General features: G+C 39.8%; 3 protein-coding genes, 1 long non-coding RNA gene and 1 other non-coding gene across 6 annotated transcripts; 2 read left to right on the top strand and 3 right to left on the bottom strand.

The window, feature by feature from the left end:
- Nucleotides 1-28,394: 28,394 nt before the first annotated feature.
- On the top strand, nucleotides 28,395-103,363 carry SYBU (syntabulin). Of its 2 annotated transcripts, none has more exons than XM_054708648.1 (7): nucleotides 28,395-28,436; nucleotides 30,182-30,383; nucleotides 53,994-54,191; nucleotides 90,029-90,131; nucleotides 96,748-96,951; nucleotides 98,265-98,414; nucleotides 101,995-103,363. In XM_054708648.1, exons 1-7 carry the CDS (start codon nucleotides 28,413-28,415, stop codon nucleotides 103,097-103,099), a joined length of 1,986 nt encoding a protein of 661 aa, XP_054564623.1. In that variant the 5' UTR covers nucleotides 28,395-28,412; the 3' UTR covers nucleotides 103,100-103,363. The 2 variants fall into 2 exon arrangements, with proteins under 2 accessions (XP_054564623.1, XP_054564622.1); XM_054708647.1 differs by having other exon boundaries at nucleotides 28,413-28,436; nucleotides 30,185-30,383.
- On the bottom strand, nucleotides 101,833-113,125 carry LOC129147246 (uncharacterized). The gene is made up of 4 exons (XR_008554616.1): nucleotides 113,046-113,125; nucleotides 104,932-105,006; nucleotides 103,356-103,503; nucleotides 101,833-101,988 (listed from the first exon to the last, which is right to left on the bottom strand). It is a non-coding gene; the product is annotated as an uncharacterized LOC129147246 (long non-coding RNA).
- A 2,060-nt stretch (nucleotides 113,126-115,185) lies between these two features.
- On the bottom strand, nucleotides 115,186-130,796 carry EBAG9 (estrogen receptor binding site associated antigen 9). Its single transcript, XM_054708610.1, has 7 exons — nucleotides 130,775-130,796; nucleotides 126,404-126,501; nucleotides 126,097-126,175; nucleotides 125,161-125,319; nucleotides 122,528-122,635; nucleotides 118,947-119,038; nucleotides 115,186-115,717 (listed from the first exon to the last, which is right to left on the bottom strand). Exons 2-7 carry the CDS (start codon nucleotides 126,484-126,486, stop codon nucleotides 115,597-115,599), a joined length of 642 nt encoding a protein of 213 aa, XP_054564585.1. The 5' UTR covers nucleotides 126,487-126,501; nucleotides 130,775-130,796; the 3' UTR covers nucleotides 115,186-115,596.
- A 10,436-nt stretch (nucleotides 130,797-141,232) lies between these two features.
- Nucleotides 141,233-277,434, bottom strand: PKHD1L1 (PKHD1 like 1). Its single transcript, XM_054708359.1, has 79 exons — nucleotides 277,340-277,434; nucleotides 275,328-275,417; nucleotides 265,464-265,608; nucleotides 264,451-264,559; nucleotides 260,714-260,771; nucleotides 259,544-259,637; nucleotides 256,705-256,758; nucleotides 256,090-256,163; nucleotides 254,882-254,924; nucleotides 252,046-252,116; nucleotides 250,024-250,134; nucleotides 248,537-248,626; nucleotides 246,041-246,309; nucleotides 244,470-244,561; nucleotides 240,702-240,861; nucleotides 239,978-240,113; nucleotides 239,118-239,261; nucleotides 237,677-237,834; nucleotides 236,657-236,770; nucleotides 234,833-234,982; nucleotides 233,722-233,846; nucleotides 231,996-232,159; nucleotides 230,633-230,805; nucleotides 226,368-226,515; nucleotides 224,604-224,758; nucleotides 222,753-222,875; nucleotides 221,901-222,006; nucleotides 219,691-219,801; nucleotides 218,442-218,606; nucleotides 217,354-217,475; nucleotides 215,656-215,788; nucleotides 215,041-215,236; nucleotides 214,564-214,706; nucleotides 214,046-214,150; nucleotides 212,934-213,122; nucleotides 212,002-212,172; nucleotides 211,223-211,449; nucleotides 209,312-210,296; nucleotides 206,905-207,153; nucleotides 205,658-205,807; nucleotides 202,993-203,167; nucleotides 201,681-201,837; nucleotides 200,876-201,032; nucleotides 199,326-199,405; nucleotides 198,749-198,878; nucleotides 197,640-197,769; nucleotides 195,790-196,031; nucleotides 192,460-192,596; nucleotides 190,825-191,854; nucleotides 189,384-189,575; nucleotides 186,118-186,269; nucleotides 184,247-184,406; nucleotides 183,517-183,688; nucleotides 182,847-182,935; nucleotides 182,355-182,503; nucleotides 180,224-180,353; nucleotides 179,376-179,494; nucleotides 177,174-177,303; nucleotides 175,277-175,450; nucleotides 170,591-170,694; nucleotides 169,537-169,666; nucleotides 168,664-168,785; nucleotides 167,005-167,095; nucleotides 163,038-163,186; nucleotides 162,838-162,960; nucleotides 161,949-162,060; nucleotides 161,752-161,868; nucleotides 161,071-161,236; nucleotides 158,459-158,691; nucleotides 158,097-158,264; nucleotides 155,833-155,990; nucleotides 153,322-153,457; nucleotides 150,023-150,367; nucleotides 147,215-147,366; nucleotides 146,673-146,819; nucleotides 146,179-146,332; nucleotides 142,756-142,831; nucleotides 142,529-142,686; nucleotides 141,233-141,324 (listed from the first exon to the last, which is right to left on the bottom strand). Exons 1-79 carry the CDS (start codon nucleotides 277,410-277,412, stop codon nucleotides 141,314-141,316), a joined length of 12,732 nt encoding a protein of 4,243 aa, XP_054564334.1. The 5' UTR covers nucleotides 277,413-277,434; the 3' UTR covers nucleotides 141,233-141,313.
- On the top strand, nucleotides 262,574-262,677 carry LOC114232142 (U6 spliceosomal RNA). The gene has a single exon (XR_003618189.2). It is a non-coding gene; the product is annotated as a U6 spliceosomal RNA (small nuclear RNA).
- Nucleotides 277,435-288,358: the final 10,924 nt, after the last annotated feature.

Below are 288,358 nucleotides of genomic sequence, written 5' to 3'. Positions count from 1 at the left end.
GTTATTCTATGCCTTGATCTATATTTCACTGACCTAAGGAATTTCTTTCTCTTTTTACACTGCCCGATTTTGCCTGCCAATGAAAATTTTGCACACGAGGGAGAAGAAAAAATTGGAAAAAAAAATTCAAAGACACACACAAATTCCTTAGTTCACAAGAAATGGAAAATTTATTTTCTCAGTATCTTGATTACATCTTTCAAAAGAGGTGAGATAAAACTAATATGACCACAAATTTCCAACTGTTCAGATTTGCACATTCATCATGTGGCTTGTTTTACTAGTACGCAGGCAAGTTCCATCTCTGGGACCTATTTTTTCCTTTTGGATATTTAAGCTGGAAGCTTTGTCAGACTGCATCAGTGTTCCCTGAGCAAGCAGGCATTCAAACTGCGGTATTAGCATTAGCATTCTACTTAGAACAAAGGGAGACACCAGGAAGCTCTGCCCACCAGTGCAGACTCCAGCCCTCTGAGTAGGGTTCATTTCAATAAGACTCCAACCTTGGCTCCAGAACTGAAGCCTCCTATCGCTCTTTATATTTCCCTACCCAGGGCTTTCTGACCACTTCTCCTTGCCAATAGGTAAGTTTGCTTGTGGTGATGAGGGAGAAATATTTGTTTTGCTTGGGGGGCGAGGATATATTTTTGTCAAGGATTTGTCATAAAAATATTAAGAAAATAGTGGTGAATAAAACCACATTTGGAAAACATTGCTGATTTTTCCAGAGAGCCCAATTTGGGAAATTAGAAAGGATCTGAAGAAAAATTTGAGTTTCCAAATGAGCATTGAAACAGCAAAGAATTCGCTCCATCTGATTTATGATTCCTGCAAAAAAAAAATCATATATTATAAAAAGTAAGCCTAATTTTTCACTTTGGTAGAATGCAGCTTGCCTTTTAGAAGATCATATGGAACTGTTTCCTGTGTTCTTCACTGAGCATTTCTGATCTGGTGGACAGGAGGGTCACTGTTAACTACAGTGGCATGTAGCCATTCCTACACCTGCTAGCTAGGTAGCAGTTGAGTGAGTTAAATGAGTTTCTATCCATATTTATTCTAGAACATAGGTTTTATCATGTAACAGAAAGATTTCTCTTTGATCTGGAAGCATTGTAATTAAATTAATGGTAACTTGATGTTAGGTGTACTGCAGCTGTACAAATTGAATGAATGCTTCTGTAATCTATGAGAGTTTACACACACGCTCTCCTGGTTGGGAGCTCTCACAGATTCGGATTAAAGAGTCAGACCTGCTGTTAAGTAGAAGTGCTGTACTACTTATTGCTAAACTATCCAGTATGTAGATGTTCAGAGATAGCTGCCATGAATTTAATAGTCTAGGAACAACTTGATGGAGACTCTTGCAGGTGAAACTGGATTTAAATATAGCTGTTTTCCTATAGGCTCCAATTCCAGTTGTCATTAAGTACATGCCAGTTAAACTCCCACCTCAGCAAGGCAGAAAAGGTGTGTTGCCTGCTGCCTTAAGACTGCCTCTCTCCAGTAAGTCTTATACTGTTTGTATAGAATCAGGCATCTACCCCAAGGTGATGGTGATTATTGTTATATCCGAGTTATCTCATTCTAATAACATTGAAAGCTGTCATTCTTGTGCTGTCCCTAATTCCTCACACCAACCTGGTGCCCCAAAGTTCATCGTATTTGACATCACATGGGTGCAGTAGCAAAACAATTGCAAAAAGAATAAAGCCACTGGTGTGGATGGAAACTAAGAACAATGTTTTCTGACCTTAGCTGCACATTAGAATCACACGGTGGGCCCTAGGCAACAATATGTTTTCGTTTCCTAAGTAATTCTGAGATTTAGTCAAGGTTGAGACCCATTGCTTTAGAAGAATTATCTTTCTGTATAATTTTAAAAAGTCCTTTGAAACTGCTGTCCTCTCCACTCCAGGCAGCAATATAGATACTAGTGATTTATCCACTTTTGAGAGAAGTAGAGAGATATCAAGGTTGATCCAATGATCTTGAATTACAGGACATGATGAATAAAATAAAATTCATAGAGCTGCAAATGTATTTAGCTTTGAGAATGTAAAGCAGGATGCTTTATCTTTTTTTAAAAAATATATTTTATTGATTTTTTTACAGAGAGGAAGGGAGAGGGATAGAGAGTTAGAAACATCGATGAGAGAGAAACATTGATCAGCTGCCTCCTGCACACCCCCTACTGGGGATGTACCCGCAACCAAGGTACATGCCTTTGACTGGAATCGAACCTGGGACCTTTCAGTCCGCAGTCCGACGCTCTATCCACTGAGCCAAACCCGTCAGGGCAGGATGCTTTATCTAAATGCTGATGTATTTGGAAGTCAGGTAAGGAAAAGTAAAATTAAAATTAATTATCTCTAACTAGATATAAAAAATAGTGTTTGAATTATTCAGCAGTGCTTGTTACATTTCTCTAGTCCCTGAGACCCTCTCAGCCTACAGTTGGGGAAACACCCAAGCAAGTTTCCACATCTCCAACAAATGGCTAGAATTACTACTTTAGTTAAGGAGTTACTGAAGGGTTAATGGAATATGCATGTTAAATATCTGGCCAGGTACACAACTGATACTTAATCTAAGTTAGTTCTTTCCTTCCTTCTTCAGTTTATTTATTGTAACAAAAAACATCCCAGTTTAGCCTTAGGCAATGGATGTGGAAAAACTATGTCCCATATAGTATGTTGATTTCTCTGTTGTTGTTTAAACTAAATGAATTCAAAGCTTTGCCTGGAATATGATATGTATTCCTTTGTAATTCTCTTCAAAATAATTAAAGGAATTCAAAGTAACTAAAAAACAATCATGCAGAAAATGCAAGGTTTATTAACTTGCTTAAATGTTAAAATAAGGAAAATGAAATTATTAAAATGCATCCTTATTTTGGTAATGGTGGCAAATAGGCTGCAGAAAATATTTACAAGTATTTGACTTGTAAATTTTTTAACTGAAAAGTTTCCAGAGATCAATTTGTATATATTTTTATTTTATTTATTATATATATATATATATTATTGATTTCAGAGAGGAAGTGAAAGAGAGAGATAGAAACATCAATGATGAGAGAGAATCACCAACTGGCTGCTTCCTGCACGCCCCCCACTGGGGATCAAGCCCATAACCCAGGCATGTGCTCTGACCGGGAATCGAACCTTGACCTCCTGATTCATAAGTCAACGCTCAGCCACTGAGCCATGCCAGCCAGCCCTGTATATATTATTTTTAAACTGTTGTAAATTATTTTTGTTTTTTGAACAACCATTGTCATTTATTGACAAAGTTCTTTAAAAGGCTTCCAACTCAAGTCTTAACTCATCTGTATACCACTTGCCTCTATCCAACCGAAGACATATTTCTAGATTTTTTTTTCTTTTTATCTTCCTTAACAGCGAGAGGGAGAAGGACACTCCTAGATCTTAGCCAATTTAAATGTTGACAACAACTGGTTACTGCCAAAGCAATCCACTGAATGCCAAATGGACACCCTCTTAATTACCCAGAAAATCCCATTTCTTCTTTGGTGCCATGTCCACAACTCAATTTATTAAGAAAACATTTTAAAAGCCATTTTAATCCTCACCTGAGGATATGTTTTTATTGATTTTTAAGAGAGATAGAAAAGGAGAGAGAGAGAGACAGAGAAAACAAAAAAACATGGATATGAGAAACATCAACCGGTTACCTCCTATACATGCCCCAATTGGAGATTGAACCGGAAAACTATGCATGTGCATAGTTTTGAAAACTATGCATGTTTGACAGGGAATCAAACCCCCAACCTTTTGGTGTATAGGAGGACACTCCAACCAACTGAGACACTGGCCAGGGCTGAGTAATTTTTAATCTTACAATTCCTGGACATCAAACTATAAATCTCAATACTGAAATTACTTATGCTTTTTCTATTTCAGTTGGATTCTTGCTAATTTATACAGGTGTGACAAAAGTAGGTTTACCATTGTGAGGAAGTGAAACAGGTTATTCTTGTATTATTATTTATTAATTATTTTCCGGATGAACAACTGTAAACCTACTTTTGCCCCATCTTGTATTTTCTGTATGAAATACTAGTATGTGCTCTATTGTGAAATTGGAGTTAGACAAATGCTATTGATATTGAGACCCCAGATTAGTTGTTCAACTACAGTTTATTAAATGCGCAGCAACCTGCCTGACCTGTGTGTTTCTGTGGTTGAGTATCGACCCAGGAGCCAGGAGATTCCTGGTCAGGGCACATGCCAGAGTTGTGGGCTCGATCCTCAGTAGGTGGTGTGCAGGAGGCAGCCAGTCGATCATATTTCTCTCTCATCGATGTTTCTCTCTCTCCCTCTCACTTCCTCTCTCTAAAAACCAATAACAACATATTTAAAATATAAAATAAATAAAGGCACAGAACCCTTAAAATTACTACCATTTGATATGTTCCTTCTAATAATAATAACTATGTGAGTAGTTTACTAATGTCAGTGTTTTCCTGAGATAACAACTACGAATCTATCTCAGATATATGCAGAAGTGAGGTGTGGGAAGAAGTTACTTCTCAAATTCATTTTTATTTCCTTGTTTTTATGTAACTTTTTGTTTAATACTGAAAGTAGGCAGGTGGATCAGGGAAAATATATACTCTAATATTAAGGAAAATGGTTTTCATTCCTATTCTTAGATTACATAGTACATTTTAGTACCCAATTTATTAGTTCATGCAGACTTCATAAGTGAGTTTTTCGAAAACGGTTTACACTAATACCTCCTTTAATTCAAAAGGCAGGAAGAAACATGCTCTCCTTGTTTTTATAATTAAAAGTTTATTAAGAAAAAAAAAGTTATTAAGTACCCACAGCATCTTCGACACATATTAATGAATGCATAGGCCTAAATCGGCTGCACATTCTTCTAAGAAACATGAATCCAATGTATATAAGTCAATAAGTGACATGAACCCTCCCAAATTTAATTAGAGATTGTTTTATTTTCATATTTCAGAAAGTAATATTTCAGAAAATAATATTCCTGAAACACAAAGTACAAAATACATGGGAACACTGAGTTTGGGATTTCTTGAATGCTATATTCACTCAAATTATTTTAGGATGAAGTGCCATTGGCCTAATTCATGTGACAAAAGATTGAATCCCAGTGGAACGTGGAACCCACTGGAGCATCTCTATAAGAATATGTCTGATGACACCACCTGCCCTCTTCCCAAGCTGCCCTCCAGCCCCACTGAAGAGCCCCTTTGAGGTTCAGGCTGAGTGTGCTCCTCAGAGGACACATCGGAGAGAATGCTCCACGTATACACACTCCTTCTGTCTACTGGTATGAATAATGAATATGAAGCCTATGAAATATGCACTCACATAGCCTTCCTCCCTTTTTAAGAAAAGCACTCTGCCACACCCCGAATAAGGAGAAAACCTGATAAAGCTGAAATAAAATTTATCTTGAACTTCATGTGACTTTACCTTGGAGAATGGTTTTCTGCATATAAACTTGAGTGCACTCTATCAAGAAGAATTCTAATGGGAAGAAAAACCAATATTGCACATTTGAAGTCAGGATTTTCATATCTAATTGCTATGCTATAAATTTCAAAGAGCAAGTAGCTTTATCTAGAAGGTTTATAAATTGAGAGGTGTTGTCTCAATTACTTCTTTGAAAACAATCTCTCTATAATTATATTATTCCCAGAATGATATAATATATGGAAGAGAGGGAGGGAGGGAAAGGAACTAAAAAAAAGGAAAGAATCGGGGTTGTTTAGTAAAAACTGATATCCTGGCAAAGATAAGGCATACATTCTTTAATCAAAATTTTAATTTAAAGATGCTGTATTTAAACACTGTGATAGACATGAACCACCATTTATATCTTCATTCAGTAGTATCTACAAAACCACAAAATAATTACACAATAGGCTCATTAAAAATAGTACTATAGCCAAAACCGGTTTGGCTCAGTGGATGGAGCCTCGGCCTGCGGACTCAAAGGTCCCAGGTTCGATTCCGGTCAAGGGCATGTACCTTGGTTGTGGGCACATCCCCAGTAGGGGGTGTGCAAGAGGCAGCTGATCGATGTTTCTCTCTCATCGATGTTTCTAACTCTCTATCCCTCTCTCTTCCTCTCTGTAAAAAAAAAAAATCAATAAAATAAAATAAAAATAGTACTATAAGGGTCAAGAGGCATTTTGAATTTAAATGAGCTAGTATACATGAAAATGGTTTATAAAACTAAAATATATAAGGTAATATTTAAGTTGTATTTTTCTGGAATTTTCTTTTTATAAATATAAAATGTCTGATTTTCAAAACTCCCTTACCATATAATTTTACCTTCTTAGTGCTCAATTTGGATATTTTTGTTGGTATAGTGCTGCATACATATTGTGTTGGTAATAGCCAATTATAGAAGCTAATTTCTACATCATGGAAGTTAAATTATTTATTAGAATTTTGTCCATAATTCTGTTGCTTTCACTAATCATTCTTTTATTTGGCTGAAGCCTAATCCTCTGCATTTACACTGAAAATAAATATGCCTATGAACATTCATCACTTATTGAAGGATTAAAGTACTTTGACTGCATTAGCATTTATGGATTTCCCAATTTTTACATATGTAGCTGGGATCCAGGCTCAGTCAATAAAACATACACAGAGGCAGTTTTCATTAAAGCATAATAAATCAATATCCTTCAACTGGAAACTATAAAACCAGTGGATATGCTTTTTCCAGTTATGAGTAATAACCTCTGGCTTCCTTTCATTTTCTTGGACAGAAAAAGAAGTGGGAAAAGGAAAGAATCAACCCCAAAAAACTTTTCATTGGTAGAATCTCTAACTTGCACCCCAGAAACTAAAACATGGTGTTTGAATAAAATCTCATATGATATTAAATGAGAAATGACAATAAGATGTTTTCTGCTTGAAATTCCAATACATTGATATGTTTTATATATCCATACTGTGTAAATATAATTTACTCAATCAGATTTTATAGGTGTTTATGCTAGCGCCAATAAATACTTTCAATCTCATAGATTAGTTGCTTCATAGACTAATTAAATAGGTCATGGAAATAAGCCTGCATGTGGATTTTAGGTACATTTTGTAACTAAAATGTAATGTAATTGAATTAAATACACATCTCTTCTATTTTTCACAAAATACAAGTAATACAAATCAGGGGGATTCAAGTTATAAATTATTGAGCTTGAGTGAGCAGCATAATCTTTTTCACTGTGACTCTTCTGAAGCCCTATTCAGCCATTCAGTGTTGCCCTGGCTCAGTCTGAATTGCAACCACCTTGGGAACCTCTAAAATATAGTCATCTTTGCCAGCAATGGTCTGAAAGAGCAGGATACTATTTTTCTATCGTAAATGATACCATGAAGAATATGGCTTCATTTATCTTACTGGGAAACTGTGACCATCCCCCTTGAAATCACCTCTTACCCCTAGCATCCTGTCATGCATACAAACGTACAAAGATAGAATCACATTGTTTGCTGGGTTGAAGTTTTAAAGAAGCATGCAAAGTAAACAACAATAATAATAAAGTTCAGTTAATCTTTGAAGATCCTTTAATTTGGCCATAAATTCACTATTCAGCCAGTTTTATTCTAGAGTCAGAATAGGGTCACTTTTTGTTAGCTGTATACCAGAGACGAACATGTTGGTTTATAATCAGAACTCTTGTGTAAAGATATTTGTATCTTTAAACACTGGAAACACACATGGTTCAGTGAGCCATGAAAAACTACAGAAATAATAGATTCACATCTCCCATTTCACTTTAACTTCCAGGCCTAAGCTGGAAAAGGCCTACACTATTAAAAATCTTTCTCTCCCTTCTCTGCCTTCTCTCCGAAATTGAATAGTTGAATATGATTAATTTAAATGGGAATATGACAAGACTCCTCTGTTTTGCCAAAAAGTCCATTAGCCTCTTCAACTTACAAGGCTGATGGTATTCGGCCAGCTCTCATTAAGAGTTGCCCAGGAAACAGTAACACACACAGTGAACTTGAGCCTTGAATTTGAATATCCTTTCTACCAGACACATCAATTTTGACAAGTTTTCTTTAACACTTTGAGCTTCAGTTTCCTTCATTTTCAGATGTGGGTCATAATACCTACCTCAAGCAACTGTTAAGGGTTAAATGAGAGAATTTTCATTAAGCCTACTATAGTGTTTACCAAGAAATGGTGGCTACTGATGATATCGGTGATAAGAATAAGGGTTCTTTAAGGTGTTTTTAAAAACACTTTCTTTTTTAAAAACAAACCACCAGAGGGTAGTAGAGAACAAATAGTTTATATACATTGTTCCAGATGCTGCCTTTGTGAAATCCCTATATTCTTGCCCTCATAATACATCTGTCTGACTTTACTGTCGTTTCAAAATAAATGTATAAGCCTAAAAGCTTGGGATATGCTTTCTCTATTCTTAAATTCTCCAGGTTTTACACATGACAATAAGCTATACTAGGTATAAGATGCTGTTAAATGAGGAGAAATATAAATCTTGCTTTGAAAAGTTTTATGTGGTTGGAAAGGTGGTAGGTACTACTTAAGCCATGAATTACTGCATCTTCCTTGTGCTACTATTGAAAGATACCAAATTGAAGGTGATGAAGTTTTAGTGTCCATCTTGCTTATTTACGGAGTACAGGTCATTATAAACACAATTTCAGTAAACACCCTTGAAATATATCTAAGCGATTTCAAACTGCTACATCTATTCACTCTGTTGCATGTAATGATTGTGTATGAAAGTCGACATTATCATGATAGTTTAGCAATTCCAGGTAAAAATGAGGTGGGGTAGTTAAATTAAAGGGCAGGCTAAAACAAGATCATTGAGATTGAGAAGAATATTCTACGAATCTAAATCCATTTCTTTCAAAGGCTACTAGCTCTTAGGCAAAGCAGATGTAGATACTAATGTCAGTGGGTATGTACTCTGAAACGAGAGCCCATCCTATATTTGCACATATATAATTTTCAGACTTAGAATAGAGCAGTAGTTTTCAATCAGGGGCAGTTTTTTCCCCCCGAGGACATTTAGCAATGTCTGGAGGCACTTTTGATTGGACAGGACCTGGATGGGGGCACCAGGGGAGCATGCCATTGGCATTCAGGGAGTAGAGACTAGAGATGCTTTTAAACACCAAGCAATGTAAAAGCAGTCCCTACATCAAAGAAGTACCCAGCCCAATATGTTAATGGTACCGACGCTCAGAAACCCTGGATCAAAGCCATGAACTTTCAAAGACTGCGTTGTGTTGTTGAGTAGTTTTCGTTCCTGTGCCATGCCGTTAGAGAAGAGCTCTCCCCTCAGAAGCACAGCCGTTGCCTTGGCGTTCATCTCCCATTTTCAGAGCAGCAGATTTTGCAGAGCTTTTATTTAAAGAGTGTGCCATGTTCACTCTGCTCCTGACGGGTATTGAATGTGCTTTGGAAACTAAGCAAGAAATGTACAAGCTCTCAGGAAAGAGAATTTGTAGGAAACGTACAGAAGAGCAGATTTCTAGTTTCTCTCCCCACAGTATGGCCTTTATGGGCTAAAAATTGAACAGAAGCATTTGGAAGTATTGGTACAATGCCTGCAGGACATGAGATCCTCAGTTACTCATTTAGAAATGTGATGAAGTGCGAAGAAACTGCACCAGCAGGAGGAATCATTTACAATTTTAAAAACCTGAGAAAATAGTTTCATAGAGTGTGTATGTGGTTACAAATCAGTGGTGTATATAATAGAGCCTTCATGTTTAACTGTCACAAATCTACAAACTTTTCTTAACTTATTAATAGTTAAAAGAGCCCTGGCTGATTTGGCTCAGTGGATAGAGCATCAGCCTGCCGACTGAAGGGTCCCGGGTTCGATTCCGGTCAAAGGCACATGCCTGGGTGGCAGGCTCAATCCCCAGTGTGGGGGCATGCAGGAGGCAGCCAATCAATGATTCTCTCTCATTATTGATGTTTCTATCTCTCTCTCCTTCTCCCTTCCTCTCTGAAATCAATAAAGGAAAAAAAAATATATATATATATATATAATAGTTAAAAGAGAGCCAGAAAAGAGTGGGAAGGTATTTTATTTAGATAAATTAGCTGATATGGAGGGAAAATGGAGATTTTTACTTTGAATCTATAATTATACCTTATTAGACTATTTTAAGTACAGCTAAAAAATATTTCTAAAAGCAGTAAAGCAAATGTGTCTTAGCCATTTAAATAGTTTAACATTTTCAATCATGGCCTCTAGTATGCATAGAAGATCTTTGGTTAATCTCTTCCCGCCCTCCCTCCTCCTCCTTCCCTCTGAGATTCATCAGTCTATTCCATGTTTCCCTGCCTGTGGTTTCCACTCCTGTGTTGAGCATCTGCCCCCTGGTGGTCAGTGCGCATCATAGCTACCAGACGGTCCAACAGTTGGATGGTCGCTTAGGCTTTTATATATATGCTAGAGGCCTGATCCACGAAATTTGTGTAAAGAGCTCGGCCCTCGCAGCCGCAGCGGCTTACCTCAGCCCTCGCAGCCCTGGAGTCCCGGCTTCATCTGGAAGGTCGTCTGGAAGGATGTCCGGGGAGGTTGTTCGGCTGTCCAGTCTAATTAGCATATGAGGCTTTTATTATTATAGATAGGTGGGGGGAAACATAAAAATACAGTTTCCTAATCTTTCTATTACGTAGCATCACTTACATAATGTCTCTCCATTAACATAATATCACTGCTTCTCTGTTTTTCTATTTCTGCCCTATAGGAACCTTCTGGTTCCCCAAACAGGTTCTTCCAAACCTTCCCGGAACAACCTAGTGTTCTCTCCTCTGTGTCTTTCTGCTCACAATGCTCCCTTTGTCTGGGATGCCCCCTCTGCATCATCTCCACCTCAGCCTGCCAAAATGTAACTCAGCATACTAGTAGCTCTCCTTCACAATGTTTTTCCCCAACAGCAGGTGGTCTCTCCCATTTCTCAACTCTGGCACTTACTCTGTCCCCTGTACCAGCCTTTCTCAGACTGTGCCTCTTCTAATGCTGGGACTGCCAGAGTTACAATAGGGAAATGCTGAGTTAAATGCAGTCAAATTGGTCTCTTTACCTCAGGATTTCTTAGGGCCCTTAATAGCTTAATCTGGGTTGAGAACTTTTAAACAGCCATTTGGTACACAGCATTGCCCAGACCTTTTTGACAAAGGAATGCTTTATTTTTGTCTCTACACATTTCACAAGATTGAGTCCCTAGCAACATTCTGAGAAATAATGCACATATCGTTAATCAGCACATACTCGCATGTGATTTTTTCTCTTGATTATAGCCGTTACTACTATATAAATCTTTTATCTCTACATACATTTTCGAAGTTTTATTTCTTGTCTCCTACCATATACTGAATGCGATTTTTTTAAAGCCAAAAATCATCTTGGTTTGCACTGTGCAGAATTACTAATTTCCTGTTGATTTAGCTTAATATGTTAAGTGATCATGCTACATGTGTATCAGCCCTGTTAATGACAATGGCAATACTAGTTGGACATTAAATAAGCTAAACCCTATAGTTCCTACCATTGTGCAGTAATTTCAGATTTAAACTCTCACCAGTGGGAGAAGTCCAGGGCGGCCTGCACCCTGTTCAGTATGAAATAGTACAGCAGCACTAAACAAAGCCAATAAATAACTTCGGTATTTCTTTGCAGGCACAGGGGGTAAAGTCACTAGAAAATATAAGTGGGGATTCAGCACAAGACTAGAAAATGATAGTGAAATAGAGAATTTGAAGTAACAAGTGTACTAGGGAGAAGGAAAGACAAGGATGAATAATAAAGAACCACCAGAAATATTTTTATTGCAATCAGATGACACCAATGGGGGGGGGGGGAAGCACTTTCATAAAAATTGGTTAGGTCATATGTTAACTAACTCATTCTTTTCAAAATTATGCACTCAGCGGCCAAATTCCAAAGCCTGATTGATTCATTACTATTACACACACATGCATTGTCTAATCAAAATTAGAACACAAATGGTCCCCGAGTTAGGATAATTTATCTTTGATTTTTCCACTTTATCGTGGTGTGAAAGCAATATGCATTCAGTAGAAACAGTACGTCAAGGTTTGAATTTTTATCTTTTCCAGACTAGTGACTATCCTATCCCATTCTATCCTTTCTTGCCCCTATCCAGGTCAGTCCTTTCTCTGCCCTGATTCTTCTTTTATTCATAAGATGAGTGAAGGAGACAGAAGAGACTGTATTTTATGCCTCCTTATACAGGGTATCCCAAAAAATGTACACACATTTTGAATAATTATTAATTCCAGTGGGTTCAATCTGAAAAGAAAGAAACATCCATTGAGCTATCAGCTGCTAAAGTCTGTATACACTTTTTGGACACCCTGTATTTCTGGTGCCTGCTATAATTCACTTACTATTTGCAGAAACTCCAACCACGGCATCAAGCGTTGTGTTGACCCAAAAGAGTAGTAGCTGTTTTGTTTAATTCCATCTCAGAAACCAAGAGTGTATTCCAGAACCTAAATTTCCCTTACTCCAGGATGCGTATGATTCATGACTTCTTCTATATTGGAAACTATATTAATCAACTGGCGAACAAGTGTTTATTTACAATCCGTTCACTTTGTTTGGGACAGGTGCTTTGGGGAGGGTAAAGAGGAAGTAAAATACTTTCTTCCTTTACCTTCAGGGTTGAGAAGAAAAGACAACGGGTTACTAGACAACAAATGGAGAGTGAGTGCTAAGTTCTGGGGCACATGTACTCCAGTCCAGAAATGGGAATTGAAAGCGGGCTGGAACAGCCAAGGAAGCATGCGAAAGGAAAGACAACTTTGCAGGTTGTTAAAGCCAGGGGCATGGTTGACATTGTGTTCTAGTAGACATCAGAGAGCCCATGAAGATTTCCGAGGAAAGGGCCCACAAGACAATCCTATGGTAAGATCAGACTCACATAGCCCAATCCGGAAACAGATTAGAGTTGGGGAGAGGCTGCGTAAGCAAAACCAAGTCAGACTGTTGACTTAAGCCTAAGTTGGAAGGATGTCCATCTCTCCAGGGCAGTGGTCGGCAAACTCATTAGTCATCAGAGCCAAATATCAACAGTACAACGATTGGGATGTCTTTTGAGACATTTCAAATTTTTTAAACTTAAACTTCTTCTAACGCCACTTCTTCAAAATAGACTGGCCCAGGCCGTGGTATTTTGTGGAAGAGCCACACTCAAGGGGCCAAAGAGCCGCATGTGGCTCATAAGTCGCAGTTTGCCGACCACGGCTCTAGGGCAGTGGCTGTGCACTAGACCTGGAGCAGCTTTTGAGAGGAGAACAGACAGGACTTGGTGCCTGACTGGAAACAGGAAATTAAAAGATGTGGTTGAGGTAATAATACATGACCCCAGGGTTTTGAGCACGGATAAAAATAGTAATAGCTAATGTTTTTGAGTATTTATTCTGTGCATGTCAGTGTTTGTGTGCTTTGTGTGAATGTTTCTGAGTTTCATGGTGCCTTCATTGATGTAAGTACTAATATTTTCCCATTTAATAAAAGAGGAAACAGATTTATAGAGGAAATGTATCTGTCCAAAGTCACAGCTGAGTAGCAATTTTAACCCAGGAAGCCTAGATCCAAATCCCATGCACTGAGCTTCTATGCTATCCTCTGTCTCACGTCTTAAAGAAATGAGGTTGACATAGAGACATTTGGGATGAGTTGCTAAAATGGCGAGAATACGAAATAATGACTTGTTTTTTGAAATAAAGTTTGGGTTTGGGACAACAGTATTTGCAAGTAGACAAGTTCAGATGAGATCTGGGAGATGAAAGACCTCCAGCTTGGACAAGATGGAGACCTAAATTTAACAGTTAGCATCACAGAGAAATTAAAGGTTCTCAGGAGAAGAGAACACAGCAAAGGTATCAAAGATTGCAGTTTTTCAATAGCTATTACTTCTTGGGGGTAATGAGTTTGATAACCATGAATATTGGTATTTCATGTTCTACGACCCCAGACCAGTGCTCCACAAACATCTTCGACCACACACCTCTATTATTACACAGTTTTTGAGCATACATCCTTAGTCCAAGTAACTTATTCTCTGCTGTTTTCACTTAATAATGTAGCTAATAAAGAATTCATACTGGGGAAAGAGGCAGCGCTGGCATTTTCTGATTTACTTCTCTCGTTGCACTATGAGCGTGAACTTCAATCTGTACTTCTTGTGCAGGGCACTTTTTGAAGCCATTTCCTTACTTCGTTGAATTTAAACTCTTCTGTATTGTCCAGGCACATGTAAATTGCACTCTTTTACAACACACTGTACTGAAAAGGACACCACTGTCTAAGCCTGCGTATAGGTCTCTCATTCTCACTGCATTTATATAGGTGGCGCCAGACATCCGATGTAAGAGCTACCTTATGGCACTGGTTTCATCCCGTATATGAAACATCATAATTGTTAATTTATAGATTGCCACTCTAGCATTTCCTTTCCACCCCCAACAATTCTTTAGTTGTTCTCCACCCGAAAAGGGGAACTTCTCTGCACCTTAGAGACCACTGACTTTATCTTAACATTCTCAAGGGTCAGAAGGTGCTTCCTCAATGCTCATATTCCAGCATTTGCTAAGTAGAGAAGTCTGAGATCACTGTGTGTATACACTGTATGGTGTACACGCTTCTGTTTTTCTTTTTTCCTTTTAATCACTGTAGCTTCAGCCCTCTCCCATTTCATTTTATAGTTCTTGGGCTATGATATCGAGAATTTCACAGTCTTTTCAGAGCCAGCCACTGTAAGTTAGTACATGGACAGATCTATGTTCACTCTATGTGTCCAGAGTTTCCTTATGAAATATCCAGAAATTCATGTCTTTTCCAGCTCCACTCACTGTGGAATGAGTAGCTCCCCTTTATTTGTCAAAAATAAAAGTAGTATCAGTGTCAATAAACATCTGCTGCCAAAACTGGTTTGGCTCAGTGGGTAGAGCATTGGCCTGCGGACTGAAAGGTCCAGGTTTGATTCCAGTCAAGGGCATGTACCTTGGTTGCAGGCACATCCCCAGTGGGTGGTGTGCAGGAGGCAGCTGGTCGATGTTTCTGTCTCATTGATGTTTCTGACTTTCTGTCCCTCTCTCTTCCTCTCTGTAAAAAATCAATAAAATATATTTAAAATAAATAAATAAATAAATAAAATAAACATCTGCTTAGTGAGAAATAATTTGGAGATTAGAGTCAAATGGTAATGTCAGAAATATTTATTAATTCTTGTCAAATAGAAAAATTACTGTGTCTTATTTTTCTTTAGGCTATTGCATTTAAATTATTTTTAATTCCTATCTTTTCTTGTTAATCACTTGTCATGTTTTTAGCCTTGAATTAAAAGTTTTCCTATGGCCCTAGCCAGTTTGGCTCAGTGGATAGAGTGCCGGCCTGTGGACTGAAGGGTCTCAGGTTAAATTTCGGCCAAGGGCACATGCTTGGGTTGGGGGCTCAATCCCCAGTAGGGGCGTGCAGGAGGCAACCGATCAATGATTCTCTCTCATCATTGATGTTTCTGTCTCTCTCTCCCTCTTCCTTCCTCTCTGAAATCAATAAAGAAATATTTTTTTAAAAAAGTTTTCCTTTGGTTGGGCAGATGGTAATCATATAAATAGTTATGCAGGCTGGCCGCACTGCACTTGGAAATAAATTCTCATTTGATCCATAGAAAATAAGTCACAGCATTGAAAAATGGTGATTGTGAGTATTAAGATATGAGACAACTGGGAACCCAAATTGGATTATTCGAGATAAGACACGATACAGACATAGTCCAGAAAGTTTGTGATATACTTATCTTTCCAATAAATAAAAATAATTAAATTGATGTTAAAATAACTAGTAGTTTTTACCATGTACTGATGGGAGCCTTTTATTATGACTGTAAATGGGGAAAAATGAAAGAATCTATATATAATAAAAGGATAATATGCAAATTGACCCTAATGGCAGAACTACCAGGAATGACCAGTTGCTGTGATATGCACTGACCACCAGGGGGCAGACGCTTAATACAGGAGCTGCCCCTTCGTGGTCAGTGCACTTCCACAGGAGGAGCGCCATTCAGCCAGAAGCTCGCTTATGGCTGGCCAGCGTAGCAGTGGTGGTGGGAGCCTCTCCTGCCTCCGCAGTAGCGCTAAGGATGTCCAACTAATGGCTTAGGAAGCAGGCCTAAGCCATTAGTCAGACATCCCCCAAGGGTTCCCAGGCTGCCAGAGGGATGTCTGACTGCCGGCTTAGGCCCAATCCCCCAGGGAGTGGGCCTAAGCCATCAGCCGGACATCCCCTGAGGGGTCCCAGACTGCAAGAGGGTGCAGCCTGGGCTGGAGGGACCCTCCTGAGTGCACAAATTTTCGTGCACCAGGCCTCTAGTTTATAAATAACTGTGGAACAACTTTCTTCCTTGACTAATAGGAAAAAGGGCTTTTACTTTTTGATTTGTAAACAAAAATGTGGTTCTGATTTTATTTTAAATTTGACATTAATTTGGAGGGATGTCTTTCCATATATTTTTTATTGAAATAAATGAAGCCAAATGGGTACTGCCAGAAGATGACTCAGAATTAGGTATATTTTAGAGTCATTTCATCACAGCTGTCTAGCTAATTGGCTTTTTGGCTGCTTGATTCATAAACATACTGTTTGATACTGAAGTAAAATTAATTTTTCTGTCCTTTTCCATGCAGCATTTATATTTTCACATTTCAAATGAAGTTAGGATCCGATTGATATAATTTAAAAAAAAAAAAACTGGCTTGCTGAACAGTTTTATAAAAACACCCACCTCTCTTTTCTAAAACTAACCAATAATAGTAAGTACATATTTTTCCCTTCTCATACTAACAGTTCCCTAGATTGCACCTACTTATAGGGAAATGGAGTTGAGGTTATTAAATTTGTTGTTCTCAGTGTACAAAAGAAAAAGAGAAAACAAATTGGGCCACTATGGACTAGAGTGCTGCTTTTGTCAATGACAGAGTGGGCTCCTCCTTAAAAAAGGACAATGTAAACAAACACTTAGGCAGTGAAATGCAACAAAGAGCTATCAGCCTTGAAAAGTTCCTACCAGGACACACGGGAGAACTTCGCCTTAGAAATCATCAACAGAAGTGGAGGTGCCGGGGCAGACAGGACACAGCAGATTTGCCACGTTGTTTGCTATTGCCTACACAATGGCCAAACTGGGAACTCCCTTGGCGAATTTTCTCTCCTTGCCCAACGAGATGTCCACCGGCAGTAGACTTGGGGCAAGACTACCTTTCTGAAAGTAAATATGAGGCTCACCCGCATCACTGGAAAAGTCGTCAGACATGATCTATGGTCACTGTTTAGCAAGCTCAGTACTTTTCCATCCTTACTCATGGGTCTGACCGCAGAATGATGTATACGTTCTGAGTGGGTAAGATAGCTTTGCCAAATGTTCAATTATTGAGTTCAGTAGAGCCCAGGCAGGTAAATGCAGAAGGTTTGAAGAATATAATTCTTAATCTAGTCTCAGAGCTTAGAGCGGTTGTAAATGGCAAGCATACTGGTTTAATGGGTAACAGCATCCGTTCACTCTAATCTCCAAATGAAGAAAGAAGTGTCTGACTTGCTCAAGCAGGAAATGCTCTTCTTATTTCAATACCTTGTCTTAATCGCCATTTAGAAAAAGCTAGCAGCTCTGGACACATTTAAAACACTGGCTTTGTTGACTTTTTTTTACCACACTTCTCCTTATAACTTATAGCAAAGCCTCTTTTTTGTGTGAATTAAAAAACCTTAGGAGAGTTTGTGGAAGATCATTTAACAACACTGAGGAAAGCAGGTGGAACACACTGGTTATAGCATACAAACAGGACAGGGCAAGCCTTCCTTCATATATTTCCTCTGCTAGTGCCTCACTGTAAAAAGCATGGCCAATGGGTGGCTCAGTTGGCTGAAGTCTTGTCCCATATTGTGGGGGCAGCCAATCAATGTCTCTCTCTCTCTCTCTCTCTCTCTCTCTCTCTCTCTCTCTCTCTCTCTCTCTCTCTCCCCCCTCTCTTCCTTCCTCTCTCCTTTCCTCCATCCCTCCCTCCCTCCTTCCCTCTCCCCCTTTTCTCTAAATCAATAAACATATCCTCAGATGAAGATAATTTTAAAATAATAATAAAAAAGCATAGTCAGTGGGAAAATCACAAGTTCAGGCCTACAAATGAGGATGTTAACTAGCCGAAAGTTTGTCCCACATCTTGCACTCACCATTGAGGTATCAGACCTACTCTCCAAATGGCATTGTCTGCCTGAAGGACAGAGTGGTTGGCTCTTTGCCACATCACTTCTAAAACAGTGCTACTGGACCCTCAAGAGGATCAAGACAGGGAGCTTGTATGCTGACTCAGTGGTTTACTGAGAAACCCAAAGGCAGCGTCTTTCCGTAGGATCAAGCTAAATGGGGGATAGCATTGTGATTAAACGTTTTAGGGAAAGAGTCCTCCTTTATACTAATGCAATTCAGAACTGTGGGTATCCCATGTTGAGGGGACTCCATAAAGAAGATGCATCTGGTGGTGGTTAACATTTTGGGATATGAATATATGGCCAACAAATAAGCAAGACTTAAGAGAGCTTAAGATGTTCATTAATCCCCGAGGAAGGGCTGCTACCCAGTTGGCTAAAGAATGGGATCACTCAAAGGTTTCAGATTCAACAGCCTCACACAGCTCTCTAGGCAAGGAATTTGGCAGAAATGCTGGAAAGCTACACAGAAAAATCCTCCAATACTTACCATATGATTTGTATTCTGCAGTCATTTCCAGTTTCAATGGCAACAGTGGAAAGGAAAGGGTGGACTCAGGTTACAGGAATTGAGTGCTTCAGAAGGGCTTGGATATCTGACGCACATTTTTATGAGAAAGGCCCAACACCAGGAATGCACAACGGCAGACCTTTTTATAGTAAAACTCACCAGAACAGACAAATTACCTTCAGGCCAAAGACCATCAGAAAACTCCGTTTTGAAGGAGAGCCATATACCTTCTGATAAAAAATAAATAGAATTTTCTGCTTGAACCCCCTCTGAAAGTCACCATTATTTCTGGCAATATTTGTCAATTATGGAGAAGTGACTATTCTGTAGCAACGTGTAATAATAGAGCTATGACGGCAAAATGACATGATGAAGTGAGTACATTTCCGACCATCAAGGGGTTGCCGTGTGTCTGTTTAGTTTTTAATGTTTATAGAAACAGCAGTGCTCTGTAGAAAAGGAATTTTAGGGATTCAGTCAACAGGGAAAAGACTTGCTTAATTTTCGCTCGACTGCATTTCTTAATTATAAAGAAAAAAATACATCATTTGTTCTGTATTAATAAATATGATTCTTTTGTCATGTTTATTTCTGTATTTTTATTCTTGGTTTATCTTAAAATAGAGTTTAAACCTAGAAATTGAAGTATTAATATTAAATGAGCTGTCATTACCCTGTAAGTGTTAAAAATGATCATGTTTTACTTTATTATTTTAAACTTGCCCCAAAAGAGTGCTCATGGCTTAATATTTAGTTGGAGTTCATCATTCTAACCTTCTGATAATTGGCCATATAACAGGCCAAACACTGCTTAGGGCCGTGGTCGGCAAACTGCGGCTCGCGAGCCACATGCGGCTCTTTGACCCCTTGAGTGTGGCTTTTCCACAAGGTGCCACGGCCTGGGTGAGTCTATTTTGAAGAAGTGGCGTTAGAAGAAGTTTAAGTTTAAAAAATTTGGCTCTCAAAAGAAATTTCAATCGTTGTACTGTTCATATTTGGCTCTGTTGACTAATGAGTTTGCCGACCACTGGCTTAGGGCATCGTGCGAAGGCACTACTTAAAATTTTAAAAATCACAACTTTCCTACTACAAAGGCAAACTACTTAAGATTTCTCCCAGTATTTGCCAGAATTCTTGGTGCATAGCAAGGAAAAATTGATTAATATTTGTTGAATAAATAAAGTCACTTATTTGTAAAAAGTCTGAAATTCACAGGATAAAATTTGCAGCTGTGAAAGTATAACTCTGTCAGGCGGTTCTTAGGTGAGCATTACAGAAACTGCCTCATCATTCCTTGCATCAGCTCCACTGTATTTAGGAATGAATAATCTTCATATTTTAAAACAATGTTTCAGATATCCATTAATGCATAATTAAAAGCCAAAAACTGAAAAACAGAAGATTCTTAATGCTATATTTATTCCCCATTTGCAACATTTCACAATCCTTTACTAGAGAGGTATTTCTGAGTTTAGAACTGTAGAGGACTACTGACAGTGTTGGCAGGAAAAAAAAAAAAAACACACGAGTAATTGATATGCAGAAATTACAAGTGTTTACCATGGGAAACAGCACATTGGTTTGAACGAAGTCACAGCTCTATACTTAGCTCTCAAGCATTGGGACATTGGCTGCTCTCAAGGGTATTTAAAAAGATTTTGTAGTGTGGGGGTCGTAAGGTTCTCTTCCCCAAGTAACTATTCATTATAAATCCTAAGTTTCGAAATAGTTCTACCTAAATCATAGATAAGGTAGGAACTATCTGACTTTGACTTAGCCATATGACTTACACATATGATTTACCTCACTTGTCTGCAGTGGTTCATCAAGTAAAGAGAAAAAAGGGAATTTGGAAGCAGTGTCTGTCAGACCTCAGAGCACCTGCTCATTATCCCATACCCTCTGACTATTGGTTATGTTCATTGATATTACGTGAGGTGTATCCTTAAACTTTGAGCGTGTTCTGAACATTTGAATAAAGGCACTATTAGTATTAGGGTTTGTTGTGAAGACCTTGTTGCGAACCAAGACTGTCAGAAGAAGAATACACTAACGAACCAATAGGTGGCAGTATGACAATGTTCTTGGAATTTTAAATAATGTTGCTAATTAACAGAATTTTGATTGCGGTACCAGGTGCTGTGTGTGATGCTGTGCAGGTAATCAAAACTCTGAGGCAAAGTGCCTTTCTTCCAGAAGGTTATGTCAGACGGTAAAGGTTCTCTCTGTATCAGTCTATTGTGGAGCTATCTGAGGTCCACTTTGTAAAGTGTGTGATTATCACACCACCGTGCTGTACACCTGGAAGTAATACAGAATAATAGTGAATGTAAACTGTAATTGAAAAATAAAATGTAAGAAAAAAAAAAGAAATTGTGGACCAGTATGTAAGGCAGCAGAAGTCTCTCAAAGTAGAAAGAAGATCTGGGGGTGGGGGAAGGAGAGAAGGAAGGGGAGGAAAGGGGAGCGATAAAGAGAAAGGAACTCTGGAGGGGCCAAAATTATAATAGGACCTATTTATCCTTCGAAATTCATCTAAAAATTCAGATCCCAGTCTAATTCGGAAATTATAAAGCTCTTAGAACATTCGTCTGTCATGGCGCTAACATAGTGCGTAGGGATGCTCAGGTCCATGCCTCTGTTAGACTGAGATACTTGAGGACAGGAAACACTGTTCAACTTTGAATACTCTGGAACCAGAGCCTGGTCCAGTGCCTGGCTCAGACTAGGAACAAAATAAACATTGATGAATGAATGAATGAATGATAGGTATCAGGACACTTATCATGCCTTTTACCTTTTTAATCTACCTTTGGGAAGAAACTCCTGTCAATATATTTTCTAATAAGAAATTCAGTTTCTTTATATCTCATAAGTCACCTGAAGAAAAACTTACAGTTTACATTTAATAAAAGTTAAAAAATTAAAATCTTTAGGAAGAGGAGAATGTGAAACCGCAAGTAGGGGGCAGCAATGCTGGTGATCCTGAGGGAGAAAGGACATATGTTAAATTCTAACCATGTGTCAGACATAATTGGTAGGCTATGCGTGTATTTTTATCAAATCCTTACATCAGTATTATGAACTATTATTATTAAGCCCATTTTATAATTGAGAAAATGAGAATCAGAGAAGTTAATCTACCTAAATCATTAATTGGTGCACACTTAGCTTCCTTCCTTCCCTCCCCACTCCCTTCTTTCCCCCCTCCTCCCTCCCTCCCTCCCTCCCTCCCTCCCTCCCTTCCTTCCTTCCTTCCTTCCTTCCTTCTAACATACAAGTATCACATGCTGGGTCCTAGAGGGGTTAAGTATCTTCCCTAGGGTTGCACAGTCAGAAAGAGGTAAAGAAGGACTCACCATGCCTCTGGCCCTTGAGAATCCATGTCCTTTATTAAACTACCTTTTTTTTTTTTTTAATCACAGATCTCTTTGCAGACTTTTGAATCCGTATCGCATTATGCGAGCCAGTAGCTGGGCTTCTAACAGAAAGGGGCGGAGGTGTATTTCCTACCAGCTTCTGAGTGGAGATCATTTCTCCAGCCTTGGATTTGCCAGTTCTCCACCATATTACCGGTAGCTTTTCCTGAGACTTTTGGCTGGTCCCGTTGCTACCAGGGCCAGGGGCCTGGGAAGCTATCCTTGAGCTTTGAGCTTCTTTTCAGTAGCCCCAGCAGTCTGTCTGCAGTGCTGAGGACTGAGTGGCTCGTATCCAAGATGAGTGCCCACTCCGAGAACAGAGGTGGTAACTTCTGGGGAAACAATGGGCATGGGAGCCGACCACAGCCACCCAGAGATAGCCAGGTGTGATGGGGTCAGGAGGCCCCAAATGCCATCCAATGTCACTTAGAATTTTATTCTCATTTTAACAGTGCTGCACGGACCGATAAGCCTGAAAGCAAGTACACAAAAGTGCTAACGGAAGGACTATGGACCATTGATGATAGGGTGATGAAATGATGAGTAATATTTTTCCCCAAAATTTTGATGATGCAGTTTTAGTACCTTTAAAAAGATATTGTTAAAGTTACCTTTTTTTTTTAAAGTGCTTCTTCCCCCCTCCCCCCAACCCCCTTTTTGATTAACCAGCATTTTATAAATAGCTAGAGAGGACACATGAACAGACAAAACAACAAAGGCCAGATTCCCAAATTCTGGGTTTCTTTTCCTACGGATTTTTCTGCACCAGATTGGAGAAGAGCTACAGCTACATAGCAAGTGCTGTATTGACTAAAGCCAGGAGATTTCAGGTGATGTAGGAAAATGATTCACAAGAATGCCTAGGAGGTGGAAATAAAGTACCAATCAAAACTTCATTTTCACAAATGCGGATGTCAATTCTCCACCCCCCACCCCCCATCCCCCACCATGCCTGCCCAGCCAGTGCAGCGTGTCCGAGGCTTCCCCAGCGTTCCTGCAGCTGTCTTACGGCAGTCGGCCTCTGCTCAGCGCCCCATTTTGCAATCCTTACTACTCCTGTCCTTTGAACAGACAATCTCAAAATCCTCCTCTTTCTCCCTCCCCATCTTTTTGCAGAAATAAAAGCAGAATTATTATTATTTTTTTTTTAAGAATTCCAAAGCATGTTCACCAGAAAGTTGAAGGGAAAACAAGTGCATCATCGTGGAAATAAGTGATATGATGGAGAACAGATTCCTTTACTTCAATGTAATTAAAATCCAGTCACAGAGCTGCTTTCTGGGAACCCAGGTTGTAAATTCCTTGTCTAGGCCTAGGCTGCTGTGGATGCTGAATGAATCCCTCAGAGCCTCTGACCTGGACCACTTTCTCTGCCCCTGCAACAGCTGAGAAGAGTTCAGCCCTCATTCCTCGTCTTCTCTCTAGGGAGCTACGTGCTGTGTTCAGGCAGCTTTCAACTGCCCTGTCCTTCTCATACTTTCTGACCTCAGTCTCTTGGGAAAGGAAGGTGCTTTTCTCTCAGGCTCAGAATTCAGCCTCCAGGCTTAGGCCTTCCTATGTCTATTTACAGGCAACATCCTTTGCCCTTTCTGTGAGTCTGTAAGACCCACACATCTGCCTGTCTTGGCCAGTCAGTTGAAGCAACTCATTAGGTAAATGTCAAGACTTCATTTCTCCTATCTCGATGGCAACCTTTACACTCATACTTTCCAGAGCATCTTCATTTCGGTCATTCTAATCTACTATCCCAATAAGTCAATTACTTCTTCAGCCATGTGTCCCCAATTGGTTCAATCACCATACTTATGTCTTTGGCTGGTCTCTTTCTCTATTCTCCCAAATGGGCAAGAGGTCACAAACAGCAGACGGCATTCTGGGAGGATACCTCACGTCGGCTCCCCCATCGGGCAAGCAGAAGACTGTGTCCTTACCAATCTTTAAAGCCCCCAACCCCCAATCTCTGCCTCCTCACGTGGACGTGTCCTTAATGCCTGTGACTAAAAACTCACTTGCAGAATAGAGATAAAATGGACACACTCCAAACCCGATGAATGTTCCAGCCGACCTTGCCTCAGGTTACCCACTCCCCTCTCTACCCCAGCTACTGTCTGGGCCCCTGGTCAGGGAGTGATCTTGCAGAATTCTACTCATTATAGTTTCCCAACATCAAAAATCTTTAACCATATAGTAACAATAACACACATCCAATAAGAGAAGGGTTGATCCATTCACACAGGCTCCTGTGGGAAAATGGGCTCTCTGCCTGGTTAAGAAAAACATGGGTCTGCACCCTACAAAAAATAAAAAAATCCCAGGATGCCCAGAATGCAGTTTCTTTTCTTCGTGACGTGTTGCAGAGCACGTCAGCTGCTCCTTGTTGCTGTGCAGATCACCCAGCACCGGAGACAGAAGGCAGCGCTTGTTCGCACAGCTGATAGGATTAGGAGGTGGTGCGGCGTCAGCCCTGACTGAGTCCCAGAAAGCCCCCAGCGTTCTGAGGTGAGCCGAGGATGAGCGGCCGTGGGGACCACGAGGTGTCTTGCTTGTACGGTGCAGACATCTTCCTCTTGGGCAGTGTGTTTGTCTTGTCTTTTCTGGGAAGTTTGCAGTCTGGTTGGGAGCGGGGGTTCCTGTCCATAGAAACCTGTCCTTTATCCCTTATCTGGTCTCAGGGGGTGGCCGCTTACACCTCACAGGATCCTTGTGAGTCTCAGATAAGATTGTATATGTGAAAGAGCTCTAAAAAATATACAAAGTTGTGGGCAGAGGAAAGGTATGGGCCATTTACTCACAAATTTTACATCAACAAAGAATCAAATAATTCATACTAGATTTGGAGGCATGATTACGTGGACACATTTCAAAATTTTCCCCCAATCTGCATTGCCCTGTTCCTCCCCAGGCCGGGACAGGAATGCTGTTTATAATCTTGAAGCGTTGGTTCTTGCCTTCTAAAGCAGCTGATATTTTCTTAAAAACCAGCATGACATTCATTTCTAAAGGAAAAAGCCACAAAATTACAAAACCAGGCCATAAAATAAGTACGTAAGTAGAAACTGGAAATGATGCATGGGGCTATTTTAAAGCAGATGAAAGATGAATATAATATACTGTATTAGATTATATCTCTTTGATGGTGTAATGCAAACGTTGTAAGACATTTCTCTTCACGACACGGGAAACAAATGAAATTAAAGGCAGCATAGATACTATCATTTGTAAAACTTGCCTTCTAGAACAGTGGAAAAACAGGCTCGGGCTCCAGAAGTACAGAGCTAGGAGGCATTTGAGCACTAACTCATCAGCCTTTCCCTCCGCAGGGTTGCTATGGTGACGAGAGGGAGCCTCTCACCGCCCAGCCTCTCACTGCCTGCACTTCGGCAGTAAAAGCTTTCACTGAACACATGTTGGATTTTTTTAGGCAACCACCTCATCACCAAATACAAAGACATCATGGAGGCAGCTCTTTCCCTGAGTCATTTTCAGAACAGAAGTTGTCTCTGTGTTCTTTCTGCTGTACTGACGGGCCCCGTATGGGGTTATAGAATTCACTCATTCATTTGACTGGTATATATTGAGCGCCTACTGTGTGACAGGTCCTGTACTAGGCACAGCCTACAATCCCTGGTGAAGATTAAAAAAAAAAAAAAATAGGGAATTCTGATGCAAGAGCATAACAGCTCTCCTGGGGGTAAAATAAATACAGGTGTCCTAGTATTTAAGGGGGGAAATCTGACCCTTCTTGGGGGACCAGGGGAGGTTTCCTGGGAGAAGCTGTCTCTGAAATGAAACTTCATGTCTCTTTAGGAGTTGAGGAGGATGTGTGGGTGGGGTGCAAGAGATGCTCTAGACAAAGGGACCAGCAAATACAATAGTCTAGAGAGAAAGAGAGAGTAACCTCCAGAAAACTGAACATTGCACAGTTTGGGGTGGGGGAGGTAATCCATTTGTGGAGGGAGGAAGTAGTGAAGGAGGAAAGGAAGGGGGAAGGATACCTGGTAGGAGAGAAAGGAGTGGCGAGAAATGAGATTGAGGAGGTAAACAAGGCTGGATCCTGAAAGGCCTTCGTGCCACATTAAGGAGCTTGAATGTCCCTTGGAGGACATCTGGGAGATCATTAGCGGGTTTTAATGAAGAAGCATGTCTTAATTTGGCCTTTCAGAAAGACCTTGAGCAAAAATGAAAAGCTGGCAAGGAAGGAATAAGAGGCAGAATTGGAAGCAAGACCATTTTAGTTAGACCACTCCTGCAGTAATCCGGAATGTCTGTGGCTGAGACTTAAACTGAAGATAATGAGGTCGATCCGTGGGCAGAAGTAATCAGATTCAAGACATTATTACCAGGGTAGCATGGAGAGCACTTGTGGTTTATGCTGTGTGGACCACGGGAGGGAGAAGAAGTCAAAAATGACTCTTTGGTCCCGAATTGGCTAGCTCAGTGGAGGATGTTTCTGCTATTAGGCCCCCAGACTCCATTTTCAGCTCTCAATGAGGAACTCAGAAGCACCTCTGACCTTAGCAGTTCATTCCTAACAGTATATGTCCTCAGGCTTGTAATTTTGGAAATAATAAACTGCAGGAATCATCATGGACCACCACTTTCCTGAAGTCCATTATCTGAGATAGCGATAGAAAGTATTAATTCATTAATCTACCCCTTCCCCCCAAATAAAGAATTCTAGGATTACATATGACTTTTATGGACCACAGTCCTCCCATGTAGGACAGACACTTGGCTGTAAGGATCGGTCTGTTCCCCACCCACATTGCTACTTACAATACTCTCCAATTCTGAATAAATTTACTATGCATGTGGAGCTGCATCACCGGATAAGGTTTAAGTATACCCAGTGTAAAAATAAACCAAGGCCCATGATCCAGCTGATGGTGCCTATTCTAAGGCCTCAGTTGGATAACTTTTGGAGCTTTTTTGAGTAAATTTGCCTCACAAATGATTTTTCTGCCAGTCACGGAAGAGACAAATATTGAATGGACAACTTGGAGGGGACGCGACTGCCCTTTGGAAAGTTCTGTTCTATCAGTTGGGCACAGCTCTTTTGTATTCTTTATGGAATCCTCAGAGCTATCCTTTGAGGTAGATATTACTATTATTGTTGTTGTTGTTGTTGTTATCCCTCAATTTCACGAGGCATATCTGAATCCAAAAAGGTCAAGGTTCAGACGCCACTTATTCAGAGTTGGTCAAGAATATTTGGGCATAAAGATACTAAAGGGAGTGGGGTGGTGCCTTGACCCCGGCTTTCTGAGTTCAAGGGCAGTGTCCTTCCTATAGCAGTGGTCCTGGGCTCATTCCCGGCGGCTGCGGGCAGAGATGGAGAAAAGGCTGCTCTCGCCCAGCACAGCCTAGCTCCCTGGTCCAGAAGGAACCACCTTGTCGTTCTTTGCCTGGGGCGCTGCGCTGCCAAGCCCAGGACCTTCCGATGCAAACCCCTCAAGGAGAATCGCAGCCCTTGCGATCCCGGAACCCAGCCTCGGCGTCAGCTCTGCAGCAATGGCTTGGCTGGGGCCGGGTGGAGGGGGACCCGCCCTGTCTCTCGCGGGCGAGGTAATTGCGGGGAGCTGTGTGCTGACTTAGGGCAGGGAGCGGCCGCGGGGGGACAACTTTCCCCTTCTCCACGTTGGCCCGTAGGGAGGTCGCAGCTTTTCTCAGCTCTCCCCTCCGACGTGTAGAGCCTTCAAACCGGATCCCGGGGGCCCAAACGAGTGTGTCGGGCACCTCCCAGATGCAGAAGTCCCGAGCCTCGCCTGCCCGCCCCCCCCCGCCCCCCCGCTCGGGTCCGGGTCCGCAGAGAGGGAGGGGCGCGCGGCCCCGGGGGCCGTGCCCGCGGAGAGATCGGGCGGGCTGGGCCAACCGGGGCGCGGACGAGCCGCGCGGGGGCTGGCAGGTGAGGGAGGTGGGGGAGAGGGGGCGGCGCCCCGGGGGCGGCCGCGGCGGCACCACGTGTCCGGCCGGGGCGGGGCGGCCGGGCGCGCCCTCGGAGCCGAGCGCGGACCGCGGCAGTGGCTGCGGCGCGTCAGCCCCGCAGCAGCGCCCCGCACCCGCGCCGGCTCAACGCAGTCCCTCGCCCCGGTGCGCGCAGGTGCCTCCTCCTGGACGGCGGCAGCGGCGGCGGCGGCGGTGCGAGGAGCGGGCGGGCGGCGGCGCGATGGGACCCCTTCGAGAGCCCAAGGTAAGGAGGGCACGTCATGCGGGCGCGGGTGGCAGTGCCCCTGGGCGCCGGGTGGAGTGGGAAGGGCCAGGTGTGAGCTTGGGGGGTGGGGGTGGGGGAATGGGGGGGGAGTAAGCTTTTAGAGTGGGGGCAAACGGGGACAAGGGGTGTTGGGACGATGGGGAGACAGGGGGCCATTTGCTCAGGTGATGAGATGGGTAGATGGTACTGGAGGAACAGATTTGGGGGGTTGACAGGAGAGGGAACAAGATTGCCTTTGGAGGGTGAATCCCATCTCCCGAAATTGAGGATTTGCGATCTAGCTCTCAATTGAAATCCGGTGCGTGCGTGCGATGTGATGTGCTGAAAAGCCGTTTGATGTATTGGAGACCGAGCCAGAAGGACAGCCTGGGAGCGACCCAGCTCCGGTTGGGGCCCGCGGTGTGCTGGGCGGAGCGGCTGGCGTGTGCGACCTGCTGGGGGTGGGGGGGGCGGGCTGACGCGCAGAAGAAATGCGGAGACGGGGTGGGGCTCGCGCCCCTGGGTGGGCTGGGTGCCTGGGCGACCTCAGGAGTTCCCGCGGCTGGGCTTTCCCTTCCCTCCTGCCCTGCGCGGGCCTCCCAGAGGTGCTGACTTTGGCAGCGACCCTTCCCGGTAAGCAGCGTGGAAAGGAGCAAGAGGTCATGTTTCGAAAGAGGGTTTGTTACCTAATCCACCGCCTGTTTTCAGTTGCAGAGGTTAGAGGGAGCGGTGTTGGTTTTTTTTGCCAAGAGCTCCTCCTAGGAATCCATTTTAATAAGGCAGGGGGTAGTGGTGGCTTCTGAAAGCGCAGGACTTCTAGATGATGCGCTATGTTGGCCAAGCATCTATATTGACCTCTTTTAGCCTCAGTTTTCTCATCTGTAAATAGGGAGATTAGTGTTCTCCCTGCGGCCTGGTTCTGTCTCTGATAAGGACCAGATGAAATAATGGTTGGGAAAGCACCTTGAAATTGGAAAGACATTGCCAAGATATTACTTTTTAATGCTTTAAAAAAAAAAACAAAAAAAAACAAGACATGGCCCTCTGTATTTAACGCTGTGTTTTTAAGGAGACAGAGAAATCTCTTCCTGTGGGCATCCTGTAGGAAAACAAAAGCTGGCCATGGTGTAAAAGGTGGAGCCATCTTACAGAGTATTGGATTTTTTTGTTTGCTTGTCTGTTGGCAACTAGCCTTGTGTACCAGGATATTAATGAATAATTAAGAGCCTGGCTGGACGAGGAGGGATTGGAAGATAAGGCTGCAGGACCTATCAGGAGGGAATTGTTCCAGGTACAGGGGTCTCTGTGAGGAGGTAGGATGACAGAAGTCACATTGTCACTGCTGATCCAGGGACAGCAAAATGGAAGTCTAGAGGAAATCAGGTAGTGTGCTGAGAGTAATAGAAAGCCTTTGAGACAGCCACAAGCTTGCAGGTGACAGAAAAAGCCAGCGGGAAGGTGAGTCGGATCTATACCTGGCAGTGGTGGAAGAGTACATGGGTGTGTGCGTGCGTGTGTGTGTGCGCACGCACATCTTGGTGGAGTGTGTACTCTTCAGGAGATGAGAAGGGCTAGCTCAGTGGAAGAGCTTTGGAATTCATTTCAGCAGCTGAGATAAGGGCCACGCGGTGACGAGTCGGTATTCAGAAATGTGATTTCTTAGGAACTGAGCCCGGAAGGAAGAGACTGTGGAGTTCAGACGGGGAAACAAGTTTCCTTTTTTCTTTTTGCTGTCCGATTTTGAGAAGGAACAGAGAGTGCATCATGAGAAGGAGCTTTCCCGAAGCCGAATTCCCCGTCTGATTCTTCGGCCCCATCTGCCCCAGCAGCAGCACAAAGTGTCCCCAGCCTCGGAGTCCCCCTTCTCTGAGGAAGAGAGCAGAGAGTTCAACCACAGCAGCTCCGGGCGCTCAGGGCGGACCATTAGCAGCAACAGCTTCTGTTCAGGTACAGTATGAAATGTGTGCATTGCAGGTACATGGCGAATGGGCCAGGAGTATGAAATGTGTGCATTGCAGGTACATGGCGAATGGGCCAGGAGTATGAAATGTGTGCATTGCAGGTACATGGCGAATGGGCCAGGAGTATGAAATGTGTGCATTGCAGGTACATGGCGAATGGGCCAGGAGTATGAAATGTGTGCATTGCAGGTACATGGCGAATGGGCCAGGAGTATGAAATGTGTGCATTGCAGGTACATGGCGAATGGGCCAGGAGTATGAAATGTGTGCATTGCAGGTACATGGCGAATGGGCCAGGAGTATGAAATGTGTGCATTGCAGGTACATGGCGAATGGGCCAGGAGTATGAAATGTGTGCATTGCAGGTACATGGCGAATGGGCCAGGAGTATGAAATGTGTGCATTGCAGGTACATGGCGAATGGGCCAGGAGTATGAAATGTGTGCATTACAGTACATGGCGAATGGGCCAGGAGTATGAAATGTGTGCATTGCAGTTACATGGCGAATGGGCCAGGAGGATGAAATGTGTGCATTAGAGTACATGGCGAATGGGCCAGGAGTATGAAATGTGTGCATTGCAGGTACATGGCGAATGGGCCAGGAGTATGAAATGTGTGCATTACAGTACATGGCGAATGGGCCAGGAGTATGAAATGTGTGCATTGTAGGTACATGGCGAATGGGCCAGGAGTATGAAATGTGTGCACTGCAGTACATGGCGAATGGGCCAGGAGTATGAAATGTGTGCATTGCAGGTACATGGCGAATGGGCCAGGAGGATGAAATGTGTGCATTAGAGTACATGGCGAATGGGCCAGGAGTATGAAATGTGTGCATTGCAGGTACATGGCGAATGGGCCAGGAGTATGAAATGTGTGCATTACAGTACATGGCGAATGGGCCAGGAGTATGAAATGCGTGCATTACAGTACATGGTGAATGGGCCAGGAGTATGAAATGTGTGCATTGTAGGTATATGGTGAATGGACCAGGAGTATGAAATGTGTGCATTGTAGGTATATGGTGAATGGGCCAGGAGTATGAAATGTGTGCATTGTAGGTACATGGTGAATGGACCAGGAGTATGAAATGTGTGCATTACAGTACATGGCGAATGGGCCATGAGTATGAAATGTGTGCACTGCAGGTACATGGTGAATGGGCCAGGAGTATGAAATGTGTGCATTGCAGTACATGGTGAGTGGGCCAGGAGTATGAAATGTGTGCATTGCAGTACATGGTGAATGGACCAGGAGTATGAAATGTGTGCATTGCAGGTACATGGCGAATGGGCCAGGAGTATGAAATGTGTGCACTGCAGGTACATGGTGAATGGGCCAGGAGTATGAAATGTGTGCATTGCAGTACATGGGGAATGGGCCAGGAGTATGAAATGCATGCATTGCAGGTACATGGCGAATGGGCCAGGAGTATGAAATGTGTGCATTGTAGGTATATGGTGAATGGGCCAGGAGTATGAAATGTGTGCATTGCAAGTACATGGCGAATGGGCCAGGAGTATGAAATGTGTGCATTGCAGGTACATGGCGAATGGGCCAGGAGTATGAAATGCATGCATTGCAGGTACATGGCGAATGGGCCAGGAGTATGAAATGTGTGCATTGTAGGTACATGGTGAATGGGCCAGGAGTATGAAATGTGTGCATTGCAGGTACAGTATGAAATATGTGCATTGCAGGTAATGGTGAATGGGCCAGGACTGGGTCCTGAGAGCCTAGAACTAGATTTCTGTTATTAGGATGAATTGTCTATGGTTGCACCTTTTTGGCCATTTGACCCACAAATACAGCAGTTCCATGTGGTTCAACCCAATGGAATTTCATACCTGTTTTTATATGTTATTTTAGTTGATAATTTACAATGCAAATTCTAACCCCTTGTTTCTATGACTGTTTAAAAGTGTATTCCTTTGTTGCCTAGCCGATGTGGCTCAGTGGGTCAGAGACTCATCCATCCCATGCACAAGAAGGTCTTGGGTTCCATTCTGGGTCATGACACATACCTGGGTTGAGGTTTGATCCCTGGCCCCGGTTGAGGCATCCAATCGATGTTTCTCTTTCCTCTCTCTCTCTCTCTCTCTTTCTCTCTCTCTCTCTCTTTCCCTCTCTCTCTCTCTCTCTCTCTCTCTCTCTCTCTCTCTCTCTCTTTCTCTCTCTCCTCCTCCCCCCCCTACTTATTCCCTCCCCCCTCCCTTTCTCCCTTCCATTCTCTCTGAAATCAATGGAGGGAAAATATCCTTGGTTGAGACTAAAAATAAAAGTAAATGTATTCCTTTGTTAAATCTGAAAAACATATCCGCGTGCATTTTAAACTGACAACCTTTATAAGCCTGTGGACTCCTGTTGGTGGTCTCCCCAAAGATAAAGCAGCTCCTAAATCCAGGAGGTTTCTGTTCCCAGGACGGGCCTTGGAGTTTTGACCGAGGGGAAGGGGACAGGCTTTGTAATCTTTCAGGCCCGAGTGGGGGATCCCTGGCTTTTTCGCCATTTACAAGCTGTGTGCCCTTGGGCAAGTTGCTTACGCTCTTTAAACCTTAGTTGTTGCATCCATAAAATGGGATGATAATACCTACCTTGTAGAGTTGCTGTGAGGTTGAATGAAACCACATACCTTAGTGTACTCCTAGCTCAGTGCCTGGCTTACAGAGGTGCTTAACAAATGAGGGTTCTTAATGGGAAGATCTAGGGATGTCAGTTTTGGCACATGATTAAGGAAGTTTCCTTAATGTTCTGAGCGTATTTGGTAAAAGTACAAATCTCTTCATAGCTCTGGAAGGTGCCACCATTGTCACTTGACAGAGCCTATTATACTTACCCATGGAAGCACATGACTTGGAAGGATTTGAATTATCTCAGAAGTATTAGGAATTTGGGTAAAAATTAAACGAGTGACTATCTTATGATTAATGAAAAATGCTTCATAGTGGATAATTTTTAGAACTTTTAGGGAAAATGTAATTTGAAGGTTAAGCTATTATTAGAAGGGATATGTGAATCAAGATACTGTGATTAATGCCCTAATTTAGCAGGCTATGATATTTCATTATATTTAGTATTGGTAAACTACATTTTTTCAGGGATTTTAAAATGCGACTTTGGATTTATTATATACTTTCACAAAAGAATTCCATCCATAACTTGTATATTAGAAATACTGTGCTGCCTATTTTTCCCCCCCTTTGTAAAGCCTGAGATGATCTGCTTGGTTCTGAAAGAAAATTCTATCAAAATGTTACATTTTAATATTTATTGCTATTGGAATGATAGGAGTCTAGATTAAAATGGAAATCCACTGATGGGTCTGCTTGATAAGGAAGAAAACTGACCAGCTGGAGCAGTTAAGACCCTTAGAAACTGGAATCGTATTTGCAGAATGTAATGCTGTTTACTTTTGCTCCATTTGGAGCTCAGGAATCACCAGGGGATATCATTTCAAACTGACATGGCTTTGTTTACATAACTCAGTTCCACATTTATTACTGATATTCTCTCCACATAATCATTTTCTCTAACTGACTTCAGGGTGAGTAGTGTTATCAGAAAAAAAAATGAAAAGTCGGTCAAAACGAAAGAAGAACTCCAAATATATTTTAGAAAAACACATTTGGCAAACCAATAAAATTATTACTTTGGGTCATGAATCACTCTCTCCAAGACCCATTCCTTGGATCACCCCTCCTTCCCAGGGGACCCGTCTCCCACGAAGGCCATAATGCTGTACATGAAAATCGAAAGTAGATATTGATCCTTCTGCCACTAACTAGCTGAGAATTGAGTGGTGGAAGCGTCTAATGATGGGTGTCTGTAAACCTGCCTCTCCATCTTCAGCCTCGCATCCTGTCTCCTGATGGGATCCCCTTCGTTCCTAGGCCTCATCTTCCTGTGGGGGTGACTCCCCAAGGTTTGGGCTGGTGCTTTTTCCTTCTTTGCTTGCCTTCCCTGCAGAGCCCTGACAAACCCCACGAGGACTCTGAGTGCTGCGCTGACTAAAATGGACAGGAGCAAGGCCTTGGGGGGCGTGTTAATGATGCTATAGGAGGTCAGTTGGTGGATGGGAAATAAATGGGTTGGTACTGTGGGGAGCATTAAAGCTGCAGGCAGTGTGGTAGAAAATGTAAAACAGTCCAGCCAGCAGATGGGAGTAGCTGGTTTTAATCCAGCCACTTTAACACTAAGGCCAGAATATGTGTTGGTTGCTTAATCATGGCCAGTTAAGTCAGAGACCAGGGTGCATGCAAACATTGCAAAAGCCATCCTCTGCTAGAATGAAACTGTAATTTTTTAGAGGTGTCTGTTACCACCATAGCTTCGTAAGTTTACAGTGGTCATTTTGCATTAGCTTGTCTCCTTCATAAATCATCACATTCACTGATGGGAAAGGGGACATGCAGAATTAGGGGGAGATGCAATTGAATTTGAAAATTATCTTTGAAGGACTGCAAACTAGAGACTCTTTCCCCAAATCTGTGTCAAAGGCATTTCATTAATTGTTAAGAGCATCATATAGTCTAAGATACTCAGTTATTAAAAGAAGGATAATAGGGAGTTTACACAAAATTTAGTTTATCTAATATAAAGGATTATCCTTTATTTTGAGAGTCTGGCTCTGTGTTACAAGGAAAAAATCATGATAATGGATTTGTTCTCCACCCTCACCCTCAAATTTCTCTTTTCATTTTACAGATCAGTGAAATTGAAAAACTGGAAACTGTTTTCAAAGTGACCTGTCCATTTTTACTTTTCTCTATTCCTTCCCACATGCCACTGCCTTCCCCCTTTCTTCCCATGGGAACCTTGACAAGGAACATTTAATGACTTGATATTCTATATGCTAATTTGTATGTTGTATCTGTCTCATTTCAGGAAGGAGTTGTGTGTGACCTTTTGCAATTCATTTGGGGTGTCTCCCCAAAGAGCTCTTCTTTTAATAGCTTCTGATGAGCAGAATTTCTTTGAAGATGTGTGTGTGTGTGTGTGTGTGTGTGTTCTGCAATGTACTCAAACATCATTCTATTAAAAGTCTACTCCTTACAGTTGGTATTCATCTTAGTCACTGAGTCCTTAGTTGGGTACAGTTAAATTGACATTGTACATATTGGAGGCCAGACCCTATTTTGTGTACATAGCAATAAAACGTATATTTTTAGTAAATATTAACTAACACTTCCTTTAAAAAAGAATACACAAGCGTGAGGAAATATAGTTAATAGCAACAAAACACCTGCTTTTATGTCTTATCTTTTATGTTTAATCAGTTTTTAACCAATGTTTTGGCATGAATTTCCTCTATCTTTTTCCCCCTAAACCCCCTGCTCGTGTTACTTGTTTTAACATTCCCATGAGAAGTGATAAAATCCATATTTATGACTTGTGTCCCGCGTATGGCCCACTGCATCTAGGTCTCTGTCCATTTCTCTCTCTCTCTCTCTCTCTCTCTCTCTCTCTCTCTCTCTCTCTCTCTCTCTCTCTCTCTGGTTGGTTAATTGTGTTTGTCATTGTACCAGGACTCCAGCCACTATTAAAAAAGCTGATGACCTGGGTGGGTAAGTCAGTCACATACATCAGTCACCTGACATGGTTAGCAGCATGCTGGGCATTCCTCTTTGCTTAGTTGAGGCAATAATTGCCCCCTTAGAACTGGGAGGCAGATGGATTGCTGGGTTTTAAGCTCGTTCTCCTTAGGGTGCCTTGTAAACATGGCAGGTGGAACAAATTATGCATATAGAACACTGTTTTATGGGAGACCAGTGATTTCTCTTGAGTTATTTCCATGTTTCTAATCTCCACACACAGATACATAGGCAAATTTATGACTTAACCCATTAAAAACTATCTACCCCATCAATACACTAAGTGGTCAGAATCCAAAATTCTTTGCAGTCTAATCCTGAGTAAGATATCTGCAGAAAGTGTTTTGGTTTTTACAGTGGCTGTGGAGAAATCCTTCCTTGAGTGCCATGACCTAGAAGTCATCATTGTTGCTGTTTGTGGGAAGAACAATTAAGGCAAATTACAACCTGACTAGTGCTCTGCCACGGCATGACAACGCCTCCAAAAATTTGCCAGGCCTTGCCAAGCAGAAATATGTCTGCCATGCTTTTGTCCAGGGGAGGAAACTTGGCATCTGGATGCAGCAGGCCTTTGAACATAATGAACAGAATTGAGATGAACTGCTTAAAGTAAAGTGAGCTGCGGTACCGAATTACAGCATAATTGAATGACTGCCAACCTGCTGTGAAGAAAAAAAACCAAGGCCCTAAGACTTCAGTATCATTTTAATGAGGGTAGGACTTAGGCACAGTTGCATAATATGTATTTCAGGTGCTTAGCTGCCTCAGTCACAGAAATGAGTACCTAATGAAATAGGTTACATAGGCACTATTTCTGTGAGGATGTGGTAACTGCCATTAGGAGGAAAAGAGCCAAGTTTTCTTGACATTTAATTTTTTAAAAAAATACTTAGCAGGAGGGACTGTGAAGGCAATCATGACAGAATTGGACCATGCCTGAAAGCCAATGATGGCACCCAGTGTGAAAACCTTTTATGTCCCAAATTACTCATTTTTATGAGAATATTTCTCAGTGTCAGAGTATGGTGTTGGTCTACTTTAGAACCCTCAGGAAAACGGGTTTAAAATGTGGGTGCCTTGGCCCCACCCTATGATCTCAGAATGGGAGGGCCCAGGAATCTGTATTCTGCAGGTTTTTCCAGATGACTTTTAACTCAGCCTCGCTGCTCTGTGGTCTCTGTGTGTTGGGGGATTCTGTATGAGAAATGCAAGGCGTGTGCCCAAAAGGGCATCACAGGATGAATGAGGATCACGCTGGTGGAGGCGGTGCCCAGCCAGGCCACTTCAATCCACGGCCTACACAAGGGAGCTGCCTGCACAGTCCTTAGAAATTACAGCTTCTCGTTGTTTATGCACAACTCCTATGCTGTTAGTCTTAGAAACAATATTATTTATCTCGACGTAATGGACTTAATTTGTGTTTAAATAGTAGAAAAGTAAAGGGGAGGAGAAAACACTTCTCTTTATTTTCCTATAGAATCCTTTCTTTCTGGATTTACTATTTTGAGCCCTGGCTTGTATTCTTTTGTATTTTTCTCTCTTTGGTATTAGGATGATTTGGGTGCACCGGCAGTGCTATCCTGGGTATGCCATGCGTGTACCCTGAACAGTTAGTGGGTACACTGAAAGAGACAAAACAAAAGAGAGAAACTGTGGCCTGGGAGGAGTAAGACATTCAGGATTTTGTAAACTTCCACAGAAATGTATTATCCAACAGTCATTTATTTAATACCACTAAGAATCAGGAAGTGTGCTAAGGCTACACAGATGGAAAACAGCACAGGGATTGCCTGGCCGGTGTGGCTCTGTGGTTGAGCATCGACCCATGAACCGAACGGGAGGTCACGGTTCGAATCCCGGTCAGGGCACATGCCCAGGTTGCAGGCTTAATCCCCAGTAAGGGGCCATGCAGGAGGCAGCTGGTCAGTGATTCTCTCATTATGGATGTTTCTCTCTCTCCCTCTCCCTCTGTCTGCAATCAGTAAAAAACATATTTTAAAAATATGTGGGTTGAAAAACAAAACACAGGGATTGGAAGCATCTATTACTTTACTGCCCTAACCCTGGCACCAAAATACATGGAGAGCAAATCTTTGAATGTGATTCCCACCTGACTACCTTTACTCACCTGTTTTGTTTCCCTGCCCCCTTTACCCACACCCATCCACACACACTCCTTCCTTGTAATTGGAGTTTGTTGCTCCACTTATGGTCCCATTAGCCTCTCCCATTTCATAAGCCCAGGGATTCAGAGAAGTGACATTATTAGTGTAGTGGATAAGCATGAGCCTTGGCATCAGTGGACCTAAGTTCAAAGCATGAAATGAGATTAGCAAGGCGGGCAGGTCCCGTCAGAACTTGACCCGTGAGATCAAGGATGCATACAGGACCTAGAGAGTCCCGTAAAGAGTGAGGCTTGCCTGGATGGAAGACAGTCGTGGGGGACTCTAGAACTGGATGGTAGTCAGAACACCTTCTAACGGTATTCAGAAATTTAAAAACTCGGCTCTTTAACCAACTCTGTAGGCAAAGTTAGCAGACATAAATAGTGGGATGTGGCTCATGGCCGCCGCTGTGCAATTCACCGACGTCTTGCAGGGCCAGTAAAGGGTTTTCAGCAGAGAAGCGTTATGACCAGATTTATAATTTAAGAAATCTTTCTGATTATGTGTTGGGCATTGGATGGGAGGGGCGGCCTGGTGGGAAGGCCATGGTGGCAGTCGAAGTGAAGACTGATAAAACGATAGGTCTGAGGATTGGGGGCTAGAGCATATGGGTCTTAGTCACCAATGGCAAGTGGAAGGGGAAAGGATTGTGTCCAAGTTTCCACTGGATGAGCACCAGTGGAGCAGCAGGACTTGCAAGAAGGACGTTGAGTCCGGTTGATGAGCTCAGATTAGGCTCTGTGGCATTTGAGGTAAAGGTAGAGATCTGGAGTGAAGAGAAGACAGAGAAATTGGCCGCTGAAGTGAAGGAAGTTGACGCTATTACCCCAGGAGAGTGCATGGAGGAAGAAGATTAGAGGACCAGGGCTGGAACTCCGAGGTAAAGCAAGAGTGGGCAGAATAAGGAAACCAAGGCACCTGAGAATGAGCACTCAGAGAGGAAGGAGGAGAGCCAAGAGTGACAGTGTCTCCAATCCCAAAGGAAGACTTTTAAGAAGAAAGTAGCCATTAGGTTCAGAGGTCGCAGCAGGATTAGGAGGTGTGCACTGAAAGACCACGAGGGCATCAGTGACCTTGGGCAGAAACAGTCCCAGGAAATTGTGGGGATGGAATCCAAGTTGCATCAGGCTGAGATGTGAATGGGAGGTGACAAATGGAGTATAGACGGCTTTATAGGGTGTTCATCAAATGACAGGTACTTTGATAATGTTTTTAGGCCGAAGGGAAATGCACGAGAGAGAGAGATTGAGATTGATTGAAAATAGTAAAGAAGTGATAACTTTGTAATGAGACTGGGGTAGGCCAAAAAATGACATATAAGGAAGAACAGAAAGGCCAGATGTGAATACAGCACAGGGGTTTGAGGCTTCCTCTGTCATACCGCATGGCCTGGTTTTAAAATTTCATATCCAATTCCCTGATTCCCCGGGAGGCTGACAGACTATAAGCTCCATGAAGGCAGGAACAAATACTAAGTTACTGACATGTAGCAGTTACTTAATCAGTATTTGTTGGAATTTGGTAGAAGGCATCATTATGAGAATAGGGCAAGTGATGTATTTTCATTCATTTAATACAAACTATTGAGAATAGAATACCACCTTAATAGTTGGGGAAATAAAACAGCTAGGACCATACCCAGTACTCAATTTAATAGGCTTATTAAATGAAGAAAACATTCCTGTCCTGAGAAGTTCCTGTCAAGCAAAAAAAAAAAAAAAAAAAAAAAAAAAATCTCCATAATGGAACTATGCCCCCAGGGCTGTAGGCAGCTGGGAGAGAAATCTCTTGCTAAGAAAATCGGCAAATGCCCCACTAAAAAGCTGGCCCTTGAAAACCATGGGGAAAGCCAACAGCCCAGTCTAAAGTGAGGAAGGAATTCAGCACAAAGCCACATCCCCACTTTCCCAGGACTCCAACTTGACACTAGCCACCACCCCACCTTGCTCCACAGGTGCTTTTGATTCTGAGAAAGCCCTGGTCCCCTCCCACTGACCCAGGGGAGGCTGGTGACTTCGGGAATGCAGGACTGCAGGGTGCGCCTGTGTTGTTAAGTGGCTTTGCTGGCTCCTGGAACGGTAACTGCCCTAAACCTCCCCTGCTGCTCAGCTTGGCCATCTCCTGCTTTGGAGACACAACCCAGCCCCTCCTCTGCCGAGCAGAGACTCCTACCCAGCTGCTGCTCACAGGACAGGATAGCCATCCTCATGCCCAGGCCCTCCACGGCCCGGGTGCCACGATCTGGTTCCAGAAGGGGGCCCGGCATTTCAGACTGACCGCTCTCTCTTTTGAGAAAACCCAAACCGAGAGTCCCAGGGACCCCAGGGCTCACGAGGTGGGCTCACCCAGTGCTCATCCCCCTCAGATGAGTTTTCCCGGGTTCCTCTTCCCTGGCTGGCTCAGCCATCCTTCCTCTGCTTTTGTGTGGGCGGCCCAGCCATGCAGATAGGATTCCTCTTAGATGCTGACAGAATTCTTGAGACCCTGTGGATCCTAACCTGCAGTTCTATTGATTCTGGGGTGTTTCTGAGGACTATATATATTTTTTTCATGCTTGTTACTATATAAAATTTTTTAATTTAAAAGTAATAGAAACGTGCAAACACATGTCAGAGTGGAGGTCGTCACATTCATAAGATTGATTGATTGATTTTGTTTTTGCTCTTGTTAATCCTCTCCCAAGGATTTTTTTCCATTGATTTTTTTAGAGAGAGTAGGAAGGAGATGGGGTGGGGGAAGGGGGAGAGAGAGAGAGAGAGAGACATTGATGTGAGAAAGACACATTGATTAGTTGTCTCCTGAACACTCCCTGACCAGGGCTGGGGATCGAACCTGCAACCCAGATATGTGCCCTTGACTCAGAATCGAACCCAAGACCCTTCTGTGCAGGGACCAACACTCTAACCACTGAGAAACACTGGCCAGGGATATAGGATGTATTTTGTTTCGCTTTTTGCCAAAGTGAGATTGTGCTATATTAACCTGTGGTTCTTTCTGTTCATGTGTTAAGTAAATACTTATTGAACCCCCATTGTGGGGGAGGGACAATCCTAGGAGGTGACTAGAGCGATAAGTAAATACTTATTGAACCCCCATTGTGGGGGAGGGACAATCCTAGGAGGTGAGTAGAGCGATGAACAATACTGACGGGACTCCTGTCCTGGAGTGTGTGTTCCGGGCAGTCCCTGCACGGTCATTGGGCGCCAGTGCATGGCTGTGCCCTCATCCATTGCAGTGACAACAGGCGCCCCACTCCATGGAAGGCCATCCCTTACTCAGCCATTCTTCTGTGGATGGACATTTTACCTGTGAGGTTAATGTTCAAAATTCAAAATTTTACTTCATAAATGTCGCTGGGATTAGACTGTTTCTGAACATAGTCTTTCTTTTCTCTCTCTTCTTTCTTTGTTCCTTTCTTTAAAATGAAGTAAATTCCATGATAACACATATGTTACCTAAAATAATTCTTTTTCCAAATAGAAAAAAAAACCCACACAATTGTAGGGAGTACCCAGACTGTGTGATGAGCATTGTTTTTTTCCTCAGCCTTCTTCCATTTTTATCCCTGTTAACAGTCACCATCTCCAGCTTCTCAGTGTGGGGAAAATAGATGGGAGGGGACTGTATTTACATTTCTAGAAGGGAGCCAACTGTAACTCCGGTGTCCTTAGAGTGGTTTGGCATTTCCTTGTTGTAAGGTTTTCAGGAGAATAAGCTATCCTAGCTTGCCAGTTCCCCCTGCCTCTCCCTCTCCCTCTCTGCCATACTCTCCTGCCAAGGAACCTAAAACAAAACAAAACCCACGCTATAAAAACAAAACCAAGAAAAGAAAAGAAAAGAAAGAAAAGAAAAACTGAGTCTTTGAGAAGGCATGGCTTGGAAACAGCAAATGAACTCATATTGCTAAGAAGGTATAAAGCCGGGAGTATTAGTAACATGCTTATTTTGTAAAGTTCATACCCTAGGAAAGAAAGAGCAAGAGGAATAAAGGCTTGCACCCCACCACCACCCTTGCCAGTCTCACCTGTCTTCTGGCGATGATGGAGGCAACCTGCTCCCCAATTTCAGCATCGGCAACTCCTGCCCCAAAACTGGATAGATTCCTTACTCACACTACATTACATGTATGAACCAAGCCAGGTTCCTCTTCAGATTCCTTCTCCTGTGGCTGCTAACGCAACTCAGACACTTGGTAGGAAGACCAAGGCGAGGCCCTGGTTTCAGAGAGAACAGGAGTTCTCGGAAGGAAAGAGACCTGCCTCACTTCACTTCTTCACTTCCTCCTGCACTGCGGGGCGGCACCAGAGTGACTTTTATGGGAGCACTTAAGGCTCCAAAATAGCTCAGAAATCCCGGGAATGTTTATATGTCCAATGATTATTTTGTCTCCAAGAAACCAGGGAGACACTCATTAAATAATGACGTCCCTCTCCACTATCTTTCTATAGATGTAGGTTGCCTGTCTTAGTGGAGGCGCTTCATTTGAATTGCCATCAGCACACACCTGTGCTCAAGTACACACATCTTTTGTACAAAATAAGCCCCCTTTGACCCCTTCATCAGCTTGCAACTGCCATCTTATTTCTCTGCTCCTTTTCAGAGCAAAACTTCTCCAAAATCCTGTCTCCATAATTTGCCCTTGTTAAGCATGTGAGTGACCGTGTTGGCAAAATCCAGTAATGTTCTCTTGTCTGCATTTATTTTCCTCAACTTCTCAGCAAAAATCAGCACAATTGAACAAGCCCCTGTCTTGGGAAGTATTTTCCTCCTGCCTCTCATCTCAGTCCTAAGTCACCTTTGCTGCCTTCACCCCCACCTCCTTGTCCCCACAAGGTGATAGTGCCCCACACCCCGGTCCTCAGCCCTCTTCTCTTCCTGTCCTCCCCGTACCCCACAAACTCCAGGATTCACATCTGTAAATCCTTCACCTATAGGATGGTAATGCTACCTGACCTCTCCCTTGAGCTTCAGGCTCACATATCTAACTGCCTATTTGATATCTCCAAAGTTGTGGATAATTTGTGCCTCAGCTTTAACATTATCAAAAACAGAAGCCTTGAATTCACCCCCTACTCACAAATGACCACCATAGTCCTTGTTGTTTAAGCAAAGAACCTAGCAGGCATTCTTTATCCCTCCTGTTTTTCATGATTATAAATTAATGCTTTCAATTACGTTTTCAAAATCTATCCCAAATCCATCTACGTTTCTCATTGTTCAGTGCTACCTCCCTAGTCAAAACCACCATCATCTCACACTTCTACGATGGCATTCGTGGCCTCCTCGTGGGTTTATTTGCGTCTGTGTTTTCATTCCTGAAGCGTCCACACGGCATGTGGTTAAGAAGGAGGCTCTGGAGTCGGCCTGTTGGATTCATGTCCTGGCTCTGCCACTTCCTGCCTGTGACCTCGGCAGGTGGTTTAAACGCTGGTGCTAGCATTTCACGCCCTCTGCACAGCAGGCTGATGTTTGTGCCGATCTCAGGGGGATATTAGATGTTAAGGTCGGTGTTAAGTGTTTAAAACATGCCTGGTACTTAGGAGCACTCAGTAAGTATTAGCTAGCTAGATTATCACTAGTACAGTCTGTTCTCCACAAACAACATTGCTGTCACCTGCTTAATGCATGCCGTGGCTTCCACTGCACTCGCTATGCCGGTAGGGTTCCTGGCCGCAGTCCTGCACATACTCGGGCTTCGGCTTCCCTTCTTCGTCATCAATCCTTTTCTCCTATCCGCCTTCCTGGGCTCCTTTCCGTTTCTTCAATGCACCAAGTTCCTTGTTGTTCCCGCTGCCTGGAGTTCTTTCCCCTGCCTTTCCCATGACTGGCTTCTTCTCATGTTCTGGTCTCAGCTCAAATGGCCTCCACAGGGCCTTCCTTGGCAGCCTTTCTAATGAAGTACCTTCCCACCTCCCACCTCGATAGTCTTTCGAATACCGCCCAGTTTGTTCATTAACAGTAAGTACATCCCAATCAAAGCATCTTCTCTGTGTATTTCTTAACTTGTTTATTAAATGTCTCTCTCCACCACTAGAATGTGAACTCCTTGACGACAAGGATCTTAGAGTCTTGATCATCATTACACCCCTAATATCTAGATGACTACCTGGTATAGGAAGTCAGTAATTATGTGTGGAAAGGATGGATGAATGGATGGATAGATGAATGAGATTCTTACACTTCAACATTGGTAATTGGGTAGTGTTTCATTGTATAGTGCTAAAGCCAAATTAGTGTAGAGCCTTGTAGATTTGTGAATTCTCACTCCAAAAAGATTCTAAAATTAAATGAATAGAAGTTCAAATTTTGCTATTGGAAACCTAGAATGCAAAACTATTTGAATGGCAAGCATTTATATGGTTACTGTGTTGAAGCAAGAATATTGGAAAACTGGAAACATCTAGAGTTTCTTGCCTCAGATTTTTGTGGTCTGCTTATTATGGGATGGCTCCTTGTAACAGCTTCCTTTGTCTGTTTTTAATTTGAGCATTCCCCAAATTGCTGCTGTTTCCTCTTGGAACAAAGGCATAGAAAATTTTAGAAAACATCTTGCTTGTGGTAGTTAGAAAAACAAGAACTTTGTAACATTTAGACAAACCTGAGTTTGAATCTTGAGTCAGTTACTTACTAGATGTGTGACTGAAATGCTTAACGAACCTCCATTTTCCCACCTATAAAATAAGACATTATTAAGTTATATGATAAAAAGTATTGTTCTTGCCATGTGATAACTACTTAACAAATGTTACATTTCTCACCTTACCTATAGTCAGTGCATTTTAGTTCTTTTCTTACCGTACCTCTTTTCAGTGCATTTGAGTGGTTTGTGGTATTTCACAGGGTTCAGGTTAACAGTGAGTGTAAACTGTGGCATTTTATCTGTCTTCATCAGACTATCTTCAAAAATGTCAGTATCTAAAGTAGTAAGAATAGTAACACTTATAACAGTGTCTGGCACATAGTAGATACTCAATACATATTTGAATGGATGAGTAAGTAGTCTGTAAACATTACTGTCATTCACAAGAATCAATTAATTTCCATATAGTTTTAAGTAATGTTTCCTTAAAATAGCAAAGATTTTTCCTCAAAATGTGCAGCTGAACATTGAACAGCATCAAATCATAACTGAATGTTTCAAGACATTATGGCGCAAAACCACGTTTTCCTCTGCCTAAATTCAAAAATTTAGAACCAAAAGTTTTAGAGATGTTTCTTGGATTTTAAAGAAATATTTTATGTGTAGAACCTAGTGTTTTATTCTTGAATAATTGGTTCAAGGAGTGCAAATAGGAACTTAGTCATCATAATTGCCACCAAATGTGTTTCACAGCCCTGGTTGTCAGGCACTTTAGTTAAAAGTTACAAAATTAGGTATAAAATACACACACTTTGGACAATCCTAATATTTTAAAATGTAGATTTAAAAATATATGTAAATATGTTTGCTTACTTTGCAAAGAAACATTCATTGCTATAGAAATTTCATCAGAGAAACATTGCACAGTAATATGGAGAGGAAAATTTTCCTAAAAATTAAAAAAGTAATGTTACCATCTAAACTCATCAAAAAGGACTTAATTTAAATGAAAGGGTAAACTATAGAAAGATAGAATAAAGAATATATAAAATTTAGTTGATTTGGAGTAGAGAAAGAGAGTGTAAGCATTAAACCATTAGAAGAAATCAAAGGAAAAATATGGAGAGATTTGGCAACTAGAAATTTAAAAATGTTTGAAAATCAAAAACATTATGAAGTTAAAAGCAAACAACATACTGGATGAGAGATGACAAAGGGATACTGCCTTTCACATACAAGGATTTCTTCCAGGTCAGGAAGAAATTCTTAACACTTCAATAGAAAAGTTGTCAATGGACATGAACGGTTCATAGAATTAAGTAAAAAATCCAATGAACATGTGAAAGACAGGAAGCCTCACTGATAACTAAATACATGCAAACTAAAACATCAGACATATATATTTTCATTATCGACTCGGCAAAAGTGCAAGCAGAATCGTATTCAATACTGACCAGAATTTAATAAATGGTATACTCTCATACAATAACATAGGAATGTAAGTTGTCTCAAACTTCTTGGAAGTCTTCGTAATTGCACTAATTTTAGAGATAAATTCTTTAAGATGATAAAAAAAAAAACTTGACCAAATATTTACCTGTAAAAATGTTATTAGAGCAATTTAAATAATAGTGAGAAAGAAACAACCTAAAGTATCCCACAAGAAGAAACTGATTTTTTTAAAATGCAATGTTTACATCTATTTTAAAGTTACTCATTTAACATTTTTTTATAAAATATTTTCAAACTTTGTAAAACGTACTTGAAAGCAGAGAGATTAAGGCAGTGATTCCCAATATCTGCTTATTCACTTTATCCACATTGAACATCAGGATACCATCGTATTTGCTACATTTATCCCCTTTTTCCTTTTTTTTTTACTTTGCTGAAGCATTTTAAAGCAAAACTCCAGACATCATGTCATATTAAGCCTACCTACATACATCAGCATGCATTTCTTTTTTTTTTTTTAAATGGACAATTTCTTACATAATCATGGTGCCATCTTCACTACTAACGCAATTACCATAATTCCTTGATGATAGAGAACATTGAAATAGCCCCAATTGTCTCAAAAGTATCTGTTTGCTTCCTCATGGCATCATTTAGCCCAGAGGCCAACAGTCTTTTTCTGTAAAGGACCCAGACAGCGACTATTTCCGCCTTTGCTGGCCAGATGATCTCTGTCACAGCTGTCCAGCTCTGCCTTTGTGAGCTTGGAAGCCACAGGAAACATGCAAAGGATTGGGCATGGCTGTGTTTCAGTGGTATTCTGTATACAAAAGCGGACAGCTTTCTACAATTCTCACTTTTACCTGAGTTTCACCAGTGGCCCTGCAGGCTATAGCTCACCAAGCCCCGATTTAACTCATTATTTCCTTCTCCATATGTTTTATAAGGTGGATATTAGCTTTGAAAGTTGAATAGATTCGGGGGAAATGTTTTGTGGTGAGAATACTTCATGGGGAGTGCTGTGGGCTGCACCTCCCATCCCATCAGAAGGTACCTGATGTCTGTCTGTTGTCCTGCTCTATTGTTGGTGATAATCAGAATACTTCGTGGGTACTAATCCCTCTACTGTATCCATTACGTTTGTTGCCCAGATAATTTAATTAGACGTAATTACAAAATAGCCCTGACTGGGTACGCAGTTGATGTCATCCCATACACCAAAAGGTTTCAGGTTCTATTCTCTGGTATGGGCACATACCTAGGTTGCGGGTTCAATCCCAGGTCAGTCTAGTATGGGAGGCAATCAATTGATATTTCTCTCTAATATTGATGTTTCTTCTCTTCTCTTCTCTCCTCTCCTCTCCTCTCCTCTCCTCTCCTCTCCTCTCCTCTCCTCTCCTCTCCTCTCCTCTCCTCTCCTCTCCTCTCCTCTCCTCTCCTCTCCTCTCCTCTCTTCTCTTCTCTTCTCTTCTCTTCTCTTCTCTTCTCTTCTCTTCTCTCTCTCTCTCTCTCTCTCTCTCTCTCTCTCTCTCTCTCTCTCTCTCTCTTCCTCCCTCCCTCCCTCCCTCCCCCCTCCCTCTCTCCCTCCCTCTCTCTCCCTCTCCCTAAAATTAATTAACAAATTTCAACATACAGCATGGTCCCTGGCTCATCTCCCATGATTTCCAGTGGGTTGGGATTCTTGTGAGTGAAAGGGATATTTTTTCTCTCTTTAGTTTTGCTTTTCTGTATGACTGTGAACTCAGATTTTTTAAAATATTCAATGGTTATCAGTCGGTAGCATTTATTATTCTTTTTCATGCCCAAATTATTCCATCTTTGGCCAACTGGGACCCCTTTGTGTGGGCTCTTGTTAGTCATTAATAGCTTTCTTTCTAGCCTAACAAATTCCAGGGAGAAATGGTCAGTAGCAGAGCAATAAAACTGTCTATAATATATGTTGAAATTTTAGCAAAACAAAAAGCAAGCCACCAGATACAACCATATGTATTTAAGAAAAGATTAATAAATATGCCAAATTGTTAAATATTTTTTGTTGCTAGTACAGTTATAGGAAAATACCATCTATTTTTTCTTTAGCGTTTTGCACTTTTCTGCACTCCAGATTTTCCACAATGAGAATTATTTTTATAATAAAAAGATTAAGTTAACATTTTAACAACCCCAACAGATTTTCTTTACTAATAAGTTCTTCTACTGCATTTAAAATAAAATTGAAATTATTTTAAAAGATACTTATGCACACCTTTTTCAGAACTGTAAATGGAGTAATTATACCCCATATTTTTAAAGAGCTGTAATGTATGCAAAGAGGAAAAATAGATAAACAATTTTTAAATATTCTCTTTGTTGTTGAAAGTATTACAGCTGTCCCCTTTTTTCCTCTCTTTGACCCCCTCCACCCCACACCCATCTCACCTGTATCCATCCCCCCTCCCAGGCCTTCACCATACTATTGTCTGTGTCCATGGGTTATGCATATAGGCACATAAGTTCTTTGGTTAATCTCTCCCCACCCACCCACCTGCCCCCGCTTCCCTCTGAGATTCATTAGTCTGTTCTATTCTTCTGTGTCTCTGGATCTATTTTGTTCATCAATTTATTTTGTTCATTAGATTCCACATATGAGTGGTGCCTGGTTTTCCCATCTGTCTTTATAGACCTTACATTTTTTTTCCTTTAACAACAATTTGGAAACTAGTGGGTAGGTATATCTCTTGCAACACTTTATTTTATTTTTATTTTTTTGACATTTTTTTTATTGAGGTATTATATGTGTACATATCTTACCATTGCCCCCCCTCACCCCACACCCATACATGCCCTCACCCCCCAGAGTTTTGCGTCCATTGTTTATGCTTATATGCATGCATACAAGTCCTTCGTTTGATTTCTTATCTCCCCCACTTCTCCCTAACTTTCCCCCTGTAATTTGAAAGTCTGTTTGATGCTTTACTGTCTCTGTATCTATCTTTTTGTTCATCAGTTTATAATGTTCTTTACTATCCATAAATGAGTGAGATCATGTGGTGTTTTTCTTTCATTGACTGGCTTATTTCACTTAGCATAATGTTCTCCAATTCCATCCAGGTTTCTTGCAACACTTTAGTTAAGACCTCAACTTCTGGGGGTTCCTGGATCTGGGAATATTCTTTCTACTGTTCTCAGTCCTGCATATTGACAGGTTCAAAGCAAATAAACAAGGACAACAACAGCAAAATAACTTACCCCAAAATAACGTATCCCTTAATGTCAATCAGGGCAGACATGTAAATGTGTCTCCTTCACTGTAGATAGTGGTCCTTTAGATGTCGCCTTGATGGGGGTCACTTTTACCTGAGTTTCACCAGTGGCCCTTGAAAGTGAAATTTTAAATGTTGACCCCATGAAAAAATCATCCTATATTTTTAAATGTATCACGCATTGTATAAAGTATGGAACGTGGTTCTGGTGTGTGTGTGTGTGTGTGTGTGTGTGTGGTGGAGTTATTCTTACCATAAATAATAGAGAAAGAAGTGTAAAAACTCAACCATGTAAGAGCTGGTGTGTGAGTGGATGTGTGCACACGTGCCTCTATGTGTTGAAAAAGAACAAAAAAACTTCTCCCTCTCCAATGCAGACAGCCTTCTACACCCTCTTCCTAAAGTCCTTGTGCCAAAACCAGACTAAAATGCTCTTACTTTTCTCTGGCACCCTTCTGGAAATTTGGAACAACTCACGCTTTTGGGGTAGATCATTCAGGATGTCTGCCGTTTCCTGCCCAGAGACAGTTTCCTCATGGAATCATCGTAGAACTACTTTTCGCTGATAATTTCTTTACACGAACCTAACTAACAAAACCTATCATTATGAATGTTGCGTTTCTACATCTCTGGATTCTACAGGACAAATTCAGGAATCAAGGTAGCAGCAGGAAACAAGGCACAGGCAAAGGGTTTACCCGAAGCCGGTTCAAGAAATAAATCTCTTCAATATGTGCTTGATCCACATGCAGCTTGGCTCATGGTAGATTAGGCCTGAGCAGCCAGAGAACATCCACTTGTCTTCACTGTTCTTGGCATGAATGTGAATGAAGAATATTTTACATAGACTTTTGGAAAGGAGAATTATCTTTATCTGGACTGGTGATCGGCTTCCAGCTGTGACCAGGAAGATAAAAAGGAGTAGGAGGAGGAAGAGGGAAGGGGGAGAGTGGAAAAGGGGCCTTAAACATGACGTTGAAAAAAATCACCACTCCTTCCATGCTGCGTGGAGGAAAATACCGCAGGTGTCACTGCTGATGAGATAGCCCTCCCGTATGGGAAGTTCTGTTGCCCTGGCTTTGGCCTTACTTTGCATAACTTGAAGTGTGCTCTCCGTGGTAGGAAAATTTATGGCCCTGCCCTTTGCAAAGCCAGATTCCTTTGTTAGTGTTGGTCCCACTAGGCAAAACAGGCAAATGTCCCAGCTTCTCTAACTCACAGATTTTCATGGCTATGGATGTGCCTTAATAGGCTTGCCAGTTTATAGAAACTATCACTTGCATTGTAAGTGACATTGACCCAACTTCCTGGGGCTTGTTTACATGTGCCATCAGTATGGGGACTGGGCATAATGCCTGTGGGCTGGTGCAGTGCTGAGGCTTGATATATATTTGTTTAACCAATGAAAGGCCATGTCTTGTATTCCTGTTGTTTCCTGTTTAATATGAAGCACAGTATTAGAGAGGTAAGAGCTGCTGGGTCAACACTAGTGATTCAAATGATGTATTAGATAACTAAAGTTAAAATTTTATTTAGATAGCTCTGGTGGGTGTGGCTCCGTTGGTTGAATATTGTCCCGTGCACCAAAAGGTCACTGGTTCCATTTCTAGTCAGGGCACATACCCAGCTTTTGGGTTCAATCCCCAGTTGAGGAGGCAGCTGATTGATGTTTCTCCCTCTCTCCCCCATCCCCTCCCTCCCTCTTCTCTCCCTCCCATTCCCTTCCCCTTTCTCTAAAATCAATAAAAAATATACTAAAAATTTTATTCTCAATACCTGTCCCTGGAGATACTGGCTATACATATTAGTGACAGGTGAGGCACACACTCCAAGTGGAAAATGAAAAATTGTTACAGCCTTCCCTAAATTGTTACCACTCTAAATAATTTCAGCTTCCAATCCTATCTAATAAAGAGGGAATATGCTAATTGACCATCACGCCCTCACAAAGATGGCAGCACCCACAGCCACAAGATGGCGGCGCCCAGTCCCCTCAGCCCCGCCTTATCCAGCCTCAGTCCCCCAGTCCCCTCAGCCCCACAGGGGAAGGCAGTTGGGGGCGATTGGGCCAGCAGGGGAGGGCAGTTGAGGATGATCATGCTGGCAGGGGAGCAGTAAGGTGTCAATCAGGTCAGCAGGGAAGTGGTTAGGGGGCTATCTAGCTGGCAGTCAGAGTGGTTAGGGGTAATCAGGCAGGCAGGTGAATGGTTAGGAGCCAGCAGTCCTGGATTGTGAGAGGGATCCCAGATTGGAGAGGGTGCAGGATGGGCTGAGGGACACACACACACACACACACACACACCCCATGCACGAATTTTGTGCACCAGGCCTCTAGTTTTTAATAAGACCCAAGCACTTAATCCTTGAAATTACTAGCACTGAAGACATGGTGTGAACATACTCTTATTTAACTTTAACAAAAGTGATAATAGAACCAAACAGAACACATATGCTTTCTGTTTATTTAAAGCATACTTTTGATAGTTTCTCAATACCAATAATTGCTTAATAATGTCACTTTGAATCTAAGATTTTTCCAAGAAAAAATTACATTTTAGGGTTGAAAATCTGAAGCACGGATTTTTATTTATTTGGGCCATCTCTCTTTCTAAAGAAGTATTTTATGGAACTGACTCATAAAGAAATGACTTTAAAGGCAATGGGTAATTTTGAATGATTGGCCTCATTTCTTTGGGTTTATCTTCTTTGGGATAGGAATCAAGGAGAGACTCTCCTGAGGCAATGTGCAGACCTGTTGAGCCTTGTCAAAGCGCTGGAATCTGTCTGAGTAATGGCTTTGCACCTTTAGAGAAGGAGCTCAGATTTCTTTGGGGTGAAACATGGGACCTGCAAATGTAAGAATGGCAGGGATAATAAGCCATGAAATAGCTGAGCAGTAGCAGCCAAGAGGGGTTCTCATCACTCTGTAATTCATGAGTTCAGGAAGAACATAGCACACTGAAATGAGCAGCAAAGGCAGTAGGCACAGACAATGCACCAAGCACCATTCACTTCCTGAAGTAGACTATTGAGGTCCTATGTGCACTGTGTCCAAAAGTTAAAAAAAAAAAAAAAAAGGATATTAGGAGAAATAAATCATTTTACCAGTACCAAGTTCACTTATTCCAGGAACTAGGCTATTTCATAATAACTTAAATGAAGGCCAAAAATGAAGCAATGGCAGTTCTCTTCAGATGGATTCTAAATTCAGGCAATCGGTATATTTTATTCAAGCTTAGTTCTATTTCTGTCTTTAGTCAAGCTATGGAGTTTTATGATAGATTTTCATAGATGGCAAATTATTTTTAGTTCCTTTAATATTCATAAAAATATAATACTTCTAAAAGTTGTACTAAATGTCTTCTATTTTATTTTATTTATTTTGTCTAACTAGTTACTAAGGTAACTCTGGCATCAAAATATGTTTGTATAACAAAGCTATATTTAGTACTGAAAATTACCACTGATTGATTAGTTTGAGTGGACATACTTTTAAGTAATATTGATTTGCATTAAATTCCCATAAAGTTCTCCTCATCAAAGTATACATGAATTAACCAACCATCATAAATATTTAATAAGTGTGGAAAGCACTTATAGGAGTCAGCAGCACAACTTTCCTGTTTGCTGAATAAGCGTCTACACAGGTCACTTCCCATCACGCATATTAATTTATAATAATGACAGTGGTAATAATCTGTAACTTGAAAGTTAAGAGAACGTTTTGAGTATCAAAATTCATTTTACCTATTTACCCCAGACAGACAGAAAGACACTAATTAATATACTTTTGGATGTACATAATAATAAAACAGGACCACTTCTCTCTGCTTCCTTGAACTCACAATGCCGGCTCTCTTATCTCTCACTCTGTTAACCAAATGGTGGGCCAAGTGTGATCAAAAACTGGGTGTGGTCAATAATATTCAGGTAACTTTTTTTCCTAACACAGACAACTCTGAAACTTTCTCATTAATGATCCAGGTTGCTATGCTGAATTTTTACTAACCCCATCAAAAATCCATGGACGTTTAGAACCCAAAAGTAGATTACCTAATGTGTTAAAAAGAGACAAACCTTTAGGTTTTGAGAGCATGAATGTTACAGAAATATTTGTGATCCTAAAAGCTTATAAGGTATTGCCTTAAAATAGTTTTTCGATCATTGATATTTTTTATTATTTATTTATTTTATTTATCTTTATTGTTGAAAGTATCACAAATGTCCAATTCCACATTGACCCCCTCCATCCCACACCCATCTTCCCTAAGGCCTTTATTACACTACTGCCTGTGTCCATGGGTTATGCATATATGTATATAAGTATTTTGGTTTGATAATTGATATTTTCTCTGTTAAAATGATTGACCAAAATATGGAAAACAAAAGGAGAGTCATTTACAGGCATTAGCCTGGGGCTTGATAAGCAAAGTGTGTGTGTGTGTGTGTGTGTGTGTGTGTGCACGCACGTGTGTGAACATATGTGAATGGCTCACTGTATGTTTCTCTCGGCCATCATTGATTTCCTCCTCCTCACTGAACACTTATTGATTCCTGTCTTCCAGATGACACTGGCTGTCCTAGTAGCCAGTCCGTGTCTCCTGTGAAGACGCCCTCGGATACTGGAAACAGTCCTGTTGGCTTTCGCCCTGGAAGTGATGAAGACTTTACCAGGAAGAAATGCACAGTTGGAATGGTTGGCGAGGGAAGCATCCAGTCAGCTCGACATAAGAAGGAACCCAAGTCAGGCCTTGTAAAGCCAGGTAAATGCACTTATATGCATGTTGTGATCAGCGTGGTATGACTGCAGTGATTTCACACTTGAAATGAAACACCTGTATGTCAAGACAGGGAACACTAATGCTGTACCCAGAACCCAGAAACATCTGTTTTCAAAAAGGATGTGGGACAAAGAGTGGAATATTTTTCTGCACTAGTTGTTAAAAATTGAGACATTATAGTGATATGAGTACATTATAAAGACATCGAAGATGGAGCAACGTTGAAGAAATGTAAACTGGATGATCTAGTAGACATTTAAACTCTATAATTAATCCCAACATAAATTATATTAAGAAGTTACCATCTAAAGTGCCCACAAATTATGAAACAAAGAGGTTAGCTTGATGCAGATCTTTAGGGCTGAGCATACTTGCAAACCTAGTTATTTTATTTGCTTTTAAAGATTGAAATATGAATATGATGTTATATGTGCCAATTGTACCGGTTACTAATGCAGATTTTCCAATCAAAGAAAACACGATAATTTCAAAAGAAACATCAAAAGTGCTTTATTCAAAGTAATGTCTATTGCTAGCTACACATTTCCCCCATCTTTCAGCTAATTTGAGGATACCGTCCCAATAGAACTTTTCTTGTTTTGAGACAAACCATTCAGAGTCCCAATTTTCCACTTCTTCGTACGTTTTGAAGTGCTGTTCAGAAAGTGCGAGTGCCATTGATCAGAATAAGTGGTAATCTGAAGGAGCAAGGTCTGGTGAATATGGCGGGTGGGTTAATACTTCCCAGGCAGGATCTTTTATCGTGTCTTTCACTAGTTTTGAAGTGTGTGATGGTGTGTCATCATGAAGCAAAAGTACTTTGCCGTGTCTTCTGGCCCAGTCTGGTCGTGTTATGATCAAAGTGTGGTTCTAATTGATTATGTGTTGTTGGTAGCGATCAGTATTAACAGTTTCACCTGGTTTTAGAAGCTCAAAATACACTACACCTTCCTGATCCCACCAAACGCAGAGCATTGTCTTCTTTCTGAAGCGGTTTGGCCTTGCAGTTCACGTTGATGGTTGACCTGGATCAATTCATGATTTTGTGCGTCTGGGATTCTCAAAATAAATCCACTTTCATTGCCAGTCACAATTCCATGCAAAAAGGACCTTCTTTCGTGCCATTGAAGCAACATTTTACTGATGACTTTTCAGTTTTTCATTTGTCTCTCATTCAGTTGATGTGGCACCCATTTTCCTTTCTTTGAAATCTTTCCCATGGCTTGTAAATGGTCAGAAATTGTTTGCTGAGCAACGTTTAATCTTTCTGCAAGTTGTTTTTGAGTTTGACACACAAATTCATCCAATAATGCGTGTAATTGTTGGTCTCCAAACTTTTTCGGTTGTTTTTGACGTTCTTTGTCTTTCCCATCGAAATAATCGCTTTTAAAGCGTTTAAGCCAGCGTTCACAAGTATCTTGAGATGGAGCACGTTCACCATAAGCTTCCCAGAGTAATACGATAACTTTCAGCAGCACTTTTCTCCAAAATAAAGTAATGCATTAAAACTTCCCGCAAATGCTCTTTTTTTTTTTTGGCCAGAAATTCCACATTTTTAAGCGTAAAAATATCTATGATGTTAACACCTTCAGAAAATTTGACATATGAAGTTTTGAAGCTTGTTGTCAATACAACAAAATAGCATATATATCAAATTGCATATATATCAACATATGTATAGCTCCATCTATTGAAAAAAATTCTCATTATTAACCAGTACTCCTGATATATAGATATTCAAGAATTACAAAATATTAAAAACTATTCAGTGAACTAGAGATCATTATTGTATTGGATGAAATACCATGAATATTAGAAAAGGTCGATTTTCAGAATTTGCAATATATAAAGAAATATTTTCTATCTCAGAAATATGTACAGTCAGTGAGCAAATATAGTTTTAGTAGAACTGAATTTCTAACCTTACAGTAAAAGGACATGAGCATTGGCATTGTGAGACAACCTCTATATTGCATTATTTTCTTTAACATTCACAGTCATCCTATACATATTTATGAACCTGAAAAGACAGATGAGTAGCCTGCATGAGTCCTCATTCCTTACATTTGTCTTCTAATTTTTGTTTGGTGATGACATTACTGTGCGAGGGGCTATAGACAGCTTTATTTCAATGGAGGCAAAGCTTGGCAGGTGTCCTTTTCCATTGGGAGGTCTGGCATCCTCTTCCATCTCTGTCAACTTTTGTTCCTCCTGAATAATGGATGTGCACAGCATATCTTAATGGATTATGCTTCATCTTGCATTTAGTCAACCGAAGAGAACGTCACTTAATCTCAGAGCAAAACTTAAACTGTGTGAAAAGGAAGTCCCCTCTTTCCTGGGCTCCTGATAAATGACAGTCATGATGAATTTGTTAATAACCTATTGCTTTGGAATCATAAAAAAGAAAAGGGATGATACACAGTGGGGAAGACAGCATATGAAAAAGGAAGATGGATATGGTAAAAAGGGTGGTGGGTAGCCTCAATACTTAGGACAGAGGCAGTGAGGTAAAGCATGTCACGTAATTATAGACAAGAAATAAAACTATTACCTTGTGTACTGTGTGGGAGGAAAAATAATTTTTCTTCTACTCTTCTATGCGCTTCTGGCTGGTCTGATAATCAAATTGACATGAGACAGATTAACAGGAGAAAGTAACCAATCGTATTGCGAATGTACAAACGGGGGTTCCCCAAGCATATGGAACCCCTGGACAAATCAGGCAGTTGAGGCTTTTATGCACTTCTGGACAAAGAAGAGGGCGTCAACGGGGAAGTAAGCAATTCACAGGTGTATGAAAAGGAGCAAATATTTGTTAAACAAATTCTTGCCAGGCCACCCAGAAACAATGGGGCACAGAGGGGAGTCTAACAAACAGACTTTGCAACTTTCTCCCCGTCTGCCACACTCAGTTTATATTATACTAAGGTGATAGCTTCCTGAAAAAGCGGATTTTTCCTTGCAGATTCCTTTAGGCAGGTGAGCGGGCGGGGAAGTGAAAGGCTCTTCTTGACTCTTTTGGTTCTTAAAAATAACCAGCTTAAAGTGATATCCCCAAAAGGCATATTTTGGGTGGCAAAACTCGGCTTCCCCTCAGGATCCAAGGACAAGACCTGCCTCCCTCCCTCCCCCAGCTTCACGTGCCATAAAATCCACACCTTTGAAGTGCACAGTTCAGTGGGTTTTAGCATATTCAAAACGTTGTGCAGCATCACCACTGTCTAATTCCTGAACATTTGTATCACGCCCAAAAGAAACCCCGTGCCCAGGAGCGGTCACTTGCACACTCTCTTTCCCCCGGCCCCTGGCAACCACTTACCTAGTCTCTGTCTCCATGGGTCAGCCTGTCTGGGCAGCGCACATAAAGGGAGCCACGCAATGTGCAGCCTTTGGTGTTAGGCTTCTCTCGTTTAGCATAATGTTTTCAAGGTTCATCAATATAGCATGTGTTCGGATCAATAGCATTCTATTATGTTGATAAACCACATTACTAAATAGACTTTTTTTTAAAGGAAATTTAGGTTTATAGAAAAATTGAGGGGAGAAGACAGAGTCCCCAGGTACCCTCTCACCAGTACTACCTCCAGCTTCCCCGGTTACTAACCTCCTGCCTTGGTGTTGTGATATACAGCATCTTCTTTCTCCATTCACAGTCGATGGACATCTGGGTTGTTTCTGCTTTTTGTCTATTAGGAATAATGTGTTATGAACATTCATGTACGGGTTTTTGTATGGACATGAATTTATTTCTCTTGGATATATAGCTAGGAATAACATTGTTGAGTCATGTGGTAACTCTATGTTTAACTCTTTGAGGAACTGCCAAACTGTTTTTCCAAAATGGCTGTACCATTTTACATCCCCACCAGCAATGGATGAGGGCTCTGATTTCTCCACATCCATCCTTGTTAACAGTTGTTATTGCCTACCTTTCTTTATGATAGCCATTCTAGTGAGTGTCAATTGGTATTTCGTTGTGCTTTTAAATTTACATTTCCCTGATGGATAATGGTGATGCGTGTCTTTTCCTAACACATGGGATGTAAGTTGAAGAGTAGTAACCCTGTCATCCTCTTTCAGTTCTCCTAGTGCACAGGGTCGGTATATACTGGGGGCTCGGTCAACATTCATTGACCTCTGCAGCAAAGGTGCACTCTGGGTTTGAGAAGATAAAATGATGCTGGAAAGAATGTCAGCTTCGTGGATTGCACAGAAAAGGTAGATTTCATTGTGAAAGTAACATAGGATTGGAATGCAACATGAAATCATTTCATTTTTTGCTAGCCACCCCAAATTATCTACTGAAATATCCACCGCTCATTCTAAAATCATTTCACGGTGGTTAACAGTACAAGGAAACAGTGAAACACGAGACAAGTGTGGCGCAAAAAGAACAAACTAAGTTTAAATAGGAGTTAAGGTTTTCATTGACCTTCCTTGTTTTAATAATTATAATAAAGAATAACCATGTTAACATAAGGCTTAAAACTCTACGTGTGCACACAAAATTCATACCTAGCAAGTTTCTGATCCTGCAGAAGGTAATTGACTTGATAAGGATCAGCCACTTGTCTTGCTGAGAATGTTTAAGGCGTTAGGTCTTTATGAAGAAAATGCAGACACAAAAAAAGTAAGGGTGGGAGGAAAAGAGGAAGAGAGAGGGGGAGAGAGAGGGGGAGGGAAGAGAGAGAGAGAGGAAGAGAGAGAGAGAGAGGGAGGAAGGACAGTTGTCTCTTGAGAATTATGAAGGTCATGGACCCATACTCCAGAAGACTACCCATAAGCACAGAATATTGCATACTATTTCTGAGATTTCATGGATCTCCTTTATTAGGATTTACGAATCCTAGCTTAATGACCCTTGCCTCTCAGAGGCAGACCCTGAAATACCACTTTTGTCGACTGCTTCTAACTTCATCACTCATAGGTATACATATCACCTAAGCAGGTAAGGACCTTGTGCAAATATATTTTTTATTTGCATTTAACCAAGCTCAGAGGTTAAAACTTACTTTTTAGTTGCCTAAAATTCCTAAGGCGATCCCTGAAAACATTGTTCGAGCATTTGAATGGGACCCAATTCTGTACAGTAAGCTCTTTTTTTATTTAGAAAAATCTGCACCTTGACCCATAGTTCTCTGAACTTTCAGCAGAATAAACCTGTCAGTCACATACATGTGAAGAGAGGAAATCCTGGAAATGAGGCCCCTGGATGACTCCCAAACTTATAAAGTACAGAGACATAATCTGTTAGCCCCAAGAAGACAGAGTTCTCAGGTTAAAATGTCCCGCCTCCTCCCTAGCCCCAAGTGGCTGTCTCTCCTCAGCCCAAACCGATCTTGGTACACGCTCTACTTTTTAAAAATAAACCGTCTCATTAGAACCAATACCACTTTATTAAAATAGCAAGCAATTAGTGTCTCTTGGATGCTCACGGCCCTTGAACAATAAAGAACAACCATTTAATTTTAGGTTGGTTGTTCTAGATTCTGGCAAACTGCTATGCACCTCAGAAAGGAGTTATTGAAATGCCCCTTTGGACATTACCAAAGAGCTGATAATGCTGACTGTCCCTGATGCAGAAGGAAAAGGAAAAATAGGTACTGGCCGCCAGGAAGGGCTTAGGAAGGTGAGCTGCGCAAGCCCGCCCCTTCCCAACAGGGCACCATGGGAGCCCTGCCCTCCTCCAGGCACGACTCCTGGAACTTCTTCGAGGCAGCGAGCCTTCTGTTCTTCTGGCTTCTGTCAATGCCTGTGCGGAGTTAATGGAAAATTGCCACCAAAGAGCAAAGGAAAACGTCCCTACAGTCCAGTTGGATCGTGGCTTGATGTGTTCCTTTTTTTTTTTTTTTTTTTAATATATTTTATTGATTTTTTACAGAGAGGACAGGAGAGGGATAGAGAGTTAGAAACATCAATGAGAGAGAAACATCGATCAGCTGCCTCCTGCACATCCCCTACTGGGGATGTGCCTGCAACCAATGTACATGCCCTTGACCGGAATCGAACCCGGGACCCCTCAGTCCCCAGGCCGACACTCTATCCACTGAGCCAAACCGGTTTCGGCATTGATGTGTTCCTTTTACCTACAAGCCAGTTTAGCAGACGCTGACATGGACTCTCCAGAGCTTAAAAGGGTGTCTGTCGTACAGGAGGCGTCCGTCACACCCCTCACTGAGAATGGAGCGCACACTGTGTGCGAGGAGTTCTGTTTACTGCGGGGGGAGCATCGGGGAGGATGTGGCAACGCTGACCTCAGTGTCAGCCTGCTCTTAGGGAGCGTCTGGCTTCAGGAAGAAGACTGTGTCCTAAGCCGGGCCTGCAGGACCTAGCAGAAAGAAAGGAGTGAAAGGTGAAGGTATTCCAGCTGGGAGCTCGGGGGAGTCTGGGGGCTGGAACATTCCTCGGCCCAGGTGCTCCTCCTAGATTTCGTTTGCAGTTTTCCTGAAGAGATTTTTTTTTACTCAGAAAGGAAAGGCCTTAGTTGGCTTACTGCTGGTACATCAAGTGGCATTCCTGGGCCTCCGTTTATGTTGATTTACTGCTCGGGGAGCACTGTATCTTACCCTGGAAGAAAAAGACTCAGTGCCAATGTTTTACAAATACAAGCCCCGAATGCTTTCTCCAGAGCAAAGGAAACAGTGACGCAAGTTAAACAAATAATTAGAAAATGTGTGCCCAGCTGGCGTGGCTCAGAGGTTGAGCATGCAGGAGGCAGCCAATCAATGATTCTCTCTCATCATGGATGTTTCTATCTCTCTCTCCCTCTCCCTTCCCCTCTGAAATCAAGAAAAAAAGAAAACGTGAAAGGAAAAAAAAACCCAGCAATTAAGTGGATAGGTCAAGAGCAAATAGTCGGGGCCACTCTGATTGTAAAGAAATCCACATTTAGAAACTGAAATGTTGAGACCTGCATTTGAAAGATGCCACCCCACCGTATTTTATCGACATTCAAACCAAGTTAGTATTCCCTTATCATCAGATGGCTCCCAGGCTACTGAAATTGGAAACCTGGCCAGATGGACTATAATAACTTCGCAACAATAACGGAGGATTGGTTCCTTTAAGAAAACTATTTCCCACATTCCGAGGCATTTGCTAGGAAACTCGGAAGGGCACCAGCTAGGTTAGGGACTGGTCACTGCTTCCCTCAGCAGAGAGACGTCCTTTCACACACAGCCCACAGCCGACAGCCGTCCCTGCGCTTATCACAGGCATCGCGCTCACTTCAAAGTGAGTTCTGTGAAATGAGAGCTGGACAGCTTACCTGGGGGAGGCCATTCGTATAATAACTTGCGCTGCCTGGAGGAGAGCTGAGAGCTTCGAGTTAACAGGGCTTCTCGCCCGGTTACCTAACTTGTCCTACCTTGCGGGGGCGGGGTAGAGGGTAGGGGAAGGGGGTGCTTTCTAACTACCAGATTCTCAAGTCCAGCATACGAGGTTGAAATCTAGTGTGCTCTTCAGCTACTTGTTTTAGTCTTGAAACTCAGTGGTTAGCATCTGTACAATGGGTTGTTGTGAAGATTAAATAGGTGAATGTTAAGTGCCCGATGTTGGACCTGGCACAAGTAATTTTTTTTTATTGTTTTAAGTATTACAAATAGTAGTACATATGTCTCCTTTTTTTTCTAATTGACCTTCCCCCAGCCACAAGTAATTTCTCCGTAATAATGGTCATTGGTAGCTCCTAAAATAGATCACAAATTCAATGCACTTTATTTCCAAGAAAACCCTTAAAACTCTCTTACACTGAACTTATGTTTATTTGAAACAAAAGTCTAGCATGTCGTGTTATCCCAGTTTATGTAAATCTGGAGGAATGTTTGCTATAGGACAGTGACAAGAGTACAGTTTGACAGCTGGTACGTTGCCGATGAGGAAAGAGATGGGAGAATATGAAAGAGCAGACAAAAGACCACTGAGAAGCATTTAAATGTTTAAATGCTGTGTAGCACTTGGTGCAGTAATTAATGTCCTAGAAAGAGAGTGAGTCATTGCAATGGTGGAATTGGCAGAAAGTGATGTGTTTGGGGGCAGAAAAAGGTCTTAAGCATTTGAGAAATATTTTCATGGAGTACAGAAAACTAGACTTTTAGTGCCAAAAAGAGAAGATTTTGGGTATATGGAAACTTTCAGCACTCTTGGCAAGGTGCTATTTTTCTAATAGCTTATAGTTACAATCAAAGGGGTTGCAGCATCTCGGCCCAGCCTGAAATAACGACTGTAACCTGTTCTGGAGACTTACGAAAATATCTGGGAGAACATGTAATTGTGGGCTTGGATAACACTGAAATGGGATTTAAAACACTTTTTAGCTAATATTTATTGAGCACTGACTGTCCCAGGTTAAATCTGAGCACTTTACTCATTTTGCCTTAATGTCAGTGCTAAAAAGGGAAATCATTATCTCCTATTTTACAAATGAGGAAAAGGAGGCACAGAGAGGTTGAGTAACGCACCCAAGGTCACACAGCTTGTAAATGGATTTTAAACAGAGTAAGTTTGCTCCTAACTCCTATCCACTGCACAGGTAGTGAGATCTGCTTTCAAAGGATTGATTTTGATTGCAGAAGAGGAGTGTGATAATCGAAAAAGATGTGTTGCTGTAAGGCAGAAATTATTTTTCTCTAATGTTTGTATAGCCCTAACAAGTCTTATTAATTTTTATAAATTCGCTGATACAGTCTATATGTAGATTCTGCTGGCAGTTGCTGATAACAAAATCAATGAACATTAGTGTAACTTCAATGAAATACAGGAAGTTGAACACATAAGGCCGTTTGGATGCCGATTAGTACAAGAAACCATGAGGATGTGAACATCAAAGAAATGTTAAGGTCTTCAGTGTTTTCCCCATAATTGTGAACTGGTCCTCGCTCTACTTGTCAAAATGTTTATGCGCTGCCTGCCTATCGCGTAAGCAAAGATCATTAGACCTTCTCAACCCAAACAAGAGCTTTACTAGTACATTGATGCTGAAATGGGTCTCTGGAACCTCCTTTCACCCTGAATACAGCAGAGACTGTTCTGTGGTGGACGACTGTAACGTCTGTCGCTTCCTCCCAGCAGAGACCAGAGCAGTAAAACCAAGCTGCACGGTGATGAGTGGACGTCTGTTTATGTTTAGGGCGGGGTTACATATTTACTTCATGCCTTCCTCCCACTGTGCTTTTGAGGATGCCCCCAGTCAATGTAATGCGGCCAAATGGTCCGTTAGTGGTTTTTCCCGAAGAATTCGCCGGTTATAATCCTCTTCTCCCCAAAGGTGACTGCCATCCAAATGCTGGCTCACTAGGATTTATTGCATGTACCATGTTCTAGCCACTGATTTGGGCGCCGGCCAAGCGCTTACTACGTGCTGTAACGTGTAGAGAACGAAGCACTACAGTCTGCCACGCAGAGCAGACACTCCAGCAGACCACACACCCACTGCTGGCAAGAGAAATAAACCTGGAAACTTGTTTCACACACAGACTCACAAACCCAGAGCTGTAAATCGTGCAGCTATCTGATCTTCTTCCTCAGTGAGGAGGAGAGTTTATTGAAGAGGCCGTCGGCACGTAAAGGCAGAGGCCTAGTTAAGGAGATCCAGCAAGGGATGGTGAAATACCCGGCGACCGCTTGGAGCCATTCCACATCCTTCAGGGGCGGGAGGAGGGTTGAGGTACCCAGAACCCGGACAGGGAGAAGTCCCAGGCTGTATGTGGGAGCAAACTCTGCCCTTTCCCTGACAGGTAAGGAGCCAGAAGGATAATTACCCCGCTCCCTCGGTCTTCTTCATCGGTGTAATTTGTTGTGGGACATTTTGGTATACTGTAGGGTTATTGACAAAAAATAAAAAAAGTGATGTGTTGAAAAATATAGTGTCTTCATTTGGGAAATTCAGTGAGTTACAGTCTTCCACCAGCTAAGCCTGTACCCGATAGCGCATGGATGCCAGTTGTGGTTAAAGGGGTCACGCTCAGGAGCCTGGCTACAGTGGCCTTCCGTTCTCAGATGCAGAGTCTGGAGTGTTTGTGGCACTGCAGGAAGGAGATCACCATGGAAGAGTCTAAGGAAGACTTTCTATTTCTAAAGGAAATATACACCTCTTACTTCACCACATACAAGATTTCTGCTAAAGCCAGGTTGGAATCCCAGCTGTGCATTGACTGGCTGGCATTCATTCATTCAACAAATAGGTATTAAGCATTCACTACTTGCTGACACCATTGTCCCAGGCGTTAAGGGTAGAGGAGTGAAAAAAACAGACAAGATGACTGTTCTCATGAGCTGCCTTTAACACGGGGAGATGGCTGACACACAAGCAGAGAAACCAGATGAGTTCAGATAGTGACAGTAAAACAAGGCCATGCTATGATGACAGTGACTGGGGATAGGGCATAGGAGTGTCTGGGGAGATGACCTTTGAGCTGAGAATTTAGCCATAATCCTTCACAGTTAGGGAGAGTTAGGGGGTGGGGTGGGGGTGGGACATTGAGTTAGGAAGCGAAGGGTGCTAGCAGGTGAGGTCTGTATTGTTAGAGTGATGGGAAGCCATTGGAGGGTTTTAAGAAGAGAGACACAACTTAAGTTACATGTGTTGGATCCTTCTGGCTACTCTGGAGCTTGGATTATGAAGAAATGAAACTGGAAGCAAGTACACTAAATTTAGATGGCTTAGAAAGGAGTCTGTGAGACTAGAGAAAGAAAAAAAGTACAGGGTGAGGCAAAAGTAGGTTTACAGTCATTTGCATGGAAATATTACAATAACGAATAAATGATAATACAAGAATAAACTCTGTGTGTTGTGTACTCACAGCTGTAAACCTACCCTTTCCCAATCCTGTATATGAATACAATGTATGTGACAGAATATAAAATCCCCCATTTTCCTAATGAGATAAAATATGTTCGATTTATTCGCTAACTTGAGTAAGCCTTTAGAGATATGGAAGAAATAGTCAATATCTGGTTGGTTTTTTTGTTTGTTTCTTTAGTTGAACATATTTGTACTCTATTATTAATTTAAAAACATTGACTTTGTTCACCATAGTTAATTTTTTAAAATGTCATTCCATCTTTCTCATCCTTAGAGCTGCTTTTCAACTTCTCTGTCTTTGCCAGAGCAAATCCTCGTCACTTCCAATCAGTTTGTTTGACATACAGCAGTCCTGGAATCCATAGTCTGGTGCCTATTTTCAAGAGAAGTCCTCTGAGGACATGAGTTCAGTTACTGTAAAAAGAGACCCACACAAAATACAGGTGTTAAAAGTAAATGAAGCTCGTTTGTCTCCTGTTAAACAGCACATACTGGTAGGTATTTGGGTAACCCTGGGCTGGTAGGCAGCTGAGTTGTTGACTATCATCTACGAGCAGAAGGAAGTGGGGGAAGGACCCCTCCCCCAGGACGCACAAGTGGCATGTGTCATTTTTAATTATATCCCAGGACATCTTGGTCACCTGTTATTATGGAAGAAGGAGGGCATGGAGATGGACATTGGAGGACAAGAGGCAGGTTGTCACAGCATCCATGTATAGCTTGGAGACAGTGGGTTTTGCTGTTTTCCTATAGATCAGGCGTCCTCAAACTACGGCCCGCGGGCCACATGCGGGTGTTTTTGCCGTTTTGTTTTTTTAATTCAAAATAAGATATGTGCAGTGTGCATAGGAATTTGTTCATAGCTTTTTTTAAAACTATAGTCCGGCCCTTCAACGGTCTGAGGGACAGTGAACTGGCCCCCTGTTTAAAATGTTTGAAGACCCCTGCTATAGATGTATCTGAGTATCAGGACCCAAAGCCGTTCAGTTCCTGAGCTCAGTTAGCCAGTCATAGGAGTTATTGTGATCTCTACAACTTAGCCATGGACTGTGTTGCTATTTGAGTAATCTTCAAAAGGCTGGAGGAGTCGTACCACAGGAATAATTAAACATCTGTTTTTCAGTTTCTTGCCCCCCTTCATATTAAACAGTCCTGGCAGTTGACCTCTGAAGGCAGCTCAGGTTAGCCCTGATGGAGGTCAGTTCAGATTGATGAGTCTTTTTCAAATGGGGACTTTCTGTTCAAAGAAGGTAATTCTAGAGAGACCTCTATAATAAGAGGCTTTGGAAAGACACGAACACAAAGGGATTTCTTTTCTGGGAGGGAGCTGTGGGCGGAGGGTACCTCACCTTATAGTTAGACCTGGAATAGGGTGGACCAGGTCGCCTGCAGAGCAGCGGGGCAAGAGGAGTTCAACCCTGAGTGGAAGGGTTTCTTTTGTAACAAAAGAAACATTTTTTTCTTTATAATATGGACGAATAATTAATACTTAGCCTTTTGAGGTTGCTGTGGGAATCAAAATCTGTGTGGTATATAGCAGGCTATAGTCATCACATCCTGTATGTTTTGCAAAACTCAGTGTCAGCATTTGGCAGGAAGCTGGGTTTGGAGAGACGGTATTTGCCCAGTGTACAGTATGTGCTCAACAAATGATCACTGTCATTACTGTTATAAACGTGAGCGATGAGGCACTTTCCAAATAGCACATCTTGAAGGCATTTGAATGTCCACTCACCATCTTGTCTGCATCAGCCCTGTTTTGTCAGGGATGCCTCCTTACGAATTATTCTGATAAAACGGAGGGCTTTGGTAGAAGCTTAATAAATGTGTTTAGTCCAAGCAATCTATTTGGAAGGAATGTGCCAACCGTTATTGCAGAGTGCCCTCAATCCTGTTCTCTCCCTTTGGCACGGTGGACCTCTCCTGCTCCTTTCTCCCGGGCAGCACTGTGAAGTGCCTTGCATAGTTAAATAGATGGAATTCATGGAGTCCACCAAGCCTTTGCCTCAAAGCCTCGCCAGCTTGCCATTAAATTTAGGAATGTGTGGGGTTTGGATGTAATTTCTCCCTTGCCCACTGGGATATAATCATTGTACAACGACTCTTAAGTGTCATGCTCCAACATTGTCGAAGCATTAGCCTTGACTTGTGTAGGGATTCACTTCTCTTCGGCAATCTGGTATTTCTTTAAATGCTTTGTGTCCATTCATGAGGCGATGGTTTCATTTGAAATGCTGCAGTCACCAGGGAGAAGCTCCCGTGCTCTTCCCTGATTGGCTGGCATTCCCTCTGCCTCCTGTTGCTATGGTGCCCAGCAGAGTAACTTCCTTGCCCTGCACATGTAGGAGGCTCGGTCTCCATGGATACCCTACTCTGAGACTGTACTCCACTAAGGGATGAGCTGCACACACTGTATTTCTGCACAAAACACACCCCAGACTGTGGTGGAAGGCTGTGTGCAGAGGCAGTGTTTGCCATGAAAGTCTACGGAGCTTACCTTCTAAGTAAGTAGTATTAGTCACAGTAAGTAAATGATTATATTGGATCACAGGGGATATGCTCTTTGTGTACGTGTGTGTGTGTGTGTGTGTGTGTGTGTGTGTGTAAAGTTAGTGTGGTAGGCTAAAATTGTCGCCTAAAAGCAAATGTTCAGCTCTGCCTTTCACAGATTCTGAATGCAGAGTCTATTACTGTAAACTATTAAAAATACACACTTATATTGTTCTCAGTAGCTCTTGTCATAGGTGAGTCTGTTTGTATGATTTGAAGCAAACAAACAAACAAACAAACAAAAAACAATGACCACGAATGCTTTCCTATTAGCACGCTCTTCTAATCCTGAGTATTGCCTGTTGAATTTGTAAATGCAGAGCCTGGCCTTGCCCAGTGGTGTGCCGGGAATGGATGAACACACAGCCACAGCGAATGCTGATCGGCACTGCACAGAGTTTGCAGTGGGCCTCGGTATAGACTGAGGCGCGATGTATTTATTATCAAGAGAGAGCCTGCTTGTGTGACCATGACAGCCAGTTCACCGTGGGAATTACTCAGAGCACATCTCTCGGGCCAGTTTTAACTTACTTTTCCCGTGTGGCGTCCGGTAGAAATTCTGAAGCTCTTCGTGCCCATGGAACTGGGATGTGGAAGAGTCTTCCTTTCATTAACTGATTTGATCTTTCACTTCCTCTTTACTGTACATTTTAAGAGCTTAAGGGGTTGCGTTTTCAATGTTGTAAAAGCACATGAGTCATCTTAAAGTGATTCTCATCTGCTGGGCAAATGATGAATGCCTGTGGTGTTAAAATTAATTAGTGGAAGCAAAAGAAAGGCTACACATATGGTAACCCCAACTCCAGTTCAATAACTTTAATATTGTGTAAAATTTAGATTTTTAGACTGCCCACAGGAGGTAGCCGGCGTCTAGCAGCTCTAAACAAAAAGCAAACCAAGCGCTCTGTTGGTATAAGAGAGATTCATTTTTGTCCTATAAAAGAGTATTGTGCGAAGTTGTAAATTTCTTTTATTTTTCTGTACTCATGACCATTTAGGCAAAGGACAACCAGTGTGACATCATCTTTTCCAACTGTTAGTCATGGTTCAATTTTAATTGCCTAAAATGGTGAAAAGCTACCACCCTGTTGGTACTGATGATGACTGTTCTGGCTCCGACTTTGTCATTGGGGTCAAGTTTTAGGTCATTGCCTTGCCTTAATATTTTATAGACATAATTTCCATCCAGCAGATGAACAAGGGTACATGGTAAACTCTGTAGATACCATGGTTTTAGAGACCTGGAAACTACATTGATGACATTTAACCCAAAGTTTTTCACCTCATTAGTATTTACACAGCCCCATTTCCCTTCCTCAGTATGTCTATCTCTGAAAACTCACATAGTTAAGGACTTTTTTTCAACCTCAAAATACCTGAACTCCTCTCTAAAACTGTTCCCTCATCTGTAGAGTGGAACAATGATAGGACCTATGACAAAAGTCGCTTGGAAAATTCAGTGATGTAAGGGCACCTGGCATACAATAAGTATTAGCTGCTATTGTATTATGATTACTACTAGCGGCCCGTTTGCACGAAGATTCGTGCAATAGACCTTCATTCACCTGGCTGCCTGTACCAGTTTTCTGCCGGCACCAGGGACCCAGGCCTTGGCTGTGGCCACCGCCTTCTGCCTTCTTTCAGGGGCTCCGCCGCACCCCAATGTCCCTGCAACGGTTTCCTGGTGGGCGTGGCAGGTGGGTGTAGCGAAGGTACGGTCAATTTGCATATTCCTCTATTATTAGGTAGGATATGTACTATCATTTTACAATGCCTTGTAGTCAAGGGAGACTGTCCCTAGTAGCTTGAACAGTTTTTTGGTTTGGTTCCATTCAGCCTATCAAATTTCCTATCAAATACTTTCTAAGAACCTTCTAACTAAGTGCATGGCATTCTGATGGAAATGATAGCATTCGATGTCCATGAAAATGTAGGCAACAAAATGTGAGCTATCCAATTCGTTTTCTCTTTTCAAACGTGTGGCTACATGATGTTGCTAAGTCACTCTGCACTTTCAGAATGAAAGGTTTGCCAATTAATTTTGCTGCCATAACACGATAGGTATGTAGGATACCACAATGGATATGCAAGATAAAAAAGACTAGGCCACATACCATAAGTCAGTTAATATTTAAAACAAATTAAAAGTATGACAATTAAAAATCTGGGTTCAAACTTTAAGCTTCCTTCCTTTCCTGAAAGGATTTCCGTTCAGAGTGCAGTCATGACATACTTTGAAAAGAGAGCAGTTTCATTAAGTTGAAGTTTGGGGAATGCTGGGAGAGGAAGAGATGGGGAATGATTGATTAATCTGTATAAAAATGGGCCCCATGCTGGGATTTTTTTCCTTTTTGCACTAATCCTGTGTGACATCTGAGCCAAGAAAAGTATAAAACTGACGCCATATGTGCAGAGCCTGCCGGTGCTGACTTTCAAACGCATGAAGAGTTGACCCAGATTATATTTTGCGGCTTTATTTTTATTCCCATGTCATTTTCATTCCCCGTTTCTTCTTTCTGGCATATTCTCTTCCTTCCATCTGTTTGCCCTGGCAAGAATGGGGCATGTGCAGCAAGGATTATACCAACTCGCTTGAAGGGAAACAGGGAGGACATTTGTAGGATGTGATTTAAAGCGAGGTCTCTATTATTAGAGAGTAAGGGAGTGGGAGGAGGTAGAAGAGGGGGAAGGGGGGTAAATGCTGATGGAAGGAGATTTGACTTGGGATGGTGCACACCCAGTACAAATACAGATGATGTATGTTAGAATTATACACCTGAAACCTATAGAATTTTATTAACTAATGTCACCCCAATAAATTCAATAAACATAAATAAATAAGTAGATAGATAAATACATAAATAAAATGAGGTCTCTAGAGGCTGGGGACTTGTAATCAATGCATGTCCATAAATACTAAATATATTTTTCTAAACATGATTTCAAATGCAGATTCACTCAGATAATGTACTTAGAATAAAATTAGCCTTGTTTCAAGGTCAACGTTAAATTCTTAGCAACATCCCACTGCCATGGTGACCTTTTACCTATACTCGACGGATCTTTGACGAAAATCATGCCCCACTTTCCTTTCACCGCTGCTGTCATACGGGCACATGGTCTGATGGTGCCCGTTTGTCACGTGTTTGTTAGGTGCTGGGTGCTGGGTGCTGCTGTCCTGGGCTGGGGGGCATATCCGTTCATGGCAGCTTCGGAGGGAAGGGGGCCCCTTGTCTTGGGTGGCGGCAGCATTATTCAGAGAAACTGGATCTTCCCGAGTCTTTGGCTTCTTGTCCTCATCCCCGTGGCTGAGATAGGCAGGCTCTGCCAGCAAGATCTGATTTCTGCCGAGGCGACTGGCGGGCCTGACTGTTCTTGAGAGGCTGTGCCTGAACCTGATACCGGGTTGCTGCCTGACATCCAATGCTTTCCCCTCCTCGTTGGTGGGAGAAGGGAAGGGAGAAGGGAAGCCACGGGCTGAGAAGCGCTGGTGCCTACAGAGCAAGGTGTAGGGCCTGCAGGCATGCCGTCCTGTCGTCTGGTGTCCTGCCAAGCCCAGCCTCCCAGGGGCAGCAAAGGGGTTCCTCCGTGCTAAGCTGGGGCATTCTTGAGTTTTGGATGGGATTCTCCAACTTAGCATTCCCCCCACTTCCTTTTCTCCTTAGTCTCAGCCATCATTGAACAGAACTGAACCCAGTAATGCTCCTCATTTGTTTTTTCAACACATACCGCGTGCCTGGCAGTGAGCCACACAACAGTAAACCAGGGGCTCCCTGCCCCTGTGTGGTATGTGTCTGTGGCACCTGCGGGGTCCGATGCATGCTCAGACGAGGACCACGGAACCCAGATCTGGGGGTCTGGGAAGCCGTCCAGAGGAAGTAATGCTGTGTCAGCACTTAAAAAGGGTGAAACCAGGTTTTTAAGTGAAAAGACACTTGGGGGTCTGAACTTGGCATGCCGTTGCTGTTAACGTAAGTGCTATGCCCTTAGAGTTTTCAAAATTCTTTTGTTATGGCTGCCATGTTATATCCAAAAACTCTCTTTCGGGTGACTTTTCTCTACTAGAATGTGAGCCCCTCTAGGACATGGATCATGCGCACTCTGTCTCTCTCCCTCTCCCTCTCTCTCTTGCTCTCTCTCCTTTTATTATCTTTTATTTAAAACTAATTTTTGATGTTTCTTCTATTTATTTTTTAAATATATATATCTATATCTATCATATATATGTATATATAAAATGTGATGCACAAAAATGATATATATGTAAACTATGCAGTATAATAAAGTTCCACCCTAAGAATTACCACCTGTCTGTGGATTCGCCCAGATCCTATTCTCTGTCTCCAGCCCCCGACCCTCCCCCACCCCCAGAGGTGACCACTGTATTGAAATGTGTGTCGTATCATTTCTTTGCACTTAAACATCATTTGATGACCTTAGGTTATGTGTCACTAAAAATAAGTTGGAGCACAATGAAAAACTTAAACATGGAGCCGTGTTGTCTTTGCCGTGTGTTCTCCATAATTAGCACGGTGCCTAAAACTTAATAGGTGCGCGCTAGACGTCTGTGAATTAATGGATATGCCCGAGAGCCGAGAAGATATTTTTGTGATTCTACATGATTCTACATGCTAAGGCGATATTGGAATTCCACTTCAGTGGATTTGTTCCCTTGGAGCCTTGTTAGTTCCTTCTTTTTTGGGGTGCTTACAGGTGTAGGCTACAGAAAGTAGCCAGGTCCTATTTAATTGTTTGGGGATATTTCCAAACTACCATTTCGACTTCTCTCCATTTTACTGGCATGCAAACCGTCCAGGGCTCCTAAAGAGAGTGGCCTTAGTTTTTTTGTCATGGTCTGCTTTGCTTTTCCATTCTACTGTGGCTTTTCAGAGAGCATTGGAAGGTGGAGAGAATAGAGAACACTGAGTACACTTGGACTTAGAAGTTAACTTGTTTGGGGGGAGGAGGGCAGAGCAGCTGGACAAGCAAAGGGTTGGCCTGGGAAGCAGTGATCCGTGCCAGATGCCACTTTGAGTTGAGATCCTGGGGAACATTCCATTAATGAGCCCATGGAAACTCGGGGCATAATGTGTGTGCAGAGTATAATCTAATCATGGGTGTGCTCCATTCTTTTTACATGCTGCAAACCACACAAGAATTCGTAGCGAACTCTTGTAGGGGACATTCAGAAACATTGTGTTCAGAAGCCTGAGAATCCAAAGAGTTTTCAATTGATCAACAATGGTGGGAGGTGAAATTCAGGTGCGTGGAGCTGGGAGCTCAGTTTGGTTTGCAGAATTCCTTGTCTCTCCCCAGCAGGTGCCCAGCTCCGAAGGCCACAGTGGCAGTGTAGCGTCCCAGGTGAAGTCGCCTCCCTGGGCCTGCACTAGGCTCCCTGGGCCTTGAACAGGTGTCCCAGGGCAGGAGGGCGGGAGCTGTCCCACCTGCCTTGCACCTGTTTTCCTGCAAGCCCATCCCCTGATCCAGAATCCTCTGTTGTGCTGCCAGGTCTCCTCCTGGAAGCATTTTCATAGGACTTCATTATCCCCGATGCTTATGTTAGCTCCTTGAACACGTGTCTGAATTAAAACAAATGCCCCCAGGCCTTCCATTTCTCCATTGGCTTTTGTTTGAACACTCTGTATAGATGCCAAAATGGCCAGAATTGACCCAGCTTAATTGTTTTTATTTCATGGACGTTTGTGCTTGCAAAGAAAAAAATATTTGCATTAAAGATTGATTGCACAGTGGTAAATCTAGCATGGGTCTTGGAGTATCTCAAGCCATTGTGATTATTCCATTTTTCACATCGTCCTCAGGCAATATGAGAGAGGCCTCTTCCCCCCTTTCATTTCATAGGGATAATTCCTGTTTTGTTTTTCCGCTCTTTGGTCGTACTAAAAACATATCGTCATTCAATTGTTCTTTTATGTGTTAGCCCTGCCGTCAAGTATATAACATAAGGCGAGGTGTTGCTTAGTGTTTCACTTACTTTATGCTTTTACCGTTTTAAATCCTTTTGTTCACCTGGGGTTTTCAATGATTTTGAACCTGTGCAGTTACATTTGCGAACCTAAGATCGATGTGGAAGGGGACTCAATGGTCTGGGCTCCCCTCTTATTGTACAACTGTACAACCCATTTCCTAACTGTAATGCCCACCGGCCTTGCCTTCCAGCCTCCACAAAGCTCAGTATGTCCACAAAGCATCCCTCTGTTCATATCCCCACCCTCTTCAAATCTTTGCCATGGCTCCCTCTTGCCTTCAGAGTAAATGCCCTTAGCTTAGTGTCCCAAGCTCCCATGCACTTGTGTTAGCGTAGCATTCACACTCTTCTATTCTCTGGGTACAATGTACCATTTTGGCTGCATTTTCTCATCTGATCACTGTGTGCCAGCTAAACAAGGGATTCAATATATTCTAATTATCCCCTGTGTGTGTTTTTTATCCTCCACGTTTCACTCATGTCATCCCTTTCACCTAAGGTCTGCCCCCTCCCACACCCGCAACACTTGGTCTTCCTCCTCTGTGTTCCCTTAGTGCCCGCTGTCTGTATTACACTCCTCAGGTCCTGCCTCATATCCTAGTTGTTCTAGTTTCTATAGTTCATCTCCTAAAAGGAGGCTTGAGCATCAGAAGCCTACTTCTCCATGACCCAGTGCCTTCACGCGTGCAAGGTTGAACACATCTTTGAAATGGACTAAATTGAATATCATGAGTATCATCTTGGTTCCCAGTTCTTAGATCTGGGTGAATTCTGATCACAAGGTACCAAGCAGAGTGGGGCAGAGAAGAAAGCAGACTCTGGGAGTCAGACAAGCCGGCTCTGCTGTGTACTACTTCTGTAGTGGTTTGGGGCACATCTCCTCACCACTCAGAGCCTCCGTTTCCTCGCCTGTACCCTGTATGTCTTTGCGAGGAAGGATCAGAGGAAACAGCAGATGGAGAGTTCTTGACAGGTTTGGGTTTTAGTACACAGTGTCTAGTAGCATTAGTGTCTGACGCCGTCATTCATTGTATGGGTCGTGCCTTCGAGGCTTGTGTAATGTAGGCCGCCGTCAGCACCGCGCCTTCCATGTTTTCATTCGTGTCATTAATAAAGCATGTTAAGTAGGATAAGGGCAAGGACGGAGCCAGGTGACACGTTACTAGAGATTTCCCTGGAGGTTGACAGGCAATCCATTAGTCTACACCCTTCGGGTGCTGAGCTGTGCTGTCATCCCGGGCGCGTGCCAGCCTTGTTCGTCAGACTCTCCTAAGTGTTTTGACCGAGTGCCTACTGAATTCCACGTGTGCCATTTATTAGCCCGCAATCATAACTCTGTCGGAAAAGGAAGTGAGAATTGGTCACCAGTGGACTCTTGTTGCTCCTACTTGCCTTATCAAGGGACCTCTTCTACAATTTTACTGGACAAGAATGTATCTTTTTCTCTCCTTTGGTAGCCTGTATGTTTTTATCCACCTCCAGCCTGCCTCCTTCCTTTGCGACTTTTCACAAACTAGTGGTGCTATTTCCACAAAACATATGTGTAATTTTTTTTTCAGTGCTCTTTCTTTCCTCACTCAAATATTCTTCTGAGTCTACTCTGTGCCAGGCACTAGCTTTTGGGGCACACAGTGATCAACAAGACAGAGTTCTTTCCAGGCTGCAGGTTTTTGCATGTTAAATTTTGGGCTGAAAACTTGAGTATTAAGCAACTTGGGCACATGGGATGGAGGTGGGAGGGGAGGGACTATGTATCCTATTTGCCACAACACTAGTCTGTCACCCCAACAGAAAGGGAAGGAAAGAGGGAGGTAAAGTCAGTAGAGAGCCTTCCCTGAAGCCATTGCTGAGTGCCAAGAGTGGAGGGACCTTCAGTGCTTTGAAATCTTTTAAGGTGACAGCACCTACTGTGTGCTACATGCTGCATTAGACACTGGGATACAGTGTCCCTCAAGGAGCTGACACGGGTGTGCTGGCACATTGCAAACACATAGCAGTGCAGTGTCATGCATGCTTGTTAAATTGTGGGTGAGGTCAGAGCATGAAGGAGTTCAAGGGGGAGGCTCACCTGTGACCTGAAAAGCAGGTAGTAGTTAGCCTGGCCCAGGGGGACGGGGAATAGTCCACAGCAACAGCATGTGTGAAAACTGGGAATCTAGAGAGCGAGGCGCCGCCTTCAGGCAAAGGTGACGGCTCCACGGGCTGGGGCCAGACGGAGGCGGAGGCGAGGCGGCAGAAGAGATTATAAAGGGCTTGTAAATCATGCTGTGGCGTTGGGGCTTTATCTTAAGGACACGGGCTGCCGTTAAAGAGTTTCTACAGGGGAATCGCCTAATGAGATTTATGCTCCGGAGCAGAGTGGAAGATGAAGGGCTCAGGGCCACGGAGCAGCTGGGACACAGTGTGTGGCTGTTTCATAAATCCGGGCGAGAAAGGATGAGGGCCTGGGGTGCAGCGTTCAGGCCGGGAGGGAGCAGCCAGATCACGGGGTGACTAAACAGACGGGATGGAGCAGGTGCCTGGATTCATAGTTAGGTGTGGAAAGCCAGAGCTATGTATTATAGCTGTTCCCCAACTTTGGTGTGAGAGAAAGCTCACCTGAGCAAAGTGTAAAAATGTCGCTTGTGGGAACCACGGGGTGGGAAATTGCAGTCAGCAGATCTGAGGTAGGAGCCAGGAATCTGGATTTTCAGCAAATAGTCCAGGTCCTCAGACGGCACTATGAAAACCCCCTTTCTGTTAGATGTTTTACAAATTATCTGTTTCTTAGGCCCATTTTATATAGCTCTAGGCACAAGTCCATATAATTTTGTATTCTTGTCTTTTATGCATTTAAATAATTACTTGTCTATAAAATGAAAAAAAATAGCAATGCTTATTTCCTTTAGGTGTATTCACAATGTGTTAACTTTTCATTTTTGAATGAAGATTCAGTCCTATTATTTCTGTTGAAAATAGGTGAATGGCTCAGCCTCAAGGGTTCATGTGCAATAAAAAGAGCAGTCTCCGTGCTAGTGTGGCCAGTGCTCACTATCTGCATCCTGGTATGTGATGCAGAGCAGGGCGGGACAGTGGTACTCTTGTTAAGGCCCCTGCTGCAGACCATGAATGCATTTCCACAGGGTTCAGCAACCCCTCTGCAAAAGCACATACTTGTGGGGGAAAACAGAAATTTCCCAACTCTGGAGCTCCATGCAGGTGTGTAGTCTTAGTGTGTAAGGCACGTTTTGACACATTTATTATTGTGATATTTCTGTTGTAAATCGAGGTCAAGCCTGCTGCTCTGTTTCTCAGAGGCAGCCATTCAGGAAGCTGCTATAGAAGAAGTCTTACAGCAGTGGTTCTCAAACCTTTAGGCACCTGAAGGGTTTGTTCAACCCGGATGACTGAGCCCCACCTGGCCTCTGAGTTGCTGACTCCATAGGTCCGGGTGGGGTCTGAGAACCTACATTTGTAACGCGTTCCCAGGTGAGACCAATGGCTGCTCCTTTGGAACCCACTTTGAGAACCACTGTCTTAGAGGAATGGGGAGATGACTGGTGGGTGTAGGGGCAGAGGATGGTTTAAAATCTACCCTATAGTTGCCCGACTGGCTCTACAGACCTAGTTATGTAAATTCACAGGATGTTCTAAAGCAGCAAATGTCAGATCTAATGGCTCGATGCTTAAGATGCCAATCGAAAGACAGAACTATTGACGTTGGCTTTCACCTTTCTAAGGCAGGGCAGTTCCTCTCTAATGCAGAGACGGTTCCACAGTCGCTTCCCCTTCTCTGAAACTGGGGTCCTGTGCTAACACTCGGGTATTTCCCTCACTCGTGACTGAGGTGCAGAGTTTGGCATTAGAGCTAGGAACTTAACCACGTCCTGGCTGCATTAAACACCCGCACATCCTCACAGGATGCAGCTACCTGTCCCCTGTCCTCCTCACCCTGGGACAAGGGTGTTTCCCCCTCAGTGAGGTTCTATGTGTAATGTGGTAACTCTGGGTCAGCTGGTCTCACTGCCCAGACCAAGGGGAAAGGCCTTGGAATGACCCAAGCCAAACCCAACTGGTAATTCCTGATCTTGTAGGGCTACCCGGGGTCTGAACAACCCTGGGACGAAGGGTCACCGTAGGCATGTTGGATCCTAAAATTGGGGTAGCGTAACCCAGAGATCCTGGTTTTACTTTGAACAGTTGATTGCCCATAACAATGAGAGGGAGAGGGGTACAAGGACAAATGATCCACAGAGTGATTGTTTTTGCCTACGGAAAACATTACATAAAAGCGGGCTCGTTCTTTTCATTGTTCTCTTATGGAGACTCCTGCCTCTGGGAATGCAAATAGATGTTGATCAGAATGGAAAATCTAGCTAGATGAGCAACTGAAATAAACGCAACTCATTTGGCTTTATAAAAAAAAAAAAAAAAGCAGAAAACAAACCTATGTTTTAGGAATACATATAAATGTGACCATTTTTTTTGTAAAAATGAAGGCAAGGACTTGGTGAGCAGGATTGAGGGAGGCAGACGTAAGTTAGTGTCAATGTTCCGTTTTTTGTGAGGGTGGCGAAAGGATGTCAGATATGAGAATGGAGCACGGCCGAGTGCTGACAAGGTCCAGTGATGTAACGCTGCTGGCAGACTGTTACATGGCGTGAAGGTCAAGGTCAATGCTGCTGGGAAAGCCAAGGGAGTGAGCAGCAGTGGCCCCGACTTCCGTGTAGACTGTGGACTGTGGCACCTGCTGCTGCTGCCACGGGTGGGAAGGAGGCTGTGTGTGGAGAGCAGTTATGCAGCATATGTCCCGATGCTGTTGGGACGGGATGAGGAGAAGCAGTGGAGAGTATTAGATCTTAGAATCAATTTAAAAAGCTGTACTTAAAGCAAAATAAGCCAATCAAAACCAATATCACATGATCTCACTTGTATATGGAATCCAATGAGCAAAATAAACTGACAAACAAAATAAGTCCAGAGGCATGGATGTGTGAAACAGACTGACAGCTCTCAGAGGGGAGAGGGGTGGGGAGATGGGAAGAGATTCACCAAAGAATTTATATGCATACTAGAGGCCCGGTGCACGAAATTCATGCACATGCACTGGGGGGGTGGGGGCATCCCTCATCCTGACCTGTGCCCTCTCGCAGTCTGGGACCCCTCGCTCCTTACTGCCCGCCTGCTCACTGCACCTTACTGCTCAGCTTGCTGCTCCTTAGCGCTTCCGCAGAGGTGGGAGAGGCTCCCGCCACCACCACTGTACTTGCCAGCCGTGAGCCTGACTTCTGGCTGAGCGGCGCTCCCCCGTGGGAGTGCACTGACCACCAGGGGGCAGCTCCTGCATTGAGCATCTGCCCCCTGGTGGTCAGTGTGCATCATAGCGACCAGTCATTCTGGTTGTTCGCCGTAACGGTCACTTAGGCTTTTATTATATAGGTATCCATTGCCCATGGACACAGATAATAGTGTGGTGAAGGCCTGTTGGGGGGAGAGGCAGAGGCTGGGTGGAGGGGGACAAACGAAAGGAATGGGGGAACATCTATAATGCTATCAACAATCATAAAAAAGCTGTACTCAAGGACAGAAGTGAGATTTTACAAAAGGTGTTAGAGCCCTTGTTACATGTCTCTGCAGTGAGTTATAAATTGTGTCATCTTTTCCCTAGCAAGCGGGTGTCTTGTTCCATTCATGGTCTCGAACCGCTTGCAGACAGCACCACCTCACTGAGGGGAGTGGACACTGAGGTGACTTCAAAGGGGACCCCTCCTTTCCTTCTCGCTCATGTTCTGTACTTAAAGTCACAGACAGCGCACCTAGGTCCGGGTGAGGCCATGTGTCCCTGGATCCGGGTGAGGCCTCGCGCACCTAGGTCCGGGTGAGACCACGTGCCCCTGGGTCTGGGAGAGGCCACGCGCCCCTGGGTCCGGGTGAGGCCATGTGTCCCTGGATCCAGGTGAGGCCTCGCGCACCTAGGCCCGGGTGAGGCCACGTGCCCCTGGGTCTGGGAGAGGCCACACGCCCCTGGGTCCGGGTGAGGCCATGTGTCCCTGGATCCGGGTGAGGCCTCGCGCACCCAGGTCCGGGTGAGGCCATGCGCCCCTGGGTCTGGGAGAGGCCACGCGCCCCTGGGTCCGGGTGAGGCCATGTGTCCCTGGATCCGGGTGAGGCCTCGCGTACCTAGGCCCGGGTGAGGCCACGTGCCCCTGGGTCTGGGAGAGGCCACGCGCCCCCGGGTCCAGGTGAGGCCATGTGTCCCTGGATCCAGGTGAGGCCTTGCGCCCCTGGTCCCAGGTGAGGCTGGGTCCCTGGGCCCGGGTGAGGCCACGCGCCCCTGGGTCCGGGTGAGACCACGCGCCACTGGACCCGAATGAGGCTGGGTCCCTGGGCCCGGGTGAGGCCATGTGCCCCTGGGTCCGGGTGAGGCCTTGCGCCCCTGGGTACGGGTGAAGCCGGATCCTGGGTCCGGGTGAGGCCGTGTGCCCCTGGATCCATCCGGGTGAGGCTGGGTCCCGGGCCCGGGTGAGGCCACGCGTCCCTTGGGTCTGGGTGAGGCCACGTTCCCCTTAGTCCGGTTGAAGCCGTGCCCCTGGGTCCGGCCGAGACCAAACCAGAGGGAGTCGGACCTCCGTTACCACCATTTGTCCACCATCCAGAGCTGAGGGGTCAGTGCTGACATGTACACATAAGGAACTGGTGGACATTGAAATTGGGTCTCAAAAGAACTGTTGGTCCAGAAAGAAACTCACTACAGACTGATTCATTTGCCTGTCAGCATAACTATTATTGCTCGTCTCACATTCAGTTCTTATAAGTATACATCTGGTGATATATGAACTCACTCATCTAGGGGAAATGATGGACAACATAGACGGAGGAACAAGAACAGAACCAGAAACAAGGAGGCATCGATTGGACTATCGGGCCTCAGAGGGAGGATAGGGGAGGTTGGGAGGAGGGGGGAGAGATCAACCAAAGGACTTGTGTGCATGCATATGAGCCTATCCAACAGTTAAGTTCAACAGTGGGGAGGGGTGTGGGATGGGAATGGGGGGATGAGGACAAATATGTGACACCTTAATCAATAAAGAAATTTTAAAAAAATAATAAAAAATAAAGTCACAGACAGGTCCTAGCCCTGCCCTGACTTTTTAGTGTTGGTGGCATCTCATTCTCCATTTCTCCCTTCCACCCCGCCATCACCTCCTTCCTCCCGTTAACACCCCCCCACAATGACACCCCTGCTTCGAACCCACAACGGCTCCTCGACTGCTGCCTTTCCCTGATTTAGGTTTTCCTGCCAGACATGAAGGGCAGGCACCTCGTTTTGGTAAACACCAGGTAAACACTTCTCTTTAAATAGAAGCAGTAGGCTCTCGGGCTAGCTTTTTTTAAAGGCGAAGAAATTCAGCCTCCTGCAGTATATTCAGCAAGAAATCGAGGAGAGAGAACATGGGAGAGACTGGAAAATTCTTCAGGGAGGTTTTGCGTTTGTTATTAGCAGATCTCCAAACGAATCAATGTGGATGTAGTTCATGGACACTTCATGGAACCCTTCCCAGAGCAGCTCAGTGGAGGGCAGTGGGGGAGAGGGCTGCCCTCTGGCTGACCTATTGAAGGGCTTGTGCCCGATGCTGATCCAATGTGGGAGACAATCAGGGCCGTATGGTTCCTTTGGTGCCATTCAGCACATCAGCCGTGGACACGTCAACCCACCCAAGGCAGCAGGTTAGGGCTGATGGATAACCCAAATGGAACGCATGCTGGGTCGTGGGGTGTTTCTGCCAAAGGGTGTTTGACACCCCCCAACTCCAAACTAGCTGGCCCCTCCTCTTCCAAACAGGGTTGGGAGGACTTCAAGCCATGGGTTAACTGCGAAGTCTCCCAGAGCTTTACAGCCCAGCGTTGGTGTGCATGCCTGTGGCTGGAACTGCCCCCATTTGGACAGCCTGCACCTCCTCTTGGCCCCCATTTCCCTTCCAATCCCCTGAAAACGTGTGTAGGCCAGGTAGGTGTTCCCGGAGAGCTGTGAGGAGCCAGGTCACTCTAGAAGTGAAACTCTTCGCTCCTGGGTACTTAGTAAATGAACTCTTCTTCTTGGTCGCCTGTCTGCCTTAGCTTCTGCTCACTCACCTTCCACTTCCCGCTGAGGAGAGCCCTTGTAATCTGACCAGACCTGGAGAGAGATGCCAGGTGCTCTTATCTTTGGAGTGCTCCTCCTCACAGCCTGGTCCATGGCCACGTGCTTCACAACCATCTAAGTAAATTATTAAAATGCACATTCCTGTCCTGGCCAGTTGCTCAGTGGTTAGGGCATCGGCCCACAAATGCAGGAGGCAACCAATCGATGTGTTCCTCTCACATCAATGTTTCTCTCTCTCTCTCTCTCCCCCTTCTTCCCTTCCACTCTCTCTAAATGGATAAAATATCCTCAGGTGAGGATTAATAACAACAACAATGAATGTAGATTCCCGAGTTTCCCCTAGACTTTCTGAACTGGAGTGTTGCCCAGAAATCTGCGTATTTTCCAACTTCCCAAGGGATTCTTATGCACAGTAAGGTTTAGGGATCATTGCATTATTCATAGTCATTAAAAGGTTAATATCTGTGTGCATGTCAAACACATGGCCGGTGCTCAGTAAATTCTTGTTAAAGAAACAAATTAACCTTTAAAAATATATACATATGTATGTATATACATGGGTAGTACATAAATGAGAAAACTAAGGCTTAGAGAAGTTAAAAACACTTGGCCAAGAACACATTAACTAGTGAGAGGTAGAGCTGGGCTTTACAGCACCTTCTTTAGATGGACTTGGTGGGTGTGAATTTGCAGGGTAGCGCCTCCTTCTGGCAATGCTGAGTAGTGCAAGGCATCTGATTGGCTCTCTGGTTGAACGGCCTGATCTCTTCTCCAGCATTCTCCTCTTGGCCATCTCTGGTCAATTGACAGGGCCACATATTTATGTATTACTAATGAAGAGAGCAGGCCCAGGGAAGTTGGGTGATCATTCACAAAGCCAAACAGCACCCATTCTCCTTCCCTGTGCTCTCCTAAGGTTGGCCCGTGCCCTGGTGGTGACGCAGAGGGAGACTAAATGTATCCTGGGTCCCTCTAGGAAATTCGTAAACGTTCGCCCTGGTCAGAAATTTCCGCTTCCTCCTCCTTCCCTGCGTGCAGTCCCTTTACAACCTGCTTATCATCTGTGTTCCTGGTCTGCAGGTGGATTGCCTGTCTCTCTGCCAGGACAGGTGGCTGAGCCAGCTCAAGACAAAGGAGTGAACTAGGTGGAGTTGGCCTTGGCCCTGTTGGCTCTCTTGTCCCTCCTCTCCCACGATCTTTCCCTCCCTTTCTCAGACCTTCAAAGCTACCTGCGCAGGGGACTGGCCTCTGCGAAGATGAAGTTGTTGTAAACCTGTACACATTTTCCTTGGGGCTCTCTGAAGGCAGGGTTCTAACACAGGGGCAACTCGAGAGATTTTTGGAGGAGGCCATGGGAAGTGTGTTTCAGGACCATAGATCTTCAGACATAGTCTGTTGTGTACACACACACACACACACACACACACACACACGGTAAAAAAAAAAAAAATAGAAACATGGTCTCCACTGAAGAATGGCTGAGGGAAAAACCACCTTTTTAAAAGAGTGTTTATAAAATGCATGACTTAAGGGGAATAAGGCACTTCCTAACTGTGGCGCTTATTAAGGGAAAGGTGTTTGAAAAGCCCCCTTCTGGCCCGTTAGCCACTGAGCCCATAGTTTTCGCTATGAAATAATAGAAGCTAACATGTTGAGTGTTAGCTATATTCCGGGCACATGTGTCACCTAGTTTCCACCATCCTGGAGTAGTACTTACTATGGATATTTTCACCCCCATTTTACAGGTGAGGAAATTAAGGCGGAGAGAAAATAAATAGTTTGCTCAAGGCTCTACAGAGAAAAGTTCCATGATCCAAAAGTTCCAGGCGGCTTGACTCCAAAGCCCTCTTAATATTACATTACATGGTGTAGTTACTTTTATTATAAAAATAACGTTTTCTTTTAAGAAATGTAGGGGCTTTCTTAAGAAAAAAAGACAAAACTAATTGCCCATCATTGCAGTGGTCCCCTAGTTATAATTTTTATAATAAGAGTAAATGCACGTGGTTAGAAAATCCAAATGGTTCCAAAAGATATAAAATGAAAACAAGAGTCTCTCTGTATCCCCCCTGTCCCCTTGCCAAGGGAAGCCCTGTTATCAAATCTTTTTGAATCCCTCCAGGTTATGCATTACGTGAAGAGTTGTTCGCACACAAGCAGACATGCCACATCCACTATTTTGCATCACGTTTTTCTTAACTAATACGCGATTTTCCGACCTTTCCCCTTCAGCACGCACAGGTGCGCGCCACTCCTTTTCACAACTAGAGTCCTTACTGGCAGATAATTATGTTGTCTTTCTGGATGCTTCTGTGCAGGATAAATCCCAAGCAGTACGGTTTTCTTTTATGTGTGCTGCTTTAATTCACACTCTCACTAACCCTTACCAGAGGGTTTCCCCAAACCCTGCGCAGAACCACTGTTAGCAAGCTTTGACTTTTGACTTTTTTTGCCAACCTGATGAAGAAAGTCTCCTTTTTCATTTACATTTTAATGTTATATGTGACGTTGTATGGCTTTTCATGTATGTTGCTCATTTTTTTCCTCTATTGTCCTGTCATCCGTCTGTTCATGTCCTTTGCTCATTTTTCTGTTAGTTTTTTTGTTTTTCAAATTTGTATGAGCTTTGGTGAATTAGCTTTTTATTCATCCTGTGTTGCAAATAATTTCTTTAAATTTATTATTTGATTTTGACTGCTATTTTCCCATGAACAATTTTGTTTTTTGCAGATTTATCAGTACAAATTTATTCACTTCTAAATACTTTAAATTTGAACTTTTTGTTTTTAAATGCGTGTGCATGTGTGTGTGTGTGTGTGTGTGTGTGTGTGTGCTTTTGTGTTTATGGTAGCTCCAATCAGAATGAAGATAAATCTTTTCTGAAATTATTATATAAATGGAAATGATACTTACAATTTTTCAGGAAGACTTCTTTTTTGAAATGCAACAGTACTTTTTACATAGTTTTCCAATCAATTGATTGACCTTTTGATCAAATATTCCCTTTCTGCCTGGCAAGTGTGGCTCAGTGGTTGAGCATCAACCCATGAACCAGGAGATAACAGTTTTATTCCTGGTCAGGGCACATGCCCAGGTTGTGGGCTCGATCCCATGTAGGGGGTGTGCAGGAGGCAGCCAGTGAGTGATTCCCTCTCATCCTTGATGTTTCTATCCTTCTCTCCCACTCCCTTCCTCTCTCAGAAATCAATATTTAAAAAAAAATTCCCTTTCCAAGATAAACACCCCTAGAAGGTTCAAGGAATAGTTTGCAAAATCTAAAACAAAAGTCCTCTGTGAAGGATTTTTTTTGATTCCTTGGCTACCCCCAACCCTAAAGCTTTGCAGCTAAAAGTCAGTTCTACTGAATACATTTTAGAGAGCATCTTCTTTTATAGTGTCTTCTATAATTACATCTGTCCACTGCCCCAGCTGCTCCCTAATAGCTTTGCTTGGCTTCAGTGAAAATGGCTCATCTCTCCTCCCTGGAGAGCTTTAAATAAAAGATCTGTGTATCTCTGTGTGGGGATGAGAGGATGAAGGGATGAGGGACTGGCTTTTTTTCTTTCTTTGTTTTTTCTTTTTTAATTTGCTGCCTCTATTTGAGATGGGGATATAGGTGGCCAGCCTGAATTAATTTGATAGCTTTGTGGTGACACCCTAAGGATAAAGGAAGGTTTGGGATTGTGTCAAGCTCTGGTTTGGAATGACTTCATACAACTCTGTAGACGTCAGGATTGCTGTCCTCAGAGGCCCATGATGTTCTGATGTATGAGGACTGCACATTATCCTAAAAGCAGGCAAAAATAATAACATCCTGAGAGACCAGATCACAGGTAGTGGTTTTTAAAAGTAAGTTTAGTTAACCGTTTTTGCACATATTATTTTTGTTTGCATTTTTCCTCCTCTAATTCCCAGCCTCACCATCACATGCAGAGAATGCTTGGTATCCTGGCATTATGAATAAAGTAACGCTTCTCAATAGAATCTAGCAAGACTACCAAACGAAAAACCACCAGGATTTCTGGAGGCCAGCGAGCGTAGCTTGTAGCTGGAAAATGCCTTCAGCTGCAGGTGCTCAGGCATCAGGACTGGCGCCACACCGTGTCTTAAAGGTCAAGTTCATCCTGCCTGTGCCAACCGCAGCAGCTGATCCAAGACAGTATTGATAAGGAACAAAGACAGTATTGATGAGGATGACTGGGATATGCATATTTTAAATTCCCTTCCGCTTTTCAAGCTTGACCCTTCATTGGCCAAATCTTATTTCCCGTGCTTTGTCCAAGCATTCCCTGTGACATCAGAGATTCCCAGTTGGGTGTCTGCACACAGGCAGATGGGGGCAAACCGTAAATATTAAAAGATTAAAATCTTTCATACTTAATGATATTGAAATATTAAAAGTGTTTAAATTGAGCATACTCTTTGGCTTAAAAGTTCTACCTTTGGGAATTAAAGAACTAAGTAGACAAGGATATAAATTCGTATGCCCTAGGATACTCGTTTCACGTTAGGCCTGTGTTTAAGAATGTGGACCCTGGGGTCAGCTGGCCTGGGTCCCAATCTTGCCTCTACTTCTGATTAGTTGTGTCACTGTTTTTGTGTCATTCAGCTTTTCTGCCTTGTAAATGCCCCTCCCTCATAGGTTTTGTGCTATCACAAGAAATAAATGACTTAACCTGCAGAAGATGCCTAGGATGGTTTCTGACGCATAGTGTTTGTTATCAATAGTAGGAAAACAGGAAATAGCCTCCATATGCATTGATTTAATGAAACAAAATGTGGTCTGCTTTCAAGATATTCACATATTATAAGAAAGACAATTAGGTTACATGATAGTGTATTAAGTCTGAATTCTAAAGAGTTGTATGTCAAAAGATTATAGTTTTGGGTTTTTTTTGGTAATGGAATTATAGACTACATTTTCCCCTCTGGACCATTGCTGTTTTCTAAATAATCTACAAAGGAAATGTGTAGCATAATAAACATTGTCTTTTTAACATCCTCAGAATAATAACAGCTAACATTTATTGGAAGCTTACAGTGGAGATCAGGTTATATGAATATATGCATTGCTTGCACTGTCCCTAGGAGGCAGGTGCTGTGATTATCGTCTCCATTTCACAATTAAGAAACTGAGGCACAGAGAGGCCCTGTCTGACTCGGGGCCTGTATTTTTAGATTAGGTACTCTCTTTGTATGATTTCAGTACCGACGGAGCAATGAACTACAGCACCCACAACAATAGCCTCGCTGCCTTCACGGCTTAAAGGAAATGAATGAAGAGCGCCTCCCCTTCCCTGTGTCTGTGTTGCCAGCTAATAGATACATTGAGGGGGGGGGGGTCAGGTCCCCAACCTTCCTCTTAGCTATCTTGCTTCAGCAAATGGGGAGAGTACATCGGGGGATGTAGTAAAATTGACTTTTCTGTGTAGCCCTTACATCAAGTGACTTTACATTGCATTAACCAAACTGGAAATAGTTATAATTTTGCAAATCATAAACTGAAATAGTTGAGAAGTAGCATTTTTTTTTTCACTTTTGTATTATTCAAGTAGTCCTGAATGCATCTATTGGGAACCCTGAATGAGCCTTCTAATCTCTTTCATATGTGCAGAAGATACGTTCAAAAAGTACAGGAACACAGTGGCATTAGGGCCTGCAGATACGTAAGAGTCAATTATTTAGTTCCTGTAGCAATGAAGTGTCCCTTTAGTTCAGAGAACTTAATTACCACAGATCAAAGGCATCGTGAGGAAACGGTGGATTTTCAGCAGTTGTCTGTTTCTTTTGTAGAATTTCCATTTTTTGTGCAGGCAGCTAACTTATGATTGATGGCTATTGTGTATCCTTTAAGAAATCAAAATGGGATGTTACCAAGTAATAACTTTACATTAGGAAATGATATCTGAAATCTGGCGGCTGCAGCCACAGTATCTATTTTTAAAAATATATTTTTATTGATTTCAGAGAGGAAGGGAGAAGGAGAGAGAGAGATAGAAGCATCAATGATCAGAGAGAATCATTGATGGGCTGCCTCCTGCACGCCCTACTCTGAGGACTGAGCTTGCAACCCCAGGCATGTGCCCTGACCAGGAATCGAACCATGACCTCCTGGTTCATAGGTCGATGCTTAACCACTGAGCCATGTCAGCCAGGCACACAGTATCTATTTTTGAAAATCTTCCACCTTTATGATTTATATAACTAACTTGGTAATTTACTAGCATACAAAGCTGGTTGAATGAGGGTGTCCAGACTAGCGTGTTCCTGGGTATCCTTGAGACTAAAACACGAATTTAGCCAGTGCATTTCTCAGAGGCAGCTAATTAGGTTCGGGGAGCTTCTGGAGTTCAATTTATCATTAGATAAAGTCTCTGAAATCCAGAAGGACTAGCCCTGTCCCATCTTGATAAATTGCCAGCCTAATCCTCCCAGAATTCTGCTGGGAGGTGAAATTCACTACTGTCTCCTGTACTCAGAGATCATTCTTGATCTCTTTCCCAGAAGAGGCCGAACTTCCTGACAGGTACTGGCAGCCAGGGGAGGGATTGCTCTCCTTGCTGTTGCTTACCTTCCCCTCTAGCAAATCTACTAGTAATACAACCCGTCGGTGACAGGATCTGCTCAGCAGTGGGCCAGTCTGGCCACACCGTGCACATATGGCTCATCTTGCCAGTGAGCGGGATGGTAGAACTCTCCCGTGTCCCCGCTTTCCCCGCTGCCTTGCTAAGGATGCAGCGTGGTTCATGGAAGTAGCACGAGGATTTGGGCAGGATTTGTCGCTCACAAACCTTGCACAAATCAGCCTTGGTCTCCTCAATTGTAGAACAGTGAGATTAATGCCTGCCTTACAAAGTTGTCAAAAATATAAAGAGTAGAAAGCATCTCCTTCAGGGCCTGGAACCTACTAGGTACTCACGAAGTCATTTTTATTATAATCATTGTTCACTGCCTGTTAGAAACTTAGGGAATTTAAGTTATTCATTTTTTGCCCTAGCTGGTTTGGCTCAGTGGATAGAGCGTTGGCCTGCAGGACTGAAGGGTCCAAGGTTCGATTCCGGCCAAGGGCACATGCCTGGGTTGTGGGCTCGATCCCCAGTAGGGGATGTGCTGGAGGCAGCCGATCAGTGATTCTCTCTCATCATTGATGTTTCTCTCTCTCTCTCTCTCTCTCTCTCTCTCTCTCGCTCTCTCTCTCTCTCCCCTCTCCCTTCCTCTCTGAAATCAATAAAGAAATATTTTTAAAAAATTATTCATTTTTTCCTCAACTCACTAATGTGAGCTGGCTCTGGGTTCTAGACCAGAGAGTCAGGAGTTGTGTTGTAGGAGTTGAGAGACAAGGTCAAATAACTTATACACCTAGGCTTGCTTTCTGAAAGCAAATGGAATTTCATCTTTTATTTCATCTCTTTCTTCTTCCCACTTATTCTCTCTCGCCTCTCTCTTCCCCTCCCTTTTATTTTCCCAAGCAAGCCATGGGATATTTTCATTACAATTTCAGAACCACAAATTTGTTGTTGTTGGAAACGGCATTCATATTAATTATTCTACCACACTTCTAATTACATACCAAACTCTAGTCTGTACTCAAGACATAATGCAATCTTCCTAAACTAATGAACAATCCTTCCACCACCACCACCACCACCCCCCACCCCCCCCCAAAAAAAAACACACCTGAATTTTCCAATTTTCCTTTAATTCAGAGGTTCCGTCACTGTGACCTTTTGTCGTTCTGTTTGGAAGCACTCAGTGCCTGCTTTTCGTTAAGGGTCTGTTTTATAGCAGAACTGCAGCCGCAGTCAGAGAAAGGCAATAAGCAGATAGCGCGGTTCCAACACTTATCTGGAGCCCAGGCTTGCTTCCTGGCCGCCTCGAACTGGTTGATTATCTCCAGACCCCGAAGTGCCAAATGCAAGTGTGGCTAGCTGCCTACAAAAGCCCAAAGATAAACTCTCTCTCTCTCGGAAAAACTATGGGACTGACCAGCAGGCTGTTGGAGTTGCCTGCAGTTTGGGCCGGCACGTGGGTGTTGTGGAGAGGGCCTGTGACTCACAGGGCGGGGGCACGTTTCTCCCCCACGTGGGCCGCTGTGGGTAGAGCCCGCTGGACGCCGGGCATCTGTATGCAACCAGCCTCCTGCGCTGCTAAGCCGAGCTGACGAAACCATGCCCTGGTGTGTGCGCCTTCTCTTGGCTGCTGCGGGGAAAACGGGCCCGGGCCCGGGAGCTCTGGAATCTTGGCACGTGCTGAGTCAGAGTGCAAGGGCAGGGCGCCAGGGCCCCGGGGGGCCGGGAGCTGGCCAGCGCGCCCTGGGTTTCCTTCCCCTCATGCTTCTCCCCGCTGTTGTTTTGCAGGTAGTGAAGCCGATTTTAGCTCCTCGAGCAGCACGGGCAGCATTTCCGCCCCTGAGGTCCACATGTCTGCGGCGGGAAGCAAGCGCTCCTCTTTCTCACGCAAGTAGGCACTGTCCCCTGCTCCGTGGTTGGTGAGACCCTGTACACGGGTGGCTTACCTGGACGTGGTGCTTCCATAGAGCCACCCAGATGACTGTCCAGGCGTATCGTGTGGGTCAGTGAGGGGGTTTTGTGTGTTTGTCAGTGGTTAGAAATGGGTGTTTTTCCCTCCCTGTTCTCCTGTGGATCACGTGGCTTGGCCTCTGTCACCTCTCATCCAGCCCTCGGCTCTGGGTCCAATCCACTTACTCTTCCTCACTCACCTGTGTGCTCACTCACCTGGGTATCCAGCTAGCCTTCCGGTTTCCACCCGCCTCCCCTCGGGAATCTAGATTATGAATTCACCCTTTCGTTCTTCCAGCTGAGCTTCCTTTTCCTTATTTTTGTGCAAGAAGCATAATGACCGTGTGGGCATCCCCATAGTTACTTGGGGGGAAGGGGGAAGGAAGTATGACGTTCATAGGCAATAGAGGCCACCGCAGAAAGGGGCAGAAGAGCTAAGTGTGTGGGCTCTGGGGTCAGGCTACCTTGGTTTGAACGGCAGCTTCACCTACAGGCTGTGTGGCCCTGAGCAATTGCTTAGCTTCTCCAAGCCTCAGTCACCTCGTCTGTAAAATAGGGCTATAGTCATGCCCACCTCATAAGGTTTGTTGTCAGGATTAGATGGGCTGATACAGGTCAAGTGTGCGCTCATAAAGAAAAGGAAGCTCAGCTGGAAGAAAGGAAGGGTGAATTCATAATCTAGATTCCTGAGGGGAGGCGGGTGGAAACAGGGAAAGGGCTTGGAGCCTAGTAAGCATCAACAGGGTTCGCCATGGATGCTATTTGGATTGAGGGGAGAAGACTGGGGGACATGGGAGCCTCTTCACACTGGGTGGGACAGGGATTCTCTGCCACCACCAGTGACTTATTCTACAAGTATTTGTTGGGCATCTGCTATGAGACAGGTTCTGGAGATAGGGCAGTAAACAAAATGCCAGGAAAATTACATTCATTCTAGCAGGGAAAGAAAGAATAAATGCATAAGCAATATAATTACTATAAAGCCTGCAGGGAAAGTCTACAGGAGAGTGATGGGGTATGTGGTGTGTGTAGGGGGGTCTGGGAGACCTCTGCGATGAGGTGAGCTCTGAGCAGAGACCTGAACAAAGCGACGGACGAGCCACAAAGACACTTGGGGGTGATTTGTCTCTAGACTTTGGGGATGCCGCTTGGCTCTCCTGGGCCACCGTGTCCAAATGTGAATAAAAGAGGTTGGACTACATGTTGTTTTAAGGTCCCTTCCTGGCAGAAAGCTGTCCCGTTTCTAAAACCTTGCATTTCCAGGAGTCAGCGAGCGAATAGTCCCCATTCCCCTTGGGGAAGCCGCAGCTTTGGCTGATGTTGACAAAGGGACCTGAGACCCACAGTGTAGAGTTTATTGAAAACAAAGCTGAAGCCAGACAAACCTGTGACAAAAGAGCGAAGTCCACGAGAAAAAAAGCAGTCGTTCTATTCCCAAACACCATCTGTTTTGGAAATAAAGTGCCTCTCTGAGATCACAGGACGGTGGATATAAACGTTCTCTGTGTAAGTCAGATGTGGCTTGCTCTGGAAATAACCCATTTATCTAACCCATTCAAGAAATTAGCCCCTACCCATGGTACAGGCATCGAAGAGCAGAGAGGCAAAAGGAAAAACAAATGTCCTGAAGAGGAAGCCAAATTTGTTAAGCCTTTCAACGGAATTTGTGTTTGTGGTTAAATTCCAAGGTAATGCCAGTAATACTGAGTGACTTAGAGAAAATATGCTAGTCTGGAATCCATGATATCTCTAAGTGGTTAAAAATTGATAGGTTAAACATAAAATAGCTAAATGTAACTGTGTGCAAATCAGATGTATGTTTAATAGATGGGAAATTGAAGTTGGAAATGTTCTATCCATTACCCTCACTTTTTTTATAAATCCTGACCCTAGGACATGCTTATTGATTTTAGAGAAAAAGAAAGGGAGGGAAGGAAGGAGGGAGGGAAGGAGGAGAGAGAGAAGGGGGGGCGGGGAGAGAGAGAGCGAGAGAGAGAGAGAGAGAGAGAGAGGGAGAGAGGGAGAGAGAGAGAGGAGAGAGAGAAAGAAAGAAACAGTGACTGGGGAATTGAACCTGCAACCCAGGTATGTGCCCTGATTGAGAATCAAACCTGTAACCTTTCAGTATACAGGACAACACTCCAACTAACTGAGCCACACCAGTCAGGGCCCTCACTTTTTTTTTTTTTTTTTTAATCTGACCCAGGCACAGAGCACCATGGGTAGATTTCTATGATGGAATAGCTCAGCATTTCACGTTGTCTTTGTGATCCACACATTGAGGGCAACTCCTCTAGATGGGCCAGTATCCATGCCAAATTCTGTAATAGCTTGTGATCTGTTTAATTGGCTCATTCCTCCTATTAGGAAGGAACTTTCTCTGTGGAGAATTAGCTCCTGGGAGGAAGCATGGCAGGAACATCTGGCAAAGGTGGGGGTGGGAGGAGTGAGGGGCAGGTGGAGTTGGTGAGAATCGTTTTGACGGGTGATTTTAAAAAGAACACATTAGAGATTTACAAAAGATCTCTTCTTGTAGAAGGCCAGCTCTGCTGATGGATCTGAGGCATTCTCTTCCTTAAACTAAAACCCTGTCTGATCAGAGGCAGACGGAAGTGAGAAAAAGAGAAGGGCTTGGGATTTGGAGTCAGACAGTCCCGCACCTGAGTTCAGCCTCCATTGTTTATTAGGTGCATGACCCGAGCCCTGAGCCTCAGTTTCCTCTCCTGGAAAACGGGGTAATAATGGCCTCTCCCTCATGCTGCTGTTGCTGATGGTGGTGGTGCTGATTATGGTGATGATGATCATACCAATTTGCTAGGGCTGCCATGACAGAATACCACAGACTAAGACTAAGTGGCTTAATCAATAGAAATTTACTTTCTCAGAATTTTGGAGACGATCAGTATGAGATCGAGGTGTCAGGGGTTTTGGCTTCTTCTGAGGCCTCTCTCCTTAGCTTGTGGATGGCCGTCCTGTCCCATTTCTTCACAGTCCTTTCTCTGTATCTGTCTGTGTTAAATGTTCCTCTTCGTATAAGGACACTCGTCAGATTGGACTAGAGCCCACCCTAACCGCCTCATTTCAACTTCATTTCTTTTTAAAAGCCCTGTTTTTCAAACAGGGTCACATTCTTAGGTACTGGTGGTTAGGGCCTCAACCTATGGATTTGGGGGACACACAATTCAGCCCAAAACAGTGATCATGGTAACGGTGATGGTGATGATGGTGTTGATAAGAATGTTACCTGAAGTAAGGGACAGCAGCTGGGGGAATAGAAATTCACCCGGATGCCCTAGCTGGTTTGGCTCAATGGCTAGAGTGTCGGCCTCTGGACTGAAGGGTCCCAGGTTAGATTCCAGCCAAGGGCACATGCCTGGGTTGCGGGCTCGATCCCCAGTGTGGGGCGTGCAGGGGGCAGCCAATCAATGATTCTCTCTCATCATTGATGTTTCTATCTCTCTCTCCCTCTCCCTACCTCTCTAAAATCAATAAAATATATTTTTTAAAAAATAAGAAATTCACCCGGGCCCCTTTCGAGGTTTCCATCTTCATGTCTCCCTGTCTCTCACTTTCCATTCATCCTCCTCATGTTTGCAGGCATGGGGTGGGGTCAGCAGAGTTCTATCTCTCCCCTGCGGACTTCATTCTTGTTCACCAAACCAGGGGCGTTAGGTGGGCTGAGGAGGGTAGCATCGGGTTTGCCTATTCACAGCCACGACCAATATGGAATCCCTGCTTCTCCTTCGAAATGTTTTATCATCACCCATGATGACTTTGGATTAAACTAAATGTAAGGAACAGACAGATATTTTTAAGTATGTACTTTCTCTTTAAAAAGTTAGCTGTTACAGTCTAGCCATTCATCTCCTGAAATACATGTGAATATGTTTAAAGACTTGATTGTACTTCAGTCATGTTTAATAGCTTAAGAGTGTTTGCTTTAGTCTGTATAGCAGATGAGTTCTTACAAAATCCTCATCTAATTGCATTTGTGTCTTAGTCACATACTGCACTGAAGAAGTCAGTGGCAAATTCTTCAGGTAACAACCACATACATAGCCAGTACCTAATGTACCTGTTTACAAGCTCAGAGCAGTATATGCCACTTGGGCAAAGTAGGAGGCATTTCTGTAGCGTGAAAAGACCTGGATTTCATTCCCCATTCAGCTCTGTGTTCTTGAGCCAGTTTTTGTTTGTTTGTTTGTTTGTTTGTTTCTCTCTGAGCCTCAGTGACTTACTGAGTACTTCACGGAGAGGGAGATAACCTCTGTAGCAGCTTTATATCCAGCATGATGGTCAGTTACATGAAACAGTGTTCATAAAGCACCAGGAACAGGGCTGGAGTCACAGGAGGTCCGTGGTGAAGGTTGACTCAATAGGATTCAGGGAGAGTTCTTTACTGCCTGCCCTAACTTGTAATGGCTAACCCTCCACATTTCTCACAGCCACGGTAAGAAGCAGTCAGGCCAGTTGGTGCCAGACTTGGAAGTGACGTGTGAAGAAGCAAACCCAAGCCAGGGTGCATGTTCTCTGCAGCTACCCCTGAAGTCCTCCCGCCCCCGGGCTGCTCAAGTTGGTTTGTCACAAAGCCATCAGCCCATCTGTTCTCTATAAAGCGTCCCCTTTTCATGAAGAGGAGACAGAGTCCATTTGCATGATTTCAAAAGGAAAGAACCTTTTAACTTTCCAACGTGGTGATGTTTCCTTTGTGTGTGATTTATGGGTTGACAGCTAGTTGACATTGTATTTGATTTTAAATAATTGTGGTTTTGGAGCCAAGTGTACCCACGTGCACGCTCACATTCCCGTCCACACACGTTTCTCATTGAGATGTGTCGGTTGGACACGGCGGTAATTAAAATGGCAAGCCGGGGGATCGTCGAAAAGCAGGATGCTCTGTGTCCTCCTATTCCAACATTCTTTTCAGAATGCTTCCCGGGGACCAGATTAACAGGGAAGTGGAAACAAGTTTCTTCTCGGATGACACCCTATAGTTGAATTGCCCTGAACAGCTTATCAAATGCCCTCACCTGCATTCTTTGATTTTTTTCCTATCAACTCTGTGAGGAAGACAGGAGAAGTTATCATATATTCCCATAGGTTAAGTTCCTGTGATGTGGCAGTGCCAGGATGTAAACCCAGTGTATTAAATTATCAGTCATCCAGGAAGCACCTACTGTGTGCCAGGCATCAGCGGGGATAGGAAAGGCCAGGCTGTGTTTCTGCCCACAGCATGCCCTCGTCTCTCGGGAAAGGAGGGTTGAAATTGTGATGCATTGTGGTACGTTTCACACATTGGAAGTTTGCACAGAGTATTAGGGAGCAACAAGGAATGGCACCTACACCGGCCTTGGGAAGGAAGAATCCAGAAAAGGCTGCTTGGAGTAGGTTCCCATCAGTTTCGAAGTGGGAGGTACCCAGAGGCTTAGGGTAGGGAGCAGAAGGAGAATATACTAGGCAGAGGAAATTAGAAGCTTAAAAATATAAAGATGATGGAGAGCGTGGATTGTCAGGAAACTCTCAGTTGTTTGGAATGCTGGGATAGAGGGAGGAGCGGGGCGTGGCAGAGGATAGGTGGGACTGGGGGGTGGGATTGGACCTTGCGAACATGCTAAGGAGTTTGGCCTTTATTCTGGAGGCAGGGGGAGCCAGTGAATGGCTTTGGGGAGGGCAGTGATATTCAAATTCCATTTTAGAAAGGCCACTCCAGCTGCAGGATCAAGACAAGGGCCAGGGAGCGAAGCGGGGGCTGTGACAACATTTCAGCAGTTCAGTGATAAAGGTTGTGCTAAGTTATTGGGGATGGAAAGAAAAGGGGGGAAAATAGGTGATTAAAATTATAGACTTGATACATTTATGTGGGATATTTTTTAAAAAATATTTTTATTGATTTCAGAGAGGAAGGGAGAGGGAGAGAGAGATAGAAACATCAATGATGAAAGAGAATCATGGATCGGCTGCCCTCTGCACAGGGATCGAGCCCGCCACCCAGGCATGTGCCCTGACTTGGAATCGAACCGTGACCTCTGGTTCATAGGTCGATGCTCAACTGCTGAGCCACGCCAGTCGGGCTTATGTGGGCTATTTTATTGTTCTATTTTCTCCTCCTTTATGGGCAGTCCCCTTCTTCCCCATTCTCCAAATGAACCAACCCAATTGTCTTAACCCACCTGAAGCTGAAACAGGTGTCCTGGAACAAACACCACATCTGCAAAACCGCCTCCAAAAGGAACCTAAACCAAATCAATATTTACATGGTTTGTGTTCCTAGCAGGCAGCTGGGTTTAATCCAAAACAAGCTTTGTGGTCAGAAACCATTTGAAAGAACAGCAGAGGGAGAGGTTGCCGGTGCCAGTGGCACAAGGAGAGAAAATATCGGGCAGGTGGGAAGAAGGCTGCTCGCAAGGGCAGTTTGCTCCAATAATTGCATTGCCTCTTTCTAACTCTCTACGTTGGATTTCCTTAGTGGTAACTAGCTCTAAGGAGTAAAGCATTAGCGGTAGCCACCAGTAGCCTCGAGGGTTTTAACTTTTTTTTTTTCCATGCTCTTCCCTCAGCCGAGGTCCCCACGGGCGGAGTAATGGAGCTTCATCGCACAAGTCTGGCAACAGCCCCCAGTCCCCACGGGAAAAGGACCTTCTGTCCATGCTGTGCAGGAATCAGCTGAGTCCTGTCAACATCCATCCCAGCTATGCGCCTTCTTCCCCAAGTAGTAGCAACTCTGGCTCCTACAAAGGAAGTGACTGTAGCCCAATCATGAGGTGAGTACTGATCATCTTTCAATTCATGGTTCCTTGTTCGTCCTACATGGTAAGTTTTCTTTAAAAAAATAGTTATGCAACTCTTGATCCGCTGTCTTATTCTGCAACAAGACACTTCTCTTTCCCACACTCAGCTCATTGTTTAAGGGCTGCTGCCGAAAGAACACAAGCCACAATCTCTCCTAAGTTTCGGCAATCCAAGTAGGGAGTGGGTAGGGAGGAAAATGGAATCGCTCATGTGTCTCTTTAGATACCAGTTATGTGTTGAGTACCATGTTGTGCCAGGTACTGTGTGACGTGCTGGGACTAGAGCAGCGAGCAACAGAGCTGGGCCCTGTGCGTACCACCCAGAGGAGAAGAAAGACCTGACTCATCTCATGACAACAACTCACTGAGATTATTCTGCAAGTCTAAGGTGGCCAGGGCTCCAACTCTGCGGGGACCAGAGCAGGCCTCGCTGAGAAAGTGAAATTGAAATGAGATCTGAAGGTCAAACAAGGAATGAGTTCGTCCTTGAGGGATGGGGGTGGGGAGGCAGAAAGAAGGAACTGCACGTCCAAAAGGGCCAGGACAGGAGGGACAGGGGGCTGGGAGCTGGACTCAGGCCCTCTTGGCTGGAGGGCAGGCTCAGGGAACAGGGCGAGGGCAGTGGCTTGGGTCGGGTCCACAGTCAGGGAAGAAGCTGCCAGCCGTCCTCCTTCAGCCCCTTCCTCCGGGCGTCTGTTCTCATCAGTCAGCTCTCGTACAGCCTGACAGGGGCTGGATTCCAGCTCCGCGTGGTTTGTAGAACATCAGGCACCTCTCTTACCAAACACACTCAGCCTCGTTCCCGTCAGGAGGAGGAAACTGCCCACCGAATCAGCACACTCACTCCAGGGACCGGTTTCGGAACAATTTGAATTCAACTCATAACAATCAGGATCTTAGGGGCACATTGTGTGGAAAGTTAGGTCATCTCGCTCCCTTCCTTCCCTCCCGCCTGCCCTCTCTCATTGTCCTTTAACATAACAGCCTGCTACTCTGAGCTGGCAGGCAGGCGCCTGGACCATTGTGTATTATTTTGTCTGAGATCGTTCAGAAGCCAGAGAAAACACTCCCTCTCCCGTCACCCTCCCCACACACCACCCAGATATTCCATGTAATGAACATCCTAAGACTGGCAGGTATATTACCATCCCCTTTCATGGAGAGGTCACATGTTACTGAGGTTTAAGATCTCAACACACAGCCGCCACTTCTTCTCAAGCTCTTCTCTGTGCCTTCATTGGCCTTTTTATACTAAAGGTAACATTCCGTTACTTGGGCTGTTTCAGGCGGTCTGGAAGGTACATGTCCTGCGGTGAGAATCATGGGGTCAAGCCCCCAAATCCAGAGCAGTATTTGACTCCCCTGCAGCAGAAAGAGGTGACGGTGAGACACCTGAAGACCAAGCTGAAGGAATCTGAGCGCCGACTCCACGAGAGGTGAGTCCCAGTTCCCCGCACAGGGTGGTTTAGGGCAGTTGTTGTTGTTTTTCTTCTGTAAAACGAAATATGAAACCACACTGTAGAAAACTGGAAAAGAAGAAATGTGATTTCATTTCTGTCATATTTCATAACTCAGTCTCTCAGAAGATGTGGCTGTTTCAGGAGTTCAGGGGACCCTCCTTCGTTAGAGGGGACCGCCTCCCTGCTCTGGGTGTGAGCAGCTTTGACAGGAGGAGTTGGGTGTGTGCCTGACTATTTTTAAATGGCAGGAACACTCAGAGGAACAATCCATACTTCCAGCCCAATGGGTCACACACCGGGAGCCCCTAGTAAGCTCTGTTTATTTCAGTGAGAGAGTGGATGGCTGTGTGCACCGTGATTCCTGCCAGCTATTTCTGTGCTGAAGGAAGAGGTTCATTATTCTTGGCCAAGTGTTAAGGTAAAAAGCAAAACAAAGCAGCCCATGCTTAAGAGATCTTATCTCGGAGAGGAGAGACCTGTGACCATTCGAGCAGACGAGATTCTCTGCTTGATGGTTTTCCCCTGGAACATTTTAGGATGGAGGGGCAGAGCTCCAACCAGGGTAGCTGTGAACCCAGGGTAAGGTTGCCCAGAGTCAGACCCTACTTTCTGGAAGTCTTTGGGGGTATGATTTGAGGAAACCATGTGAGGGTTTGAGCAGTCATGGGAGGGAGATGATTTAAGCCTAAACTTAAAGCACAAAACTGACACCATCTCTTCAGATATGTCAAGATCCTCACTGCCAAGTCTTCATATCCCTGAGAATGTGTGGACATAGGAAGGCATTATATGTAAGGAAGAAATTTTCGACAAAGATCTTGAAGTAGAGTCCTGTGAAGGATCTAAAAACATAGGCTAGATTCTCTTCAGTGTAGGATGGATCTGATGTCATCTTACCTGAGAGAAGATAGAATAATCAATTTTTTACAAAGTCCTTGCAACATGTATCATTTTATGATTTACTTTTTTTAAAAAAAATTATCATTGGAATATGATGAGAGCAATTCTGCCTTCATAGATAGGTGATTGGAAGTGAAATGGGCTTGGCTGGCATGGCTCAATGGTTGAGCATTGACCGATGAATCGGGAGGTCTCGGTTCGATTCTTGATCAGAGCACATGCCTGGGTTGTGGGCTCCATCCCCATTGTGGGGCATGCAGGAGGCAGCCAATCAATGATTCTCTCATCATTGATGTTTCTATCTCTGTCTCCCTCTCCCTTCCTCTTTGAAATCAATAACAGTATATATATATATATATATATATATATATATATATATACACACACACACACACATACATACATATACATACATACATACATACACACACTAGGGGCCCGGTGCACGAAATTCGTGCACGGGGGTTGGGGGTCCCTCAGCCCAACCTGCCCCCTCTCACATACTGGAAACTCTCAGGGGATGTCCTACTGACGGCTTAGGCCCGCGCCCCACAGGGAGCGTACCTAAGCTGCAGTCTGGCCTCCCTTTGTGGGAGGCAACCGGGCTGGTCAGGGGAAGGCACCAGCCCCATCACCCCACTGCTGCAGCCACTGTCAGTCACCACAGCCACCAAGGTGTTTTCATCAACACAGACTCCAGTCCCTTCACCATGAAAAAATGACAACTTTCTTTAGGCATTTTCAAGATGTGTCTTTCATAGGATATGACATTTCTTTCTTTTTTTTTTTTTTTTTATCCTCACCTGAGGATATGTTTCCATTGACTTTTAGAGAATGTGGAAGAGAGGGAAAGACAGAGAAATACTTTGATTGGTTGCCTCCTGCATGAGTCCTGATCTGGGCCCCGGCCAGGGAGGAGCCTGCAACCTAGGTACATGCCTTTGATCAGAATCAAACCCAGACCCTGCTGTCTGCAGGCTGAGGCTCTATCCACTGAGTCAAACCGACTAGGGCAGGATATGACATTTCTTAGCCCTCCAGCAGCGGACCTTCGTTTTTTTCTCCAGAAGTGTGGTGGAAAAACCCTAGATCACCTTTTTGGATTCTTATTACCCAAGTTACTAAGAACATTACCAGTGGCATACAGGAAGCTTAGCCAATGTACAGTCAGAAAAGGTGTTTCCTCTATAGTTCACACCAATGGAGGGCTGGGCCCTGCCCAGGCCTAAAGCCTCTGGTCAAAGCTTTAGGCCTGGGAAGGGGACCTCCAGCTCCCTCTGATCACCGGCTCAGCCCCTGCCCAGGCCTGCCCAGACCGAAAGCCTCTTGGGCAGGAGCAGACCCCCAGCTCCCTACAATCAATCGCAGGGGGTCCGCTCCTGCTCAGGCCTAAAGCAGACCCCCAGCTCCCTGCCTAGGTGATCAATCGCAAGGGGTCTGCTGGTGTACAAGGCTGAAGCAACGCCCAGCTCCCTGGGATCGATTGCAGGGGGTCCACTCGTGCACCAGGCCAAAAGCCACAGCCGGCGGCTTTTGGCCTGGAGCCGGAGCTGACACCCAGCTCCCCACCTCCGGTGGCAGGGGGTCTGCTTGTGCACCAGGCCAAAAGCCACGGCCGGGGACTTTTGGCCTGGAGCCGGAGCTGACACGCAGCTCCCCACCTCCGGTGGCAGGGGGTCCGCTCATGCACCAGGCCAAAAGCCGCGGCTGGGGGCTTGGTCGGGTTTATTCGCATACTCGCTCTGATTGGATGGTGGGCATTGCTTGGCTGGTGGGCGGGGCTTAGGCATAGCGAAGATGCGGTCCATTTGCTTATTACTGTTTTATTAGGTAGGAGATATATATATATATATATATATATGAAAGGCTAATGTGCAAAGTGTCCCCTTGGGTGTTCGACCAAGAGACTGGGAGTTCAATCCCTCACTATGACATGTGCTGACCACCAGGGGGTAGCGCAGAACAAAGGAAGGCCCTGGGCGGCAGCCGGAAGGCCCCAGTAGGCCCTGATTGCTGGCCAGGCCTAGGGACCCTACCCGTGCATGAATTTCATGCACCGGGCCTCTAGTAGGTATATAACAGGATAACTGAGAGACTCTAATATGTTCTAATAATAAAATTTTAAATATTAAGATTGGTGGGGTTTTGTTTTTTTAATATATTTTCATTGATTGTAGAGAGGGAGAGAGAGAGATAGAAACATCAACTGGCTGCCTCCTGCATACCCCCTACTGGGAATTGAGCTCACAACCCAGGCATGTGCCCTGACCAGGAATTGAACCGTGACCTCCTGGTTCATAGGTTGATGCTCAACCACTGAGCCATGCCAGCCGGGCTCAAATATTAAGTATTAAATAAGGTATAATGCTTGTAAAATACTTAATGCAATGTCTGACATGTAGTGATGCTCCAAAAAGAGGGGGGAAAAAAAAATAGGAGTGTTTTTTATTCTGATTCAAGTTACTAGAATTATTTTAGCTATTTTACAGTTGGGGGTGGGCTTGTTTATGGGTATTAACCTGGGAAAGAAAAAAATGTCAAAACTGGCTTAATGTCTGTGCTTCAAGTGGAAGAGCTTGGTCTCGTGCCTGTGTGTCAGCTGGCTCAGAGATGACATTTTCTCAGCCTCATGGGTCTGCTCCTCTTCTCACTGCAGGGAAACAGAAATTGTGGAGCTGAAGTCCCAGCTGGCCCGGATGAGGGAAGACTGGATTGAAGAAGAGTGCCACCGGGTGGAGGCCCAGTTGGCCCTCAAGGAGGCCAGGAAAGAGATCAAACAGCTCAAACAGGTCATCGAGACCATGAGGAGCAGCCTGGCCGACAAAGACAAAGGCATTCAGAAATACTTCGTGGACATCAACATTCAGAACAGGAAGCTGGAGTCCCTCCTGCAGAGCATGGAGCTGGCGCACAGTGGCTCCCTGAGGGACGAGCTGTGCCTGGACTTCCCCTGCGAGTCCCCGGAGAAAAGCTTCCCCCGAGACACCCCCATTGGCCAGACGGCAGATGCGCTGTCCGTGGAAGAGCAGGTCACAGAGGAAGGGGTGGACAGTGAGCTGCTGGTGGGAGACAGCGGGGTGGATGGCTCGGATTTGTTGGATGAGCTGGCGACGGCCACCGACACCCAGGCTGACGACCTGGAGCTGCTGCATTCCACCCCTGGGGCAAAGGTCCTGGCGATCGTCCCCACGGAGGTGGGTCCGGAGGAGGGCCGTGTGGTGGTGGAGCGGGCCGTGCAGACCGACGTGGTGCCCTACAGCCCCGCGGTCTCCGAGCTCATCCAGTACGTGCTCCAGCTCCAGGACCCCTGTGCCTGGAGCCCAGCATCGCCTTCCGAGTCGGCGGCTGACTCCACAGAAAGCTTCCCCGAGTCCATCTCCGCGCTGATGGTTGATTTAACTCCAAAGAATCCAAACTCAGCCATCCTTTTGTCTCCCGTGGAGACCCCATACGCCACGGTGGAGGCGCAAGCCCCTGCAAACCGCCTCATGAGAGAGCTGGATTTTGCAGGTTGCACAGAGGAAAGGTTGGACGGCGTCCTCCCGCGGGCCCCGGGGGCCGTGGGGAGGCAGTACTGGAGCCGCAGTTTCCTGGTGGATCTCCTGGCCGTGGCTGCCCCCGTGGTGCCCACCGTGCTGTGGGTGTGCAGTACTCAGAGAGGGGGCACGGATCCCGTGTACAACATCGGGGCCTTGCTCCGGGGCTGCTGCGTGGTGGCCCTGCACTCGCTCCGCCGCACCGCCTTCCACGTGCAGACCTAGAGAGCAGCGGTGGTCCCGTGTGCCAGGTGGTGTGGTGCCAGGTGGAGAGGCAGCAGGTCGACCCAGGGCGGTCTCTGTTCTGTCGTGTTGCTCCTCGGTATTTGATTTGCACTATATTTAGTGGCAGCCTGTTCCCTGCGGAGGACCGGAGGTACCTTCCAAGGCATGGAGACCTGGTTCAAGTCAAAAGCCCCGCCCGTGTGGTGTAGAAAGCATGCTCGTGACCCTGCGTGTCGTCAGAGGTGCCCGTTCTTACCCTGGTGGTTCAAGAAGAGAAAATGCAAGGTTTGCACTTTCCAGACAGCTTCTGTCCTGCCGGCATGTGATCTCCTTGCTTTGCTTCGTGCTGTTTTCCGATGTGTGATTGTTCCAGCGTTCCTGATGGTCTTGTGCGTAGCAGGGGACTGTAACCAAAAATGAACATGTATTTGCGTCCTTGGTTTGAAGAAGTCTTGGCTAATCCTTTAGTGTCTTAATTGGGGTTGATAAGGTTTGAGTGTTTGCCGTTTTCTACTAAATGTAGCTCCAAAGTCTAAAAATGGCTTTGTTTGTTCTTAAATCTGTTAATTGATGAAACTGTCTGTAAGTTTACAGTGTATTAACTTATTTTTTTGCTTATTATAGATAGTGTTTTATTGGAAATTGTTTGTAACCAGACACTTCGGCATGATGAAAATAAAGATTAGTGTTTACAGTTAAATAAATGTTTTACCCCCCTATAAAATTATGATCTCTGCAGTTTTATTTTAATAGATAAAAAAGATGAAATGAGTAGCAGATCCTTCCATGGTTATCAATAGTGGTCTGTAAAATGGGATTAAGTTAAGAAATTAGAGGGAACATAATTATTAACCTTTTGCACTCGGATGTCGAGTGTGACTCAACACGGTTAGCATTAGAATAAAGGAATCCAGAAAAAAGCAAGCAAGTGCAAAGGGTTAAAGGTGAGGATTTCCTTTCCTGTCTTTAAAAAAACAAACAAAAAAAAACATTGTTTCCGAGTAAAAGTAGCTTTGGTTGTTTGTTTTTAAATTACCCATATGCTTGTTTTTACACAACTTTCCTGAAAATACTCAATACATTCAGTAAGGATGTGTTGAGTATTTTCAGGAAAGTTGTGTCGAATTTTTCCCAGGCATGTTAAGGGTGCAGAGAGGGAGAATATGCTAGGACCATACACCCTCCTCCCCTTGGAATAATAGGGTGAGGGTGGGTGGCTGGGAAAGGATGAGATAGTATTTGATCTGTATTCATTTCTTCTTCGCCTCAATCTTGGGAAGTGGGTATTATTCCATTTTACAGATGAGAGAGCTGAGCCTCAAAGACGTGCTCAAAATGTCATAATTCATCTCTGAAGCCAAGATTTCAAGTGTCAGCAAAGCAAACACCTTTCCACTTTACCACACAAAGGGAAGTAACTTCTCATTCAGAAAGTCTTCCTCCATGTAGAACTTTTTACCTTTAATACTATATATTTTATCTACTTTGCCTTGGTTATTGCCCATCCTCCCCTAAAATATTAACTCTCTGAGGGCAGGAATCTGTGTTCTATTTTGTTCATAAATTATATCAAGAATTTAGGACAGTATATGGCACATAGTAGGTGTTAGGTCCACGCCGACAGGAGCCAGGCCAAGAGACGTGAGTATTTAAGAAATTTTATTACATTCTCGTCTCAGCCCTTCTGTTCACAGATGTAACAATAAATTTATAAATTTTGCTTTTTCATTTCATTCAGCCTGGTTCCTCTCAGCATCGACTTAACAGTGGGGATTCTAGCACTAGTTGTTAAATGAAATAATTTATCCAACAAATTCTTATTGGGTGCTCACATGCTAGGCACTTGACTGGCTTGGTCTTCAGTAGTGAAGGATACTGTTTCTTCCTTGAGAGGTCTTAAATTCTGCCTGTGAAAGACATAAAATACGCCAACAAGATCATTTTAAATAATGGTAAGTGCTTCCAAGGAGATAAACAAGGTGAAGGAAAGGAAACATGAGCACTGATGGGTGAAAAAGAGCCTGTCACGTGAAAATATGGCAAATAAGATGTTGCAAAAAGAACAAATGCAAAGGCCAAGAGGTAGGAAAGGGCTCAACATTTTATAGGGGCTTCAAGGAGGCCAGTGGCTAGAGCAGAGTGAAGGGGAAGGGGAGGTTTGGAGAAGTGGACAAGAAGCCAGTTCATATGGTGCCTTATAAATCATGATCGGGTTGGGTTGAATTTATTCCCAGTGCAATGAGAAATATTGATGGGCTTTAAACAGAACAATGATATAATCTGGTTTTTTTCTCCTCTCCCCTTCTCCCCCCCTTCCCAGACTCCTATCTCTTCTCCTCTTTATCCCCCCTCGCTCTGGCTGCATTGTAAGCAGGCAGGAGCAGCAGAAGCAGGGAGACCATTTAGAGATCTATTATAAATAGTCCAGGTGAGTAATTATGACAACTTGGAGGTGGATATAGAGATTAAGTTAAGTAACTGAAGATATAGCTTTGAAGATAGAACTGTTGTGATTTGCTGATAAATTAGATGTAGGGAGGGGTGAGGTAGGGTTTAAGGAAGAGAGAAATTAAGGATGGATGATTCTCAGGTTTTTAACTTGAGCACCTGTGTCAATGGTGAAGCCATTCTGAGAGTATAAAGAGATCGAGAAAAACAAGTTTGGGAAAATAAATTTGAGGTGTCTATTAAACACCTGTGTGGAAATGTCAAGTGAGTAATTGCATATATACATGAATGTGAAAATCATGGGAGTTGTCAGGGCTAGAGCTATAAAACTGGGGTTCTTCAGCTTTTATTTACTATTTAAAACCATGGGTGGATGAAATCATCCAGGGAGAGTGTAAAGAAGATAAAGGCCAAAGACTCAGTCCGGGGCACTTCCACATTTAGATAGAGGATGAAGACCCAACCAAACAGCCTGATAAAAGGCAGCTCAAAGACAGGAGGTAAACTAGTGAGTGTAGAATTATGAAAACCAAAAGGGAGAGTGATTCAAGAGTGGACCAGTCAATTGTGTTGAAATCCTACCAAGAAGTTGAGTAACGTGAGAACATACACATTTACATTGGCTTTGACCACTATGTCTTAGTGACTGTCAAAATCATTTCTTTGGAGAAAATGAGCATGGAAGCCAGATTGAAGTGGGCTGGAGAGTGACCAGAAGAGAGAAAGTAGAAATTGATGCATGCAGCTAATTTTTTTTTTTTTCTGGCTAAGTTTTACTGAAGGGGGTATAAGGAAGTAAGGTGGTAGTTACAAGGGCACATGAATACAGGGGTTTGTTTTAGTTTTCAATATTGAGAGGAGATAGAGCACATTTATACACTTTGTGATTGAGCCAAAGAAGAGAAAGAAATTGATGACCTAGGAGAGAGGATTAGCTGAAGGAGGGGAGCCCTGGGCAACATAAGAAGGAATAGGATGTAGGGCACGAGGATGTGCATGTGGGAAGATGGTTTGTCTTGGAAAGGGCATTGCTCCCATTAGAACACACATGGGCACTCAGCACACAGCCGTAGAGACTTGGCCAAAATGGAATTGAAGCTATTTTGGGAGGTGAATAACCGGAACTGTCCCAAAATAATGAGCCATGCTGACTCAGGTCCCTTCCTGTAGTCCAGCCCAAACCAATACCTAGACGCTGTTATCTTCCTTACAGTCCCTCCTTGTGTTTATTTTTAGTCATTGCTAAATCCACCCATTTTTACTTTAAGAAAAATTATAAGGGTGTTTTTGGTCTCCACTTGTTGCTACAGAAATGAATATAACCACACAAATTCAGCACTGTTCTTTATCAAATCAAAATGGATGGAAAGATGGGCTCTGGTAAAGAAGAATTCTCCATGAACCACAAATATTTATGTTGATAATCAAATTGGAGGCAGCTGATCATGAAGAGCAAATTTTTTTTTCTTAATGACCTGCATCCTTGTCTAAAGCAAATGATTCAAAGTTAACTGCATATTCTATCCACACTGAGACAAACTGTGCAAAGATAAAACCAGAGGTCCTAGAGCAGCTACTGTGCTTTCCTTCCTCACCTCCACCCCAGTAGTTACTCGGTTTTTCTTTTTCTCCCCTGCCACCTCCACCCTTCTCCAGGGTTTCAGTATGTATACTAGTAGTCTGTGGAAAATTACTGCTTTGATTCAGAACGGTCTCTCACAAGCAAGTCCCTTGGAGTAAATACAAGATGCAGCATAGCTTGCCTTTGGAAAGCCCAAGGCGTTGGCTGCTTTTGTGGACAGGATGATCTGACCCCATAGAAAGAAGTGCCTCTAAGTTGCTTCCCATAATTTGGATGCCTGTGATGCACAAACAGGCAGGAAAATGGAAAAAAAAGAACAAATCCACTCCATTGAACACATTGCTGTCACATCAAAGCAAATGTTAAACATTCCCGACAGTTATGTGTGCAAACATTCCAATTTATAAGAAAAGATTTTTTCCCAAAGGGATATGTTGACCTTTCCAAGTTGAGCTGTTCAGAAAGGGAGGGGAAAATGCAATGTACTCGGATGCCAAGCGTTTCTGACATTTGGGCAGGAGAAAAAGGAAGTCTGTGATTTGCATTTATCACAGGCCCTCCCTAAGTAGCGGTTGGGTCTGATGTGTTTTTCTTTTGAGGATTTTTCATTTTAAAAGTCTTGGGGTAGTTTCTGACTTCTATTTTGGCTCTGTGAGCACTTTTACAAAATTCACTTAATTCCAGTCTTACCAGGCAGCATGTATACAAGGAAGCAGTAACCTAGGCAATTAAACATAGCAGTGTATAGCAACGAAGGCTTGAAAGAACGCCAACAAACTCCCAGTTGTTGCAAAGAAAAACAATTAGAAAGTCCAAATAGAATAAAAAAAATTTATGTCAAGTCATTATGTGTAAACCCCTGGAAGAGATGCTAGGCTGTGACTGCTGATTCCCCCACACTCACAATGATCGTGACAACTAATGGTTATAACCATGATTCTACAGAATTTCAAATTCAGAAGAGGTTTAACTGTGTTAAAAGATTGGAATATTTCAGTAGTGTTTAAATTTTGTAAAAGTTGTACCTCTTTTAAAAATATGTATTCAACATTAAACAAATCTCCAATACATAAAACACATAAAAGTGAAGTTTTTATGGCCTGGAGCCCTGCCCATGCTTCCTTCTCATCCTCTATGGTGGTTCCAGTGTCACCTCTGAGAACAGCTTGAAAACCAGTTCTTTGAAAACTGCCAGTTCAGCCCCGGCCGGGTGGCTCAGTTGGCTGGAGCATCATCCCATACACTAAAAGGTTGCAGGTTCGATTCCCAGTCAGGGCATATACCTAGGTGGCAGGTTCCATCTCCTGTAGGGACAATCAATGTTTCTCTCTCCCTTCCTCTCTAAAAATAAATTTAAAAAAATTTTTTTTATTGATTTCAGAGAGAAAGGGAGAGGGAGAGAGAGAATAGAAACATCAATGATGAGAGAATCATTGATTGGCTGCTTCCTGCATGCCCCCTACTGGGGATCGATCGAGTGTGCAACCAGGGCATGTGCCCTTGACCGGAATCGAACCTGGGACCCTTCAGTCCACAGGCCGATGATCTATCCATTGAGTCAAACTGGCTAGGACTGAAAATAGATTTTTTAAAAACATATTCTTGGGTGAGGATTTAAAAAACAACAACTGCCACTTCATGTAAGATGTCCTGGGTTGTAACCCTCGGTTCATTGAAATAGATCAGCAATTTTCAACCGGTGTGCCCCAGGAATTTTTAAAACATGCAATACCGGGCTATTTAGTCAGGGGCACTGACCTCTTTTTCCTTAGATTGTCAAATAAAACAATGACAACAGCCAACACAACAAAAGTTGTCCAGTGTGAATGCATCAAAATTTTAACTATTTTTTTTGTCAGATCAGCAAAAAATATATATTTTTGTGTGCTGCAGAATTTTAGTAATTAGCTTATATGTGCCATGAGGTGAAAAGGATTGAAAATCGCTGGAATAAATAGTACTCTGGGTAATGCCAAAGGACTCAACCCTCTACTGTCCTAAACAATTGAATGCTTAATGGAGATGTTTTCTAACCTTTTCTCTCAGCACTTCGTTGGCCAGTGCTCTGTTGGCTTGACTGTGAGGAGGACCTATCACTCCAAGTAGAGGCCACATAACATCTGGGATTATGGAGAAGTAACATCTGGGATTATGGTGAAGTAAAATGGTGAGGCAAAACCCACACCCAGGCTGCCCTGGAGAATGCTGTGAAAGGCGTCTCCCGGGAGGCCCTGGAGTTCCTCCCCTTGATCTTCTCAGACCCACCTTCAGGGGTATTTTCACTCTGGCTCCCTGTATGTGTCATTTCTGACCAAAGCTATTTGAATAACTGAAAAATTAAGTGTTTGCCTAACTAGACTAGAGCTGTAATGGACTGGAACATGAAAACTATTAACAACTGCAATATTCCTCTAATTTGATGGCACAAGAGGCCCTCCCTCCCTTCCTTGCAATCAAACAGCTCACAGTGTCTGAAATGGTTTGCCAGTGTCGCCTTCTACAGCAAACAATAGGTGCTGGCATTTTAAACTGACCTTTAATTCTTCTGAACCAGCACATTATTTTTTAGCTTGTTTGTTGTAGAAAGAAAATGAAAAACGAAAGCAGTCTTAATAATGTTTCCATCTCCCACCGAAAGCAGGACATAAGGAAAGTTTTTAGAATGATCACCATGTACAAGCTGATTGCAGAAGGGTTCCTTCTGACTAAGACAGACAGGCAATTATGAGGTTCAGATGTACCGCAGAGCTTCAAGAAGAAATAAAAAGCACTTGTGCACTTTAAACTTAAATGAGGCAAGTGAAATATATCTATACCCTTATGTACATCTTACTTTACTTACCACTGCCATAAATACTGAGGTAACTTAAAAAAAAATTATTTCAGGCCCTGGCCAGGTCGCTCAGTTGGTTAGAACGTCGTATAGAAACACCAAGGTTTCTAGTTCCATCTCTGGTCAGGGAACATACAAGATACAACCAGTGAATGCATAAATAAGTGGAACAACAAATCAATGTCTCTGTCTCTCTGTCTTTCCCCTTCCTCTCTCTCTCTAAAAATCAAAAATAAAAGTTTTTTTTTAATTTATTTCAGGGGCCAACATATCTAATGATGATGTCATTTTTCTCAATAATATAGGTATACACTTATTTTATTCAGCAATAGTCAACAGGTTTGGAAACTGCAATGCTATAAAAATTGAGGATTCAAATTAAGGTTTGAATATTTTAACAAATGAAACCAATATAGGAAGAAGTTAATATATTATAATGAGCCAAAATTGACATAAGAATAAGAAAACGTAACAATTTCTCTCACCATACCATGGATTCAGAGTACATCCTTTGAAGTTTCTATGCACGAGGATGATTTTTTTCTGGGCCAATCACTCTCTGAACCAGATCCTGAAGATACATGTTAAAAAGGTGACTGGACAAGGTCAAGGGCACAGTTTGTGGCATAAAGGTCCTGGGTACAGTACTGGTCTTCACATGCATGAAACCTGTGCCCTTGGCCTCATTAGAATTATGACCCAATCAAGTGAGCTAATTGGCCTATCCAAATTGTGAATATAAACCACATCTCATTTTGCCTTAATTATAATATCTGACCAAGCAACCTGGAAATACCTAATTACATGGCATTGATATTTAAATATAGTTATTTACATGAAAATAGAAGCCAAGCTAATTTCTTTCATATTCATTATATTTTAGAAAACACGAATGGCCGAAACCGGTTTGGCTCAGTGGATAGAGCGTGGGCCTGCGGACTCAAGGGTCCCAGGTTCGATTCCGGTCAGGGGCATGTACCTTGGTTGCGGGCACATCCCCAGTAGGGGGTGTGCAAGAGGCAGCTGATCGATGTTTCTCTCTCATCGATGTTTCTAACTCTCTGTCCCTCTCCCTTCCTCTCTGTAAAAAAATCAATAAAATATATTTTTTAAAAAAAACACGAATGGATATTATCTACTGTAATTTGTAACATCATCTTCACAGAGTTCTTTAAAACAAAGGAGGAAATTCTAAAGGCTAACTCTTTGGCAGCTCAGTTTGAAGTGAAGTGAGAATGCTAATTGACCACTACCACAACCTGCTCTCAAAGCTGGCTATTTTCCTTTCCATTCATCTAGTGCAGTGGTCGGCAAACTCATTAGTCAACAGAGCCAAATATCAACAGTACAACGATTGAAATTTCTTTTGAGAGCCAAATTTTTAAACTTAAACTTCTTCTAACGCCACTTCTTCAAAATAGCCTCACCCAGGCCGTGGTATTTTGTGGAAGAGCCACACTCAAGGGGCCAAAGAGCCACATGTGGCTCGCCACAGTTTGCCGACCACTGATCTAGTGCAAGGCTGCCTTCTAAGGTTTGGTTTCCTTACATGTGAAATGGGGATGTCTACCTCACAGGGTTGCAAGGAATCATTGATATAATTAAAGACTCTCAGACAGTGCTGAACACATGATAAATGTTCTCTTTCTTATTAAACTTGCAGGTCAACTCACAGTTAGGTAAAAATTAATATTGCAACTTCTCCTACTCTCCATATATAAATTAAGGGGCTGCCATATCAGTGCACAGCCAGTATTTGGAAAAGTGTGTAGAGGAACTCATAAAGAAGTGTGGACAGGGCCTCCTAACAACTACCATTTGTTGAGTACTTATACACTGAGTGGCCAGATTATGATCTCTGAACGCATAATAATCTGGCCACTCAGTGTATATCCTATATAATAAAAGGCTAATATGCAAATTGTCCCCTTGACCAGGAGTTCGACCAGCAGGCAGGCCAGACAACCGCCCATGTCCCCTCCCCCTGGCCAGGCTGGCCGGACCCCACCCATGCACGAATTCATGCACCGGGCCTCTAATAAACACACACACACACACACACACATATATATATATATATATATGTGTGTATATATATATATATATATATATATATATATACAGACACACACACATACACACTGAGTGGCCAGATTATTATGCGTTCAGAGATCATAATAATCTGGCCACTCAGTGTATATGTGCCACTTACAGTCTCAGTTAATCCTTAAAACTAGATCCATTGAGATGATTTCCAAACTCAGGCAATTTGTTTAACAAGACACCTTCTCTGCAGCAGCTCTGAGAACCCTGAGCTCTCAGATTGGTGTGATCAGATCAATACACAGGCAAAGTACTTGCGTCAACAGCCATGGCTGACATTATCTCGGGTAGGCCACACACTCTGGTTTCTCTGTAAAAGCTCCTGCTTGTGGATTAGCAGTGTCAGCAGCAGCTCTGCAAGGGTAGTAGAGATCTGTTGTGAGGTTTGGTAAGAGGGGCTCCTTAGAACAGCGTCTCTTCCCAGCCCTGAAGATTGAGAGTTCTGGTGTAAAAGCATCTTACTACTCTCAAAACTTACTCTAGTTACTGAGCATGCCCAATGGCCATGACTAAGGAGCACTGAAGATAAAACATAGAAAGCAAACTTTAAAACAAACAGTTGAATATAAGAGTCATTAGCTATTGCTGTAACCTTGAACAGCCTTGGTTGTATTAAAGTGAATTACACACAAAAAAGAGCTCTCTTCCATACTGAGAGAACAACTCAGGTTTTAAAAATCTACGTAAATGATAAAAACAAGTTATTCGCTACTGAAATAAGCTCTTCATAGACCCACCATCTTCTGCAGCCCTCCAATCTGCCTGAGGGGGGAGACCCCTGAACAAACCGAGGTCCGAGAGCTCCACTCCCTCACCCCCACCCCCACCCCCAATTTGGCTTCAGCCAGAACCACTCTTTGGTAACTGTTGCCTTTGCTTAGACATCTTATGAAAGATTTTCTTTGAACAAGGTGCTAAAGAATGAAAATCATTGCAGTATGTTATCCCCAAGGACTAAACAAAATGTGGGTTAGCCATACCTGGTTCAGACCAACCTTTCAGTAAATAACATTGGTGTCGGTTAGATTTACACTATAGTTGTAATTCAGAGTGGTGTTTGGAAGCTCCATCCAGATGCGTTTCTATAGCTACCACCTTCTTCCCAACCACCAATCTTCATCCAGGAACAGTCACTGACCTGGCCAGAGGTGAGTGCATGTCAAAACTGAGGAATTCAGATGTTGAGTCTTGTCAGTTCTAAAAGGTTCACAGACTGACGAATCTGAGGGAAGGCAGGGGTTAGGGGTGGAGAGAGATTAACCAAAGAATTTATATGCATATATGCATAACCCATGAAAACAGACAATAGTGCAATAGTGTGGTGAAGGCCTGAGGGGGGTGGGTGCGGGTGGAGGGGGTCAAAGGGGAAAGGAAAGGGGACATCTATAATACTTTCAACAATAAAGATAAATTTAAAAAAAAAAATGTCCAAACATGTTATTTACAAAGAGCTGAGTCAACTAGTGGGTATCCCTAGCTAAAGCTTAATAACTGGAAATAGCTAGAAACCATGAATGAATATATAAAAAAACATGTTTCACATGACTTTGATTAATGTTATCTCAGTACATGAAATACTCAATTCAGAAAGGGTAGCACTTCGCTTATCCTATCTATGCCTGTTAGTACTTTTTTATTTCTAATAAGCTTCTAAAACTGGTAATTCTTACGAAAATTACCAAAAACAGAAACCATAAATTTAGAAGCTAAAGAGCCAGTTTGCTACCATGAAATGTTTATCATATGTTTTTAGATCCATGACTTCTTTTGGGACAATATAACCAGTTTAATACAGGAATTTAATTTACATACCAACAGAAGTGAAAAAATATGTCCAGACTGTTATTCTTTCCACGAGAAAAATCTCTTCCTAGTTAAAGAAATTATAGTTCCTAAACAGTCTTAAATAAACAAAAACAAAAATCTCACACACATGAAAATCATGACTAAAGCAGACTTCGATACTTGTTCAAGTATTAGGGAAAAGCAGTAAATTTATTGTATTATGGGAAGTTTTATCCTTTATGAACCCCAAATTTAGAAAATCATAGAATTCCCATAACTAAAAATAAATACAAATCACAGAAATGTACATTTATATGTAATTAAAATTTTAAATCTAATTCTATTTAGTTGGAAGTTTATTGGCAAAAACTCTCTAATAAACATATCTGAAAATGTGCTTTGGGGCTATAAAAAGCTTTTTGCCCAAGTTAAATTTCAGCTGATTCCACAGTCACATTTACTCTGGAAGATTAGTCTAAGGATTTAGAGAGCCCTCATTGTATAGTTTGTCATTTTATTATAAAATATCACTTCAATTCAAATATATTAGCAATATCTGGCCTGTAGGGTATGACATTTTAAAAATCCACTAAATGTTAATTTTGGGCAGCAACTCTTCAGAAAGTATAAACCTTTAAAAATTCTAAAAGCCCTAGAAAATCAGGCTGGATGTCTTTTAATTGTGGAGAAAAAAATTATTGGGATTTTAAACTAATAAATCTACATTTTTTACCTGTGAACACAATATGTATCTTATTTCCTCAAAACTATTTTAGAGCTAGTGGACACCCAAAAATAAAGTCATTGTTATTCCTATCTTGGTTTATAATATAATAAATCAATAATGTGGCTAACACAGGTAATCTGCATTATGCCAGACATCTGAATGCTTTTAAAGAGTTTTGTAAATGAATGCTTTTGGGGAGGAGGAACTTAAGGTTCTTAAGAGACCATAACATCTTAAAAATCTACAATAAAAAGGAAAAACTACTGATATTAGTTTTTAAAACTCACAGTCATAATAATGTAAAACAAATGTTTGCCATTTTATCTGATTTTCAATGTGCTTATACATGCAATATAAATTATAAATATTTATAACATTATAACACCATCTAAAAGAAAATGATGTACAAAAATCTTTGATAAATAAAATTGCATTTAATGTTTTCTTGAAAACTAAAATCATTGATTTCTTTAATGTTGTACTGAAGATAAACAATGCCAGTCCAAGTTAGAGGAAATGTATGCCAACACCAGCTTCTGACAACAGAAATAGAAAAGTTAAAACCCTGCAAGTTTGTCTGATTTAGGTCGGGTAATCATGGAAACAAGTGAATATTTAAAATTATTTATTTTATCATTATGCACAATGAAGAACATTATAGACGACAGAGTTCTTTCCAACACAAAATTATGTACACCCATTTATTCAGCTAGAAACGCCAACTTGAAGAGGTACTGGCATATTCCATTTGTAAAAATTTGCTTACAGCAAACAACTGTCTTATAATGGAACCTGTTGAAGAAAACATTGTCTCATAAGTCTTTTTTGTTCTTTTGAGTCTCAATCACTACAAGTTCAAGGTACTTTGACAGAATCCTAGTGTCCTGAATGGCCTGATGAATGCATTAAATCAAACAGTGTGTTGTATTCGGGAAATACTCTTAAATCCATACAAATGTTGGTTGGGTTGTGGATTTCATATTTCTCCCACTGGCACTATGACATTTGAAGAACATTTGTTATGAAAGTTTCACACCAATTTTGTTTTGCTCCTTTTTCATTAGCCGCTGTGCCTCCTTTTCCATTTTCTTTCTCTGCTGTTCCGCTGCTCTCTTTTCTCTGTCTGCTATCTTCTGCTGCCTGAAAAGAAACATATTCCCATTTTCACTTTTAGAAAATACCACGCAGGTAAAATGGCAAATACGTTCCAGAAAGAAATAGCAGTGCCTTTTTAGCAGCATCAAATGTAGGTAAAAAGCCTCCATTCTTTTCACTGCTTTTTTTATATACCACTCAGAAAAGGCTGCTACTGACGATTCAATCACCCATTATTGTAATACTAGAGGCCCAGTGCACGAAATTCGTGCACGGGCGGGGGGGTGTCCCTCAGCCCAACCTGCATCATCTCCAATCTGGGACCCCTCAAGGGATGTCCGACTGCCCAATAGGATCGGGCCTAAACGGGCGGTCGGACATCCCTCTCACAATCCAGGACTGCTGGCTCCCTACTGTTTGCCTGCCTGCCTTTCTGATTGCCCCTAAACGATTCTGCCTGCCAGCCTTATCACCCCTAACCACTCCCCTGACAGCCTGATTGATGCCTAACTGCTCCCCTGTCAGCCTGATTGCCCCTAACTGCCCTCCCATGCAGGCATGTTCACCCCAAACTGCTCTCCCCTGCAGGCCTGGGTACCCCCCAACTGCCCTTCCCTACAGGCCCGGTCGCCCCCAACTTCCCTCCTCTGCTGGCCTGGTAACCCCTAACTGCCCTCTCCTGCAGGCTTGATCACCCCCAACTGCCCTCCCTTGCAGGCCTGGTCCCCCCCAACTGCTCTCCCCTCCTGGCCTGATCGCCCACAACTGCCCTCCCTTGCAGGCCTGGTCCCTCCCAATTGCCCTCCCCTGCTGGCCATCTTATGGTGGCCATCTTGTGTCCACATGGGGGCAGCCATCTTTGACCACATGGGGGCAGCCATCTTGTGTGTTGGCGTGATGGTCAATTTGCATATTACTCTTTTATTAGATAGGATTTAAAAAACAGTGAAGGATGTCAAGAACACAGATACGACTTCTACTTAAGGATTAACATTTGATCAGATCTACTAATACAGGGGCAGCATGCAGGATGTTTACTTATTGCACATCATGAGAGTAGGAGTGGGTGATGCAATAGGCCAAAGGAGAGAAACAGAAGTTGGTCCTAGATCTAAAAGTTTCGGGTATGAGAAAATAAGAAACATGCAGGGTTGAGAAAGAAAGCTGTAGCACAGTTGGGCATGGCATAGACCACTCTAGGTTATATAAGGAAAAATCTAGAGCAGATTACCTATATATGTAGTAGCAAGCTGACTACAGTGAGTGAAATGTATATACAAATCTCAATTTTACTTACAACTGGGAGTAAGCAGTTATAACTGACCAAAATTCAAGAAAGCAGAGACTTGTTTTAGGCAACTTTTTTACCATCACCACCAATTAACTAGCTTTAAAAGAATAGTTCTTAAAATTTTAGTTTTCACTAGCTCTTCCCACTTTCAAGCAAAACTGTTAATTTGCACTAAAAAAGTCAAAATGCCCATGGTAAAAAGGGAGATAGGGAAAGAATTATAAAAGGCTGTCTATGTTACAAACAAATAGGATAATCAAGCCTTGACCTAGTCAGTAGCTAAAATATAAACATCAACAATTAATGTTTCTGGCACAAGAAGAAACTTAGAGATTACTGCAGACAAAATATATTTTCTGTTGATACACATCTGGAATTACTAAAGCATCAGTCTTCTTCCTTAATGAAACTGATCATAGTAGTGGTGAGAGTTTAAGCAACTTTGCAGCACGAAGCATGTCTTCTTACTGACGAAGATGTGGTATCATGTGAAACACCAAGTTTGTTTTTTTGGTCTTGTTTCATTCAGGGTACAAGAGGATAGTGTGGGAAAGAGAAGGTTTTGTACAGTGAATGTTCAGATATTTGTGAATTCGTGTGCTTTACAGTGCTGTCATTAGGATTGCTGGGTTCAAAATAAACAGCGCTTTCCTTTATCCTTGTGGTTAGTAAAATCCCAAATATGTTCTAAAATACTCAGAATTCAATATCTATGATTTATCCAAAAAAGAGTAAAAAAATAAATGGTTTATCTTTTTGGATAATCCATACAATATAAATGATGGCATGTGAAATTTTAAAAATATTTCCTTTGTACTGAATAACTGTCAAATAGGAACTATATATTTAAAACTCTCATAATTTTACTAACTTTTAAATGGACCCCTTAGTGTGTGTGTGTGTGTATGTTGGGGGCGGGGGGGGGGGGGCCCTGAAAACAAGGACAAGACCAAAAAAGAAAGTCAGTCATGACTTCCAGTTACTTAACTGCACCCTCTGCTGGTTGTACAAGGTAATAGTAATTTACTGATAAAGACAAGCAAGTATACAAAAATGAAATCAGTTTTTTTTGTTAAAATAGTCAGATAAAGGGCAATTCATTTTCTATCCCTATTATAAAAGCAATATTTTAAAATAAAGTAGCTGTATTTTATTATATCATCTTTCAAGATGCAAACATAATTTAGATACATTTAAATAGCTGGGTTTTCATCAGTGATGATAGTCAGAAACTCTCAAGCAAATTTTATTTTTACTCTTTGAGCTAATCCAGATAGCAAGAATTAAGTTTATTACTCATAAGAACAAAGAAATAAGAACATACCAACCAACAAAAATAAACCTGAAACCCTCCAGCATATTTTCTTTTCTGTAGAATGGGCTGTACCTGACTTACATTATCTACCTCATAGGACTTCGAATGTATCAATTCAGATACACATACAAATGTAGAATGCTATATAAATTATTTTAATTCATATTGGAGGGGCTATGCACTATGATAGACCATGGGGAAACAAAAAGAAAGGTATAATTTCTGACCTGGAGGAATACATAGTGAAAAACCAAGTTTCACACGAGCAGTCATCTTCACTTCAACAGAAGAATTTATAGATTTCTCAGTGACATAGTGGTGACTCACATTCCATAGTAGGACATTTCAAGAGGTAAGTACATTTTACAGGGAATAAAGTATAAAGTATGCAGTGCAATATAGTGTATATATCTAAAAGATCTTATTTGCCATTAATAAAATTATTAATTTGCTTCTGTAATACTATACATTATTGGTTTGTGAGGTTTTAACAACATAAAATAGCATGCATGGTCTGAAATTAAAAAAAAAAATCCATATTATATAAGGTTCAAATGAGAATGAAGAAAAATGTACCATTTGGCAGAATAAGCTTTCTTGACCGCAAGTGTAACATGAACAAATCTAGTCCTTCTACTCAAGTTGCAATGTAAACATTACTCAGATACCTCAGAACTTCTTCTGCTTGCCAGGCTGCATCTTCCTCTTCTTCCCAGGCATTGGTATTTTCCTGCCAGGTATCCAAGTCACCTAATTCAGGCTACAATAAGAAAACAAAACTATAATAATAAAGAGCCATACTTACTCCCCTCAGCAGTCAACAAGAGCATCTTTTAAAATATAATCCAGACCTTGTCATTCCCCTGTATCTGCTCCAGGTCCATACCATGTCCTACACAAAGCCCAAATGATTTGGCTCTGGATTGCCTGCAACTGAGGGGTTCCTGACTTTCAGCACTCACCAGTCCAGGCAAGTCCAGCTTTTTTCCACCTTTGTTTTAAAGAATACTCCTTTAACCTAACTTTTCTTTTTTGCCCACTATAGTTTGGAATGGACAAGAATAAACCAATTCTGTTTCTCTTTTCAGTAAGAGGAAGGGGTCGGGGTCAGGGTGGCAGAGAGAGAAGACTGAATTAGAGATGCCTGACTGGACAACTCTGTGCTGGAGACGAAGTGAAAAACCAGGTTTCAAACTAGCACAGTCATCTTCACTTCAGCAGAAGTGTATAGATTTCTCAGTGACACTTACTGTCAGGGTCTCAGGCAAAATGAGGAATCGGGCAAAATCTACTCTTTACTGGAGTGCTTCCATATTGTGCATCTTTTCCTGTCCTAATTACCATCAGGCTGGCCACTGTTTCCCAGCCCAGATTCTAAAAGTTCGCTTTTTTCTTCCACAGACCAAAGAAAATGCTCATTCTGGAATGTTTCTAGTAAGGTATGGAAGTGATTATGTGCATAAAATAACTAGAACCAATCTGTGAACAAATTTATTATGTTCTCTTTTTCAGCACTTACACCTAAAAATGAAAAGATGTTAAATTTTCTCCTCCTACCCATAAATGTAATATCCTATTAAAATTTTTTAAATTATTTCTAATTATCTCTTTAATATAAATTTCTAAAAAGTAGAACTGCTAAATCAAAGAAACTATTTTTAAAGCCACTGAAGCAAAATACAATGATTTTCTTGAAAAGTTATACCAACTTATCCTCCCAACAGCAGTAGGTAAAAGATCGTTTCCTTGTACCTTTGTCAATACTGGCAATTATTTTTTCTATCTTTGCTTTAACATCTAAATATGGTGTCTTATTATTTTACTCTGAATTTGAGAACCAGTAAGATCTATTTTTCTTCATGTTGTTAGGTTACATCTATTTTATTTGTAAATTTATCCATTTTTCCACTGAGGTTTTTTACTTTTACTGTATATAACATTTAGATATAAAAATAGTGAAACTACTAAGACTACAAAAAGGAGTGATATCTGATCCTTTAGTAGAGATTGCCTTCTAAGTAAAAAAGAAATAATTGTAAAAGATAAGATAGATTTGCTACATAAAACTTAAATATATCAAAAACATCCAACCCAAAATATAAAGCTGAAATATTGTAAAAGATGTCAGAAAAAGTTAATATCGTTAGTATAAAAAAGAGCTACCACAACAATACAAATGGTAAGCTCCTTCCCCCCTCCCCCAAAAAATATAGAATGTGCAATTTAAAAGAAGAAGCTTATTTGTGGAATGGGTGATAAAACATTTTTGTTGTAGTGAACAAAGTACAGGAGTCTTCTACCATTCTCTCCTAGGCCAGTGGTCAACAAACCACGGCTCACGAGCCACATGCGGCTCTTTGGCCCCTTGAGTGTGGCTCTTCCACAAAACACCACAGCCTGGGCGAGTCTATTTTGAAGAAGTGGCGTTAGAAGAAGCTTAAGTTTAAAAAATTTGGCTCTCAAAAGAAATTTTAATCGTTGTACTGTTGATACTTGGCTCTGTTGACTAATGAGTTTGCTGACCACTGTCCTAGGCAATGCCCCTTATTTTGTCTGCTTGGGAGGAAAAGCATTGGAGATAATTTCTACCTACCCTTTTTACCCCTTCCCAACTCTTTAAGCAGTTATATATTTATAACTTTATAATGAGCTATAATTATGTTATAATATAATTACTGTTAGGTGGCATACGTGTACTAATTCACTGAAGAGGTCTGAACAACTTTACCAATATGGAGCATACATATATGAATATTTATAATTTAGAAATAGAAAATAAAAAATTGCACATTCTGGTGTTATGCTCTTTTAGAGAAATATCTATGGTGCTATTGCGCTATCATATGATCATGTACCTGCATAAGAGTTATCTAAGTTTGTAGTATTTATTATGTGTGTGATCATTTATTTACCATTGTACCTTCCCCATGAGAATGCATTCTTCTGAGGCAAGGACCTGCCTGTTTTGCTTACTTTCCACGACATTACTAGCACTTACTAGTAGCATAACATCTGGCATTAGTAAAAATAGTGTTTGATCACTGAATAAAAAACTTATATAAACATGGGACCCCTGGACAGAGACCTCAGAAGCATCTGTGTAGTTTAAACAAATATGACAGATGAACAGACAGACAGATGTAGTGGTTTAAAACTATGTCTGCAAATTTTTTGATACTCCTTCTTTCAAGAGATGGCACTTAGTTCTTCTCCCCTTGCATGTGGGCTGGATTTAGTAACTACTGGTAGCTCCTAATGAATAAAATAATGTGGAGTTGACGGTGTGTCACTTATAGAGCTAAGTCATAAACAGGCATTGTGGCTTCACCCCTACATGCTCTCTTGTTCTCAGGGATCACTTGTTCTGGGAAAGTCAGCAGTATGTCATAAGAAAACTCAAGCAGCCCTATGGAGAGGTCCACTGCAAGGATTTGAGGCTTTGTGAAACCAACCAACATTAATTTTTAGGGCATGCAAGTGAACCACCTTTGAAATGAATTCTCCAATCCCAGGCGAGCCTTCAGATGACTACAGCCCCAGCTAATGACTTGTCTGGAAACTTATTAGAAACCATGAGCCAGAACCACCCAGTTTAGTCTCCCCTGGATTCCTGACCCACGTAAGCTGTATGAGAAGAAAAATGTTCACTGTTGTTTTAAGCCACTCCCTGTGGGGTTGTTCTACAACAACAGGTGATGCATATAATCAATTAAAAATTACTAATCAATAATCTATCAAAGCATGTTTAAGCTTAGGTCTGGACCTTGGTGTTTTTAAAGTTCAAAGGTGATTCCGATACATTTCTAAGGTTGAGAACTGCAGTTATATACTTTCCTCACTACTTTTGCCCTTAAAGGTATTGCATTTAAGTCAAACACATTTAAAGTCAAATCATACTTTAAAGATAAATAAAATCTATTAGGGAAACAATTCACAACTCACTTAAAAATAACCTGCTGTCATGGTTAAATTTTAGTGGTAATCTCCTTAAAGGTCGTATTTTTAAATGACATTTTGTTTCTATCTTTCATGTACACAATGGGACTCTGATGTTAGTATCTGATGTAATTTACAATCTCATAAAGAACAGGAATAGTAAAACTCCAGATTAGCCTCTCTCAATCTGACAAACATGTTTCAAAGTACAGAAATCCAAATACTATATTCAATTCATTTTGATTGTTTTTCTTCTTCTTTAAAGAAAACAGAATCAAAACAATCCTTGCTTAGATACCATTAACATACTTACTGATTGATGAATAAATGGCATATCTTGCGTAGCTGCTAATCTACTAGAGAAACCTGTGCTACCATCTGGAACGCCAAAATTTAATGGTTCTCTCTTCTTAATAATGATCTGAAAGATTAATTGAAATAGAATTATAGGAATATTTTATACATCACTACATAAAAATAGACAAAATAATTAAAACTAACCAAGCATTTTATAATTATTTTAAATATGTTCTACCTTTCTTCTTTTAAAATTTACAACATAAAAAAATTTTAGTCTATAAAAAGTACCGAAATTCTTAGTTGTCACACAAATCAGTTGCATAGTGAGAAAAGTAATAAAACATTTTCCTCTTCCTCCTTTCTCTTTCCCTGCTTTCTTTCTTAGACCTCTGGTTCCCAAAATGTTATTAGGCACTTAAAAAGCTATATCCTATTAAAGTATAACCAGCTCTCTATGCATGTAGATATCTATAAATACATTAACTTTTTCAAGCCAGTAGTATTACCTTTGTAACTTAAAAGCATTTTCATTCTAATTAATTTATTAGAGTACTATTGTAATATATCGGGTTACTATTAAGAGCAGCAATATACTTCCAAAATACTAAGAAACTCACTTAAACTCCTTGAAAAATACATAACTTAATGCTTTTCAGCACTGAGACATTTAGATAACTCAACAAAAACAATTATGATTACAGCATGTAAATGTTATCAGCCTTGAAAATATAAACAATAGCTGAAACTAGATGAAAGGTAGAAGAGGGTGAAAAACTCTAACAGAGAAATGTGGAACAAATAAGTTCCTCATTTATAAAGCATATTTATAAAAAAATATTTTCTATGCTTGACTGAACAAGAATTGAAAGTTTAGGTGTGTGTGTTTTTTAAATAGCAGAGTAACTGGTGAGGTATATTGGAATAATCTTCCTCTCTAATAAGAGAGTAATATGCAAATTAACCATCACTCCGCTACATAAGCCATGCCCACCAGCCAAGCCACACCCACCAACCAATCAGGGTGAGTATGCAAATTAACCCCAACCAAGATGGCTACCAGAAGGGAGGCTTGGGTTTCCCTGGCAACAGAGGAAGCCAACCTTTCCACACACTCCGGGGGCCCAGGCCTCCACTCAAGGATACAAAGTTTCAATTGTAGAAGGTAAATAAATTCCAGATACCAGGGCCTCTGCTTGGGTCTCCAGGGGCGTGGCTGGCCTGCAAACCACCACAGGCCCCTCGCCCAGGCCTCTCCACGCCCCAAGGGAACCCCACCCTGATCCAGGACACCCTTCAGGGCAAACCAGCTGGCCCCCACCCGTGCACCAGGCCTCTATACTATCTAATAAAAGAGTAATATGCAGATTGACCATCACTCCAACACACAAGATCAAGATAGCTGCCCCCATGTGGTCAAAAATCCTGCCCCCAAGTGGACACAAGATGGCCAGCAGGGGAGGGCAGTTGGGAGGGACCAGGCCTGCAAGGGAAGGCAGTTGGAGGCGATCAACCCTGCAGAGGAGGGCAGTTAGGAGTGACCAGGCCGGCAGAGGAGGGAAGTTGGGGGCAAACAGGCTGGCAGGGGAGCAGTTAGACATCAATCAGGCTGGCATGGGAGTGGTTAGGAGGTGATCAGGCTGGCAGGCAGAAGCAGTTAGGGGAAATGAGGAAGGCAGGCAGGGGAGCAGTTGGGAGCCAGCAGTCCAGTGGATCAGGCCTAAACGGGCAGTGGGACATCCCTTGAGGGGTCCCAGATTGGAGAGGGTATAGGCTGGGCTGAGGGACACCCCCCCTCCCCGTGCACGAATTTCATGCACCGGGCCTCTAGTAACATAAAATTTGAAAGAGGGGAAAGAAGGGTAAGGGTAATATGAAATAAACCGTCATTTACCATAGTATAAAATCAATAGACAATGTTTGTGAATGGTAAATCAAGGCACAGCAATTTAAGCAAGATAGATGATAGAGATATATAAATATAATGAAAAACACTAGAAGCCTAAACAGAAAATTATGTATGAGTGGCTGCTTCTGGAAAGTAGAACTGCCTATGAAAAGTGATGGGGCAGAAGTTCTTTGCTTTTCAAAGTAAGCTCTTTTGTAATATATGATTTTAAAAAAATTTTTTTAAGTATATGTACTACTTGATTAAAAAAAAGAAAAATACTCAGCCTTTGTTCTTTTTTTTAATAATTTTGTATATCTTTAAGTGATCATCCATATTCAACTCAAAAGGGATTAAATAAAGTATGGATGACTAACACAAAACTAAAATTACTCTAAGTTCTCAGAGCCTTGCCTCAGTTTTATAATGGTTACAAACAACAGAAAGCACTTAGTTTATAGACATCACTAAATTGCGTACACTTTTAAGGTTAGAATTGTATTTTACTTTACTTAGTCTCTACAAATTCTGGGATATACAGCAGAATTTGTCTAGATATAATTTTTAAAGGTGTACAAATTACTAGATCTGTGTCTAGGTTACTTGAATATATAAACTTTCACCTTTAACATGACAGACCACAAATTAATAATCAGAAATAAGTTTTCTAACAGTACTAGTTATACTGTCTAATTTTAACTATGGGAATATGAAAAGCAGTTTCATAGTTTAATTGCTAAAAACACAAATCTTTAACTTACTTTCTGAGTTTTCCTTATAGTTGGTGTCATGTCCTTAAAATAGTCAGGTTCCAGTTGTTCCAAAGCATTTTGTTGTGTTGCCACATTCCCATTCCCTCCTTCAATCTTTATACTTGTGGGAGCATCTTCATCCCAGGAAGTCCACTCTTCAACATCTGTCTAAATTTAATCGATCAATACTGTCAGCCATATAGGGAGAACCTAACTGACATTTCATTCATTGTTTATTAGAAAAATGGGCTTGCTAAAATATTAAGTTTCAAACTTTTTTGACCAACAGGAAAATATAAATTTTATTTCACATACCAAAACTACATCAAAAGTTAAAAAAAATACTTTTACTCTGAGTTAGACATTCTTATATCCATTAAAACAAAACAAAAGCAAATACTTTGAAAACTGAACTGACATTAGAACTATAGTCCACAAAAGGAGGATTGGAACTTACAACCTAAGCCTAATCAGGTTGATTGCCTGATTACATAAAGAGTATCAAAAAAAAAAAAAAAAAAGAGTATCAACATTCTTAATAGTATTTAAATAAGGTAAGAGTCTCAAACATATTCAAAATGTCAATGAAATAACCCAAAATTATTCAGCACACAAAAATCAACAAATCTCAACTCACATGGGAAAAGTCAATCAACAGACACCAATCCCAAGGTGATATAAATGTTGACTAAGACTTTAAACTAACTATTATAAAAGTGGTCCAACAAGCAACCACAAACCACAAACACTCTTGAAACCAATAAAAAAAATAGAAAATCTCAGCCAAACAATAGGAAATAAAATAAAGAACCAAGTAAAAACTTTAGAATCAAAATTTGTAACAACAAAAAATCTGAATTAATTTCATGACATACTAAATGGTCTGAAATCCAGTTTGAAAATATGGTTCCAAAACATTGATTCAACCTTTTGAAAAAAATTTACCTGTTTTGGAACTGATGAATAATCAACTGTAGTTGGCAAAGTTATTTGGTCTCCACTTAATTTCCGTCCTCTGCCAGATCTAAAAAAAAGGAGAAAAAAATTATTTCAAGAGCTATCAAAACAAGCATAGGTAAAAGCACTATGGACAGTAACTTAAGGCTTATAAAAGATCTTTGCCAATTTTAGAATTAGGTAGCTTAATAATTAGGGGTTGTTCATTAAGATAAAAATGAAAAGCATGCATCAGATGAAGGTATCTAACTAGGAAGAAGATAAACAGGTTAATTTGAACATAAAATTTATTTACCTGCATATTAATCTCTTTAGGAATGAGAATAATGTCGCTAAGCAGGTACAAACTTTAAATAACCGAAACTGTGTGATAGCCATGATGGGAATCAAAACCTGTGGAAAATGCACAAAAATAAATGCATTAAGTTGATTTTACAAGCTATATTTCTGCTCTGAAGTCAAGCTTAAAAGTCCTATTATAAGCTGTGAAAAACAGGCATTTTTTTTACTTTTCTTTATAAACCACAAATATAGCACAGTAAATTTAAAATTAAAATATAAATCATGGGAGGTCCAGGATGGTGGCGGTGGAGGACACTGAACTCACTTCACCCCTTCCCAAATATACACATATATAGACAACAATGACTCCTGTACAGCTGAGGGCTGAACAAACAGCCTCTGAACAACAAGAGGAAGATACCAAATAGAGAAGGCTTGGAAGCCATGGGAACCCTTCAGGAGCTGCAGGGAGCATCATTGTTTAAGTTTCCCTCCACATTCATAGGTGGAAGGAGCTCTATTCCTGGGATTTGGATTACCTGCAAGACCACCACAGCTGTTCCCAGCTACACTGCCCTGAGCCTTTTGCTTCCTGAACAATGGGATCAAGCAGGAAAAACAGGGTGTCCCTGAAACACTAAAGCAAACTAGCAAACCACAAGGGAAGAGAGCAAGAGATGAAAAGTATAGAAAACTATCAAAACCAAATAACAAAATGGCAATAAGTACATATTTATCAATAATTACTTTAAATGTAAATGGATTAAATGCTCCAATAAAGACAGAGTGGCTGCTAACAAGAGACTAACTTCAAACTGAAAGACATACAGAATGAAAGTGAAGAAATGGAAAAAGATATTCCATCGGAAAATAAAAAGAAAGATGGGGTAGCAATACTCATATTAGACAAAATAGACTTTAAAACAAAAAAAATGTAAAAAAAGACAAATAGAGATATTACATAATTATAAAGTGGCCAATACAATAAAAGACTATAACAATAATAAATATCTATGCACCCAACATAGAAGCACTGAAATATATGCAATTATTAATGGTCACAAGGGAGACATCCACAGTAATATAATAATAGGGGATTTTAATACTTTATTCACATCAATAGTTCATCCATACAGAAAATTAGACCAAAGTGACTTAATAGGCATATGTTGAACAATTCATCAAAAATTGCATAACACATTTTTTTACAGTGTACCTGGAATATTTTCCAGAATAAATCGTATATTAGACCACAAAAATTGATCATATATTAGACCACAAGTGTACATGAACATTTTCCAGAATAGATCACATATTAGACCACAAAGCAAGACTTAAGTAATTTGAGAAAACTGATACATCAAGCATCTTTTCTGACCACAATGGCATGAAACTATTGTGAGGATGAGAATATTTTGTCAATAATAGATGCACTTTTTCTGATGAAACAACTGGAAATTTTATTTCTAATTACCACTGAAGTCATTCGATTTGAAAAATACTTACTGAATGACACACAACAATATTAGTGGCAAGGTGATGACCCTGTCTAAGACTATGAATAACACAAGTATGTCTGCTTTCATCACTTCTAATCAACATGGTAGTGCAAGTTCTGGCCAGTGCAATCAAACAAGAAAATAAAATAAAAGGCATTCAGATTGGAAAGAAAGAAGTAAAACTGTGTATATGTAGAAAATTCAATGGAATCTACAATCAAGTGTATTTTTTATGTTAGCAACAATCACAAATTAAAACTTCGAAACAATTATGAGCACAATATGAAATACTAGCAATTAAGAATTTTCTCATTCTGCAAAACATTTGCTTTTGTGATTAATGAGAGAGAAACTAATATTCACTGACCAGGTACTGTGTGCCAAGCACTATCTAATATTATCTCACTTAACTCATAAAATCATCTTATGAGATAGATATTATTGCTCTCATTTCACAGAACTGAAGCACAGAGAGTAAGTATATTTCCATGTTCCCATACCCAATGACTTTGATTCAAACCTAGGTCTATTTAACTCAAAAGCCAAGAATACCTCACTAACAATAAACATTCTTAGAAATTTGGTGATATCATAATTTCCAAGATAAATTTCCCAACCAGTTGCACTTAAGTGGGGAAATGCAATCAAGCTAACTATCAAGCAACACTTGATTTTATCAATTACACTGATTTGCCGACAGGAATATTCTTTGGGACTCATATTTACTTAATGTTCCAATTCAATTCATTGAAGATATATAATCAATTCAATTCATTGAAGCTATACTTAGCACCTACTATGTAACAGATTCTACCAAGAATGATGGGGAATACTACTGACCCTGTACTGAGAAACTGTGTTCACTGCTCAGCTGTCACAGGCTTGTGACAATTCAAGGGAAGGAGGCAGAGCCCCCATCAGTCTTGCTTAGTTTAGCATTTTAGGTCTTAACCAATGCCAAGCACATAGTAGGGGATTCAGATATTTGTTGAATGGAAAGAAATTAACATTCCTTGAGCACTCAACATGTTCTAGACCAGAGATTTTCAATCTTTTTTTTTTATCTCACAGCACACATAAACTAATTAATAAAATTCTGCAGCACACCAAAAAATATATTTTTTTGGCCAATGTGACAAAAAAATTAGGTATAATTTTGATTCGCTCACACCAGACAGCTATTGTGTTGGCTGTTGTCATTTTTAATTTGACAATCTAAGAGAAATGAGGTCAGTGCCCCTGACTAAACAGTCAGGTATTGCATGTTTTAAAAATCCTTGCAGGAGACCAGTGTGCCTCTTGAATATCGCTGTTCTGGACAATGTGTGTTCTATCACCTCACTGGAATCTTAAGAACAGATGAAAGTGAAGCTCAGATGCACTCACCCAGGATTTAGAGGGACTGAACCCAAAGCTCAGGCTCTTCCCACACCATATCCCACTTGGGAAACCTTTCATTTTTGCTGGTATACTCATTGCCTCAGTTTGCTTTTTGAAATGGTCTTTACATCACCAACTTGATAAGCATGGTGTCAGGCTAACTTGCACTTTGGTTGCTTCAAAGTATTTTCTAGAACTAAGATATGCTAATATCATCTAAATTTAAACGTAAGATGTCACTAAAAATTACTAAGAAAATACAAAAGCTTGAGATAAAGCAGAGTAAGTTTCAGAGCCATGAAAACAACCAAATCCTCAGGGCTTTTGTAGAAATGACATCTCTAGGAAATCAAACGGCATGACAGACACCTCAGCTACGTCAAGGGAAAAAAAGATTCACCTACAATTTTAAAAGAAGAATTTTGCATTAGAAATGGAAAGATTAAAATTATCTTTCCTCCCTGTAATTCAATGCAAACTACTGGGGAGACCCTTTCAGTCGCCGCGGCATTACAATTTATTAAACAAGTCAAGCCACCATCTAGGCTGGTACACGCTGGAGTCAACAACTCACCAAGAGCTGTATTTCTAAAACTGTCATACATTGCGAATGTTTTTAATACCAACATTTGAAAAAAAAACCACAAAAACCCATATGATTTGATCCAGTACAGAATATCCTCAATGAAGTTTGCAACTCTCTGAAGTAGGTTGAGGAATATCACAAGGCTCCAAGGATAAACTCTGCTGGAAATGCACTTGACATGTCAAAAAACCCAAGTCTGGCAGTGGCAAGTAGGAAAGGGGAGCTGGAAACAGCATGTGAGAAGCGGGTCCGAGCCCAACACGGAACCAGACCTGGCAGCTGAAGCCAGGCCCGCAAAGACGTGGCGCCACGGAGGCTCTCCTAAAGGGACTGGAGAGCAAGGAGTTTCCTAACGAACACGCTTTACCACGTCACAGGGCCCACCTGAAATTGCCTGGCAAATAAGCAAGACCTCCTTGATTTAGTAAAAAAAAAAAAATAAAAAAATAAGCAAGACCATCCCCACTTTACAGAGGAGAAAAATAACAGCGTTTCCAGGTTACGCAACCCGACGCCATGCGCACGGCGGGCTGGGAAAACGCTCTCAATTGCTCAAAGTTGGTGCAGGTGGGCTGGGACTTGGATTTTGGGGAAAATCTGCCTGGGAAAGGAGCAAGGTCTGCAAAGAAAGGGCAGAAAGGACCGGCAAATGTCCCCGCGGGGAGGGGAGGCGGGGGGGGGGGGTCTCGGGAGTTTCCCGGAGGGCGCCCCGCGAGCCGATCGCCGAGGCGTGAGCGCGGCATGGCGAGGGCTGCACGCCCGGGGCCCACTCCCAATCGCCCTTCCCTCACCCCACAGGCCACCCTGACCCGGAAACAGTACCCCAGCATGGCAGTTGGGGGGGGGACGGGGAGACCTGCGGGAGGGGCGGTAAGGAAGGTGGGAGGACGCGGAGTGCGGAGCGAAGAGGAGGGCTGACCCAGAGAAGGGCAGAGGGCACCCCGAAGGCCAGGGTTCCGACGGGGACGGGGAAGGGAAGCCCCTCGCGGGCGCGCGCGAGCCGCACACACTCACCTGCCCCTCCCCCTCCCGCCCGCCCGGCGGAGGCTCCGAGCTGCCGCGGGCCGCGCGCGCGCACACACACACGCAGGGCGCGGGCGCGCGCGCGCGCTGCCGGTCGCCTCTTCGAGCTCGCGCTCCGCCGGTTCAGTCCCAGCCCCGCTCATTCAAAGCCGGGCGCGCGCTCCGCCGCAAGCGCCGTTGCCGCCGCGCAGCTGCCATGGCCGCCGCCTCCTCCTCCCTCCTCCTCCTCCTCCTCCTCCTCGGGAAACCCTCCCCCAGCTCCTCCCTCGACGCCCTCCTGGAAGGGGCCTCTGGGTTTTCTCCGGGCCCGCACTTCCGCCCCCCGCCACACGTCCCGTCTGGCCCAATAGGCGAGAGGCTGCGGGTCTGACAGCCAATGGGCGCCGGGGGGCGGGGCGAGCGGCCTCAGGCGCGGCGGCGGCTGGCTCTGGGGTGGGACGTGGTGGCTGTTGCTGGCCGTGCGGGCTGCACCGTCGCGGAGCTCCCGGGCTCGTTGCGCGTGGTCGTGCCTTCCGTAGCGTGCTCTTTAATTTCGGATGTAGACTCCTCCAAGAAATTTTTGATTGAATTTCCTGTAACTGGGAGTTAAAAAGAGTGGCACTTCCCCCGCACGCAGCCTGGTCTATAGCCATTGTCCCACACTAGGGTGTCCTTTCGCTCTGCGGTTCTCTCTTTGAAGCCTGAGTTTTGTTTCTTTTTTATCCCGTTGCTATGAAAAGGCTCGGGGTCTTTGCTATGGTGGGGCAAGGAGCCCGCAGAAAACTCACTGCTCCACTGTTGGCAGAGCGGCTGGTGAGGGAGGATAGACGTTTATATCGTCCAAGGCTGAAAGCAGTTCATGCAGATGGTTCCCCAACCGCTGTTTTCCTTGTTCTGCCCCCCCATTTGGACAGCAGCTGCCTGTCCTGTGTCATCCTGACCTGCACCCGCCTACCCGCTTAACTTGGTGGAACCACCATCCCAACCCCATCCCAATCTGTACCACATTTCCATTAATACTTGTTTATTCCCAAAAGGAGAAGAAAGGGAATGTTTATGACTCCTGGTCTGAAATGATTCTGTGTAACTTTGGATGTTATTTTCATCTAGAAACTTAAGCTTCCATAGCAATAAGATGGCCAAAATAGCCTGGCTGGTGTGGCTCAGTAGGTTGAGCATGGGCCCGTGCACCCAGGGGCAGCCAGGGTCCATTCCGGGTCAGGGCACATGCCCGGGTTGAGGGTTGGGTCCCATCCGGTGCTTACTGGAGGCAACGGATCTATGTTTCTCTCTCACATTGATGTTTCTCTCTTTCCCTCCCCCTTCCTCTCTCTAAAAATCAATAAAAGCATATTTAAAATGGCCATATTAGTTCCTACTTCGTGAAATGGCTAATGCTTGCAAAGTTGTAAGGGCAGAGCCTGGCACACAGCAAACGTTCACAGGTAACAGCTGTTACTACCTCTACTACTGCTATTACTGCTACTCTACATCATTCCCAGTATTACGCTTCCCTGAGTCCACTAAACCCTCAGCAGTCCCTTAAACACCTGCACTAACCTTACTATTTTCAAACAATAATTCAGAATTTCCAAAGTGATTGTGGATCCCAGACCTCCAATAATCCCAAATACCCTCTATCCTGACATAAACATGTTTTCAAAATGTTTTTCCTTAGAAATTTATATCTTTGCTGCAAATTATTTATTATACTATGATATTGTCTTCTTTTTATAATTCTTGGGGTTTTTTTGTTTTTGTTTTTTTAAATATATTTTATTGATTTTTCACAGAGAGGAAGGGAGAGGGATAGAGAGCTAGAAACATCAATGAGAGAGAGACATCGACCAGCTGCCTGCTGCACACCCCCCACCGGGGGATGTGCCCGCAACCAATGTACATGCCCTTGACCGGAATCGAACCTGGGACCTTCCAGTCCGCAGACTGACGCTCTGTACACTGAGCCAAACCGGTTTCGGCAATTCTTGTTTTCTTTATTAAATGTGCCATTTTCAAGTGAATCAAATAAAAAAGTATATACTTTTTCAGAAAGTTAGTGAAAACTTGTTTCCCAACATAATAAACCAAAGTTTGCTAAAGATTGTACAGTTGAAATTTACTTTTAAAATACCTATAAAAGACTTTTCAAATCATCTTTTACTCTAGTTGTTGAATAGTAAACCGCTAATTGGGGATTGATTACAGGTGGCAATAATTTGGGATCTTGCTTTGGGAATACCTCTTAGGAGTGTGAAATTTGAAGTCCTACACTCTGACCAAGGCTTGGTGGGGTGAGTGAGGGTGAACTACCAAATATCAAGTGAGGGGCCAATAAGGGGTAGAAGCTGATGGAATAAAGATTTACTGCTGGATTGCCCCTACTTCATGGGGTATAGTTAATTCTACCTGCTCTGTGTCAAGATCATGTGGCCCACGTAAAGGCTTATGATTGGCCTCTACCCAATCCCCAATGGCCAGCTTTGATTTATTTAGTCTTGATTTATTCATTCTATCAGCTTCCAAGCCACCACTTACTCTCCCAGTTCAAAGCCTGTATAGGCTTCCTTGTTCTGAGTTCTCCAGCTGGGCCTTAGTACCGCCCTGTCAACTGACCTCCCATCTCTTCCCAGGAGGTAGGGCAGGCCTTGCAAACACAGCCCAGTGCTTCCAGATCTCCCCCACCCCAGTTCCCTGGCTTTTCACTAAAGGGATGGTTTTCCCCTAACGCACAGTTTTAGACCTGCTGTTCTAACTTGGACATTAAAGGCTTTTTATTAATGAGCAGCTGTTCACAGTTGAATACAGATCATAAAGTCACGTTCATTTCATGATCAAGCAAAACAAAGCCTTGCAGCTCATCCAGTAACAGTTTTGAACAGATACATTTGAAAACAAAGGATTATCTGATGATAATTTTAATGGCTTGTTTTATTGATCTTTTTAGTCTAGAGAATTTTGCTTTCTTTCAATATAATGCATTTTAATATTCTGGAAAATTATAATTTATTTTTAATATTATCACCATTTAATAAGGTCAGTTGCTTAATAGGAAAATAAAGTCTGAAAAAACATTTTTATTTTCTACTAAAAGGAAAATTAACTTCTATGAAGCATTCAAATAAATATTTTTCATCATAATATTACTACCACATATGTTCAATTATTAATAATTTTTATTGCTAAATACAGACACACCCAAGATAAGAACAATTAACAGTTAACCAATTCCCTTCAGAAGAGGCCTGAATAGGCATGAAGGAAAGTAATGGATGTCTTTTACTAGAAATGAGTTCAAGTAACAAGAGGGGGTAAACCATTCGCATCTATGTTCCAGTAGTGAAGTTCAGCAATGTCATTACCACTTGGCTAATGTCCACATTGTTGTTAGAGCTCTAATATAGTTCAGCTATACTATGAGTTAAGTGGATAATCTGAGCAGGTCTGGTCATCTGAGCCCATTTATTATTTCTAAGGATAAATGTGTTGAGATGCATACAATCAATATAAAACGATCTATCTTGTATGTGAGCTGGAAACTTTAAAATAGAACAACGCAAACCAACAATGGAAGCCTAATCCATTCAACTACAGTATGGTAGACATTGTGGCTTTTACCTTCCAAACCTGAGTCTGTTTTCTCATCTGCAAAATCTGGTTACTAATTCTAGCCTTGTGGATTTATTTTACAAATAAGTGGCATAATATATGTGGAAATGGAGTGGAAACAAAGCAATAACATTGATGAGAGCTTTCAGGCATACATGTTTATCATCTTCAAGTCCAGTAGAATATAATTTTAGCTACAGGAAAAACAGAGGTGAATATTTCTCATCAGCAGCCAGAAATAGACATGTTTGTTAGTAACACATTAAAAAAGGGAAAAGAGGAGGGAACACTAAACTTTTAAGCTATGATCTGAGTACATGTCCCCAACCCTTTGCCCCTTTGCCTGAAAGACAAGAGGGGGAAAGCAGCTGTTAGAAGGAAAGCACCTATATAGCCCTACCCCTCCCTCTCCCTGCTTTTTCACTACTCATGGGATATTTTCCCCATAAACAGTATGTGTTGCCAAGTTTCATCCATTTTTTTCTTCTCAGTGTCCATCATTTTAGCACACCAGGATTATCATAATGATGTCCTAACTAGTATTTTATATTTTCCCCCTTCCTCTAAATCGGTTTGGTCCTTTGCTGTATGATTCCTTTAAATATTTTTAAAACACAGTCTTCTTCATGGTAAGGGTCCTGTTTAAAGTAGAAATTTACCATTGTCCATAAATTCAAATTCACTTGGGAGGATACCAGTCTTGATTGTTGCTTTTAAACTCTTCATTTCGACCTGCTGCTCCTGGATGCCCCTCTGGCCACCTCTGGCCCTTTAAAATATCAGACAAATCAGCAGTTCTTGTTAGAGGTGTTTGTCTGTATATACTATACATTTTATACAGTGAAAATTAACTTGCCTCCTCATCATGAAATATATCTTGCTGTGTTTTTATTTGAAATTAAATCCTTTACAATTGAAAATTAAATATAGAAATTCTCAGCATAAAAAACTTAATATGTTATATTCTCTCTTCCTAGGGAGAACTTATATATATAAGGAATCATCTGCCTAAATACATAAATTACTCTATAGGAAAATACTTTGCCATGTAGCCAGACACACTCATAAATAACTTGCCCCAAAGGAATTAATTTTTTCTGCTCATAGGCACTGAGCCCATTACCATAGTAACCATAACTAGTTGGTCTATCACCGGGTGTGAATTTTATAGTACACGTTATTTGAAATGTTAAGTCAGTAAATCAGGATAAAGTGCAATTTCTGTAATATTTTGGAAGGAGGCCTTTATCTTAAAAAAATCTGGCAGAGGAAAAGTTTCATTATGCTGCCTACTCATTTATTCATTTAAACAGTTTATTCTCACTTGCCATGGGCACAGTTTGTGCTAAGCATGTTAAGTTCCTTAACCTAAAGGAACTTCTCTAATAAACTCAGCTTGTCATTGGTAAACAGAATTAATGGAAGAACAGTTTTTTTCATAAGGGGCTTTCTAATCTTAGAATCATCTGATCACAATAGAGTAGTGGATAGGGCCAGCAAGTAAGGAGGCAAGAGGTTTGCAGCTGGTCACACTGCCCACAAATATTCAAGTACTGATTGCAACCCTTATGGAAGGTCCCTTTTTGTCTTACACAGTGTGTCTGTAGCTACTCTCTGGAAAGATGAAGTTGGGGAACTACATCTGTTTCTTTCACTGGAGATTAGGCATTTCTTGCAGCTAATGCCATCCTCAGGAAGCTGAAAATACCCACTGATGAGCATGGAAGAAAAGTATGACCCTCCAACAATTTCAGATAGGTTTCCCAAACCAAAGATATAATGGATTCAGGTCAAGGACTAAGTATTTCTGTTTTGGTGATACAGGTAATAACTTCAAAGATGTCTGTGGTACTTTAAACTCTTTTCTTGCCTTGGCAATGTCCCTGCCCACCTTCCCCCTGTAGGAAGGATTCCCTGTTTTCTTTTTCCTTTCCAATTTAGCCACCTTGGGCACATGATGACACTAGGAGACATCTCAGTTGGCATTAGGATCCTTGCCAAATAATAGTGACACTGGGAAAGAATAAGGGCTGGGATAATGCACTGCGTTGTCAAGGACCTTTTCAGCTAAGCCCCCCACCCTGACCCTGCAAGTGCTGGCCTTTGTCCTCCAGATGCAAGGAGGCATCTTGCTCCATGCCCAAGGAAAACAGGAAAAGATGAATAAAGGGAAAAAGGGTGAATAATAGCCACCTTTTAAGGAGAGTTCCTAGAATATGCCACAAGGTCATCTCTGTATTTTTTGTAACTCACTGTGCAGAAGTTAGCCACACCTCATTGCAAGGGAAGCTGGGAAATAGTCTTTGTTCTAGGTGGCCCTGCACCCAGCCAAGGATTCTAATAATTAACACTCTCCTAGTGTTTATTACATACTAGGTACTGCTCTGGTGCAATAACAAGTCTAATGGTTTATTGGGCCAATGATTGACAGATATGGGCAACATTATGGTCATAAAAATGACAGGAGTGGCTACCATTTACAGAGAGCTTGCCATCTGCTAGGTACTGTGTTTGATACATGTTATCATCAGTCCTCAAATACCACACTGCATGGTAGATATTTTCCACATTTTATAGGTAAAGAAACTGAGAATGAAAGAGACCAAGAACTTGCCTGAGGGCATAGAGGTGGTAAAGTAAACTTAAAATTTGAACAGGAATTTGATATAAATATATTTTTCCTAAGAGCTCTTTTCACAATGGAACATTTTCCCATGTTTGAGGGAAAGTGGGGGGCAATTAAATGTTGAGCTTGGGCTGTGGGGTTAGATTGTCTGGGTTTGAATCCCGGTTAACCATTAGAAGTTCTGTGGACTGGGGCATTTTACTTAATCTTTTCATATTTCAAGTCTCCTCCTCTGGAAAAGGTGATAATAACTTCACTGTGCTATTGTGAGGAAAGAATCCACATAGAACTGAGCTGAGCATTGTGTCTGGCACATAGTAAGCATGTGGTAAATCAATATTTTATTATTAATAGTAGTAGTAGTTTAGATAGCCCTCTTTTGGATAAAATGACAAGAGGCAAAAGTAGATGGACCTGCAATAGTCAGAAGATGATGGAACTTAGAGTAGAGACAACAGTACAAGATAGAAACATTTTACTTTTATCAGAAATACAAGAAGACATTCTTATTACCTCCTTATTCTTTTCCTTACATTGACCAAAATGAGAACATTCTATATTTACTCTATGCATTTTTCAGACCTGTTGGGGACCACAGGAGACTTGGTTGGAAAGTTTGTAAGGAGGACATTCCAAGATAAGGGAAGAGTGCTGAAGGTGGCCTGCCCTGTTTAATAGAATTCAGAATTAGGTGAGTGCTGAAGGTGGTGCCACTAATTATTCCTTGACCTTTCCAAACAAGTCTGTGCATGTGCAGACCCCTGGGTGTTTACTGGAATCCTTATGCTTAATCTTTAGGTGTCCTTGCTTAAAGGACACTGCAAACATATGTGTCCCCCCAAGTTATTTACCTTACTATTTATATCTAAAAGATAAACTTTATTTCAAGCTGCTGTTACAAGAAAGCCTGAAGATGTAGGTGATTGAGGCTGTCTGGTTCCTTTAGCCAGGCAGTCCCTTAGCCCTCTCTTTCACAGCAAACATTGTGTCAGAGTAATCATTCATCTGTCACTCAGGGTCTGCTGGTCAGCCTTGGCACAGATCCTGGATAGAACAGTATTTTTATGGTTTATTCAACAGCTAAAAAGCTGCTTCATACATTAAAATGCATTTTTAAAATATTGAACATGACAGCCAGTTTATGAATGAAGACAATGTGAAGCCATATTGCCTTTGGATTCTTAACAATTCAGGCATTTAAAAAAGTAGCAGTTAAAGTTGTAACTTGCCTGGCATAAAATATTATAGGTATATACTATCTCTAGAAAATTTTATAAAAGCAGACAGCCAGAAACCTAAAGAAGTTAAATCAGAAACATTTTAATACTGTGGCTAAAAAGCAAAGTTTTAGAAATTTCTTTTTCTCTCAGATGACCTGTATTAGAAAACTTCATTAAAAAGCTATGTAAATTTTTTGACAAAAAATTTCCAGTGGACTGAATTAAACTTGAGTGAGGAAAGACGACAGATGGTGTCCAATTCTGTGGCTTTCTCAGTGATCTGAAGGGAAGATTTTTGCATTTCTTCCAGAACCCAATGTAGGAATTTGTTCCGTAGATGCTATAATTGCAGTTTGTGGAATTTAGTTTTCTAACAGAAAGGAAGTATCATGAAATGGAAGGTAAACTGGATTTGCATTAAAAAAAAAAAAAAAACCACCTGATTTTTAAGACTTTCCCATCACAGAATGGGGGGAGGGGTTGTTTGGTCTCTCTCCTCCTCCCCATTGTATTAGTAGAGGTTTCTCCCCCTCCAAGGTTGAAAGTGAGGGAAGTATGAAAGTCCTCAACTGGTGGTGTGGACTAGTCAAGGATCAGTGATCTCTGGTCATGAAGGGACTTTCATGTGTTCTTAGCATCTCATTGTCAGAGACCTCTTACCTGCCGTTTCTTTAAAATTGACACTATTTCTATTCCAGCTGTTTGCTTCAACTTTATCTGTAGTTGCGAGGCATTCCCTTGTCCTCTGGCAGTTTCCTTTTCCTGCAGTCTTCTTCCCTTCCAGGCAGCCCTCCTGGAAAAGACCTGACTTCCTATGCCAGCTAACTATCTCCCCCACTCCTCCTCACGGTCTCTGTCACAAACACATACACACACAGAGACCTCATCGGGTGCCAGGGACACACTTGCACATTCTTTGCTCAACAAACTGTTACTTCCTAAATTGCAGCTTCAGCCATCTTCTCTCTGATTAGTCAGTTATGACGCTGACACCAATCCATTGTGTACCCCAAACCTCAGGGAACCCCCTATTAAGCTTTTCTTGGGGCCTAATTTAAGTCCTTTTCTCTTGACTTGGCATCCGGACCCAGAATCTTCACTCCCTCCTCGTATAGTCATCACAAAGAATTGCTCCTCAAAAATCTTCCTCTGGTCTTCTCCTCTTTTAGGCCACGTTCTTAAAAAGTTTTACATCTTAGTTTGGTGCCTCCCTTTATAATTTGCTGTAGCCAAAACTTCTGTTTTGGCATCTGGTCAAAACTGCATCCCCGGGACATACAGAATAAACCCAAGCCCCTCTGACAACGTGGCACAGAAGACTGCCGCCCTCCCCTTCCTGCTTTTCTCTTGCTTTTCCTCATGTCACAGTTAGTGCTGAGTAGCACCAGACCGCTTGTTGATTTGCCCACATTCCATGCTTCATCCCTTAGACAGCAAAATAGCATCTACTAGTGCCAGACGTTGTGTTAGGTAGCAGGAAGAAACGCTGAGTAAGGGAGAGCTCCTGCCTTAAAGGTACTCACTATCAAGTGGTGCTTCAGCCCTTGTTCTTGCCACCACACCTTCCTGCATCCACTCTTCCTTGGCTAATCGCATGCTTTATTCATATATCATCTTCTGGAAGCTGTCCCTCATCCGTCTCTGTCCTCACTGGATGTCCCCTCGCCCCAGCCAAGTGCCCCTCTAGCACCCTCGGTTCTCTCTCACACACACCATATTGTATCAATATTACCTTTTTCAACTACTATTTCTCAAACTACCCTGTGAGCTCTTAGAAGGCAGAGATGGCATCTTATTCCCTGTAGTCTTCTCACTAGAGTGCCTGGTATCTAGTTGATGCTAAATAGATGTTTGTTTGACTGAATGAAATGCCAAATTTATCCAAAGATATTTAGATTTACCACCTGGTAAGTGTTTATATTTTTTTCTGTTAAGCAAGATTAACTACGACCTGGGGCAAATATTCTAGGAAATGTATACAGAAGAAAAAGGTCTGGGCGTCCTTGAATTCTCTCAGCTGTTCCTAATGCTTGCTGAGTGTCTCTGGTTGGAAGGTAACTTTTGTGAGTACCAATTCTACTTGCTCTGGACATGGCTTCAGTGCTTTTATTGGGAGTTCTTCCTCCAAAATAAGCATTCCATTTAAAATTTTCTGAGTAAAAGGTACAATTTTTCTGGTATGAGAGCTTTTGTTTGACTTAGCTAGATTATTTTGTGGCTTTTTGGCATTATCTCATTTTATCCTCTTGAAATAAGTGTCTCTTCTGGTTGTAGCCTGGGATTGAGGGAGGTCACACTCTTAGGAGTGGCATTTTTGACTGGAAAGGAGGAATAATCAGAGAAGGAGTTTGGATATATTCCCAAAGCTTGTTCCATGGATACCAAGAAAACTCTTCTTAGCATACTGGCCAGCAGTTGGCAGGCCCCAAAATTCAGGACAATCTAGAATTCCTGGGATTACTATGGATCTGAAAAACAGCAACTTAGTCTGTAAAAGATCTAAAACAGTCTCATTTCCCCCAAGTTCTTAGTAATTAGAATGGCTTAGAACATTGGAATAAGAGCCTCGTGAATGGACAGAGAAAGTCAGATCCCTCAGTATGTATAAAAATTCAAAGTACTTCTAGTCAGATCTAAAGAGGTTAACTCAAAATTAGACAAACTCTTTAAACTATTTAAAGGATTCTATGATTTGAAGGGATAGCATCTGGCAGCAAGGTGGCATATCTGCTTCTAAATCAAAGATTTCTGAAAATTAAAAAAAATTAAATCAGTACATACACATATAAGGAATCGAAAGAAATTTATATTTTGAAGAAATTTGATTTTTATGATTAAAGTTAATTAATACATTTTATATATTATAAAAATATTTTAGCATATTTTTTTTGAAAATGCTATAGACTTTCTTGTTGGGCAACAAAATAGCTCAGGAAAAAAAAAAAAAAAAAGCAGTTCTTATATTTTTGTTTTCAGCCTGTTCTTCACAATAGCACTTCAGTTGTCAGTTGTTTCCTGAAAAGTAAAAACATACAAATATATATTTTAAAAGTAGTAGTAACATAGAGTATGATTTAAAATGTTTTTAAATTTTAACTTGTCTAACTAGTATAGTTAACAGGGCAAAAGTAGTAGGTGAAAATTAGCTTTTCAAAGTTTATCAATTTAATATTAGAATTAATAATGTATTCTTTTTGTGGAACAGTGGAAAGAGAGTAGTGGTGCTTATACATAGTCTTTTTCACATTCCATTTTTGTCCTTTTGTTTAATGGAACTTCATGACTCTATTAAAAGTAAAATATTTTTAATTCGGAATGCAAAGTTATATTTAAAAACCAGCATTTCGTTTCATTAATGGTTGCTTTAGTCTGAATGTATCCCCCTCAAATTCATATGTGAAAACCTGATGTGATGGTATTTGGAGGTAGAGTCTTTGGGAGGTGCTTAGGTCATGAGGGTGGAGCCCTCATGATGAATGAGTTTAGTGCCCTAATAAAAGAGACGCCATGGAACTCCCTCACCCCTTCTGCCAGGTAAGGATACAGCCCGGACAGACTTCCAGCCTTCAAAATTGTGAGAGAGAAATTTCTGCTGTGCATAAGCCACCCAGTCTGTGGTATTTTGTTATAGCCCCTTGAATGGACCAAGACCAAGGGGTTTTAAATCATCTTATGTCTTAATTGAAGAATGATGGATTATTTAGTAGCAAAGAAGAAGCTGTTGATTAACATTTTTATCTGGAAAAAAAAATCCTAAAAAAATGCCAGGAACAATATCATTTACTAATTAAGGTAGGATAGTAAGAAGCTAGGGAAAGAGTTTTATTCTTTCTATATTAGCTGCGGGGCCAGTAGAACGTAAACATGAAGATGCTAGTGGTACTTTGCCATGAGGGATGATGGTGTTGGTGGAGAGCCTACCTGGGAGTGGCTCTACTACCAAAGTGAATGAAGCCAAGAGATGGGAGAGACACAGCTTCTGGAAGACATCATTTGAGTCCTTGGGTCTAATGGAGGCAGAAATTAAGACTACTTCTGGACTTCTCCGTTAAATGAGTTCACGTTACTGCCCAAGCCAATTCGAGCTAAGCTGAGACCATGTCTTCGAGTCCACAGTGATACCATGCACAAGTGTGGTGCCCTGTCTTTATTAAGTAACCATTTACTGGTAGCTCCGTATGTGGAGACATTCATGACATAAAAAACAAACTGTGCTTACCTAGATTTACGTTCAAAGTCAAAACTGCAGCCATAAATATTTCCAAGAGCATCACTCTTCCCATCAGACAGCTAATCACCGTAGTCATTGTCTGGGCAGCGGTACCCACAGTGGATGCTCTGCTGCTGCCACTGCCACTGCCGCTGCTGCTGCTGCTGCTGCCGCCGCCGCTGCCACTGCTGATGCCACTGCCTCCCCCGCCACTGCTGCTGCCGCTAGAGACAGACTGCGCTGGGAGGCTGAAAGGCCTGGATTCCACCCGAGCAACATTATCCAGAATAAACTCAATCTTATAATTTTTCCCTAGGGGGAAAAAAAAATCATCGTGGTGTTTGACTTCCTTTTATTGTTTGTCATACACTTCCGATTGGGTTTTCATTGACTTACAATAATGTATGATTCCTAACAAAGTATTTTTGAAATTGAGTCAAATGAATTAGTGTGAGTATAAACAAGTGTAGAGAGGGTGTCTGAGTTTGGAGAGTTCAATCTGCCCATCAACTATGGGCAGGGGCACTCTGATGAGATCTTCTTTCTGTGGCATCCGGGCCCCGGAGAGAGGCTGTGTGAAATGAGGGTCAATAGGGCCTGGAGGTGAAAGTGCTGAACCTCTGCTTCATCCCTATGTACTTGACCAAGAGTGGAGAACCCTCAGCCTCACTTGAGGGAGGTGGGGATGAATGCTGACCTTTTAAGAGTTGAAATAATAGCACAACAAACACCCATATGTCCTCCACTTATTTCAACATTTTTTAACTGTTTCCCACATTTGCTTTAAGTCAGATGATACTTTTTGTTGCAAGACTGTGACCCTTTCCTCTTACCCCAGGTACATAAGCTTGAAGAAACACTTGTTAAATCTTTTTTAGAGAGTGAAACATAAAAAAAAAAAAATTTCATCCAAATTTTTTTTAAACCACATGTTAAATATTCCCACAGTTTTGAATATGAGATCAATATTTTTTCCTTGACATAATTTATTCTGGGACTACTGTTATCATTATTACGGTAAGTGGTTACCACACAGAACAGACTTTGCAATACTTATAGACCTTGAAGTTTTATTTCCTTTTTTTCTATTTGTTTTCTAAAAAAAAAAAAAATCATTTCTGTTTTCATTCTTCCTTTCTTTTTTAGGGAGAGAATTTAATTAGCTCTTGGCCACATTGTGTTTTCATAAACAACAATGTGTTCTATAGCCTTCAAGATGGTCGGCCATTGTTCTATAGACTTCTATCACTGTTAAAAATTCATGACAATAGCGCATTTGTCTCCTTTTTTTTCCACTTTGAAAAACTGAATTTTTGTGGCAGGTGTATTTTTTTTCTTAATGATTTTTATGTGCAAAGAAATTAAGTTTTTATTTTCTCCCCCGAAGAACTAGGAGGAAGCCCAGGCTAGCCTTGTGGAGAGGCTACTCCTTGGAGAACGGAAGAATCCAGACAAAAACCAGAATCAAGACCTTAGGGCTGTAACTCCAATGAAGCCAGCCCCGCAGAAGCTTCAGACATCATGGAGCAGAGATGAGCCATCTTTGTCCAAATTCCTGACCCACACTATTGTGAGCAAATGAAAAGGCTGTTGTTTTAAGCCGTCAAATTTTGGGCTGACTTGTTATGCAGTAATAGAAAATGAAATAAGCACTAAATATTATATAGGCTGCTAGGTCAACATGTTTCAGATATTATATCCATCAGTAAGACTATTTTTATCCAGGTTTCTCAAAGATGCAGTCTCAGCTGTTTAGTCTCTTCTTCTATCCTCTTCTCACCTACTGCTTTCGTCCCTATTTTCTGTGTTAGAAACCACAGCCCACACCCAGGTGGCCCTGCTTTGCTCTTTAGAAGCTATAAGTAGAAGAGTGCATGCTGCCATGCTGCCGGGCTACAGTGTGATCTGCAAGGGGATTTCCCACAGTGCAGGAACTGTGGGGGGCCCTGCTAGGAAGAGTTACAGGAAAGATGCTTTGTTAATTTTCTCAAATGTGCTTTAAAATTGTTAGTCTACAAACTGCCTACCTGACCTAAAGATAATGAAGAGATGACTATACTTGACCTTCCTTACTGTCCACAACCAGGGAACTGAGGCCCTACACTTGATGAAAAGAAAGAAAGAAAGAAAGAAAAGAAAGAAAGAAAGAAAGAAAGAAAGAAAGAAAGAAAGAAAGAAAGAAAGAAAGAAAGAAAAGAAAGAAAGAAGGAAGAAAGAAATTAGGAGCAGCGGCTCTTTCTCTATAGCAGGTCAGATAGACACTCCAAGGGAGGCTTTGAACTCCGAAAGACAATTTACTGTATAAAAGGAGAGTGTATTTTGTTATCATGACAAAATGCCCAAACCTAGATCATTGCTTCAGCACTCCAGGGACCTGGTTACTTTGGAGCATTGCTATTTGGAAGTGGTACTTTGAAGACCTTGGTCCCTAGGTCAGGTCTTTGCCACTGGCCACTTCTTGGGTCCACCTTCCTGGGGTGGTGGACAACCTGCTCTGCAGGCAGGGCTCTTGTCAGGTGCCTCACTTCCCATAAAAGGGTCCCAGTCCTATCACCATTTAGGCTGGCTGTTCACGAATTTGGCTCTGCCCTTAACCAGCAAGCTTATGGGATACGCAGGGTCCTTGCCCAAAAGCACAATGTTGAGCACATTGCCACTTGGTCCTCATCAAACACAAGGTTGAGATACTGCTGCCTAGTAGGCAGACCAAATTGTCTAGTGTAGGCCATTATTAAAGCACAAGGAAACAAAGAATAAGGAAAAGGTTCTTCTGGAAGGATTTTAGTTGTTGATATTTAGTGATTATGAAAAACATCAGATGACTATTAGAATTATTTTACTCTTTTTTACTTTTATTCTGTGTGTGTGTGTGTGTGTGTGTGTGTGTGTGTGTTTGAAATAACACTGGTAAGAAATGGGAGTGCTACTACACAGCTTTACGGAAGTTAGGCTATAAAGGTCCTAAAAGGGTCCCAGATTGAGGTAAACAGATTAATGGAGGCCTGTCTCAAGTATAAGCAGTTTAGCCATTTCATTGTTTTAGGTACTTTATAATCTATCAACAATAGGATCTGTTTTTGGACATATTATTTTGGCCTTAGAAGAAAGGCTTTTACTAACTAGAGTTATACCATCAACTCGAATAGAGATAATATAAGAAACATCGCTGTGGAAGTTATGACTGTATTTACTGTTAACAATGTTGAAGATATCACTTAGTAAAGATTCATTGGATATGCTTTATGAGAACTCATAGGGGTCCTTTATTCTGATCTCAGAGCAACTCCTGCATAGGGTATTAAAATTGTGTGATCCTATCTTATCATTTCTTTTCTTTAATTTGAAAATCTGTTAATTGCTTATATTATAAATGTAATAATACATATTTAGTGAAAATTAGACAAATACACAAATGGGTAAAAATATGAATCATGAGATAATTTTGATGCATATCCTCAAATTGCCTGTTTAAATTTCTTCCATTGCTTATTTTAATTTCTAGTTTGTTTTGCATATTAGATATATTTTTGTAAGCTAGACTAAATATTTTCTGAAAAGTCAGAGTATGGGGTTCTGATTTCTATAGTTTATTGAACAGCATATAAAGGAATGCTTTGTTCAATTATAATATATGTGAGGATCCAAAATGGCACGCTCACCTGTTCTCAGAAGAGTAAGGTCTGTGTAGTTGGCCCAACAGCTGCTAAATGGAATTGTTGTATTTCCACCAAGACCACTGATTTGGTTATTGTTGGAGTCCTTTAGTATGGCCTTCAAAGTCAATGCAGTAATCCCAACTGATACACAATTACCCTAAAGAGAAAAAAGAAAAAAAACACGTAGAGAAATCTAATTGCCCTATCCCATGCGTTTTTAAAAAAGATATGTGAACTTTATCTTTAAAAATGCCTCATTACAAATTTAAAATCAGTAGAAGCATTTTTTTCTACACAAAGAATTCACCAATATGGACACTGGAGCAAGTTCATGGAAAAGAAATATTTTTAAAGCAGTACTAGACAATGTCCGTACATATCAGTCTGACAGTGCAATCCTCAGGTAGGCAGAGTACCATGATTAGTGAAGTTGGCTCACCCTCCTGAATTTATAGCTTAATTCTTCCACTTAAATGAAACTTCGAGTTATAACTTACGTCGGGATCTACTGCCTTCACTGAAGGCTGCTGAGAAAGGGGCTGTCCCAGCTGCGCTGCCACCGGCTGACTGATCACTGAGAGCGAGGACACAAAGGCCACGTGATGAACAGGAAACGCAAACCTTTCAACTGGTCGGGCAGTCACCTGTGAGTGGTCATGAGGGATGGAGTGGTTTTCACACGATAAACTGCATTCAGTAGCAAACTCATCTTAACCAGGCTAAGAATAATATTCATTTTTATTTTAAAATATGTTAATATGTGCAAATATTATTATAATTATCTCCTCTAGATCAAATTCATGAAGCATTGTTGTAAATATTCAAGGCAAAGCACATTTTATTCCAATAAATAATTTTTTAGAAGACAGGCTCCTTTTTAACCTACTTTATCATTTTAGTGATACCATATAAAATAGCCAATAATAAATTAGACATGCCCTCTAAATTAGTCTTGAAATAGGAAAAAAAAATTGAAATAAGAAATTAGTAACAATGTTTTAAGTAGCCAAAGTGTATTTTTCTAGTTGTATTTTCTTACCTTAATCCACCCAGAATCACTTGGGCTAGGGATGGGATTGATAATAGACATGGAAGAGACATTAAATCCAAGGCTACTACTGGTTTTTCCTAAAATTACAGCTTGCCCAAGAGAAGCAGCAATTTCTTGGAGTTCAGATAATTGCATCTGACCTACGAGGAAACAGTATTATGACATAAGGATTATAAGAAAGTGGAATTGTGAGAACACATGATAGTTTTTCACTTAAGTTTTTGTTTGTGCATAAGCTTAACATGACAAAGTCATATTAATGAAGTTAGGAGACTGAAGAGCTCAGTAGAGTATGTTTTAAAGCTGGAATTAAAGAAAAAAACAAAGGTAGATTAAATAGGTATAAGAAAAATGAATAAAAGCACCCCTTGTTCCTGGACATCCAGCATCTTCCATATCCTGAGTCCTGCCTGGAGGATTCTGACCACTGAGTTTCTTCCATTAAGACTCGGGAAGGAGGCCATGTCATAGGCCAGCAGGTCTTACATTTGAAAATCACAGTCTTAGGGAATTTCAGTTCCTATCAATTTTAAAGGTCTCTTGGGGTTGACTCAGACTCTTCTGGACAAATGCTCAGTCTACGGATTCCACCCTCTCATGCCACTTCCTCTGTGTATTCTTCTCCAAGACAGCCTCCCAGGCAGGCGGGTTCATGTGACCTAACGGTAGCAGTACAAGGGCACTTCGTGCCCGTACACTACTATTGCCACCTGCCCTCACTGGATTTTGGTACAGTGTGGCAGGTCTGACCTGGTCTGCCCTGTTAACATACTCTGACCATTTGACATGTGAAGGCGTCCATTTCTGCAGACTGCCACCTGGAAACCAAAGACCTTAACTTGAGGAGCTCTCATTCCTGACTTCGGGTCTCTGCTTATCCAGAGGTCCCTCAGTACTTCAGGACCCTTTTTTAGGAAATCTGGCAACGTCTGGGCCTCCCAACACTGTGTGAAGGCAGTGGGAGCCAGGGGAACTGCTACATGCACATCTTTTTGCCATTTCCCAATATTTTGCTATAATGTTGCTCCATGACAAGTGTAGGCTTTCCTCGAGTCTTAAAACTGTATCCCAGCAAAGGTCTGGGAAAAATACCATTGGTCTGTCTCTCCCTCTATCCCATCTCCAGTTCTTAAGACTATTTGTACCTAACTAGATAAATCTGACTAACAAGGTAAAACTGCTTTAAGGGGATAGAGGTTGGGAGGGATTGTGTGTGAGGAAATTTAGATCACATATAGACAATACATCATAGTTTCTTTGGATATTTGAGTGGCTAGTATGCTAAATATTGGACCCTAATACTTGTAAGGGCTAACCAGGATTTCTAAGAGTTGGTGAGCAATCTGCATATGAACCATGGACGCACTATAACTCCTAGGTTAAATTAACAGACTCTCTTGGGTCCAAAGCCATGATCCTGTCAACACAGGAATTATAGGGCTGATGAAGGGAAGTAACCTATGACAGGGCAGAGAACATCATGAGAGAACTGGTTATAACTAAAGCCTGTGCTTCCTGTTTTCTTCAACAAAGAGAGTTGATCAGTACCTCCCTCCGCTCATGCAAGCCTTTCCACAGGCTTATCCCACCTCTTGCCTGCCTAACTGGTGGAATTCCAGAATGGCAATGTGGCTCATGTAGAGAGTCAACATTAAACAAACCTGCTGGGGAAATGAGTGATGACCCCTAGTGGCAGAAGGTGAGATCTTCACCCACTACACAGGTTTACCCATAAAACAACAGCATGGTTGGGAATTAGTCCCTGGGGATTAGCAGCAGGAGGCCAGGAAGGTTCAGTGGCCTCTAGAGAGGCTTGTGCAGAGCAGAGAAGACCATTCATCATGTAGCAGAGAATATTAAGTCCAGAGGGTAGCATGAGGGCCTGAGGTCATGAAAGTCCCCTTGGTATTCAGATACCAACTTAAACAGACTGAACAGATGGAGAGGAAGAAAACCTGAAGACTGAACATTTCCCCACCCAGATGCCCAAAAGGAGTCACTCTAAGGAAATAATTTAAAGCAGCAAAGACACCTGTAATGGGACAGTTGAGCTTCTTTTTATCTGATACCTAGAAAATGAGGGTATGGAGAGTGAGGGACAGGCAAAGGGGTGATGGTTGGTGAGGAACAGAGAAAGGGCTGATGGTTGGTGAGGCTGATTAGAGTAGTCATAGGAATAAAGATAGAACTTATGCTTGTATATTTGTACTTGTTGGGTCAATCTGTGACTTTACTATGGAAATCTATTTCACCACTCCACTACTCTTTCCTTAGGAAAACATCCACAGTCCTTCTTCAGCTTATGAACAGGAGAGCTCCTTTTGGTTTCCCACTATCTAGCACCGACTGCTCAACCTATTCTCCAGCAGCTCGCCTTTCCTGGCTCCTTCCACTGCAGATCTATTGGGCCTTCCCAATTCTTCTAAAGCATCAAACTCTCAGCAACTACTCCTCAACCTTGAACTTTCCCACCTCCCTATTTTCATGTTCAAATCTCTCAGCTGTAAGGCCACTTCTCTAGGTCACTTCTCAGATCTTTTATATTAGGTGAAATCCTTTTGTTGAATTTGTTAATTGCTACAATAATAACATAGAGGCTCAAATTCCTTCATAATTCCAAAATAGGTTGGGATTACAGGAGTAGGGCAGGAAAAGGGGTCTCTAGGCCCTCACAGGGTTCAGGATGTAGGGCTGGTGGGATTTCCTGAGGTCATGCTTACCAGGCCTGGATAAGGTTACTTGTGGGTGTGGATTTGGTAACTGCATTGCTCTATCTCAAAGGTCTACTACTCGTACCTGCAGTGTCATTGGTTATGAACTGAGGGGGCGGATCTCCAATTTCCAGTTCAATCGTCAGTCCCATGGATCTCTTCTTGCGCAGACTGTCCCCTCCTATTACTTTGCTGATACGGATTTTGTCACTTGGTATCTTCAGGAACAAGGCAAGATTTCTAACTAGATTATGAGAGCTATAAAAGTCTTCTTCTGTTATATCAGGTATTTGGAAAGAAACAAATATGACTGCGGTGGTGTGGATTTCAACAGGTATGATTCCTTTAACCAAAAGGTAAAGCATCTGGTAGGTTCTATCAAAGTAGTTTTCACCAAGAACAGTGGAATTCAAGTTAGGAAGGAATTGCTCTATGAAGGAAAAAAGTCAAAACAGCATGGTTATGCATATTCATATGATCACAATTACCATGTAGTATTTCATATTTGTTTAAATTTATGAAATTCCAAAAAGTTCACCATTATCATTCTTTCATAAGAAAGTATGCATCTTAAAAACACATATAGAACTAACAAGCAAAATTAAAGTCAATCTTTTAAATAATACTGTTAATAATCATTATATGTTAAATAAAAAATTTTTTTTAATTTATTAAAAACAATTCTTTTAGAAAACAATAGTCATTGGTTCATTAAATTTACTTTAAAAACAATACTATAGACATAGTATAAATGATAAATAAAATCTAATTATGAACCCAGGACCTTGTGTTATAACACTATTTACATGTTCAGAATTTTAAAGCCTTGACCAAAGGCATTTGATAATTTAAGAAATGTAAATTTAACTTTAGTAGCCATCTAGTTTGTGCAGTGCTATATACCAAATCTTGAGGAACATTTTTAATTCAGTGCTTCTATTTCTACCAAGAAAATATGTAACACAAATGAAATATACATCAAAACATCCCAGAAGGCTCTTATGTGAAATAGGTTTACATTTCAGCCTGGAGAATATTTGATTAATGCAAAGCAAATTCTACTAGGGAAGCAAATTTTGTAAAAGTGATTGGGATTATTATATACATTAAAAACGAATGAACATACAGGGGTGGGCAGTTTACAGTTGTGAGTACACAAAACAGTTTATTCTTATATTATTATTTATTTATTATTGTATTATATTCCATGCAAACAATTGTAAACCTACTTTTTGCCAACCCCTGTATATACTATTTTATGGCACAGTATCAATAGTAATAATGTTTAAGAGGTAATATATCTACTACAATGTATTAAGCCCTGACAAAGGTTGAATTGTATAATAGTACTGCCATAAGAGGTGCAGATTTTTACCACATTTCATAGTGAGGCTTACTAAGAAAAAGAAATGAAAATGTTAGAAAGAAGAGGGTATTTCTTATTAAAGTAATAGACATACATAACAATGGCACTAAGGAGCATTTCATTGTTACTATATATTTATTTAATACCTACTAGGATAAATTCTAGATGCAATTTGGTTTAAATATTCTGTGAATCTGAAGTACGTGCTTTTGTATTATAATCAAGCTACTGTTACATATACCATTTATCCTAGGTAACTATCTGATGTCTTCAAGAAAATATGTTCAGATTCATAATACAGGGAGATTATTTTACATTCCAAGTGCCAAAGCAAAATGCTAATTTAAAAGCAATATCATTTCCAGGGTGGGGAGGTGGGGAGGGGGGCAGGGAGAGGTACTGGGGAGATCCATAAGAGGGCAGTGGTTGTTTTTTAGCCCTTCAACACCTATATAACCAGTTCCTTATATTAAATTCTGCCTGTTGGGATATTTTCCACTTTCCTGACTTGAACAATAAATACTTGGTACAAAAAGTATAGTTTGAAAAAATTGTTAAAATTTATGAAAATTAAGCTGTAAATATGTATAATGATTTGTATGTAAAAATGATAACACTGGTTCTCTTAGCTTATAAGGAGGTAATAGAGCATAATTTAAGTGCACAGGTTCTGGAGCTAGTCTGTGAGTCCTTGCTCTGCCCTTACTAGCTTTGATACTGTTATGGACTGAGTTGTGTCCCCCTTCCCCCACAAATTCATGTGTTGGATCCCTAACCCCCAATGTGAGGGTATTTGGAGATGTGGCCTTTGAGAGGTAATTCGGTTTGGATGAGGTCGTGATGGTGGGAACTTCACAATGGATCAGTGCTCTTATAAGAAGAGACAACAGACAGCTTGCATGCTTTCACACACACTCTCTCTCTCTGCCTGTGAGGACAGTGAGAAGGAGGCCATCTGCAGGCCAGGAAGAAAGCTGTCCTCAACCTGATCATACTGGCACCTTGACCTAGTACCAGCAGCATCCAGAACTGTGATAAAATAATGTTTTTTAAGCCACCAGGTTTATGGTATTTTGTTAGGCAGCTTGAGCTAAGACAGAGACATTGGCAAATTACTTTACCTCTTTGTGTCTCAGTTTACTCATCTGTGCCTACTTCATAGGGTTATTATTAGGATATAATAACAATATGTTATTATGCAGAAAGCATGTAGTGCCTGGCACATAGTAATGTCTCTGGAAACATTAGTTATTCATATAATTAGTAGAAATAGGACTTGCTCCATCGATGGTAATGAATATGGTTGTCCATACTCTCATGTCAGCTTATATTATGATCCAAAGCAGACATTTATGTGATTGTTAGCAAAGATTACAGGGCACATATAAAAATGATAATAAATTAGCACATATGGAATAGAATGTATTGGCTTTATTAATACAGGATTAACAAAAAGACTTCAGTGAGCAGAGATAAATCCTGATTTTGCAAATATTAGTAAATGGGTAAGTTTAGCCTCTACATATATTTCATTTAAGTGCAGATTAGTTTATTATATATACTTCATGGTGTTTAGGTTGATGTTATACTAACTTTCTTGGCAATATTGTCAATTAATTTAGGTTCTGAACTCTGTGAACTAGAAGTAAAGCAGAGATAGGGTAAAAATTCTAACCAAGTTTTATTCTGTACATAGGAATAACTAAACTGAATGCGTAGAATGTAAATGTTCTTAAGGGGCTAAGGAATGCCCATCATACACCAAAAAATTAATATCTGCATGTTGCAGATAGCTAAGACTTCCATTAGGACTTATCTTTTAGGACATACATGTTATAAATAAACACATCTTAGTATTTGGTGGCTAAAAACTATTTTATCTTGCATTCATCAATGGCGAAGGAACTAAAGATATTAATGAAATATCAACAAAGAATTTTACATGTAATTAAGTGTATATATATATATATATATATATATATATATATGATGTGTACTGTATTTTTCTGAGTAAATACCTGTGTGTAGATGTCTATTAAATTCACAGTGTTTCTGTTGGGGGTTCCATACTGTATCTTTGGGGCAGACCAATGCATTGTTCACATAGACATCCAAACGCTGCAGTGTGGAAAAAAAAATTCCTACCAGAACAGCCTGTTAAAAATGAACACATTTTTACATCTTAAAAGAACAATGAAACAAAATATTTAGAATATTAGCACTTAAAAAATAAATGTCCTTGAACTATATATACTTTCTTCAAAAAAATTAAAACTAAATTTTATAGACTTAGGATAAATATTGAGCTAAAATTATTAAAGGGACTTACATTCAACCATTCATAGAGATGTTACAACTTATTGATAATTCTCAGTAGAAAAGTGTAATGTAAGAAAGAAATTATTTGAGGAGAATCTCTAAATTAAAGAAAGGGCCTCTTTAAAATCTAACAGAGTTCAATACACACTTTCAACTTCAGGGGCAGAAGAAATGGGGAATTTAGCAGTACTTGTATAATGCAAACTTAGCAGTACTCTGTATAATGTAATCACACAAAATTAGCTACTTAATGTTGAAAAAAATGCTTATCTCCAAGACAAACATGGTAGTAAGACTAATAACAATTAGCCCTAGCCTGTTTGGCTCAGTGGATAGGACATTGGTCCACAGACTGAAGGGTCCCGGGTTCGATTTTGGTCAAGGGCACATACCTTGGTTGCAGGCTGGATCCCAGGCCCTGGTTGGGGCATGTGTGGAGGCAACCAATCGATGTGTCTCTCTCACATTGATCTTTTTCACTCTCTATGTCTCCCTCTCCCTCAACTCTAAAAATCAATGGAAAAATATCCTCCAGTGAAGATTAAAAATTAAAAAAGACTAATAAAAATCAGCCCAAGCAACTCTCCTCTTTGATTCAATTTTGTTCATTTTCCATGTTTATATTCCCCAAATCTCATGCTGTCAAATGTAATCATAAAGTAAGAAGACTGGCTTCTGCAGGACAGGAAGGAAAATTCTTTTGAATTATCTACAGAGGCTTAGAATATTAACTGTCACAATACTTCGTAGTTGCATTCTTAACTAAAAATATTCTCTTTTATTCAAAAATTGAGTGTCTATCTGAGCCAGGCATTATTCTAGGAGCACTCAAAAGTCCCTGCCTTATTTAAGTTTACATTGTAGAGTGAGGAGACAGAGAATAATTAATAGACATAATAAGAAGCAAAGTATCAAACAGGTTAGAAAGTGGTAAGTGCTATGGAGAAAAAGAAAAGGTAGATCAGAGTGTAAGTAACGGGTAGAGCCTAGAGGAAGGGTAATCGGGGTAGGCTTATGGAGCGAATGGGAGCTGAGGAGATGGGGGAGTTAGCCACCTTGGGTAGAATGTTGGAGGCAGACTCAACATCTGAACACAGGCCCTGGTGGTAGCATGTCTGGGAGGACAGCAAGGAAGACCAGTGTGGCTGGAGGAGTAAAATAAGAAGGGGAAGAGCTAAGGGGGAGATCCTCAGATGGCTTTGTAAGCCCCAGTGAGGACTCTGACTCTTGGGAAATTATTGTAGGGTTTTGGGCAGAGGAATGATCTACCTGGCTTACTTTTTGAGAGTACCTCTGTGGCTACTGAGGTGAGAATAGACAGTAAAGGGGCAAAGATAGAGCAGGAGCAATCGCCTTCATCCAAGGAAGAGATAATGTTGGCTCAGACTGGATGGTAGCAGTGGAGATGGTGAGAAGTGCTCAGATTCTGGAGATTAGGGAGGGACACTCAACTGGATTTGCAGATGGATTGGATGAGGAATGTGAGAGAAAGAGAAGAATCAAGAATAGATTCCAGGTTTTATCTTCAGCAACCGAAAAACTGATTGCTGTCACCTGAGAAGGGGCGGGTGTCTCCTTTCATTACTCCTTTCTCTGCTTCTTCTCATCAGTATCCTTTCTTCACATTCCTAATACTCTTAGACTTTCACATCTCATACTCTGAGAAAAAAATCTAAATTATGAGACTATTGCTTAACCTCAAACTCTTTCCCACTGACATAGTATATATAAGTTTAATCACCTCAGCTGAATTCAGTTTATAGGAAAGATCTGACATTAATGAAGATATTTTAGATAATGTGTTGTGATCCTAAAGTAAAGTCCAAAGGTGTATTTCTGACACATATAAATAATAACAGCATGGAAGAATAAATATATAATTCCAGTGACCAGTTTGGATGTGAACTATTTTTATGTAAAAATTCAGGTTTCCTTCCTAATCACCCAAATCATAGGCCACAGTGTCATGCCTCATATATGAACCAAGTACATATGGGGGAGAGGTGTTTGGTATTCATATGTGCTCTCAGGCTGATGAAAACTGTCTGGGCTAACAGTATTCTTGGTAGTACCCTGATGATCCTTGAAAAGGAGCTATGGCTGACAATGTTCAAGAGAACAGGGGAGGAGATAAAGTCCTTAGCAGATAGAAATATAAGCAAGTAATTAACACCAATAACTCTTAAGCAATTATTTCCATCTTGCCTTACCTTGTCATGCTTAACGTTAAGCAACATCAGTCGAAGATTCTGAGGACTAGTGCCAGTGAAGTAAACTTCATAAGATTTGTTCAGAGCCACAATGCTATGAAACAGGGACAGTCTTCTCTGGCAGGAGTATCCGGCACACCAACCATGATCCTGTGGGCCTAAATCCACATAAAATGAAATTCATGTTTCCTATGATGAATGTTATTAGTGCAAAGTGTGACAAGTAATTGTACTAAAAATAAATTGCAGTGATGAAGTTCAGCATTTACATCATTTATCCATCCACCCATCTATCCAGAGATCAAAGCTATTTCTCACACCTTGGCTTAAATAGGAAGGCAGGGAAGCAACTCCTCTCACCCATAATTTTACACTGCCCAAGTTAAGACGGGTAAAATAATGTATTGAGGATTTGTTCTAGAAAGTCAATGAAGAAATACTAGATATGCATGGTTCTCTACTTTCATAATCATATTTAAGCTCAGGCCACATAGTAAGGAAGAAAATGCTTCATCCTTTCTCCTACCTATCAAATGTGAGTTTGTGTGGGGAACCAACTTTCTCAGACTCTGCTGAGAAATATGCTGTAACAGAGTTAAGTTGTTAAAAATAGAGCTTGTACTATACCTAGAAACAGGGATATTTCTATGTCTGAACCATTGATTCATTAACTCTTTCTTATACTCATTTGCTCATCAGTTAATTTGTAAATTCAACAAACTCTTAAGTATGATTTTTATTGTCTTTGCCCTCCACTGTTATTTTAATATATTTTTGTTAAAGAGTGTGATTATAGGTAGTGTTGGAAGGTCAACATCATTAATGAACTGAAGCAATCTGAGAAATGACACTCCAATAAACTCTCTAGAAAGCCAAAAGACAGTGGACGCTTCTCTACCTGAATCTAGACCTTTCTAGTACAGGTCCACCAACTGTAGCCAACTTCTCTATTTCACTTCAGTTTTACAGTGGCTGGGATAAACATTAGTGAGGTATGGAATGACGAATTTTCTTGATGTATTTATTCATTAGCATTGCTCAATTTCCTGGCTTACTTGAACTTATCATAAATATTTATAACTGAACTTCAATCAAATTTTAAATCAATATAAACTTCTGCAACTCAAGTGGAACATAAACTTGCCCTTGGCATCCAAAATATAAATCCTACGTTTAAATAAACCTTCTTTGTGGGGTTTTAAACAAACAGAAAGAAATTTCTACATATAAAATGAAAAATTTAGAGTGACAAAAGCCACGTAGTCCAGTGTATCCCCAGTTTCATTTCAGAAATGAAAACAAAACAAAACACATAATTTCAAGATTAAGTCTTCCAAGGATTCATGAAAATAAAAAATGAGTAGGCTGAGAATATTTGTTCTCAAGTATTCCAAATAATATATTACTGTTAGGGGCAGAAATAGAATAGTGGGGATTAGCTATAGTTGTAAGAAATATTAATCCTCTGTTAACCAGGATTGTTCTGTTCTGATTAGAGAAAGCACATTCTGACCTGGCTGAGAGTTGTATGCCCTGGGACATGGGAGTTAACCTTAGAATGCAGTCCATTCTCCTTCTCTAAGAACTGCCTATCATCATGGAAAGATGAACGACCTTGTTGCTGAAACAATCTGGTACGGGAGGCCCCTGCCCTTTGCAACCCTCACCCTGTAACCTGTAGCCTTGCCTACTTTCCCATGCCTGTAATTCCTACTTCCCCATGTAATCTTTGTCCTTCTACCCAATAGAAGCAGCTGGCTTATGGGGAGGGGTAGAGCAGGTTTTCATGGATGACCTGCTGCTCTCCCACACTGCTGGCATTATTAGAATAAACACTCATATCTAATTCAACCTTGTCTCTGCTTAATTGGCTCAAGTAGTAACAGGCAGCCCAGACCCATTGATAGTTCAGTTTCATTATCTTTTTTTTTTTTTTTTTAACTTATGAGAGGCAAATTGTCATTTTGGAGACACTCAGGCCAACTTTTTCTTAAAAATATTTATGTTATAAGTATGAAGATCACTCAAAAATAACTTTCCTCTCTTTCTTTTTCTAGTGCTCAATTTCGAATCACTGCTCCGGCTTTCTAATACAGGAAACTGCTGAAGAGCCAAGTATCTCTCTTATACATAGATCTTGCTTACAAATGGGAGGCACAGATGTTTGCTAGTTTTATGTGATAATAATGTAGGAGCTGTCTCTATGCATGTACTAAATAGTGAATGCTTTGAGTAATCCTAGTTTGTTGACATTGAACACCTACCATTAATGAGATCTACATAACCACTGCTCACTATAGCCACAGGTGAGAGTCTTCGAGTTTCAGTGTCAGAATCCAGGCTTTCAAGGACCATCATTGCATGTTCCATCCCAGAGCACCGATAGCTCTGCCATTCTGGAATGTACCTACAGGTTGAATCTCTAATAATTCCTAGAAACATAGGTATATGTGATTTAGCAATGAAAAGAAATCTCTTTGCAAAAGCATCCACATACTAGCTTTTTCTTGTTATGTAACATTAATAAGTAGAAAATACATTATTGGTTGAGTACATCAGTCATTATAAATAAAAGATATATCTTGTTTCACAAGTTTGAGAACTAACAGAATAATATCCAACAAACCTTTATAAGGTGCTTTCTCAGTGACAGGAATTCTACTTCCATTTGGGAATGTGAGCATAACCTTTGGGATTCTGTAGTCTCCAATTCCAAACCGGCTATTTCCATTCCATTCATATTCTGATTGAGGTATCACTGAACCAGAATTCCCCAGAAAGGAGCCATCCATATCTCTGAGAAAAGATTTCCTTTTGGCATCACAAACCATGTCTACACAATCAGATGGATTCACCTTCCTGTGGAGAAAAGGTCAAATGTATGAATCCTTAGACTTAGTATCCCTCCCTATTTCTAGGGAGCATTTGAGTATACTTGAGTATTTGACAAGTGAGTATCCAAAAAAAATTTGATTGACTGAATCTTATCTTTTCAGACAGGATTTAAAGTAGGACCCAGTAGCATATATAATGTGCATTGTAATGAGATCTGTTTTCCATTGTGTTGATTTGGTCTATTATGAATTCATTAACATTTCAAAAGGACAAGCTATACCTGTGGGATATAAAATTCGAATTCCACTTTGTTGTTTCATATTTTCTTGAATAATAAATTTCATATTTGTGAATAGCTAACAAAATACTAAAATTACTCTATTGTTCAGGACAGAAAAAAATTCCTGTGTTGGCAGGGAAGTCGTTACTATTTTTCCTTTTCTTCTCTTTTTTTTAATGGGTCTTTAAATATTATAAAAGTATCATATGCTTACTATGAAATCACCTAAGTACTTGGTAAAAATTCAGTCCGCTTCACCTTCTTATCTCAAGCTCTTAGTCTCATCACAAACTACAGATTAGTATTGATTCTCATCGACTTTTGCCTATGTAAATGCAAACAGATGTACTTGAATTATGGTTTTTATGCTGCACATTTTAGTAAGCATTCTGTAGTTACCCAAACTGTAAGAGATGAAATACTATAAACTCACAATGCAGTTCAACTACAGATGGTATTCTGCTTTCATTTTGGGCCACCTGGAGTGTGGATTGTTAATTGGTTATAATAAAACTAGTAGCCCGTTTGCACGAAGATTCGTGCAATAGACCTTCATTCACCTGGCTGCCTGCACCAGTTTTCTGCCGGCACCGGGGACCCAGGCCTTGGTCTTCTGCCTTCTTTCAGGGTCGGGGCTTGGCCCCAGGCGGTGGCCTTGGGCTTGGCGGCACCCAGCGTCCCTGCTAGGGATCGATCGCAGGAGCCGACCCCCAGTGGTTTCCTGCTATCTGTGCAGGCTCCCTGCTGGTGCCCAAGGCCGGGAAAGCCTCCGCCCAAGGCTTTCCCAGCCTTGGGCTCGGCCGCACCCAGCGTCCCTGCTACTGCAGGAGCCAACCCCCAGTGGTTTCCTGCGATCCATGTAGGCTCCCCGCTCGGGCAGAGGCTTTCCCGGCCTTGGGCTCCGCCACACCCCAACGTCCCTGCAACGGTTTCCTGGTGGGCATGGTTGGTGGGCGTAGCAAAGGTGCGGTCAATTTGCATATTTGTCTATTATAAGGTAAGATAACTGCTTGATTTGCAATGTACTATACATTGTTTTGTAAACAAGTCCGTGGGTAGGTGCCTAGTGGCACTCATACTACAGCTTGGGGCTCTGTCTGATTTCAGCTTCCAAAGAAACAGGCTGAGATGTAGACTTTTGTTCAAGTTAGTTATTGAGGGAATCCTCTCAAAAGGGAAGGAGAGTAGCCATAGAGAAAAGCTGTGGGGCTATCATCAAAACAAAATCAGATGAAGTCAAACTCTTTATGAAACATTGCATTTCTCTGAAGAGATGTCTGACAGCATTATTCCTTGTATTTTCCTTATACTAAAAATGGACAAAGATCTCTAATAGAAAATTTCTTTCCTCCACTGCTGCCTTACACCTAAATTCCTAGTCTGCACCCCTTATGAACAGTAGCAATTATTGACTATATTCTTTTAAGACTTAGAATGGAGGTGGTTCAGCTTCTACAAATATTCTGACACCACCTGACCTTTGTGACTGAAAAAATCACTGTTCTAAGTTTCCACATACTCTCAGTCACAGTGATTATAAGGACAGACATTTAATTTCCAACAAAATGTTAGAGTGCATGAGATAAGACACTTGGAAAGCAATGGGAAAGTTAATGAAAATCAAAGAAATGTTAGAAATGTCTCTCATTCCAATGGAGAGATACTTATGTACAGCACACTTCTAACCCCATTTCTGCCTCTTATGTTTAATGATAGTGTTATTTACAATGCATGGAGCCCTGGCCGGGTAGGTCAGTTGGTTAGAGCATCATCCCAATACACAAGGTTGTGAGTTCAATCTCTGGTTAGGGCACATACAAGAAGAAACCAATGAATGCATAAAATAAGTGGAACAACAAATTGCTGTTCTCTCTCTCCTTCCTTTTGCCCTCCCTCTAAAAAAATAAATTAAATAAATACAATGCATGGAAAAAACAATATGAGAAAATATACATATATTCAACTTAACTGAAAACACAGATGCGTTAGTCTTAATTTTCATAATGCTGATAAAAAAAAACACAGTTATTTTAACATAGCAACTTTCCCAGCTCTATGGCAGGGGGAAAAGGCAATGGAAAATTATGAAGAGGGGAAGAAAACTGGGTTTTCATATAATTTACCTTATATCAGGCCTATGTATAAATATTTTTGCTTGTTCAGTAGTGTCAACCAGCTGTATGTTCTTCACATGGATGGGATGCTGTAAATCCTCATTTAAAGGGTTAGTAATGAATATCACATTAATTTCGCCTGAACAAACATTCTTGAATCCAACAAATGTTGAACCTGAAATGTAAATAATAGAAAAATAATTACTTTCTATAGAGGAAGTGGTACAGTTGCATTTCATGTACATACCTTGAACATGAAGGTCTTACCTTATGTGGAAGATTAATCCACCACCATATGTGGTAGATTATTGTCTCCCCATATCAATACCACTGAGTAGTCATTTCCATATTTCTCTGCGCTTGGCCATGTAACTTGTTTTGGCCAATGGGACAAGAACAATTGTGGTATTAGCAGATCTGAAAAGTGCTTGCATGTTAGGGCTCACTCTCTTGGTGCTCTAGGAAACTCTGTGAGTTTTAGCATGTTAATAAGCCTAGCTCAATCAGACCCATTACTCCATTCTTGAAATGGACTCTGATGTCTGATTTCTTTTCTTGTCATATTGAGCAGATTCATATACACATTCATTTAAATAATTTTTTTACTAACAATAAAACATTACTAGTTATACTCTATGCACTCTTTATAGAACTTAATTGAGATTTGTCAAAGACTATGTTTAAACTTGCCTGAAACTTCCAAAAGGCCACTGATGGCGTTGTAACTCATGATCCCTGCGTGAGGCTTCCGGGGTGCCATGTTATGTGCTGAAGCAAAGGTGGGCCAGCAAATCCCACTTCTTCCTCCTTTTATGAAAAGAAGACAGTTAATGAAATTTGAAAGTGCATTCATATAAACACCAAAATTAAAATTCTAAATTTTCTACCTGATGGAGGTCTAGAACTCCGATGGGCAGCAGAAAGTTCAATATTGGGATCATCATTTGTTAGGCGATCAGAGCAATTAAATTCAGGGCTACTTCCAACAATTAATGAGCTCTATGAAAAAATTCAAACAATACAACTTTAATAATAGCTACTGCTAAGAGAAAACACAATAATTGGTAATACTGAATTGCACTGTTGCAAAATATAATCTATGCGTTTGAGAACTGGATCATTAAACCCAGATGAAAAAGGTGTGATTTCTTCCTAGAGTGGAATGACTCAAAGTGGCAAAGGGAAGATGGAAATATAGACAATTATATATAATGGCATGTTCTGTTTCTAGGATATACATATGTCCAGGAAACTATAGGAACAAGTAGAGGAGGGAGTAACTTAAGCTACCTAAGCTGCTTCAGGAAAAAATTCATAGATGGAATGAACATGTAACTAACTGGGGAAAAGTTAGCAGGTGATAATCAAGAATAGGTGAGGGGCCCTGGCCAGTTTGGCTCAGTGAACAGAGCGTGAGCCTGTGTACTGAAGGGTCTCAGGTTCAAGGGCCCTTACCTTGGTTACAGGCTCCTCCCCTCACCACCTGGGGGCACATGCAGGAGGCAACCAATCAATGTGTTTCTCTTACATTGATATTTCTTTCTTCTACTCTCTCTAAAAATCAATGAAAAAATATCCTCAGGTGAGGATAAAAAAAGAAGAAAAAGAAGAGGTGAAGGAATTGGGGAGCAGAGGGAAGTATGGAAAGCTTCCTAGGAGAAGTCAATGAGAGCAAAGGTGGGAGTTTTGGGCTAGCTGGGGTAGAAATAAAGAAGGTTATTTATATTAATCCTTCAATAAGTTTAGTCTCCTCATGTGGCTGTATTCATGTCTTACCTTAATTTGCACTGTTTTATTGGAAATTTGGTGAGATATGGCAGCTGGCATATAAATCATTGAAGAAATGGCCATTCCATTATCAACCAGGGTCACATTATGGATATACACACTCTCTGTGGTCTGTAATACAATTTATAGTTTACATAGTACAAAACACAATCATAAAAGAAAACAGTCATGATCTTCTATCAACTTACCTGAAAATAAATTCCATAATCCCAGCACATCCAAATGGTAAATCCCTGTATGAGAGAACATCCAGGAAGGCCGTCCTGGTTCATATAGATGCCATATAACCCCCCATGGGCCTCATTGTCAAACCACTTTTCCAGGGGGTTGGACAGACCTTGGATGGAAACACAGAATGAGCTAATTAAGATTATAAATCATGTCATATAGATTTATAAGCAGTGTCAGTTTAAGTTCAAATTCTTTTAAAATTTCAAAATATAATTTTGATGTAAATTTTAACAAGATGAACAAATATCATTTATGATTTACTCTATTTGGTGTTTACTGTTATCTAAATTGTCCCTTTACTGTTATTTAGAACTAGAGGCCCAGTGCATGATTAAATCATGCACGTGTAGGGTCCCCTAGGCCTAACCTGCCATCCAGGCCATATCCACTGCCCCGCAAAGCCTAGCACGCTCTGCGGACACTGCCAGCAGCCTGCTCCCTGCTTTTGATGGCAGGGGGTCCGCTGGTGCTGGAGCGGACACACAGCTCCCCGCTTTTGATTGCGGGGGAGCTGGCTGTCTGTCCGCTGGTGCACCAGGCCTTTCAAAAGCCTCCGCCGCGCCGGAGGCTTTCGAAAGGCCTGGTGCCGGAGCGGACAGCCAGCTTCCCCGCTTTCGCTCCCCGCTTTTGATGGTCCGCAGCAGGACATGGGCTCACTGCCCTAGAGGCCCCTTCTGTGCCGCAGCACAGCCATGGCGCAGACGCTGAGCTCGAGCTCAGCGTCCTGCCGGCCCAATCAGCCACCCCGGCCACCCCGAGTCCCGCCCCCTGCGCCTCTCACTGGCCCAATCGTGGGCGTAGCAGAGTGATGGTAATTTACATATTACCCTTTTATTATGTAGGATAATTGTATGCTCATTTGCAAAAGTTTGGTTTAGCATTAGCACCCTTAACTTATTGTATCTGATAAAACTAAACACGAATTTCATTAGAAAGAGCATGAAGTTGGATTGAAATAAGGCTGAACTTGAAACACTTGCTGTCTGTAAAACACTTCCCCTGCAGACCTTTGTATTGGCAGTTCCTCTGGCCATCCCATTTTCAGTTAAATATTACTTCTTTACAAGGCCTTCTCTGACCACCTGATCCAAAGTAGCACCTGGGTCACTTTGCATAGCAATTAGAACTTTCTTCACTTGATATTATGACTTAATTGACTTTATTATGACATCCATATTCTCTCTTATTATAATACTAGAGGCCTGGTGCATGAATTCATGCACAGGTGGCGTCCGGCCGGCCCACCCCGATGGGGTTCAATCAGGGGTAGGGAGAAGGGGCCACAGGCGGTTGACCAGCCAGCACTGCCCCGATCACGGGTGGGGGGAGCAGGCCAGCCAGGGGGAGGGGCTGCTGGAGGTTGGGTGGGGGAGCCGATTGGGGCCCCGAGCAGGCTTGTTGGCCACCACAGTGTGTGTCATAGCGACCGGTCGTTCCAGTCGTTCTGTCATTCTGGTCACTTGGCTTTTATATATATAGATAAGCTTCATGAGAGAAGCTCACTGACCGCCATATTCCTAGAGCTTAGAAGGTAATGCAGAGATAGGTACTAATTAAATATTTGTTGAATTAATCTATTCATGAAGTTTGCAAAGTTATTCAACCTTGTTGGACTTTAGTTTCCTTATATATATTAAAAAAATCAAGCCTCTGTCAGGGTTGTTTCAAAATGAAATGAAATAGCCTCAATGAATGGAAACTATATTCATAATTAATACACAGGATAATTGATGTAGGTTTTAATGAAAATTTTATGTACCTCCAAATCAGATGAGTAACCTTAATAACTCCTTCCTCACCATGCATAAATTTGAAGATTTCCTATAAAGAGCAGAGCCACCCCTAAATTATACTTAGTCCCCAAGGATCTGCCTTCATCTTATCTTCTATTGCTTTTCCATTTTTCCTAGTCCTTTGAGATTGACATTTTGATGATGGTTCCCAGGGTTCTATTTTGTTTCCTTCATAAGAAGCTGTTTGCATGTCTCTTTCTTGTTTCCACACAAGGTAACTCGTGGGCAAGCATGTCTCCTCCCTTCCCAGCATCCCCACTGCTCATTGTCTGGGAGATGAATTTGATAGGTTGATGTCCCCTTCCAGGAACTTAAACCCTCAGTTCCTCTGTGATGTTTCATGTTTCAATTGCTTGAAATCTAAAAATTCCTATAGACACTCTCAATTATTTAGGAATATCAATATAGTCAGTAAAAAAATGCATGACATGATATCACATATTAGTACATATTCATATTCACAGGTCATATTTTGATTTTCAAAAAAACCACACAACCCTTCAAAGAAGTTATAGAGAAATTGCATATATTTACATTTTAAGTCAAAGAAAAGCTACTGAAAGCTGTTGGGAACTAAAATATTTAAAAAGAGCATATATCAAAAAATAAGTTAAGTAGGTTTATCCCTTCAAAATGTATCTTGCACAAGAATAAAATTAGCATAAGCCCAGTAAGTTTTGAATTTACACAAAAAATGCTGATGTAAAGAATCTTAAAAATAATTATGCTGAGGGGAAAAAACTGTAGGAGGAATATAAATTTTTCAGAGGAAAAATCCCATTACCTTTAACTAAGTAAGTTTCTTAGGAGACAAAGCCTTAAGTTTTATCATTTATTTTACTTTTTGGATCTGATGATTCTTTTACTTTGTTGAAAAAAATCAAGGAGTTATAAATAGTTAGACAATAATAAGTCTCCAGTGATCCTGTTCCCACTCAACTTCTATGGCTCTGTTTTTACACTTCGTGTTTCTTTATGTAAACATACATACCACATATGTTCTTATTTTTTTCCTTTTTCCTCACAAAACATATACACAAAACAGTATCATATATATGGTTCTGAAATTTTATTTTCATCATTTTAGAATCCCCATATCAATACATGGTATGTATCTTTTTTATTCTTTGAGAGGGGCCTGGTGTTCAATGCTGGGCTTCGTATAAGAGCCCACAGTTATTGGACACAGGTAGCCTTCAGTTTTCTGCTAGTACACAAAACGCTGTGATGAATAGCCTTGTTTACAAATCTTTTCTTTGCTTTAAATATATTTTATTGATTTTTTACAGAGAAGAAGAGAGAGGGAGAGAGAGTTAGAAACATCGATGAGAGAGAAACATCAATCAGCTGCCTCCTGCACACCCCCTACTGGGGATGTGCCCACAACCAAGGTATATGCCCTTGACTGGAATCGAACCTGGGACCATTGAGTCTGCAGACCGACGCTCTATCCACTGAGCCAAACCGGTTAGGGATACAAATCTTTTCTCTTACAGAGGCAACTGTTAGTTATATTACCAGAGTAGAAACTCTGACCAAAGGTAAATGCCTCTATAACTCTGGGAGCTACTGCCAGATTCCCTGTGGGTTATATAGTTTTGTCCTTCAAGCAGCAATGTGTAAATGTTCCTGTTTCCCTAGAGCCTCGCCAAGAGAGCAGTTGTTCAGTTAGTTCTTGACTTTTGCTCATCTGATGGGAATATATCTGAGAACGGTGTGTTCATGTCCTTTGCCTTTCATGCTTGCAGTTTGAACACATAAACAGTGAGCATTTATTCCTTTATAAAGCAGAAGCATGGAATAGTGGCACATCCCCATAGCATGTACTAGTATCTCTGCAGTTCATTTTATGAAAGTGGGATGAGGTACTCACTGTTCCAATACCAGCCAAATCAGGAACTGAAATTGCTGTTAGAGGTTTGGGATCACACACATGGAAAATAGTTGTCTTTAAAAGCCTATCCATTCTTTCTTTAGATCCAATGGTATCTTGAAATAATTTCCCTTGTTGAGTCCTTTCAGTGCCCAGAGAGAGGCTATATCACATATTGAACTGACAACAATTGTTTATTTCTAACAAATAGGGACAAATCATTTCCTAGTCTTAGTCACTCTATGTCAAAAGACTTACTTGAGCAAGGTTCCCCGTCAATGCGGTATCCCGCCCTTCCAAATCCAGCCACGACGTTATTTTGTAAGATTGTATTGGTCCCTCTATTTATCTAGCATAATGACAAAGAAAATGCTTTGGGTCAGGCCCTTCCACAATTAGGCAATGAGAGCCAGTAGGCAACACACAGGATATCTAATTATGACTACACTTTCAGGAGGAAATTTTAATTCAGTATTCACTCCATTCAAACTTACATTACAAATGAAGTATTGATATTACCTTAGGTTCTTGGTATAAAACCATCACTAGACTTCTCAGAAAAGTACATTGAAGAGATTATTTATTATTTTTATTATTTTTTATACCTTAGACTTCTTAGGAAAGTGCATTAAAGGGATTATTTTTTATTTCAGTAACAAAATCCACTGGATGTGGTTCAATATTTATAAGCTATAGGCTAAATTCCAGTATTATAGCAAGGTTACAAATACTTTGTCACTCTTTTTGGTTATATTCTATTACCAATTTGATTTATTTAAAACATGACAACCAAGGAAATTACAGTGGACTATAAGATTCAATAGAGGCATTCAATAAAATCTGCTTTAAATAAAAATCTGCTTTAATAAAAAACTGGGTAGCATGAGTATTAAGTAATGACTAAGCAATTTTATGAGTCAAGTCAAAGTGGTAGAAAATGAAAATTACCAACACAGAAGGTTTAGTTCTTATCTATAGTGTCAGCAAAACAGTTAAAAGCTCGATTATTTAAAGGACATTAAACACCCTATTTTAAATATTATGATAAAATAGTGAAATGGTATTCATAAAAGTAAAGTATCTTTTATGTCAAAAGATACAGATAACTTTAAAGAATAGGAATTGACATTTGATTACATTCAAACATTTATAAATAGATGAAAGAGAACATTATTACCTCATAAATATATATTAAGTTTCACATTTTACTGAAAGGTGATATTAATAGTTGCACAAAATCAAAGCCCAATACTTATCCCATCTTTTAAAGAGAACTATTTGTAATTCTTTTTTGTTCCTATGGCATAGGTGACTAAAACAAAAACAAGAGGAAGCCATATTTCCTCTAGATCCTTGCTCTGTACTATTTTCTTGTTTGTAATATCACTCTGCATCTAAATAAAGACCAATAGTAATGGAAAAAATTTCATGGGAATCAAGAAGGGTCCAACAGTAATGTTAGATAAGAGTACATAACCTTGCATGTAGAAGAAAAGATTGTAGATGAGAAAGGGGTTGCAGAGATTCTATAGTCTATTATTATAATTTTCCATTTGGAAGGGAACTAAATTCAGAGTTAAATATTGCAGTAATACGTGCAAGGCACTCAGTTAGTTAGCAGCACAGAGACCCTGTACCGTAACCTGAGAGCAATAATTAATGTTAGAGAAGCAATAAATAAGAGAACTATTTAAACCAGTGGGCATCAACACAAAGAAAAATCCAATGGCTATTGGAGCTCACATTATCTTTTAAGAAAGTTCATTCAGTCCTTTAATTAGTTCATTTTACTAATTCACCAATCTTTAAGGAAGAAATAGTTTTCAATAATATTTTGAGATTTATAATTTCTACAGAAATTATAATCTTCAATAAGGAAGTTATAATTTTGTATAATTATAAATTTGTTTGCATTACCTCAATTGCTGCATGCCAGAGAGTTGAACTTAAATCTTTTCTGTTCTGATAGGTTCCCGGCCAAACCGAAAGTGCAACCAAGTTTCCTCGGACTCTGTTGGCATCCCCCCATATCCTTATGCCTGGAAAAAAATAAAATCCCCCCAACACATATACATTTGTAATAAGTATTATGGGGGATGTCTGTGGGGAAAATTCGTTTTCTAGTTTAAGCCTGATAATTGAATCCCTTAGATTTTACATGGAGCCCTCTGAACTCTGATAGTGAAACTCTACCTCTTTAATAGACTACCTGAATTAGGATCTTCTGGGTGCTTGTTAAATATGTGGGTTCACAGGTTCCACCTCAGGATTTAACAAACACATAAATAATTATGCATATATTTAAAAAGTTTGTATTATGTTCTTTAATGACATTCAAGAAAGAATAACCCCCTAAAATAAAATATAATTTTTATCAAATAACCCTTATTAGTGAATAACTTTTTGATTGACATGTGAGGAGTATTTTAAAAGTCATAGTAATTTAATTTAAACTATTGGTAATAGATAACTCTCATAAGATCGGGGTTTGGTAAATAATTCTTCTTGAGCTCTACTATCCAGCATGGTATCCATACATGTGACTACTTACATGTAAAGTAAGTACAATTAAATTAAGTACAATTAAAATTAAAAATCCAGTTCCTCAGTCACACTAGTCACATTTCAAGTGCTCAATGGCCACATTTGCTTTAGTAATTACCGTAATAGTACAGATATCAACCATTTCCATTCTCGAAGAAAGATCAGCTGGACAGCTTGGCCCTAGAGCTTACAGATAAGACTGTCTCAGAAAGATACGTTATTTGGACCAAAATATTATTCTCTTACCTTCCCCCACTGTAAAGTGAATGATGTTATCATCTATGTCCAATCCATCTGTCCCAAACACACCAATTGCTGGGGAAAAGCCATGGTGAAAAGCACAGCCCCGAATGTAAGATGAGCCACGTTCTTGAATCTATAAAACATCAGGATTCAGTGAATATTTTAAAAATAAAATGAAAATATATTTAAAGAAAAAATTCAAAGTAGGTGATTTTCAGGAAACACACCTTGATAAATAAAATACTCAATTTATATTCCATAAAAAGAGATGATTTCCCAGCAGGCCTTTTAATCCTGGGAAATGTCCACATATCTTAAATTTATGATTAAATAAAGCAAAAAGTAAAGTATGTTTATTTTAAATGCAGGTAAAAATTTCTCAAGTACTTTGCTATGCATTTATATTTCTATCATTACCTATAAAATGCTAAGGTACTAAAATTTATTTTTTCAAAATAGTTAGTTTACTACATGATTAATAGGAATTTTTTTTTTCTTCAAAATTTGACATTCTAGGCAAGGGGTTATAACTCAGCTGTCTATTGGAACCAGCCAATGAGTAGGTTAGTGGTTTCAATTTCAAACCTATAAGATTACCTTTTATTTCAATAAGAAATAAGCTCTCATTTTTCTTAAATCACCAGCCCTCACAGAATATTTATTTTCCCACTTTGACAGAGACATGGATATACAGACATAGGTATTTTTCATTTAAAAAATTTAAGCAATACTTTGTTTATAGAAACTGGAAATATGTTTGGTTATTTCAAAATAAAGTGAAGGTGTTAGATACTATTATAGATGGTCAATCCTTTCACCTTCTCTGCTCCTTTTTCTATTTTTATTTAACTTACCCTAAATAAATGCATGAAATGGGTGGAATGAAATGGTACTATGAGTCTAAAACAGTTAATGGGAATACATCTAAGAAAGTTGTATTATGCCATAGTCTTAGTAATCATAAGCTATGGCTATTTAGTAAAGATAAATGAAAATCAAATAAAAATAAAAATATTTTATTTTGGATATATGCAAAAATTCCACATGAAGTACAAACCTGTCCTAGGTTAAGAAACGTGACAGCATATCGTGGGTCCGTGCTGTCCCTGAAGCCCTCTTGGCCACTGTGATAAAATTCCACATTACTTATCCTTGCATTTCCTGTGGGAAGGAGGCAGTTTAATTTATTTTTTCTTGAAAAAAAATATAAAACATTTTTAAAAATCTACAAAAGCTGTAATTTTTCCCATTACAAATTTGTTTTCAACTCTTTCATGGAAATCTCATTAGTTTTTCATTGCTCCTTTAATCTAAATGAGGCAGTATTTCTGAACTTTTTTTTTCACTGCTCCCCAGAGCCTTCTTAGGCATTTTTTTTCCTAATAGCTTCCCCTCCCCACGAAATTTTAATAACACAGATATACTATGTATCTGTTAATGTATGGCGGTCCTTTGGGGGGCTACAAACCATTGCAATAATTAAAGGTATTTTTATCCCAAAAGGTGATATTGTCCCTGTTGAGAATACATGACATAAGGCATGAGATATAATTCACCTGACATTTCCATTTTGATGTTCTAAAGAGCCTTTAAGGGCATTATCGTTACATAACCTCTCTAGAATATGCACTGCCAACTACCTGCTCATCAGTTTATCACAAGTACCACTGAGCTGACAAAAGCCAATTTCATAGATTAGTAATAACAGCCAAAACAGTCCACGAGAGATTGCTCTGTGCCAAAGCTGTACTAACTGCTGGCAGTGGGTGGTTTAATTCTCATACAACATCCTATGAGTTGGGAACTTTTATTAATCCTATCTTTTATGGAAGAAAACGGAGGCACAGAGATCCACGGCTGGTAAGAAACCAGTAGAATATAGTCCTTGCTTCAAAACTGATATTTAATGAAATGTATTAGAGAGGGGTTATTTTGTACTAGGAGGAAAAAACCGGTATAGTGGGGAACATAAGATTAATACAATAAAGACAGAGAAGAAATGGTTATCACAGACCATGTGGGCCTACAAAGCCATTGCTGTGTTTTCTTTATTTACATCACAAAACAATAGGAGCAAGGAAAGGTTGTCATGGGAATAGGGCCCATCTTGGGACTTTAAGTGAGACACACATGGATTACTAGAGCAATTTTATCCCTCTAATCATCTATTTCTTTATCTTTAAAAGAGGGACAACATTGTAATAACTATGTACGATGTCAGGTGGGTACTAGACTTCTTAGGTGAATCACTTAGTAAGTTATATAAATGTCTGTACTGTGCTGTACACCTGTAATTGAAAAATAAAAAAATTAAAATGGGGACAATATTTATGCCATAGTATGATGAGTATTAAATGGGATAATATGTGCAAAACGCTTAGCCCAATGCCTGGAATCTTGTATCATGACACTAATAAAAAAACAAAACAAATAAAAACTCCTTGTCACCTTTGGAGTTAACAAGGGGAAAGAATCAAGCATGTTTCTTCATTTCCTATATAAACTGTCCCTCAAGGTATTCAAATAATTGGAGGAGCTTCTTTTTATAGAGGTATTCTAGATTATGAACGAGGAGGGAACAGTATAATCAAAATATCACCTTTTTAAACCTCAGTGGTTTAATCCAGGCAATGATCATGAATAGCTGCTAACATGTCAAAAGGAGAGTTATATATTACTAGAGGCCCATTGCATGATATCCATGCAAGAATAGGCCTTCCTTCCCCTGGCTTCACTCCCAGCCCCCCGGGGAGCCAGCAAGTCCTCGCTTCTCTATGGAGCACTGCTCCAGTAGCTCCCTCCGCTGCCCCCCTTCCCCTCATAGCAGGCTTCACACTCCTCCCACAGCTCCACGCCTGCATATGCAAATTAGCCTCCATCTTTGTTGGGTTAATTTGCATACTCACTCTGATTGGCTGTGGGTGTAGCAGAGTGATGGTTAATTTGCATGTTTCTCTTTTATTAGGTAAGATGTGCCTACTAATGAAAAATTATACCATCAACTATGAAGAGTTCTTGCCTAAAACTGAATCTGTATCCGATCAGTTTTCTAGTTCTAACCTATACATGCATAGAAAATATAAGGGAGACAGAAACAACTTAAACTCTAGGAATGCAATCCCTAAATCCCAGACTATTGGAAACACTATAGGGCAAATGACCTATTTCCTTTTATCAATAAAATGCAAGAAAAAATAAATGAATCAAAGACATTTAAGATTCATAACTAATTGCAACATGGATCTTATTAAGAGCCTGATTTGAATAAAGAGAGCACAAAGGAAGGAGGGAAGGGAAGAAAAGGAAGGGATGGGAAAGGTAGGGAAGAGAAGGGAAGAAGGAAAGAAGGAAAGAAAGAAGGAAGGAAGGGAGGGAGGAAGAAAGGAAGGGAAATGATGAATAAATTGGAAGAATTTGAACAATCATTTGATGATAAGGAACTATTAACATTTTTAAGTCTGATACCTACAGATGTTTTTTTAAAAGTCTTAGAGTTACATTCTGAAATGTTTCTAGATTAAGTACTATGTAGCTGCTACATTCACAATAGTGAAAATAAGAAAACAACCTGAGTGTCCGTCAACAGATAAATAGGACAAAAAAGATGAGGTATATGTAAATAATGGAATATTATTCAGCTATGAAAAAGAGGGAACTATGCAATTGCAACAACTTGTATGTATCTTGAAGGCATTACAGTCAGATAAGTCAGACAGAGAAATACAAATACTATATGGTATCACTCACATGTGGAATCTAAAAAAGCTGAACTTGTAAAAACAGAGAGTAGAATGGTAGTTACCAGGGGATGAGGGTGGGAAAAGTGTGGGAGATGGTTAAGGACATAAACTTACAACTAGAAGATAAATAAGTCCTGGAGATCTAATGGACAGCTTAGTGATTATAGACAATTTCTATATAGAAAAGCACAAGTGACCGGACAACTGGATAACCGGCCTACCAGTAGCTATGACGTGCATGACATGCACTGACCACCAGGGGGCAGACGCTCAATTCAGGAGCAGAAACCACAGGCATAGAAACATGGGAAAACTGATGACTCTCAGATGGAAGGGGGAGAGGGGAGAGCGGGAAGAGATTAACCAAAGATCTTATATGCATACTAGAGGCCCAGTGCATGGATCTGTGCACTGGTGGGGTCCCTCGGTCTGGCCTGCACCCTCTCACAATCTGGGACCCCTCGGGGGATGTCGGAGAGCTGGTTTTGGCCCTATCCCTGCAGGCCAGGCCGAGGGACCCCACTGGTGCACGAATCTGTGCACCAGGCCTCTAGTACTGACTTATAAACTTCAGAGTTACTGAGAGACTAGATCTTAATTGTTCTCACCAGACAAAAAAAGAAATAGTTATGTGATGTAATAGAGGTGCTAGTTAATACTCTGATGGTAATCATATTGCAATATATACATGTATCAAATAAACACATTGTACTCCTTAAACTTACACAATATTACATGTTAATTACATCTCAATAAAAAAATGGGGCTGCTTCAAAATAATCCAGTGGCTTAAATAGTGTGGGTGGGAATATAGATGACATAAATTGGGGAAAGTTGATAATTGTGGTAGCTGGTAATGGGATTCATTACACTATTTTCTCTATTTTTAGTATGTTTTAAAATTTCCCTTAGAAAATAACAGATCTGCTGTGCTTGTTATAAAATGATTTGTGATTGGGTGAGAAGCTGGACAAGCTATTACCTAAGTTCATTGTTAATCTGGTCATTCTTACTGTCTGAAGTAAAATGAGTGGAATAATGTTGGTGATTTGGTATGGGAAGGTAGCACATGGGCTATGTAATTCCACTCAAAGCTTTATTTTTCCAAGTATCAAAAACAAGACATCAGGCCCAAAGCAGAGTCACTTATGCTAAGCCACACAACACCAAACTGAAATTTAACTTAACTACAGTTTTGGCTCTTCCAGAAATGGAATCTTTAATCAGCGAATCAGGAATGGCCTATCAGCATCAGGGGTAATATGCCTAATAAACCTTTGCCATCTCCTACAGGGAAAGTAACCTTTTCTTAAAAATTATTATTGTTTAAAGTATTACAAATAGTAGTACATATGTCTCCTTTTCCCCATTGACCTCCCCCCTGCCTCCCCCTCCCCCCAGCACATGTCTTCACCCACCCTGGTGTCTGTGTCCATTGGTTATGCTTGTATGCATGCCTTACACTAACCAATTTGCTGTTTTACTGAGTATAACTTCCTCATTCCTGCTCCCTTCTGCCTATAAAATCTTTCCTTGTGTACGGTTCTTCAGAACTCCTTTTGACCTGCTAGATTGGATGCTGCCTGATGCATGGATCATTAGATAAAGCCAGTAAGATCTTTAAAATGTACTCAGTTGGCCCTGACTGGTTTGGCTCAGTGGATAGAGCGTCGGCCTGTGGACTGAAGGGTCCCAGGTTCGATTCTGGTCAAGGGCATGTACCTTGGTTGCGGGCACATACCCAGTAGCGGGTGTGCAGGAGACAGCTGATGGATGTTTCTCTTTCATCAATGCTTCTAACTCTCTATCCCTCTCCCTTCCTCTCTGCAAAAAAATCAATAAAATATATTTAAAAAGAATAAAAAAGTAAAATGTACTCAGTTGAATTTTGTTTCTTAGCACAGGAGATCCTTTAAAGACGTGAGAATTACTGAAGAATTGACTACACATAGAAGAGACTAGGCTATATTTCATTTAGGAAAAGAAACTGAGTTTGTACCCACCTTTAAAAGTCATCATATTTTCCGTGAATGAGCTGATCAGGACACGTGCACCAAATGATTCCTGGAACCAACCTGGGTAGTCTTCACCCAGTATTTTGATGTTCCTGCTCAGGATCCCAACATCAGCTGCTAATGTGTAGCTCTGACCTGTTCCAGGAACTTGGTGTCTTTCACCTGCAACAGGACAGCTAGGTGATTACCAACGCTGAGAAATTCCCATCTTCATTAGTTTATTTGCTGTCCATAGGCTGCATAGCGTTCTAATATGCCAAAAGTCAACACAAATGCATAAACTGATTAAAGTTTTATACTTGAACATACATAGATGGCAGACTGAAATTATGAGAGCTCTTTATTTATAAAATAAAATGCAATCGAAAGTACGTCTTCTTTTAACACCACAAAGATTATTATAATCAGCAATTAGGAAGTTACTGCTTCATAGGAAGTCTGCAGTCACTTTACACAGGAAAACACTGTTGTAAGGCAAGTTGAGAAGCTGCTCGTCATTCTAATAGATGAGGAAGTGAGGTAGAGAAGTAAAAGAATTGGTCCAAGCCCTAGCCGGTTTGGCTCAGTGGATAGAGCGTCGGCCTGCGAACTGAAGGGTCCCAGGTTCGATTCTGGTCAAGGGCACATGCCTAGGTTGTGGGCTTGATCCCCAGTGGGGGACTTGCAGGAGGCAGCCGATCCATGATTCTCTCTCATCATGGATGTTTCTATCTCTCTATCCCTCTTCCTTTCTCTCTGAAATCAATAAAAATATATATATAAATAAAAAAAAAGAATTGGTCCAAGGCTGTGTGGAGAATCAGCAATACATCGATATTACCTCTCCTGACCTCCAAACCTTGGTTTGTTGCACTTTTCCTGGGCATATTTTGTATCAATCAAAATGCTTTGTAAATACCAGTAGCATAGCCAACATAGTGTGTATACTTGCACCTTAATGATCTATAAGACATAACCTAAATTCCATTCTACATTTCTGGAAATCTTAGTCAAAACTTTAAGACAGGCAGGTACATTTCAAACAGAGAGAAATGTATGGTAGTTTGAAGGAAAAACTCAAAGACTATCTAATGTCAAACTTCCAAAACTTTTTGCTTTGTGATTAAAATGTTCTTCAACGAAAACTTTTCTTTTTGATTTAAAGGAAAATATGTGATACGGAATGGTAGGCACATGTGCTTCTATTAAAATACTGCTTTAAAAGGTTCTCTTAAGTTTCCTTTTCACGCAGGCCACCGATCCACAGCCTCTCACACTGCCTTACAGCTGGAGTTCTCATGAGCACCAGAGCATCTAAGGGGTTTTCTGACATCCTCTCCAGTCTGCTTCCACATCCTGGGATTCCGAGGAAGGTAGCAGGTCAAATGGGGGGAGGGTGGGTGCTGGGAAGGCCCTGATCCTACAGGCTGAGATTTGGTCTTCAGTTGATTCTGAGGAATTCCTTCTTTCCTGGATGATTATGGTTTACCATTTTGGTTGTAGTTTATTTAAATGAAGTTACAACTGAGGAATGTGTCAATGAAACCAATCAGGACAAAGATGCTCTCAGATCAAGGGTTTTCACATTTTAGTGTGCCTAAGAATCACCTAGAAGCCTGCTTAAAACAGAAAGTGACACCTTATCCCACAGAATGAGAGAATGTAATGCAGTAGATCTTTGCTGTATATTTGCTAAATGAAAGGATGGCTATACAGGGACTCTTCCTAGCCAGCATGTAAACAGTACCACCGCTTGGGTACCAGTGCCAGTCTAAGTGAAATGCTCTTCTAAAATAATTGTGAGATGTTTCATCTAATAATTGTAATTACAGGAGAAAGCACTAAAATGGGACGACTTTAAGACATTTTAATTATATATCTATTTGGTTAAAGAACAACCACTTACCAAGGTGAGTGTAGGAAAGGGGATCATTGAGAATGAGAATTTTGTGACCATGCAGGATTTTAACGATGCTTCTAGTTTCTGTCTGGTGGATATCATAACTTGTGGTTGTTATCACAATCTCTTCTCCCTCCTTAGGAAAAATCAAGTGCCAAATACAAGAACAATTTTAAAAAATAGGTTTACATTTCTTAATAACTATTCAAAATTCTAATTTATATCTGATTAGAATCATGGTATTGTCACAGAGAAAAAATATATACTTAGATGTCTAAAATAAATATGCTTCTGTTTGACATTAAGAATTCTAAATTTTGAATTATCTTAGAATTTTCTTACATTTAATTCAGTCATTTAATAAAATCAGGCTATACATTTAAAAAATTAAATAAATAAAAAATTCATATTTTATTGTTCTGATGAGAACAATACTCTTTTAAGACTTAAAAATTTTTTCCGAATATTTTAAAATTTAGTTAACTATCATTTGAACTCCTGAAAGGTAGGAAAGGAAGAGAAATCTTAAAGAGCAAGAAGACCAAGTCTTAGAATCTGTATTTGTATATGATAAGCTCCTTCTTGTCATCCAAATCTCTGCTCAAATGTACCTGTAGGGGAGAAAAAATAATTTTTTCCTCAACCCTCCTAAGTTCTTGGCTGGGGCCCCTGTAGCAAAAGACAGATTAACAAGAGGAAAACATCTAAATTTATTTAACGTAAGTTTTATGGGTCACGGGAGCCTTCATAAGGAAGTGAGGATCTGAAGAAATTGTTATCCCTGAGTGTTTCTATGCTAGGTTTCATGACGTGGGAGAGTAGTGGGAACCTGTGACAGGGTACGAGTTCAGTGTAATAAACGGGGAGAACTAGCAAGGTTCATTCCAATTCTTCTTTGTGTCGCTTTGTCTTCAGAGATAAGGATGGTCTTTTCCTCTGGGTACAGGGAGGGCACCTCACACATGAGGGTTTATAATCTGTTTCAGGGGAAAGTAGAATGTCCTTCCAGTACAGGCTCTTTCTCAAAATTCCTTCATCTTAAAATATTTAAGGTTTTGGGATAGCATGTCTTGAATTTAATATTTTTGGGTAGCATGTCTTGAACCCCATCTTACCCTTGACAGACGCCTTCTCTGGCCACTCTATTTAATGTTATCTGCCACCCTCTGCTAAGGTAGTCTGTCTCACAATACCTGTTTTATTTCCTTCATCAGTGAATCATAGTCTGAAATTAACACATTTCTGTGTCTGCTTCTCCCACCCCAATGTAATGTCCACTATAGTTTGACCAATTTCTTCACCACTGAATCCTTTGTCCAGAAAATGTCTGACACTTGGCTAGATATTAATTGGATAATTAATATGTAAAACATATTAATTGTGTAAATAATACAATATTAATTAGAGAATTAATAGGGATATTGAAATCATTTAAGTACCATCTAAAAAGTAATCACAACTCAACTATCACATATAAGAGCCTATTGTACATAGATTACAGTACCTCCCAATAAATCTTCTATTTACCAGTTTTAGACTACCTTAGGAGAGCCAACCCGATTGATGATTTGTTTTGATTTACTCAGACTAAGGCTTTCTTTGTTCTGTGACTCAGTAGAAGGGAACTGGCTGAGATCTGAGAGCTTGGAAAAGAAATCAATCCATTTCCCTGACCTTTCAGCATTAAAGAGTATTTGTAAAACATGTGAGTCGATGGCCTATGCACACTTACGGGTATAGTAGAGATGGAATTGCCACCACTCATTTTACCAAAATCGCATTTAACACAGGCATTATTTGAATATCATTGGGCATCAGGGTTTGTTTTCTTTCCCAATGGTTAACATGTAAAGTAAACAAATTAGAAGAGAGAACCAAGATAACAATAAAATGTACTTAAAACAATTTCTTCTTTCTGTTTTGCAAGATTTTGTTGTAAACAAATATCTTTACCCGAAAACTTTCACATTTCCCTTTCATAACTAATATATACATGTTGTTCTTTATATGTTCTGAAGGACCTTTGACACCATAATTTTTAAATGCCTGCTATCAGGTCAGCATTTTGAGTGTAAGTTAATTGCAAAATACGTATTTCTCAACTGGCTAATCATATGAGAAATAAATGTCCATGAGAATAAAGAAGAAACCTTTTTTACGTTGACCCATTGTGTGTGTTCACTTTCCACCACATAGTGTTTCCTCTACCTGCCAATCCACAGCATCCATCAGAGACAGGACTTTGGAACCTGCTTCCGCGGTTTCTGAGAGTTTAGTTTTATATATCGAACGTGGAAGTCCATGAAGGTCCAGCTCACCAAACACCCCTGCAGGAGAAAAGCACACTGCTACTTACTCACCACACAGTACTGAGTTAGGTGCTGAAATAAAATGAAACTGTTCTTGATATATTCTAATAAGTGATTGAACATTTTAGAATGAATGAAACCATTGGGGTCATCTGCTCAGAGCTTTGGCACTTTGATTCACTTCTAGGAATAGAAGTGAATAGACATTAAGGCCAGTACACAAGAATATATGAATGAAGATGCTTAGTTCAACAATATTTGAAAATATGAGGAAACTAGAATTAATTAAATTGTATTTCAATAGAAGGATAGGATAAACTGTAATATACTAATTCCATGGTGCAATATGCTATAAAAGAAAAGGGTGTTATCTGCAAATATTGATCTGGAAAGACATCCATAACATTTAGGAAAAAAAGCACTAAAATATGAAAATAATTATTGCTTATAGAAAAGAAAGATTATGAAGAAAGTCAGATTGGAGATGTATAATGTGCATATGGGGAGATTTGTTAATGTTAGTTTTATAATGAATTATTTTTTTACTTAAAATATACACATCTCTATCTAACTTAATGTAACATGACTTAATTTTTAAAAATCTCTGCCACTTTTATAATCCTTTACTATAAATAAATATTTGTAAAAGCTTCTGAACCATACAATCATGAACTAATAATAATAATATTTTAAAGTACAGTCTTAAAACTGATATGCATGATACTTTTAGTGTCTGGAAACACATACCTAAGACCTTTGATCCTTGATTTGGTCCTTCTGGAAAAGCCCACTCTGGAGTAGAATGATTTCCTCTAAGAACAATCTGTAATTCTCCTTTAAAAGGGTTATCTTCCCAGCCACCAATTAGTCTACCTCCCTGCAGTGAAGCAGAAAATTGTCAATACTTAAAAACTGAACAGAAAAAAATTTCCCCCATAAAAAAGGAATTGGGAAGACTGGAAGCCTTGTCTAGTGAAAATGAATAAATTCTGTTATACAAAGAACAGTATTATAACTGGAAGTGACCTCAACTTAATCTATTCACTATGGGATAAGCAATTTAATTTTCCAAGGTCAAGTTCAATATCTATTTACTTTCAGAACTGGACCTAAAACTGGGACCTTTTAAGACCTAAACTAGTGCTGTTTGAACAGATCACACTGGATTGTAAAATAATATGGCCTATATATAATACATTCATCTACTTACATCCAAGCTGTGCCATTTATGAGCCATGATTGTTAGTAATAAAAGCTATTACTAAATGCTTGCTGATTCTATGTCAGGCATACTGTGTAAGGCTTTACCTATATTGTACCACATAACCTTTACACTAAACCCATGAGTTGTTATTATTCTTACCTATAAAATGGTAAGAAAACTGATGCTAAAAGTAGTCGAATAACTTTCCCAAGGTTACCCAACTATTAAACAGTGAGGCATGGATTCAATTGTAGCTTTAACTTGCCTCAAAGCTCACACATGTAACTAAAATATCACACCTTTAAAATATTAAAAGCTTAGTTTTACCAAAGACAAGCTACTATACACTTTTATTTTTTAACTAGAGGCCTGGTGCATGAAATTCATGCAAGGGGCTCAGCCCTCAAAGCCACGGAGGCTGCCTTGGTCCTCGCAGCCCTTGTTTCATCCGGAAGGTCGTCCGGAAGGTCGTTTGGCTGTACAGTGTAATGAGCATATTATGCTTTTTATTATTATAGATGGTGTTAATAGCTTTTTGGTTAGGCCATTCTTTTAAATGAATAATAATAAAAGACTGCCTGGCTGGTGTTGCTCAGTGGTTGAGCATCGACCTATGAACCAGGAGGCCACAGTTTGATTCCTGGTCAGGACACCTGCACAGGTTACGGGCTTGATCCCAAGAGTGGGGCATGCAGGAGGTAGCTGATCAATGATTCTTTCTCATCATTGATGTGTCTATCTCTCTCTCCCTCTCCCTCTCTGAAATCAATAAAAATAATAATAATATAATAATAATAATAATAATAATAAAAGACTGACAGAACAATTAGACTGATTCTAGGGGTGGGAACCTTTTTTCTGCCAAGGGCCTCTTGGATATTTATAACATCATTTGTGGGCCATACAAAATTATTAACTTAAAAAGTAGCCTGTTATATTTGGTCAAACATTTAATTAACTCACGCTTAATGCCTTGGCAGGGCCAGACCAAATAATTCATGGGCCTTGTACGGGCTGGGTCCAGACATTCCCACCCCTGGGTTAAATGGTTACATGATCAAGACTATCTGAGGTTTCTGAGAATGAAGCGATTGTTCTAAACTACTGAAATATTTTTATTAGTCTGATTCTGTTTTCATAATTCCACCTACATTCAATCATTTCAGGAAATACTACTTGTTTTCTTTATTTTAAAAAACATGTATCTTTATTGTTGAAAGTATTACAGATTTCCCCTATTTTCCCCATTAACCCCCTCCACCTTGTACCCCGCCCCCTCAGTCCTTCACTGCCCTATGGTCTGTGTCGATAGGTTATGCATATATGCATATAAATTCTTTGAAAAGGCTTAAAATCTTTTAAGTTTTCCCAGGACTCCTGGGGATTCTCTGTTGGTTGGGTCAAGCTGTGAGTTTAACTGCACCTTACAATAACACAACTATCCTTTGTAGGACTGGAAATGAGCAAGCCTTACACTAAGAGTAGCATGATAATCACTCCATAAGGAATGCTTAGTCCACAATATAAAGAAGAGGAGAAATATACTAGACTTCAAGGGCAAGAGCCAGCTGTTTCTTTCTTACTTTATCAATTGAATATGCTTTCTTATAATTTTTCAGTAAACCTCCAACATTTTAGAATTTGGTTAATACATTATAAGACCTTTACTCTTACCTGCAGTGATATGTAGGTAGCATTCAAAACGACTTTTCTGTAAGAAGACTCTGCAGCTTCCACATTATGTCTATCTTCCAGTTCCAGAACCCCCCAAATAATGAGCCTTTCCAGTGGTGGAATATCTGTGTCTGCTACAACCCATGTTCCTATAAAAGAAGACTTTAATATAAGAAATATAATCCGAAGGTTATTGCTGATAGATAAAACCATAGGCAACCTTCTCAGTGAGTCTTGGTTTGACGTGTCCAACCCTTTCCCCACACAGTGACTGATTCTTGTCTGCCCTGAAAAAAATCTACATTCTTAATACTCAGGTTTAAGTTCACATGAAACCTGGAAAGCATCTGTTATCCAGGACACGATACCAGACTCCATCTCCACATTTGCTATTTCCTGAGGTGTGCTTTATAGAAGAGGAATGCTAACTATTGTGTGGCATCTATCCCAAAGTTGCACAAACACAAGCATTTTACTTCTTTCTGTATTTACCTTCAGGGATAACCACATTTGCTCCTGGGTGAGGTATGGTATAATTATTTTCCCGAGATGATTGCCAAAAAGAATCATTTGACCATAAGCTGAAAACAAAAGAAAAATAGTCCATTATCTCTCTGCATCTAATGACCATCTCCTGAGGGTGTAGCAATATACTAGATGATTTGAGGATGCTAGAATGCAAATTAAATAGTGTATAACTTCACTAAGTAGACAAGCTAATATGTGAAATTAGTAACATACTCAACACACATAAATGCCTATATAATTTTTTTCTCCATTGAAGAAAACTTCCTTTCCACCACAATCTGAACCACTTTTCCACCCACTAACTCCTTATTGTGATACACTAATTTTGCTGCTCAGGATGTGTCACCAAAGAGTTCTGGGATCTCAGGTAATTCACTTAAGGTCATTGGACTTCACTATATAATAAGGGAATTGGTCTAGTAATTCAGATCTAACATTCTGCCAGTCTGAGATTGACACATAATTTCTGTAGGATTTTTCCATTTCCCAATCAGGGTCATTGTAAGGCTCAAGTGAAGTAATGAGTGTGGAAGTGCTTTGTGACCCACGAGGCACTGTGCAGCAGGGGACCCAGGAGTGACATATGAAAAGGTTTGTGCAACTGAAGGTAGTAACAAACAGAAGGCCTATCTACTTATATGTGGCTGGTCGCTTCCTGGGAATTGGATTTCTTGATGGCGGATGCACAGGAAAGCAATCCTGGAGAATGCAGCAGTAAGCTTGGAAATTAATAATAACATCTTTCACATCAGGATCCAGGTTCCCAGACACGGGCTGGCTTTGAGGAAGGTCATTTCTCCCTGACACTAAAAGTGAAGTAAAGCAGTTTAAATTAACATGGTGACCAAAGTACTCAAATGTAAGCAAAATCATAGCTATGTGAAAATATTCTTTAGATAGTAACTTGGTATAATTCAAATGAATGGAATATATATGGGGAAATTCTGACAAATCGCATTTTATTGAGAAGCACGTAGTCAAAATATCTTGGAAAAAATGAATATTTTACAATTTAAAATTATTTTAAAATATTTTCATTTTTAAAAAATAATTAAATAATAAAAATGAAAACAAAATATATGATGACAACTTCCATTGTACTCATTACCTCTAATTTTGGGAAATAAATTTTGGGGCCACATTTAAATTAAAAATGTTTGTGTCATCTCCAATCATAAAATGTAAGTTTTTAATTCAACTCAAGTCTTTCCCAGCATAAATTTTACCTCCAGTCTTTTCATTCAACAAACATTTCTTGAATCCTGCTATATAACTGTGTAACACATTTGCTCACTAAGCAATTTTTCTCCTCTTTTAGATAAAGCATTAGATAAAATAACCACTTCTGGCTAATAAATACATACCCAAGTAATACAGAGTACTAGTGTTTGCTTCAAGGTGCCAGTCTCCATTCTTGCTGGTATTCCAGCTCAAAGGATTTGAGGAGCCATTCCTCATATCAATAACATTAAACATATCAGGATTTTGAGTGAAGTTATGAGATATGATGACATAGTCTTCTTCCTATAAAAGTTTGCAAAAAAGTGACTTGTTTTATATGTTAACTAGAGGCCCGGTGCACAAAATTTATGCACGGGGGTGTGTGTCCCTCAGCCCAGCCTGCACCCTCTCCAATCTGGGACCCCTCGAGGGATGTCTGACTGCCCGTTTAGGCCCCATCCCGTGGGATCGGGCCTAAATGGGTGGTCGGACATCCCTCTCACAATCCAGGACTGCTGGCTCCCAACCACTCTCCGGCCTGCCTGCCTGCCTGATTGCCCCTAACCGTTTCTACCTGCCAGCCTGATCACCCCCTAACCACTCCCGTGGCAGCCTGATCGACACCTAACTGCTCCCCTGTCGGCCTGATTGCCCCTAACTGCCCTCCCCTGCCGATCTGGTCACCCCTAACTACCCTCCCCTGCCAGCCTGGTAACCCCTAACTGTCCTCCCCTGCAGGCCTGGTCACCCCCAACTGCTCTCCCCTGCTGGCCTGGTAACCCCTAACTGCCCTCCCTTGCCAGCCTGGTTGCCCCTAACTGCCCCCCACTGCTGGCCTGGTTGCCCCCAACTGCCCTCCCCTGCAGGCCTGGTTCCCCCCCCAACTGCCCTCCCCTGCAGACTGGTCCCCCTCAACTGCCCTCCCCTGCAGGCCTGGTCCCTCCTTAACTGCCCTCCCCTGCTGGCCTGGGTCCCTCCCAACTGTTCTCCCCTGCAGGCCATCTTGTGGACACATGGAGACAGCCATCTTTGACCACATGAGGGTGGCCATCTTGTGTGTTGGAGTGACAGTCAATTTGCATATTACTCTTTTATTACATAGGATTCCCTGCCTAATCTACATTAATTAAGATGACAGAATTAGCCCATATATTAGGACAAGTTTTGGTTTTAGTTTCTTTTTCATCTTGTATTTATATTTTGTTTATAATGCTAATGCTGTCACTAAAGCAATAAAAGTCTCTCTCTCTCTCTCTCTCTCTCTCTCTATTTATATATATATACATACACCCACATATATAAATCTCAACACCCACATATATATATGTATGTGTTTGAAACACATGTTATTTCTATAATGTTTGTAAACATTCAAAACAATGCAAAAATGCTAGGGTTTCTTTCTTTTTGGCTGCACATATGTAGTATAAGAATATGAATGAAGAAGATGAAGACACCCAATTCAGGATAATGGTTACCATTAGAGGTGGAGAGTAAGAAGTGAGACCAGGGTAAGCCATAAGCCATACAGGGAACTTCCACTTCATTTAAAATGTTTATTTATTTTAAAAATCAAACATAAATATTCAGGGTAAATTCAATTCAGATAGAGGTGGGTGATGGGCACAACAGGACTTGGACTATGTTTTAGAATTTTCTGATATATCTCATAATTTTATTATTAGTAAAGCCCTTAATCAGTATCTGAAACATCCTAAGTACTCAATAAGTGTTAGTTATTATCATGGTAATAGTAACAGGGCACAAGTATAGCACCTTGGGAATATGGCAAGAAGATTGCTTACTTCTGATTCTTAAATAAGAAACGTTTTTTTTTTTTACTTCTCTTAGATTTAGGGTGGGTCATGGAGGGGGTACAGGACTTTAAAAGGCCAACATGTGAGACAAGAGCATTCTGGTCCAAACAATCAGAGCAAGGATGAGAATGTACCCTGTGGTTGAGTAACGTTCAATCTTAATTATTAGAAGATGGATGTTATAGCTCTTTGTTTACCTTAAATCCATAGAATGTTGATGTGTATGATATGTTGGTTATGTGATCCACACCTTTAAAGTACCAGTTAATGTGCTTTGCATTTGGAATCAGAGCCATCCATCCAGACATATGAGTCAGTCGTTTCTTCCGAAAGGGAATAATGCTTGTGCCTGTAGGAGAACATAAAACAAACAAATAATAGTAATCTCTACCTCTAGAAAAATCCCTCCTTTTATGAACAAATGCAAATGTAAAATATTTGTCTATCTATGGAAGTCTCTAAAGAGGCCAGTATAGCATTTCACTATATTCTAAATGTCAATGTTTAACTGAAACATAAAATGTTTCTCACTTGGGCTTCTGAACTGAGATAAAGTCTTTATTCCTTAGGGAAAGAAAAAAAAAATTGAAACATAATGATGATGATTACTATGACAGAAATGCTAAAGTATAGTAATTAAATTCTTTAAATATCATTTATCTAAAATATAATCCCATTTCTATTCTCTTAAGAACTTAATTCTTCAGAATAATTCATTTGCAATGTATGCAAACATAAGTTCTGATTCTTTATTAGATTCTCTTATATTTGTTGAGTTAATCAAAGTCTGCATACCAAGTATGAGTGAAAAGCTTGATTTAGAACTTCTTTTGTAAAAAATGTGTTTTTATTGATTTTAGAGAAAGAGGAAGGGAGAGGAATAGACAGATAGAAACACTGATCAGCTGCCTCCTGCACCCCCCTACTTGGGATCCAGCCCAAAACATGGACATGTGCCCTGACTGGGAATTGAATCTGGGACCTCTTGGTTTATGGGTTGATGCTCAACCACTGAGCCATGCTGGCTGGATAAAACCTACTTTCATTTTTGAAGTTATTTGTTTTTATCTTAATTTTCTCAGTTACAATCTTTTTCATTATGTTGATTTTAAGCATTTTGGACTAAAATATAAATTCTTTGAAGTTGATATTTAAAAAATAGTATATAAAGAATAAGTATCTCAAATTTATTGACCATCTGTTCTAACTTCATATGCATATTTACATAAAGATACATCATCATGTATGAGATGCTTTGATGAGGATATATTAAGACATATGTAAAGTTATGTTAAACCTTATTTCCCACTGATCTAGTAAACTTGTTGAAGTTTTTATTTATTGATATAAGAGAGAGAAAAGAAGATTTTATTAACAGAATCCAAGTACATTTATTTCTCCTATATTAGTGTCAACATTAACCATTTTCTTCAATATATTGCAAATCTATAATAATAAAAGCATAATATGCTAATTAGACCAGATGTCCTTCCGGACGACCTTCCAGACGAAGCTGGGGCTGTGAGGAAAGCCCAGGTCCCTGGTGCCTGCTGGCAGCCAAGGGAAGCCCAGGTCCAGGGTGCCAGAGGGAAGCCAGTTCTGGCAGCCGGGGGAAGAAAGGCCTACTCTTGCATGAATTTCGTGCATCGGGTCTCTAGTATTTTCATAATGTTACCTAAAATCAGTATCAGCATTTCTGCATTTAATAATATTTACACAGTAGAAACTTGCAATTTGAAACTAAAATCATGCATCTCGATATATGACAAATGGATTTTGAAAATGTATAGCATGATTATACCAGTCACATTATAGCTGCTAAAATTAGCTGTGTCAAATCCATCAATCCTAGAATTTTGTTACTCTACTCCATGTTATCAGATGGTCTTATGGAAATTTTTCTTGCAAGAATTTTCTGTCCTTCAAACAGAGTTCTATATCTATTCCCATTCTATATCTATTCCCATGATACATTCTGGAACTGGAGAAATAACCATAAGTTGGGCCAGTGGCCCCACTGGATGCATTGTGAGACTGAGCAAAGATGCAACCTGTCACCTGGCCTTCGTAAGCTGGTAGGCATTCAGGGTGTTTGAGGATTAGTATCAGTTTAGAGCCAAGACCTAATAATTCTTGGAAGGTGTGGATAGTTTCCTTGTTATATGTTTAGATTAGATCTTGATGATTACTGCTTTATATACTATCACCAAGAAGCTACATCATTTAAATTTATGCAGAAAATGCAGAACACTATATTTGATACCTATCTGTTTAGCAAATCTTTGATTCATCAATGCATTTCCTATTTTCCACAATCTGCAATTCATCAGAACAATGTATGTGAGAGTGGATAAATTGTAGATAGCTATTTTAACTAATAAGTCCTAGAGAGATGATGCATCAATGAATGGGTGGAAAGATAAAGAGAGATATATATGGATCTAAGCCAATCAGAGTAGGTGAGGTCAGGTATAATGAGAACAGTTATATTCAACTGGAAGAATCCCTACACTGGTTCCCTAGCTAATGCAGTGAGGGGAAATCTGGTAGGAAGGATTGAGTGAACACTCTAGGAGCCATCCCTCCCCGACCCTTCACCAAGATAATAAAATATAAGCAATTCCAAATCCTTCAGGGGGAGATGCAGATATTAGCGCCACAGTGAAAGATCTGAGAGATGCAAACACCAGGATTCCTACCATATCCCCAGTTAACTTGCTTGTTTGGCTGGTGCAAATGCCAGATGGATCATTAATAATGACAATAAATTAATGCAATCTAGTCATGGTAATGATGTCAAGCACATCCATTGTTTCAGGTACAGCATCTTTCCTGAAACAAATCGGTAGATCAATAGTCTCTGCTATCTGGTGTGCAAGCTCCTCACCGAGCAAATACTCCCCCATCTTACTTCAATCAGCAAAGATAATAAAAAGTATTTGCCTTCAGTGGCAGGAACAATGGTATATTTATATACTGTCTTGCTCTAAGGGCTATTCCAGCTTTCCTGCTTTGTCATAATACTGGCTGGATGTTCCTTAATCAGCAGAAGATCATACTGGTTCATGCATTTATTTGATACTCCTCACATGCCCATTTTGAGTGTATTTGTTTCCTGTCTAGCTCTGACATACAAATACGCTTTTCCCAATGTTCTAAAGAGCGAGCGACAACTGAAGAAGATGATGATGAAAACTGAGAAAAATATTTCAATTAGTGGTTTAAACTAACCTTTTAAAAAATATTTTACTTCTATTGATTTTTTTCAGAGAGAGAGAGGAAGGGAGAGGGAGAGAAACGTCCATCAGCTGTCTCCTGCATGTTCCCTACTGGGGATGGAGCACACAACCTGGACATGAGGCCTGACTGGGAATCGAACCAGCAACCTTCGTGTGCATGGGATGACGCCCAACCAACTGAGCCACACAGGCCAGGGTGGTTTAAACTCTTCTATTCCACTTACCAAAAGAGTCTGAGAGAACCACATCCTTTTCAAGCAGAGACACGGGAGAAGGCTTGTTGAAAGCTAAACGGTGGAAGCTGACCGAGGCATCACAGACAGACCCAGGGAACCCTACGCTCCACTCAGCTTCCTGAGTGCAGTGAGAAGGGTCCAGCAATGAGCTGTGTGGAATGACAGTGTATCCTTTGTGACCTAGGAAATGAACACAATCAGCATGTTTCCTACTTCATGTTATAAAACTGAAAAACGTAAAGGTACTGTGATCCATTGTACTGCTAATAAAATCTAAAGGTCTTATCACCTTTTTTTTTTTTTTTTTGACATGGGACAAAGAGACTTCATACAGATGCTTTGCAGTGGACACTACTCAGGTAGTTAATTATGAATGTGGGATCTGAGACACCCATGAGAGCCCAAGTAGGGGATAGGAAGTGAGATAAGTAACTTGGCCAAGATTCAAATCCAGCAATCTGTCATAGAGCCTGTATGCTTAACCAATGGACTGCTAACTAACATGAAAAATCTAAGCTGAATTAAATAAACTAATAAAGGTTACACAAAGCTTTATATTAGAACCATCCAAATGTTCTCTGTATTAAAGCCACCATTAGAACAGGAGACAGAAGTCAACAAACATAGTTGAGAACTCTGTTTAAATATTAAGATGAATCTTCTTCCATCTTTCAAAGTCTTTTAAAAGTAAATTATTAGTATCTGTAGTTTTACTTGTCAATTTTCTCTTTCTTCTAAAGTATTAGGCAGAATCTCTCCCTCACACACACCCTTGCTATCTTATTTAGACATATCTTTAGCATTAAAACTTTATAAAGACATTAAATTCTAGAAACTAAGAATTTTTAAAATGTGACATACACTGAACTTGAAATGGTAAAAAAATGTTCTTAGTTAATATATTTCTTGAACTAATTCCAAATTAATAATTTAAACTGGAAAGAAAAAGATTAATATCAGGCCTATAACTTACTTTGAGCAGGATATGTCCAGTCTGTCTTACATTACTTATATAAATAAACCTGGAATTTATGTATTTATGGGCCATGATGGACTGGAGAATTTGGGAAATCATATATGGAGTTCCTTATCTGTGTAATTAACTGAGTACAAAATGGAAGCATTATAAAATGGAAATGCGGCTTCCTTCTATGATCAATGTTTCCATGACTATTGTTCAAAATGTGCTGCTAATGCAAAACCAAGGTGCAAATGTAGAGGGGAAAAGTATATTATTTAGAGACTACATCTGATAGTTTGGGGCTCTTCCAGAATGGAATGTCTCATCAATGCCTAGTGTTGACCTATATCCTTAAGTCAGTTTGGTACTGGGTAAAATCGGTGACTCAGCTGAGTCTGCTTTGACAATTCAACCCTGGGTTAACACAAACGTTTTAACAATGTATTTTATCAGAAATTATAACATTACCTGTGAGTGAGCCATCGACATCAATCAGTACCACTTCATGTTCCCATCGAAAGCCAGCCTTGTTTGGTGTGTGAAAATACTGGATGTCAACAAACTTGGCACTCCAACCTCCACATCTCTCATTACAAACTCCAGTGATGGATGTCACTCCCAAAGCTACACAGTTGGGACGGTCAAAGTTCATGAAGTGTACGGAAGACACAGTCAAGCCTTCACTAAATGGGAGAACCAGGCCTCTCATTGTACAAAATGCAGACCCCATTCCCAACTCATCAAGATGACCGACTATTTTGGCATTTTTAATCACCGCTCCATTGGTTTCACCCCATCCTCCAATATAAGCGGCCAGGATCCTCTTGGTCTCAATTCCAGCCTCATAATTATTTACCATCATGAAGTTATGGAACTGAAGGGCACCTCCATTGACCCATTCAGCTCCTTTTTGACAATTCCAAGTAGTAAGGGAATTAAATATTGCAGGCACTGGCACTGTAGAAGTACAAGATCCTGTTTGCATGGGGAAATATTCTTCAAATATCCATATTCCAAACCAACCTTGAGAATGAACAGTGTTGTTAAAGAATTCGCCAAGAGGAATTCTTTTTTGGCAGATGTTTCGGTCATAGGATGGCCCATCAGGGTGGTCATTCATTCGGTACCAGAAGCCAAAGTGAGTGCCCCCAGCAGCTGCATTGTGCCGAATGGTGTTGTTTGGGTTGGTTACCCAAAATGCAGCTGGGGTCACATCATCATTCAGGAGACTAGTACTTTGCTGTACAAATACTGCCAAGTTATACTGTAGGATATTGCCATGTTCAATACCATCTTCTATAAAAAATGCTCCTCCTTTGATATCATATATGATATTCCTCTCAACCAGAAGGTGATGAGTGTTATGGATAGTAACAGCTCTGTTATATGTCTGGTGAATTGCACAGCCTCTGACATAAGATTTAAACTGTAAATCTCCCAGCAGGTGCCAATGTATTGGATATCTCCCCAACCGAAAAGCCTGGCCAGCATGGAACACCTGTCAAGCCCAGAAATCATGACTATTTAGTGGTCTACATAAACACAGAGTTTACCTAGCTCATACTTGCTTGTTTAAAAACACTTTCCAACTTTATGTTAATTATTATTAATACATTAATATCTCCCATGTTATTCCATGTTTGCCATTAGAAAATATTTGGCCCCCAACCCACCTTGTTTTCTTCATTATATAACAGCTCATACTGGATACCGATACATTAATGAATGAACAAAAGCCGTCTTTAACTGTTCTGCTTTTCACCTCAGGCTATTATAAAACTTTTATGTTTAGCAAAATAAGACTCCTTTTTAAAAGACTTCTTTTCTAATTCCTACTTCTTGAATGTTGACCACGTGCCTGATATTATACGACATGTCTTGTGTGCAGGAGCACTGTCTTTATCACAATCCTATGAAGTAGCCACCTATCATTAACTTCATTTTACAGTCAAAGGAATTGAAATTTAGAAAGGCTCAGTACCTTGTTCATGGCCTCCTCTGCTTGATTATAACTAGCATCTGGCAAACAGTATGGACTTAGTACACATTTGTTGTATGGATAACCTCGGGCAAACATTGTGATTTAATAACAATGCCTCTTACCTCTACGTATTCTATTCTTCCAGTTACCATGTTAGCACCAGGTACAGGAGCATGAAACATAATGCAGCCTCCAAATTGATCGCTTCCTATTTCTTCTCCAAACTTTCCTTGGAGACATGTCTGTGTAGCAAATTCACCTTAAAAAAAGAAAAGGAAAAGAAAAAGCTTGTCAAAATCCTAAAATTCTATAAAGACTTTTTTTCTCACCCTGGCCCATTTGCTCAGTGGTTAGACCATCAGCCCCTGCACCGAAGAGGGCAGGCAGGGCACATATCTCAGTTTGCAGGCTCGATTCCCAGCCCGGTTTCTCTCACATCTCTCACATCGCTCTCTCTCTCTCTTCCTCTCTCTCTCTCTTTCTCTCTCTCTCTCTCCCCTGTCTTCCTTCCCTCCTTCCACTCTGTAAAAAAAAAAATCAATGGAAAGAAATATCCTCAGGTGAGAATTAAAAATAAATAAAAAAATAAAATACTTGTTCCTCATAACTAATTATTTCTTTTTATTCACATATAATTTTAATCTCATTTTGGAACATAATTATTTGCATTCACATCATATCCTCCTCTAGATAGTAAGAAAGGTAAGTACCTTATACCTTGTCTCATTTACCTTTGCATTCCTTAAAATATGTACTGTAAAGACAGGAAAAAGACCTTCCCCCCCCCCCCCTTTGCTAAGGCCTTCCACAATTTATGAGAAGCACCCGGTAATTAAACCCTTAGATTGTTAGCTCCTCTGATCAAAGAGCCCCTCTATTCAAACTCAAAACAAGATAAGCTACTCTCAAGGCTACATTTTTGCATTCCCTCTCCTCCCTGCTGTTTTTAGAACTCAGGGATAATTCACAGCAAGGAGTCTCTAGGTAGTAGAAAGTTCCCTTTCCTCCTCCCCTTCACACAAGCCTCTTTTGAACTCTTCATAACTTTTTCTCTAAGCATATTTTACGGACTTGGAAAAAATACTGATAAGACACCACCCTTAGACTGTCTCCTGGAAAGCAAACAAACTATAATTTTTCAAGGCAACTCCCTGGTATCTGCTCAACTTCAGCTCCAAATACTCCTCCCTTCCTTGTCACCTAGCTACATCAGCCATTACTCTTTTTTTTTTTAATAAAAAAAATTTACTGCCAAAACCGGTTTGGCTCAGTGGATAGAGCGTCGGCCTGTGGACTGAAAGGTCCCAGGTTCGATTCCGGTCAAGGGCATGTACCTTGGTTGCGGGCACATCCCCGGTAGGGGGTGTGCAGGAGGCAGCTGGTCAATGTTTCTCTCTCATCGATGTTTCTAGCTTTCTATCCCTCTCCCTTCCTCTCTGTAAAAAATCAATAAAATATATTTTTTTAAAAATTTACTGTTATCCATGGGTTATGCATATATGCATACAAGTTCTTTGGTTGATCTCTTTCCACCTACCTCCTTCCCCTGCATTCTGAGATTCAACAGTCTATTCCAAGCTTCTATGTCTCTGGATTTATTTTGTTCATTAATTTATTTTGTTCATTACATTCCATATATGAGTGAGATCATGTGATACTTGTCTTTCTCTGACTGGCTTATTTCACTTAGCACAATACTCTCCAGGTCCCTCCATGCTGTGTCAAAGGGTAAGAGATTCTTCTTTTTTTTACTGCTGCATAGTATTCCATGGTGTAAATGTACCACAGCTTTTTCTTATCTACTCATCTACTGATGGGCACTTGAACTGTTTTACTCTTTAAAAATGGAAGTCACTTTTTGTTCCCTGCCCTGTATACTTGGCCCTTTACCTTCATGGAAAGTAAAATGAACTTCCTCTGTGCATCTCTTCTTTTAGTTGTGAATTTTTTCACAGCCTGCATCACTGGCCAAACCCTAACACTTACAATCGTATTTTTCAAAGATACTAAATAAATATTTGAATGGTTGAATGAATACTGATAAAGGTATTTTGTCTTATTTCTGAAGCTTCCTCCCCAAATTTGGGGATTAACATCATTAATACAAGCTTATAGTTGTATAGCACTAGATATGCATTATCTCTCTTAATTCTTATTACTGTAATAACCAGAACAGGAAGTATTCTTATTTTAAACACTTTGAAACTAGGTTTAATGGACATTTGAGACTTGATGCAGATGAACTGATACTGAGGGGGGAAAAAGTAGAATGGAATAAGCATTGCCAAGAGAGTCACTTAATACAGTCAGGAGGCTGTTAAGGAAGTGGGGTATGTGGCCTGTGCACATCTTGTGCTTCAGTTCTCAGAGCTGCTATTAACTTGCTAACCCTGTTGCCAAACTCAGCTCGAGGCTGAGCCATAAACATCCTGGAACAACTGCTGCGTGGACACATGTGGACTTGACCTTCTCCTTGTACTTTTTCTCTCCCAACCCCTTCCGCTTGCATATTGGAACCAACCAATCCGTTAACCTAGCTAGCAATCCTTCATTTGCCTGAAAGAATTACATTGCGTGGTTTTTGTCTTTCTAAATCCTGCCTTTCTTTGTGCTCAGAACGCAGTTTGGGTCGCTATCTGAAATTGTCTCCCCCATGGCAATCCTTTTGCTCCAGTAAATGTTTTGGGTTTTTTTTTTTTTCTCTTTATTGCAGCCTGAACTTTTTCTTGGTTGACAATTATAATTAGAATGTACGTCATTTGACATCGAATCCAGTGGGTTTTTGCCTTTATTTATACTTCCCATTGAAGAAAAGGCTTTATCTAAGCTGTATCTGTTACTACTCAACTGCTTATAGGATTGCGATGGTATTAGTGATTACATAACATATTTAGACTTGTAAAATACATTGTACTATATTTGAGACTTGATGCAGATGAACTGATACTGAGGGGGGGAAAAAAAGTAGAATGAAATAAGCATTGCCAAGAGAGTCACTTAATATAGTCAGAAGACTATTACCAAATGCTGTGGTAAACATTACGTAAGAGAACCATGAGCATCATATCCAGTTCTCTTTGTATACTAGTGACGAAAGTGCGAAGTTAAGCATTTCAGAATTAGTCTGACTAATGGCACCTGAGTAGAGGAGACACCTGTCACTTTAGGACCAAAGTAATTAGCTGATCCAGCCATCTTGTGTGCTGTCTCAGAGATTCCGGAAGTCTAGGCTGAGATGGAGTTTTCATCAGCCTAGAACCTGGAATAATTGCCATAAGCAGAGGCCCCCTGTTGACCCATATTGGACATATGCAGTATCAGTGAGAAATAACCCTTTTTCATTTTAAATCATGGGCTAGAGCATAACTTAGTCCAGAAGTTATCTCCTGGGAATGTTTTTGCAATTTCTGAAAACATTTTAAATGGTCACACTTAAAATTTACTAAAGTTACCTGTGTCAAATCCATCAGGACATGCTGGAATTTCGTGATGCCACTCCACATTATCAGATCCTCTTATTAAAATATTTCTTGTAAGAATTCCAACTTCTGCCCTTGCTTCAAACAGAGTTCCATCAGGAAGGGGGACAGTGATTCCTAAGTGTGTGTAATTCAGCGGGTGAGTCAGTGTTATGTTTATGCCATCAGCAGACACAAACGCGATGGTCCTTTCTTCATTCTCTCTTTGACTGTGTCTATTAAAAATTTTAACAAAAATTTTTCAAAATTAATATAAATCAACATAACATTGTTTTGGTGTGTTTTATGCTATTTAGAACACTTTATCTGTGAATCGAAAAAAAATTTTGTCATTCAATATTCTGAAGAGAAATTTGAAGATGGTATTTCATTTTCTTAGGGCAACTAAATAAACTTACAGTAATACAATTTTACTGAAGCCCAGAGAAGCAAAATAATATGGCCACAAGCCTAACAAATGGTATTGGTGGAAGTAAGTGTCAACAGACTGACTTTGAAGTAGTATTCTTAACTAGTTGCTTTATAAACTCTCAAATAGGATTAACCAATGAAATGGCAAACTAAAAATGCCATCTTAAATTTTAATTCTAAATTGAGTCACGACCTTAGCGTAATTTAGCTGATTCTTATCAGAAATTACTATTTGTTCCCTGATATCCAATTTTCCCATTACCCACAATTTGAACAATGAAGCAAAAATAAAGCTCCTCTTGGCTCCCTCCCCAGTCAGTATTCTGGTATAATGTAGTTAGCAATATTAGTTTTCTTCCTTTTATGCCTTATTGGCTAAAATATATAATTAAACAGAAATTGAGTGTCGCCGAAACCGGTTTGGCTCAATGGATAGAGCGTCGGTCTGCGGACTGAAAGGTCCCAGGTTCGATTCTGGTCAAGGGCATATACATTGGCTGCGGGCACATCCCTGGTAGGGGGTGTGCAGGAGGCAGCTGATCGATGATTCTCTCTCATCGATGTTTCTAGCTCTCTATCCCTCTCCCTTCCTCTCTGTAAAAAATCAATAAAATATATTTTTTTAAAAAAAGAAATTGAGTGTCATAAACAGTTTCAGTTTTAAAATGTGAGATACCTAAAAGGTCATGTTAGTCATCACTCATTCTAAAATGATTTCTTTCCTTTTATTCAATCATTCCTAAAAAGTTTGGTCCATGGGACCCACTGCTGAGACTACAATTAACAAAGAGTTCACTGACTGCTTTCAACTCTAGTCTTTAGTGACCACAAACAATCATTTACATGTTTTCATGCATTAATGTATTTGGCTAAAGCTCTAAGTCAGAAGTTTTCAAATGACTTATAGAGCAGAATGCTTTTCTCAAACAAAATCTTACATGGGAGCCTAACCGTAAAAATCAACCAAAATATTTTATTAGTACAGCAGGTCCTCAAGTAACATCATTTCACTCAATGTCACTTTGCAATAATATTGATAAGGTGTCGTAGGAACTTAACTCTTGGTTATATCAATTAGCCTATGGTGAACTTCGGTTTCCTTGTACATTGTTTCGCTTAATGCCACATAACCTAACGCCTACATTCAGTGAGGACTCACTGTATATATTTATCTTATAGGTTCAAGTTAATAATTTTTCTTTTTGTAAATTCAGTCAATCAATGAAAACAACACCGATGATCAACACAATGTTGACATTTGGCAAATACATTTTTGACTGTTCATGTTTCTTTATTAGAGGTTTCAAGTTTAAATGAAATAGTTGTAGACCTTCGGAATCATCCCTCTTTTACATAGTTTAAAAAAAAAATCTCTGTTTACAAATCTAAATTATCAGGACCTGAGATCATACCTGTGTCCTGTGCTTGCAACCACAATCTTATCTCCGGGTTTCCATGTTACTGCTTCTTGTAAAACCAAAGTCCTATCCCCTGCGTGTGCAGTATGAGCCAAACGGGTCCAGACCACGGGGACAGGAAGACCTGGAGCCAACATACAACCCAAGTATTTTTAAAGATGTGTTTTCTCGGTTATTGAGAGCTTTATGCATTTTAATCTTTTCCTGGATTGAATCGATTTGAGGAAGGTGTTGTTGTTTTTTTTAACCTTAGCATTTCATACCTTTCTCACAAAAGAAATGCCAGTATGTAGAATTCTTGCTTTATACAAATAACAATCAGGTTTATTACATGTTTGGGTTCATAATTTAAGAAACATCCTTCTGCACCAATCTATTCCATTTAGAAGCATCTCCTTTATATGAATGCAATCTAAATGTGGTATGATACTATTGATTAACCAGGCAGAGGCCTGTTATCTTTGTCACTGTTGACAGAAATTGCTTAAATTGATACTCTAGGGACAAATGAAATGTATGAATTTCTGAAAATTCCATTAGTGTATATATATAACACAATGCAGGGCATTTATGATCATAGTGGGGTATCATGTGCATATATCCTAAATGTATAAAAGAGACAGATTATTCCAATATAAAATACTTCAATACAGAAAGAATGCACCATGCTTCCTTCAAATAGGTTAACCTAATACCTCAAACATGATCACAATCATTGTTATTTGTTCATCATTTTCCAGAATACAGTGATGCAAAAGTACAATTTTAAATTCATAGTTATATTCCAAGAAGAGGCCATAAACAATCAGAATGAACTGCGGTGAGTGCTAAATTAGGCAAAATGTGTTAAGGGAGCAAGTGGAAAGGATCTAGAAAAGGCCCCAAAGGGCTTCTCAAGAGTGGCCTTGGTTGTCGGTCTTGATCCTATGCCGGGCTGGCCTGGCCCTGGACAAGCAAAGGAAAAGATAAAAAGAAGCGAAAAGGGAATGTGTAAAGACAGGAGAAGCTTGGCAAGTTTTCATTGAGAGAAAGTTATCAGGACCATTATCTTGCGTTCGTAGCTAGTCTCCTCAACCAATTCTGCGAGCCCTTCAGGCCCTTACCATGCAGATCCAGGACTCCCTCGCGCACCGCCAGCGTCTTGGCCCCATACACGGGGAGCTCAGGAGACCGCAGGTGCCCATGCAAGGTGATGACCGCCTTGTGCTGAAAGGGGGATGCTTCCGTCCCAATCTGCAAGGGATTTCACAGCATCATATCCACAATTCTAATCGGTCCAAAGTAATGTTTTCCTTTTCTCCCTTTTCTTCCAAGAATTGCTTATTCCGTTGTCAGTATCTTTCTTTCAAAAGGTAAACTTTATAATTTCTAGTCGGCCAAATGCACTCTGCCAGACCTCTGGAAAGTAAACTGACTGACTTGAGTCATATCTCAGAGCTAATAGTTTTATCGGCTCTATTTTAAATTCTGCTCTATTGTAATATGCTATTATCTTCTCATTAAAAGCACAAGAACACTCTGGGAAACTTTTCTCCCAGAAAAAGGATTTTATATAAATAACAGAGACCTATACGAAGATAAACATGAGAGTTTGGTATAACTGTCTATTTTACACACCGTGCTTTTTAAAAGAAAGGGAGAGAGGTTACCAATGAACAGATCTCAGGTTCTCTCATATACCTGAAGAATGCCTCCATCTGTAATTAGAATATTTTCTGCCTGGAGTTCAATGTCAGCTTCATCAAATATTAGAGTTCCACCTAGGAGTCATACAATTTTGAAATATTTATTCAATTACATATTAACTTTTAACTTCTTATTCTTATTTGCTCTCATCTACATGTCACTTCACTTCCACTCTTTGGCAACATAAAATATAAAACTTCAGACAAGACCCAGGAAGTGGTAGAAAATCAAATCCCAGGGCAGATTTTTATCTTGACCATTGGTTATTTTAAATGCTATTAAATAGTCAGCCACATGAATTCTAGTTCTACAAACATAGGGCCACAAAATATCAATTAAGAATTAAAATAATTAAAATGAAAGAAAAAGTATTTTTATAGAAACTATTACAATGCCAAATTAATTGAACTTTTATCCACTAATTTTCACTAGTAACATGTATATCCTGAATAGCACTATTAAAGATAGTACCACAATACATTTTTTATAGAACTATTATAAATTTGTGGACAGAAAACTTGTCCAAGGGTTCAATAGCTAATAACTTCAAACAACTAAAGCACTACTACTATCCCAGAAGTTAAAACTTAAACAAAATAACAAAGGTCTTTGTTATTAATCCTCACCCAACGTCATTACCCCATTGATTTTTAGAGAGAGTGGAAGGGGGTGAGAGAGACAGAGAGAGAGAGACATCGATGTGAGAGAGACATATCAATTGGTTGCCTTCTGCATACCCTGATCAGGGCAGGGGATCGTGCCTGCAACCAAGGTACGTGCTCTTGATGGAAATTGAACCCAGGACCCTTCAGTCTGCAGGCCGACGCTCTATCCACTGAGCCAAATGGGCTAAGGCTACTAAGGTTTTTGAGCAGCTAAAACCACATGGCAAAATTTATACACTAAAGCCCAGAGCATTTTACTCTTGCTGATCATTGCTTCTTTTACATGCAATTGTAACAGTTCTGGCTATTTAGTTTTCTGTAGCTAAAACAGAATACCAAGAAGCAGAGAGAACTCCAGGTAACAAAGCAGGTTCAAAGGTGTAGGTAAGAATCACAATCTGGCACCCAAGGGGTCAGGGGGGTCATTAAATATAAATGCTTAAAGCCACAGAACCTATTGCCTACATATAAATTTCTATGGTTTTCAAACCTCTGGGACCCATGAAACCAGTGTTTTTCTAAGTGGGAAATACCTCTGACTGTTGTGCTCCACTGCAAGGGTATAGGCATGCACATGTGTGCACACGCACACACACATACACACACAGTTACTGAACAAAATTTTCTTAAAATAACATTTAGCTTTGAAAGATGCTTACTCATATGAGCGCAATATATTCTGATATTTTCTATTGTATTTCATCAAAACATTCTGGTTGCGATACACTAAATAGTTCCATATCACAAGTGGACTGTGATACTCAATTTAAAGGACTCGGTACTACACGCCACATAAAAACATGATACAACTATGGATGTTTGTAATGATGAGTTTTGGTTCAATGAAGTACAGAAGTATTCCAATTTTCAGAAATTTACCCTGAATAAGCAACATTTTCAGAATAGGGGTGTTCTGATCCAGCAAAACTGTCTGTCCTTTCGTAATGACGACCAGCGACCCTTCCTCTGGAGGAGGCGCTCCTCCCCACGAGCAGTTGGAGGACCACGCATCGACATACAGGAAGTCAGCCTTCTCCTGCAACAGAACACGAGAGGCTCGTAAATGCGGAGGTTTTATCAGAATTCTTCATACAACTTCTGAAAAAAGAAGAAACTGAAAATGATAAACATAGGGGCATAGAAAGGGAGTGGACTGACAATTCTCAGGGGAGAAAGGGGTGTGGGGGGTGCGGGAAGAGACTGGACAAAAATTGTACACCTATGGATGAGGACAGTGGCGTGGGGGGGTGGTAAGGGCAGAGGGTGGGGTGGGAACCGGGTGGAGGGGAGCTATGGGGGGAAAAAAGAGGAACAATTGTAATAATCTGAACAATAAAGATTTATTAAAAAAAAGAAAAAAGAAAACGATAAACATTTTCATCAATAATAAGTATAACCTGCTTTAAGTATCTTATAGTTGCCAATTGGTTTATTTCACAGTAATAATAACGTAAAAAAATCATTACTAATTACCCCACAATTAAATTAAATAATAAAAAATCGGAAATATTAAAATTTTAGTAATAAGCAAAAAACCAAAACCAAAACACATAACCATATGACTGCCACAGCTCAGTTCTTTTCTGGAGACATTAACAAAGTAAAAAGCTCAGTGCCCATCACAGCACCTCCCAGATGCTAGTTTTTCTATCGCTGTGGTTACAACACCCAGCAGCGTTCTTACCCGTCTGGCCATCCCAATGCCTCCCACGGTGACGTGCACGGGAGCCCACCCTGAAGGAGTGTGGGCATTTGTCATGCAGATGACACATGTCTTGTTGGAATACTCAACATCACATTTGGTTTCAGCTATGGTGACAAGAACATCCTGCGTATTTTCACTGTAAAGAAAAAAGGGGGGGGGGGGCATAAAATATTGGTGTTTTTTCTCAAATTTCTAGGTCACATACACATTATTGTGAAACTAATGATCTCACCGTATGATCCATCAAAGTACAGATCGATACATTTTTCAGTAGTAAGACTTCAATATATATATATATATTTTTTTTCAGAAGAAAGGAAACACACACACAAAAAAAAGGTGAGGAAATAGAACTGTACAACCTAGAAGGCATTCTAGTGCTGGAGAAAAACTGCCTGGGTTCAAGTTATTGAGAGATTCTATGTTGGTCTCTAAGCAGGCGCCTTGTTATGGATGTTCAGGGATCATTTTGTCTATGAGACATTTTCACCACATTCACACACTTCAGAACTTCATTTTTATGTAAAATTGCTTTCTGTGATTTGAAGGAGCTGGCATTTTGAAGTCAGCCTTATTCACTTAAATGATGAAGCAGTACATACATTTGTGCTAAATAATGAATATTTTTTAGGGAAAGAGAATCTGGCCCATTACAATGACAAGGTCCTGATGCATGAAGCGATGTTTCATTGAAGCTGATCATGGTTGGACATGAGGTATTGGGGAAAGTACAAGAAGGTGATTTATACTTGTGACATTACTAGGATTTGGGGCAAGTTATTTAACCTTTGTAATCTTAGTCTCTTAACCACATGGGATAAAATATCTAACAAGGCAGGAAGTTGCAATGGGGTAGAAGGTGCCTGGCACAGATGAAGTACTCAGTAAATGTTAGCTTTTATTTATTTAATTTTTTATTTTTATTTTATTTTAAAAATATATTTTATTGATCTTTTACAGAGAGGAAGGGAGAGGGAGAGAGAGTTAGAAACATTGATGAGAGAGAAACATCAATCAGCTGCCTCATGCCCGCAACCAAGGCACATGCCCCCGACCGGAATCGAACCCGGGACCCCCGAGTCCGCAGGCCGACGCTCCATCCACTGAGCCAAACCGGCCAGGGTAGTAAATGTTAGCTTTTAGTACCATGCTTGTGCCTCAAGCATGACTCTTGAGCAGATGGGTACACATTACTTGACTGTATTTAAGCACTGTCCTGGCATAGGAGGAAGCAGGCAGGGTGGCTTGAGTCTGGAAACAGGCATTGATGTTTGTGCAGTGAAGACAGTACCTGAAGCCTGATCCCATGACTGTAAGCCTGGTGCCCCCTGCTGTACTGCCTCTCTCGGGAGCTATTTTGGTGACGAGTGGAGTCAGTGACATGGTGTACGTGAAAGGAGTTGTGGACTGTGACACATCCTTCCCGTTGACCACACTCACTTCACAGGCTTGCTCAGGTGCCCTGCCTATGAGAAGAGAACGGAATTGAATACAATTCTGCCTTCAGGCCCTATTCATTTATCTAAACCCCAAACATTTTCTTTTTATTACTTTTTTAATTTAAATTGTATTTTTCAATTACAGTTCACATTCAATGTTATTTTGTATTCATTTCGGGTGTACAGCATCGTGGTTAGGCAATCACATACTTTAGAAAGTGTCCCCTGATATTTCCAGTGCTCACCCAGCACCAAACATAGTTAGTGCAATGTTATTGACTATATTCCCTGTGCTGCACGTTGCATCTCTGTGACTATTCTGCAGCTACCAATTTGTACTTATTAATCCCTTCACCTGTTTCACCCACCTTGTGCCCCACCTCCCCTCTGGTGACCATCAGTCTGTTTTCTGTATCTATGAGTCTGCTTTAATTTTGTTTGTTCATTTATTTTGTTCTTTAGATTCCACATATAAATGAAATCATATGGTATTTGTCTTTTACTGTCTGGCTTATCTCACTTTGCATAATACATTCCAGGTCCATCCATGCTGTTACAAATGTTAAGATTTCAGTCTTTTTTTATGGCCAAGTACTATTCCATTGTATATAGGCACCACTGTGGGTTTTTTTTTATCCACTTGTCTATTGATAGGCACATCGGTTGCAATAGCACATTGGTTATTGTAAACAACACTACAATGAAACATAGGAGTGCACGTATTCTTTCAAATTAATGTCTTGGGTTTCTTCAGATATTTACCTAGAAGTATAATCGCTGGGACATAAGGCATTCCATTTCTAATTTCTGAGGAAACGTCCTACTGTTTTCCAGAGTGGCTGTACCATTCTGCATTCCTACCAACAGCGCACAAGGGTTCCCATTTTCCCCACATCCTTGACAACACCTGTTGTTTGTGGATTTATTGATGATAGCCATTCTGAATCAAACATTTTCAATAGCATCTTCCCTTTCACAGGCTATATCTGAACTAATATATATCTCCAGCAATTGCCAAAAACATCACAAGGTTCACACACATTAGCAAAGGGAAAAGCCGTCAGACCCTCCCTCAGAGCCGCTCATTGGGGACAACTCTTCAAACCTGCCTGTTTCGTTTTCCAGTCCTAGCGGAGCCAACGTGGCAATGTAGAGCAGGCAGGAAGAACTGCTAAGGGCAGGCACTCTGACAACAGCAAGGAGAGACAGCTGAAGGCAAAGTAAGAGAGAGAAAAACCACAGAAACCCAATCCAAAAACGTAAAAAGAAGAGCTGGTGTTAAGACAAGCATTCTGAAAACCTTGATAAATCCCAACAGCGTTGCATCAAAAAACATTCAGGATACAAACTGTGATGTTGAAATGATAACTAAGCCCAGTCACCAAAATGTTACATTTTCTTCAATATTCTTTGTTTAAGAATTCAGAGAAAGATACCAAGGTGGTTAGAAAAGCTTCATCAAGTTTTGTTAATGTTTAAAAAATGTAAGCACATAAAATATATATTTTATTCTAGAATATTTCCTTTGGTTCCTCTTAAATTTTGTTAGATAATTTAAAATTGTTGTGTATGTAAAATATCGGGTATTTAAACTTTACAATAACCCATTGAATCGGGGTTAATAATACCTCCATTCAGTGGATGAAGAAACGGAAGCAGAGAGGAGTGGAGTTACTTAGCTGAGGTGACACAGACGGCACACGGAGATGTAGGGGCTCCTCAGAGCCCAGCTCTTAACTGCTAACCAAAGTTTTAAGAAAGAGTCATAGTAGCAAATTACAGAACATGTTTCCGGTATCATTCTGTCCACTTTACATACATTAACCTATTAAACCTCACAATCCTATAAAGTAAGGATTATTTGGTCTTACTTTACAGACGAAGAAACTGAGTCACCGTGAGGCTGAACAACTTGCCCAAAGACACAGCTTGGGTTTGCCTCTTGGCAATGCCGTACAAGAGTCCACTCTCATAACCATTACACTATCTCGTCTTCAAGGGAAATCTAGTACTCCAGTGGGAACTAAACATGTCTTCTCCATTTGGCAAGCTTAATAAACCAAGAGCCATCAGTTTAGGCCAGGCGTCCTCAAACTACGGCCCGCAGGGCCACATGCGGGTGTTTTTGCCGTTTTGTTTTTTTACTTCAAAATAAGGTATGTGCAGTGTGCATAGGAATTGGTTCATAGTTTTTTTTAAAACTATAGTCCGGCCCTCCAACGGTCTGAGGGACAGTGAACCTGGCCCCCTGTTTAAAAAGTTTGAGGACCCCTGGTTTAGGCGATCAACTGAAATACTGCAACTTATGATAAACAATTCAATTAACACAAATGATGTGAATCTTCAAACACATAAATGTCAAGAAAATTCTGAAGAAATTGCTTAAAATCAGCACAGTTACAAAGGTGATTCAATTGCCCCATAGGCACAAAAACTTGGAAAAAAGAAATCCAGTCTCTGATTTTTATAAAATTAGCCATTTCTCAAAGACTGCCATTCTTTTTTCTGACAACTTACCATTATTGAGTGGAATTTTACATAATAATGTTGTGTGATTAGATTTAAGCCTATCAACTGCACATTCTGAGCCACACACTAATATTTCGGAATTTTGTGGATTAAACCCGATGCCTGTCACAGTCATGGTCTGACCACCACCGAAGCTCCCTAGTGAAGACAAAAAAGGGAAAAACAAAGCTGATGAAAACCTCTTCTATGTATATACTTAACCTTATTTTAACATCTGAAATAGAACTGATATTAAAGATTTTCATAAGTGAAATTATATTTATAATATAGTATATTAATGCAATAGAGTCTCTTTCTATTGTAATGTTTTAAATCTTCTCTGAGTAAATGTCACATCTGGTCATTTATTTAAACTACTAAAAATAAAAATCTTTTTAAAAGAGATGTCACAAAGAATTTCAGAGCAATAAACACATGCATGTAAAATTACTCTTTTAATTAAGAATACGTTGCTTATATTTTCATAAGTTTTTTGAACAACTAAAATAATTTTTAAATAGAATATTGATGTAAATAATTACAGGCCAGTGATATCTAAATATGATTTTAAAAGAAATTTCCACACGTTACCTGGCCATTTTAATTAGGGTTATCTTTTAAATAAGTTATATAGCACTAAGAGAAATATAGGCATTAAACTGATATTTTGAAATGATTGATGCCTTTGCATGCTTATTTATTTTATGCACAAACAAAAATATTTTAATGTGTTAAAAGAACTACAAATTTTTAAAGAGTGTTTTTCCCCCCTAAATAAGGCATTTATTGAAATAATATAAAATACTAGAGGCCTGGTACATGAATTCGTGCACCAGTGGGGTCCCTTGGCCTGGCCTGCAGGATCTGGCCAAAACTGGCTCTCCAACATCTCCTGAGGGGACCTGGATTGCAAGAGGGCGCAGGCCAGGCTGAGGGACCCCACTGGTACATGATCTGGGCTGGGGAGAGAGGCTGGAGGTTGGCCAGCCGGGGAGGGACCACAAGAGGGCTCCAGGGCATGTCTGGCCCATCCCACTCAGTCCCAAACAGCTGGACCCCAGCAGCAAGCTAACCTGCCGGTCAGAGTGTCTGCCCCCTGGTGGTCAGTGCATGATATAGTGAGCAGTTGAGCAGCCTTAGCATATCATTATCATATTACACTTTGATTGGTTGAATGGCCAACCAGTCGACCAGACACTTAGCATATTAGGCTTTTATTATATAGAATTTGTAGGTTCCTGCAGACTCATGACTACCTTGGGTTGGCTGAATATTGTGAATGGTAAGTGGGTACTCAAATACAAGTGTGGACACAGCAGAGCCTTTTGTCTCATGATGCATCGTAACAGGAAACGTGCCACCAGCATGATCTCCAACGATGCATTGCAATACACTGTCATTGACCATGGTTACATTACACTGAATATTATTTATCATCACCGAAATGTCCAAGATATCAATACCAAGATTAGATCCAGTGATCTGAATTTTGGTTCCTGGTGGACCTTGAAAAAGAAAAGCAAACAATATAAATAAATCTAAATTCTAATACATGTCTATTTAAAATATATCTATTTACTTTCATAAAGAAAATAATATCCAGTATTTAAAAATTAATATAAATATTAACAAAACATTTGTGTCATATACATTTGTGGGATATTAGCTATAAGCTATGACAACATTCATTACTTTCCAGACCCTACTGTCCATTCAACTGAGTTGTAAGTTACGAATTCAGGCTAGTGGAGAAGAAAGGACAAGAGAAGCTAGATCTAGAGTTAGGAAGTATGAAGGTCTAAGCAGGGGGTGGTGGGGAGTGGTATATTTTGTTTTTATTTTTTATACTTTCCAGCTATTAGAAATTCTTTGAGGATGGATTATTTTTCTTAATTCAAATATTTCCCATAGATATAACTTGAAAAACAAATTATGATTGATAAATAATTAGGTGTAAGGTAGTAAATACAGAAATGATAAATTAATTTAAAGACTTGTAGATGAAGGCTGATGCCTTGAATAAATGTACACAGAACAAAGTGCCTCAATCCCTCTGTTCCCTTCCCCCCTCCTTTCGACAAAAATGCATTGAAGACATTAAACACATGGAGTTTTTCATAGGTCATCCAAATGACCTACATACCTAAGTATTAAGTGAGTAGATATTAAGTAACATAACTTGTTACAATGCAGAATTAATAATTTAATTAAAATAGTAATAGTAAAAATAACCATATAATTGACCATAGTAAAGATTACTGAAATATATACTGTCATTTTAAAGACCACTAATAATAATAGCCCTAGCTGGTTTGGCTCCGTGGATAGAGCATTGGCCTGCGGACTGAAGGGTTCCAGGTTCGATTCCAGTCAAGGGCACATACCTCGATTGTGGGCTTGATCCCCAGTAGGGGGAGTGCAGGAGACAGCCAATCAATTATTCTCTTTCATCATTGATGTTTCTATCTCTCTCTTCATCTCCCTTCCTCTCTTAAATCAGTAATATATATATCCACTAATTTTAATGAGATCTTAAAAATACTTTATAAACTAAACAATGTTTTCAGGGTCTTAAGTTTTTAATTTTGTCTGGCATTTTCACCTTTCAAATGGAAGTGTTGTTCTAAGTGTGACCTATTGCCTTGTCTTTTCAGTAAATAAAACAGCTCAATTGTACTTTCTATAAGTCTTATGTCTTCAAATACATTGTTTTGAAAGAGACATTCAAAGAGAGAGAGATGAAACATAAATGGTTCATGAAAATAAGGCACATATGCAATGACTACAAATATATGGGGAAAGAGTGTCACTGCTTACCCAAACTTGGCACTTTATGCTGGTAATATAAACTAAAAAACACTTTGTAACGGATAACATTTAATGAGTTCTTTATTAAAGGGACCATTCTAAGTTCTATCATATCAATGGCATGCAGTTTCATCAGTGGAAAGTAGAAGAACCAAGATTTGAACCTAGGCAACAAGTCCACATTCTCACCCATGATACTACAGCTGCCTCTACAGAATTTATTACATAGATGATAAGCATTCCAACAGTTTGAAGATGATCAGAAATAGCATAACATAAAGACAAAGGATCAAGAAGACATCTCAATCTATATTAGATTTAAAAAAATGAATCATGCTAAATTAAGAAAATCTATATTTTATATTAGTTTTCTAACTGATGATCTAATTACCTCTTTGAAAGGATTCTGTTGTGTTAATAAGTTAATAATCAATTTTAGTTTCATAGTAACAAGGTATTCCAAAAAATACTCTATGTTATTTTGATCAACTTCTTGTGAATTGAACAGGTGTTTCCTATACCGTATCAATCAACTTTTGTGACATAAATTAATTACCAATTTTAGTCCATAGCTATCTATCTATTTCTCCTTAATTTTGAAATTTAGCTCAAGTTAATGATGATTTTGTTTCAAAATAGAAGTTGGAATTTGACTAACACTTTTATCCCAAGAATGTGCAAAAAATAATCACAAAATAGAGATTATACAGAACTCAAATTCCATGTATTAACTGGCATAAACTGGATTGTCTAAAAATATATCTTAAAAATCCTTTATAAACATTATTCCAAATCTATGCTAATAAGTATTAGCAATAATATATCTAGACAATAAAAAGGTAGGCATTGGAATACCTGTGCTTGGAACAATCTCTCTGAGGAGTGGAGTATCCTCCCAGGCATACGTAAATGACAGCGGTGGATAAGCGACTGCATTAACAAAGATTTTCACGTTGACCCGTCCAGCTGCTCCTGCTGGGGTGCGGCAGTGGACTTCACTGGAGTTGACAGAAATAATCTGACAAGCTTCATCCCCAATAGTGACAGTGGTGTTGCCTGGATAGAAGCCGTTTCCTGTGATCACCAAAGTAGTTCCACCACCAATGCTTCCAGAAGCCGGGGTGACAGATGCCACTGCGGGGCTGCTAACACTCAGGTTTCCCAGGGCCAGGCCCTTACTTCCCACCACAACTCTAACAGGATGAAGTCCAGCCGGGAGAGGAGTCACAAGAACAGTGATGTTATTTTCAGTGACATCTATAGCTCTGAACGGTTGGTTTCCAATGAAAACAGCAATGTCCTCTAAGATAGTGCCAAAACCTTCTCCTTCAATAAGGGCGTTGACAGATCCCGTGATAGAATTTGGGGAGATGCTTGTGATAAAAGCAGCGATGCCTTCTAAGTATGAAAAGCTGCAGTTCCCCTGACACTGGGCAGGCACTCCGTGGATTAGAAGCTGGACTGTCACCAGCTGGTGGGGAGCAGGAGATGTTTCACATTCAATGGTTGTATAATTCACTGATAGAACTTCACAGGGAAAACGGCCCATACGGACCTCTACAGCCGCAGAAGAAACTGAGAATCCGGAGCCTTTTATGGTCACTTTGGTCATTCCTGTAGTTGATCCTGCATTTGGCAACACCATATCGATGTTTGGCAAAAGTACAAATCGCCTATCGAATTCATTGGGCAGGGTGTTGATAGCAATGCCCAGGTTGTAGACAGTTAGAGTGACAATTTCCCTGATGCCAACATCCATTGAATTTTGAGGGTCAATATGACATACAATGGAATTGGCACTACTTTCTTCTACAACACAGGGGTAGCTACCAATTGTAACCTGAAAATAAAATGAATATGAAAATAGGTCAATACATTTCTCTAATACAAAGTTAAATTTTGAGTTATCAGCAACTGCATTTTTAAAAATTACTGAAGTGTACATTTTTATGCATAAAGTTGATTTGGGGGACTGATTAAGGCATATCTTGGATTAATCTTAAAACTAAATTATGATTTCCATAAATGGCCACAGCTACATTTTCATAATGGTCAAAAAGGTGAATACAATTCAAATGTCTATGAACTCATGAAAGGATAAATAAAATGTGTATGCCAGACAATAGGATATTATTCAGCCATAAAAAGGAAATGAAGTTCTAACACGTGGCACAACATGGATGAACCTTGAAAACGATATGCTTAGTGAATAAAGCTGGTCACAAATGACATATTGGATGATTCTATTTATAAGAAATGACCAGAATAGGAAATCCAGAGAAACAGAAATTAGATTAGTGGTTGTTTAGGGGAGGGAGGTATCGAGGAGTTTGGAGTAATGTCTAAGGCAGGGGTAGGGAACGTCCCATATAAGGCCCACAAAATCATTTGGTCTGGCCCTGCCAAGGCATGAGGGGTGAGTTAGTTAAATGTTTGACCAAATACATCACCCTAATTTTTAAGTTGATAATTTTGTATGGCCCATAAATAATGTTATAAATATCCAAATGGCCCTTGGCAGAAGAAAGGTTCCCCACCCCTGGTAAAGGTTGTGGGGTTCCTTTGTGGGTAACAAAATGTTCTAAAGTTGACTAGGGTGATAGATGCGTAACTGTGACTATACTAAAAGCTATTGAAATGTGCACTTTAAATGGGTCAATTGTACGGTAACATGTAATTTAGAAGTTAAATTATGAGGTTATGGACAAAATATCTTCCTTTTATTGAGTATATAAAAGTAAAACGGAGAGCTTTATATAATCTTACCTTATTGGCACATGTCAGATTACTGAAGCCCTGTCCAGTAATCGTTATCAGTTCATTTACTGTTCCAGTAGATGGACTAATGTTGCTGATAGATGGTGAAAAGCAACTTGAAAGCTCAAAGAGCAATCTATCTGAATTTTTAACCCCGGTATTGTTCAGGCCACACAGGGGTTCTGTTGCTAGGCAGCCTGTCTCAGAGCTTCCCACGTGCAAATTCACAGGTTCTCCTTTAGACAAAAGAACTGCCTGTAAGTCATGGATAATATTCTAAAGTAAGAGCTGTTTTAAAATTTCATTACTCTTTATTTTGACCATGGTGGTTTATATTCTAGTAAACCCCCTTTTTTAAAAAAAAGACAAGAGGGGTCCCAGGCAGTACAAAGTTCAAAGAAAGACCTGGACAAAAACAATACAGTAAAGAGTGAATATAAAACTAACTTATTCTTCAATTTGTCTAAGGCCAGATCCCATAGGGAAAATAAAAATAATAACATCACTTCACAGTTTAATGTATTTTCGGGCACGTACCGAATATCAAAACTTTTTAATATTATATCTTATTTGAGGCACACAGGATTCTGGGAGAATGGCAAGACAACATAAATATGATCCTTATTATTAGAATAATTTCCAGCCTCAAAGTAGTCCAGACCTATTCCAGGTCCTGTGGCCAGTAAGAGACAGAAGCAGGATTGGACCCAGTTAACTGCATCCTGTTCCAGAAAGATTAAATATGCCTGGGTCACCAGAGTCACAGGCTGTCCACCTTTAACTCTTACCCTGAGTGTAGGTGGCTTCGGTGCTGCCCACAAACAGGTGCAGGGGAATGTGCCTGGTTTCAGCTGGTAGAACGTTAATGACTCCTTGGAGAACAATGGAGTGGGCCTCGTCAACATACCCGCTGCTATAATAATGGATTCCAGGTGAAGTGAATTGGTAAGAAAACGAGCCTGCCATAATTTAAGATTGTACATAATAAATACAAGCCATCGATGCATCTTTGAAATTTGTTCAAGTGCACATGCAGGTGACAGGTTTCTTATGTTTCGTATATTCAACAGAAAGTAAGTGGTAAGGAAATGACCCGGTTGGCTACAAAGAGCTATCGTGTATAATGAAACTTACATTGAGGAAGACAAGATCCAGCTTTAATTTTTCTAGGAAGCGATGTCAAATCTGGCAATAACTAACCAAATTTTAAAGAACAACTCAACAAGAAATGAACAGTAAACAAATAATACTTAATTTGTGTTCATGAGTAAAAAAAATTTCTAACTGCTACGTGGATACAATAAAAAGCTGTCTAAAAGGCACACTGCACGGAGTTGTCCTAGAATAAATACTGATGATAAGCTGATTCCAATCAACAGAATTTCATTCCTTTCCAGCAGACTGGTATGCTTAAAAAATATTCCAATTTCCCTTCTATTTTGCTTGTTTCTATATGTTTTCCATTGGTTTATTCCAGAATGAATAAAGATACTTTTGGTATCAGAAATGCATCAGCAATATATAAAATACCTTGCTTACATTCACTTATATCTTAAGAATTTGTAAATTTTTGCTACAGCAAAAAAAAAAGCCAACTAAATCACTTTGTATATTTGCATATATTATTTACACATGTATTTTAACTCTAAACAAAATATCTTTTTATTGTATCTAGAAAAAAAAAAAGCATGATGCAAAACTCAACAAAGTGGAGACATACCTGATGCTGATTTTTCTCTTCCATTCATAAATCCTTTGCCATCATAAGTTACACTTCCAGGACTGGAGACAGAGAAAACTCTATATCCTATTCCCCTAAGAAATGGATGTGCTTGCCAACGCCATGTCACAGTGTCTCCCACAGATACATTTAAGACTGATGGTGACCAGGCATAACCTAACCCATGTACTGGGAGCAAAAAATGGGTCACATTTTATAGGAAAAAAAGGAAAAGGAATAAAAAATTATTATAATTATCTTTGAAAATATTGCATTTTTATAAAGCTACTAGTGAAATCTTTTTACATAACATGGTAAAACTCACATGTGCATAATTCAAACATGTAACAGAAATAATGAAAATTAAGGACAGAAGCGCAGGGAAAAAGTAACCTACACAACAATAAAACCGATGATCAAGACACAACTTGAAAACAATCAGAAAGTCAATAAACACGTTGTTCAGAAATATCCCATGAAATAGTTTTTTTTGTTTGTTTGTTTGTTTGTTTTAATATATTTTATTGATTTTTTACAGAGAGGAAGGGAGAGGGATAGAAAGCTAGAAACATCGATGAGAGAGAAACATCGATCAGCTGCCTCCTGCACACCCCCTACTGGGGATGTGCCCGCAACCAAGGTACATGCCCTTGACCGGAATCGAACCTAGGACCTTTCAGTCAGCAGGCCAACGCTCTATCCACTGAGCCAAACCGGTTTTGGCCCATGAAATAGTTTTAAAAGCTGATTAATTTTTTAAACATATTTTTCTCAGGCCCAGAGGCATACAAAAATCTACATAATTTCTACTTGAATGTTCATTAAGAAATCCACTGGCTGATAACAAACTAGAGTAATTCAGGAGGTTCTGTGCTGCAGTAAAACCCAACAGCAATCACTGAACCTGGAAACTAAAATCTGGCCTTTTGGACTCAAGTCTACCATTGATTCCCTATGTAGCTCTGTATGTCAATGGGGGTACTGTTGACAAATTATAGAAAGAAATACAATAGACATTCTCTGAAAACTTTAAAGTATAAACTAAATAAAGACAAAATTACTTTCAGGGTAAGTGCTCCTATTATATACAATATATAAATGTTGGCTGATACCTGGATCTTCCCCATCATTGGTAATCCTGAATACATCCCCTGTTGAAGGAAGAGTACATTTTATGACATCTGATGATGATGATGTCACACTGCAAGGGAAGGACCCTAGAAAGAAGAAAGATGGGGTAAAAAATGTTCTCAAATATTTTTTGAACTATAGAAATATAGTATCATTACTAAAAAGTCAAAGCCCTATAAAAACTCCATATTATAGAGTAGGCTTTTGGTACAGTTTTCCGATAGTAATCATGTTTGAGTCTTAATTATTTTTAGAACAGAGACCTTCACCTTTTTAAGTATTTCACATACATTAAATACACAATCATTATTTATTGAAATCAAAAGCGGTTATTCAGTTTCCCTTTACCACCTTCACCAAATATACTTAACCTTTTATACACTAATAGGAAGATAAAGCCTCCACGATTGAGCATGTTAGTGTAATAACGCACCATCTATAGCACATCCTTTAAGCTGGGGACAATGAAACAACCCTGCTGTGAGGATGACACTCTTACCTAAGAGCACGGTGTTCTCCGTGGGTACTGTGCTAAACCCCGAGCCCGTTAGAGTGATTTCCGTTCCCCCATAGAAGGAACCTCTCTGTGGAAACATACTGTTCACTTCCAAAATGTACTGTATAGAAGCATTTAACTTGTCTCTGCAAGAGGAAAATTAATAGGTGTTTCAATGAGCTTCCCAGGGGGCCGTGCTGTGAGACTTTTCCCAGCATAGGATTCCTTTAAGAAGAGAACGTAATCTGACAATGATCATGAACCTCAATTTGGTTAGATAGCAGTAGATAATAGTTCCTCCCTCCAACCTCCATGTGAGTTCAGTTCCAAAGTTATACCCTTAATTTGAAAACGGAGATGTAGAAAGGTTTGAAAAAAGCTTCTAAGTATTATAAGGTGATTGGCTGCTTCTTTCCCTGTCCTGACACTGATGGCCCCATGTGTTCCACCACGCCATCAAGTTTATGTTCGTGGCCATACCTTGTGGAAGCAAATCCCCAGTTTCTGACTTCTACGTGGATATCATGTTTCCCAGGAGACAACGTGGGCAAAAGGCATCTGATGTCGGTGAAGTTCCAGTGCAGAATCTGGCAGGGCTTTCCTCCCACATACACCTCCACGCTTCGTGTGGGGTCCGTTCCAAAGTTATAGCCCTTAATTGTTAAATTTGCTTCTCCTATGATTTAAAATAAAAAGGGTTTTACAAAACGTTCAACTTATTATGCAGTGTGCAGTTTGCATATGAAGTAAACCAAGTCATCTCTTTCACTGGATTTGGGAAATCCCAACACTTCTGGAGGCAAAAGAGGAATCAAAAGAGCTGAGGGCTGTCATATGGAGATAAAATCTACATTTAATTGTTTCACAGGAGAAAAAAGTTGGCACTTTAAAAAAAAACAGTATTTTTCTCCTATTGCGTATGTTCAAAGTGAAATAATAAATAGACTAATCTATGGTTGTTTTTTTTTAAAAAAAACAAACACCTCATGTCTGTTTTGCTTTAAGACACAGAACTTCAAGATAAACTGTTTCAAAAGTCTTTCTAGAAATGATTTATATATGTCAAATAACTGGTCTTATTGAAGAATGTGTTACCTAGTATTGTCCGTACTTTTGGACTAAAATCAGTCATAACTGGAGTCTGTAAACAATTGTAACTATAAGCATCTTTTGCTGTGGCTTGAAATCCATTGGTAATAACTGAAATATCAACTGTACCCTCAATTCTCTAAAATAAGAGGAAAAAAAACAATTAGAAAATGTTAAATGTTGAGATACAGCTATCCAACGGCTAAAAGCAATCAGAATTATTCAAAATATACTTCCGAAGATGTTTTCTTTCAAAGTCATGAATAAAAGTTTTCAGATACTTATAAAGTCCTGTTTTTAAATATAGGTTACATGTTTAAATTTTTTAGAGAAAGACATATGTTTTGGTGGTTTTGATCAATTTAATTGCATCTATATTACTGAATTCCTGAGGATTTGGCAGTACAATAAAAATGCTCTAGACAAGTGATTCTATAACTGATAAAACAAGATATAAAAAGTTGTGACATTTTGCTCTTAAAATAGACTCCAATATACTTTTTATTCCCCTTCACTGACAAATCACATTATTATATCGTTAGCTAACCCAACTCCAGAATCCAAGACTTTGTACCCCTAAAAAGGTATTTGGTGCTTTCACTGATATTGCACATGCACAATTCCCAATTAGGAAAAACACTTCTTATATCTAGTATTTACTTAATGCACACTGATTGTTTAACGTCATGATATAATTTAAACAAAGTAAGCTTTAATCTACCTATCCTCCAGATTCTCATCTCGATTAGTATCCTATGCATACTCAAATTTCCTTTCCTACAGATTTCAACCGCATGATACCCATCTTAGTCTGCTACATTTTTTTTAATGTGAGTGGCTGGATTCATCATCCTTTTGCACATAACAAGCAAACTGGAGTCTTTGTTTTAATTTAAACACTACTTTTATAAATAAAGAACAATGATTGATTCTAAAATAGAATATTCCATGGGAAACTTCAGTGTGTCTTTTATCAATAAACTGAAAATTAACACATTTAAAATGTATGCTCCTTGGTAAAAACTAAAATATATCTAGCCCTAGCTGGTTTGGCTCAATGGATAGAGTGTCAGCCTGCAGACTTAAGGGTCCTGGGTTTGGTTCCAGTCAAGGGCATGTGCCCGGGTTGTGGGCTCAATCCCCAGTGGAGGGTGTGCAGGAAGCAGCCAATCAATGGTTCTCTCTCATCACTGATGTTTCTCCTCTCTCTCTCTCTCTCTCTCTCTTCCTTCCTCTCTGAAATCAATAAAATATATTTTAAATATATATATACACTTGCTTCCCTGAATTTTTAAAAACTATTTATTAGTAATAAATCTTTTTTATCCTTTGATTTACATGGTCAACTCCCGTTTATCCTTTAAGTTATGATAGGACATCAGCTTTTTTGTGGAACTCTTTCTAACAGTCTCTTCCCACATATTTTATCTTTAATTTGCACTTACTCCTATTATCTCAAATGGAACACACTGTTAATATTGGTTTATGTGCCTGTCATCCTTAATGATGTGAATTTAAGTATCTAGAATATGGAATAATATTTTGTATTTGGATATTGGCAGAAAGATGTTGAAGAAATAATTGTTAAAAAGCATAACTGAAACTCTGCACTTCCTAGGAAAATACGTAATTTGTTTAACCCTCTACTGAGATATTTCTTAATTCGTAAGATTTCAGGTAAATGACTAAAATCAGATGCCTTACTTTTGGGGTTCTGCAGGTTATCTTATTCAAATCCCCATCAATCACATTGCAGGTTTCATTTCCAACTAATACCTTTGAATTTTCATTAAAGCCAGTTCCAGATAGAGTCAGAAGATTACCACCTACATAAAGAAGAAAACAACCCAACAACAACAAAGTAACTATATCAAGAAACTTTGGCAATAATCTAACTCATCATTCAGGAATTGTCTAATCATTTAAGAGATGGGTTGGCAAACAGATCAGGGACCAAACTCGAGATGTATACAATCACACCACACACCCGAGCCTGTGCTCTGAAGTCATAGATTGTAAAAGAGCTGGGCTAAGCAATTTAATGAAATAACAAATTTGCAACCAACATTGCTTTTGGGACATTACCAGCAGCAATTATTATTTTCCCCGAGTGCCTCCTTCATACCAAAGATAAATTATGCAGTTTCTATTTGCTCAACCATTCCATGGTGGGACATGAGAGTGAATTAAGACTCTTACCAAATTCCCAAATTTTAATACCTCTAAGTAAACGTTAAACTGAGAAAACATCCCAACAAAATAAAAATAAACTCAAAACACGCCAAAAAGTTCAAGATCAGCACAAAATCCAAAACGAAGCATTGTAAAACAAACAAACACAAAATTCAAAGGAAATAAGACAATAGACAAAATGCGTTATTTTCTTCTCATCTTCTACATCAGCCTCCCTTTCCCCAATTTGTTCCCAGAACCTTTTCTGGGTCAAGTAGCTCCATGGAGACTGTGGTTACAAATGGAGCAGCTGGTAAGCAGAATAATAACTAATAAATCTTATCTTGACATAACTGATGAGCTTGTTATAGAAACATGTAATAATTGATGATATTAATTCAATAACCTAAGATGTAAGTATAAGCAGTCACCCTGACTTGTGCTTCGTAAGAAACAAAAGAATTAGTCAGCCATTTAATCACTCTGACTCCTACAGGGGAGCCTCTTTGTTCTATCTGAGGGAGGGTTGGGTTCCTCTCCCTTTACCCTGCTCTGGGAATAGTGCAGTGAAATGATGGAAATGAATGCAATGTTCTTTGTTTAGAACAATTAACCATTACCTGCTAAGCTTCCAGAAACAGGCCAGATGTGTGAGATCTGACTCTGATACACGAAGTGGAATACCTCGTCCTCTGCGTTCCGTGCTAGTCCAACGTCAGCTATGGACACAGCAACAGGGAAGTGTCCAGCACTTCCATTCAGGAGTTGGCACTTGACCTCATTTTCTTGTGACAAGAAAGAGGAAGAAAATGATAAAGCCAATGTTTTTATGAGATCAAACTATTGAAATGTTATATTTGCAACTATAAACATTCACCTTCATTATTATACACCCAAGAAATATCCCTAAGGAAAACTACTCAACTATTAATGAGAGGAAAAAAAATCTTTACAAACTACCTGAAATCAGAACTTTTGGAAAAGAGTTAGAAAAAAGAATGATGAAACCAAAATAAACAATTTGCTCCTGATTGCTATTGTGGCAAAAAAAGGGGGGTATAATAATTTAAAAATTTAATCTGTAAGACCATTTATATCAACAATTTCTTAAGATTTTGGTTCAATATATTGTTTATGTCCAAAATTGAGTAAAATAGTTTTTTTACCGAAAAGTGATTGAATCAAAATGAAAACACCTTCTTCAATTCATTTAGGACAGTATGTGTGTACTCATAATACAGTTACAGAACCAACTGGTAAATCTCAACTGTGCATAGAAGACCTAACTGAAAAACAACTTGAATTATATGAAAGATGGATTTGCTTACATAGTCCCAGGTTGCTAGAAATAAGAAATACACCTAGGATAATGAAAGATAATTTTTAGGGAAATAAATACTTATGGCCCTCATTTTTTTATAAGCAGAAAAGTGGAATAATCTTTAAATTCTATGTTAATGGATAGTGTTTCTGTTGGACTAACAGTCAGGGAAGATGACCACATCCTCTTCTTCGTGAGTAATGGAGCATTGTCAAAGCATAGGCAGAGGGACTGTAGAATACCAGAGCAGCAATTCACATATTTCTGTGTCCCAGACACCCACCAAATAAGAAAATATTTTATGTAATCACTTTATGAAGGAAAAAAGAAGAAAAATCAACTATCATGGGATAAAGACTTGGTACAACAATGAAAGGTTTAGTTTGTGGTCACAACCAAAGATTAAAAAGATAAAACATTTTCCCAGAGCAGTTTGCCAATTTCATGACCCCACAGGTTATGCTATAGGATAATAGTGGTCTTTGGTCCCACGTTCTCTTAGAGAAGGACAATTACACTCAATAAGAATAATTTTTCAAAGAACCTACCATTCACAGAAAGAAGGGAGCAACCTATTGGTCCAACTGAGATGGAAACAGCTGAACTAGGAGAGAATCCAGAACCTGATATGGTTAGAATTGTTCCTTCTTCAGAGGACCCTGAAAAATGATGTTTAAATAACTATGTTAACATGAAATCAGATATTTCTCAGAGAAAAATAAGTCTATCTTTTAAAAGATATAAACAATCAATCTATATGCCAGGAACTGGGGAGAGGAGACACATTTATTCAGCAATAGTATTTTTCCCATCGAGTTCCTCTACATTGCTTTTTATTTTGAATCTGTGTTAATAGAGATTAGTGGGAACTATCTTACTGAAAGTTTGAAAAAAAGTAAGGAAAGGAAAATGATTCTTACAATAAAGAAATTAAACAAACATCTCTATATGTTGACAGACAATTTCAGAGCTGCCATCACAAATTCATGAGAAAAGGATAAACAGTGAAATAAGTGTTATGGATACTTCCCATTTGAAATATAGTAAGATTCCTCTCTCTAGGGTGAGATACATCCTCAATCAAGTACCTCAGAGATTCCTGGTTTACACTTGCTTTCCTAGCATCTTATACTTAATGGTTTTCCATTCAACTCTTAAAAGTATCCAGATTTGATCAATAAATGACACAGTCATCCTACTTATATAATATCACACACAACAAAGATCCCACATGGATTTAAGTAGCTAAAAATAAAAATAAAAAACACGACTAAAATTTTAGGGGGAAAAAAATCAAATGACTTTTTCTGAGTAAGAATTAATTTTTTTTAGAAAGTACAGATAACATTGGGAGTTCATTACAAAATACAAGGATAGATGCAAAAAAAATAAAGATACCAAAGAACTATAACAAAATTAAATCATCAAATCCTTATTCTTAAAAGTTTTAAGCCCATGTAACGAGAATTAACCCAAAGTTAATAACATTACTCTTTAAAAAGTTTGAAGAATATATTCTTTCATCACAAAGATATGCTGTTTTTTAAATTTGAAATATTATTTTCTGATATATGATTATACTTCAATCACTTTAGGATTGTCAAGAGGAGGATTGAGGAGGATTAGATCAATAATGAAGGCAATGGTATGGCCCCAAGTGCTATTGTTATGGGGGAAATTGGCAGTATTGACCTTAGACTAAAAGACAAGGGTTAAAAATGATTGCAGACATCTACCTTAAGACCCTTGCAAACATCTTAGGCAGTTATCTTTAGCTACAATTGCTTTGTTCTTAAAAGCTTAGCAATTCTTGCAAAACTATATTGCCCATCCTCTAACAATTTATGTTGCGCCTCCCCTCTTCTTTGTTTTAATAGGGAAGAACTGGCTAATTTATCAGGGTAAATTTTCCTACTAACCACCAAGATTTAATATGTGATTACAGTAGCTGAGCTATCTTTCTGACTGAAAAAAGCCACTCCTTAGAATCTTTAGCCCTGATGCTTATTTTGATCCTTCGGAGCTCAGACACAAAGCATGGTCACGTTTTAAAAAGCAATCATATACTATGAAGACATGGTATAATGTGTCCCTCAAGACTGAGTTCTTGGCAATAATTTCTCTTAACTTCTATTCTCAAATCTAGGACCAAATTATTTTCTTTCACTAGACAGCAGCTGTCTCATTAGTAGCCTTTTAGTGCTAAATCTCCTAGAAGTGGTCTCATATGATAAAAGATGTCAAGCAATACCCTAGGTAGTAGAGTTTAAGAACAATGCCTCAATATCAGATGAAATTTTAGAGACTGATTCTAAGGGTGTGAAACTGAACAAGGAGAAGACTAGTGAGTCCAACTTTAAAGGTTTTTGTTTTTCAAAAATAAGTCATCAATGATCTGTCCATAGCTTTCCAATCTGATAACTTTCTTTGTTCCTATTATGTAGAACTGTTTGCTTGACTTAGTTGGTGACACTGGAATATAAAAAAAATCATTATCAGAATTTACTTTTTAAAAAAATACTTTTTATTGATTTCAGAGAGGAAGAGAGAGAGATAGAAACATCAATGATGAGAGAGAATCATCGATCAGCTGCCTCTTGCATGCTCCCTACTGGGGATTGAGCCCGGGATCGAACCGGGGACCCTTCAGTCTGAAGGCTGACACTCTATCCACTGAGCCACACCAGCTAGGGCCAGAATTTACATTTTTGCTAGTTGTCTTCCACCCCATACTCTCAGTTAAAAAGCAAGAGGTTACCTTTGGAAGGGCTTATGGTCCGGATTATGGGAGTAGTCATGGGATCCCATGTAAACCCACAGTCACCTGAACATTTAGCAGGAATTCCATTAACATAGACTTCAACCTTCAAATAAACAAACACAGAGATAGAGAATAGAGGTAAAGAGGTTGTATGTTTCAGAAGAGTAAGCACAGAATTTAGAATGAATGATGAAACTTTGTTTCCTTGTTTCTTTATAAAAATTAGTCTATTCTACTTGGACTTTCCTGCTTTGACACTTCAATCTTTCATTCATTTATTCATTCTTTCATTCAGCAAATGTAACCACTCTATATCAGGCACAGTTGTAAATGTTAGAATATAGGAATACAACATTGAACAAAACCTATGACATCCTTGCTGTACCAAATTTATAACCCCCTTTGAGGTGAGAAAGATAGTTGCATAGGACCATAAAAATAATATAAACTAAATGCATATTATGCCCTGGTTTTAAGTGCCATGAAAGAAAATAAAGATTACTCTAAGAAAAGTCACCTAAACTCCTTATATTCTAATTTTCTCATCATTAAAGTGGTAACATTAAAGATCACTACACAAAGTTTCTGTAAAGATTAAATGAAAGCATATATTTTCAAATTCTAGCAGGCAGTACTAGAGCTTAAAAATCCATTCTTTTATTATAAGGAAGATAACTTTCCCAAAGGTCATAAAATAATACTATTAAGTTGACCAACTGTTAACAATAATATTCACATGAAAATAAAGATGTCATCTCTCCTGTTTACCAGGCCTTTACTGTATTACAAACTAGCTATACATTTAAAATTATAAATGTACTAAATGTCATGAGGAAAGTTTCAAAATACCTGTGGCTGTTGGCTGGGTGTACGAAGTAGATCTCCAAGTATCCGTTGTCTGAATAAGCCACCTTCCTTTACCTTTGTAACTGTCATATTAGCCTTTTCTCCAATAATGTTGGAATCATTAACCTATTTTTAGACAAAATTATTTTACTAGAAAGCTCTAATGGCCACACTAATTTTTTCTTTTTAAATTTTAACATGGTTGAAAGTGAATAAAAGATAAAGGATGAAAAAAAAACAACCACCATTCAAAACCATTTCAGTCACATTTCTTGGAAAAGGGGCATAATCTATCCAAGGGGAAAAAAAAATGCTAAAATCATTGCACTCTCATATATTACATCAATTATAACATGAATGAAATGACTAAAGTTATCTTGAATTTTAGAATAAAATATGTCAAAGTAAAATAGTTTACTAAATTTTATTTTCTCAAAATGTTCTATGCCACTTTGACAGGTGATTTTTTTAATAATTAAAAATTTAGTCCTCTTCCCACCCGAGGGCCAGCTTTTCCACTTCTAGCATTTTTCACCTCTGACTATCCTGGTTTGTTATCCACTCATGGAATTTTATGTTCTGCCAATGATAAAAGTAAAACCAAATCAAAATGTACAACTTGCAAAACCCTCTACCAATATGGTAGCCTTGGGAAGTGTACACGGGCTAGCAATCAGATCAGTGTCTCCATGCTGAGAGCTTATGAAGTTGAAAAAGGTCATGTAGATGCACGCACATCAGCAGAGATACGCCTAGTCACTGGGGCTGTCTCAGTTGCAGAATTTTCTAATTCTACTTCCAGGCCATGTGTGTGTTTTCTAAATACCCTCCACATCTTAATGACATCCATACAGCCTATGTGCGGTACATGTATGCTGTATTTATATACCTTTTTTGTTTATTTGTTTCCTTTTCCCCTCAACCTCCTCTATTTCTTTTTTTCCAAACAGTTTCATAAGCAGAGCTCTATTTTTTCCACCTTATGTCATGGGCACATGTGGGTCTACATATGGCTGCATTGTATTGAGGGTGTGTCAGTTTAACAACCACTCTTCTATTAACTGGGATTCAGGTTTCTAGGTTTTCATTATTATAAATAATGCTGCAGCAACTAGTTTGGTGCCTATACATTTAATATTTGCATCCTTATTTCGGTAGATTAGAGTTATATAGCAAAGAGTGCTGAATCATAAGGCATCGATAAGTCTGATAACTACTAAATTATCCTCCAAAAAAGTTGTACTAATTTCCTTTCTTACCAATGGAGCATGAGGGAGACTGTTTCCTCACATTCTCATCTTCATAGAAAGCATCATCTTGTTGATGTTTGACCATCTGAGTCCAGAGTCTCTTCTAGACTTCTCTCCTTCACATACTCAGCCTGACTTCCCTCCCCTGCCCCTTTCCGCACTCTACTCACAGGTAAGCAGATGGGAGTTTAAGCTGTGACTACCTTATGAAGATGAAAAGGTCACCTTTAGAACCACAAAAGTGTCCAAGGCCCCAGAACACAGCTCTCAGGCACAGTGGCAGAATCATGGACAGTGAGGCTGGTTATTCCCACTTAAAGTACAGACTTAGTTCTCAGTCTGCCTAGGCTCCTCCCACATATTCCTGGCCTTTTCCCAGAAGGGATAGGGAATAAAGTATGGACAACTCTTCTCCGGGACAGATAATACCTGGTCAACTTAATTTTGAACAACCTTCTCCTCAATTTCCTTTTCTTTAATGTTTAGTCTATAGTTGGCATTTTTAAAAAATAAACACAGTCTCCAATTGTTTTCAGACTGTGGCAGGGTGCAAATACGCATGCATCACACGGAAGGAAACAGAAACCAAGCCGAACAAGGGCACCTGTAGCAGCTCCTGCTTCCCACATGCGCTTCTCCACTTGATGTTCCATGAGTATCCAGCACAGGTTCCCTCTCGTGTAACGGAGACTCGTCCCACTCCTTCCAGGCTCTGGAGAGCAAACTGCAGATCTGCCGCCGACACCGAAGCGGGGAGGCCTGCACTCACAGAGCGAGTCAAAGAGTCACAACCCTATCTCATCCTTAGAATGCATCACTCAGAAACCAACTGTCCTCCTCCAATATAGTAAAAATGAATTTGCATCCTACCGATGTCAAGAATTTATATATTTCTTGGAAACAAAAATTACATGAGTAATGTATCTCATTATAGGCTTGACTTAAATACTTTTCTTTTTAATATCAATTTACTTTATAGGCAACATATAAGCCATGGATATAAAAGAGAAACAAACTTTTTTTAAAAAAATCATCACCTGGGGATATGTTTTTTTTAATTGATTTTTAGAGAGCGAGGGAGAGAAAGAGAAACATTGATCAGTTGCCTCCCATAAGAGTCCCAACGAGGGATCCAACCTGCAGCCTAGGTTTGTGTCCTGACCGGGAATGGAACCCAAAACCTTTTGGTGTATGGGATGATGCTCCAACCAACTAAACCACTCAGCCAGGGCAAAAGAGAAACAAACTTTTAAGAATATGACCTGTTATATCTGGTGAAGCAATGAATAAAATATGAGAATGTTTCCTCCCCATCTGTGGCTTGTTTCATGGGGAGAAAATATTTGCAAAACACATATATATTAAAGACCCATATCAAAAATATACAAAGAGCTCTTAAAAACTCAAAAATAAGAAAACAAACAACTCAATTTTAGAAGAGACAAAATATGTGCAGACACCCTACCTAACAATATATTAGATAAAAAATAAACATATAAAAAGATACTTGATATCATGTCCTTAAAGAATTGCAAATTAACAGTAATAAGATACCACTACACACCTATTAGAATGGCTAAAATAAATAAAATAACTGACAGTACCAAATATAACTGGGTCTACGTGTAACAGCAATAGTCATTCATTGCTGTGTACTGGTAAATGCCAAATGGTATAGTGACTTTGGAAGACAATTAGGCAGTTCCTTATAAACATAATCTTACCATATGATCCAGCAATCGCATACCTAGGTATTTAACCAATTGTGCTGGAAATATATCCAAATCAAAACCTTCACATGAATGTTTATGGCAGTTTTTACTCATAACTACTCCAAACTGAAAGCAATCAATATGTCCTTCAACAGGTAATGGATAAGCTGGTACATCCACACAGTGGATATTATTCAGAGATAAAAGGAAATGAGCCGTCAAACCATAAAAAATGAATATTGCTAAATGAAAAAATTAAGTTACAATCTGGAAAAGGCAAAACCACAGGTAGTAAAAAGATCAGTGTTTGCCAAAATTTCAGGGGGAGAGGGAAGAAATTAATAGGTAAAGCACAGAGGATTTTTAGGGTGGTAAACCTATTCTGTATGGTTCTGTAATGGTGGATATATGGCACTGTGCCTTTGTTAAACCTATGAAACTTTACAACATGAAGAATAAACCTCATGCATGCAAATTTTAAAAAAAGTGAAAATGTAATTTGTTCTGGATCATTTACCTTTACCTTAGTAAGTTATGTAAATTACATAGAGACATGATATTAGAAAGAAGTACACTAAGATGTATATGATGTTTGCATAGAGCAGCACTGTCTAACTGACACATATACCACTGTTCTGGGCTTTTTTATTATATACCTTTGAGAATATGTCCATAAGCTTGAATGTCAAAGCTGCCTCTGAGAGGTGCAGACGCTGCTTGAATCCTTTGAATACGGATCCTTGACTCCCCTGGCCAATTGTTTCCTCTGTAAACAGATTCATTCTCTGTCTCGTTTGTGATTACCTAATTTCCAAAATAAATATTGATAAAATGATTAAACACAACAATGGCTAAGATGATTTCTATCTCACCATGGTACAATCCTGTGACACGACATAAATGAGTCTCACTTATTCAGGATTCTTCAGAACATTAAGGAGAGTCACATAAATCAACACAGACCGTACCTAAAGAGCTGCAATAATGAGGCCAAAGTCAACTCAGTCATCTGTGCAGCAATCAGCTGGAACCACAGTAATTCCTCATTAATTCAGAGTGTACCCTCCATCACTCAAGGAACAAATATTTATTGAGCAGGGATTCTATTCAAGATACAGTGCTAATCACGGTGGGGAGGCAAAGAAACATGAGATGTGGCCTTGGCTATCAAAAAACCCTTTTTGGATAAATGCATATGGTGACTTGAAAACTTAACTAAAAATATGAGAAAGTGAATGATCAGTACAGTGAATGATTCAGACTTGGGAAATATATGACTAGTGTTGAATACCAATCAATTAACAAAAGTAACACATGCTATAAAAATTCATAAATTGTAACTCTAATCATGAAAATGATATCCTCCTGCTTCTGATGCCTCATAGTGATCGGTTAATCTTGTGGAATTTAGAACTATTAGCCCCAATGCCCACAGAGATGATTAAATATAAGTGTCATAAGACCTATGCAAAAATGTTCCTAGCAACTTTATTCACAATAGCTCCAGACTAGAAATAATGCAAAAATCCATCAATAGGATAAATAAATTGTGGTATATTCACACCATGGAATACAATAAAGCAATAAAGAAGAATGAACTTGAACTACATGCAACACATGAATTTCACTGTATCAAATAAAAGAAGCTAGGTGCAAAAGAGTACTTACTATATTACTCATTGATATGATAAAAATAAGCAAAACTAATTAATGGTGACAGAAGTCAAAATAGGGTTATCTAGGGGTGGAAAGTAAGTGATCCAATGACAAGAAGAAGGCACAAGGAAGTGTCTTGGGAACTAATGACTTCTTTATCTTGATCTGAGTAGTAATTACATGAGAGCATTTACTTTGTAAAATTCATGGAGTTCAGCAAGGTTGCAGGATATAGAATTAACACACAAAAACCAATCACATATCTCTATACAAATAACAAGCATGTGGAGATAAAAATTAACAATACAAGACCATTTACAAATGCTTCAAAGAAAATGGAATACATATAAGTCTAACAAAACATGTACTAGGTCTGACCTGAAAATTGCAAAATGATGATGAAAGTAATCAAAGAAGACCTAGACATGCTGATAAAAGAAAACAAGAAAGACCTAAATAAATGGAGAGACACACTGTGTTCATGAATTGCAAGACTCAATATAATGAGGGTGTTAATTCTCTCCAAAACAATCTAGATTTAGTGCGATTCTTATCAAAATACCAGCAAGATTTTTGTAGACATAAACAAGCTTACTCCAAACTTTATATGAAAAGACACAGGACCTAGGATAGCTTAAAACAATTTTTACTAAAAGAATAAAGTGAGAGGAGTCACTATACCCAATGTTAAGACACATCTAGCTATAGTTTTCAGGAGGTTGATGTTGGTATTGGTGGAAGGATCAACACATGGAGCAAAGGAACAGAACAGAGAATCCAGAAGAAATATACTCAGACAAATATACCCAACTGATTTTTTACAAAAGGGCAAAAGTAATCTAATGGAGGATGGATAGCCTTTCCAATAAATGGTGTTGGAGTCACAGGCAAACAAATGAACCTCCACCCAAAATTTCACATCTTATACAAAAGTTAACTCAAAATGGATCATAGCCTTAAAAGCAAAATGTACAGCTATAAAACTATCAGGGAAAAAAATAGAAAAATATTCAGGACTCAGTGGTAAGGGAATGGAACTAAAAGCTCCATTCATTTTTTAAAAATGGTAAATTTGATCTCATCAAAATAAATGATTTTTGCTCTATGAAAGGCCTTATCAAGATGAAAAAGCAAGGTGCAGACTTGGAGAAAATATTTACAAGGCACATATCTGTGGTCAGATGAACCTATACATCTGATAAAATTCTATAGAACTACACATATACACAAAGGAGAACTTAAAAACTCAACAATAAAAAAAGTATTCAATTAGAAAATGGCCAAAAGAAAAAAACACACATTTCACAGAAGAGAATATATGGATGTTCAACATCCTTAGCCATTAAGGAATGCAAATTAACACCAAAATGAGCTATCAGTACATACCCTATCAGAATAGCTAAAATTAAAAAAAAAATGTTAATGCCAATGCTGGCAAGTTTGTGCAGGAACTGGATCACTCACACATTGCTGGTGGAACTGTAAAATGGTATAGCCACTTTGGAAAAGAATATGATAGTTTTTTACAAAACTATATATTTGCTAATTGCACTGGTGGGCAATTAACCTGGAAAAATGAAAATTTATGTCACACGAAAACCTACAGATGAATGTTTATAGCAGCTTTATTTATAATAGTCAGAAACTGAAAACAACTCAAATGTCCTTCAATGAGAAAGTGGTTAAAAAACTGTGGGGCATCCATAACATTAAATGCTACTCAGCCATAAAAATGTACAAACTATTGATAGCCACAGCAACTTTGAGGGATCTCAAGGGAATTATGCTGAGTGAAGAAAAGCTAATCTTAAAAGGCTACAACTGGTATGATTATATAAAGTACAACTCCATTTACATAACATTGTTGAAATGATAAAATTATAGATGGGTTAGTGCTTATCAGAATATAAGAAAGTAAAGGAAGAAGGGAGGTGGCCGTGGCTATAAAAGGGTAGCAGAGGGATCCTTGTGCTGGAATTGCTCTGTGTGATGAGAGGAATCTACACATGTGATAATATTGTAGAGAACTATCCCGCCCCCCCCTCCCCCCCACTCCCCACACACAATGAAAGCATCTAGAACTAAACAGCGTTGGTAGATTGTATCAATGTCAATTTCCTGGCTATGCTATTATGATATAGTTATACAAGATTTTGCCAATGGGGAAAATGGGTGAAGGGTATAGAAATATTTCTGTATTATTTCTTACAACTGCATATTAATCCATAATTATCACAAAGTTTCAGTTTTAAAAATAATTCATTGAGCTAGCCATTTAGTATGTGTGTACATTCCTCCAAGTATCTTTCATTTGAATTTTTAAAAGTCATAAAAATGTAAGTACACATTCACAATTTAGCCTTGGGTAAATGGCTAAAGCTAGAGGATACAATCACCAGTTTTAATGAGAAGTGAGAAATGGGAGACTATTGACACAGAGGCTTTGACTGCACAAAGCCCTGAGTTAGTTATTACATTTTGTTAGAGAGCTAAGAGAAAAAGACTGAAATATCTTTACAAGACATTCAGCTGGAAGATACTAAAATTGAAACATTGAGCCAGAACGAGATAAAGGCAATTTTCATGAAATACAGTTTTTCAGTATTTTTAATCACAAATCGTTTAGTCAGCAAAACATTCTTTATGAGACTCTAGCACAATATTTAACCCTTAATCTTGAACTTATGTTTGTTTTTGGTTTGTTGTAGGAAATTATATTAACGTGTATATTTTTGTAGGACATTGATTTTAAAATCTTCATCATATTTGTAATATTTAATACTTATTATAAACAACTCAAGCTGCACAAAAACTTGCTCAGATCCTTTTGGAATTATGGAAAACGGTCTCTTTCCTCCCTGTGTCAACTTTGATACAAGCCAAAGATAAATGGTGTTTGTAACAGAAACAATGGAAAAACATGCAGAATCTGAAATTTTCTTTCAATAACCTCTGTTCAAGGATCTTTATTGGAAAAGCCCACAATTTTTTTCTTTTAAAGCAACAGAGAAAGCTCTACTTAAATCTGACTATTTTCCCCATAGATATATTTTTTGAAGTTTTTAATGTTTAAAGTGAATTTTCATGCTCAAATTCGACAAACCTCTAAATCTTCATTTGTCCTTAGAATAACTGTCTTGTCCTATTAAAAGATATTCAATCAGTATATCAGCTATTTGTAAAGATTAAAGAGAAAGTTTACTAGATCAAAGCTAATGCTTCAGAAAGAGAAAATAAATGGTAACTTGTAAAATTCTAGGCTTACCTGCCCAAAACTCACAGCCATCATGGGTATATTATAACTGCAGTTATATGAAGTCATGGTGACAGAATATTGGCTCGTCATACTTGACCCATTACTTTTGGTCTGATCCACCTGGAAGTGCTTTAGAAATATCCCTTTGTTTGCTAATGCTGGGAGTCTTCTCTTTGGCATTTCTAAAGAACATGAAGTAAATGGGAAGTAAAATTGCATAGCTTCTGCTGCTGAATAGAAAACCACCACGCAATAAAATCCACATGTCACGGAATAAGCTGTTTAAAATCAAATTTTAGAAACAGGCTAATAGCTTGTGGTGCTTGGTAAACTTTCACTCCTAGAATATAAAGCTTTAAGTCTTCTGACCTATGAGCCTGATCAGATTAATAAAAAAAAGTTTTAGATTATTACTTAAAAGCCACCACGCCCTAGGTCCATGTAAGCCTTCTGGGGGCCAGTTAGCTCTGCTGGGTTCCAGGCGCCCTGAGTGAGGCACTCACTGGGTCATGTGCCCCATGAGGGAGGGCAGGACCAGGACTGTCTTGTTCACTGTTCTTTCTTTAGTGCAACACTGTGCCTGCCATTCGGTAGGTACTAAATAAATTCTAACAAACTACAACATCTATCCCAGCACAAATCAGCTATCTTATACATGTGTTCCACCAATTATAATGTAGATTTGAATACAGCAATTTCAAAAGGACTCTAAAGCAGTAACATTTCATTTTTTTTGCCAATTGACTCATGCTCTTGCACCTGAAAACAGTCCCCAAAACTCTGAAAAACGTTTTAAGGTAATTGTTTGGAGTTAGCTTGATTTTTTTTTTTTAATCACAGTTTAACTTTAATTATTTTATTATCATAGCTTATATATAGATGAGTCTACTAAAATGATTAGGAAAACAATACTAAGACTTTCAGAAATAAGGTTTTCACTTATCACATCATTCATTATGGCTATTAGGTCTATGAAAAGACTCAGCTCAATCTTACTAAACAGATGTCAATATCAACGTCAATAAATGCCCATGTTAGCCTTTTAGGAATAGAGCTCTTTCTTGGCAGTTTATTTCTCAAAAATCAAACAAAAAAATGAAAATGTTACAGTTTTTATATCTGTAAACAGAATCTAGGACTATAAAACCAAATTTTTACTATAATGACAGCTTACATTATTATCCTTAGAGTAATCTTCTGGCTCTATTAATTTAAAAAATTATTTAAATAATATTATTTTGATAAAATAACTCATACATATTTAGAGATTAATGATTTTATCTAAACTACCGAATATAATAATTTTAATGGTAAGAATTTAATACACAATAGATTTGGATAGTTTAAGTAAATATGAAGTGACACAACATACCATCCCATATTGAAATTGTAGGTGTCTGTCCAATGTATACTGTATCCACATAAAAGGACTGTGATTTTGATGCTTTCTGTACACTAATTCTCTGAAGAGCAAAATTAGTCCCAGGGTATTTGGTTTGTATGAGATCCAGAAGGTCTATGCAAGTGTATGTCCAGCTGAAATATGGTTCATTAATTAGGTATACTGGTCAGTTGTAAGGCTTAATGTAAACAACTACACTATAAAAAGCATTAAAATATTAAAGAGTAAAAGGTGGTGTGTTTTTTTCTCACAAGAAGACATCAAGCATACTTCATTAGCATAGGAAAGCAACAGAAACTTACTTAATAAGACACAGCAGACAGAAACTTCCATTGCAGTAAAAGATTTAATGTTGCATCCAAATATATTTCTTTTACTGTAGCCTTAGCAGTAGCCACAGGAATGTAAAATATTCTGTAGCAACAGGTAAGGAAACTAAGGAGCATACACTTTGGTGTAGAACACATAAAACAGGACACAAGAATGAAGTAGGCTGGGAGGAAGGGGTAAAATTGGGGGAAACGGGAGACATCTGTAATACTATCAACAATAATAATATATTATTTTATATATAAATATATATATATATCTTTTTGATTTTTTTTACAGAGAGGAAGGGAGAGGGATAGAGAGTTAGAAACATCGATCAGCTGCCTCCTGCACACCCCCTACTGGGGATGTGCCCGCAACCAAGGTACATGCCCTTGACCAGAATCGAACCTGGGACCCTTCAGTCCGCAGGCCGAAGCTCTATCCACTGAGCCAAACCACTTAGGGCTAAAATATATATATTTTTTTTTTAAATAAAAAATAAATAAATGGGTGGTGCTTTAAATAATAAAAAAAAAGAATGAAGTAAATTATTTTAGTAAAAAATGTCAGAGATAGAAAAGTAAACTCAGTCCAATACTAAGAAGCAAAACTGGATCTTGATACTACTTTCAAAGAATTCACTGCAGTTGCATTGTCTACTGTTCTAAGTGACCAAAAAAATAGTGCTGAGCTATTTATAGTCAGTACCTTCCCAGTGTGTAATTTAGATTCAGATTTTCTATTAAATACTAACTGGATTAGAATCTCATAAACTGCAATTAAGCAATTCTGCTATGAGAGTTTACAAGAAAGAGATAAATGCTGCCACCCAAATAACTAAGAATAGTTTAATAGATATCTTTATATCAGCTTCTACTGTAGTTATTAACTATTTGTTTGGGCATTTTCTATTCTCATTTCCTTCATGGTTTCCAAATTCATCGTGGGATCCACCTGTGATGCATCAAAGCTTAGAACTACATCAGATTTAGAAAATTATATGCAGAACAACATGAAGTTAAAGTGACCTTTAAATTAATAAAAGTACTTAGGTCCTCTAAGTAGAATTCTACGAATTCTATGATTCCAAAGTTTTAAAAACGACTTAGAAAATTTGGTATACTTAACAGTTTGCCATTGTTTCATTATCTAAAGGGGCATGAGTGATGGTGCCACTAGACCAATTTTTATTTTCATAATCTATAGATTTAATTTTGGCACAACATTTCTGTTAGAAAGCACCCAAAGAAGACAATTGCAGTTAGACATATGATATACATGATTTCTCAAAAACAACAAACAAATAAGAAATGGGTTTATCTTCATAGTTTACTAGTATACACTGTAGTATAACTTAAGTTTTCAAATTCATAATGTAACTTACTTGTTTCCATAAGCAAAACTATATGTAAATTGTATTTCAGTGCTTCTAGTAATCTTGCTTTTATCTTGGTATTGAAATTTTAGACCAATATGATTTGCCAGGAATCCTTTGTATGCTAAACATAACTACATAGAAAATAAGAAGAAAAAGAAGCAAAAATACCTTATCATTAAATTGTTTTGTAGCAATTCAAATTAAGTCAATCCAATCCAATAAATATATATTGAGCATTTTCCATAAAAATTTATCAGAAGGAAAAATTAATTTCAGCCAATTAAGTGCAGAAGAATTGGGGAAGATTTTCCAGAAGAGGAAATGAAGTGGAAATGACCTTACAATTAATGAATAATTCTTTATATATATCTTTTGACATGGTTTCCTTAAAAAAAAAAAAAAGAACGGATTCACTCCTCATAGTCGCCGAGCTACATAAGAATTAGGTCCAGCTCTAACTGAACTCTTCAGTGAATTTAGAAGACAGAAGGGAGAGAAACATTTGGATGGATTGAAATGTGAATGCAACTGAGCATTTAGAGATGAAGTTGTCACTGCAAAATAGTGATTAAATACCAGTTTTAATGGCCTACAACACCTTAAAAATGCCAAATATATTTAGAACTAACAACTTCAGAACATGTGCTACAATTTGAGAATTTTAAAACAAGAGAAAGGGTAAATCTATAATTGTTAGTCTTTAATACCTATCCTAAAGTTGCCATTTCTTCTTCTCAGAATCTTCTTTTACTTTTCCCTGATTAGATACCAGAGATCACTCTATGATGCCTATCCATTTTTGTTTCTTCTTAATTAATGAAGGAATATTGAAAATAACATGTATTTATTTATTTTAGTACTTAAATGAGTGCAAATAATTTTTTTTAATTATGAGATAAAGAAGAATATGTGTGCATGGTACTGCATATTATTTTAATTTCTTGTTTTGAGACTCACAAGAAGAGGAAATCACAAGCGCCCAGAGAGTGAACCACAGAGCCTGTCCAATGTGACATGATTTCACATGACAAGCACTTTTCCTTGTCTTAAAATTTCATGAAATTTTATTACCAAGGGATTTACAAATTTAATTAGCATATCATTTTGTTGAGCTTACCTGATTATAAGGAAATAATGAAATGTCTCCATATGGTAGTCTGTTTGGTTTAACATCTGCTGAGTCAAAGAGAACAGCTGGGTTTTTCAGGGAATAACGACCACAGTAAGCATCAGTTTCAGCTGTCTTCTGCCCTCTATTAATATGATCCTGCAGAAACAATAATATTTCAAATGAAAACATGATTGATTGTCCTGCTTTGTTCCCCAGCATCTCCACCCAAGTCCTTCAAGTTCCGACTCAGATCCCATTGCTTCCCAAATTACTATAACTTGAAATGTTCTCTCTTTGAAATTCTAAAGCCCTCACCCTATATCACTCATGTGGACCCATAATCACATAATCCCTTGTCCCTATATCTCCCAAATCCTATCTTTCCCCTATATTATGAACTCCTTAATGATATTTAATCCTTCCTTCCACAAATGTTTATTCAGTGTTCACTGTGGGCCAGGTTTTTGTTTGTTCATGAATTTGTTTGTTTTTTGTTTAATCTTCGGGGTTCCAGGGGTGAACACTAGCCCTAAACACAGAAGCCTATCCCAGTTTGGAAGAAGGAACCAAGGATTATAAAACCAAGGCTGAAGGGAAGCCTCTAACTCACATAAAAGCATCAAGAAAAATGACAGAGAAGGTGGCACATGAGGTGCCTTTAAAGATAAAAATGAGTTATTTAAGAGGAAAAGGGGGACAAGGAGCTTTAGAAAAGGGTAAAATACATGCAGAGAAGCAGGGATGTTAGAGAGCAGTGCTGTGAAATTGAAATTGTCAAGGTAGGGTAGAGCAAAGAATGTGTGTCGTGATGAATGAAAGATGAAGGAAGTAAATGTAATGTTAATTACTTGTGTAATTCCCATGGCTGCAAGTACTGCATCCAGGAGAGGAGAACCCAAATACATGTGGGTTTGTTAAATTAAGTTGAAAACACAGCCCATTGAGTGGATTTTCCCTTTCCCCCAGTAATCAATCTCTTCATATAGGCATCGCATGCTATATATTTTAACGACTCACTTATTTCAAGGGTATTGATCTGAATTGAATAACTAGCATATTTCTTCTTTTTTTAAAATATATTTTTATTGATTTTAGAGAGGAAAGGAGAGGGAGAGAGAGATAGAAACATCAATGATGAGAGAGAATCATTGATTAGCTGCCTCCTGCATGCCCCCCACTGGGGATCGAGCCTGCAACCCAGGCATGTGCCCTGGGCCGGAATCGAACCTGGAACCCTTCAGTCCGCAGGCCGATGCTCCTTCCATCCAGGGCAACTAGCATATTGCTTATGTTGATAATATTTGAAAGTGGTGACTATCTGGCTTCCTCAAGTCTTGAAAATAAGAATCGGGCAAATAGTGTATTTAAATTTTTTTTACTGTGTATCAAGGAAAAATCTTTACATCTCACCAAGAAATAAGTAATCACTAGGCATTGTACTAATAGAGCAGAGAGTGATATCAAAAAGCAAGGGAACTGATGTGCTATGCAATGATGTCCTGCTACAGACTGTATCCTCTGAAGCCAACGAGGAAAAGGGATATACTCTGCATCCAAGTGAAGAAAACCATCAAACACTCCATAGATCTTATATTTGCCTACATCCTATTGTCCCAGAAAATTCATGGGTAGTGGAAATACTGCTTTCACAAGTGAATTGTTTTATAATGCAAAGAGAAGTTAGGAGAGACCTTACCATAACATTATATTTGTAATTTGACTTTGAATGATAGGGAATTAATGCTATTTCAAAAAAGAAGAGACAAAAATTCCAGACATTTACATGAATTCTTATTTGGTCAGTTTCACAGTTCATTAAACATTCCATACCACGTTAAAGTCAGTTTCGTAATCTCTGAAGTATTTCACAACAAATCCTTCTTCAAAATCTGCGATTTGCGGTGGACACTTAGCGCTAACCATCTCTTCCACTGCTGCCTGAAACTAAATTAACAACAGGAACTTTAGTAACTTCTTTTTCATGGAGAGTTAGAACATTAGTAATTCTACTGCTAATTCTACTAATTAGTTACAACATATTCATGTAATTCCCATATTTTAGTCATAATTAAGAGATCATTAACTAAATAATTAATATGTGATCATTTTAGTGTCCTATGTATTTTTCAAGAGTTCTAATTTAGAATGGCAATAGCCACATCTAATTGGCTAATATTAGCTTACTTGGTTATTATTAAAGAAGACATATTTGTTTAATAGTTTTTTAAAGAGAACAATGAGGCAAACCTAAATAAATTAGCATCTAATTTAAAAGACTCCAAATGAATGGTTTTCCCAAATTAACTCAAAATTAACTAGGGGGGAGGGGGAACACTGTATAATCCAATGCACTGTTTTTCAAAAGAAGAGCTATAGATACTAAAAGACTAGTAAAAAATAATAAATAATTCTGAGTATACAGGAATCAGTACACATTCATGAGGTCTCTTGTAATTTCCACATTATTTCTTTGGCAATGCACAGATATAAATGATGTTCAGAACTAAGGACTTGGGATGACAGGTAATCTTTAATCTTCAAACAAATATTAACTTAAACTCATTGTACAGGCAGTTGTCAAAATTCAGTAACTCACAATCAATATCCTCTCTTCGCAAACACTTGCTCCTATGGAGGAAATACATTGGATTCTGTTTGCACAGATCTAAGAAATGCCCTTTTGTTCCCTATCTTTGTGATAGTCCCTCCCTTCTCTGCTCACTATTGGTGGCTTCCTACCCATCAGGCCAAGTAGGAGAGTGTATTTCTAGTACTTAAAATGTTGTTGTTTTTTAACAGAAAGGTGATGCTTAAATGGTTTTATGTTTAAAAAATTAACACAGAGCATACTTCAGCTTCTGCTGACCATGGGGAAAGAGGCTTAGAAGAGATTCCATCCCAATTCAGTGTGAAAGTATCCAAACTGGGTTTTCCTTTGGTTTGTTCTGTAATATCCAGGGTGACATTATATCCTTCAAATACTTCATAACCGAGCAGATCAAAGTCTCCTGCAATCAAGTACCAAACAGAATTTTCAGAAGTTAATTTAAAAAATATCAATGCAGCCCAGCTGGTGTTGCTCAGTGGTCGAGTATCGACCCAGGAACCAGGAGATCATGGTTCGATTCCCAATCGAACATGCCTAGGTGGAAGGCTCAATCCTTAGTAGGGGGCCTTCAGGAGGCAGCCGATCAATGGTTCTCTCCCATCATTGATGTTTCTATCTCTCTATCCTTCTCCCTTCCTCTCTGAAATCAATGAAAACACATTTTTAAAAAATTATCAATACATCCAACTCAATAGTAGAACTCAAACTTTAAAAAAATTGGTTTTATTTGGAGTTCCAGTATCACAAAATAAAAATGAACAAGGAAGATGCAGATGTGATCTATAAGTAAGTTCCTTGGAGAACAAGGATAACCATATTTTTGTGTATATAGTGTTCTGACAATCTAACTTTGGGGGAATTTTTAGAACTTCAATTCCGGTTAAACAAAATTCTTCAACCTCCATCCAACAACTAAATTAACAATTTCATAAAATGAGGCAAATTTTGAAGTAACATTTTACTTACATGAATCGGGAAATAATGATTGCCTGAAGAAAAGTAAACTCACACATACTCAGGGGCCTATTTCCTGAGCTAGAAATCCCAAACCCAAATTTGTGGCTAGAATTGGCTGTAAGACTTGAAAATATGAAACATTAATAAGTTAACAGCTATTACTTGAAAGAAAAAGCATAGAGAGATCAAATAATTTTGGAAAATGTTGCATTTTCCAACACAGGTGAACTGGTGTTTTGTTTGTTTGTTTCTCACTGCAAGATTCCTCAGGGGTTTTAATATTTTTATAAATTCTGTCAATTTTCAAGGAGAAGCCATGGTAAACAGTGTTTCCCACTTAGATTTGACCACAGAATTCTTTCATCCTGCAAGATCTGGCCAGACCAGTATCTTCTAAACAATATTGATTTAAATTTCATTTCCAGAATTAATATCTTCACTAACGTTTTGCTAATTTATAAAAGGGTATTATACTGATACTGTGTTTGTAGAATAGATGGTGTATTTCTCATGCATTAGAGTTTTACATTCCTTGAAATACAATAGGAATTTAAATTACAATAGAAAACAATTAATCATTTAATTTCTATTGTTTCTAAAATTGAATCCAATTTTTTCCCTCTGTCATTTTGTGTCGCTTTTACCTTTTCCAGTGGAGTTGCACAGGATATAAATTTGTTTCCTAGAAAAAACTTTAGAGACCTGCAAAATGAAATATATGCTTACCTCTAGTTGATATAAAGGTTACCATGTAAACATAACTTTGGGGATTTTGTGTTCTTGTTACTTGAACTGTATCCGGTTTCAAAGACCAGAGGTCATTTAGGGCTGATTGTAGTATGAAGTCAGAAGCATCAGCAGGTAGCAAGGCTTGGATGCATTTAGAAAAAATATGAAAAAAGGAGAAGAATTGAAATCTTTCTGCACTACCAACAATGATGTCATATAGTTGATTTTTTAAAATCACTCATAGTCTGCACCATATGTCATCACTTAATGAAACTGTGCTCTAAAATTGATTCAAGCTCAATAATATTGACTAATTAATTGGATTGTGGTCTCTTGAGAATAGGGCTCATATTTTATTGTTTTAATATTCCCATCGCAATAAGCATTGTATTTGGCTTATTATATTTACTGATTGAAACAATTAACAGAAAGAGCAAAATTTATCTTCCAAGGATTTATTACAAAATATAGAAATACAATGTTTTTATTAACAGATAATTAGGGTCTCATGGGTCTATCACTTAATTTGAGAAATTGAAAGCAATGTGTTGCTTCCCTGCAGTGATGAATTAATTCCTGTTAGCTTATACCTGTGAGTCACAGATATATAAAATCCTTGAGTGCACTTAGATGTGTATTTACCATGATATTTATAGGAGAAAATGATAGTATGTACCATATTATAAGTATTTTTATTGATGCCATTTTCTATCCCAGTCTGAAGGCTTTTCTCTATATTTTTCTGCTTTTTTTGTCTAGCATACTATTAAAACTGAATTTGACTACAGCAAATACCTCTCTATAATTACATGTACACACGAAGAGAAAGAAAATCTCCCTTACTATTTATCACTTACCTGTTTTTTCCATGTTGTAAGTTAATCTATATTGGTAAAGGGAGCAGGAATTGACTTCTATACATGGGCTGGTTACCGTGATCCTCTGAACTTCCTTGATGGCATTAGTTGTTTCCCAGTTTTCCAATGTTATAACCTACTTCCCAATTTAAAAAATATATTTACTATACAAAACATTTTTAAGACATTATAATTAAGCTTTGCAATGCCTTTTTATTGCTCTATTTTATTGCAAATGATAACATTTTAAATTTTATTTTATTTTATTTTATTTATTTTTTGCTAATCCTCACCCAAGGACATTTTTTCTATTGCTTTTCAGAGAGAGAGAGAGAATAGGAGGAAAAAAAGGGAGAGGGAGAGAGAGAGAGAGAGAGAGAGAGAGAGAGAGAGAGAGAGAGAAAGAGAGAGAGAGAGATTGGCTATCTCCAGCAGGCTCCTCAACCCAGGTACTTGTCCTTGACTGGGAATCAAACCCATGACCCTTTGGTGCTTGGGCCAACACTCTAACCATTTAGTCACACTGGCCAGGGCTTAACATTTACATTTTATGAAGTAACAGCCTCTTTAGTTTATAATGCAGGTACTCCAGGCCACAATTCAATAATTTTCCAAAACTGCTTTCCCCCAAAACAGTATCTTATCTAGTAAAAGGAATAACCAAATAGAGCTCCTGTCTGTGAACATTTTCTTTGTAGACAGTGGAGCTATAATCATAGCAAACCTGAACTTCCTGGACAACTGCTGACTGGGATTGAATAACTTGTTCTTCGTTCACTGCATCTTCTGTTTGTTGTTCAGTGTAGACATTTCCATACTGGTACAGTCCAACATCAACAAAAGCACTCTGTCTATACTCCTGCAGCAAGATTTCAATGTAATATCTGGAAAATAGAGTAACTAATAAATATAATGTTTTCTCTTCAGAGCACTTGTCATGAGTTCTTTTTTTTTTTTTAATGGATAAAATTTCAACACTATATAAAACATCTGCCTATTCATTGATTTATATTGCAGTATCCCTGATTTTAAATATTAAACTATTAAAAGCTTCATAGTAGTTTGCTAAAATAAAATGAATTGTGTAAGATATCTGCATTAAAGAGTTGTTCCCATTCATACTAATTCATTCAGTTTTGTTAATAAATAATTATCAAAAAACATACTATTTCCTATCCTCAACTATCTTAAAACAAAATTACACTGTATCTTATAATACAAAGATCCTGGCATAAAGTATGGAGGACATGCAGAAGTTAAGCATTTTACTGTGTATAAGTAAATGGCAGGCAGACACAGAAATATCATATATATTTATTCCTGAGTGGTTGCATGTGCTGGGGATGAAAGTTCCTACTCTCATGTTCCTTAAATATTGGCTCCGCTTGTAACTTGGGAAATAAAACGTTGCCTCGGGAAACCTTTACCAATTAGATTGACTATGCCCACCCCCCACCCCCCCCCAACAAGCCAGATGGGATTCACAACATATATTTGGAATTCTTGATTGCTGAGGCCCCGTGCCCACCATTCAACTGCCTATCCAGGAAAAGGCATTCATTGCCCAGCTGTTATAGGTGAGTGCAAAGCTACTGCTTCCCTACCTGAATCTCTACCAAAGCTCTCATCGCTCCCATCTTCGGAGAGGACTGCTGGGCGTTCCTCTGAACTACCTCAGTCATTATACAGCTACTCTTATATATGGAGAAAAGTATCTACAGTTCATGGAAGACTGACAAGGGGCATTTATCAGCTCTCATCTGTCTAGAATGATGGGGCTCTGGGTCACCCTCCTTACAGAACTGATATCAGAGGATTGCATCAGGCTCTTGGCTGCCCTGAGGACCTGTTGGCCAGCTCTACCAAATTGATGTGGACAACACTAATGAGCAGGACTCAACGAAGAACCATTAAATTCTATATCCTCACCTGGCAGCTTAAAAATATTGATTAGGCACTAATCTGAATACTTTACAGACATGAGTATATTGAATCTTCACAAAATCCTATAAAATATATATTATTCTTATTCTCTGTTCACATGATAACAGAGACTAAGAGAGTTTTAAAAATTGAAAGGTTATTTAAAAATTAGTAACAAGAGGTACAATTCAAAGTAGAACAGGGTGACCAGAGAGACATGCACTTTGTGATGAGGCTATATCACCTGAGTAGAACGACCTGGAGATCTGAACTACCTTTGGGAAGGCCTCAGGGACCTCTATGCAACAAAGCAGCTAGCGTGGCCTCAATTTCAGAATCCATAGCCACCATTCGGAATGCAGTGTGCAAATTCCAAGCTAGTGCACAGAGACCAGGCAGCAGATGTGTTTGGAGTCGCTTTCAAGCAAGCCCTGTGTTCCTGCCAAGCAGGTAAATTGACCTCATTTTCCAAGGCCAAGGCAAAGCCTGCAGGTGAATTGACACTGAAGAGCAGCAGGGATTAATTAGGTACTTCATTTCCCCTGAATTGGTCCAGTGATCTTGGTTTAAAAAGGAAATGTTTAAGAATGTAAAGAAGTGAAGGTAGAAAGAGGAGGAGAAAAAGAATGGAATGCTTTCCGCATATCACGGTGGCCAAGACCTCAGGGAGAACACTGTGTGATTGCTCCCAGGTACCACTGATCCCTGCCCTCTGTCCAGCTCCACCAGATCTTCATGGTGCTGCCCATGAGCCAAATCTCATCAATATCTAGAAGGGTGATATGGTAGAATAATAGACAAATATGCAAATTGACCGCACCTTCGCTACACCAAGCCACGCCCACCATCCAAGCCACGCCCACCAACCAATCAGGACGAGTATGCAAATTGCCCCAACAAAGATGGAGGCTAATTTGCATACCAAGACAGCGTCCAAAGAAGCCAACAGCTGCAGAAGGGAGTAAAGCTTCGAAGAAGCAAGCAAGGGGGGGGAGGGCGGGGCGGAGGCGGGGCCGGGGGGAAGGAGAAGGGCGGGGCGGAGGCGGGGCCAGGGGAGAAGGGCGGGGCGGAGGCGGGGCCAGGGGTGAAGGAAAACAAGGGAGGGCTGGAAGAGAAGGCGGGGTGGGCGGGGTGGAGGCGGGGCCAGGGGTGAAGGAAAACAAGGGAGGGCTGGAAGAGAAGGCGGGGTGGGCGGGGCGGAGGCGGGGCCGGGGGTGAAGAGAAACGCGGGCGGGCTGGAGAAGGCGGGGCAGGCGGAGCGGAGGTGGGGCCGGGGGCGAAGGGAAATGCGGGCAGGCTGGAGGAGAAGGCAAGGCGGGTGATAAAGGTCGAGTGGAGGCGGGGCCAGGGGCGAAGGGAAACGCGGGCGGGCTGGAGGAAAAGGTGAGGCGGGGGACAAGGGCGGGGCAGAGGCGGGGCGGGGGAGAAGGGAAACGCGGGCGGGCTGGAGAAGGTGAGGCGGGCGAACAAGGGAGGAACGGAATAAATAAAACTCCACCTATCAAGAAGTGAAATCTATTTTTTCATCCTTGAATCTACGTTTGGCCATTTGCTTTGGCCAATGGGACACTAGGAAATGTGACACAGAGTCTTGAAAAGTAAATGTGCATTAGGAATGGCCCTCTTTCCTGCTGGGAAGCCATTCATCACTGCGACACAAGTCTGAGCTAACCTCCTGGAAGATTAGAGACCATGTGGAGTGGGACATCTGAGGTAACTAACTCCAACTGAGTTAAAAGAGGCTCCAGATATGTAATTAAAGCCATCCTATGCCATCAAACACCAACTAAAGCAGCCAGCATCAAAAGAACTGCCCAGCCAATCGCAAAATTGGGTTGCTTTAAGCTACTAAAGTTTGTGGAGTGGTTTCTTATGCAGCAAATCCTAACAGATACAAGTGATAAATGGAAAATGATCTCAGTGAATCTCTTGATGTTCTTCATGTAACTTAGCTATTTTTAAATATATCATGTCTTTCACCTCCCTGTTTTCTAGGAATCTTGAATGATTTTTTTGAATGACACTATCTGCTATTTGAACAGTACCTTCATCTTCTCTCTGCACTTGACCTTTGAACACTAAGTGATGTACTTCTTAAGAACAGGGAGTGTATTTTGATATCCTTTATATTAAATTTCCAGTACCTGGCCCAGGGTCTTGATAAATGAGTGAATAACAAATACGTATTAACTGTGGCACCAATCATGTGGTTTTATAATTTTTTCCTAGCAATATTCAAGAGCTCAGGTTTCTATAGAAGCAGAGAAATTAGATGGCTGGATAGACTGAATGGTCTTAGTAAAAAAATAAAAATGGAATTAAGTATATCTCACAAAGTTATAATTTCAGCAACAGGGATCATTTAGTTGTCAAATTTATCTGATTATCGGAATGCCAATGTACTTCGAATATAAAACGAAATTTATTAAAACTACAGAGGCTAACCAATTACAAATTAAGCCAGTAAACTAATATCACTTTCACCAATAAAAATGACTTGAAAATATATTTTAGACATATACTTATAATTTTTAAATACCACACAGTAATTTAAAGAAAAAAACCTTACTCTTTTCCTTTCTGAAGATGAATGTCATCGGATCTTTGTGTTGGACTGGAAAAATAACTGTTGGCATTGGAAGAATGATATGCAATCCTTATCTTATTCCAAAAGGAGAGGGGGAGGAAGGGAAGGAGAGAGAGAATATTAGTAAACCTTTTCAGCACTTACTATTTATTACTTCTGTCAGTCTTTGGACTTTTATGACCAGAAAAATGTGAAGCTACTTTATATTTTGTCTAAGATCTGTTACCCATGATTAAGTGGAATTTAAATAATTATCAAAGCTCATTTCATTTCTTCTGCCCTAACATCAGCCCCACTATACCAAACATACTGCATAGACCACAGCTTTTCCACAATTAAAACTGCAAGAGGAAATAGAAAGACACACAGCAGGAGGACGGTTTTGATTGTCTAATAAAATGTCCTTTTGCTCTGCAGAGAACTTCGAGGGATTTAATCCAAATGAGATCATTAAAAATATGTCTGAATGATCACTAAGTGGGTCTGCATCCTAGAATGAGAAGGCTGTGGGTTCCCATTGGGAATGACTATACCATTTTTGGAGGAAGCATACTGGCAAGCTATGATAAAATTGGAATTTGTATATCACAGGTAGCAATTTAAACTCATGTGAGCAGTTTCAGAGATGATCTTTTCATATATACTGAGTCATAAAATGTTCTTTTGATTTGATTTAATAGCTTCACATTTATGAAATTGTCTTAGGGAGCAATCTAAAATACAGAATAATGTAATGAACACATGTTTGATAAGCTATTATTTGTGGTCATAAAAGTAAAAAATAAAACACCAGTATGGAGAGTAACCTAAGCTTAGTAAACCCATGCAATAACATACTATTCAGTCATTAAAATGGTGTTATATAAATTATTTAATAACATGTTGACATACTAATATGTGACAAAAGAGGACTATGAAATTGGATGCACGATCTTATTTATGTAAAGAACAAAACAGAGATAGAAGGAAATGACAGAGTTAAAATTCATGACTGACTAAAAGTACAGCAAAATATTTTTTATTCTTTTCCAAATTTTCTGTTATAATTCCTTCATAATAAAAACAAATTTCAGCCGAGGCCTGTTTGGCTCAGTGGATAGAGTGTCGGCCTGCAGACTCAAGGGTCCCAGGTTCGATTCCGGTCAGGGGCATGTGCCTTGGTTGCGGGCACATCCCCAGTGGGGGGTGTGCAGGAGGCAGTTGATCGATGTTTCTCTCTCATCGATGTTTCTAGCTCTCTATCCCTCTCTCTTCCCCTCTGTAAAAAATCAATAAAATATATTAAAAAAAAAAAAAAACAAATTTCAATTGTAAAGGACTCATACATGTTTTTCCCATGGAAGAGAGAATTTAGGTATGGGAGAGCATTTTATTTTAGGTGATGGATTCTCTATAATAACTTTATAGGTAGTTCATAACACACGTTAAAAATAGCCAAGAATCCAGCCACATGAAAAAATATGCCATGAATTCTTTAATATAATTTATTGGTTTACATATAAAGATCATCATATTGTTTTAATAATATCAAAGATTACCTTTGTCTCCCCTACCTTATCTTCTGGAAGCCCAGTCTGGCTGAAATAAATTGCATAACGGTCATCACCTTTGATGTAGAATCTATAAACATCAGAATCCGGAGCCACCAAAAATCCACTGAAGCGTGCTGCAAATGTGTCTTGCTCCATGGGCCAAATATAGGAAGCTGAATCTACCCAACTGGCACCCATGTAGCCTGGCGTCCTTTCATTGTATTCAAGTATATCTTCAAGATGCACTGGCCGACTATTATTCCATACCTCAAGCTTAAGACCTCTCCCACCTGAACGTAAAATAAAAGAGAAGCCTTTCATCAGAATTTTGATATGGTGTCTGAATGGCCTTCTATTTGGGTGTGGCTATAGATGTTCTATTTCAACTCATATTTTTACAACATGTGTGTAGTTAAACAGTTACCACATGGTCCTGTATCTAGAGGATATAGTGCTATTAAGACCATCTGTAATTTATTATGACTTCACTTCTCTGCATCTCAGGATCCACATATGTAAAATGGGGGTAATTCTACTATTTGTATGGATGATATGGGGATTCGATTATAAGAGATATGTAATATATTTTTTACATATGTAATATATAAAACATTTGGTACTTATAAATGTTTTACGTGAGATAACAATATAGCCCAGCTGGTGTGGCTCAGTGATTGAGCATCAACCTGAGAACCAGGAGGTCACGGTTCAATTCCCGATCAGGGCACATGCCTAGGTTGTGGGCTTGATCCCCATTGTGGGGCATGCAGGTGGCAGCCAATCAATGATTCTCTCTCATCATTGATGTTTCTATCTCCCTCTCCCTTTCTCTCTGAAATCAACAAAAATATGTTTAAAAAGATAATATAATAATTACCTAAGATATGACTGATGTTGTTTTTATAGTTAAATCTAAAAACTTTAAGGTTCAGACCATTTGACCACAAAGCCTCTGCCTTGATTATTCTCTGTAACAAAACATTAATTAATGCCTTACAACCAATCAAAGAACAGATACTGTTGGTTTTAAGATTTGTCAGAATTTTTTATTTTTATTTTTTTAACATCACTTGTGCTCAAGGATTTCATCTCCCTTTTTTGGACAGAACCAGAGAGAAAATTCTCATTAGTGTGTATCTACATTTGCCATAAACCTTATGATTAAGTTTTTTTCTCACCAAAAAATAAGTAATTGAACTCTTTCTATTTCTTTCTTCCAACACAACAACCATCAGGCTCCTGACTTCCTCCAGCAGCCTTGAGCTTGTGTGGGAGTGTCTGGATGTGGAAAATAATGGCTACTCCTCTTTTACCGTGTTTGTTTAGAGAAAAGCATAGCACTTCATTCTCTGATATATGTCACTTTCTTTGGCATTATCAATTATAAATATCAAAATTCTTTTCTTAAAGTGGTCATTTGTCTAATATCATTCAAAGCAATGAAATTTACGAGGTTGGTAAACAGAATTTATTTGGCTTCAAATACCAACCACTGATGTAATTATGAACTGTACACACAAGATACACAGGCCATGGGTGGGGGGGTTTGGGGGGTTAATGGAGGGATGAGGACACATATGTAATACCTTAATCAATAAATAAATTAAAAAAAAAAAAGATACACAGGCCACTCAAACACCTGCCTAGAATCTCAGTGGAATGACAGCAGGCATCAAGGCCATCAGCTGCATGCTCACTGGGTCACAGGTGAAAGTGTATATAGAATTTTGAGTTCCATTTCTCTCATTCCATTATCATTCCTAAATCATTCTGTATAAGGAAGGATTAAATTCTGCCATTTATTTTTAACCCAGGAAAAGGCATAATTTAAGTTACCATGTAGTCTGTACCAACATTTAGTAATCGTCATTTAAACTGAGATAAAAGCAGCATGGTACTCTATCAAAAGAGATGGCTGTTTTTAGTAGGCTGTCCAAGGGATTTAGGGCAGGTTTACCTCCACTAATGCAGCCTTGATGCAGCAATTTTAATACAAATATTTCCTAATCCAGAAAGTGTAAAGAGAAAAAAGCTAGGAAGAAATTTATTATAATTCTAACTACAAATTCTAAAAAGTGCAAATAATTTTTTTACTCATGCTGTAGGCTGGCTGTGTTCCTCTAAAACTCATATACTGCAACTTAATGCCCAACGTAATGGCACTAGGAAGGTCTGGTTTTGTCCAAAAAGGAGATGAAATCCTTGAGCAGGTCATGAGGGTGGAGCCCTCACAAATGGGATTAGTGCCCTTCTAAAGGAGACCCCACTGAGCTCCTTAGCCCCGAGAAGGAGCCACCTAAGAGCAAGCAGTTGTCACCAGACACCTAATCTGCCAGTACCATGATCTTGGACTTTTCAGCCCACAGAACTATAGGAAACATATGTTTGTTGTTTATAAGCTATCCGGTCTTATGACATTCTGTAATAGCAGACCAAATGGACTAAGACACTAATGATACACATCAATAATAGTCTTCTAAGTAAATATAGAAATGGCCATTTCTTCTGGGAACTTACCTGGATGTACAGTTCTGAGAATATCAGGCTTAGGGGATGTCTTGCAACATATAATATTTTCTGTGACATTCAAAACATCACAGGCTTGACCTATAGAGAAGACAGGTACAGAGCTTCAGAATGCAAATACATCAGCCTGTCTTGAAGCACTTTTCCAATTAAAACAAAGTAGCACAAGCAAGAGGAAAAGCTTGGGGGCCTTCATTAAAGTTTATCATTCATTAATTGTAATACTTTAACAAGGCAACATTATCTTGGCAAAATATTACAAGTCTAAGTAAGAAAATTGCATAATTTCTGAAAAACAAAATTAAAAATTTGATAAAAATTATATCACAATATAATTCTGTGTCCAAAGTGAAGCCTTATATTTTGATCCTTGAAGAAAATTTGCTGAATAAACCCATGATGTTCTGAATTTATAAAAGCAGATGACCTCAGTCCTCTTAGGTTAAAATAAAAAGAGTTTTGGTCCAAGTTCTTCAAATGAAAACAAAAGAGATAATAATTTGTAAATGGTATTTTCAAATCATTACTTTCGAGAAATTATTGAGGATTCAAAATCTCAAATCTGGTTATCATATTAACAGCAATGAAGTACCATGAAAATTACATGTTATATTTGTATATCAACTATTGTACATCAGATCATAAAACACATTATAAAAATTTAAAATAATGTCTGGTTTTAATATTCAAAACATATTTATATTTTAAAAATCAGAATAACATATATAAAACTGTAAAATCTGTGGCCTGGATTTTAATATTTATACAAGTAACCAGCAAGGATTCATAGGGATAGGAATGATACTGTATAAATGTTAGATGAGGTTACTTTATATTAATTTTCTTCTTGAAATCACATTTTGGCTGGCTTATGAGAAAATTCCTTCAAAGTAGAAAATATCTGAGCAGAGGCCTGTTTCAGAAAAAGTACGGGCCAGTAGCATAGGCAGACATGCTTTCTCCTGCTCATCGAGGTAACTTAGGTCACTACAGCTGAGTGGGACGATCCCCATTATTATATTCATCTTGATCTCTATTTTGAGCTGCATAGTTCCCTACCTCTGAACAGATCAAGACTAGACACACGCATCTGAGGCATTACCAGAGAACCAACCCCTATGTACATTTGTGACCACATATATCAATTAATGCTCTTTCCAAGGCCAATATCATCAGTAATTGCTGATGTCCAGACAGGCACAGTATCTGAGAAGGGTTATGAGGAGAGTATCCACAAACACTACTTTAAATTTACTCATATTTAGCCAACCCATTGAGAAGTAACAACAGTTCAAGAATGACCTTTAAGAATTCATTAAACAGAGGGTCGGTGTGTCTATACGTATGGCGAGGAATTTATGGATGGCAGCTTTAAATTTAAGATATTAATTGAGAAAGGATTCTTCTTCTTACAAATTATTAAAGAAAAAGGCAGAATTGGTTCTTATAAAGTAATATAGTAAAAGTGATGAAAATACCTCCAACTAGAACTCTGACTGGGAAATCTGTTTGATCAAAGAACCGTCCACTTATTGTTAGCGTGGTGCCACCTCGAATGCTTCCTTGTGAAGGTGAAATCGTAGTGATCTCTGGGGAGGAGGAGGAGAAGCACATGAACTAAAACATCATAAACATTACACATAAACGCAAATGCTTTCTTTTAAAAAATTCTCTAAATTACCTGTAGCCATAGCACCTAGGATAGGGTAGGCTTTGCATAACCAAATAAATGAATTGGGTGTTTCATTATTTTGTCTCTGATGCAGCCCTGCAGAGGACAATAAACACGGCTTTCATAGAGACCTGCATCTCTCGGGGAACAGGCTTTCGTGGAGACTGATGCTAAGGAGACACTGGTCCTGGGAGGATCCAGGAAGTAAGGAAAACCTGGGCTGAGCATGGATGTTTGATTCCAAAAGAAAACACAGGAAGACAGGAGAAGAGCCTCATCTTCCTTATGCTCTTGAAGAATGAATTTTATATATTTTTTCTTATGTAGTAATACATTAACTATGATTGGAATTCTTGTGGTTTATATAGAAAAGTTTTAGCTATATTGGTAAAAGAGCCCAGTGCATGACATATGGTAGATTCTCACTAAAATGTATTCTTGCCCTGCCGGTGTGTCTCAGTGGTTGAGCATCGACCTATGAAACAGGAGGTCATGGTTTGATTCCCAGTCAGGGCACATGCCTGAGTTGTGGGCTCAATCGCCAGTAAGGGGCTTGCAGGATGCAGCCCATCAATGTTTCTCTCTCATCATTGATGTTTGTATCTCTTTTTCCCTCTTCCTTCCTTTTTGAAATCAATAAAAATATATTTTTTAAAAATGTATTCTTATTAGTTCTATTAAAGTTCTATGTATCCCTCCCCATTCGCCACTGACTCCTTTCTCGGATTCAGTCCGCCTGCACCCAGCTGCCTTGAATAAATATCATTTTGATTACACTGAGCCTTGAGTCGGTTCTGTGTGACCCCGGCCCAACTCCGAACCTTTCAGATTCACATACGAACTCCACATTAAATAAATTTCCATAACAATATAAAGTATATCGTATTTGATTGACTCCAAGACACATTTCTTTCACATAGAACATCTATGAAACCTGAATATGCCAATTCCATCACTCCTGAGCTGGGAGTAAAGTAAATTATTTCAAGAAGACTCTCCTGGGAATACTACCAACCTGAGACCTGTGTAAATTAAAATAAATTGTAATAGGCTTGAGGATTCTTTTAGACACACTGAGAGCATATATCTGGCTTGTGATTTAAACTGACAGCAGAATTTTTTTTTCTCCTTCAACCAGCAGCTAAAGTTGAGACATGCAAGTTTCCCCTCTGTCTCTTTTAGTGCAATGGGTTTATTTCCCAGTCCACCTTACACTAGGAATATAGTCTTCAGGGCCCTAGTTTAATGCCAGGGCTTCCTATTAGACTCAACTCCCTGTGTCAGGTGGTTTTACTTCATAGAAGTGCATGAAATAAAACAGCACACCTTAAGTCAGTATTGCCTTTGCTTTAATGAAATGAAATGAAATGAAATGAAACATATATATATATATATATACTGAGTGGCCGGATTATTATGATCTCTGAATGCATAATAATCTGGCCACTCAGTGTGTGTGTGGGGGGGGGGAGGGGTGTATATTAGAGGCCCGGTGCATGAATTCGTGCCTGGGTGGGGTCTGGCCAGCCTGGCCAGGGGAAGGGGACATGGGTGGTTGGCCGGCCTGCCTGCTGGTCGAACTCCTGGTTGAGGAGACAATTTGCATATTAGCCTTTTATTATATAGGAGGATATACACTGAGTGGCCAGATTATTATGTGTTCAGAGATCATAATAATCTGGCTACTCAGTGTGTATATATATATATATATATATATATTTGTGTATATGTGTGTATATATATATTTTTTTCTCTCTCTCTCTACACACACACACACACACACACACACACACACACACATACACACACACACTGAAAGGTCACATACCTGCATATGTTTGAAACATTGAAATTTTATTCAGAGAGGAAACAAAATACGCCATTTTTTCTGGGAAACTCCTGTTTAAAAAAAGTTCAAAAACTCTTACTTTAAATACAAACTTTATTTTAGGAAAATACTATTAGTAATTTATGAGTAATATAAATTGTGTTATAATTTGCAAATGAGTTGGATAGAAATTGTGGGGAAGGTTAGGTTCTGTATCTTGATTTTGTTTTTGGTTACACAACTATAGAAGTATATGAATGCTACACAAATATCCTTTTGTCAGGGCTTACTGAACTGCGTCCCTAAAATACGTGCATTTTATTATATGCAAATTATAACCCAACAAAGTAAAAATTTATATCACTATAAAAAAACAGGAGGATTACCTTTTATAAAGGCTGGGTCCCACTCTCTCTTTCTCTTATAGCCAGCCCACTTAGTGTCACAATAACTAACATTATTAAACACTTATCGGGTATCAAGCTAAGAGATTTAAGGAGTTACAATTTTTAATTTACCGAGCCATTTACTCCTTACATCAACCCCACAAGGTAGGCAAAACTCAGAGAATTTACTTATCTTACACTAGCTCACAAAGACAGTAAGTAGCAGACAGAGAATTTGAACTCTGGTGGTTTGAGCCCAGAACCTGGCTCCAGACCTACTAATTTGCATAAGAGTACAAATGGATGAGAGAAAGTTAGCAATAGTCCACCAGAGTTAAGCATGAAGGTGTGGGAAGGAAAAGAGTCTGATCCTAGAAATTAAATGCGTCTCCCTAATTACCTCAATTAAATTCATAATTAGAAAAGTTACAAAATTCAAATGTTAAGACTCACACCCATTCATCATAATTAACCGGAATACAATGAATGAAAATCAAATAGGATAACACAAATCTTGGGGTTGGGACCCATAGTGAGCTACCTTTAAATCTAACCCAGGCATTACAATGTGCATTTGAAAACTAAAGAGTCCCTGGAAGTATTTTATGCTGGCTATTTAAGAAATGCATACTGGTTTTTACATTTTTATGTTATAAACCTTTCAGTTGATTTCCTAAACATCTGAAATGATGCTAGTTCCAACAATATTGCCTGCAGGCAGATCCAGCATCAGGAAAATTAACTCTGCTTAAGTTGGTGGGGAAATTGCCTCCTGATATAAAATTGAAATGTAATTTATTTGGTATGACACTGAGGTGATTTTCCGTAATTTACTGATAATGACGAGGCATTTCTCAATTAAGGAAGCCTCATCTGAACCTTATCAGTTTGAAACAGCTGTTGTTTGAACTTGGGTAACAGAGGAAAGAAGGTTGGCTATTAAAAGAAATACAGAATGGGGGCCACAGTGGTCTTTAATTAGATCACCTGGTATTCAGAAATGCCCCTGAAAATGTGTAAAACATGTATTTTATGATTTGCAAAATTGTTAAACATTTTAAAAATGCCATATAATCTTAAAAATAGGTTTTCATGTAGTAAATGTCATATTTTTAACAGTTATCTTAAATTCCTAAGATTATTTTACATAGAAACACAATTTCATCAATTTTGAGAAAATATAAAAAGACATCAATTTGCTTTTAAAAAATTATGTCAAGATCACAGAATCAACCATTTTATGCTGTATTTCCCTATATTATGTGAAAATTTGCTGGCTTTTTTAAATTGAAATTTTGGGGGCATGTTAATGCAGCATATTGATTTATGTATACTTATCAATCACATTCAATCTTGATCACTCAAACCTTCTATTTTTGGCTAATTATTTCTCTGAGAGACATATGATGGATTTGGCAATTAATACCTTTCATAAAGTCTCAGAAATAAGAATTCACTTTTCTCATGTGAAAAAGATGACGTTGAGAGCTTAAAAGAACCATATATAGTTCAAGAAATCGCTTAAAACTCAATAATTATTGCTCCTAACATGGCTTTCTCACATTTTCAATAAAATCCCATTATCCTGTTTTATCAAGTTTATGTAAATGTGTCATGTCCTTGAAGAAAATGACAGTTAACTCATTGGACACTAAGTTATTTACTCCCTGTAAATCACAAAGGTAAATCTTAGTACCATTTACATATCATCCACTCGGTTTGTCCTTGAATTACAACAGTCTTCATGGTTTGGGTCCAACCTATATTGGTCTATAATACAGTGTCCAGCCCAGGCATCACTGTGGGAACCTATTGCCTCAAGATGTCTAGAACTAGATGATCTCAAAATACTAGAATAGATCTGGTCTCACCAACTCAACTGCAGTTCCAGGCATGAGGGAACAAATATCCTTCTCTTGCAGTCTGTGAGCATACGCCAGGTATAACATCTACTTTGGTTGTAATACTGCCATTCTTTCAAACTTCTAAACATTGAGTCTCTCATCAGAGACAACAGTGAAATCAACAGACCTATCTTGTTATTGAGCTAATACATCTGCATTAGTAGTTGATGGGTAAATAATGTGATTTATGTGGATATCTGCTAACTGGCTCATTTTCTCAATGGAAGATGCTATGACATTTTGGGCAGAACAATTCATTTAGGTTTGGCACATCCTGGTCCTGCCCACAAAAGGCCATTAACATGGCCCAGTTTCTATGTCAGTCAGTAAATATCTCCACACATTTGCAATTGCACTCAGGAATAGGGTGATCCTGCCATGGTAGAGAACTATGAGTGAAAGGGAGTTACAGACCCCTAAAATGTTAATTTCTGGGAAGAAAATGATTAATTTTTTAATCTCTGGATCTAAAGCACAAAGTAAATATACTCTTTTATTTACCCAGTTTAATCAATTATGAAAATTATTACTTACAAAATGACCTACCTTCCATAATCACTATCCAAGATGAAACTGACATTGTGATGACCTGGAATTAATTAAAATACACAATCCATTAAACTCCCAATCATAGGAGAATAATAACTATATATTATAAAGCTGATTTAAAAGCAAATAAATTTAAAATTAAAACTGTAATTATTCAGCCATCTATTAATCCTCAAAGACAGGACAACAGAACTACCTTAAAGAAGCACCTACTATTTTAATATATACATAATATACAATATATGTAACCATATTGACCCCTAATTTCTTCCATCCATTCAACAGCTATTTAATTGGGTCAGACATTCTGCCAGGGGTTGAGAGATAGAGGGTGAGCACACAGTTTGCTTTCTCCTAAAAGCATCTTAGCTAGTGAAGGATACAGCTGGTTGAGGGCAATGACACAATCAGACAACTATAAATTGTGAAAAAGCTATCAAGAAAAAGGAGTGTGAACTCTGAGAATGTAAGGCAGGGGTTCAGGGAAGGCTTTTTTTTTTTTTTTAAGACAAGACATTTTATCTGAAACTAGAGGCCCGGTGCACGAATTCATGCACAGGTGGGGTCCCTCAGTCTGGCTGGCAATCGAGGTCTCTCAGGAGGCCAAGGGGAGGGACCCTGGGAGTTTGGCTGGCCTGGGGGGGAGGGGCCACAGGAGATTGGCTGGCCAGGGGGAGGGGCTGCGGAAGGTTGGCTGTGCGGAAGGTAGCACACTGACCACCAGGGAGCAGCTCCTGCATTAAGCATCTGCCCTCTGGTGGTCAGTGTGCATTATAGTGACTGATGGATCGGTCATTCCGGTTGTTTGATCGTAATGGTTGCTTAGGCTTTTATACATATAGATTCTCAGGATGAGAAGCTTACAAAGGCCCTGAGACAGAAGGAACTGAAGCTCATTCAAAGACTGAGAGGTATATATGTATAAGGAACACATAGAGCATGGGGTAAAAACAGAGTGAAATGGCTAAATTTGCCAAGCAATCTTCGGGATGACAGAAGAAGAAAAAAAGAAATTTGAAGAAGCTTACCTTTAATGTAAACCTTAGGAAAAATGTAATTTATTTCAGACATGCTTACATGAAACTGAAAAGAAGGCAAGGAAAAGAGGAAATTCTAGCATTTCCATAAAGATTTGATGTTACAGGAGAATACAAAACAAGGAAACAGGCATTTCTAAAATATGAAGAAAGATGATCAGCATTTACCAATGTAAGTTCCAGTCGTCTTACAAATCATAGAACCCATGTCTCCGCTTGGATGATCTAGTTTTAAACCATACCTAATAAAATATATATGTTAATTTCAAAGCTTACATTGACACTAAAATTTTAAAATACTGTGTCTCCCTTAAAAACATCTTATGAATTTCATAATAAGTATCTGGATAGAAACTATTGCTACAAAAATAATTTCTGTGAAATTAAAATATTTCCCAGCTTTGGTTGAAGATATTTGAATAACACTTCATTGAACAGTGTGTGAAATTTGTGTAATTAATTTGACTATCCCTATGACATTCCTCTTAAAGTTTAAAATATTACCAAGTGAAACAATTATTTGATAAAATATCTTTCTCAGAACATCTTTCTCATAATAATCTAAATAAAAGTCAATATCATACTATACTGGAGACAATGGGAGATATCAGTTAGTATCTAAGTTTATAAATTCTTGCTAATTTACTATAAAATTTACAAGTTATACTGTTTTATATAGCAGTCAGCTATGTGATATTGCTAGAAATTACTCTTTAAACTTTGTTTATACTAAGTTTATATCTACTATTTATTTTTCTAAAGAAAATTATTTGAATTACTTACAGATCATCAGACTGTGGTATAAGAAGCTCACAGGGCATTCCTCCAATATACACTCTGTATAAATATTTTATTAGACAAGAACAAGTTATGTTTAATAAATTGTTTAAAAATGTTCTTCTCCCACCAACTCAATGCAACCTTGTATTTTTTCTCTCTATCACTCATTATCCATCAGTTAGTCATTCAACAAACATCCATTGGACACCTCTTCTGTTGCAGTCTTTGCTAGGTACTGGAACACATCAGTGAAAAAAAACACACACAAAGATCCCTGCCCTTGTGGGACTGACATTCTAACTGGGGAGACTGAGCATAAAAATGACAATCAGAACATATTTGGTGTGTTAGTAAGTGATAAGCACTACGGGAATACAAAACATAGAAACAGATAATGGGGACTCTTCCATCTGTGGTTCAATCAGTACAAAACGTAATTTTGCAGTAAGTTTCATACTATAGGCATTAAAGAAGGTCCATAACAGAGGCCTCACAGAGTAATCAGGATGAAAAGAACATCTGACAGCATCAGTGAGGTTGAAATGATTATAAGAAACTGAGAAGGGGCAGGGTAAGGCTGGAGAGAGAGAACAACTGTCTTTGCATTTCTGCAGCTGATTAAGTCAACTGATTGCTTTATGGCTGATAGAACCTGATGCAATTGCAGGCCTGTCGGTTACTGACTACTATTGTATTTTTGGCATCATCATCATAATAAACCACCCAGCTTCTGTGACATTATAATAAACCACCCAGACTCAAAATAAGGCCAGACACATACAAAGATATATAAACCTGGACTTAAAATATAAGAATTTCTGTTTGTAGAGAATTTTGAACATTTCAAAAAATGTATCTTTATTGTTAAAAGTATTACAGAGGTCTCCTTTTTGAACTTTTTAATATACTTTTACCTATAAATCCTTTCATTTGGTGAGTACATTAGGTTTATAAAGAAAGTAACCTGAATTATTGTACCCATTATAGATTTATGGATTCATATCCTCCCTCTAATCCCCTGCCTCAATGCACCTAAATAATTTTGGCAAACACTTCTAGGTACTTACCATGTTTAATCCTTGCAACCTTTTATAAACTGGTAACTATTATCCTGTCACTATATAGATGAAGAGACTGAGACAGGAGGGCTAAGTAGCTTGCCTACGCCTGTGACCAGTAAGGGTAGAGCAAAAATCTAAACCCAGTCAGTCAGCTCCCTGTTGGCTCTTAACCACACCCAGTAATTCCCACACTGGTCTGGGATTGCCTGTCTATGGTAATACTCATCTGATCTTTTAGACCCAAATCTCCTTTTAGTCACTAGATCATTGTAGTCATTTGCATGTCCTCTATAATTTGTACCTGGTCTGGATTTGGAGATTTGGCCAAATTGACAAGACTTGTGAGTAGCAGAAGCAGCTTGAGCACTGGGGTGTCCTGCCTTCTTGCCCAATACTCGGTCCACTGCTCCGTGCTAATGGAATTCAGGCACAGTGAAATGCCTCGGAACCCTACTGTCACAATTAATGTGATGGAAATGAGATAAATGCACGTCTAAGGTCTCCTCTCCTCCTATTAATAGGGGTGTGAAATTCTATGTTTATACATGGTATTTCAGGGTTCCCAGAGTGTGAGGGCTGGGTAGCGTGACCTCTGAGGTCCCTGCTGACTGTAATTCTGTGATTTTATGACCTAATTTCCATCCATTCCTTTGTATTAAACAGTAGTAACTTCAACTACAGTCAGGGGGGGGGGAGGGGAGGGAATCTCTTTTATGAAGTTAAACTTCCTATTTCTTGGCAGTATTATGGGAAAGGATAATTTAGAAAATCCCATCTAAGAATTAGAAATCATTCATAACACTCAGTTACACAGTAGCAAACAAAATCTGTATTTATGCTAAGCTGTCCATATAAAATGTTAAATATTTATTTCCCATAGTTATTTTCTTATATATAAGGATCAATATGAACGTTTCCAGGTTATAGATTCATGCAAATGTTATTTGAGAGTTATGCCTCATAAAATTCCAGATAAATCAACTTTGTTTCATTTAGTAAATAAAGCCTTTTGAATTGCATGTTTTACAAAATTATATGTGCAAATGTACATGTCTGTGTGCTGTCTAAATTGTTTAATTTATCCACTTATCCACTTTTTGTATGTATTCAACAAGCAGAAGCACTTGAAAGCCCTGGTACTGATTCTGTACTTGCTTCGATAGGAAATGAACAGACTTTCAGTCTTATAAGGCTGGACTGAGATAACACCACCTATGCTAAAGGATGAGAACCCTAGTCAAAATGGTAGTTTCCAGTCCAAAATGTAGACAATATTACCATCTGGTCCACAGTTGGTAAGTGGAGGGACCAGGACTCAAATTCAAGCCTGTTAATAAGTTATTGATGGTTTCTAGCTTTAGCGCTCTCCTGCAGACCACGGCAAATTGCATGTTAGCAGACTTGGGGTCTCCTCCTGACCTTGACTAAGCTTTGGACCTTTAGGATTCAGAGGGGGTTTTTGTTTTTGTTTTTCATGTGTGCAAAAATAGGCAGTTAAATTAAGTAACAAAATTCCCTAGTAATAAAGTTCTGTGACTTTAACTCAATTGCTCTGGCACTTGCCTCCATGTGCCTTTTATTACTAAAATCCATCACAGAGAAAGAATGATGTTTCCATGTCAATGCATCATCCAACAGTCTATTTTTCTTCCTATAATATGGCTGACAAAACAATGGTTAATTCCATTGTAGTGGTTTTTAATGTAATTTGACCCATTATTTTTGGAATATCATATTAGGTCTGTAACTTACAAGAATATGTTTCCACATCAATAATTTACCTCAAAATCCTAACATTTTTCCCATTTGAGCTTAGTGCAGTATTACTTCCATAGACATCAGTGAAGATTCTGCCTTGGATTGTTATTAGTGTACCTAAAAACAAACAAAAAATTCTGTGAGAATATCTACCCACAGGCCCACACACTCACTACCAAAACATTAGAGGGTTTTCCAATAAAATGGGCATCCAAATACTTATAACTTAACGCTTACCAGTACAGCTTAGCATTGTTCTAAAAGTTCTGGCAAATAGAATAAAACATTAATGAGTACCTATAGTATTAAGGAAGTATCTACAAGTATTTACAAATTAAAGAGGTGCTTCCTGACAGAATGAATTATTCAATAAATATCACTGAGGTCATGGGTGACTTAATTGGAAAAAATAAACGAGTCCTTACTGTATACTAAAAAAGTAAAATCAACCCTAGGTGAAATAAAAATTAAATATAAAAAATAAAACTATTGAAAAGTAGGTGAAAATTTATGTAATATTTATATAAAATAGCATAAAAACTGAGGAAGAAATAACAAAGGTTAAGATTTACAGATTTGATAATAAAAATTTAAAGTATCTGAATGACAGAAAAACTGCTAATCAATTTTAAAATCAAATGATAAATTAAAAAATATTCCCTACATATATGACATATAAATGGTTAATATCCTTAAAATATAAAGAATTCTCATAATCTAATCTAAAAAAGTTGACTAGACTTAATTTAAACTAAGGATAAAAACAGGTAATTTATAAAAGAAAAAATACAAATGATCAGTAAATATAAGTAAATTTAATTACATGAATTAAAAAATTGGAAATGTTTTCTAAAACTTACATTTTCATATAAATACTTGAAAATTTGTACATAGAATTGTCAAGGTTACAGAAAAGGGCATTCTCGCTTATTCCTATTGGAGTTATAAACTGGTACAACTATAGTTATTACAATGAACACTGAAAGTCAGTTAAATGTCCAATAGGAGGAAAGTTAAATACATTATGTAGATTCAGATGCAGACACTGAAAATCATCTTATAAAAAACATTGGCATTTATTGTATAATCAGAAAAATTCCATTTATAATTTTTCAGATATAATAATTTTATATACTAAAAAGTAAACTAATTACCACAAACCAAAAAGATATTTCAGCTGCCATATAACAGACCTGGAGTCCCAGATAAAGGTGTGATGCTCCTTATTGTTGGAGTTCTGAAACTTTTTGCCTGTAAAATAACACTGTTGTTAAGCAGTCTTATCTCTCATTCGTTCCTAGTTTTATGGAATATCTCTGCTTCTTACATTATTTCTTTTTAAACAGTATCCATAAGATCACTATCAAAATATTCCTTGTTACATCTAAGAAAAACAATTTAGAATATTATTCCGATTATTCAAGATCTTTTCCTTATCCCTTAAAAATCCCCTCTCATTTCAAAATGTCTCTAGCTTGTTGCAATTTTAAAATTTAAGCATCCCTCTGTTATCAGTATAAGTCAAAACACAGTGATAAGGCTCTCTGATAAAAACTTTAGGAATTCAGTAGAATAACATTAAAGAAAGTCTACTTTGGATTAAGCCCAAGAAGAAAAACAACAATGCATATTTCAAAAACATGAAGCAAAACTTGGGAAAAGTCCATCAAAGTGAGCTTAAGATACTTTTTTGGAGCAGTGCAGGCATAAATCTTAAGAACTGTGATACAAATGGGAACTGGAAGAGAGCAGAATTCCAGGAGGCCACCAGTGTGATGGAAACTAATACTTGGTGATAGACAGAATAATGCCTCCCTGAAGATGTCCATGCCTCTAATCTATGGAACCTGTGAATATGTTAGGTTACATGGAAGATAGTACCAATGGAATAGAGGTTGCTAATGTGTTGATTTTAGAAGAGGGAGATGATTTAGGATTATCCGTCTGGGCTCAATGTAATTGCAAGGGTCCTTATAAATGGAAGAGGGAGAGAGAATAGCCAGAGTCAGAGAGGAAGATGCAACAATGGAAGCAAGATCATGAGGTGTGATAAGAACTCAACCACCACTGCTGGCTCTGAAAGCAGAGGAAGGGACCACAAGCCAAAGAATGTGGGCAACCTCAGTCCAGAACAGTGATTTTCAACCGGTGAGCTTCAAGAGGCACACTGGTGTGCTGCAATAATTTTAAAAACATGCAATACCTGACTACTTAGTCAGGGGCACTGACCTCTTTTCCCTTGGATTGTCAAATGAAAAAAATGACAGCAGCCAACACAACAATAGCCATCCTGTGTGAATGAATCAAAATTATACCTATTTTTTGGTCAGACCAGCAAAAAAGTGTATTTTTTTGGCCTGCTGCAGAATTTTAGTAATTAGTTTATGTGTGCCATGAGGTGAAAAAGGTTGAACAGCATTGGTCTAGAAGATGGAAAAAGCAAGGAAACAAATTCGCCCTTAGATCCTTCCAAAGAAATGCAGAAGACCTCCTGACACCTTGATTTTAGTCCACTGAGACCTACAGATTTCTAACCTACAAAGTGGAAAAGTAATAAAGCTGTGTTGTTGTAAGTCATTAAGTTTGGGTAAATTTTTATGACAGCAAATAGCAACTAATACACAACTGTTAGAGATATTCAAGCACACATACGATGCAGGAGGGAATGATGATGGAGAATCCAGTTTTGGAGTCCGGCTGTCTAAATGGAAATCTGAGCTCTACCACCCTCATGCTGCATGACTTTAGGTAAGTAAGGTAATTTCTCAGTATTATTACCCATAAAATAGTGATAATAATAATAGTATGCAGTTATAGGGTTGTTGTGGGAGTAAAGAACGAATATTTATAACATACTTAGTTTGCCCGTGGTATACAGCCAATTACATATTAATTATTGGCAATTATTATCCAGGTAAACATATGCCAACTTCTTTTCCAAAAGCAAAATGAGAAGTAATTACTGCAAAAGGGAAATATACTACAATGTGAAAAACAAAATTAATACCCAAAAGGTAAAGAGCAGAGCTGATGGGCAAAATAAAGAATTATCTGTGCTCGCTTCTGCAGCACATATACTAAAATTGGAACGATACAGAGATTAGCATGGCCCTTGCACAAGGATGACATGCAAATTCGTGAAGCATTCCATACTTAGAAAAAAAAAAGAATTACCTGTAACTGAGAGATATACAAATCTAATTCTACACTTAAAAACAAATACAGTTAGTCCCCCTTTATCCACAATTTCAGTTATCCACAGGTCAACCAGCGTCTAAAAATATTACAGAGACAATTCCAGAAATAAACAATGCATAGTTTTCAATTGTGTGCTGTTCTGACTATTGTGATGAAATCTCACAAGTCCCACTCCATCCTCCTGAGACACGAATCATCCTTTGCCCAGCGTCTCCACGCTGTGTGCGCTCCCTGCCCCTCAGTCACGTAGTAGCTGTCTTGGTTATGAGATCGACTGTCCTGGTGTACAGTGCTTGTGTTCAAATAATCCTTATTTTACTTAAAAATGGCCCCAAAGCACAAGAGTAGTGAAGCTGCCCCTTTGGAACATGCCAAAGAGAAGCTGTGAAGTGCTTCCTTTAGTGAAAAGGTGAAAGTTCTCGATTTCGTAAGGAAATAAAAAAATTATAGGAAGCCTTCAGCAAGGAATCCCCTGAATAGAGTGACATGAAGCCATTTACTGCAAGTCAGGGATGGTTACACAGAGCCAGGAAGAGGTTAGGACTGAAAGATATAAAAATCACTGCATTTGCCAATGAAGAAGCTGCTGCCAAATTTCTGGCAGAGCTGAGGAAGTTGATTGGGGATCAGCAGTCTCTGCAGTTTCAAACATCCACTGGGGGTCTTGGAACATATCCCCCGTGGGTAATGGGGGAACTACTGTAATGCAGAAGAAAACAAATGGGCTAGAAATAGATTAAGAAGAGTCCACCTACAGAAACACAGGACACCGCAGACAACAGAAATAACACACAGAAGCATGGGTGACATATTTTAGAAATCAAGTGTTGGGAGGTGGGGCGTTGTTGATGCAGAATGGGATGCGTGGATACAAAATAATACAAACAAAAGACGCTAACACAAAATCAATTCTCAATAAATGTCCGTTGTCCCTCCATTCTCATTCAGGGAAAACCTAAAGAATGCCCAGATCTGGCCCGGCCGGTGTGGCTCAGTGGTTGAGCATCGACCTATGAACCAGGAGGTCACGGTTTGACTCCCGGTCAGGGCACATGCCCGGGTTGTGGGCTCGATCCCCAGTGGTGGGGTGTGCTGGAGGCAGTCAATCAATGATTCTCTCTCATCACTGATGTTTCTATCTCTTTCTCCCTCTCCCTTCCTCTCTGAAATCAATAAAAATATATATTATTTAAAAAGCCCAGATTTGTACTTACAAGTAAAAGGATAGATTTTTAGACTAACAACAAAAGAGATAGATTTTCAAATGTGAGGTTAAGGATAACTTCAGACTTACTATTTCATACTTTCATGGTAAGGAAAAGAATGGTTTACTGGAGAAAGAAAAAGTCATTATGTTTCTATTCAAAATGAAGGTGACTCCAATGAAAACAGGAAAGAGAAGAATCAAACTAAAAACAGAAATGGAGAAAGAGAAAAAAAACCCAGTGTAAACAAGAAAATAACTTGATGTATAAAAGTTTAACCCATTAATAAGAGTAATTTTAAAAAGGGGAAACCTTTTAAAGAGATCAGAAGTAATAAAAGAGATTCTATTACTATGGAAGATAATTAAAACTGGGTGAAATTATCCTTAGCTACATGCCCACATGTTTTTAAATGTGGACATAGATAACAATCTGTAAAATTAAAAATTAAAAGATAAAAGCCCAGTTCCACACGAAGGGAAGTGTAAGATCAATTATCCGAAAGTTAAAGACGAGCTCCCACATACGTAGAAGCTGCACGCTCGGCTGTGGATGAGACCTCTGCAGGTATTATTTTCTGTAATAGGAACCCCATCCACACTGACTTGAACAGTGTAGGAATCTTCTGGCATTGCTCTGGAAGGCAAAGGAAGAACATGTAAGAAACGCAATGACCCTTTTATTGAATGTAGAGTACTACTGAAAAGACTACATGTCATTTTTGAAGTGGTGTCTACAATTTTAACTGGTGGACAGTTAATACTTTACATTTGGAAAAGATGATTCCATCCTGAATTCTGCACTGCAAATTCTAAATTATGGACCTCGAGCAAATGCTTATTCTAAGTGCACTGATGCTTATTGAAAAGGAAAATAAATGCAATAACAACAAATGTAATAATAATCATTAAAAATAGTCACATATCACCTTGCTTTGTTTAAAAAGAAGTTTTAATCAAGTTTCTCCATAAGTGAACTTTTGCTGCAAAAAAAAGCCAATGAGCCTAAAGTAGATAAATTCCTCTGTAATATATGCTACATATTACAATACTGAAAGTTACAGTTTAAAATGATTAATTTTTTTCACTAAATTGCTAATAACAAACATTAATTTGGGCCAATAGTAAAAAAACTTGAAATGTCACTATACAAAATATTGTCTTTAATCTTAATGGCTATGTCAAGATATTGAACAAAATTAATCAAACCTGAGAGGAAAGCATAATTTTGATATTTTGAGGAGCATCATTACAATTTAATAGTAGCCATTTATCTTCTGAAAGAGATCAATAATGATAATAGCTCTCATAACCTGGACAAGAATATAGAATATATTTTATCATGCCCATATGTGGAAAGAGCATTATAATTGATTGTAATAAAGGTATAAAATCATCTAAAATCACAAAATCAAAAACAGCTGGTAATCAGAAAAATATTATTTTAACACCAGAGTGATAAAACTATTAAAATACTAATATGCATAACTGTACTTCTGATATGATAAAAATGACATTATTAAAGAGAGTTTAAAACATACCTAGTATAGCATGTAATTTGAGTTGAATGACTTGCATCTTTTTCTACATCACAAGAAATGGATCGAAAAGAAGAAACTAATTGCACAGTGTTCCCCAACTCAGCATCATCAACTCCATAGTTAAACTCGTGTGCTTGGGCAAAACCTGGGAAAGTAAAAACACTCAAGTATTATTAATGGATTCTGTTCTTAGAGAGCTAACCACTGTCATTAAGTATTGAATTATTCAATAACTAATAGGGAATAGTACTGAGTAAGCAGTTAGCTTATTTCATATTTATCCCTATGATTATAATCTTCTTTGGGAACAGAAAAATTAGACTTTAATTAATTTAAATCATAAAAGTAATTCTTGAGAATTGATTATTTGTCAGGTGCTATTAAATGCAGTGGAATCAAACAGCTTATATTGCAGTAGCAGGATAGGGAGGGGTGGAGCAAACAAACATATATTTTTTAAAGAATAGTTTATTGATTTTAAGAGAGAAAGGAAGGGAGAAAAGTATTGATGTGAGAGCAAAACATCAATCGGCTACCTCCTGCACATCCCCTACCGAGATAGAGCATGCAACCTGGGCATGTGCCCCAACCAGAGTCAAACCCTTCAGTGCCCAACCAACTCAGCCACACCAGCCAGGGCGACAAAGGTTTTATATACAAATATATAAATATGTATATATGTACATGTATACATCACCAGATGCTATATACTATATCCAGTGCAGATAACTGTTATTAAAAAAAAAGCATGCTATTTTACCCCCACCCTCCCCTACCCTCCCTCTGAGGCCCGACAGTCTGATCCGTGCCTCCTTGTTTCTGGGTCTGTTCTTGTTCATCAGTCTATGTTGTTCATTATAAAGGGGAGAGATCAACCAAAGGACTTGTGTGCATGCATATGAGCCTAACCAGTGGTTAAGGACAACAGGGGGGTGGGGGCATGCATGGGGAGGGGTGCGGGATGGGAATGGGGGAGGGGGATGAGGACAAATATGTGATACCTTAATCAATAAAGAAATTAAAAAAAAATAAAAAAAAATAAAGCTAAAAAAAAATAGCATGCTAAAGGGTATAGAAAGATTGCATGAGGGTAACACTATACCACTATTTTACCATGAGTTTCTATAAAGCAAAGTCTGAGGTGAGGACTTGCAAGAAGTTTATTTGGGTGGTGATTTCTTAGGAACAAGGTAGAGTAAAACCTGAACAAAGAAAAGTAGGCACCACTGAGGACAAATGAGAATCTTACTGGTAACTTCTAAGGAAAATAGAGACTGCCTTTCACAATCGAAGAATCAACAGCAAGAAGCATTTATTCATCAAATCCTGCCCCATTACCTGAGGGTTCCCACTGGGGGAAATAACTTCCTGCACTTACAGGCAGCATGTCTGCCATGTGGGCTGCATGTCCCAAGTCCCCCTATTGGAGAAGCCCTGGGACAGTGGACAAAGCCATGTTGGTAGAAATTAAGGCAATAATCTGAAAGTATAGATTGAGTCACAGTACAGGGGGAACTATTTGACATAGCTGTGGCTAGAATCACAGGTGAGGACAAGAGGATGCTAGGCTGAACATAAAAGGCACCTGATACAGTCCATACAGAAATGGCACCACCCAGAAATTCCTATACTTTAAGTACATTCCATTATCAAGAGTCTTAGGTGGTGACTACATGAGAGCCCTGCTAAGGCTCGAATACAAGGGGGGTTAGTGGGACAAGCTACAGGCCACACTAATACCACGGTCCTGAGGCGATAATGAACGTTCACCTGGCCCCTCTCTATCACCCATTGTAGATTTCCCTTATCCTTGGCCAGCACCTCAGCTAATGGAGTGACAATAACCTTCATCCTCAAGATCTGAGCCCTTAGCTGCCTTGCCCTTGTTAGGCTGTGGTTGCCATAATTGCCTATAATTCACACTTATCATTGGACTTGGAAGTCAAGAGTTGCCTCCAACTTCGTGAATTCCAGCCATACTACTCCTTATCTGCATTAGGTAAAGCAGCCCTACCTCTTCATGACCATCAGAATTGATTATCTCTAGTTGTCTACTAATTATGTTTCATGGATTCAAATGATCGGTAGTAGTGGTAGTTTTAGTTCAGTGGAACCCATATTGGGAGCCTTGGAAGAACCTAAAATTGCAAGGATAGAAAGCACAGATATATTTCTGGATCACTGGGAGCGATAATGATGGGGTGGTGGTGGGGGGAGGGCAGGGATGGGGAAGCCCTTCATTTCCAGCTCCCTGTATTCTGTCTATTGGGAAACAACAGCATGCATCAGCCATTGGCTCACTGCATGTGGCATATGCCGAAGGACAGCATTCCATTCCACAGGATGTTGTTCCCAAGCTGGGATCTTATCCATCCCTTAAGGTTGTAGGACATTTCATCATTCTACTAAGCCGTATGTTTCAGGGTAACACAGGCTTCATGTACCTGTTATCATAACTCTTTCACAATAAATGCATTTTTTTGTTCTGAGGCACTATTTGTGGAATCTCCTGGCAGTAAATCAGGCTCCCTAGGCTCTCAGAAGACAGAGCTGGCAAAGGCGCTATGGAAAGAGAAGGCAAAACTCATGTCTGGAGTAGGTGCCAGTTCAGGAATAAGGAATCTCTGTTCTTTTCATGAGAGAAGGAGAGTGATTCAGACAACTTGTCACTAAGTGGGGGGATGAACTTTGTGAAGGATGGTCTCTCTTGAGAGCTCAGTGTTGGTCTCTGAGCAGGTCAGGTGTTCAGCAACAGCAGTGGGTAGCTTAGCATCGGTGAAAGGGATTCCATGGTGCTGGCCCATGCACAGCCATCACCCATGACCCCTCTATTCATGGGCCAATTTCACAAGCACTGAGGTGGCCAAGGAGAGAAGTTCTTGAGTCATCCCATCGACCTGGTTGCTCTGTTTCCCCTGTGGGAATGCTTTCTTGTGGGTATTAACTTGAGACACATGGATCTGCATGCTTCGTGCTCACTACCATGAGTCCATTCACATGGCTCTTTCCAAGACTATCTTGTTTGTGATCTTCCAATCCCGTTCCTGGGATACAGGAAACATGTGACATAGATGGTCAAGGAAGCTTTTCAGAAGGAGTTAGCCATGAGAATACCTATGGCAAGTGCATTTTAGACAGAGGAAACAAGATATTCCAAGGCCCTGAAATGGGAGTATGTTAGTGAATTGAAGAATTAGCAGGTAAGGATGGAGAAGTAGGAATGAGGAGAAGGGTAGGAGAGGAGATCAGAAATAGGAGCATTTGGATTATTTCTTAGTAGAGAACCACTGCAGGCTTTGAACCACAAGAGAGGTGTGATCTTACACTTCCCATGGTCCCTAGCTGCTATTCTGAGAGTATAGACGGGGGCAGGAGTGAGATAGAGTCAGGGCAGGAGTGAAGATGCTGTGTCAAAGACTGATGGGTAGATGTCTCGGATGGGTTCAAGAGAAGATGGGGACAGTAAGTGAAGAGAACAAATCCTGGTAACCCTTGTGGGAGTTTTACTATAAAGGAGAGCAGAGAAATCAGGTAGCAGCTGGAGGGAAGTGTAGAGGAAGAAGAAGGTTGATGATTTTACTTCTGTTTTTTCCAGGTGGGTGAAATAGTATGTTTGCATGCTGATGTGTGACTCAATAGAAACAGAGAAATAGATGATGTGAAGATAACAGAGCAGAAAATTATTTTAATCTTATTGTAAACATATGAAAATTCAAAACTAGGTTTGGAAATAAACATGGATTAAATAAATTTATGTCACATCAAAGTATTTTATATTGTTGAAACAATATTTAATTTTGGAATAAACCTAAGAAATGAAACCTATGAAAAAATTAATTGGATGATGTTCTATAATTAAATCCTGTAATTAAATATTTTCTTAATAAAAATGTTTAAAAGGTACTTAATATTATTCAAGTATGCAGAGTGAATCTATAAAGTTGTCTAGGTCATAATATTTTTTGGAACTAAGTTAAATTAATAACTAATTCGTTTTTGCCCGGATTACTTCAAAGTTTAAAATTCCTAAATTGTGAGTTCTAAAAAAAATGTGTTTTTAAATATTACTTTTCTCTGACTTTCACAAGTGCTTACCATTAAAACACCACTATAGCCAAATTGATGACTGATGATACTTTTGAAATTTCTTTTACACCAAAAGATTTGCATCCATGTAATTAAGATATAAACCTACAAACTATTCAAATATCAGAACTTAATTACCTACAGATCATTTGGTTCTCCCAGGACAATAATAAACTTAAAATCAGTATAAAGCAAGAAAGTAAACCCAGAGATGCAGACTTACCTCTTTAAAATCCTATGTATTCATATTACTGTTAGAGAAAATAAATATTAAGTATTTATCTTAAATTGTCAGTAGTTTTCAAGTATGTTTCAACAAAATAATCATCACTATGATATGTGCTCATATTAAATAGCCTTTACTAGTTGAAGTGGCTGAATTGGGGTGGCCAGATATCTGTGTTGTGACTGCTTTTTAAATTACTGACCATTTTCAAAGTTCTACAAAGGTCCATTAGAAGACACAAATGTTGCCTGGTTTAATGTAGGAAGTAGGACTTCATTGTGCCAGATGTTCACAAATGCTAAGTTCCTGAACTCCAGCTCTGATAAAGCTGCATGTCAGGGGACAGTGCTATTTAAGGACAGGGCATTTGGACCCTGATAACTGGGTTGGAATGCCGGCTCCAGCATTTCCTTGCAGTATGACTTTGGGAATTTGAGCTTTATATATAAACTCTGTCTTAGTCTCCTCATCAGAAAACTGACCATAATAATCTTATTGGATTGTTAGGAAGACTAAATGAGGATATATATATATATATATATATATATATATATATATATTGCTTAATATGGTGCCTGGATCATATGAGCTTAGTTGATATCTACTCTTATTCTTAGTCACAAAAATCCTGAGGTTTAGGTTCAGTATTAATATCTCTTTAAAAACCTAACAGAAAACTAGTAAGTGGAGCCCAGAATTCAGATCCAGGTTGTAGATGCCAACCAGGCATATTTGTGATATTCAGAGAAAAATAATATTAAAGGTGCACATTACAAAGCTATTATTTGTTACCCAATGTAACTTCCTCCAGACCCTATGTCTCCCCTCCTATCCTTTACATGTAAAAAAAAAAAAAAAAAGTAAGCAGAAACTCAACAAAAGGTAGGGATTTTAATAAACACCACTTTCTTCTCCTAAGCTTAAATGTTAACTGAACATGACTCATCCAGCATAGACTAAGGTACAAATATAAGCATCAATTTAACATCTGAAAAGATATTTGCATTGAATTCACAGTTTTGAATCTAGAAAGAAAGTTACTGCTAAAATGGAATTATGAGAAGACACATGAAAACACAGAAAAGCAAGCTACTTGTAAACCCGCATGTTCCTTCTGCCAACTTCTGCTTATCTTTGGAGTTCACATTGAGTTTGGAACACACCGAAGGGATGCTGGCAACTAACTAAAGAATGGAAAGTTTTCATTGTGATGTGGCTCAGGATGTGATGTATGTATTATTTTCCTATCAGGTACATGTCACATGAATGATATGGTAATGCAGATATGTTCTTCAGCTTTTCTAAGACAAATACAAATGTAAAAAATAACACTAACAAAAGATGATGTTTTTAGCTTAGGAGTTCTCTCTCTCTCTCTCTCTCTCTCTCTCTCTATATATATATATATATATATATATATATATATATATATATAGATAGATAGATATATATTTCCCCAGGAGTAAAATCTATGGAAAAAATGAGAACCAAACTGGTAAGATTTTTGTAAATATTTTCATTATAAATTTTGCTAAAAAAAAAAAAAGCATAGAAATATTTTTTTCAGCTAATTTGAGAGTTAATAAAATATAGAGGAGTCACCTTTTAAAAGATTTTTAGTTTAAAATTATATTTAAAAAAAATTCAAAAGAGTCACCTTTAAAAAGAATTTTAATTGAAAAGTATAATTCTAAATAAATAACTGGGCACGAAGAGATACCTCTGGAAGTACTCCAAAGGACAAAGATCACAGGAAGGGTTGGGTGTACCCTGGAAACAGAAAAGGTTGAGACTTCAAATGGAAATTCCTAACATGTTGATGTATTTTTTTTTTTTTTTTTTTTGCAGAAAAACTGGAGACAAGACTTGTCAGGTACGAAAACCGGGGCCTCCTGATAGCAGACTTCATGGAAGATGCCAGCTGCCGTGCACCATTCTAGCTGTTACAGTTTCTCTACTTCAAAAAAGCAGGGTTGAGAGTGTATAAAGCTACTTAAAAGTTGTAATATTAAAAATCATGGGGGGGAAAGGTGCAGTGTAATGGAAGAAACTCCTAAAGAATGAAACTAAAACTATAACATAAATGTAAAAGAATAATCACAATAAGTTAGCTCGAATTTACGGGGCATATATCATATATGGGCACCTTAGATACATCATCCATTTCAATATTCACAATAGCCGCAACAGGTAGGAATTACTATCCCATTTTACTGATGAGGAAGCTGAGGCTTAGAGCAATAACTTGTCCACAGGCACATAGTGGGAAGTGGGAAAGATGGAACCAAAAGCCATAATGTTATAAAAATTGTGTAATTCGCCCTGACTGGTTTAGCTCAGTGGATAGAGCATTGGCCTGCGAACTGAAGGGTCCGGGTTTGATTCCAGTCAAGGGCATGTACCTTGGTTGCGGGCACATCCCCAGTAGGAGGTGTGCAGGAGGCAGCTGATGGATGTTTCTAACTCTTTATCCCTCTCCCTTCCTCTCTGTAAAAAATCAATAAAATTTTAAAAAAATTTTGCAATTCAACACTTCATATTAACAAAAATATATATGCTGGATACTGTAACAGCAAAATATAGAAAAAAGACCCACCCTAACTGGTTTTGCTCAGTGGATAGAGCATTGGCCTGCGGACTGAAAGGTCCCAGGTTCGATTCCGGTCAAGGGCATGTACCTTGGTTGCGGGCACATCCCCAGTTAGGAGGTGTGCAAGAGGCAGCTGATTGATGTTTCTCTCCCATCAATGTTTCTAACTCTCTATCCCTCTCCCTTCCTCTCTGTAAAAACTCAATAAAATATATTTTCAAAAGAAAAAAGACCCAAAAGTTAACTGTTATTCCTTCTATCTTGCTGATATTTTTAAATAAAGGGAAACATGATAAATATCAAGGAAAACAATTAATAAATACAAGGTGTGAATATAATGTAATAAAACCAATTGTTAGAAACACTCTAGAACTTAGCAAAATAATAACACAACCTCTCAAATCAGTTAATATCCATTTAAGATGTTAAAAGGACAGAGAAGTATTTCTACAATCATGCCACTGCACAAAACACTTTTACGTGGGCATCATGACTGTACAATTATGTATCTTTGGTTCCTGAAGCGCAGCCTTCAGGACAAAGTGATGCAATAGCAAATTTTGTCGGTAAAGGTCAATACTATGTGTGGAAATAGCCAAAAGCCACTTGGATACATCAAAATATTAAAGTAGATCTTTCTAGAAGGTGAAATTTCACTTTCTAAGTAAAACATTTCTATGATAGTTTACTTTTTCATCACTTTTACAAAAATAAAACACTTAAACAGTCATATGGGACCAACATTTGAGTAATCATCTGGCATTTACAATTTCATTTGGAAAGTGTTCTTGTGTGGTTAATAAGTTAGGTCTATGTGTCATTCTATACATGGAGCATCAGGTAGAGACAGCACTGATGGATCATGTATATATTCCTTCCAAATAAGCTTTGTTCAAGTACCATATTCATGTAGTCATAGGCACTGTGATGTGTTTTGCAAATTCATTATCATTGCTTTATACACATTCTGTATACATATCATGCCCCCCCCCCAACCTACATAAAACAGTAATTAGACTCAGCCTCTGAAAAATACACACGCTAACACATTTTTAGTCACCAACAGTGTGTCATTAAAGCAGAGAGAAGGAAGACAAATCTGGGGGAAGGTGCTGGTATCTGCAATTCAAAAAAGATTTAACTACTCTAGAATTCCCTGCCAAAAGCACCTATGAATTGATGCTGATGGGGAAAACTAGAAATTCACCATGACACTTTGTGCTTCATAGGATTATTACTCCTGAGCCTCAGAATGTACACAAAAGAGCAAAGGTGACAGCTAGATTAACAAGGATATTCTTCCAAACTGCCTTAAGAAAAGAATGCTTTGTTTTTTCTATTTCTAACTAGGGATGATCTGGATCTATATACTTAAATTCAAGCTATGGTTCTTGGATCAGAAAAAGTTCAGGTCTCAAAATAAGAAAACAGCTGGGTGGTTTTATTGTTTTGTTTTAATCTGGGTATTTCTTTCATGCGTGTAAATCCATGTCAAAAAACAAATTGCTTTTGTCCCTGGCCGGGTAGCTCAGATGGTTGGAGCATTGTCCTGATGAGCCAAGGTTGTGGATTTGATCCCTGGTCAGTGTACTTATAAGAATCAACCAGTGGCCGAAACCGGTTTGGCTCAGTGGATAGAGCGTCGGCCTGCGGACTGGAAGGTCCCAGGTTCGGGTCCGGTCAGGGGCATGTGTCTTGGTTGCGGGCACATCCCCAGTAGGGGGTGTGCGGGAGGCGGCTGGTTGATGTTTCTCTCTCATCGACGTTTCTAGCTCTCTGTCCCTCTCCCTTCCTCCCTGTAAAAATCAATAAAATATATATTAAAAAAAAAAAAAAAAAGAATCAACCAGTGAATGCATGAGTGGGTGGAACAACAAATCGATCTTTCTCTCTCTCTCTTCCTTCTTCTCTCTCTCAAATCAATAAGTAAAAAAATTTTTTTAAAAACCCAATAACTTTCAAGCACATTATGTCAACAGCAATTTACAATATAAAGGAACTATACATAAAGACATTTTAAAAATAGTCCTTAACAAATACATTGCCTCCAGGTGTTTAATTCTAAAAAAGAACACTTTAATTCAAAATATATTGTTCACAACTTAGAGGCATAAACCATTTTAAGTATATCCTTGAAAGGTTGAATTCTGCAGAAATATTACTTAGAAGTATTGAAAGAAATTATATATATATATATATCAGAATTACATATCTCGCTTTATAAATTCTTTCACTCCAAAAACTTCTCATTTCTCTTCTTGTTATAGATGAAGTAATCACTTTTGTTAATATTCTTTTAAAAATTTTCTTTCTCATCTTTCAAAAATGTGTAAGCAATGTGTACCACAACCATTTAGATGCCAAAGGCCTTGTGGTTAAAAGAACCACATATTTCTTCCTAATTGTAGTAATTAAATATATTCACTGATTGCTTACTATATTTTCATCCCAAGACCAGGCAAGAAGAGAGTCATACATAACCCATGCTTTGATGAAGCACAGAATGAGGATTGGTGGCAGGAGAAGGGATCCAAAGCTCTACTGTCAATTGCCTTTCTCCTTTCATTACCATTCTATTTTTTCTATCATACCCTCTTACTAGCATTATACCCCTAACCCCCCAACATGTATTATTTGATATAAAAACTAATTAAATATTAGAGACCCATGAAGAGCAAAGCAAACAATTGCAGAGTTGAGCTATAGACTAGTCATTAGAATCCAGATCTTAGAATTAATCAAGTAATTATAATACGAATTCAGATGATCTTGTTGATAGAAGACTCTTGGCAATTTCATTAACTGTTAAAGGGGATAGAGTTCTACCACTCTGGCCAAGTGGAGAAATAACTCCAGTGGATTTTTTTTTTTTAATCGTAAGTCCCTGAGTGTGAAAGAAGTAGTCTTTAAAGTACCTCAACCTTGGCAAAAAAAAAAAAAAATGCCAAAAGGGCAACCATACCTTCTCCTTTGATAGTCAGTCTTGTTGCTCCATTTATGCTGCCATATTTAGGTATTATTTCTGTGACTTTAGGAATTATTTTAGAGCCATCTGAAAGATATTAAAATATAGTAGAGGGAAAATTATCAAGGACTTCATTTCAAGCATCCAATTTCATACCACGTATTACAACATTGTTAGAAAAATATCACGAAGGCTATAGTCTGAAAGTACAAATATACCAATGTTTTATTAATGGCTCTACTGCTAACCAATGACTTGACAGGGAGTTAAGCATTAACTTAGTTAATACTCATTGATCATTTTCCTCATTCTTATCTATCACATTATAAAACACTTATTAAACCCTTAAGTTCAAGCACACAGGAAGTGCAAAGCTAGTAGAATCAACGAATAACCCAGGTGCAAAGAGGAATGTTGTGCTTTAGGAAGAAATTGTTTTCTACGACAGAGTGAGACTTCAGCAAAGATCATTTCTGGGATCTTTCTAGCCTCCTGATGCTCCCAAGTTCTTAATGCACACGTCACCGATTCATTCAACAAACGGTGTTACTGTGCCTGAGGATATAGAAATGCATAACAAGCCCTAGCTGGTTTGGCTCAGTGGCTAGAGCATTGACCTTCGGACCGAAGGGTCCCAGGTTTGATTCTGGCCAAGGGCACATTCCTGGGTTGCTGGGCTCCATCCCCAGTGGGGGGCATGCAGGAGGCAGCCAATCAATGATTCTCCCTCATCGTTGATGTTTCTATCTCTCTATCCCTCTCCCTTCCTCTCTAAAATCAATAAAAATATCTAAAAATAAAAATAAAATAAAAATGCATAACAATCCCAACTTCCCAGAAGTTTCGCTTGCACAGTACAGAGTGACACCAGACAGCACCAGGGCCATAGATGACTCAGATGGGGCATTTCATCCATACGTCTTGGGTCACACCTGTTGCATTTGGGAGGGCAAATATCAGTTAGCTAGACTGGACCAATTGTGGGGAAGACAAAGAGTTCTAGACAGGAGGTGGGTGAGTGGCTTCCTTGGAGAACTGTAAGCAATGAGTGAAAACAACTCAAAGATACCCAGTGTGCAGTAGAGTTTATTTTCTTCTTAAACCGGACAGATCTGGGTACTATTAAATCCAGTAACAAATTCTCAGAGTAGGTAGGAAAATTTAATTGGGGGCAAGAAGGGGGGCGGGGGGCACAACTAAAGAGAAAGGTGAAAAGAGTTATGATTGTATGGTTCATTCCTGCCTGAGAAAAAGTTTAGCAGGGACTTCACCTATAAGGCCAACAGCTCTCCAACATAACGAAGACTAGTCCCCGGACCCAAGGCCTCTGTGCTTTAGGCCTGTCTTTGCCAAGCGCCCCTCGGCTGCTCCCGCTTCAGGCACCTCTCTGACTTCCAGCAGCCCACAGCCGCCGGTAGGAAACTCCAGCTGGATCCTATCTCCAAGGCCACGCTGCTCCTCACCTATCTCAGGTTCATCCTCCAGTTATCTCCACGGACAACTCCAATTTCTTATCTTATCAGTCTCTTCCCAGCCCTCTCCTGGGTATTACTTTGAAGGCACAGGGCAGCTGGCCCTGGAAGTGACTGACACCCGCCACCAAGACCCACTTCTGTCCCCCTGGGAGACTTCCCTCTAGTGGGGCCCAAGGACCCAAGAAGAGAGAGAGGGGGGACTCGGGCTGCCTCTCTGGCCTAGACCCCCATCACCAATCCCCCAGGCCACATGTCCCTCCGTCTCATTCCAACAAGTCACTTGGGGAGAGGAGGGGAGACTCAGAACTCTGGCAAGCAACACTGATGAATGAAGAGCCATCTCTCCCGCTCCCTCGGTCTGTCTGTCAGGCCCGCCTTCCAGGTCCTTTGGTCCAGGCTTGCCAAGCGGCGACACCCACACCTTTGGCCCAGGGCTGGGGTCCAGCGGTCCCGCCTGTCCCGCGCCCCCAGGAGCAGGGACCGTGCCTGCATGCGCTTCTCCTGCGCGCTTCCCTGGCGCCCCCAATGGGTTACCTGCGTGGGGGTCCGCGGCGCACAGCAGCAGCCCCCAGAAGCCCCAGGTCCCCCAAAGCCACAGGTGTCCCATCGCGGCTCCGAGTTCCGCGGAGTCCGGCGCGCCCGCTGCTCCGAGCCGCCGCGCGCGCCTGCGCTCAGCCCGGGGATCGCCACTCACTCGCGCGCCCGACCTTCCCACGCGCAGGCAGGCGGCCCCGCCCCCGGCGATGGGGCGGCGCCCCGGGGATCCGCACCCAGATACGCACCCCTCCGGGAGAGGCGAGCCCGGCGGGACCGCCCTGCGCTCATCAGACCTCCACCCGCAGACCTGGGGCCCAACAACCTAAGGCGGTCCGCTCCTGTTGGCAAGAGAGATCCATGGGCAAGTGTTCCGTGAGGCTCGCCCCTTCCCCCCTTTCCTTACCTTCTCTTTCTTACTGATTTTTAAAAAAAGTCTGGGCCTGTATACTTTCGTGGCCTGTCTGCTGTGATTATTAATCGACCCCAGTTGGGTCTAAAAGTCCAACTAATACACGAACCTCACACATTTCCCCCTTTACATTCAAATAAGTTTCTGCTATTCCTCATTAATGGACAATCACGCTAGTATTATTGATGTCCCAAACACCGTGTCCAGTGCTCAGAGACTTCACCTCACAATAATCTCAGAAGGACTATTACCAATACTATTACCATTACCATTACTATTACCATTACCATTACCATTACCATTACCATTACCATTACTATTACCATTACCATTACCATTACCATTACCATTACTACTGCTGTTACTATTGTTATTCCCACTAAGGTACAGAAGGTTAAGTTGCCCAAGGCCATGCCCCTAAGTGTAGCCTGAGGACTCAAACGGTGACTCCAGAGCCAGTGCTCTCCACTGCCCCCAATTCCACAGAATTCTAGTGAGGTCTTGTGATGCTTATGGCACACTTATATTTAAAAAAAAAAAAATGCACTGTTTATCTGAAATTCAAATTTAACTCAGCATCCCATATTTTTATGTATTCAATCTGACAAGTCTAGTTAGGAGGAAAAACAGAAGAAATGAAAAGAGAACTCTAAAATAAGTAAATGAAATTAGGTCCTTACATTTTATTTTTTAAAACATGTTTTTATAGATTTCTAGAGAGCGGAAGGGAGAGGGGCAAAGGAGAGAGATAGAAACATCAACGAGAACTATCAATTGGCTGCCTGCTGCTGGGGGTCTAGCCAGCTCCCCAGGCATGTGCCCTGACCAGGAATGGAACTGGGACCTCGCTGTGCCTGGGTTAGCACTCAACCACTGAGCCACGCTAGCCGGGCTTGGGTCCTTACATTTTAATAAATAATATTAGGAGTTTATATCTATCTCACTGGGGTTATGAAAATAATTTTGTTAGATCTGGCTAATTACACTCACCTAATAATTTTTTGCAAACTGACTTCCAGAGTCACCACTCTACTGAAAATAGTGTCTGCAAGGGTACCACAAACCTTCCTTCTCCTGGAACTCTGTAGCACGTGACACTGGTAACATCTTCCTTGAAATTCCATTCCTCTGAATAGTCTTGGGTTTCTTCCTACCTCTCCAATCACTTCTAGCTCATACTGGGTGTCCCCCAAAAATGTATACACACTCTAACTGCTGATAGCTCAATTTTGGAAATGAACTGTATTTTAATAAGCACTGCCTTTATAATTATTCAAGTTGTGTGTATGCATTTTTTAGGACATCCTGTATTTTTCTCTTCCATCTCTTCCTGGAAACTGGCATTCCTGCAGGTTCTATTCCCTCGTTCCTTCCTCTCTCTGAAAGCAGGCCAGTTAGCAGAAAATCAGCTAGAAATGGCAATTTGTCAATTAGTTATTTGCAAATTTACAAAATTTAGAGATTGTAATGTTTTCCAACAATACTTAGCAGCCTTACCAAGAATAATTTAGCAGTATCAACAAAATAACTATGAAATGTGTAAAGTGTATATGTCAATATTAATATCCAAAATAAAATTTCATGTGGGAATTTTTATATGTAATTGTTTGGCTAATTTTCATTCCTTTCTGATTACGTTAATTTCTTTCAAATTAAAGTTAGATTAAGTTAACCTAAATTAAATTTTGGATGCTTTCACTAAAAAGTAATTGAAATGCAATTTAATTCAAAATTCTGATTTTCTCAGATTCTTTTTGAATTTATAAATTAAAATGAAATACAATAGGCTACATGATTCTAAAAAGAATATTAAAAATTATTTAGTATGAAAAAGTAGAAAATGTCATTCAAATGTATTTATAAGCTTTACCTAATTGTGGCCTAATTGTGATAGAGATGGTAAACAAAATGAGGCGCCACAAATGAAAGAAATCAGAAGTAGATGTAAAATCCTATCCTGGTAAAGCTTATAAATATTTGTTAAACTACAGTCATTAATATGCAAATTGGTCATTCAATAAATTGATCATTTGGTTAATTATCTTTAGGAAAGTTGATATTTCAGCAAATTAGCCTAAATTTCTTATAAAGCGAAGAACTATAATTTGCATATATAGATTTTCATTCAGCTCTAGTGGAATGAATGAGCATCTCTCTCTAAATAGTGCTTATTTATACAGTATATCAATTTCCTGAATGAGATCACACCAGTGAGATTTTTAATCTTGAATTATTAACAGAAGTATATGGGATAATGTGCAAATAAATAATTATAACAAGATGGGAATTTATATAAACAAAAGGTCAACTTGAAACCAGAGAAAGTGGTTATGTAGTTTACACAATGGTTTAACTTGTATTGACCTCACCCCTATGTACATAGCAGCACAATTTACAATAGCTAAGATCTGGAAACAGCCCAAGTGCCCATCAATAGATCAGTGGCTAAAAAAATGCTGTGGCACATTTACACCGTGGAATACTATGCAGCCGTAAAAAAGAAGTATCTCTTACCCTTTGAGACAGCATGGAGGGACTTGGAAAGTATTACTGTAAGTGAAATAAGTCAGAGAAAGACAAGTGTCACATGATCTCACTCATATGTAGAATCTAATGAGCAAACTAAACTGTTGAACAAAACAGATCCAGAAACATAGAAGCATGGAACAGATTGTTCAATATCAGAGGGAAGGTGAGGGTGGGTGGGTGGGAAGAGGTCAACCAAAGAACTTGTAGGCATATATGCATGACCCATGGAGACAGACAATAGGGTGGTGAAGGCCTGGGGTGGGGGGTAGGGGAGGGCTATAAGGAGTCAATGGGAGAAAAAAAGGGACATATGTAATACTTTCAACAATGAAGATTTATAAATAAATAAATAATAGTACTGACCTTCAGAATCTTAAAAACTATAACATTTATCATGGAACATGGAAATGGGGAAACATGAAGGGGTAATCCTGGTCACTACACCCCATGTTTCTTTTGTAAGTTAGAAAAAAAAAATCTAGCTCTAACAAAGCTTTGCCTGTAGGGCCACCAGCTTCTCAGGCATGTGACCTGTGTAGTCTCCTAGGACCCCATGCTTGTTTCAATGCTCGGCTGTCACCATCTTGAAATTCTTAATACTTTTTGAATGAGGGAAGGCCCTCTCTCATTTTGCTTGGGATCTCACAATTAAGTAGCTGGGCCTGCCTGCCTTTATGGTGAAAAAAGAGACAGATTTTGAACACGTTGATCCCTCAATTTAAAAGCAATAAGAAAGTGATAAGAAGTTAGTAGGAATTCCTGCAGAACCAGAAGGAATAAGAAAAATGAGCTGTGTGCTGGAGCCCGACTTTGAATCTAGGCCTAATTGTGATAGAAATGGTAAACAAAATGAGATGCCACAAGATAATAGTTTGCCTTCAACAAATATTCAATATCCTAGGCATTAAGAATATGACAACAATTAAAAAAAAATCCCTGTCCTTGTAAACTTATATTCTTAATAGAAACAGACAATAAACATGATAAATGAGTAAAATATATAGTATGTCAGAAAGTAAATAAATAAACATAAAGCAATATCATCCAAAGAGGGTGGCTGGCCTAAGACAAACACAGGGCAATAAAATCAGACCTTGGATTAGAACCCTGGTCCCCAGACTCCTAGTCACACAGTCCTTTCCTATGTCACTACTGAAGTAAGAAATGAATGGCCATACATAATCACAATATAATCATAGGTATATACTGCCCTGATAAGAGTATGCCAAAGAAAGAAAGAAAGAAAGAAAGGAAGAAAGAAAGGAAAGAAAGAAAGAAAGAAAGAAAGGAAAGAAAGAAAGAAAGAAAGAAAGAAAGGAAAGAAGGAAAGAAGGAAGGAAGGAAGGAAGGAAGGAAGGAAGGAAGGAAGGAAGGAAGGAAGGAAGGAAGACATGCTAGAAAGAAAAATAAATAAAGCAGAGAAGACTATAATGTGTGTGTGTGTGTGTGTGTGTGTGTGTGTGTGTGTGTGTGTGTGTTGAATGTGATGAAGTTTTAGATAAGATGACCAGGAAGTTGTCATGGAGACGAATTGTGAGTAAAGGTCTGAAAGTCTGAAATGAGTCTTCAGCCAGGTATACATCTGGGAGGAGTGCATTCTGGCATCTGGAAAAACAAACGCCAATGCCGGCAGGAGGAAGTGTGCCTGGTGTGTAAAGAGCAGGGAAGCCAGAGTGGCCACAGTGAACAAGTAGGTGTTGAAAGATATGAGCACAGAGAAGTAATGGGAGGGGGGGCAGATCATGGGGGATCATAGACGTGGCTCAGAGGGAGATGAGAATCGACTGCAGAATCCTGAGCTGAAATGTGACATGGTCCAACTTATATTTTCAGAGAAACACCCAGCTGCTGTTTTTTTAAATATATTTTATTGATTTTTTACAGAGAGGAAGGGAGAGGGAGAGAGAGTTAGAAGCATCAATGAGAGAGAAACATCAATCAGCTGCTTCCTGCACACTCCCTACTGGGGATGTGCCCCCAACCGACGTACATTGACCAGAATCGAACCTGGGACCCTTGAGTCCACAGCCCGATGCTCTATCCACTGAGCCAAACAGGTTAGGGCTCAGCTGCTGTTTTGTTCCCCTGAATATGTGGCTGAACCCAGTTAAGGCCTCTATAGAGCCCTAGCCAGTTTAGCTCAATGGATAGAGCATCGGCCTGTGGACTGAAGGGTCCTGGGTTTGATTCCGGTCAAGGGCATGTACCTTGGTTGCAGGCACATTCCCAGTAGGGGGTGTGCAGGAGGCAGCTGATGGATGATTCTCTCTCATCGATGTTTCTAACTCTCTATCCCTCTACCTTCCTCTCTGTAAAAAATCAATAAAAAATATTAAAAAATATATATATATATTTTAAAAAAGGCCTCTATAGAAACTTTTAAGATTCTGGCAGAGGTAGGTGTGGAAATCTGCTCATCTTGCAGTCACACAAGACAAGCCTCTGGCTTATTAAGCCTTGCCACCTACCAATCTGGAGTGTATGAGGGTTCCATTTCAGATTTCACCTGAGAAACTCCCAAGGTTGTGAGCCAACAGAAATGTATGGAGGTTTTCATGTCACATGTTTTGATATATTGTAGAAGTATCAAAATATCTACCATTTTGAAACAAGCAATGGAGGAATAGACAGCCTCACCATTTTCCATAGAGTATGTGCCTGAAAGAATTTCTATTTTCTGATTCTCTTTTTGAGACTACCAAGGTTGTTGACATATTAGAAATGGTAAAAAAAAAAAAAAAAAAAGTTGTTCTATGGCTTTGTGTGTTTTTTTTAAATAGTATATTTCCAAATAAAACTTTAATTGAAAAAAAAAGCATTATACTCTGGGGATCAAACCCACAACCTAGGAAGGTGCCTTGACTGGGAGTTGAGCCGAAACCTTTTGGTGTATGGGAGGACGCTCCAACCAACTGAGCCGCCCGACCAGGGGTGATCTTTACTTCTTTTAAAAATGGTAATTTGAAAAATTTCAAATCTGTTTGCAAAAGTATTTATATACCCTTCCCTTAGATCACATTTTCTATCCTTTCTCTCCATACTTAGTATATGTATTAGTTGTTGTTTAACCATTTAGGAGTTAGTTGCAATGTGGCACTTAACCCATAATACAACTTCTACTTGGAGCAAAGTCTTTCTCCTTGAATACAAACAGAACACTCAGGAAATTTAAAATGCAGATACTATAGTCCTTGATTAAAATTTTAAAATGTGGATACTATAGTCCTTGATTAAAATTTTCCAACTGTCTCAAAAATGTTCTTAATAGTTGTGTTTAGTTTACTTATCAAGGATGACACATTGCTTTAAATATTATCTCTTTATTCTTTTTTAATCTAGACAGTTCTCAGCCTAACCCTTTTTTCTTTGCTTTCTAGTCTTTCATGACATTAGCACTTTTGATAAGGCCCTGCCAATTGTTTTTCAGAATGCTGTAGTTGTTATTTTAGAATGGGACTCATCAGAAGGGTTGTATCATTTTCTTTCACAAAGTTCAGGCGACCAGGTGCAGGCCTAGAGTGAGCCCTCAGGGTAGGGAGGTTTAAGCAGGAATGTATATTACCAGGTGAGTGTAGGGGGAAGGAGGGAAGAAAGGACAAGTTGAAGGTGATTGTAAGGGAGTTCTAATCACAAACCATCAAATCTAAACAGATATGGTGGGAAGCAGGAACAGGAGGGAAGGAAGGGACAGGTGATGATAAAGGGGTCAGTAGTTGACTGGAGATCTCTACAGAGTCTCTAAAAAGGGAACCAATTATGTAAGAAATATAGAAAATGCAGCTGGGCAGGGAATACATCTGTGCTTTTTCACTATGTCTGCTGAAAGCCCAGTGTTTTATGGAGGGGATAAAATGTGGGAGCTAGGTCCCATACACAGAACTATTTTATGAGCACTATTATACATAAGGACTTAAGATGTCCTTGACCATAACTTAGACTGTACGTCATACTTCCTAAGAAGAGTGTCCATAATTCTCATACGTTACTATCCCCCTAGCATCCCTGGAAGACAGGACTTGTGTGGTCACATAGGACATGTAAGTGACTGAAGAAGTCATTAAGCATGTTAATGATATAACTGAGTTGACAGCCAGCGCACTCCCTCACAAATTATTTGTGCCAGACTTAATGCTCCTCAAGTAACACAATGTGCACCTCTCCCTAAGTCACCTGCACATCAGGTGGGCTGTGGTTTCACTGACATCTCTATTTCCGTTACTCTACTTTGTGCTTCTTACCCTGTGAAACCCAGTGTAAGCAGCTAGCTAGGAAGGATAAATTCTCAAAGGTGTGCCCTCAACAAGTCATTTTGGAATGAGAAGGTAGACAGTAACTGAAAGCCATTTGTCTTCCCTTCATTCTGGTGAGCCTAGGCACAAAGCCAAAGCATTTATAGATGTGGTAAGTACTGGCACCAGCTCTTGTACTCAGAACTATTTCCTGAGCAACATTATACCGTGAGGAGATTCTGTCTACTTTCATTTATTGCCTTTCTTCACCAATGTCATCATAAGCCAACATTCATTGAATGTCCACATGTTTTGGGCACTATATAATTCTATATTTATACACTTAAAACACACACACACACACACACACACGCACACGCATGCACAGTGACATGGTATAAAAAAGGAAAACATGAATATTACTTCTTTAAAAGGGCCTCGTATGAAAGGGGAGCATAATGACAAGGAACTAGACACTGGAAATTATTTTATTTCATTTTTTATTAAGAATTTACTCTGCTTTTTTTTTTTTTATATAAAGTAGCTGAAATAGAAATATGTCAGTCATTGTGTACGCTATTTAAATCAACTGGCTTCCTGCATTAGTGAATTGGCTTTGGAAAATGGTTCCAATAAAACAATATCTGCATCTCACTGTAGCTTCACCTTAATTTATAACAGCTGCACGTTCTGAGGTTCTCACAATTAAGTTTTAATTCAATAACACTTTCATCTTGAAGAAGCTGCCTGGCCTGAGCTGGAATTGGGCCTGTTGGGATGACCCATTTCCTTTATATAGTCAGAGAGGTTGAAAATACAGGCTTCAAGTGCCCCCTGGTGGCTGACAAGCAGAATAACCAAGGACGTATAATTTGAAGTCTGGAATAAACAGGCACATGCCAAATTTCTTTCCCTCATCTCATTTATTCATTCATTCATTTAAAAAATTTATCAAGAATTAATTCTGTTATGCACTTAGGATCAAAGTAAAATGTATCAAAAAGATAAATAGGATCAAAAGATAAACTCCTCTATGACACACACTGTTTATATTAAGTAGAATGTGGATGAAAATGAGTAGTTTCAATCTTCCCTAAGTGCTATTATAGTGGTATTTATTAAATTCCAATCAAGTAATGTCGGTCATCTTTATTTTTGTAGTAAGTCTCATGGTAATTAATATTATCTACAAGTTCCTGAAAAAAAAAAAGCAGCTATTTTCCATATAAGTGTAATTTATATAACTATATAAATTTAGAAAACACATAGTAAATACATATTTTTAGAGTTCTTCCTAGGAGTAAAATTAATCCATATTGCTTTCTATGAATATACATTTTACTTTTTTTATCCATATGACTACCCTATTCATGGTATTTACAGTTTTAAAATTATTTTAATTCTTGCCAGGTCAGCATTATCAGATCTAATATGCAGATGAGGAAACTGAGGCAGAAGAGGCAGTCTTACCTGATAATTCAGTGTCAGAGTTGAGACTAGAACTCGAATTGTTTTATTGCGCTTGTTAATTTTCTTGGTGGATTCATCCTATGACCTTGTGTGGTTTCTAATGGTAAATATGTGGGGTTTTATGAAGTCACTGAGTAACATGAGATAGCAATTTACAAGAAGGGTTAAAACACAAACGCACACATTGGATCACTTCTAACATCAGCTACTGAGCAGCTGTCACAATTCTCTCGAGTTGGATGGAGGCTTTTATCAAGTTATGAAAAGTCCCATATCCAATTACCAGTCCCCAGCATCACCCAGGCCCTAGCTTGGCACTGTTCAACCAAATGATACACTTGTAATGCCAAAGCAAAGTGAATACCTAAATAATTTAGTTGGGTCTTCTAATCCTAATTTTAAAAAGCGTATAGTAACCTTTATTAGTATTTTACTCACCCAATGCAGGCACGTAACAATAATCTCCTATTGAATTTCCAATACTGAGAATGAAAGGTTGCAAGATTTTTAAAGAATGTATTCTTGGTTAACATGAATCAATGATGTGAGTCAAGATGTTCACAAAGTTGGTTTATTTGAAAGATATCAATGGTTCTAGATGCAAACTACAAGACATTTAGAAGATGCCCCCCCCAAAAAACCACCTAGAGATGGTGGGGGGAATTCTTGGCACTATCATTTTAAAGCTATGCTCTTCAGTATTTTCAATTGCTGTAAAGTATTTTCAATTCAATTATTTTTTTGTTCCATCTCAAAATATTTTTGCAACTTTTCCTTTTCTCATATTTTGTTCTGAACTATTAAAATAGCATTGCTATGAGTGATTTTTGGTTTGTTTTTATATACAATACTATAAAACAAGAACTACCAGTTGTTTTTTAACATTTCCTCTGTACCATTAATTTCTTTTTTGATAAAGGGTAGCAGAATGATGCATATAACTATCATTTAACTTTAGATCATTGCTTTATGAGATGAAACAAAAACTCTTTGGGGTAGGTTTTGTGATTGTGTGTGTCTTAGGTTCAACATTTTACAAAATTAAGCCCAGTTGGTTCCAAGACTACAGTTAAAATATAAATCAGACAGTAAAATTGTACCTCTGGAACCTGAACCAAAAATTAATGTGAAGCCTTCCTCAAACATACTCAATTGTATTTTTACTTTCTTTTGTGCTTCTGTGTTCATTCATTTATTTTGTTCACCCACAAATAAGCATGAGAGAGAGAGAGAGATAGAGAGAGAGAGAGAGAGAGAGAGAGAGAGAACCGCTCTAGGAGATGCATGCATGCAAAAGTTCTAAAACTATTGTATTGCAGAGAAATTATGCACAGGTGCTTCTGATAGAACAGCAGCAGTGGGAAATCTAAATCCAAATAGAAATACCAAGTAAGAGATAAGTAAAAGGGCTTTCTAGCTTGATGGACTTTCAACTGTATTTGATGAACTTGATATTTTGGGGAACTCTTTAACTAGAGAAATAAGTAAACGTCTGATCAAGAGGGCATAGGTGCTATGGCTGGGTGTAAAATTTTACCCTGCAAACCAGGAAAAACCATTGAAGTCTCAAGAAGGGGAATAAACTGACCAAGCTTGAATTTTAGTAAGGTCACTTAGGCAACTGTGGAAGATACTGGAGGATGCATGAACTAGAGCAAGGAGACATTAGATGCCTACTGCACTAATTCGGGCTTGAACTAAGGCAGTTAAGAGGGCAGGGAGAGGACACCTGACAACCTTGCCAAAGTGGTCCTCGATCAGCAGCATAAGCAGTGACTGGGGCAGTCAGAAATATAAACTTGTGCAACACCTCTTACCTTCTGAATCAGTATTTTAACAACCTCCTGAGGTAATATGTATGTCTGGGAGTTACTACTCACATTAAGGAATACAGTAGGGGTAGTTACTAGGAGGGAAAAAGTCACTATCTTAGGTGTGGTCAGTTTGAGGTGTTCGTGGAACATCCAAGGAAGCTGATCCATAGCAGATGGGCATACGGGTATGGAGGCTGGGTTGAAGTCTGGTTTGGTGATCAATTTACAATTTATTGACCTGTTAGTACTTGAAATCATGGTCCGACCTGTTTCCTGGGGCTTTCCCAGGAAAAGCATATCATTAGTCAGGCAGAGGGCCCATGAGCAAGCCCTAAGAAATACCATTATTTCCAGTCCCATACAGCAAAAGGTACTCCACGAGAAACAGAAGGAACTTCCAGTGGTAGGAATAAACACTGTGAGGAGTGGGAGGAAAGTTCCAGTGGCAGGATGATCAACATTCTCAGTTTCCAGCAGAGGTCACACAAGTACAGACAAGAGTCCATTGGATTTGGCAATCTTGATGTCAGAGTAAAGCTATGGGTGTAGATTATTTCCCATTAAG

Source organism: Eptesicus fuscus, chromosome 19 (assembly GCF_027574615.1).
Source record: "Eptesicus fuscus isolate TK198812 chromosome 19, DD_ASM_mEF_20220401, whole genome shotgun sequence".
NCBI classification, from domain to species: domain Eukaryota; kingdom Metazoa; phylum Chordata; class Mammalia; order Chiroptera; family Vespertilionidae; genus Eptesicus; species Eptesicus fuscus.
The sequence above is the reverse complement of the archived record's forward strand: the minus strand, read 5'-3'. Positions and strand labels throughout refer to the sequence as shown.

Coding starts and splice junctions, on each gene's coding strand:
- SYBU (XM_054708648.1), top strand. CDS start 28,413: ATGGGACCCCTTCGAGAGCCCAAG. Junction 28,437..30,181: donor GACCCCTTCGAGAGCCCAAG/GTAAGGAGGGCA, acceptor TCCGATTTTGAG/AAGGAACAGAGAGTGCATCA. Junction 54,192..90,028: donor GTCAGGCCTTGTAAAGCCAG/GTAAATGCACTT, acceptor GTTGTTTTGCAG/GTAGTGAAGCCGATTTTAGC.
- EBAG9 (XM_054708610.1), bottom strand. CDS start 126,486: ATGGCTATCACACAGTTTCGGTTATTTAAAGTTTGTACCTGCTTAGCG. Junction 126,176..126,403: donor CTAAAGAGATTAATATGCAG/GTAAATAAATTT, acceptor CCTTTTTTTTAG/ATCTGGCAGAGGACGGAAAT. Junction 122,636..125,160: donor CTATAAGGAAAACTCAGAAA/GTAAGTTAAAGA, acceptor TTAATCTTTCAG/ATCATTATTAAGAAGAGAGA.
- PKHD1L1 (XM_054708359.1), bottom strand. CDS start 277,412: ATGGGACACCTGTGGCTTTGGGGGACCTGGGGCTTCTGGGGGCTGCTG. Junction 236,771..237,676: donor CATGGTCAGCAGAAGCTGAA/GTATGCTCTGTG, acceptor TTGTTAATTTAG/TTTCAGGCAGCAGTGGAAGA. Junction 213,123..214,045: donor CAATGATGGGGAAGATCCAG/GTATCAGCCAAC, acceptor TTTTGCTCCCAG/TACATGGGTTAGGTTATGCC.